This window comes from Watersipora subatra, chromosome 10 (genome assembly GCF_963576615.1).
Source record: "Watersipora subatra chromosome 10, tzWatSuba1.1, whole genome shotgun sequence".
Taxonomy (NCBI): domain Eukaryota; kingdom Metazoa; phylum Bryozoa; class Gymnolaemata; order Cheilostomatida; family Watersiporidae; genus Watersipora; species Watersipora subatra.
The window spans coordinates 60124555-60371670 of record NC_088717.1 but is presented as its reverse complement, the minus strand read 5'-3'; the positions used below and the strand labels follow the sequence as shown (position 1 = coordinate 60371670).

Here is a 247116-nt window from a genome sequence, read left to right as displayed (position 1 = left end):
AAATGCTGCATTGCAGAAAACTCGAAGAATGACATGGCCACTCTTCAGTCAGAGGAAGCCATTCAGATAGTAACTACAAAGAAGAATGATGGGAAGAATGATAATCAAGAAGGAACAAGGCCCACCCGGGTTGGTAAATCAAGCAACAGAAGTGTGTGCAGAAATTGTGGCGGATCCCATCCTCCACGAAAATGTCCAGCGTGGGGACAACAGTGCCATGGCTGCAAAAAGTACAACCACTATAAGAAGCAATGTCAATCTAAACGACAAGTGAATCTTGTGGAGGATTAAGGAGAAGGGTCAGAGGACTCCCTATTATGCCTTCATGTTGTCCGGAGAAACAGGAAACTGCTTACATCTGTTGTCACCAAGGTGAATGGAAATAGAAAGCAGACCAGATTCCAGCTGGATACCGGAGCGTCCTGTAATATTTTGAATCACACAGATTACATAGATCTTGGAAAACCCAGTCTAGATGGCAACCGTAAACAGCTGAGACAGTTTGATGGTTCAACTACTAGGGCGTTAGGAGGATGTGAAGTGGAAGTCGCTGGTAAAACCTTCTATTTTCTAGTACACAAAACACGCAATCACAGCTTGCTGTCTCTAGATGCTTGCCTTGAGCTCGGGCTGATCTCAATCAAAGATGAATGGGTAACTCTTGTTAGTGGTGACAACTTTCAAGAAATCCTCAAAAGCTATCCAGATGTATTTGAAGGAATTGGTTGCTTGCCAGGAGAATACCATATTGAAGTTGACAAAGAAGCCATACCAAGACAGAGCCACAACTGAAAGACGCCACTTTCCATGATGACTGATCTGAAAGCTAAATTAGATAGCTACACAGAGAAGGGTATTTTAGCTCCAGTTGACTACCCTTCGCAATGGATTAGCAATAATGTATCTGTAAGAAAGCCGAATGGTTCACTACGTGTGTGCATTGACCCTTGTAACCGCAACAAGGTGATACAGAGGAACCATTTCCCCATGCCAGTTCTGGATGATGTTCTCAGCGATCTGGATGGTGCCAAGGTGTTTACCTTGTGTGATGCTAAAGATGGTTTTCTCCAAGTAAAGTTGAGTGATGCGTCTAGCGATTTGACAGTTTTTTGGACTCCTTTTGGGAAATACAAATGGCTCCGAATGCCTTTCGGTTTGTCATCGAGTCCAAAGCAGTTCCAAAGACGACTCTCAGATGCTTTGAGTGGGTTAAAGGGAGTGAGGGTGGTAGCGGATGACATTCTAATCTATAGAAAAGGTGCAACATATGAAGAAGCTATGCTGGACCACAATGCAAATCTGGAGAAATTCCTTGCCCGCTCTAGGAGAGTAAACCTGAAATTCAACAGAGAGAAGTGCAAGTTCATGCTCGATTCACTACCATATATTGGCCACATAATAACACCGGAGGGCGTAAGACCAGACCCTGCTAAAATTCAAGCTATTACCAAGATGACCGCTCCCACCAACAGTGATGGGGTGCGCAGATTCTTTGGTCATGTGAATTATTTGGCCAAGTTTGTTCCACACTGTTCTGCAGAATGTGAGCCATTGCGCAGACTAGTAGGGGTGTCAGATGGAGAGTTCAGATGGGGTGAAGATCAGCAATGTGCCTTTGCAAAACTAAAATGTTTAATCACCGCAACTTCCTCTCTAAGATGCTTTCAGGTGAACAAAGCAGTTGTAGTGCAAACAGATGCCAGCACAGAGGGTCTTGGTGCAGTACTCTTACAAGATGGTCAACCAGTGTCTTATGCCTCTCGGAGTCTGATTGACAGTGAACGGAATTATGCGCCCATAGAGCTAGAGCTGCTTGCCATTGTTTTTGGTATGCAGAAATTTGATCAGTATGTTTTTGGAAATCCTGATGTCACTGTGCACACAGATCACAGTCCACTGGAGTCAATATTCAGCAAACCACTTATTCAAGCACCAAAAAGACTGCAGTCGATGTTGTTGGCCCTTCAACGGTATCCTATGTCGGTAGTCTACAAGCCAGGAAAGGAACAGATTAGTGCAGATCTACTTTCAAGAGCTCCCACTGGCACACCTGAACAGGGAATCAATGAAGAACAAATTTTCACAGTCAACCAGCTGAGGTCATTCATGTCTGACCTGAATCCAGAAATCATAAAGAGAGACCCGCCAGTCTCAGAAGCGACATATGTAAAAATACAACAGCAAACCAGGACTGATCCCATTCTGAGCCAGCTGAAAACAATGACTCTGTCAGGATGGACTGATAAAATAGGTGATCTGCCGGAAGAGCTCCGGCCATACTACTCTTATCGAGATGAGTTGGCTGTACTTGATGAGGTCATCCATAAGGGTTCAAGACTTGTAGTTCCAAATATGATGAAACCGGATATTCTAGAGAAACTTCATAGTAGCCATCAAGGTACCGCAGCAACAATCAGGAGAGCCAGAAGTGCAGTGTTCTGGCACCAGATGGCCGAGGACATAAGATTCAAAACGCATAAGTGCGTCACCTGTGCATTAGACTCTCCAGCACAACCTCATGAGACTCTAAAGAGTCATGACATACCTGCAAAGGTGTGGAGCAAGATTGGAATGGACATATTTACACATAAAGACAAGCATTATCTGATACTTGTTGACTACTACTCAGACTTCTTCGAGTGCGAGCCTCTCTTTGATCTGCAGTCAAGATCTGTTATTAAAGCTTGTAAGAAGGCGTTTGCTAGGTGTGGAATTCCACATCAGATTCATTCTGACCATGGAACACAGTTTACCTCAGCAGAGTTCACCAACTTTGGCAAGATCTGGGGTTTCATACACACCACATCATCTCCCTGTCACCAACAGTGTAACGGCAAAGCAGAGGCCGCCGTAAAAATAGTAAAGAGATTGATGAGGAGGGCAGATGATGTATACCTGGCCCTGTTAGAGTATCGGAATACAACCACTGCCGGCATGTCTACCTCGCCTGCACAGAGAATGTTTGGTAGAGCTACACGTTCCATACTCCCTACAGCTTCTGACCCTGAGGCCGAGGTTCTGAAGCAGAAGGCAAATCGAAAAATGCAGACGCAGAAATACTATAATAAATCAGCCAGAGATCTCTCTGAACTGGCTATTGGCTCTCCAGTGATGCTGAAAGATATTCAAGCACAAAAGACAAAGTGGTATCAGGGACGGATAGTGGAACAGCTATCAGACAGATCGTACCTGGTATCAAATGAAAACACAGGCAATGCAGTGAGAAGAAACAGAGTTGATCTAAGACCAATGGTATCTGGTCCAGACCATACCATCGAAGCTGAAGTCATTAACCCGCCTGAGCCTCAGGCAAATGCTTCTGTGCCACCTGATGTTGAAACGGCACCAATTAGCTGTGACCAGTCTGTAGCTACAGATGAAGCTATGTCAGCTCCATGGCAGAGAGCTCGACAAGTCAAACTACCAAGCAAATACAAGGATTATGAGATGTACTAAGTGACCAGGCTGACCCAGGAGGTGTCGGAACAGGCTGAGGGGGCCTGCGCCTCGGAGGCCTGATAGGACTAACACAATCTCTTTGATACTGGTCATGAGACGATAGATGACAAGAGACTTTACAAACTATATTGCTTTGACAATTAGTCCGATTCAGTTCATATTTCATTCATACACTATTACATACAAGAAACATTTGTGAGAAGCTATTACCACACATTTCTATTCATGTGAAATAGCGTTTCTTCATCATACTTTTTGGATACATACGATACATAATGTGATATTCATGACTTGCTTTATCACATGCTTCTTTCCAAATATTGTAAAAGGGATGTTGATAATATGCCCATAACATTTATGTTGTGTTGTGACTTAATACTTTTATTCTGAATAACTCATATATCTTAGTTTCATGTTTTGTAGAGCCTGGAGTGGGCCTTGTACATAAACTAACACAAATCTAAAGTCAGTCAACAGTTCTATTCATATTGTACAACGAATAACAAACACTTCTAGTGTAGCAAAACTTACTAAACAAAACTAAACTGTGCCAGATTGTTGTTTGAGATAATATTACTCAGCTCCCCTCAGTTCTCCTTTGAGCTGATTGTAATGTTTTTGTGTGAGTGAAATGGCTGTAACATTTCTCATGGCAGCTGATAGTAATATCATGTTGAGAGGTGTTGGTGGTGGTAGAAGATGATGATGTTCCCAGTCCCTTAGAAGATCTTCGCAAATAGAGTCTGGATAAACTCCTTTGTGGCTCAATATAATAGTTAATATATTGCTGAGCATATGACTCGGCAGTACTGAGCCGCTTGGATGATAAAACAATCAAGTTGCAGTTGTCATTTTCTGATTTCAGACACTAAAAAGCATATGAGGTAGCAGCATTTGTTTCCATTTCAACTTGCAAGCATGCATGCAGCCTACGCAGTCAGGCCTGTATTCCCTGGTTGCAAGTTGGGGCTGTAAATGTTAGACGACTAGCTATGAACACTTGGGGGTTTAGGGGGCGGTGGTAGCCCCTTCTTTAATGGGATACGGGGCAGCGCCTAGGAGCTCTGGACCCTTTAGGCATCAACAACTCTCAAAGTATGCATATATGCAATCAATTGTAAGCATCGAAATCTACATAAATATATTGCTTATTGTTCATGGTAGGCAAAACCTTTTCTTTATTTAACAAACGATATAAAACTCATGACAATACAGATTTATGTAAAAAAAACATTGAAAGAGCAAGAGCTATTACTTCTTCATTGCAATAGCTTTTGTTCTGTCAATGTGTCCATGGCAGAAATCTTTCACAACTAATTCTGTATCTACATGTATTTCAACATCTTTATATATGTGTAATATTAGAAGATTATTAAAACGAGCCTGCCCTATAGTGCTCCTCGTCGCTGTTTTGCTTTGCTTCAATGCAAAAAAAGATCTCTCACTCACTGCATAGTGGCATTAGTGGCAGGCAAAACCAATACAAGTGTGCTAAATCAGTGAGCATCATCGCTAGTTGCTCGGAACTAGTGCTCGGAATTAGTAGTTGGAAATTCCAAGTGAATGAGCTTAGACTGCAATTCTTAGTACTTGGCCGTTAAAAATTATTGGAAGGCCAGGGCGGCTCAGCCGCCCAGCTGTTCCATGGAATACGGGCCTGTACGCACTACTTTCTTTAATAATGACAAACCGGATCACTCATGGTTTAACAAGGCGTAGTAATTATGAAATCGTGACTGCGCGCTGCAAAATAATACAACTGTACTTTTAATATTTTTACTAGAAATAGCAAGTTTTCAGTTTTAAAAGCTCTATTTTAGTTAAATTATGCTACATTAATTATTTTGAAGTAATCAAAAAACTTCTGCTGACCGTTTTCTGCTATTTTACAATTTAGCATCACAAGCACTGGACTATTAGGCATAAGGTAAGTTTTGCGGAACATAAGACATGCGGAATTTAAGAACGCAGCTACACTAAAAGTAAAATGTTGGAAACGCTAAATCATAGTCAGAGTTTGAAAATATTATTGGATTAGTTCGTTATGCCCAACATGTATTCAAGTGCATTGGTAAGCAGGGTGCTCCTGGGGCGCTAAGGGAAAAGGAAAAAACTAGTTCCTATCCAAATAGTCCTAGGAAAGAGCCACGGTATACGGCATATACGGTAGAAAAATTTTTGGATAGGAACTAGATTTTTCCAAGGGAAAAACTCTCGCAATAGTATCTTCCCAGAGGCTTTATGCTCGGAATATTCTTAGATATAGGTTAGTTGAATAAATTATGCAAAATGCAGTATTTGAAATTGCAAATTCAGTACGTTTATTTTGCAAAAACTTTCTTATTGCCATGCTCATTTGCTATCATGTTTGCTGGTTATCACGCTGAAGCCTTTGATAAAGTAACCATTTTTTGTTATGCTTGCATATATCAACCGATTTACAATTGAATGACTCAGGGTTTGATGTTGTACTGTTGCTGTACTGTTATATTTGTACAGTCGAGTTGTTCGTTTCTGTACAATGATAAGGTTAAAGCTACTCCTCTTAGGTTTCATTTATGTCATTCAAATAAAACCTTAGACATGGTTACGGTGAATATGGGAAATGATAAAGTAAATATAATTAATCCGAATCCACACATACATCAGTGTTGATTTTGCTTTGCCATCTTATTTTATTTTGACTATTAATTTGATAATGACTGGCTCAAACAGTAGTGAAAGTGTTAAGCTAGTATGAGCAATGCTGATATTTACCGGTAAAATATACTTTTTTATTCTGTAAGTCAAACAATTAAAATACACAACTAACAACATTCTAAAACAATAATATTAATGACAAATAGCCAATAACTAAAATTAATTATTTAATTTATCAATAAAATAGCCAATAAAAGTTACACCGTTAGTCGAATGGTCGTCTATGCTCCTTCACTCACTCACATACTGCTGCGAGTCTCAATAGTCAAAGGTGAGTTGTGATGGTTTATAGCTAGTTAGACTTAGCATTTGAAATAGAAGGAGCTTCAGCAGTTAGAAAGGAAAGAAGTTCAGCAGGCCAGAGGGAAAGAGATAGGCTCCACAGGCAGAGGGAAGTGCCTCAGAAGGTAGAGGGAAAGAGGCTGAGTCATCGGAGTTGTGCCTGTTAGCCTGTGAGAAGGTGTTTAGGTACTCAGGTTCTGTTATTTATGTTGCAGATGGTTAGTATTTGAGTTGACTTAAGAACGTCATGGAAGTTTAATGATTGGAAATGATCACTAACTCCAGCTATTTTGGTCATGTCTGATAGAGATCTAATTTTTTGGTGGTTTTCTGGCACGCCAATTGATGTCTCATTCTTCATGGGTTACTTCCACTAGAGGTTTCTAATCTTTTTGTAGATGGGTATATGATGACTGCTTGTATATGGGTAGTATATATGATGACTGCTTGTATATGGATATAGGATGGCTGCTTGTATATGGGTATATGATGACTGCTTGTATATGGGTATATAATAACTGCTTGTATATGGGTATATGATGACTGCTTGTATATGGGTATATGAAGACTGTTTGTATATGGGTAAATGATGACTTTCTCATGATGGTCCTCTGGTCTACTAGGTGTAATATTGCGTGTATCTCCGTGGTTTTGGCATTTCTCTATTTGCTTCCATTTTCCATTTGTTTATACTTCTATACAACAAACTATTCTAACAGATAAAGCTATGACACCGCAACATAAGGTCTATACCAACGCACTTGAAGATTTTTATTCGGTTAAAGTTAAGGTTGGCATCAGACTAAACATTGGGTGTATAGGGTGTGCATCATTTGTTCGTGTAGATGTGCCATGATTAAACAGGTTGTGGAATGTGATTGATATGTTTCTTAGCATTGCAGATGTGGTTGCGTCAAAAAGGTCGATTTAATGAAATTAAGACCAATAAACGGCTAAAACATCAGCTACAATTTTATGCCATTTTTGTCTTTGTAGACTAACCCTATCCAGAGATATATGCATTTGAATGAGGCCATCTTTTAAAAAGCTCAGATTCCAGCGGGTGCTTCATTCATGACATAACGAGTGATACATGTAAAAATACGAGCGATAAATATAAGATTTTTCTTTAGCCAATCATCAGGACGAAATTTTTATATAGGTCATGTTAAATGTTATCACTCGTAAAACGGTTTGTCTCTGGTGTCGAAGATTCTCGTTGTTAGGGAGATTACTCTATTACTAGTTAGTTACGTGCAACAGCTTGTAGATTCTACTAGTAGATTCTACTAGTAGATTCTAGTAGTAGATTCTAGTAGCTACATAAATCGACATATTTATTTTACATCAATCATCAGACAGGTTATGGTTAGAGCTGACAGGCGTCAGCAGCGTTATGCTGCAGAGGAAGATAGGAGAATGGAGGTAAAATTATCTTCAACTTTGAGCATCCTATACATATATTCTAAGCTAACGGTAATAATTTTAGTACTCATGAATACATCTACTAATAAGTAAATTATAACTTTTTGCTGTCAGAATCGTCTATGCATAACTTTTTAATCGTTTCACAACTTTTTATCATTTCACTTGGCTATATAGCATTTTCTTTGGTTTTTTAGCTAGTGAATTAGATTTATGATTAGAATTTATGTTTAGTGTGTAAAAAGTGAGGAAAATCGATTGATCAATGATTGATCAATGCTCATCTTCAAATTTCAGAAACAAAGCTTCAAATTGTTTGCTTGGCATATTTATTTTTTTGTTAGACATTTATTCGTTTTAAAATTACACTCGGAATCTATCCAACTCCCAAATTGAATGCTTGCAGTAGATACACGTTAGAACGACATATATATATGAATGCCATTTATTACATTGTTTTAATGTTGCAGGATGTTTATGGTTACAGGTTCACTAGCAGAACAGTCGTGTCGGTCTGGAAACTGCCATAAATGGGAAAGAGAGACACGAATGTGTGCTGCACAAAGTTTGCTGCAGTAGATTAATTTGTCCTATTATATGAACTGAAACTGTCAATGGCCAAGACTTGGATGAATGTTTTTAATAAAAACTTTGTGCTGCGATGAAAACTTTTGCAGAACATATTGAATACATTATAGGCCTGTTATAATCTGTATTGAAATCTTCTCTGATGGATTTATGAAGTGTAATCAGAGCTGTATTGACAGGTACTTTTGAATAGCTCGACTTAATTCCAACGGACCAAATATTAAGTTCGAAAAGTTTATGATCCACCCTACTAAGTGAAAACAGACGAGTCTACAAGCCGTCAACCAGGTGCAATTATGGTTTTATTAATCTTTTCCTGAATCGGCGGGTTAATTGATTTCAACGAACTTGACATTGTTTTGCGTTCACTATTTCGGTCAACTCATAAGACCATTTGTTTTGTACTTGAATTAACTAATCAAATAGACCAGTAAAACTTTCTACAAAATGATAATAATAATGACTAGATAACGTAGACTATACATGACTTTTTGGAATGCAGTTGGTTTCGCCATATATTCGAACATATTATTTCCAAAGATGGCGGCGTGCCTATTTTATTTTGTAGCTAGTTTCTGGTGTGCGTTTAGCAACTGAGAACTTAGCTGATACAAAGGTCGTGATGAAATAAGCTAACTGGACGACCTAATTACCGTAGACAGTAGAATTGATAGTCGGTACTCCAATGTTTAAACAGCATTAAGAGGAAGTTAATATGACAAGTTTTCAATTTACCTTATTTGAGGCGTTTGAAACATTCACAATAATGTATCTGTAGCTGGAGTTAAAATTTTATTCTAGCCAACATGAGCAAATACAAAATAAAATATATGCCAATAGAGCCACGTAAGACTAGACTTTTATCACATTAGCCGATGTAAATACGAGCTATAGAGACAGGTTGTATCACGCGTTACATCATTTTGGGCAAGTCTGAGTATGTTTTTTTGGCCTGAGCGTTTTTACCATGATCAATTTTTTCTCGATTTTAATCTTCAAATATCTTGACAATGAGATCGCCCAACACAACAAACAACATATCAACTGATAGGCAAAAAAAAATTTTATTAAAATCAACTCAAGTTTGACGCAACCCCGTCTTTAAGTGGACAGATCGGTTATCTGGTACGCATTTGGTAGATGTCTTATTTAGAAGTAAATGCATCGTGTATCAAATTTAGTTTGCAATCCCAAATTTTCTGGTGCAACATTTGTAAAAAAATATCTCTTTGAAGCAGCAATTACCTTCAGTATTCCTTTATGCCTTGTCGTGATCTCAGCTTGTCACTGGTTAACAAGTTGTTTATAAGCTGCAGAGAGAGCTGCGTGTGAGTTCTCAGTTGCCAACATTCTTGTGTGTAGTTTAATTGTACCTCTAAGCAGAGGCCCAGAGGAGCTATTACAAGCTTGATCAAAGTATATCTTCAAACCCCCTCTTTGTGATAATATTTACTATGAAATTAAGTCAATGGGAAATTTTTAATGACAAAAAAATTGCATACAGTTAGCAAGTGGAAATAAACCTTATCATTCTTATGATATAAATTCAAGTGAGCATGATATGTATAGTCAAATTATGAGCGAAAGCGGAATTTTCAAAAATGATGAAGGGTTTTGTAAGGGGTTAGTTTATGTGCCAGAAAGTTTTGAATTTCACCTGTGATTCTATGTATGGTTTCTTTCGGTTAGAGAGTTGGCAGACGTTGAAAGTTGAGCTTACGTTATTAGCTATTGGCTTTGGAACTAATTAATGTTCCAAATCTTTGATTCTGCTTTTACCTTTCAACTCAGCCCTGCTTTATAGTTGAGATGGCGTGTGATGTCTCTGTAGGTAGAGTGCAGTAGCTTGATTGATATTATTGCAATTGTGTGCTAAAGATATGTAACTGTATCAAACAAACAAGAAAAACCTGTACTAATGAAAGCTTTCTTAAACAAGTTTCGGCACAAGCACTTTGAACAAGCACTTTCTCTAATGCGTTTTCGTAACTCATTAGAGAAAGTGCTTCACTTCACATTATCTTTAGAAGCACTGTAGCTTTTATTCAGTATTCAGTACACCATTCATACAGTTTACTAGTATGACCAAAGGCTGATAGGATTATTCTGAACTATCTCTACCTTCATAGAAACCATAAAAGTATGTTTGCTAGCAAGGCAGTATACCATACCACTGACATAAATGTTGGATAGCCTTAAAATGGTTGTAACAGAGAATTCAACTTCATTAATAGAAAACAGCTATGAGCTACATTATTTTTGTTAAATGTGTCAATAAAATCGCAAACCTGATAATTCAACAGAATTAATTACTTGACTATGACAGTGTAAATGAATCAACTACAAGTAAAACGTCGAGTTTATGTAGAAGGGTTAACAAGAATTTATACCACTGATGAGTCTGACACTTTCACGGTTGTAGATGAAGCGTTGGATGAGTCAGATAGTTCGTAGACAGAGGAATAACAAACTCGAAAGTTTTAGATGAGGTGGAGACTGAGTAAATAAGAGGGGTTTAAGAGTTTGAATGAATGATAGGGAGTGGATACTTCGAATGTGCCAGGAAGGTTTAATATTTGGTACTCGGTGCATATTAGTCAAAGTGGTTTATGAGTGATTTGTTGGGAATTTTAGGGTCTTCAAACAATTTCAGCGATACAATGTTGAATGACGAGGTTACAGATAATCTACAGACTGAATTACATTTAGATAAACTGGAAAGACTGAAGATGAAAAAGAATATTCATCATCAGGTTATATTTAAGGTATGCGTTAATTGGCCATCTCCGTAGAAACCTTGTAGCTTTTGCTCATTCTGTTCATTTGGCGTTTGTCTTTCCCGCGTCTCATAATTTGTATTTCACTCAAGAGATCAAGAGAGATTGACTTTGGCTTTTACTATGACTTTTGTAACATTTTAGGAGGTGAAAGAACTTGTCGACGCATCAATAGGTGGCAACAGGGACGCAATTAACGAACTAGATCGTATGCACATCACGAAACTGCACAAGGCTGCCATCTGTAACAATTATGATGAGGTGCTTTTACATTTTTATCTTTCATTTTGTGCAAAATCTCTGTATAAGAAAAACGTGCGCTTGTATCATCTGTATGAAATGTTGTAGGTTCAGCATATCTTAATACACTCTACAATTTCAATTAATGACAAAAGTTGGTTCGGTGAGACAGCGCTCTATTTCGCCTCCTACATCGGATCACTTCCGTAGGTTTTCTATTTGCTCTCGTATCTAATTAGCTTTTGGGAGGTTAAAGTCTGTTCTGGGTGCCAGGGATGGTAATTCTTGGGGATGAGGGCTTGTTGATGAAGGCTTTATTCTTTGGAATGAAGATGTAGTAACATAGCTCATAGATTGAAGGCTGAATGATACCCAAGGAGCATGCAGAACTTACAATATCACAGTAAAGTGTTGAAGAATGAGGAACTGTGCAAGATGGTTGGACATAAATGGGTATATAGAGGGTATAGAATAAAAGGTCAAAAGATGGTGCAGGTACAATAGGTGTCACTTCAAAGTATCTGTTACAAGCACTGTGTGGGCCCAGGTGATCAGCCTACCATAAGTTTTATTACGCTATATATGCTGATCTTGAGGCTATCATCTCTTGCAGGCTTGTTATGATACTTCTTAGTTACGGAGCTCAAGTTAGCACTGAAGATGAGTCAGAGGAGAGTGAGCTAATAGCTGCAGTTAGAACTGATCAAACATCTATTGTCCGGGTTCTTGCCTCTGCAGGTAGTCAGTATAACAGTTTCTACTGTTTGATGCTGAGGTTTACCACATGTAGCCGTTCACAATTATTGCTGTGCTAGTAAAAGCTGCATGGTGACTTAAAATTGACTATTTGCACTTACATTTCAAGGAGTTACTAGGTGAATCCCTAGAGTTGCATGGGTAATAAAAAGGTTGGTGCACAGAAAATTTATTTTAATCAACATTTACCATTCTAAATTTTAAATGAAGGTGTTTGTTTTTTCTGCATGTGTCTGGTCAATGCATAAGTGAAATACCTGAAAGCTCAAGGCGTAACTAGAACAGATTGTTCATAAACATTTCTTACTTCTTATGCTACACATTCGTTCAAGTTTTAAAATAACTTATAAACAGTGGCAGGTAATGTAGTTGCCTTTGGTTAAGTTTTTTTTACCCAATCCATTTGAGCAACTTAAGCTAGTAACTTAAGCTAGTAACTTAAGCTAGTAACTTAAACTAGTAACTTAAGCTAGTAACTTAAGCTAGTAACTTAAGCTAGTAACTTAAGCTAGTAACTTAAACTAGTAACTTAAGCTAGTAACTTAAGCTAGTAACTTAAGCTAGTAACTTAAGCTAGTAACTTAAGCTAGTAACTTAAGCTAGTAACTTAAGCTAGTAACTTAAACTAGTAACTTAAGCTAGTAACTTAAGCTAGTAACTTAAGCTAGTAACTTAAGCTAGTAACTTAAGCTAGTAACTTAAACTAGTAACTTAAGCTAGTAACTTAAGCTAGTAACTTAAGCTAGTAACTTAAGCTAGTAACTTAAGCTAGTAACTTAAGCTAGTAACTTAAGCTAGTAACTTAAGCTAGTAACTTAAGCTAGTAACTTAAGCTAGTAACTTAAGCTAGTAACTTAAGCTAGTAATGTAAGCTTGTCTAAATCTTTGCTATAATAAGAGTCGTATCCATTTGCCTGAAGCCAGCGTTAGGAAAAAAGATTGTACCTCACGGTAACCAAGCCCATGCATTCGGATGTGCGGATGTGAATCCAGGTGCACTTCCGCTATGCATAACAGCCAACTTGCCATGCTACGGATTATTATGCATATAATCATTATGCATCATGATCTCTTACGGAACATAGGAATGCAAGCATACGAGCAAGTGCTGCAAGCGTGCGTATTTTAACCAGCCTTCCGTTGCATAACTCATCAAACACTGTTGTGTGGCAAGCTCAGTGAAGATATCCTCATGATAGCTCAATAAGATTTCCTCATGATGATGGTAAATGCAATGAAGATGATCAACTACCTCAAGAGCAAATCGACACTTCGTTACAGAAAACTAAAACATTTTTTAAGAGATATTGATACCCAGTATTATGAGCTTCTCACCCATGACAATGTGTGTTGGCTCAGTAAAGGAAATGGCAGTTACAAAAAGACCTGTTTGTGTTTCTTGAAACTTGTGACTCAAGCGCTGAGGTGTTTATTAACACGCTAAAAAGTGAAAAGCGTTTGGCTGATATGGCTTTCCTGGTTGACATCTGTAGGCGCGATATGATTATTCACGAGTGACCTTCGAGCAGATATGCTGCACTTTCCTTGCCTCAAATTATTACGAGATGAAAGGGTTGGAGACATGGATGTCCAGTGCTACTGTGACCATATCAACAACCTGAGTCAGGGGTTTTTAAGGCACTTTGGCAAGGTAGAAAGGTTGACTCGGCTCATAAAAGCGCCTTTGGTCAATGGAATAGATGGTGATTGGGCATTGGCCATAGTTGAATTTTCTATTGACTTGTCAGTGGCTGCCATGCAGATGGAACTAGGTGACCTGCAAGCTACAGAGAATGTCTTGACCCCAGAGTTCCGCACTAAAGCTGCAACAAAGGCCTTATATCCTGTCATGACGCAACTAGCAATTACATGTACATATAGGCTGTATGCTATATTTTCATCAACATATCTATGCGAGTCTGCATTCTCCAAGATGAACCTTATCAAATCCTAGCAATGATCTGTCCTCATGCAAGACCACCTTCACCAACCAATGAGATTAACAAGTACCCAGATGGAACCTGACTACAGATCAAATCCTAGCAATGATCTGTCCTCATGCAAGACCTTCACCAACCAATGAGATTAACATGTACCCAGATGGAACCTGACTACAAAAAACATTTTGTGTGCTAAAGCTTAATTCCATCCTAGTCATTAGAATTCTGGTGTAAGTCCGTACTTTGTGTGCACTACATTAGTGTATGTATAATTACATATTTTTGATGTATTTAAGTGTATATGCATCGTTTACAATAATTTATATTCCAATTGAAAGTAGAATAAATATTGTTAATTGCCGGGGTATCTTGTAGTTTATATCTAGTTTAGAAGTTAAAATGGCAAATGTTGTTATTTATATGTTAACTACGAATCAGTTTTGTGTCCAAAGACTTTTATTACTCGCGCAGCACTGGGTAGTACAGCTAGTATATATATATATCTATATCTATCTAGATATATGTATATCTAGATATATATATATATCACATATTATATATATAGGTATATTTAGATCGAGGAGAAACGATGGACTAGTCAGATATCTAGTTATATAAGTCATATCTAGTTATATAAGTCATGGCTTGGTAGACTTGTGGAAATTGTCTACCCGACCAGCATCGTGTGCTTTATAGTGCTTTATGACTCAGTTAAATAGCATTTGTGATATAAACCATCTCATGCCACGACTAACGCACATTATTACACTTTATTTTGTTTAGGCTCAAATGTGAATATTTTATGTGATGAATGGACACCTCTGCATGTGGCATGCTTCAGGAAGTCAGCTCATGTGATACGGGCACTAGTAGACTTAGGAGCTAATGTCAATGCGATGGGGGAGTGGACGTATTGTCCTATAAACATGATCTTTGTGGAGCACTCCAAGAAAGTTCAACTTATACATGATTGTCAAGATGAATGGCTTATCAAAAGGTTAGTAGTTGACTCACTAAGCTTCTTGCTTTCTCTCTCTTTCTTGTTCCCCCTTTCTCACTCTCTTTCACGTTTTCAATTTCACTCTTTCTTGCTCCCACTTTCTCACTCTCTTTCACGTTTTCACTTCCTCTCATTCACTCTTTCTTGCTCCCACTTTCTCACTCTCTTTCACGTTTTCACTCCCTCTCATTCACTCTTTCTTGTTCCCACTTTCTCACTCTCTTTCACGTTTTCACTCCCTCTCATTCACTCTTTCTTGCTCCCACTTTCTCACTCTCTTTCACGTTTTCACTTCCTCTCATTCACTCTTTCTTGCTCCCACTTTCTCACTCTCTTTCACGTTTTCACTCCCTCTCATTCACTCTTTCTTGTTCCCACTTTCTCACTCTCTTTCACGTTTTCACTTCCTCTCATTCACTCTTTCTTGCTCCCACTTTCTCACTCTCTTTCACGTTTTCACTCCCTCTCATTCACTCTTTCTTGTTCCCACTTTCTCACTCTCTTTCACGTTTTCACTCCCTCTCATTCACTCTTTCTTGCTCCCACTTTCTCACTCTCTTTCACGTTTTCACTCCCTCTCATTCACTCTTTCTTGCTCCCACTTTCTCACTCTCTTTCACGTTTTCACTTCCTCTCATTCACTCTTTCTTGCTCCCACTTTCTCACTCTCTTTCACGTTTTCACTCCCTCTCATTCACTCTTTCTTGCTCCCACTTTCTCACTCTCTTTCACGTTTTCGCTCCCTCTCATTCACTCTTTCTTGCTCCCACTTTCTCACTCTCTTTCACGTTTTCACTCCCTCTCATTCACTCTTTCTTGCTCCCACTTTCTCACTCTCTTTCACGTTTTCACTCCCTCTCATTCACTCTTTCTTGTTCCCACTTTCTCACTCTCTTTCACGTTTTCACTTCCTCTCATTCACTCTTTCTTGTTCCCACTTTCTCACTCTCTTTCACGTTTTCACTCCCTCTCATTCACTCTTTCTTGCTCCCACTTTCTCACTCTCTTTCACGTTTTCACTCCCTCTCATTCACTCTTTCTTGCTCCCACTTTCTCACTCTCTTTCACGTTTTCACTTCCTCTCATTCACTCTTTCTTGTTCCCACTTTCTCACTCTCTTTCACGTTTTCACTCCCTCTCATTCACTCTTTCTTGCTCCCACTTTCTCACTCTCTTTCACGTTTTCACTCCCTCTCATTCACTCTTTCTTGCTCCCACTTTCTCACTCTCTTTCACGTTTTCACTTCCTCTCATTCACTCTTTCTTGTTCCCACTTTCTCACTCTCTTTCACGTTTTCACTCCCTCTCATTCACTCTTTCTTGCTCCCACTTTCTCACTCTCTTTCACGTTTTCACTCCCTCTCATTCACTCTTTCTTGCTCCCACTTTCTCACTCTCTTTCACGTTTTCACTTCCTCTCATTCACTCTTTCTTGCTTCCACTTTCTCACTCTCTTTCACGTTTTCACTCCCTCTCATTCACTCTTTCTTGCTCCCACTTTCTCACTCTCTTTCACGTTTTCACTTCCTCTCATTCACTCTTTCTTGCTCCCACTTTCTCACTCTCTTTCACGTTTTCACTCCCTTTCATTCACTCTTTCTTGCTCCCACTTTCTCACTCTCTTTCACGTTTTCACTCCCTCTCATTCACTCTTTCTTGTTCCCACTTTCTCACTCTCTTTCACGTTTTCACTTCCTCTCATTCACTCTTTCTTGTTCCCACTTTCTCACTCTCTTTCACGTTTTCACTCCCTCTCATTCACTCTTTCTTGCTCCCACTTTCTCACTCTCTTTCACGTTTTCACTTCCTCTCATTCACTCTTTCTTGTTCCCACTTTCTCACTCTCTTTCACGTTTTCACTCCCTCTCATTCACTCTTTCTTGCTCCCACTTTCTCACTCTCTTTCACGTTTTCACTCCCTCTCATTCACTCTTTCTTGCTCCCACTTTCTCACTCTCTTTCACGTTTTCACTTCCTCTCATTCACTCTTTCTTGCTTCCACTTTCTCACTCTCTTTCACGTTTTCACTCCCTCTCATTCACTCTTTCTTGCTCCCACTTTCTCACTCTCTTTCACGTTTTCACTCCCTCTCATTCACTCTTTCTTGCTCCCACTTTCTCACTCTCTTTCACGTTTTCACTCCCTCTCATTCACTCTTTCTTGCTCCCACTTTCTCACTCTCTTTCACGTTTTCACTCCCTCTCATTCACTCTTTTTTGCTCCCACTTTCTCACTCTCACGTTTTCACTTCCTCTCTCACTCGATCGTCCTTTCTTTCTCTTCCTCTGTTGCACTCTTGTTTTCAATTTCTAACTCACTCGTTTTTGTATTTTTAGTGTTCGTTTGATTTTTTAGCTTGATGATCACAGTACGGATTTTGGTGCTGTGCAGCTGACTCAGTTGAGTTGGTTACAATTCTATAGCAATGAGGCCATTTTTAAAGTTGTATTCCGGCACCATATTTTCTGTAGGTTGTTGAAACATCCTAGTAATTAATCACGGTATAAATTACAGTGGTTGTTTGTCTATCATTGCTCTCACTCCTCATTAAGTTAGAGTAACTCTTCTGTAGTCGGTAGTGATTGTTGGTAACTCTTTTAGATCATTGGAGTCTTTGCTTATCTCTTCAGATGTTGATGTTAACTATTCAAGTCATTGTGCACTCGGTGAGTCTTTAGATTAGGGAAAATTTCAGGGTTCTTTTGATGTAAATCCGATAGAATAGCGCATGTTCTATGATCTATAATATTGATATGCTGATGATAGTATACATGTTCTATTATCTATAAGATTGACATGCTGATGATAGTATATATGTTCTATAATCTATAAGATTGATATGCTGACGATAGTATACATGTTCTATTATCTATAAGATTAACATGCTGATGATAGTATACATGTTATATAATCTATAAGATTGATATGCTGATGGTAGTATACATGTTCTAAAATTTATAAGATTGATGTGCTGATTAGTGCTGCACGATATCTTTGCATGTGCATTTGAATATTTGGTCTCTAAATATATCGAACAGCATCGAACATTGGAGTTGTCTTCTATCGATGTATAGTGTTGGGCTTTAACATGAACGATATGAAAGGAAGTTAGTCAATATCGGTTAAAAACAGGAGTTGTCCTTTCTTTACAATAAGGAGAGTGGACAACTCCAGTTTTGCAAAATAACCCACCGATATTTTGCTAAAATATTGGCTTCGATATTCATATCAATTTAAAAACTGACAAAATATAAAATCATCCATTGAAATATATCGTCACATCGAATGATATCGGTTTATCGTGCAGCACTAGTGCTGATGATAGTATACATGTTCTATAATCTATAAGATTGGTATGCTGATGATAGTATACATGTTTTATAATCTATAAGATTGATATGCTGACGATAATACACATGTTCTATAATCTATAAGATTAATATGCTGATGCTAGTGTACATGTTCTATAAGATTGATATGCTAATGATAGTACACATGTTCTATAATCTATAAGATTGATATGCCAATGTAGTCGTACATATGTACCATAATCTATGATATAGTACATATGGTGGCCGCGAGTATTATCGCGCTTCTTTTGTATTATTAGAGGCCTCTGAGTAGATGGTGTGTAACTCTCACAGTTATACGCTGTTTACAAGCTGTTAAATGCTGGTTTATTCCCTTATAAATAAGAGTTGTCTTCTCGGTAGAACTCAGAAGTTGAAGCTAACAATGTTAAAACTAAATGGATGCTCAAACTGTATGACGGTTGAACAACACAGAGATTCACTTCATACACAATCTCATATTATGGTGTCTCAATGATTTTGTTTTAGGTAATCCGCAAGTGATAACGCGGGCCCTTACTTTACTCTCTCCTTCTATATGTAGACTTCTTATGAACCACGGAGCGTCAACAGATGTCCTATTTGACTACACCAAGAAGGCTATACATGATGAACTAGTTGTTGTTTTCAGTATTTATGGATCAAAATTAGGTGCCTGCAAATCTCATTTACTGATCCCATAGGATTTTTGTGAGGCCTCTTAGCTCTATTATAATAATCTGCTAGTATAATTTACAAGCACTATGAACTGTTAGTATCACCTACTAGTACTATGAACTGTCAGTATCACTTACTAGGACTATGAACTGTTAGTATCACCTACTAGTACTATGACCTGTTAGTATCATCTACTAGTACTATGAACTGTTAGTATCACCTACTAGTACTATGAACTGTTAGTATCACCTACTAGTACTATGAACTGTTGGTATCACCATTTTCTACTATGAACTGTTAGTATCACCTACTAGTGCTATTAGCTGTTAGTATCACCTACTACCACTATGAACTGTTAGTATCACCTACTAGTACTATGAACTGTTAGTATCACCTACATGTACTAGTACTATGAACTGTTGGTATCACCTACTAGTACTATGAACTGTTAATTTCACCTACTAGTACTATGAACTGTTAGTATCGCCTACTAGTACTATGAACTGTTGGTATCACCTACTAGTACTATGAACTGTTGGTATCACCTACTGTCAAAATGTTCCTATCATCTACTTGAACTGTGAATTCAATTACGCAACTGTCCCGAAGTGTCTAAAGGTTGGCTCTAGTCTTCTAAGCCCCTGATCATCACAACAATATTACCTATTATTAACACATAGCTACCCCATACATGTGGGATGTCTGAGTGAGATATTTCTATAATTAGGCTAACTTTTAGCTCTTGTGCCACTTCCAGAAGTTTACTTTGCCTGTTATCGCAGTGATAATAGCTGTGGGACATGTAATAACATCTCTATATTTTTATAGGCTATGTTACGCCAGAGTTTTAAGTCGTTTTAGTGCAGTGCGCAGCTGTTTTGCAGTATATTACAACTTTGTAATGCGCCGTAAACATGCGCTAATGCAATTGGGTTTTTTTTGCAACTTGGTCGCTGAAATCTACTGCGCATTTACTTCCTCTGTAATTTATTACTTGAAGTCCAGCAATTCATGCATACGGCACCTTCTTTAAACTCTGTAGTTGTATGTGTACTGCAACTGCGTATTAATATGTTGCTAATACTGTGCATCAACTGATATTGCTGGCTTTCCAAACGTCTGTACTGCAGTGTCACTGTTGCTGCACATTTCCCAACGTTTCCATCACAATCGATTGTGTTTGATACATTTGGACACCTGCTAGTACTTATCAAAGCACATAGCTGTAACAGTAATAATTCTGCTCGCTGGCAACCGCACCGAATAATTGTAATTCTATTCATCACGCCTGATTAAAAGAGCCATCTGGCCAGTAACCATTTTACCAAATCCATGCACTTAGCCATTTTCAGACATTCTCTACTATTAATCATTGGCATGTTACGATAATCCCAAAATCAAGCTCGTAATCTTGACTCACAGACTCCATAGGTAGACCGGAGAAAGGCAGTTGGCAGCATGGTCATGTTTATTGATTTTATGAACCTGTGAGGTCTACTGTTTACTTCACTCCTATTTTATTTCCTTTTAGGCTTTGGTCTAGCCGACCGGATCTACAGATATACATCATGCCTAGAACTGCTCATTTGCCACGGAGTCGAGCCTGCCTCCGCTGACATGAAAACTACTGCAAGACTTCTCCTACGTCAACTCCGACTTGTGCCCCTTAGCATCAAATACCCACATTTAGAACCAACTTTTCGAATGCTCCTTTCCTTCTGCACAGCTGGGTGTGGGCCTGTAGACCTTATGAGCCTGTGCCGAAGGGCCGTGAGGAGGTATCTCGGTCATTCAATAGCCCATCGTCTCAAATCTTTAGATCACGTTTCACCGAGGCTTAAATCATATATTTTAATGGAAGACATTGGTGAATCGGAACTATACAGCTGATAACCTTGTCGATCTTGCTGCAGTAAATCAATGATTAATCTATTCGCATTGATGTGTAGATGTTAGTTTACACATTTTGGCATGTCTCTGTTAAATTTGTGTGTCTCTGTGCCAGAATCGACACATTTCCTTGTTTGGCCAGTAGAAGAGAGATATCAGTATTATTTTACTCACTGGACAGCATTTAAACAATACACATTGCTACTTTGTGAGTATTGCTACGGTGTGTGCATGGCTACTGTGTGAGCATGGTCAATAACAAGTTACCTACTCAGCTCACATACAATATATTAGTAATTCATGGCTCTGTCTCTTGCTCAATAGTAGCCTATTTGGAATCTGTACAAGCCTCCCTCGAAGCCAACCCATAACTTTCCGTTCTTAATGCAGATGCTTGTTACGTCACCGATTCCAGTCAACTTGGGGTGTTCTATTTCGTGTTTCTTTGTGCCTGTAGAAGGACATACATGTAAGTCAGCATGTAAGTCAGCCAGTCTATGCTTATCTACACTGGTTTGGACTGCGTACAATTCATTCTCGGTGGCTACTGTGTAGCACTCACAGGTGGCTACACATAGATAGCCACGGAGATGTACTCCCTACCTTTGTCATCGAAGATGCAAATGTTTTGTTGGCATTCAGACCACACCCACACAACTTCATATTCATCTATAGTCACACCCCATGGAGCCTCCACTTCTGCTGACCAAAGGACCTCCTTTTTTTCACCGTTTAGTCCGAACACACAGTTTTTCTCGTAGTTGGTCACTAAAATAATGTCTGGGAGTGGATGGCTGGCCAGGCGGTTTCCAGCGCCTTCTGTGATTTCATAGAGTCGTGTACCATAGGTTGAATAGACATGAAGTTTTTTGTCAAGTCCGGCTAAATACAATTTTTCATTGTTGACCGTTAGATCAGAGGAGTTCACGTCAGTCATCCAATGACGAGCTTGGGCAAATTGCTGATCATACACAACAATTCTATCCCCTGCGCCATTCAAATTCATGGCAACATAAAGATGCCCGTTGTAGCTGTAGAGTCCAGCAACGCGCCCATGAATGGGCACTGTCCCCGCAGATTTAGTGCTCGAACAATTATACAGATTGACATCCGAAAATGTTGCGGCGAGCACAGCATTCGCTTCTGGTGTCAGTGCCAAGTGCTCTACTGTGCTTGTTTGCATTGAATCAAACGTTCCCAAGTTGAATTTTTTACTTCTATGACACTCATCTACAACAGAAAAAGTTAAAGTTATTGGATAAATGTCCATATAAAAACTCGTGTGTTTATAGCATCTTTATTGATAATAAAAGGCATACTTTTTTTATTAATAGCCTCTTGTAACTATAGCAGCAGGTCAGCTGATATTCTGAAGGAACACAAGTAGTCTACTAGGGGTGCGTGACCATACATACAGAAGTCACGTGTGACCATACATACAAAAGTCACGTGTGACCATACATACAGAAGTCACGTGTGACCATACATACACAAGTCATGTGTGACCATACATACAAAAGTCACGTGTGACCATACATACAGAAGTCACATGTGACCATACATACAGAAGTCACATGTAACTGCAACTATCGTGTACGCATAGCGTACAGTGCTATGTAATCATCTTGTGTTTCCTGACACGGTGTGTTGTGTGTATAAGAATTAAGCTGTTATGATTAATATTCCACAGTAATAATGTATAGTTTTCAATATAACCAAGCATAGTGACCCGTGTAACGTATGATAAATGCATCATATGCCACACTAAATCATAGTAGATGTCATGAAGTACTTTCAAAGCTGATAATAATAATGATAATAGAAGTCGCTATTTATCATATGCAGCAATAGCAGTCGCTACTTATCATATGCAGCTATAAAAGTCACTACTTATCATATGCAGCAATAGCAGTCGCTATTTATCATATGCTGCAATAGCAGTCGCTATTTATCATATGCAGCAATAGCAGTCGCTATTTATCATATGCAGCAATAGAAGTCGCTCTCATGATCAATATAGAGACGAATGTAATATCGTAAAAAGAGCAAGAAATTTGGGGTTCATGAAACGTTGACGATTTCCGTAATCCGCAGTCGATATATATGTAGTGTGTATTACACACAATCTTGTTCCCACAAATGAGATAATTGCCGCTCATAGAGGCTCTAGCTTATGAGAATTTGAGCTTTCATTTGAACAATTTAGATGAAGAAAGAAGTTAGGACATTTACTAAATTCTTGGCTCTCATGTGACCTGTTGTGTCTGCTATCCAGGGTTCAAACTAGAAAAAGATTTAAATTCCTCGAACAAAACACCACCAGTATTCTTTATGAGTCTCACCCTCAAACACACGAGATAGATCTATGGGAGGTGCTTCAAACTCTCAGAGTAATACCGCCTTAGTACATTGCACAGCTTATAGTCAGTTGTGATTATAGTCAGCAAGTGCGCCGCCACTGTGTTTTTTTGCCAAGACAACCTTTACTTGATGATTCTATTTTTGAGTTAGAGAGTATTTTAATTCAACCTGCGAATATGTAACTCATCATAGTAATCAATTGCATCATGTTTTTAACATCCGATCAGAAAATTAGAAACTTCTTATTAGAAATCGTTCTATCAATATCTATCTGTCGGTAATTAAATGTTTTTACTAGTTAATCATATAAGATTCAAAATTATAAGAAACACCAAAAAAATTTTTTTTTTTTAAATTGAAATAGTTGCTTACAATAAATACTTCGATCTAATAGCCAAGTAAACAAAGTTTTGATCAAAATATATATTAAATTGTAAATAATAATGTTTTGGTTACCTCTGTTGAGAATAATTTTGTTCGCTGTGTATTTTTATCAAATGCAGCTTATTTTAACATGGCAAGAAAGCAAACCATTGCTGGAGTCAGAATGTATAATTTACCAGGGAACATTTATTTTTTACAAAACACAGCTGACTTAGCTTCCTATCATCAGTTGTAAATTGATATGAGAATGTTGCAAACCACTTTGTAGAAAGTAGTGGGCCAGTCATAGTAATTGATAGTAAGTGATAGTAATCGATAGTGTGCTTCTCACTGCATAGAAGAGGAGAGCTTGAGGTGATGACAAGTATTAAATGATAAAATTGCTAACTTTCAAAAGAACAAATTTCTGGTGTGCATCAGGTAACTCACCAGCAATATCTATCTACATGTACATATATATAAAAATAGGTGTCTGCCCAGTTATGGTGATAAAGTTTTAGTAACAAAAACCCATTTCACAGGCTTTGATCTCCGAACCACCAGTTCTAGAGGTGTCATGCTTATCCATTAAACCACAGCGTTCAACTGAGCATAGCTATCAATAATAGTGAGAATATTCATTACATTAGTAAAAATACACATAACGACGGTGCGTCACACGTAACAATTAGCAGTTGCCTTCACAATGTGAGCGCGTGGCGTTGCCCGGGTAATAGAAACAGCTTATAAACAGTTGCAGATGATGTGGTGTAAAGCTAATGTAATAGGTAATGTAATGGGTATAAGTTGTCTTTTACTACACGCGCAAAGCAAGGCATTCAGCTAGTTCATTTATAAATCATAAATTATTCTAGTATGAACAGACTGTTACATCATGGTCTCATTTGCCCAATTTGTTGCAGGGAGACATTTGTACTTGTTATATATATGTATATATATATATTTATTATTTATATATATTTATAACTTTCTATTTAGCTTATTTCTGAAGTTTTTCCATCACCAACTTTGTTAGTTGGCTATCATGGTTACACATTTAGAGATTCAATTTAGTAATAGCTAAATTAAGTCTGTTTTGATAAGGTTACAATAAAATATGATTTAGTAATGATACAATTAATATGAACTGAAAAAAACAAAATAAAAATTCTGAATATGTTGAATCAATAGTAACAATTTGTGCATAAAAGTGTGTGTATAAAAAAGGTTACTGTTCAAGCAGAAGCTATCCATCAAAACTTTGAATATGATGATACTAGTACCTCTTGATAGTGGTACAAATGTAAAAATGAGATATTGGACTGTCTTTGTCTAGTACTTTGTCTGACTGAACGGAGAGAGAATGAAGAGGCTATTCCTACTCGAGATAATACAATTGTCTGCGAAAAGTATTAGCTTTTATCGATTTAGCAGTCAAAACTTACAAAAAATCGGAAATAAAAATGTAACGGCACATTTGAACTTGAAATGGCCTTTTTAAAAATTACAAATTAAAAAAATAGGTAATAGTACTAAAAAATTAGATTTTAAACAATATGAATAAACAACAAATGCAAAAGGTAATATTAGTTAATAATCAAAAGTGCACATTTAGCGTGTGTATAAAATATACGATATACGGTATATGGCAAGAGCGAAAGAATGCCAAGGACTGTATAGCTCAAAAAGGAAAGCCAAAAATTGTGGCTTCCCCAAAAAGGAAAGCCACAATAGAAGCTCTAGAATCTGCCAAACAGCAGCTAGTAGCACTCTCGGCACGACTGAAGTGGTACACCAAAGAGCGGGATAACAAGAGAATGAACAAAACTGTTCATCAATAATCCATCCAAAGTGTATTCTCAATTCAAAGGTGAACTGCGGAGGCCAATGTCAGATTCTCCCCGATCCAGCACCTCAAAGTTCTGGAAGGACATCTGGGAGAAAGAAACTACTCATAACACCACTGCAAATTGGCTGAAGAGGCTTAAAGAGAGCCACCAACACACTGTGGCTCAGCAAGGACTCACCATCAGTGAAGTGGACATCAAGTGCAGAATGCAGCGTATGAAGAACTGAGTAGCACCTGGCCATGACATGATTCAAGCCTTCTAGTTGAAAAAATTTACATCACTTCACACTAGAATGGCTAAGCAGATGGAATGCCTAATAGGAGAAGGCGACCATCCGGAATGGCTGACCAAAGGACGAACTGTACTTCTGATAAAAGATCAAAAGCAGGGGCCGATTCCCAAGAACTATCGACCAATAACGTGCTTGCCCACCACCAGGAAACTGCTCTCAGGAATAGTTGCAGACAAACTGGAAGAGCACATGAGTCACTATATGACCAGTGCTAAAAAAGGAATTGGGCACAACACTCGAGGAGCCAAACATCAGTTACTGGTGGATCGGACGGTCTGTCAAGACAGCAGGAGAAGGCATACCAATCTTGCCATGGCTTGGATCGACTACAAAAAGGCCTATGACTCAATTCCCCATAGTTGGATACTTGAGTGCCTCAGCATGTACAATGTTCACTCTGCTCTTGTGGCGTTCATCAAGATGTCAATGACCAAATGGAAGACGGAACTGGAGGCTAATGGCAAAAAACTAGCGAGTGTAAAAATTAAGCGAGGCATCTATCAAGGTGACTCCTTATCACCGCTGCTCTTCTGCATATGCCTAAACCCTCTAAGCAATATGCTGGAGAAGACTCACTATGGGTACCAGTTTAAGAGTGGCACCAAGATAAACCACCTCTTCTACATAGATGACATCAAGCTGTACGCTAACAAAGAAAGGGACATTGATTCGCTAATACACCTTACTCAGGTATACAGCAAGGACATCGGAATGACTTTCGGTATTGAGAAATGTGGAAGGCTAATTCTTAAGAAAAACCATTCTATGCTCACAGATGGCCTAAGAATGCCAAATGGTACCATCAAAGATATAGAAGAAGGGTACAAGTACTTGGGGATTATGCAAAGCAACATCAACCACGAAGCCGAGGTACATCACAAAGCCATTACTGAATACAAGAAACGCCTTCAGCAGGTCCTACGGAGCCAGCTCAGTGCCAAGAACCAAGTAATGGCAATAAATACCTACGCACTGCCAGTAATAAGATATCTAGCAGGAATAATAAAGTGGACTGAGGAAGCCATCAAGGAAACAGATATAGCAACTTGTAAACTGCTGACCATGCATGGAGCACTTCACCCAAAATCTGATACTACTAGATTGTATCTCGATAGGAAAGATGGCGGTAGGGGACTCAAAAGTGTATAGCAGACAGTAAAGGAGGAAGAGCAAAGCATCAAAGCCTATGCAGCCTCGATGGCCACTTAAGATAAGTTGCTAGCTGAATTTCAATCGGCTGCTCTTACAATGGACCTTCGCCCTGATGATGAGGAAATTGACTGGCACACGAAACCTCTTCATGGTGCTTACCACCGACAAATGTCTAAGGTTGGCGATCTTCACCAGACATATATGTGGTTGAACAAAGGAAACCTAATGGCCAATACAGAGTCGCTAATCATGGCAGCCCAGGAGCAAGTGCTCCCAACAAGGCAACTCCAAACAAAAATCTATCACACTAGAGACGATCCTAGATGCAGACTGTGCAAAGATGCACCTGAGACCATCCAACACATCATCAGTGGATGTAAGCAGCTAGTGGGAAATGCATACACTGAGCGGCATAACCATGTCGCAGGTGTTATGTATAGAAGTCTATGTGACGAGTATGGCCTTAATAAACCACAACACTGGTGAGAAACTCCTGGTTAGGTCAATGAAAATGACCGCGCTAAGATCCTCTGGGACTTCTACATCCAAACTGACAAGCATGTCCTGGCAAACCAACCAGATATAGTGGTGGTGGACAAGGAGAACAAGAGAGCTACTATAATAGATATAGCAGTACCCAATGACTACAATATAGACAGCAAAGAAAAAGAAAAGGTAGAGAAATATCTCCCTCTTGGAGAAGAGATTGAAAAATGCTGGGATGTAAGAACAACTGTAATCCCAGTAGTCATTGGGGCACTGGGCGCAATAACACCGGCGCATAAAATGTGGTTTGCTCAAATACCAACAGCAATCAACTCAGGTGAGTTGCAAAAAAGTGCTTTACTGGGAACAGCTAAGATCTTGGGGTGAGTGCTCAAACTCCCAGGTCTCTGGTAGGAGAACCGAGTTAGAGCAGAAACTACTACCACCCATACGGGTTAACCGGCGTGAGGAATCAATTTTTATATATACATGTCTAGTATATATATATATATACATGTCTAGTATATATATATATATACATGTCTAATATATATATATGTATATATATATATACATGTCTAGTATATATATATGTATATATATATACATGTCTAGTATATATATATACATGTTTAGTATATATATATATATATATATATATATATATAGACAAACTTTGAGATTTATATAGATATATATAGTATATATATAGACAAACTTTGAGATTTATATAGATATATATAACTTAAACACCTAATTTTATGTTCTGTATGTACAGGTATGTATTTTATGTTCTGTATGTACAGGTAGGTATTTTGAATTCTGTATGTACAGGTATGTATTTTATGTACATATGTACATGTAAGTATTTCAAGTTCTTTATGTACTGGTAGATATTATAAACTATGTATGTACAGGTAGCTACCCACATAGTAAGGCCATATGATAACACATTTTGTGTTGTATTTATATCAATATGCTTAATTGCAACACATTTATAAAATGTCCGTAAAAGGGTTTAACGATTGATTTTTTTAGTTATTAATTCAAAAAATCTTTTGTCAATAGATTTAGAAGTAAATAACTTTTACTAATTTGCAGTTTCATCAGTTTTTTCATTTTTTTGTGTCTTTTAGTAGTAAAGGGAAATATGTCAGCAAATTATTGTTTGTATAATTGAATGCAATCTAGTCTATACCATTTTAAATAATTAAATTAAAAAAGATAAATTTGCGATATAACAATGCAATAAATTTTCAATGCTTACAAATAAAGTATACTGGCTCTAATATATGTAACTCAATCACCTGTTATTGTAAGCTCATCAATGAGCCTGATGAAACCAACATCTGAGAGATCTTTCACCTGCGTGCTGAAATGCTCCGTTACAGAAAAGGTTCTGTGCAACTCGCTATTCATCTCTTCAAGCCTCTGTAGCTCTTTATTGAGAGTTTGCACAGTTTCTCTGGCACATTCAGAAACTGTGGAAAGTGGGGCATCGGCCAACTTGTGCCCAACAGCTTTTATATTCAGTGACAGTGCCCTGATCTGCAAGATAGCAATTACTCCGAATCATTGAGAGATACTGTCATTAATGAGCTGTATATACCTACAGTTCAACTTGTTAGTTTGTATCAATGGCTACCTCTTGATCAAGGTTTATACTTCTGTTTTTCTTGCCAGCCTTCCACATTTCGTAGCGTTGCTTGTGTTGCGCTAAATATTCCTCAAAGTCTTCTGTATCGTGTTTCTTTCCAGCGCTGCATTCTCCTCGGCTACACCTAAATAGTAATCACACAGCTACAGCAAGCTGATATGACATGTTTAACTTAGGCAGTTTTCACGGCCAAGTTTGTGAAATGGCCCACTTCATTAATGTTATACGACCAGAGAGTTATCCTCTCAAGTGCCTAAAGCGCTAACATGTGTGCAGGCAATCACAGGCTTACCTGTAACAGATGAGCTGTTTGCATATTCTACAGTAGAGTTCGTACATTCGAGAGCATTTATCTTGCTCACAACGTTCACTCTTGGCATCTGCAACACATTGATACCTTTGGAGACAAAACTCACTCAAAATGAATAATCTAACTTTCTCTGCGTTTCCCCTAATTTCTGTGGCGCCCCCACCCAATTATTTTATTGTTATGTGGTCTTCCCCACCCTCTTCCTCTTTTGTTATGGGGCCTTCCCCAGCCTATTCCTTTCTTGTGATGTGGCCCTCCCCACCCTCTTCTTCTCTTATTATGTGGCCCTCCCTTACCCTATTCTTCTCTTGTCATGTGACCATCCCCTCCAACTTATTTCTCTCACTCTTCCTAGGACCTCTTTCCTCAACCTTATCTTTCCCTCCATCTCTCTCACTTTCTATTCCTCTCCATCTCTCAATCTCTCTCTCTCTTTTGTTTTCAGTGACCCCTTTTTCTCCACATTAGCTATCTTTCCTTCTCTTTATGTGGCCACTTCTCGTAATCCATCGTTCCCTCTCTTAGTAGACATTTTCGTAACACTCATGCCATGAGAAAAGATTTGCCTGGTTATTTCTTATTCAAAATGTTTTTGGTAAGTTTTTGCAGTTTTCTATTTGTTGGAGCTACTTGTTTATTGCTTAACCAAACGTTGCTAAAGCAACAGACTCCAGCGTTACTCTAATTAGCCATAATTACTTACCGTGTGAGAGTGCTCTTGTCAATTTTTCAATCTCTTCCTCCTGCGTAGGTCGCTTCTGTTTTGCCGTCGGTGATGGTGGGGTTGGTAAAGGTCGGTTTGCGTAGGGACGCATGTTTCGACTCATTTTTAACCGCAAACGCAGTTCACTTCCTTCTTGCTATTTGTTCTCATAACTAGCCTTAGCGAGCTGAGTGCGCATGTGACTTGCTCAAGCAAGCTTTCTTTTATGAATTCGCCTATTGCAGTTGAGTACACAAAACTATTCGATAACTTCTTGTCTTATCAAACCTGATCAAAGACAAACACCCTTTCACTGCATTCGCCCAAAAGGAAATCGTATCAATAGAAATGCCTTTTCCTTGAGTATACCTACAGCTTTTAGTGCTTGTATACTCACTATGGTAGTTCATCAACTCACTACTTCAATATACCTACAGCTGTTAGTGCTTGCATATACACTATGGTAGTTCATCAACTCACTACTTCAATATACCTACAGCTGTTAGTGCTTGTATACTCACTATGGTAGTTCATCTACTCACTACTTCAGTATACCTACAGCTGTTAGTGCTTGCATATACACTATGGTAGTTCATCAACTCACTACTTCAATATACCTACAGCTGTTAGTGCTTGTATACACACTATGGTAGTTCATCAACTCACTACTTCAGTATACCTACAGCTGTTAGTGCTTGTATACACACTATGGTAGTTCATCAACTCACCACTTCAGTATACCTACAGCTGTTAGTGCTTGTATACACACTATGGTAGTTCATCAACTCACTACTTCAGTATACCTACAGCTGTTAGTGCTTGTATACACACTATGGTAGTTCATCAACTCACTACTTCAGTATACCTACAGCTGTTAGTGCTTGTATATACACTATGGTAGTTCATCAACTCACTACTTCAGTATACCTACAGCTGTTAGTGCTTGTATACTCACTATGGTAGTTCATCAACTCACTACTTCAGTATACCTACAGCTGTTAGTGCTTGTATATACACTATGGTAGTTCATCAACTCACTACTTCAGTATACCTACAGCTGTTAGTGCTTGTATATACACTATGTTAGTTCATCAACTCACTACTTCAATATACCTACAGCTGTTAGTGCTTGTATATACACTATGTTAGTTCATCAACTCACTACTTCAGTATACCTACAGCTGTTAGTGCTTGTATACACACTATGGTAGTTCATCAACTCACTACTTCAGTATACCTACAGCTGTTAGTGCTTGTATATACACTATGGTAGTTCATCAACTCACCACTTCAGTATACCTACAGCTGTTAGTGCTTGTATACACACTATGGTAGTTCATCAACTCACTACTTCAGTATACCTACAGCTGTTAATGCTTGTATACACACTATGGTAGTTCATCAACTCACTACTTCAATATACCTACAGCTGTTAGTGCTTGTATATACACTATGGTAGTTCATCAACTCACTACTTCAGTATACCTACAGCTGTTAGTGCTTGTATACACACTATGGTAGTTCATCAACTCACTACTTCAATATACCTACAGCTGTTAGTGCTTGTATACACACTATGGTAGTTCATCAACTCACTACTTCAGTATACCTACAGCTGTTAGTGCTTGTATACTCACTATGGTAGTTCATCAACTCACCACTTCAGTATACCTACAGCTGTTAGTGCTTGTATATACACTATGGTAGTTCATCAACTCACCACTTCAGTATACCTACAGCTGTTAGTGCTTGTATACACACTATGGTAGTTCATCAACTCACCACTTCAGTATACCTACAGCTGTTAGTGCTTGTATACACACTATGGTAGTTCATCAACTCACTACTTCAGTATACCTACAGCTGTTAGTGCTTGTATACTCACTATGGTAGTTCATCAACTCACTACTTCAGTATACCTACAGCTGTTAGTGCTTGTATACACACTATGGTAGTTCATCAACTCACTACTTCAGTATACCTACAGCTGTTAGTGCTTGTATACACACTATGGTAGTTCATCAACTCACTACTTCAGTATACCTACAGCTGTTAGTGCTTGTATACTCACTATGGTAGTTCACCAACTCACTACTTCAGTATACCTACAGCTGTTAGTGCTTGTATATACACTATGTTAGTTCATCAACTCACTACTTCAATATACCTACAGCTGTTAGTGCTTGTATACACACTATGGTAGTTCATCAACTCACTACTTCAGTATACCTACAGCTGTTAGTGCTTGTATACTCACTATGGTAGTTCATCAACTCACTACTTCAGTATACCTACAGCTGTTAGTGCTTGTATATACACTATGGTAGTTCATCAACTCACCACTTCAGTATACCTACAGCTGTTAGTGCTTGTATACACACTATGGTAGTTCATCAACTCACTACTTCAGTATACCTACAGCTGTTAGTGCTTGTATACTCACTATGGTAGTTCATCAACTCACTACTTCAGTATACCTACAGCTGTTAGTGCTTGTATACACACTATGGTAGTTCATCAACTCACTACTTCAGTATACCTACAGCTGTTAGTGCTTGTATATACACTATGGTAGTTCATCAACTCACTACTTCAGTATACCTACAGCTGTTAGTGCTTGTATACTCACTATGGTAGTTCATCAACTCACCACTTCAGTATACCTACAGCTGTTAGTGCTTGTATACTCACTATGGTAGTTCACCAACTCACTACTTCAGTATACCTACAGCTGTTAGTGCTTGTATACACACTATGGTAGTTCATCAACTCACTACTTCAGTATACCTACAGCTGTTAGTGCTTGTATACACACTATGGTAGTTCATCAACTCACTACTTCAGTATACCTACAGCTGTTAGTGCTTGTATACACACTATGGTAGTTCATCAACTCACTACTTCAGTATACCTACAGCTGTTAGTGCTTGTATACACACTATGGTAGTTCATCAACTCACTACTTCAGTATACCTACAGCTGTTAGTGCTTGTATACTCACTATGGTAGTTCATCAACTCACTACTTCAGTATACCTACAGCTGTTAGTGCTTGTATACTCACTATGGTAGTTCATCAACTCACTACTTCAGTATACCTACAGCTGTTAGTGCTTGTATACACACTATGGTAGTTCATCAACTCACTACTTCAGTATACCTACAGCTGTTAGTGCTTGTATACACACTATGGTAGTTCATCAACTCACTACTTCAGTATACCTACAGCTGTTAGTGCTTGTATACACACTATGGTAGTTCATCAACTCACTACTTCAGTATACCTACAGCTGTTAGTGCTTGTATACTCACTATGGTAGTTCACCAACTCACTACTTCAGTATACCTACAGCTGTTAGTGCTTGTATACACACTATGGTAGTTCATCAACTCACTACTTCAGTATACCTACAGCTGTTAGTGCTTGTATACACACTATGGTAGTTCATCAACTCACTACTTCAGTATACCTACAGCTGTTAGTGCTTGTATACACACTATGGTAGTTCATCAACTCACTACTTCAGTATACCTACAGCTGTTAGTGCTTGTATACACACTATGGTAGTTCATCAACTCACTACTTCAGTATACCTACAGCTGTTAGTGCTTGTATACTCACTATGGTAGTTCATCAACTCACTACTTCAGTATACCTACAGCTGTTAGTGCTTGTATACACACTATGGTAGTTCACCAACTCACTACTTCAGTATACCTACAGCTGTTAGTGCTTGTATACACACTATGGTAGTTCATCAACTCACTACTTCAGTATACCTACAGCTGTTAGTGCTTGTATACACACTATGGTAGTTCATCAACTCACTACTTCAGTATATCTACAGCTGTTAGTGCTTGTATATACACTATGGTAGTTCATCAACTCACTACTTCAGTATACCTACAGCTGTTAGTGCTTGTATACACACTATGGTAGTTCATCAACTCACTACTTCAGTATACCTACAGCTGTTAGTGCTTGTATACTCACTATGGTAGTTCACCAACTCACTACTTCAGTATACCTACAGCTGTTAGTGCTTGTATACACACTATGGTAGTTCATCAACTCACTACTTCAGTATACCTACAGCTGTTAATGCTTGTATACACACTATGGTAGTTCATCAACTCACTACTTCAGTATACCTACAGCTGTTAGTGCTTGTATACACACTATGGTAGTTCATCAACTCACTACTTCAATATACCTACAGCTGTTAGTGCTTGTATACACACTATGGTAGTTCATCAACTCACTACTTCAGTATATCTACAGCTGTTAGTGCTTGTATACACACTATGGTAGTTCATCAACTCACTACTTCAATATACCTACAGCTGTTAGTGCTTGTATACACACTATGGTAGTTCATCAACTCACTACTTCAGTATATCTACAGCTGTTAGTGCTTGTATACACACTATGGTAGTTCATCAACTCACTACTTCAGTATATCTACAGCTGTTAGTGCTTGTATATACACTATGGTAGTTCATCAACTCACTACTTCAGTATACCTACAGCTGTTAGTGCTTGTATACACACTATGGTAGTTCATCAACTCACTACTTCAATATACCTACAGCTGTTAGTGCTTGTATACACACTATGGTAGTTCATCAACTCACTACTTCAGTATACCTACAGCTGTTAGTGCTTGTATACACACTATGGTAGTTCATCAACTCACTACTTCAGTATATCTACAGCTGTTAGTGCTTGTATATACACTATGGTAGTTCATCAACTCACTACTTCAGTATACCTACAGCTGTTAGTGCTTGTATACACACTATGGTAGTTCATCAACTCACTACTTCAATATACCTACAGCTGTTAGTGCTTGTATACACACTATGGTAGTTCATCAACTCACTACTTCAGTATATCTACAGCTGTTAGTGCTTGTATATACACTATGGTAGTTCATCAACTCACTACTTCAGTATACCTACAGCTGTTAGTGCTTGTATACACACTATGGTAGTTCATCAACTCACTACTTCAGTATATCTACAGCTGTTAGTGCTTGTATATACACTATGGTAGTTCATCAACTCACTACTTCAGTATACCTACAGCTGTTAGTGCTTGTATACACACTATGGTAGTTCATCAACTCACTACTTCAGTATACCTACAGCTGTTAGTGCTTGTATACACACTATGGTAGTTCATCAACTCACCACTTCAGTATACCTACAGCTGTTAATGCTTGTATACACACTATGGTAGTTCATCAACTCACTACTTCAGTATACCTACAGCTGTTAGTGCTTGTATACTCACTATGGTAGTTCATCAACTCACTACTTCAGTATACCTACAGCTGTTAGTGCTTGTATACACACTATGGTAGTTCATCAACTCACTACTTCAGTATACCTACAGCTGTTAGTGCTTGTATACACACTATGGTAGTTCATCAACTCACTACTTCAGTATACCTACAGCTGTTAGTGCTTGTATACACACTATGGTAGTTCATCAACTCACTACTTCAGTATACCTACAGCTGTTAGTGCTTGTATACACACTATGGTAGTTCATCAACTCACTACTTCAGTATACCTACAGCTGTTAGTGCTTGTATACTCACTATGGTAGTTCATCAACTCACTACTTCAGTATACCTACAGCTGTTAGTGCTTGTATACACACTATGGTAGTTCATCAACTCACTACTTCAGTATACCTACAGCTGTTAGTGCTTGTATACACACTATGGTAGTTCATCAACTCACTACTTCAGTATACCTACAGCTGTTAGTGCTTATATACTCACTATGGTAGTTCATCAACTCACTACTTCAGTATACCTACAGCTGTTAGTGCTTGTATACACACTATGGTAGTTCATCAACTCACTACTTCAGCCATCGAAAATGTTCTTGATGATTTTTTACTGGAATAATTTACAAGTCAGACTCCTTGCTTACTGCACGCTATACTTGTATTGCTAGACAAACAGCTCCTGGTCAAAACAAACTGAAATGACACATTCTTAAAGCATACCTAGAACATAACATATATAAGCATCGCTTTCACAAATGATTTTTTCAAATGACATCATTTCACTACTGCTAGAGTAGAGATTACGAAGCACCTACCAGTGGTAAAGTATAAAATCCCATAGCACATACTACTGACTAGGATACAGAGTTTATACTCCTACTACTGACTACGATACAGAGTCTATACTACTACTATTGACTAGGATACAGAGTTTATACTCCTACTACTGACTAGTGTACAGAGTTTATACTGCTACTACTGACTAGTGTACAGGGTTTATACTGCTACTACTGACTAGTATACAGAGTTTATACTACTACTACTGACTAGTGTACAGAGTATATATTCCTACTACTGACTAGTGTACAGAGTTTATACTCCTACTACTGACTAGTGTAAAGAGTTTATACTACTACTACTGACTAGTGTACAGAGTTTATACTCCTACTACTGACTATTGTACAGAGTTTACACTCCTACTACTGACTAGTGTACAGAGTATTTACTCCTACTACTGACTAGTGTACAGAGTTTATACTACTACTACTGACTAGTATACAGAGCTTATACTACTACTACAGACTAGTGTACAGAGTTTATACTCCTACTACGGACTAGTGTACAGAGTATATATACCCCTCCTACTGACTAGGGTACAGAGTTTATACTACTACTACTGACTAAGATACAGAGTTTATACTCCTACTACTGACTATTGTACAGAGTTTATATTCTTACTACTGATCAGTGTACAGAGTATATTCTCCTACTACTCACTATTGTACAGAGTATATACTCCTACTACTGACTAGTGTGCAGAGTATACACTCCTACTACTGACTAGTATACAGAGTATATACTCCTACTACTGACTAAGATACAGAGTTTATACTACTACTACAGACTAGTGTACAGAGTATATACTCCTACTACTGACTATTGTACAGAGTATATACTCCTACTACTGACTAGTGTGCAGAGTTTATACTGCTACTACTGATTAGTGTACAGAGTATATACTCCTACTACTGACTAGTGTGCAGAGTATATACTCATACTATTGACATATTGTAAGTTGCTATAAATTTGTCTGTAATAAAACTTGTTAGTAAATAATGTAGTTGAATGGTCCACATATTCAGCTTTTTCTTGTGGTTCATTATGACCAATACATTGTAAGTATTTGGAAGATCAAAATTGTCACACAATTATGTTAATAAAAGCACTTTAAATGCCAAAAACTTATGATGCATAGAGCTCGCTTCTCTCAGGGTACGGGGTATGCACCTCTCTTACTAGTGAACCTCTAAACGAGTGAATCTCTGACTATACTACTAATATGTATACAGCTAGCCTTTCTTAGGGTACAGGAACAAGTGAACCTCTGACTATACTACTAATATGTATACAGCTAGCCTCTCTTAGGGTACATGAACGAGTGAACCTCTGACTATACTACTAATATGTATACAACTAGCCTCTCTTAGGGTACATGAACGAGTGAACCTCTGACTATACTAATAATATGTATACAGCTAGCCTCTCTTAGGGTACATGAACGAGTGAACCTCTGACTATACTACTAATATGTATACAGCTAGCCTCTCTTATGGTACATGAACGAGTGAACCTCTGACTATACTACTAATATGTATACAGCTAGCCTCTCTTAGGGTACAGGAACGAGTGAACCTCTGACTATACTACTAATATGTATACAGCTAGCCTCTCTTAGGGTACATGAACGAGTGAACCTCTGACTATACTACTAATATGTATACAACTAGCCTCTCTTAGGGTACATGAACGAGTGAACCTCTGACTATGCTACTAATATGTATACAGCTAGCCTCTCTTAGGGTACAGGAACGAGTGAACCTCTGACTATACTACTAATATGTATACAGCTAGCCTCTCTTAGGGTACATGAACGAGTGAACCTCTGACTATACTACTAATATGTATACAGCTAACCTCTCTTAGGGTACATGAACGAGTGAACTTCTGACTATACTATTAATATGTATACAGCTAGCCTCTCTTAGGGTACATGAACGAGTGAACCTCTGACCATATGTCTACTAACATGCAATATAGTAGAGCAATACAAGCAATGAAATATAATGCAATGCAATATCAATGCATTACAACTGACCGATATATGTATAAAGCAAGCCACATTGAAAGCATTTTAAAAAGATTTTCCTTTCGAATTTTCAGAAAAAGCTTAAAATTTGAGTTGTCCATGTGAGAGTGACACCTTGAAGATACATGCATATGTATCTGTCTTGTGTTCTACGCATTGCGCAAGAGCTACACGGTAAATTGTAGGAATTCTTCCCTCCAAGATTCTGATTAACTTCTAAATGTCAAGTAGGAAGTTGTTTATCATGAAAGATATCAGGCTTTCCATTGGCAGTGCAAACAAACACTTTGCAGTCATGTTTTCATTATAAATCTCTCTCACAAAATTTGAGCTTTGGTATGAAAACTTAGCTGTTGAAACTCTGATAAGATGTCAAAAACTTTCTAAAAGTCCCAAGATAGACGTCACCTGACAGCTCCTTTACAATATCTCTCTTTGAAATGTCTGTCTGTAACAATCCTTATGAGATAAATAATCAAGATGATTTGTGAAAGTGGCAGCGAGTATTCAGCAGCTATATTTTGACATAAATAATAAGTAATTGTCTATAAAGATTATCAAAAATCATTTAAATGTAAAAAGGTTTTCTATATTTTCTAAAGTTTAAGATTTTGGCAACAATTTTGTAGAAATGTCTTTTTCCTGACAAAAATTGCCAGTGATGTTTGTGGCAAAATAACTGAACACCGAATAGCACTACTTTAAGGCAAGATAGCATTAAGGACATCTGCTCTTAGGAATTTGTCTTCTCGTGAACCAACTGTAGGCTAGCGGCCACTCCAATAGCACATCATTCAACATAAAGCTTTCATAGATACGCATTCTGTCGGTCATTTCCCTCATATCTTGATATTTAATCGTACCCTATCTGAAACCTGTAAAGACCACCTTCAAACCCAATCCAGAGCTTGCCATTCTTTACGCAGATGCAGCTTACATCACCAATTCCTGACATCTTTGGGTGTTCAAGCTCCTGCTTGAGGGTTCCTGTAGCAGTGAAACACATTTTATCAAGTGCTATTTTATTCACTTTTTCATTTTCAATCCTTTTTTTTATTATATCTCCAATGTTCCTTACAAAGTCAAAAGCTTACTTGTCATCAAACCTTTAAAAAAATCATGTACATGTATTGAGTCTTTTCTCTTTCAGTTCTTCACGCTAAAATTGTAAAAATCAAGATTCACTTGAAATTACAATAAGATTCTTTCCACAGGTCACTATTTTTGTTTTTTATACCAAGTGCAAGCTACTTTAATATACGATCGGGTCTCTGTTCAGTTACACATTCATCCTAATTATGGTCATCAGCAGCACATTCATCCTAAATATGGTTATTAGCTACACATTCGTACCAAATATGGTCATCAGCTACACATTCATACCAAATATGGTTATTAGCTACACATTCATACCAAATATGGTTATTAGCTACACATTCATAATAAATATATAACTACTACACCATACTCTTATGATAAGTACTGCATTATACCCTCATGATAATTACTACACCCTACTATCCTAACAGGTTTAGTATCGCACCAGTGTCTTGGATCTGGTAGCAAGCAGCATCAGAAGTTATTGAATGTTAAATATTACATATACATACCTTTGTCATCAAAGATGGCGATGCCCTGCTGAAATTCTGACCACACCCAGACAGCCTCATATTCATCTATGGTGACACCCCATGGTTTGTCAACTTTTGCTGACCAGAGGATTTTTTTGGTGTCACCATTGACCGCACTCACTCTGTCATGTTCGTGGTTGGTAGTAATAATGACGTCGGGTAGTGGATGACTAGCTAGTCTGGTGCCACATCCTTCAGTGATTTCATAGAGGTACGTACCGTGGATGGAAAACACGTGAAGTGTGCTTTCCATGCTGGCTAGATAAACCTTTTCGTTGTTCACTGTCAGGTCGCAAATCTTTATTTTGGTTTGCCAGTTTTCAGATTCTATAAATTGTTCATCAAACACAATAACTTTGTCATTACTGTTGTTCTGGTCAACTGCGACATATATATGTTTTTTGTAGCTATCAAAGCCTGTTACATGTCCTCCCAAAGCTACTGAGCCTGTAGGGCGAGTGCTCGTAGTGTTGAATATTCCGACGGAGCGAACAGTTGATGCAAGAATGACGTTCCCAGATGCATCAGGAGTTATGTGCTCAACCGTTCTTGTCTCCATGCTGTCCACAGTACCCAGGTTAAACTTTTTGCACTTCTTATAGTCATCTGGTAACACAAATTGGAGAAACATCTCATATCATGACATTCAAGATAATTTTTAACATTAAATGTTAATTCTTAATGTAGTATATAAAGTTATTTAAATCGCAATACAACTGGTTACAACTTGTTAGCCTAGGGGTTAGCTGTAACAATTCCACTTGGCTCAAGCGTTACTTGTCATGTTGCATTTCTAACCTTTAAGACTCACTAAAACAAGTCAAGTGATGATTTAAGTACTGATGTACTGCGTGTTCAGTGATTGGCTAACCCAACCATCAGGTTTGCAGATTTTAAAAACCGTAACAAATTATTTCAATGACTCATGCTAGTCCTGTTGGTAACAAATCTGGACACCTACAATGTGGATATCCAATTTTTAAACCAAACGAACCAAGGCCATAATTGGTAGAAATGTTAAAATAAGTTGGCTACACTATAATAAAATACGGCATGAAGAGTTGTCTGTTCTCTTTTATAATGGTTAGATCAGATAAGATGAGAGTTCTTAACAAATGATGGATAGTTTTTAGGATATGCTACTGACACAACCACCAAACTCCCACACCAGATTACTAAAAGGTCGTTTTCAGAGCAGTCAGTGAGCAGGTCGACAGGTCAACAGGTAACAGCGCCTCACACTAACTCTTGTATTCTTGTATTCTTCTAAGTACAGTACAATGGACTACATCAGGTTTACTACTAATACAGAAAATTCAACGTGCAGAAGCTGTGGTTAAATGTACATGTACTATGTAGCTCTCAAATACATGCCTGCCAATCAACTCAATTTTAAGCATCATAATTTATTAATCCTTAGCTTCCATCAACAGTCAATCAGTTAACGAGCTCTGAACCAGACCAATCATCCTTTACAAAACCATCTGGCTCTAAGATTACCAAATTCCAGTCACTAGTTGGTATCATCCGATAAAAATCTTCTCCCTGACTAGTCAATCATTCGACTTCAATGGAGATGTAAGATTAAAGTGTCTATATTTGGAATCAATAGCACTCTGAAAGTTCTGCACCAATGCTTTTTAGTGACCACTTACAGCATGGCTGCATTTAGACTTTGAATTGTGGAAACAGGCTGCGCTTCTCAGATTGCTCAGTATAAACCTTGACCAAAGGGTGAGTGCCAATAAAAAACTAAAGTATAAACCTTGACCAAATTGCTAGACCAAATAATCAGCAGTACTAGTAGTAGAAGGGGCAGAACAACTTGACATAGCTAAAGTCAAGCGTAAACCAAAGTTTCAAGTCAATCAAAGTTGTTAAACAAAGAATTTAGGCAGTTCTTTGCAACGCTTAGATAATATGCAATACCATGGGTTGTTTGAATGCTACATCAATGTTACCACATCCATTACTTCCTCAAACATGATAAGATAATCTTTTTGCAGCTTTAGATACGCTCCTGTAATTTACTACCTAGATGCGCTCCTAGCTACTACTAGCTATATATCCTACTAGTAGTTACTGCTACTGGCTATATACACTAATAGCTTCTACTACTTACTATATATACACTACTAGCTACTACTACTAACTATATATACACTACTAGCTACTACTACTACTAGCTGTATACACTACTAGCAATTGATGAGTATGCATGTACTTATTAAATATTTACCTGATATTGTCAGTTTATCAACTAATTTTATAAAACTGGCATCCGCAAGCTTTTTGAGGTTTTCACCATAGTGCGCTATTACGGCTACATTTCCCCTTAGCTCTTCATTCATCTTCTCCAGATTTTCCAGCTCTATATAAATTGTCTGTAAGGTTTCTCTGGCACACGTGGAAACTGTAGAGAGTGGGGCATTGGCCAACTTTTGCCCGGCAGCTTTTATACGCAGCGACAGTGCCCTTATCTGCAAGATAGCATTTAGTACTGATCATTGAGAGCTGATGTAAGAAAGGCAGTTTTAACTTCTCAGCTTTTCCATTAAAACTAGCACGCACCCTTTGGTCAAGGTTTATACTCTGGTTTTCTATTGGCACACACCCTTTGGTCAAGGTTTATACTTTGGTTTTCTATTGGCACTCACCTCTTGGTCAAGGTTTATACTCTGGTTTTTTATTGGCACTCACCTCTTGGTCAAGGTTTATACTTTGGTTTTCTATTGGCACTCACCCTTTGGTCAAGGTTTATACTCTGGTTTTCTATTGGCACTCACCTCTTGGTCAAGGTTTATACTTTGGTTTTCTATTGGCACTCACCTCTTGGTCAAGGTTTATACTTTGGTTTTCTATTGGCACTCACCTCTTGGTCAAGGTTTATACTTTGATTTTCTATTGGCACTCACCTCTTGGTCAAGGTTTATACTCTGGTTTTCTATTGGCACTCACCTCTTGGTCAAGGTTTATACTCTGGTTTTCTATTGGCACTCACCTCTTGGTCAAGGTTTATACTCTGGTTTTCCATTGGCACTCACCTCTTGGTCAAGGTTTATACTCTGGTTTTCTATTGGCACTCACCTCTTGGTCAAGGTTTATACTCTGGTTTTCTATTGGCACTCACCCTTTGGTCAAGGTTTATACTCTGGTTTTCTATTGGCACTCACCTCTTGGTCAAGGTTTATACTTTGGTTTTCTATTGGCACTCACCCTTTGATCAAGGTTTATACTCTGGTTTTCTATTGGCACTCACCTCTTGGTCAAGGTTTATACTTTGGTTTTCTATTGGCACTCACCTCTTGGTCAAGGTTTATACTCTGGTTTTCTATTGGCACTCACCTCTTGGTCAAGGTTTATACTCTGGTTTTCTATTGGCACTCACCTCTTGGTCAAGGTTTATACTTTGGTTTTCTATTGGCACTCACCTCTTGGTCAAGGTTTATACTTTGATTTTCTATTGGCACTCACCTCTTGGTCAAGGTTTATACTCTGGTTTTCTATTGGCACTCACCTCTTGGTCAAGGTTTATACTCTGGTTTTCTATTGGCACTCACCTCTTGGTCAAGGTTTATACTTTGGTTTTCTATTGGCACTCACCTCTTGGTCAAGGTTTATACTTTGATTTTCTATTGGCACTCACCTCTTGGTCAAGGTTTATACTCTGGTTTTCTATTGGCACTCACCTCTTGGTCAAGGTTTATACTCTGGTTTTCTATTGGCACTCACCTCTTGGTCAAGGTTTATACTTTGGTTTTTTTTGCCAGCCTTCCACATCTCATAACGTTGCTTGTGGTGTCCCAAATATTCTTCAAAGTCTACAGTTTTGTGTTTCTTTCCCGTACAACACTGCCCTCTGCTGCACCTACAACATAATTTTTAACATCCTGTTTTGCGCTATTTGAATGATACAGATGTAACTTCTGCAAGAATTCTTTTTATCATAATCTGAACAAACAGCCAATTATTTAGAGGCTGAACAATACTTGTGAAAGTTAAAACCAATTTATTATATCTAGTCAAGGACAACGCAGGCACTCGTCAGTAATAGTTCCTTACAGAGAATGCGAGGGAGATTGTTTTTAGAGGATGCTGCCGTACGGTATGCATGGCTATAGTAAAATGTTATTATCAACATAAGTGACAATGGAATATCTATTAGGCAACCAACATACAAGCGAAGTAACAGACAAAAGTTATACGTTATATAAATATATAAAACAATTAGCCAAGCTCTAAAATACTGACTATTATACCGTGGTTAATAATTAAAATAACATAGCATAAGTGGATATAATTGCACAATAATACGCAAGACAACGAAAGTTAAATAGAAAAAACATTGGACAAGACAGCGCTTCAAAATAAACCTTTTCACCTATTCGTGTTTTGATGTTTTCTTGCGCTAAACTTGAACGATAAGAAAAGAAATTACAGATATGACCTACTTGTAACAAGTGAGAAGTTGACATCTCTTGCAGTAAAGCTCGTATTCCTTCTCACAAGGCTCCAGCTGGCACATGTTTCCGCTAATGACCTGGTCTGCAAAGAACATGATCCATGAATGTCTTAAAGCTATGCATTTCTACTGACTGGCTAAAACTAATCCTTATCTTTGCTTTAGCTAAACTTACAGATTTACCATGATTATCTCCACCCACATAGTATGGTATACTACTCTATTTATCTCCACCTACATACTATGTGATATTACTCTATTTATCTCCACCTACACACTCCGTGATATTACTCTATTTGTCTCCACCTACCTACTCCGTGATATTACTCTATTTATCTCCACCTACACACTCGGGGATATTACTCTATTTGTCTCCACCTACATACTCCGTGATATTACTCTATTTGTCTCCACCTACATACTCCGTGATATTACTCTATTTATCTCCACCTACATACTCCGTGATATTACTCTATTTGTCTCCACCTACCTACTCCGTGATATTACTCTATTTATCTCCACCTACACACTCGGGGATATTACTCTATTTGTCTCCACCTACATACTCCGTGATATTACTCTATTTGTCTCCACCTACCTACTCCGTGATATTACTCTATTTATTTCCACCTACACACTCGGGGATATTACTCTATTTGTCTCCACCTACATACTCCGTGATATTACTCTATTTATCTCAACCTACATACTCCGTGATATTGCTTTATTTATTTCTACCTACACACTCTGTGATATTACTCTATTTATCTCTACTTACATACTCTTTGAAATAAAACTATATTTACCTACCTATGTAATATTGATAGACTTATATAGCCTACTTATAGTTTCTCAATGTCTTTATACTATTGTTGTTTTAGTGTTTACTTGAATGCACTCAAATAGTTACACAATCATATCTACTGTACTTACTTTGTGATATTTCCTTATTGAGCATTCCAATTTCCTCCTCACTTGTAGCTCCAAGCGTTCCTGGTAATAATTTTGGTGAAGTAATTTCAGGACTTGTCAAAGCAGCCATCTCCTTTGTCTGGCTCTTCCCATCAGGAAAGAGCCTTCCCCTGAAGGATGGTTTAGGTAAAATTTTTGGACGTTGCACTTGTTCATGCTTGAGTTTGGACAGAGTGTCAATGGTTGAAGGAGATTTAGGCGGTATTTCTGACCACTGAAATTACCAATATTCATAACTACTTGTTCTATAACATTCCTAGTCTATAACTACTTGTTCTATAACACTCCTAGTTTATAACTACTTGTTCTATAACACTCCTAGTTTATAGCTACTTGTTCTATAACACTCCTAGTTTATAGCTACTTGTTCTATAACACTCCTAGTCTATAACTACTTGTTCTATAACACTCCTAGTCCATAACTACTTGTCCTATAACACTCCTAGTTTATAACTACTTGCTCTATAACACTCCTAGTCTATAACTACTTGTTCTATAACACTCCTAGTTTATAACTACTTGTTCTATAACACTCCTAGTTTATAGCTACTTGTTCTATAACACTCCTAGTTTATAGCTACTTGTTCTATAACACTCCTAGTCTATAACTACTTGTTCTATAACACTCCTAGTTTATAACTACTTGCTCTATAACACTCCTAGTCTATAACTACTTGTTCTATAACACTCCTAGTCTATAACTACTTGTTCTATAACACTCCTAGTCTATAACTACTTGCTCTATAACACTCCTAGTCCATAACTACTTGTTCTATAATACTCCTAGTCTATGACTACTTGCTCTTTAACACAGCTAGTCTACAGTTTGTCATCTAACACTTTCAATCTATAGCTACTTCCAGTAGACCAGTCTGAATAACTGTGCACTCTGAAGGGTCATCATTGTAGCTACTAATACAGTAAACTTGATACCAATTCTATATATCGCATCAGTTCGTAATGCATACCTGTAATGGCTATCTCACCAATCTGCTTTACTTACCTGTAGATATATGTATATACAGGTATACTATGCCAATCTACTGCACAATTGCATACGCCCATATATTGCTATTATTTCTTGCCCACAAGTGCCACAAAGACGGCGCATTATTATGTTTGTAAGACTAATCTTTCCTTGGCACACTTACTACATCATCTACCTCTTCATAATCTTCATAATCCGATCCCGAAGCCATTTCAAGTACTAGCAGCGCTAGTTAACCGCAGCGCCTCACAAGAAGTGCCTTTTATCTCGAGTGTGTTGACTAAGTCAATGCAAATGCAGCGTGAAAGCGTACGTTTAGTCAACCGACAATAATGACATTGAGCGTGTCATGCTACGCCTGTTACAGTACATATCCTTGTTTCATGGGCTCTGTTTTAAATGTTAGTGAGTAGTAGAGCTGATGATTGCTAGTGCGCTACCATCATGAATAGCTTTTATTGCTAGCATCTCAAGTTATATATCAATGCATGAAGCGCATTCTCTCCGGTAAACTGTCTAGCACTACTAGACATATATCAAAGACTACGCTATACAAATACAAAAAGCTAAGGAGAAATAAAGTGACAAATAACAAGGCTCTAAAGCATTTGCAATGCACTATGTTCAGTACTGGGAAGCAGCATTTCAACTGATTGCTTGTGAGATTTCCGTAGATGTGGTGACTCGAGTTGAGGTGACAGCGCTGTCACCTGCTGTCACCTGAATGCATGTACTCGGTGTGCTCAATCTCCTTTGCTCTTGCTAAGCTTCCACAGCCCTAGAGTGTACCGAAGCCTAATGAAAAGAAGGTCTCTGCCCATCTGTAGCCAGCTCCAAAATGGCACAAGCTTGGAGCCTGCAAACAATGCATGGACAGCTTAGAATTAATGTGGTGCGATTGGCCCACTAAACAGTCAGAGAGTGCTGGCTTGAGCCCTGCCAAATAGACAGGACTGTAATATGCATGCCTGATGAGCATGCCTGCAGGGCTTTAGAGAATAAAGCACGATTCTTTTTAACTGTAACCTAATGACTAGTAAAGGTCCATAGATGTTTTACAACTAAGTTACAAAAAATATGTTTAAAATGACTTGAAATATTGTAATCGTACATAAAATACTCTGCCTAACAACATAGTGTAAACAGATTGTTTCACCTGAATATGATCTAACAGGACCTTTACATGGCAGCCGTTCCAAAGACATGGAAGTTCTGCTTCAGAAAGTGAACAATAACCAATATGTACTCAAGTATTGGCAGACTCTACAAAAAAAACGCGAAAAGAACCAAACTTTCAGCTACTCGCTGAATCCGAAAAAAAATGAATTTTTTCTCTCTTTGTTGTGTTCGTTCCCCTTCTAGGAACAGCTTATTAGATGAATCAATACCCTTCAGGTTAAAAACGCAGGTTAAAAATTTGAACTACCGCAGACAAATACGATGTATTCTAAATTTTCTGTTATATTTTATTTAAAAGTAGCAAATTGTAAAAAAGTACCAAGCAATGTGTAACATTGGGACAAAGAAATAGCCAGGGACGGAGAGCAAATGATTGAGAACTAAGGAATACATGTTTTTACTACCAAATTTTTCATTTTGTACTTGTCAACTTACAACTTATCAACTTACACATTTGAGTAAGTGAAGTGTGTGAAATCTCAGCAGCGTTTCAACAGCAGTAGAAACATAAAAACAGTTTTGTCCTTGACTATACCTATTTGCATGAACTATTGGGCCAACAGAACTAAAAATGTATCGTCTGCACCATTTGAAGGAAGCATTGTGCAAAATGAAGACCAAAAGAAGCAATCCGAGTTTCAACTTTCAAGTGAGACCATGTGTAAAGAAGTCATTACTTTTCAAAGGTTGACTTGCAACAAAATTTACATTACAGTTATTTGGTATCAAAAGGTTCACCATGTCTTACTCTGGTGTGTTGTGGGTGCCAAATATGTGGAAATGTGATTACAAACTCTTAAAAGCTAAAAAACAAACAGTTAATAGCAGCCTACACAACAACGGTCGTAGATTGGAATCCCTCTCAAAACACTGTTTACACATTCGCGCAAGCTCATTCGTCAAAATATCTTCACAAATAAACTTTACACATTCAATAGAACCATGTCTATTGCCCTTACGTGTCTATTTCATTATTATTGTAATGCTGTCACTTTGAGCAGTGATATCTCAAAACCTAACCTAAAAATCAGTTTAATTTTTTAACCTTAGCTCGAGGGCGGTGCATATCATCCTCTGATAAACATGAGGAGTCTGTTGGTCACCTGTGATCGTCGAAAGATGCTGCAGAAATTGTTCGTGCCATTCGGCAGGAAGTATGGGTCACATGATCAGATTATGGATAGATGATTAGACCAAGCTTAAACGAAACTGTAAGGTAGCGAGCATCTATATTTGATAAGGGCTTTTTGGTAGAACCCGAAGTGTTTGTCATAAACTAGTGCTACGAGACGTTTTATATTGAGCCTTTTATTGGCCTTCCAATTCACGTGAGAACATCACGTGTCAAAAGAATAACCACGTCGAGTTGAATACGTCATCAAAATGAGGGATTCCATTCTATGGCCGTTTTTGTGATAACTGTTCGTTTTTTAGCTTTTAAGAGCTTTTAATCACATTTCCACACATTTTGCACCTACAACACAGCAGAGTAAGACATGGTGAACCTTTTGATACCAAATAACCGTAATGTAAATTTTGTTTCAAGTCAACCTTTGAAGTTTTAAATATTCTCGGCTTGCTCCTCCAACTCCTTCAACATGCAGAATACACCCTATTGCTGGTTCAGAATACACCTTATTCCATGTGCAGAATACACCCTATTGCTAGTGCGGAATAAACCTTATTGCCGGTCATGAAACAAGAACCCACCTTCTATCTCCTGCCATCTAACAGCAACCTCTTCGATCCGCATACCAAGGGACTGGGCAATGTAGAGAAGTTCAACGTCAAACGCCCAGCGCTCGACATGGAGACTGGTGAAAAGGCGCTGGGCAGCCGGGCGACTGAGCAGTTTGAAGCCACACTGGGTGTCCTTCACCCCCTTCACACAGAGCAGCCAGACACAAAGGTGGAAGCCCTTCATTAAAAATGTCCTAAACATGGAGCGCTGCAATAATAAAAACTCTCTGGAATAGTGTGTGCATTTTGACATTTACTACTATTTACGTATTTATTTATATACAAGCTACATAGCTGCAAAGTGTGCATGATAGTTCCACATACATACAAGCTACATAGCCGCAAAGTGTACATAATAGTTTCGCATAGTATCCTATGGTTGTTACAGTTTCACCTCCAGACTCCTTGGTATCCTAGAGTATTTGACTGGTCGTTGTTTCTAGAATGAATATGGCAGCTAAGAGCTATTACTACTCTAGATGCTTATAAACATACAGGTCTAATTCTGTGATAAAAATGTAAATACATGTAGTTTTATTTATGGCATTATATATCTACGTATAACGAAACTTAATATAGACCTTTTGTTCGCTCAGTAATGCCAGTATCATAGGAGACTTATTATAGTCTAATTTACTAAATGGCAGGTTAGTTAATCCGATCTTTCCTTCTGTTGAATTCATCTAGGGACTTTAATCATTCACTTTTTTTAAACAATGCTAATCAGCTAATATCAGCTCAAAAAACCTTTTGCAAAGGTTTTTTCACATGCACCTGCCATGTAGCTTAACAAGCTAGCAATCTTCCTAATACAACTCACGAACCTTACCAGATGAGTTGCATAAAAATTCAGAAGCACATTTTCTGATACATACAATAGGATCTAAGGCTAGGTAATGTTTTACCAGTCTTTAATAACTAAAAAACTATGTTGATCGTGTCGTTTTGACTCAAATTACTTTCATAGAATTACGAGCAGTTGAAATTTTACATCTTTATATAGAGCATAACGTCTTCTACCAAGTCAGTTATCTTGATTTTCATCAGCTAATAATGTGACAAGGAAGGTTATAGGTAACTGAAAACCATTTCAATGCTGTTATGGCATTTTTTCTCTTAGCGTCAACTGCAGTGGTAAAAGCTGAAATTATAATGAAGTTACGTTTAAAAAGTTGATATGAAACATTCTTATTATTATGAACAATTTTGTAATGAAGCTTATCTTATAAATTACTCATTGAGATGAAATATGTTTTTTTACCATACAGTAGACATTCCTATACAGTAGACACTCCTATAACATATACCGCCATACAACAAACACTTCTATAACGTATGCCTCCATACAGTAGACACTTCTATAACATATACATCCATACAGTAGACACTCCTATAACATATACATCCATACAGTAGACACTTCTATAACATATACATCCATACAGTAGACACTTCTATAACATATACCTCAGTACAGTAGACACTCCTATAACATATACATCCATACAGTAGACACTTCTATAACATATACATCCATACAGTAGACACCCCTATAACGTATACCTCAGTACAGTAGACACTCCTATAACGTAAATTCCAAATAATGTATAAAGATTAGGCTATGCAGTTTTTGCTTTGTACTACGTAGAAAATTCCATTTAACATAAGTTGTCAAGTCGGGGCAAGTTCCAAATTCGATTCAAATGGTAACATATCGCGTGGAATTTGTGAGAAAAAAACAAGGTACATAAAGCGTTTACCATTATACCTCCAACTTCCATGACATTTTAGTTCATCATGATAGGTCATCAGAAGTGTCAATAAAACAGAGATGAGGTAGCTGTGCAATTGTTCATAAATACTGAGAGGCGATCGATTGGCGCAGATGTTACAACATCAGTCTACCAATCTGAATGTCATGAGCTGGAGTATCGCCAAAAACTATCTTTTATTCTGACCTTGACCCCCTGAATACAGATAGATGACGAACAGGTACACATTGCTCATTTTATTGTAAAAATTGATTTTTGCTATATTGTAGACGTATACAATATTTGTTATTAGCTTTACTTTGCATAATAGACTGCTGTCTAGAAGAAATAAACATATCGTTGTAAATAGACGTCGAAGGCATGCGTTTTTCATCAGCTTATTGTAAAATTACCGCAATCATAGTTTATAAAACCAATGAAATTGATCAGAAAAAGGAGAACAGTTGTTGATGCAAACTAATAATACTGCAGTTACGGTACAGCCTACAAATTAAAAAAGTTGAGTCAAGTTTTCCCTTTTTGTATGCCCAAAGGAGTGAGTTGGAAAGATCATAGAACGGATTAGGCAATTTACATGTATTTTACTGTTCTTATAACGTAACATCCCTATAACGTAAACGTTCCTGAAATGGATTATTTACGTTGGAGGAGCGCCTACTGTACTACTGACGGGCTATTTAGATTCCACGACAATAAATTAGAATTTTGTTGAAATTATAAATATATTAAAAACCTATAGCATAAAGACGGTGGAAACAGTGATTTGTTTGGTTTACAATAAAGCAGAAAGATACATCCTAAGGCCACAACAGCTGAATTTAATGTGGCAGAAGATGTGCTTACCTGGCTGTAAATAAAAGTTGAAGGTGAGGAAATAATGAAATACAGAGATGCATGAATGTGGTAGTGCCAGTAGATGGACTACCAGATGAACTACTAGATGATGAGCTCTGGTAATCAGAATCCATTTACATGTTTATATTCTTCGCTAGCAAAATATCGTACATGCAATTATTTACAATCTAAAGATATACAAGTATTTATAGTATTTACATATTTTAGAAGGAATTAAACTTTAATAGCGAGTTCAACCAATGAGCAACGCATGACATTCAATAAATATCATGGATACACAAGACAAGAACATAAGATATTCAATAAAAGTAAATTTACTTTTATTGAATATCTTATGTTCTTGTCTTGTGTATCCATGATATTTATTGAATGTCATGTGTTGCTCATTGGTTTATGCCTCACCTCTGCGATTGCCTCTTGTTCCAAGTGCGCTCGTGACCCACACACGACCACCTCTTTATCCCCCTAGCAACAAACAAACAAAATAAATAAGGCAGATGAAAATAAATAAATAAGGCAAAGAAAATGGAAGATAAACAAACAGAATATTAGAAGATATAACTGGATGAGTGTGGTACGTTAGCATGTACGGAGACTGATGAAATGGTAGATATCTGTAGTATGTAAAACTTCGAATATCCTGACATAACGATAGAACATATCCAGTTTTAGTATGGGGGTTCTGTTGCAGCAATCACCGTGAAATTACTGCAGCTGCCAAAGATTGAGATCTGTTCTCATTTAGTAACGTTCAATGGTCAATAGGAACTAGGAAGGAACGTGATATTCTTCTGCGATACATGATTTCGTACAAGTATGATGCAGAAGGTCATAAAGGCTGGCTCACACTATACGCCGTGTGATGGCGTTTGCCTTTCAGTGTTCATCGATGATTATGTGAACCGTAAACTGATGGCATTAACAAAGCAACACGGATACGCCGAAAAACTTTGCAGCTGTCAAACTTTGCCGATATTTCACCGAGCATCAACGACCGCCCTTTGAATGTGAACCATTTCGGCGATAGTATTCCTCGGATAGCGTGATTTATTCATATCCGTTTATGATAGTCGCTGCGGGACTAGTATTTGATTCAAGCATGCAAAAACCAAGAGGTTTCTTAGCAAAAATCGAAAAGAAAATGAGAATGGTTTGTGATAGTGTGAACATCGTTATCATCGACGATCACCAAAGTATTATGGCATCAACACCATCGACGATCACCAAAGTATTATGGCATCAACACCATCGACGATCACCAAAGTATTGTGGCATCAACACCATCGACGATCACCAAAGTATTGTGGCATCAACACCATCGACGATCACCAAAGTATTGTGGCATCAACGGCGAGATACGGTGATATAGTGTGAACCAGCCTTTAGTTCATTTGACCTTGTGCACTGCCTGCGATCCATCATTGTCAATAAACCTTCCAGAGTTAACAACATACCAATCAGGTTACCAGTTTGTTTCCCATTACTTTGTGCTTGATAAAGACTACATAAAGCAGAAACTTAAGAAGCATATGACAACAATCTTTCTCTGTCCTAACATGCAACTGCTGAGAAGAATGCAGCAACTATTGAAAACATATATCAATGCTACTCTAAGGGCTTACACAATGGTTTCTAGAAAAGGTTATTTTGCGTGTGAAGATAACTCCAAAACTGCATATTTATCATGTAAGATCGTACAATTTACCGAATTAAGCAAAAAGAACTGAGCTTGGTTGGATTTGAAGCCATCTATATACCATATAAAAATTTTCTAAGTCAGTTCGTGAAGAAATGGTCCCAACAGTTGCTGAGCCCGGACACTAGGAAAAGTAGCGATAATTAGGATTAATTTCTTCATCTTTTTAAATAAAAAGAAAAATTCATTCTAGAACATTTAGCTGCATGTTACAATAAGATATCATATTAAGAACAGATACTGCAGAGTTATATGTTAACTGCTATATGTTAATTGTTAACACTTATATGTTAACTGTAATCTTGATCTAACAACAAAATTAGAAAACAATCTCAACAAATGAACTATTTCTTTAGTCCCAAAAATGAAGGTAATAGAATGCCACTACAATCACCTCATAAAGTACACAATTTATTTATGTTGAAAGTCCTGTTAGTAACTCAACTGTTTTTAAGCTAACCACATATGAAAGTTGATTAAGGAACAGAATTAGGAATGAAGGAAAGCCTGTGTTATTTATTTTTACTTAGTTAAACTTACAAATATAACCGAGCACAAAGTGATGACAACTCCATCATTCTGTAGTACTAGACACCAAACAATATTCAGAGACTTGCAGAATTGAAATGTTGCTGGAGGATTGGGTGTTTTCAACAGTTGGCTTAAACCGGAAAGTTTGAAGCAGATGAGAAAACTAGGTTTTTAAGCTTAAACGTTTATTTTTTTTTACAAATTTTAAAGAATTTGCAAATCAATACTTTAATAAAAGAATATATTTATAAGTAAGTACACAGAACTTGGCTCTCATCTTCAGGCGATGATCATTAAAATATGGCAATGACTCCAGATTGATTAGTCAGTCAGAAATGTCATATCAGTCTATTCTGATGATAAGAAAGTGAAAGTACAAAATTTAGTTTTGTACAAATACAAATTTTTAAGGTTTTCAGTTGTCACACAACGTATTTGTTTCTTTCTGCTATAAAGAATATGTATATCTACATAAATACTGCACCAGAGAGAATGTGTATATATATTTAAATAGTGTACCAGAGAGAATGTGTATATTTATTTAAATACTGTACCAGAGAGAATGTGTATATTTAGTTAAATACTGTACCAGAGAGAATGTGTATATATACTTCAATACTGTACCATAGAGAATGTGTATATATACTTAAATACTGTACCATAGAGAATGTGTATATATACTTAAATACTGTACCATAAAGAATGTGTATATATACTTAAATACTGTACCAGAGAGAATGTGTATATATACTTAAATACTGTACCATAAAGAATGTGTATATATACTTAAATACTGTACCATAAAGAATGTGTATATATACTTCAATACTGTACCATAGAGAATGTGTACATATACTTTAATGCTGTACCATAGAGAATGTGTATATATACTTAAATACTGTACCAGAGAGAATGTGTATATATACTTAAATACTGTACCATAGAGAATGTGTATATATACTTTAATACTGTACCATAGAGAATGTGTATATATACTTAAATACTGTACCATAGAGAATGTGTATATATACTTTAATACTGTACCATAGAGAATGTGTATATATACTTCAATACTGTACCATAGAGAATGTGTATATATACTTCAATACTGTACAATAGAGAATGTGTATATATACTTCAATATTGATCCATAGAAAATGTGTATATATACTTAAATACTGTAGCATAGAGAATGTGTATATATACTTTAATACTGTACCATAGAGAATGTGTATATATACTTTAATACTGTACCATAGAGAATGTGTATATATACTTCAATACTGTACCATAGAGAATGTGTATATATACTTAAATACTGTACCAGAGAGAATGTGTATATATACTTCAATACTGTACCATAGAGAATGTGTATATATACTTAAATACTGTACCAGAGAGAATGTGTATATATACTTCAATACTGTACCATAGAGAATGTGTATATATACTTAAATACTGTACCAGAGAGAATGTGTATATATACTTCAATACTGTACCATAGAGAATGTGTATATATACTTAAATACTGTACCAGAGAGAATGTGTATATATACTTCAATACTGTACCATAGAGAATGTGTATATATACTTAAATACTGTACCATAGAGAATGTGTATATATACTTAAATACTGTACCATAAAGAATGTGTATATATACTTAAATACTGTACCAGAGAGAATGTGTATATATACTTAAATACTGTACCATAGAGAATGTGTATATATACTTAAATACTGTACCATAAAGAATGTGTATATATACTTCAATACTGTACCATAGAGAATGTGTACATATACTTTAATGCTGTACCATAGAGAATGTGTATATATACTTAAATACTGTACCAGAGAGAATGTGTATATATACTTCAATACTGTACCATAGAGAATGTGTATATATACTTTAATACTGTACCATAGAGAATGTGTATATATACTTAAATACTGTACCATAGAGAATGTGTATATATACTTTAATACTGTACCATAGAGAATGTGTATATATACTTCAATACTGTACCATAGAGAATGTGTATATATACTTCAATACTGTACAATAGAGAATGTGTATATATACTTCAATATTGATCCATAGAAAATGTGTATATATACTTAAATACTGTAGCATAGAGAATGTGTATATATACTTTAATACTGTACCATAGAGAATGTGTATATATACTTTAATACTGTACCATAGAGAATGTGTATATATACTTCAATACTGTACCATAGAGAATGTGTATATATACTTAAATACTGTACCAGAGAGAATGTGTATATATACTTAAATACTGTACCATAGAGAATGTGTATATATACTTAAATACTGTACCAGAGAGAATGTGTATATATACTTAAATACTGTACCATAGAGAATGTGTATATATACTTAAATACTGTACCATAGAGAATGTGTATATATACTTAAATACTGTACCATAGAGAATGTGTATATATACTTTAATACTGTACCATAGAGAATGTGTATATATACTTCAATACTGTACCATAGAGAATGTGTATATATACTTCAATACTGTACAATAGAGAATGTGTATATATACTTCAATATTGATCCATAGAAAATGTGTATATATACTTAAATACTGTAGCATAGAGAATGTGTATATATACTTTAATACTGTACCATAGAGAATGTGTATATATACTTTAATACTGTACCATAGAGAATGTGTATATATACTTCAATACTGTACCATAGAGAATGTGTATATATACTTAAATACTGTACCAGAGAGAATGTGTATATATACTTAAATACTGTACCATAGAGAATGTGTATATATACTTAAATACTGTACCATAGAGAATGTGTATATATACTTCAATACTGTACCATAGAGAATGTGTATATATACTTTAATACTGTACCATAGAGAATGTGTATATATACTTCAATACTGTACCATAGAGAATGTGTATATATACTTAAATACTGTACCAGAGAGAATGTGTATATATACTTCAATACTGTACCATAGAGAATGTGTATATATACTTCAATACTGTACCATAGAGAATGTGTATATATACTTTAATACTGTACCATAGAGAATGTGTATATATACTTCAATACTGTACCATAGAGAATGTGTATATATACTTAAATACTGTACCAGAGAGAATGTGTATATATACTTCAATACTGTACCATAGAGAATGTGTATATATACTTCAATACTGTATCATAGAGTGTACCATAGAGAATGTGCACACAGTATATACCTCAGTGAGACAAGTATTCATAACTGAATCAAGTTTGTTATAATCTTCAAATGTCGTTGCTCCATCACCGTCAGCGAAGAGAATCGATCGTCCACTACTGCTCAACACCCCCTACAATGAGAATGGATCACCCACTACAACTCAACACCACCTACAGAGAGGATAGATCACCCACTACAATGCATCACCCTCTACAATGAGAATAGATCACCCACTACAACTCCACACCCCTACAAAGAGGATAGATCACCCACTCGACTAATTTGTTATGTCAGAAGAAAGTTAGTTGAGTCATTTTAAACCAAAGTTCAAGTGTTGCAGTCGATACGAGCAGATCATACCAAGTGAACTAAATACTGAAGAGTCTTCAGCTGCTCAGAAACACCAATGCCGATTCGCTAAATGATGATCAAACACAAGAATCAGACAGCTTAGCTACCCCTCTCCAACAGTACAAAGTCTAACCCCAGTCTAATCACAAGTCCCTTTAGGTAGCTCATGCAATGAATTTTATACCCTAGGACACTTATATTTCGCTAGTATTTAGTTTCGAGAGTAGCATACAGAGTAAAATTTCGCTGCAACTTAATTTCGCAACTCTGATGAGTGCGAAAATATAGTGACGTGAAAATAAATGCAGTGAAACAAACATCATTAGATTCCTCAGGTCCAGTTCACTGGTACGAAATATTTTTCAATTTGTGACTAACGTACTTTTCGGACTATAAAACGCACCTCTATATAAGCAGCGTCTGCTTTATTTTCCAATCAACGATAATAAAACAATACATAAGCCACACCTTTGTATAGGCCGCAGAACTAGGAGTGTGCTTTTTAACGTGGCAACAACTTTGCCGTTTAAAACGAAACAGTGCAGAACGGCACAGTTTCGTATTATCCGACGCTTTTTAACTTAGTGCCTAAAGGGACAGTACCGTGAGGCATTGTTTCGTATTTTCTTTCACCGCTTCTGTGCACTAATTGGAGATTCCCGTTAGTGCGCCCTAGCGGTGAAAGAAAAAGCCACAGATTAGCCGCACTCTTATAGGTATAAGCCGCATGGCTCAAATCATCAGAAAAAAAGTAGCGACTAATAGTCCAAAAAGTACGGTTTTTATTTGTGAACCGCAGGTAGAAATGTGTAGGCGAGATCAATAATGCAATTTGATCGCTTGCTGCCATTTGTTTCCTGGACTATCAATGACGTCAAGGTCCCTGCCGCAGTGACCTATGTGTTACCAATATTAGAATTCAAGTATTTATAGCACGCGGTGGCCATGGCTCCGGGTGTTATTGCTTTTGGTTGGTAATAAAATTCATCACCACAATAATTATTATTCAATTTTATGACTTTCCCTACCAGACTGTCATTCTCATCAGTTACAAATTCAAAGACTAAACTAATATCATCATCTTCCTAATTTGTCTAGGCTTTTCCAAAAAAACTTATTATCTTTGTTTTGCCATGTTGCTCAGTCGGTGTATTAGCTATAATGAGTTTAGCAAAAATTGCCCTATGAGCCAACCACACACGAAACTTGCCTGCATTTCTAATATGACGATTTTATTGTGAATATCAATGAACAAAGCCATTTAATTTCGCGTTTTCGCTCGCTCGTTATGATTGTTTAGTTTCGCTCATGAAATTTTCGCGAGAGGATGTTGCCACGAAAATGCGAAAGTTAGATGCCGCGAATACATAAGTGTCCTAGGGTAGATAAACAAGATATGTTGAGATAATTCTTACACTAACTACGGGCCCATATCAACATTTTATGTACAGTACATGCAACTATATCGTAAATAATCCATTCTGAAAACCTTTACGTTATAGGGATTTTACGTTATCTGAGCAGTAAAATACATGTGAATTGCCTAATCTGTTCCATGATCTTCCCAAACTCAGACCTTTGGCCCTTCAAAAAGGAAAAAAACTAGACTTAATTTTCCCACGACCAAATGAGCGGAGCAAAGTTTGAGAGTTTTTATGATAAATGCATGTGCACACAACTTACGAAAATTGTTCATCAACAATGTCGGAAACCCTGGTAATCGTAATCTCATTAACAAATTTAACCATTTTTTGTAGAGTCGTTAAAGTATAATAACGATACAAAACACATATAAACCTATTTAAATATGTTACCAAGTCTTTGAAAGGTTACCGCAATATCTTAAAACTAACCTATCTGATCGGGTTATACGTAAATAGACAGATTAATTCGGCCAAAAATCTTTATTAAAACTGGCCAAGCCTTACTTTTATCAAAATTACGACCGGCAAACGAAATGCCGAGCGACAGAGAATAGAACCATTAAGTCATGCGCATTTCACGAAAAAGTAACGTGCACATTTCACCAGTCTATAGCATTGTCGAATTGCCAAAGGTTTCTGTAATTAACGTACAAATACAGAATCGTTTCTTTTTTGCCGATTTCAAAGTAACTGACATTTTGGAAACTTTTGAGTACTTTGGTATTCTAACTGATGTCCAAAGCAGTGAAAGTAAAGGAAATGACGATGATATTTTTTTCTAACGATTCTTATGAGATTATTACAATATTTAATTATAAGTTTGGATGACTATTGAAGTCTTATAGTCACACTAACAACATCGATGATGGGCGGTATGTTACTGTTATTATTTTTTCTAAATAGTTTTGTTAAATAGATTTTCTAAAAATCTGTATAAATATCACAACTCCTTGATATTGTTAGCTAGGACGTTTTGAAATTTAAACAAAATTGAGCATTGGTTTTCTATTATTACTGTATTACTATATTAATAATATTGATTATTCTAATAATATCAGTGCATTTTACTTCTAATATTGCATTTCTCCTATTGCAAGGGGAGAGAGATATAAACATATAATCTTTTCCTTTCATTATTGCTGTTTGTTGTATATAATAACACCCACACCCAGTACATTACAGCTACCATTGCAGTTATCCTATTGCACTGCAGTGCCATTTGACTGCTAATATTGCATTTCTCAACCATCAGTACCCTTTCTTTTTTCCAATATCACTTTGGTCGTGGGCTGTATGACAGGGGAATTTCTAGTTTAATTTAATGACTGTACAAACCGATATTATTGGTTTGTATCGACAACTTTCTTATTTTTTTGTAATCACTTTCACACAGTTTATGGTCCATGATTACAGCAATTTCACAATATGTTAAGGGGAGCGTCCACCTTCAATGTCAATTTACACCAATTTTTTAGACAAGCAAGGTATATTTTGCAATAAAAATTAATAAAAAATATTTCATGTCTAAAAGAAAGTAAAATAAAACATCTTTACTATAATAAGAGCCATAATATTTACTATAATAATATATAATGATCTTTACTATATAATAGACAGATAGACCTATCTGCCTATCGATTACAGATTAGATTAGATATTAGCCAGGTTAGATATTAGGCTTAATCTTTGAGCTTTATCAACACACCTTACAAGACTGCGAGGGCACTAGTAGACATATAATGGAACTAGCGGAATGCCCGGTGTTGCCAGGGTATTCAACATCAGCTTATAAACAGTGACAGGTAATGTAGTTGCCTGCCACTTGCCATTAGCCAGGCACATTGCTAATGGCTAATTTGAGTAAGCTAGTACTGCTAAACTTACCAATAAGAGCAAGCATAAAATGACGTTGCGCTGTAACGAAGAGCGGTATGCTTTTTTTCACGGACATGGCGACATATATCGCCCAATGAATCCATCTATTTCATGTAGGTCAATGGTTTAGCGCTGAGGTGTCCAACCTTTTTAGAGTGGGAGCCATTATGTAAAGTCAAGCCTAGGCTGGGGGCCACACATAGCTGCTACGTATATCGTAAATAATTGAATTACTATAATTTTATATATTGCAAAACATGATTCCATCCATTCTCCACAGTCAATATATTTATTTTAACTACATGTACTTACAACAAAAACAAATACATCAATATATTGGCTTTAACTACATGTAATTACAAAATCACAAATGCGTTAAATTATTGGTTTTAAATGCATATATTTGTAATTACAAAAAGCATCATATGAAATTCATGTGCTGTGTCCTTGTTGAAGAGATATTGCGGTGCAAAGTTTTCACTGGTAATGGTACTGAGCATACTACTCTCAGCGAGCCACTTGGTACTGCTTCTCTCGTACAATCCTGTCTCGATCAGGTTTAATGTCTGAAAATGAAATCCTGAGCTGCTGAGCTAGATGCTCATCGGTTAGTCCGGTGCGACATTTGCTTTTGGTATGCTTCATGCGACTGAAAAACTGCTAACATAAGTAGGTAGAGCCGAAGAGGCTGACCATTCGAAGAGCATGTTTATGTAGAGCTGGATATGTGCCAGTTGGAAAGAAATCATGATAAAACTCTATGAGTTTATGGCTGAGATGTTGTTGCTTGAGACGTTCGTTAGCCATGAAGTCAATGAGCTCCATCTGTAACTCGGCTGCTACACTGCTAGGGTTGACAGAAAATAGATCGGCAAATATCTTTATCTTCTTTTCAGTTTCTGCGAACTGAAAAAAGCTTGCAAATTCAACTGATAGATCTGAAACGATGTTGGCGTAATGCTCAGAGTTGACCTCAATGCATTGGCCTTTCTGCTGACGCTCTGACAGAGTTTGGAAGTGAGCATAATTCTCCTCTTGGAGTTGCTACTCCCATAGCGCAAAATTTGTCCTGAATGCAGTGATGTATCGCCAGAGTTGAGATATGTCCTGTTTCTCTCCCTGTAGCTGAAGGTTCACTACTGACATATGCTCTTTGATATCAGCTAGAAATGCCAAATCAGTTATCCGGAATATATCTTTGAACTCATCACACTCACGACCCTTGTTTCTCATAAATAAATCAATCTCTAGTAGCAGACTGTAAAACATTCGCAGTGTTTTAGCGCTGCTGAGCCACCTGACTTTACAGTAATATGATACATCTTTGTATTCACATTCTATCTCCCCAACCAAAACTTTAAATTGTCGATGGTTCAATGCTCGTGATCGAATAAAATTAACAGTGGATACAACCAGACCCATAACATGATCCATCCTCAAAGTTTGTACTGTTAAGTTTTCTAGATGTATGACACAATGGTACACTACAAGAAGAACATCCCAACAGTAAGAGCTGAGCAAAAGACCTATTGGTCCACTGTTTTTTCCTGCCATTGTAGGTGCTCCATCAGTACAAATGCCAGACATTTTCTCCAGTGGTAGACTGAACTCAGCAAGTTCTTTTAATAGAGCCTCATAGACATACTTTCCAGTTGCTGTGCCATGAAAAATACTCACTGTTAGGAAATCCTCAGTAATGTTAAACTCATTATCAACATCCATCCGTATCATAATTGCAAGCTGAGAAGTGTCAGACAGATCTGTGCTCTCATTTAATGCTATGCTGAAATAAACAAATTTCTTAATCGGGCTTTCATTGTACGCTCGATGTCTTTACTCAGATTTTCCACTCTTCTTGCAATGGCGTTTCTTGACAGAGCAACACTTTCTAAATTGCTCTTTTTATCAGGGCAGAATTTATCCACAAACACTGCCAGTGCCTAAAAATAATAAAGCAAAGTTAAAATAAATGTAATTGATATTCACTAAAACATAATAACAATGACAAACCACACAAACTTTTGTTGAAATTTTTATTTTAGCTTTAGGTATATCAGGTTATGCAAGGAGTTATAGCTTGCCTCTGTTTTTTAAGGTCTACAACTCTACGTCTATAGTTGTTTTATGCAAATCTTATCTGACATAAATTTAAAAAATGCTTACCTCCTTAGCGAGTTGTCCATGTTGAAATGGTAGTTGTCGTTGACCAATTAGTTGAGCAATAGCGAGACTGCATTTTGTGGCTTTTTCGCTAATCTCTGCATATCTTATAAAATGTTGCTGAGCTGTTGCTGCAGATTGGATGATAGCGAGTTATATTTCTCCTGTTTGTCAGGACCCGAGTATTGCTCATATGCACCATGATGAGTTGCATAATACCGCCTTATGTTGCATTCTTTGAGCACAGCAATTGATTTCATATGACACCGATTGCTTGGTGATCTCCCCGTGGTATTTGATAAAGTATTGCAATTTCCTACTCCTGTTAAATACTCTTCTCTGCGGTCAACCTTCCTGCGGGTGGCCACAATTATAATTGAGCAATACGTATTGAGCTAGCATCCAGCAAGCTGCAGAACATTCCCCAGCCCAGATTGGAGATTCCGTTTGAGATGTTCAATCAGCTAATAGAAATAAAGGCTGTAAGGGAATTTCAAAAAAGCAGATAGGGAATTCGAAAATTTCAATAATATTAGGTGCATTTTTAGCAAAAAGCAAAACCTTTCCATAAATTCTATACGTTAAGTGAAATTTATGTTATAGATGGTTTATGTTATAGAAGCATCTACTGTAATAGAATTGTTACAGCGTCAATACAAGCAACTGTTCTGCAGACAACACAACAAGGAGCTCTGAAATTTGGCGTGATGTGCAGATCATGGTGGATGCAAGACATGACGACTGTCACAAGGAATATAGCTAAATAACAAACCCTTCTGATTGCTCCACCTTTGCCTCTGTTTTTTATGAGTGTCAAGACTTTCACCTTTTTACAACCGTATTTCATGGCATACCGCAGGGCAGTCTGCAAGTAAACAACATCCCGAAAGAACTATTATTTCCAACAATATTGACTCTAGGATGGAGTACACAACCATAGAGTATACAATCACAACCATAGATTATACATACAGTATACACACACAGAGCCATAGTATGTCTGATATATAGATATATAGAGTATACACTCACAACTATAGTCCGTCTGATATATAGAGTATAGGCCTACACCCACAACCATAGTCCATCTGATATATAGAGTATACACTCACAGCCATAGTCCATCTGATATATAGAGTATACACTCAAAGCCATAGTCTGTCTGATACATATACAGAGTATACACTCACAACCATAGTCCGTCTGATACATATACTGAGTATACACTCACAACCATAGTATGTCTGATACATATACTGAGTATACACTCACAACCATAGTATGTCTGATACATATACTGAGTATACACTCACAACCATAGTCTGTCTGATATATAGAGTATAGGCCTACACCCACAACCATAGTCCATCTGATATATAGAGTATGCACTCACAGCCATAGTCCATCTGATATATAGAGTATAAACTCACAGCCATAGTCTGTCTGATACATATACAGAGTATACACTCACAACCATAGTCCGTCTGATACATATACTGAGTATACACTCACAACCATAGTCTGTCTGATATATAGAGTATACACTCACAACCACAGTCTGTCTGACATATAGAGTACATGTATATATCCGCAACCATAGTCCGTCTGATGTATAGAGTGTACACTGACAAACATAGTCTGTCCAACCGATAGTTGCAGGCTTTCTTTGAGATACCCAATGATTAGCATCAACTAAGCTAATGCTCTCACCTCACTTGTACTATCTCGACTTCCATCATCTACTATTATAACTTCATAACTGTTATCAGCACCATATTTCATCTCCAAATATTCGAGGGCCTCATCGAGCATGGCTGGCACTAAAATGAGAAATTGTGAGAGAACATGCTCACATCTGCCACTACAAACTAGTGAGAGAGAGTGCTGACATCTACCACTACAAACTAATGAGAGAACATGCTCACATCTATCACTACTGACTAGTGAGAGAACGTGCTCACATCTACCACTACAAACTTCAACTACTAAACAACACACAACTAATAGAGTTAAACTTGTTAAACTCACTAAGCAAATTAAAGCATTCGGAATCATAGTAGGAAGTTCTATAAAATGCTAATACGAACAAAAGGCTGGTTTTTTGCACATACTCTCGCCAAATTATTCAACGAAGGCGTCCGGTCAAACCTCAATTCATGAGCGTACCAACATATAACATTTATGACAAACAATATGTAATTGAAAAAAATAATTATCTCCACATTCAAAGTAATTTTTTGTTTCTAAAACATTCATTTTAGAAATCAGTGCAGTTTCGTAGTTTTCCACATACCGTAAAACCTCGAATTGAATGCCACCTGTATATGAATGCCACTTCTATTTGATCGCCACTTCTATTTGACCGCCTCCTCTATTTGACCGCCACCTTTATTTGACCGTCACCTCTATTTGACCGCCACTATAGGAGAAGAGTGGAAAAATAGAACGCTAGCCTTTAATCAAACACCACCTTTATTTGATTACCACTTGGACATTCATTGATCTTAAAGATAATTAAGAACTATATCAGGCTAATAGTTATTCCTTGTTTAACACGCTCTTGATACTTCAATGTATGTAAAAAAACAGTTCAATTTTACGATGGTATCGAAAAACTAGTTTTAAGCTAAAAGTTGTGCTTAGTGCGCATGCAGCTAAATGCTTATCATCAACATACGAAATGCAATGCATAAAAGATTTGCTTTGCTAAAAATTTGTCTGGACGCTAATATCGACGAGTTCAGCAGTGGTAAATAAAGGTTGAGGTCATGAGACTGTGTGGAAGGTAATGCGCAGCCAGAATATGCCCGTTCTATTGAAAGCAACAACCAGTGCGCAACTGGCCGAGCAAATGATGCAAATATTTTTGTTTCAAAAATGTTATATTTTGCTTCTGCATGCATTTTAAGTTTGGTTCGTTTATGTCACTTGTTCTTAAATATACATTTGTAGCAATTGATAGATTATTATTAAATAATTTATAAATTTGCAGCATAATATTTGATAGCATCATTGCGTTTATCTTAACTTGACTTACAACGGATCGATGCTCATAACTCTTTTTCTATTGCACATAAAGTCAGTTTAGCCTGCAAACTGTAGCAAACATATCAATGAGTGCAATGAGGTTTTATGCAATATTGTTAAATATAGTTATAAAATGAAAATATGCCTTCAAACTTAGAATGAAATGAAAATGTAAAGCGCCAACAAATTTCAAACCAGGGCACAGGCTATATTATCATAAAAGGTTAATTGCAAGCGATACATATCAACTCGGAGAGATATTTTTCAGCTTCCCAAAGCATATTTACTTAGAGGTTGTCGAGAAGTTGGAGGTAGGTTAGCAGATTTATTGCATCCAAAAAAGTTAATGTAGCTCCACACGAAGGAGAGTGCAAACTTAAGTGGCATTCTCTTCGCCCGTAAAAGGGTTAAATTTAGCTACCCAAAACTTTGACGAGCTATTTGAAAAATACAACGCCAGCCTCGATTTGAACGCCCCCTCTATTTGACCGCCACTATAGGGTAAGGGTTAAAAAATAGAGCGCAATGGCGTTCAAATAGAGATTTTACGGCAGCTTGATAATAAACTGATCAAAAATGGCAAAAGGTTAGTGTGAGCGGCGGTAGTGGTGAAAAATTACTTGTTTCCAGAGTCTACACACATTCATGAACGGATATGGAAAAAATTTGGTAGCATAATAAAATTATGCCGCTCCGCTTAACATTGTTATTAGGTTCAACCAAATGCAGGGTGTTGAGTCGGAGGAAAAACGTTTGAGGAATTTAAGAAAAATTGACAACAAGAAAAACCATGACTCAGTCTGGCTTCTTAAAGGCTCTTATTGTGTACAGTAACATATTTCTACTGTTTTTAGTGATGCTCTGCAAAATATAACACCATATTCTGCTTTTATACATTGCGTATCTAAACTTGCTTACACCAGTTGAACTAGAAAAAAGCTATAAGGCATATTTTATCAACATTCAATCATCAAATAGTAAAAATGTCAAAGCTTTTTTGCAGCGCTAACAATATCTTTTCACTCGCAGTATCTAGATCTCCTGATTTGAGTCAAACTGATGACAGTCAACTTCTCTGTCAGGATGCGACTGTTCCAAGGTTACTTGTTTGATTAATGACAGCAACTAATCTTGTGTGTACTTGGTGCATTATATAGCACATCTTGTACTCGCATACATGTAGGTACTTCTTCAAGAACTGGTACTCTTCCATTGTTTCATGGAGCTCTTCAGAACCTGATTTTACCAGTGCATGATAGTTACATTTAAATACAACGTATATAACATTGACTATCTCCATTTAAATCCTTTTCAGGCCACTCTTTGGTGACTTGCTGTTGATCTGATGTTGGTTGCGTGGCTTGCCTTTGTGGCATCTTTAGCAAGTATGGCAGTTGTTGTTAGAGCTTTTCGTTGTCTTCGCTATGCTAAGGATAGGCCTCCTGAGAAATTACTGATATTATTCGTAGATGAATTTGAATAATACTAGTACCCTGGTAGTCCGGTGAGAGAGAGTGCACGGAGAACCAGTATGTGCATAACATGGCGCAGCAGATAATGTGTCGGTATATCATGCCGAACGTTTTAAGTTTCAATCCCATATGATAAAATTTTTCCCAGCATCAAACCCAGTCTTATTATGGTGAAGATTTATCAAGCTTGCTGAGTTGATCTAGATTATTATAGCTAGTTGTTCTTACCAATGGTTTTCCTTACCAGTTGCTTTTGTTTCTGATGTCATGCGTAGGAACACTTTCATGAAACTTGTTGAGTTAATGAGATTAAGTAACGCACATGTGATCGATAATTCTTTTCTAAGCTACAACATTATCCATGCAGAAAGGCAGAGTCTGTCATATTTGAAGAAAAGAATGTAGAATCGACAAACATCAATCTAGTAGTTAGTAGCTGTCAATAGCTGTTACAGCTCGCTGTATATCCTTTGCCCTCCATATCAAGCCATCTGTTTGGTCCCTCTTCATTTTTTTCACCCACATCTCCACCATCATGCTTATAACCTCTTCTCTATTCCTTCTACGGGCATACCTGAGCCCTTGAAACCTTTGCCCACAGCGGGAACCATCAGTTGGGCCACCTGCTGAACACATGCTTCACCTTGGGGAACTAATCCATTATATACCGTGTATTAACAGTAGATGATGATCCAGGAAGATAACACTCTCTAAAAACTGCAAGCAAAGCTCGTTTAGGGTCCGCTATATTTCACTACCCAAAGTTAATATACAGTATAGCCAGGACAGTTTCAATGCAAGCCCGCTCATTTAGTTCAATGCTTAATCAACCAACTTTGAATAATGGTCCCCATCTATGTGCATGAACTAGGCACAACAAGGTAATGATTGAACATATGCTACTGATCATCAGCCTTAAAAAACTCAATGGTAACAGGTGTAGTTAGTAGTGGGTTTCCTTTCGCTATTACATATTGAAACTCTTATGTCTTTAGCAGCTCATTCTAATGAGTATGCAAAAAAGGATGGGATCCAGCAAAGATAGAATGAGTATTTATTACTGACCTTGAAAAATCAGCGGCGCCGGTCTTTGCTCATTAAACACTGTTATAAAAGGTCATCACTTGACCAAAATTCAAAGTAAAATACAAATAGCGGAACATTAGGTGTATATATACTATCCATAGTGACTACCAGACTTGCTTGAAGTAACCAGAGTAATAACATGTGTGAATGTTAATCCTTCGAATAAAATGAAGCATTTGCATCAAAATGAACCAGATATTAGCAATTCAAGCTCAACATTCAATAAACATTTTTAAAGGGTATTTTTAGTCTAACTTGGAGATGTAAACAGAAGATACAATGAATTTTCAACATAGAAAACTTGGGTGGTTTTATGTGAACTCACTGACTAAGGTGAAGAAATTACTCAATGATTTCAAGATTTGCTGATACATTACCACGTCAATAAATACAATTTCATTAAAGTTACTTGACCAAAAAAGTTACTTACCACTTGACGTCTAACCTATGTTACTTTTAGTGCATCGATGAAACGAAAACAATGACAACAGCAATAGGATCAATGCCTAAATAAAAATCGACTTCTTTTGAGCTACATCTAGATAGCTTCTCAATACGAAAAGTAATTTTTTTAATTTCCGATTCTATTTGAGCAGAAAAATGTTTGACATACATAAACAGTATACAAAAAAATCATACATCGCTCAGACTCGTTGTAAGCCGGCACCACAATACTCAGGTCTAGACTTGGGGAGTCAAACACTGAGCAGAATGGTATTCTTTTCTTGGTGGACGGATCAAGGTAAAACTTTTCCTCGTCATATCTGTGCAGGTCAGGTCTAGACACCGTAGTTAGATACATATAAATAAGCACCTGCAACATTAATAAAGTAAATACTTAGCCAAATTCTGCATAGTTCAACATCAACTTTATAAACAGTTTCTGAATATTAAGCCTATGTCATAGCAGCAACAGCAACGTTAGCAACAATAGCACGTTTACAGCAACTCTCACCATAAACCCACCGATCGCTAATTGATTCTATCGTTTCAAATAACACAATAGCGATAATAAGAGTAGCAAAACATAGCGTTTTACATTTTCAATGAAATGAAGTTTCATTTTCTCCAAGTACGAGATTTCAACGAGTATGAGTTGAATGAGTTGAACAACTACTTTTAACTCTAGGTGCTCAAAATTGATATGCTATTATGCATATATGTTCAATAGGCTTCTCCCACAGTTCATCTAGCGAGTGAACTGTGTGAGAATAAACACTTCTAAATAAATGCTTAAAACCAATAGCGCAATACTTACTGCCAAAACAGCTGCTATGGCTAAACCAAATAAGACGAAACCTATCTGTCCGAAAAACCAACAGTAATCCATTTTAACAAACTAACGCTGTATCAGGCATGCACACGCAACAAAATATTATGTCCTTCACCTTTTTCTGTCTCGCACCGCTCCCCACATCACGACCATAAGTCGCCCATCGCTCGTCATTCTTTAGCTTTTGTCCTAATGACGGCGAATATATTTTGGGCAAATCAGACGAAACGTTAGCGTTAGCCGTAATCTGTTCTGAAAGCGGGCGTCAGCTCAAATATGTATATTGACATAGTTGTGTTTTTATTATCTATAAGTTGCACTGGGGGGACCAAACAGCACTCCAGTTATCTGCTGACGCTAATTCCCATAATTCTGCTGCTGCTGTAAAGAGAAAGCAAAAGGGCTTCCGGCAACCATTTTCGGAGAATTTGCAGAATATTTTCGTCGTTATTGATTAAAAATATTACCCTGAAAATTACAACTATAGATGATTTTACGACGGTAGATTACATATAGACACGTACGTAAGCTATATCCTGAGTTATGAGAATTGTCTGTTTCTAGTAATATTCGGGCGTGCTAATAATAATAGTTATGAGAGCTATTACAATTACTTAACACTGTTAAATATACAAGTTACAACTCACACAAGATTTGCAGTAAACACATCTTCTCATTTTGGATGTTTACCAACAAATTAGTTTTATGACTAGTTGGCCTGTTAAAATTGATTGTTGAATTACGACGTACGTGGGATGGCCAAATTTTCTAGTTTATCATGCAAAATAGACTTAGATTTGAGTTTTGCTCTAACACTCGCAGTGTCAGAAGTTCAAACGTTCACCCGCTTATAAATGTGTAAATAATAGTTTGGCTCTAACGTATTCTGTGCACATTCCCTTATGTAGAGGTATATACTAATATATTACATATTTGTTACACTGGAACATTTTTCTACTAAAAGCTCACCAATGAATAGACTATGTTGAATTTTATTTGTGCGAGTTATTTTTTATTTTAATTTTTTGCATATTTTGGTAACAAAAAAACTTTGTACGATACATTTTAATAGACCATGGATATTGGAACTTGTTATTGTCAATTCCTATTGATGTACAAGCCTGCTTCTGTTGTTACCGTTTCATTTAAATGTTCTTTTTTTTCTGTAAAACTAATCTACCTTCCTATTGTTGTATACAATTTCTGATTTTTTTTAACAAAATCAAGTTAAAATTTTCACTTCATTTGTGAACATGAAAGTCTAAAATTTTTGATTGTCAAATTCTCATGGGTGGTATGATTTGCAGCTCTATCTCCCAATAAAAGCCAAAATATATTTTTATCTTCAGTTAGTTTTTGTGCTAATCTTATCAGTGGAACATATTTGTTTGGTCCTCTTTTCATAATAACTCCATACGTGAAAAATACATTGAAGCATTCCAGTGCCGTTTTTATTTCAGCAAGTATGATAAATGTTTTGGCAATGTGCCATTGCAGTTAGACCGCAAGTTGGACTCTCTCAAAGTTGCACTGTTAGCAACTGTATCAATAATTAATCTTGTAACAGTTATTGAATGTATATCGTGGGAGAAAACAGATACCCAGATTAAAAGCTTTAATGATTCAGTGCTGACAAAAGTTTGTGTTGCAATTTGTTGAGAGATTATTTGCTCCGAATCACACATGTGGATTTTATTAAGTAGGTATATTTACCATGCTAGTGGCTAGGATGCTTAGTTAAGGATGTAACAATTGGTAGTCAGCAAAAGGGTGTAGCGCACATTATTGACTGATGTCTACTAGCTAGCATTATGTTTTGCTGTTGTTTATTATCGCAAATCTCTGTTTTTTTCTGTTGCAGTTCAGCGTCGGTGTAGCTAGGAAAGTGGCTTTTTGTGGCGTTCATGTCAGATCAGGAGGCTGTACACAACCCCAACCGGGTTGAACTTGTAATGACAAATCACATAACACAGCCATCAAATACTGAGCATATAAATGGTGGTGTGGCCACTAAGACTGGGCCAGCTTTGCTCATACGACAGGACTCTTCCGAGGCTCTTGATGCCAAACCCAAAAGTACATTTAAAATAACTAGTGTTACGTTGCATACTCAGCAGGGCTCAAGTCAGGATGGTCGGCACAGTTTTGGGGAAGATGATGAGGAAAGTGCTGTGGAAGATTCTTTAGTACAAACTGATGCAGATGAAAGTCCTTCAAACATTGGCAACATGGCTGATACAGTAAAAACAGGTCAGCGTCAAGACAGGGTCGACTCCACTAGCAGGTTCAAAGTGGTCAAAATACAAAAGAGAGAACCGTATGTTATCGGGCGGTGGCGGATTTCGGACTTCATGTCAGAACCTGAAGCAAGTGGTAGTAAGATTGTTGCTGAATCAGCTCAGGGTAAGCGATCGGACAGTGGGAATTCAAGTCGAGCTAGTTCTACACACTATGTACACGGAGTAGACGACCCTTCGAAAAACCCTTTAGCCAGCGTCAGTGTATCTAGTAACCCGACATTAGCTAGCATACAACAGTCTCCACTGACTCAGTCAGGTCTGCCTACCGTTATAACAGCGGAACCGAGTAATGTAATGACTCCAGAAACTCAAGGGACCATAAATAAAGCTGACGCTGTAGGGGAGAGCGCTGCTGCTCGAGCAAATGGAGATATGGTTGGAACTGACAGTAAAGACCCACATTTGATAGCGCCTCACTCTAACCACCCAACCAATTCCAATGACAGTGCTATATCGGCAGCTGTCGCTGCAGCTGCTTCAGTAACTACAACCTCAGCTTCTGGAGCACAGGCCTTAAGTCACGCCCAAACAACGGTGGAGCAAACTGCAGCGACCCCACAAGTAAATACTCAGGTGGGTGATCTTTAAGATTTCCCTCAGTTATGCAGTTTAAAGACTGGTTGTTGTGAATGTATTCCGATGTTTCCTTGTTGTCTTAGAGGAGATGAGACGTATTGTGATAGGCTGCTAACTTTTTTCATAGTAATACCCTTGTAAGAAACTCGCTATAAGCAAATCGCTCCAACAGATATCATGCCCATCTAACTAATCTATATATCAAATCCTCACCCTCTCACTCTTAATATAGGTCGTTTATCACATGATGTGTAAATATGCTTACCATCCATCATATTCTTCCTCTTCCTCTATAACTAAAGACTAAATTGATTTTTGCTTGTACTACAATTTATTTCATGGAACTCCATGAGAGCCTCTGTTGTGGTGTTAGAAAGCATAACTCTAGTTGGAAATTGTTAAAAATTTTATCAAATAGAAAGAAAAATATATATAGCTCTGTTTTTGTGTAGCTGCGCAAAAATGAGAGCTCGATGTCTACCACCAGATTCTGACAAAATTAGTTGCACCCTTTGATTTATGGCTTAAAATCAATCTGTTTTAGTTTAAGCCTGTGACTTTCTATTTAGCTTGCTCCGTAAGCCTCAATCCTGGTCTGAATAAGCTTTGGGGTTTTCAATGAGAACCTGACCATCCCAAGTCTAGTGGTAGCCACGTCTGACGAAATCTTTATGAAAAATGTCTGTATGCTTTGCTTTCCTGAAATCTTATTTAAAATATAGCTTAAAACGAATGCATTCATCATGAACGTATGCAAGTGGTTGTATATATACGTTTGCTAGTCACGATTTAGTGCAGGTTAGTTGAATTTTCGATGGTTTTAGGGGAAAATTTATAGCTATGTCAATGTAATAAAGTTATCAATTCAATCGAGGTTGTTAAGTGAATCTCAGAGAAGTTTATAATGGTTTCCTTAATAGCTGTTCCATCTATTGCTGGAAAAGTAACTCCTAGCATATCCAAAGACAGCTCTTGTGTAAGGTAGTATTTTGCAGTTATGCTTAGATTGCAAAGTCAAGCTTTGTTATTGTGTGTCTGTGTTATTACTTTCGTATTTCCTTTCTGAGTTAGCATATAGGTTGACTCAGTTGTATTTTGTGCCGAGTTATTGTTACTGTTGACAGATTACACTTTTGCTTAGACATCTTTGTAGTGAATATTAGTTTTTTGTCGCTAATGCGCGTCATGTGGGTGTTTTCGATCACTGGTTTGTTAAGCTTTTTGGCTGTAACTGTCTATTGCTGTTTTCTTGTTCAGACATTTGCAAATTTCTGTTGATGAAGGAGGTAGTTAGTGACATTACTAAGTTTCTGTTGATGAAGGAGATAGTTGAATTGAAAGATTACCTTCTATATTAATGTGTCAGTTGGCGGTCTGTAGTTGATCACCTCCTGGGGTACATATCAAAGTATCGATCATTCAAGGAGGTGTGTGATGAGCAATAGTGGAGCCATATGTGTATCTATAAATGTGAAGTTATCTTCTTCACGTCTGTAAACAAAGCTGGTGTGTTGAGAGGCATAGGCTGATCACTGGCCATAAGGGCTCTTCGACTCAGTTGGCAACTTGGCATTCGCTATTGTGTACCCTATTCTTTGCGTATATGTATGAAGACAATAGTTTCACCATGGGCATCCGGTGGTATATATGTATTTGATGTATCCTCAAAGTTTGAGCAATGCAGTGTCATGTTTATTCAAAGCAAGCACCTCAGTGAGTGTCTGAATAATCATAAACCAACATTTTCTGAAGGCCCCAGCACTGCCCTCGGCCTAGTTCACTGACAGTATGTAAAAAGAGAATATTAACTTTTTATTATTAGATCCATGGTGCATTAAGAGTGAAGACAAAACTGGTAAATGTTCACACACTACAACTTATATGACGTGTTAGAACTAATTCTAACAGTTTGACATTATCCAACTAGTTTCATGAAATTTGAGCCGCATTTCCTCTCTCCTATGCAATAGGATTCATCAGTTTGATAATCATTTTACTAGTCATTGGTAACAAAGCAGTTTGTCATTCAGTTCTGGCTAAAATGATTCACATGGAGTCAAAGGACAGTTTGAATGGGATGCCTTTTTATGGAGTGAATATCGAGGACTTTTATGAAGTCGTTTTCCTTTTCAGCGATGTTTTTATCAACTAATAAGGTGAGAAGAGGTGACAAGTACACATTTCGATTCAAAGGTCTTAACAGCTGCAATACAAAGCAGTTGTGTGTAAACAGTTGACAGACTGTTGATAGTAAAGATTAATGCATGTTAGGTGATTGATAGGGTATGGCAGGCTGTGTTAGGGCAGTCTTTATAAATTCCATGCAAAGGTGAGACAGTTTTGAACTAGACTGTTAGTGTGCTATGTGACTTGTATGAGACAAGAAAAATGGCGATTGAGCCTCTGGAAGTAAGAGAGTCAAATAATAGTATCATTCTTAACAGTCCTCTTTCGCTCTTTACCGCCTCACATATCTGAATGACCCTCGGATTCCTGTTGGGCAAGACAATAACATAATCCACAAATATTCTTGTAGACTTTACCACATACAAGCATGAACAAGGCTAGTGGCCAGCAGGTAGCTACTGCTGCCACCACTCAGTCAGTTGCCACAGGCAGCAGTTCAGATAGCCACTCATCAGCCCCAGATGCCAACCAAAAACCTGCAGGTAACTATAGCTAGATGATAGTTGTAGCCAACTCTATCATTGTATACCATCACTAATAGGAAATAGTTGTAGCCAACTCTATCATAGTATTTATCACTAATAGGAAATTCACAAATAACCATAGTTCTTGGTGTCTTCATTATTCTTTATCAAGCTGTATCTTGACATTAGTATTTTTACACAATCGTACTGGCTGTATGCAGTGAATCAAGGTGTCATACCCATTAGGAGTAGTAGTTTGTTAAAATCCTGGCTACACAGTACACACCCACACCCACACAGATGAAATGTGTCCTTGCGTAAACAACGAAGCGGCAATGCAATGTTTTGAAAGAGACATGTTGGTTTACGCCGGGCGAGGTAAAACTGACGCATCTGTTATTCACTGAAATACTTTATTCTAACAATCTTATGTTATTTTATCCATTTTTAATGCAAGCTCATTTCCTTTAAAGATGTGGTTGCGTCAAATTTTAGTTGATTTTAAAAAAGTTTTTTTTTTATCATTTGATATGTTGTTTATTGTGTTAAGCGATCTCATTGTCAAGATATTTGAAGATTAAAATCGAAAAAATTTGATCGTGGTAAAAACGCTTAGACCAAAAAACCATGCCCAGACTTGCCCAAAATGATGTCACGCGTTATACAACCTGTCTCTATCTCTCGTATTCACATCGGCTATTTGCAATAAAAGTCTAGTCCTACGCGGCTCTATTGGCATATATTTTATTTTGTATTTGCTCATGTTGGCTAGAATAAAATTTTAAATCCAGCTACAGATACATTATTATTAATATATCAAATGCCTCAAACAAGGGAAATTAAAAACTGGTCATGTTAGCTTTTTCTAAATGCTGTGTAAACATCTTAGTACCGACTACCAATTCTACCGGTCTACGGTAATTATGTCAAGCAAACTATGTAGAATAAGGTCTTTGTATCGGCAAAGTTCCGTGTCGATGATATACTGCCCCCAAAAGCCCCGCACTAATGATATACAGCCTCCCAAAAGCCCCGCTCACATGATGTCAGTCGCCTATCCTGGGCGAGGGAGCTGTATATCATTGCCCACACCGAAAACTAGTTTCTTACTAAGTAAAATAAGCAAGCTGCGTCTTTGAAAAGAATATGTGGCGAAACAAACTACATCCCCAAAAGTCATGTACATTGCATAGTCGACTGTCAACGTTATCGAGTCATTATTGGTATCAATTTGTAAAAAAAAATTCACTGGTCACGTTTGATTAGTTGATTCAAGTACTAAACCAATGGTCGAGCTATGCAAAACGACCTGTCAGTACAGCTCTGATTACACTTCATAAATCCATCTATCAGACAAGATTTCAACAGAGGTGTCAACAGGGTTATGATGTATTCAATGTTTTGCAAATCATGTTTTGCATTATCTTCAACAATATTATTTTCTTATATAATTTTTACAAGCAAAAAAATTTTCATCTCATCATAAAGCTTTTATTAAAAATATCCATCCAAGTCGTGGCCACTCACATAGTTTCAGCTCATACAATAAGACAAATTCATCTACTGCAGCAAACTCAAACAAAACATCATGGTTTATGCAGCACACGTTCAAGTCTCTCTTTCCCATTTATGGCAGTTTCCACATTGACAAAGCTGCTTCGGCTGGTGGACTCACATAAACATCCTGTAATCAATAAAACAAATGCAATAAATATATGTCATTCATAGATATGTCATTCCAACGTGTATCTACTGAAAGCTTTCAAATTGGGAGTTAGATAGATTGCGAGTGTAATTTTAAAAATGAATAAATGTTTAACAAAAGCTAAAGTACGCCATGCCAACGATTCGAAGCTTTGGTTCTGGAAGTTAAAGATGTGCGTTAATCAATTGATTTTTTTCGCTTTCTATAAGTGGCAAGTGAACATCTAAAGACAAATCATAAATCTAATTTACTAGCTAAAACTGCCAAAGAAAATTTGAAGCAAATATAGCTAGGTTAAACGATAAAAAATTATAAAACGATGATTGGTGATAGCAAAAAGTTATATAATTCTATCAATTAGTAAATGTATTCGTGAGTACTAAAATTATTACCTTTAGTATATTCATCAATCTAAGCCATTGTATTGCTAGATGCTATGGATTAAAAAGAAGCCGTCAAGAACTCACTGTGCCTCTTTATCTCGCGCACAGAAAATTACATGATAACCTCAAACAGGGAAATATAATCTGAATGTAAACAAAACAGTATATCTATAGGAGACTCAAAGTAAAAGAAAATTTACCTCCATTCTCCTATCTTCCTCTAGCACTTTAACCACCTGATGCTCAGAAAACTCGGACTCACCTTCGCAGTGACTTTACAGTAATTTGTACAATTCTGTTTGTTCGTCAATAAAACGTGTCGATCGAGTAATTCATTGAAGTACCGATGTTAATTAATTTTGTAAATGTCGATGTCCATGCAATTTAATAATAGAGTAAAATCCCTAAATTTGAAATCACAGACAACTCGTTTTATGAGTGATAACATTTATTACGACTTATATAAAAAATTCGTGCCGATGATTGGCTAATAAAGCGATCTCATATTTATCGCTGTGGACTCTTTTCACTGTTTTATCTGATGTATCACTCGTTACGTCACGAATGAAGCACCCGCTGGAATGTGAGCTTTTTAAAAGATAGCCTCATTCAAACGCATATATATCTCTGGACAGGGTTAGTCTACAAAGACAAAAATGACATCAAATTGTAGCTGATGTTTTAGCCTTTTATCGGTCTTAATTTCATTAAATCAACCTTTGTGACGCAACCACATCTTTAACACAAGAGATCATTTAGTAGTGGTGTGTGTACAATCTATTTAACACAACAGATCATTTAGTAGTGGTGTGTGTACAATCTATTTAACACAACAGATCATTTAGTAGTGGTGTGTGTACAATCTATTTAACACAACAGATCATTTAGTAGAGGTGTGTACAATCTATTTAACACAAGAGATCATTTAGTAGAGGTGTGTACAATCTATTTAACACAAAAGATCATTTAGTAGTGGTGTGTACAATCTATTTAATACAACAGATCATTTAGTAGTGGTGTGTGTACAATCTATTTAACACAACAGATCATTTAGTAGAGGTGTGTACAATCTATTTAACACAAGAGATCATTTAGTAGAGGTGTGTACAATCTATTTAACACAAGAGATCATTTAGTAGTGGTGTGTACAATCTATTTAATACAACAGATCATTTAGTAGTGGTGTGTGTACAATCTATTTAACACAACAGATCATTTAGTAGTGGTGTGTGTACAATCTATTTAACACAACAGATCATTTAGTAGAGGTGTGTACAATCTATTTAACACAAGAGATCATTTAGTAGAGGTGTGTACAATCTATTTAACACAAAAGATCATTTAGTAGTGGTGTGTACAATCTATTTAATACAACAGATCATTTAGTAGTGGTGTGTGTACAATCTATTTAACACAACAGATCATTTAGTAGAGGTGTGTACAATCTATTTAACACAAGAGATCATTTAGTAGAGGTGTGTACAATCTATTTAACACAAGAGATCATTTAGTAGTGGTGTGTACAATCTATTTAATACAACAGATCATTTAGTAGTGGTGTGTGTACAATCTATTTAACACAACAGATCATTTAGTAGTGGTGTGTGTACAATCTATTTAACACAACAGATCATTTAGTAGAGCTGTGTACAATCTATTTAACACAACAGATCATTTAGTAGAGGTGTGTACAATCTATTTAACACAAGATATCATTTAGTAGTGGTGTGTACAATCTATTTAATACAACAGATCATTTAGTAGTGGTGTGTGTACAATCTATTTAACACAACAGATCATTTAGTAGTGGTGTGTGTACAATCTATTTAACACAACAGATCATTTAGTAGAGGTGTGTACAATCTATTTAACACAAGAGATCATTTAGTAGAGGTGTGTACAATCTATTTAACACAAGAGATCATTTAGTAGAGGTGTGTACAATCTATTTAACACAAGAGATCATTTAGTAGAGGTGTGTACAATCTATTTAACACAAGATATCATTTAGTAGTGGTGTGTACAATCTATTTAATACAACAGATCATTTAGTAGTGGTGTGTGTACAATCTATTTAACACAACAGATCATTTAGTAGTGGTGTGTGTACAATCTATTTAACACAACAGATCATTTAGTAGAGGTGTGTACAATCTATTTAACACAACAGATCATTTAGTAGTGGTGTGTGTACAATCTATTTAACACAACAGATCATTTAGTAGAGTTGTGTACAATCTATTTAACACAACAGATCATTTAGTAGAGGTGTGTACAATCTATTTAACACAAGAGATCATTTAGTAGAGGTGTGTACAATCTATTTAACACAAGAGATCATTTAGTAGAGGTGTGTACAATCTATTTAACACAAGAGATCATTTAGTAGAGGTGTGTACAATCTATTTAATACAGCAGATCATTTATTAGTGGTGTGTAGCTATAGCAAATATCTACATTCTGTGTTGTCAATGCCTTTCGTCGACTTTTAGCAAGGCTGATCATTAGAATTCTTTGAATGTTGAGCAGTACAATAACTGGTCCATATTATACATGTAATTTGTGTTAAATTCAATTTCGGATTTGCCTCCCTTTTTCTGCCCTTTAAACAAATGTGCATTCATATACAGCTGCCTATGCCTCATCATTGCTGCCTAGACAGCACATCGTGCAGTGCAAAACTGAAAAGTCTGTCTCTTTTACATTTTCATGTACATGTATGATTTACATTTTATAGAGCAGCTAAAAATGGGAGATTTTGCGTTTGTTGTTTTTGTAATATTTGCAGAGGTTCGATCAAAACAAAAGCAAAATTTAACCAGTATTACTCTTTGCTGGCCTTGGAGCTATTGCGATGGCGATATATGTATTATTGGTCGTATTAATCGACAGCGTCTCATAATAGTCTCGAATTTCTTGGCAATAGATTTCTAAAACAACTAGGCTTGATAGCATTCAACCAATAATTATTTTAGTATTAAGATTTGTTTTATGATGCGTGTTGGGCTATCATATACTAAGGCTAACATAGACTAAGTTCTACAAAACTTTCAGACAAATGCAAAATAACACTTAGGCTACAAGCTAGCATCAAGGCTACGACTGACCACTAGGGCTACAACTGACCACTAGGGCTACAACTGACCACTATGGCTACAACTGGCCACTAGGGTTTTAGTTTTTTGTCAGGCTATAATTCAATATATGTAATCTAGAAGGTACTTGACCAATTGGTCTATACAATTCAGACTGATTAATACTTAAATATTCTAGACTCTATTTTCAACTGTCTGCCAACAGAGTTCACGATATCCTGGGCTTTTGTAGTATTAACAAGTAAAGCTCATTGTTAGCATTGGGTACTTGTCCTCTCTTGTACTAACTCTGGTTCTTTGGATTTCCCAAGCTGTCCCATGGGGTATGCATGACAAAATGTCAAAACGATATCAATCTACATGTATATATCACAGTGTTTGTCTGTCTGGTTATAGAAGAAGTTTTAGCAACGAACAATCACCTTCGTGCTGGATTTGAGGTCGTGACATTCAAATCACAAGTCTACTAACAAGCGTGTGTAACCACATGGCTAAGCCGTTCTTATCACACCCATCATTCTTACCATAAACTGTATATCCTTGTCGCGATTGTACACACTAAATTTACACCTTTTATTATTATTTAATATAGTGCGCCCTCGGGTTACTATGCTCCTGTTAAACGATTTTTTTTCACCTTATGATGTGGAACACAATGTTCTTTTTTGAACGAACATGATTATAATTTTTTTGACGTTTTTCAGTCATACGATATCAACAAAAATTTTTTATCAAAATTAAAATTTGGCAGTCAGTGTGCTGATTACATCGAAATAACAAAAATGCTGATATGCTATTCGCCGAAATGCCTCTCACAATGCCTGAAAGATATACGATGCTCGCTCTCTATCTCAGCTCAGCATTATTCGTTATAAGCTACAGTGAAAACGATACCGAAAACAAATACAGATAGGTGATAAGATTTTAGCCGATGGCAAATCTGAAGTTTAGTACATTACTTGCTAAAACATAGCTCTATGTATGTGTTTAGTAAACTAAAATCATTTAACTTAGATTCAATGTTAATATTATATGTCTGTCACGAAGGTAAGAACTCTCTACGGTATGTACTGGACATAATACATTGTAATGTTACATTTTATCACAGATCATAACCACTAAAAACACTACAGTTGCTGTATAGTAACATTTTTATACACACACTTCTATGTACTAATTGCTATTATTCATTCAAAAAATTCATGATTTTTATTTTGTTTTCTCAGTTTGTATTAATTGTATCATTACCAAACATTTTTCATTGTAATCAGCAAAAAAGACTTTATTTAGCCATTACTCATTAATTATTTCACATTTACATTTAAACACCTTTACAGTTGTTTTATTTTTTCTCTTAATTTGTTTCAACTACACAAAACACTTTTTTCATAATATGAAGTTTGAAAGTTAGAAAGGTAACTGTTGTTATATGTTAATTAAAAATAAATTTTCTGTGCAGACTTTTTTATTACCCAGGCATCGCTGGGCATTCACCTAGTTCTGGAATAACGTATGCAACAAGTATTTGTTTAGTCCTGCGTGCGTCCATAAACTTAGGGTTATTCTCTATATGCAGCTTCCAGTTATACACAATTGACAGCAATCCACTGTTATGCAATCAACAGCGTAGATAAGGCGTGGTCACACGAGCACCGAACCGACGTAGGATAGGTTCGGTTCGAAGGCTGGTTCGGTTCGTGGCACATGTCACACGGCATCCGAAGTCACTTCGCTTCCCAGATACCATACGTATAGAGACAGGACACTGTTTCATTGGTAGTTTTTATGTATTTGAGTTAAATATTTCTATTATAAACAAAAAACTTTGAGGAACAATTATAAATTATAATTACACAGCAGATTTATCAGAAGATCGTTCAGCTGCTCAAAATAAATCACTCGATACAAAGATTTTACCAACTCTTCCCATCAACATAATTATATTTTTTATTTACATATGAATGTTTTCTATGCTGAGTACATAACCAACAAAAACAGTCTTTATCATAGTACTGTGGTTTTACATAAATAAATCAGTCAACGATACTTCATCAGGATGAATATGACACATTACTTATATTCTACATGAAAGAAAATCACAACAATTCTCTTACATTTATGCAAAACTTAAGGGCAACATCTTACATTTATGCAACACAATCACAAGTCCGGGTGAGCCTTGTAAATTGCTTCATGTTGTTTATTTAACGAAATAAAAGTATCGTCCCATTTCTTTTTTAACTTTGCTCACACGCGCGTAAGGAGAAATGTGACGCGTGCTCGCTAGAATTTTAACCAGCCAATAAGAGCAAGGGTTCGGCCACGAAATTTCGAGCAGGACCGAATGGTTCGTTTCGGCCAGAAATGTCTTTGGCCGAACTTATTACGGCTGAGAGTGACGTCGTTTTGCGTCATTTAGTTCGGTTCGGCGCTGTATGACCACCCCTATACACTGTCAATTACCGCCAACAGATCCAATTAAATATTTTGTTTACACTGAATGCGTTTGTTATAAGGCAAACATTGGGCTATCGTAGCCTAAACTCATTGAAATATTAAGATTTTGGGCCAGTTTTTGCTGATGCTTGCACTTATCCACTATTGATGAACCTGCGTGACAACCTGCCAGAGTCGATTGTCACGTATCATTTTATAGCTATCAGAGCAAAGACTAATAAATTTCTCCCAATATTGCGGCAGCAGTGATTAAAATCTGAATGCTCAGGAAATCCAAAAGCACATTAAGCTGTAAGTCGTCGTTGGTAACCATAACAAACAATTATAGTTGGTAATTATAGCAAGCTGTAAGTCGTCGTTGGTAACCATAGCAAACAATTGTAGTTGGTATTTATAGCAAGTTGTTGTAGTTGGTAATTATAGCAAGCTGTTGTAGTTGGTAATTATAGCAAGCTGTTGTAGTTGGTAATTATAGCAAGCTGTTGTAGTTGGTAATTATACAAGCTGTTGTAGTTGGTAATTATAGCAAGTTGTTGTAGTTGGTATTTATAGCAAGCTGTTGTAGTTGGTATTTATAGCAAGCTCTAAGTCGTCGTTGGTAACCATAGCAAACAATTATAGTTGGTATTTATAGCAAGCTGTAAGTCGTCTTTGGTAACCATAGCAAACAATTATAGTTAGTAATTATAGCAAGTTGTTGTAGTTGGTATTTATAGCAAGTTGTTGTAGTTGGTATTTATAGCAAGCTGTTGTAGTTGGTATTTATAGCAAGTTGTTGTAGTTGGTATTTATAGCAAACAATTGTAGTTGGTATTTATAGCAAGTTGTTGTAGTTGGTAATTATAGCAAGTTGTTGTAGTTGGTAATTATAGCAAGTTGTTGTAGTTGGTAATTACAGCAAGTTGTTGTAGTTGGTATTTATAGCAAGTTGTTGTAGTTGGTATTTATAGCAACTTGTTGTAGTTGGTAACCATTATAGCAAGTTGTTGTAGTTGGTAATTATAGCAAGTTGTTGTAGTTGGTAATTATAGCAAGTTGTTGTAGTTGGTATTTATAGCAAGTTGTTGTAGTTGGTATTTATAGCAAGCTCTAAGTCGTCGTTGGTAACCATAGCAAACAATTATAGTTGGTATTTATAGCAAGCTGTAAGTCGTCTTTGGTAACCATAGCAAACAATTATAGTTAGTAATTATAGCAAGTTGATGTAGTTGGTATTTATAGCAACTTGTTGTAGTTGGTAACCATTATAGCAAACAGTTGTAGTTGGTATTTATAGCAAGCTGTAAGTCGTCGTTGGTAACCATAGCAAACAATTGTAGTTGGTATTTATAGCAAGCTGTAAGCCGTCGTTGGTAACCATAGCAAACAATTGTAGTTGGTATTTATAGCAAGCTGTTGTAGTTGGTAATTATAGCAAGCTGTTGTAGTTGGTAATTATAGCAAGCTGTTGTAGTTGGTAATTATAGCAAGCTGTTGTAGTTGGTAATTATAGCAAGCTGTTGTAGTTGGTAATTATACAAGCTGTTGTAGTTGGTAATTATAGCAAGCTGTTGTAGTTGGTATTTATAGCAAGCTGTAAGTCGTCGTTGGTAACCATAGCAAACAATTGTAGTTGGTATTTATAGCAAGTTGTTGTAGTTGGTAATTATAGCAAGCTGTTGTAGTTGGTAATTATAGCAAGCTGTTGTAGTTGGTAATTATAGCAAGCTGTTGTAGTTGGTAATTATACAAGCTGTTGTAGTTGGTAATTATAGCAAGCTGTTGTAGTTGGTATTTATAGCAAGCTCTAAGTCGTCGTTGGTAACCATAGCAAACAATTATAGTTGGTATTTATAGCAAGCTGTAAGTCGTCTTTGGTAACCATAGCAAACAATTATAGTTAGTAATTATAGCAAGTTGTTGTAGTTGGTATTTATAGCAAGTTGTTGTAGTTGGTATTTATAGCAAGCTGTTGTAGTTGGTATTTATAGCAAGTTGTTGTAGTTGGTATTTATAGCAAACAATTGTAGTTGGTATTTATAGCAAGTTGTTGTAGTTGGTAATTATAGCAAGTTGTTGTAGTTGGTAATTATAGCAAGTTGTTGTAGTTGGTAATTACAGCAAGTTGTTGTAGTTGGTATTTATAGCAAGTTGTTGTAGTTGGTATTTATAGCAACTTGTTGTAGTTGGTAACCATTATAGCAAGTTGTTGTAGTTGGTAATTATAGCAAGTTGTTGTAGTTGGTAATTATAGCAAGTTGTTGTAGTTGGTATTTATAGCAAGTTGTTGTAGTTGGTATTTATAGCAAGCTCTAAGTCGTCGTTGGTAACCATAGCAAACAATTATAGTTGGTATTTATAGCAAGCTGTAAGTCGTCTTTGGTAACCATAGCAAACAATTATAGTTAGTAATTATAGCAAGTTGATGTAGTTGGTATTTATAGCAACTTGTTGTAGTTGGTAACCATTATAGCAAACAGTTGTAGTTGGTATTTATAGCAAGCTGTAAGTCGTCGTTGGTAACCATAGCAAACAATTGTAGTTGGTATTTATAGCAAGCTGTAAGCCGTCGTTGGTAACCATAGCAAACAATTGTAGTTGGTATTTATAGCAAGCTGTTGTAGTTGGTAATTATAGCAAGCTGTTGTAGTTGGTAATTATACAAGCTGTTGTAGTTGGTAATTATAGCAAGCTGCCACTTCAACAATTACGCTGTGAAGTTAATCTTGCGCATTGGTGACCGAGCTATTTAATGGTTTTCTTATGCCTATGTTCAGCAAAAAAATTTGTTCAGCACATATTTTATGGTCAGGACATGCAAACCACCTTTGTATAAGTATGCATCTGCTATGGGTTATCATCTCTCCTTGTTTGATACATCATGTAGATGATGCCCCTGCTGCTGCTTCCCTCGTAACCAAGTTACAGCTTCCTCTCGTGGATAACCCGGATATATCTGGTGGTGTTGAGGCCTTAGCAGCCAACCTCACAGAGCTCGTGGACCCCTCTGCGGCAGCGGACGGTGACAAAGCTGAAGATGCTGAGTGAGTATAACTAGAGCAATATTTTAGCTCCACATTTGGTAATACTCGAGACTAGTGCGCACTGGTAGTACTCCCGTTACATGACTGTATTATCTGTAGTTTTAGCTGATCTGCTCTCAGCACTACTTGAATGTTTTCATCGGCTCTTCCATTCTATTTCCTTACTAGGAAAATATCATGACCTGTTCACCTCTTCAGTATCCTACTCAGATGTTGATACCAGGAAAATATCATGACTTGTTCACTTCTTCAGTATCCTACTCAGCTGTTGATACTAGGAAAATATCATAACCTGTTCACCTCTTCAGTTTCCTACGCAGCTGTTGATACTAGGAAAATATCATGACCTGTTGACCTCTTCAGTTTCCTCCTCAGGTGTTGATACCAGGAACATATCATGACCTTTTCACCTCTTCAGTTTCCTCCTCAGCTGTTGATACCAGGAACATATCATGACCTGTTCACCTCTTCAGTTTCCTCCTCAGCTGTTGATACTAGGAACATATCATGACCTGTTCACCTCTTCAGTTTCCTCCTCAGCTTCCTCCTCAGCTGTTGATACCAGGAACATATCATGACCTGTTCACCTCTTCAGTTTCCTCCTCAGCTGTTGATACCAGGAACATATCATGACCTGTTCACCTCTTCAGTTTCCTCCTCAGCTGTTGATACCAGGAACATATCATGACCTGTTGACCTCTTCAGTTTCCTCCTCAGCTGTTGATACCAGGAACATATCATGACCTGTTCACCTCTTCAGTTTCCTCTTCAGCTGTTGATACCAGGAACATATCATGACCTGTTCACCTCTTCAGTTTCCTCCTCAGCTGTTGACACTAGGAACATATCATGACCTGTTCACCTCTTCAGTTTCCTCCTCAGCTTCCTCCTCAGCTGTTGATACCAGGAAAATATCATGACCTGTTCACCTCTTCAGTATCCTATTCAGCTGTTGATACTAGGAAAATATCATGACCTGGTGACCTCTTCAGTTTCCTCCTCAGCTGTTGATACCAGGAACACATCATGACCTGTTGACCTCTTCAGTTTCCTCCTCAGGTGTAGCCTGTCTTGACAAGCTGTTGTTTTTGCGTAGTTGTCCCCCCGTCGAGCGGCGAGCAACAACAGCTTGTCACAAGACGTACTGCACCTGATGCATCAGCTGCACATATAGGGAGTTGTTCTCTTCCGTCTACGCAACTCGGCCGCGATGTTGTCGGTCGCTCCATTGGTAATCATAACGGATTTCACGCAAAAATGTATGTAGAAAAAAACAAGATTACAACGTTTAACCATAGACCAGTTTTTGTGATAAACTTTAGTAGAGCTTAAGAATAAAATAAACTCAAAATAAAATCCATAAGGACAAATAAAACTGACTGATACAAAAATAGAAATAAAACTGACTGAGCGCACAAATAACGACATGTTTAGTCGCTGTTGTTGCCTAAGTTCTCAAATTCTAATAAAATTTACTGCAGAGAGGGGTCGCCAGTTAAACGTTCTTATCTTAATTTTTCTACATAAATTTTTGCGTGAAATCCGTTATGATTACCAATGGAGCGACCGGAATAACATCGCAGCCGAGCCGCGTAGACGAAAGAGAACAACTCCTTATAAGTGCAGCTGATGCATCAGGTGCAGTACGTCTTGTGACAAGCTGTTGTTGCTCGCAGCTCGACGGGGGGACAACTACGCAAAAACAACAGCTTGTCAAGACAGGCTACCTCAGGTGTTGATACCAGGAACATATCATGACCTGTTGACCTCTTCAGTTTCCTACTCAGGTGTTGATACCAGGAACATATCATGACCTGTTCACTTCTTCAGTTTCCTCCTCAGCTATCATTACTTGGGAAATTTGGTCAGCTGTTACAGAGCTTAAAAATTTTTGTTTCGACGAACTTTCACATACAGTAACTCTGGCAAACATTTGGTAAAATGCGCGTAATATAAGAAGTTGTTTGCCCCTTTTCAATAATGAAAGCTAGAATGATAGATAGCATTTATGACTTTTGCATTTCTAAGCTAGCAACAGACAGTTATTTACGATTCGTTCAATGAACTCAAATGATGTGAATTTTCCCATTAGTCTGTTTGACTTGTTGATTACCGCAGTCACTTCTCACCGCACCAAGTTTTTAATGGATTTGTATGCATGTACTGTATTCTATCCTATGTAAAAGCTTTTGCTGCATGACCTGTCACTTGAGATTAGTTAGTCTTGCTGCATTCCCATTTCATCACACTGCAGTAATTGGTCCTTCTGTACTGCTACTCAGCAGTAATTGATCCTTCTAAGCTGCTACTCTGCAGTAATTGGTCCTTCTGTACTGCTACTCTGCAGTAATTGGTCCTTCTGTACTGCTACTCAGCAGTAATTGGTCCTTCTGAGCTGCTGCTCAGCAGTAATTGTTCCTTCTGAGCGGCTACTCTGCAGTAATTGTTCCTTCTGAGCTGCTACTCAGCAGTAATTGGTCCTTCTGAGCTGCTACTCAGCAGTAATTGGTCCTTCTGAGCTGCTACTCAGCAGTAATTGGTCCTTCTGAGCTGCTGCTCAGCAGTAATTGGTCCTCCTGAGCGGCTACTCAGCAGTAATTGGTCCTCCTGAGCGGCTACTCAGCAGTAATTGGTCCTTCTGAGCTGCTACTCTGCAGTAATTGGTCCTTCTGAGCTGCTACTCAGCAGTAATTGGTCCTTCTGAGCTGCTACTCTGCAGTAATTGGTCCTTCTGACCTGATACTCAGCAGTAATTGGTCTTTCTGACATGATACTCAGCAGTATTTAATCCATCCTTTTGTTTTGTTATTTTTTGTTATATTCTCAGAACCTTACCCTTGGTCATTTTTATGTGTTATCTCTCTTCGTTATCGTTTGGCTTGTAAAAGCGATATTTCTGCTTATTTTTTCTTCAGCAGATGTTTGGTACAATTATGGTAGTGTCGATATTCGAGCATTCCTCGGTGAATCTTTATCACACCTTGGGAAGAAAAGAGCTACTTATTGTTTCTCAGCATATCTGCTCCACGTGCAGAAAGAATAGGTTTTTTATTACACCTCAGCAATTTCTGGCATACCTAGTGAATGAGTGGATGTGATTTGAAGAAACTCAGTTAAAGCTATTCTCCTGTCATTTCCTGTCATCTCCTGTTCATAGTTGCTGTTTTTGCTACAATTGTTTAGTGTCGAGAGCAGACTGAAAATGGAATCATTAAAGGTGGCGTAGTACAAGAATGTTAATAACTTTATACAGTAATAACTCCTTGATGCTCGGACTTATGCTGTAACCAATTATTTATTTGCCTTCTTACATGTATATTTGAGCTTTGTGTGATAGGCTGTTGAAATGGTGAGCTTTGTGTGATAGGCTGTTGAAATGGTGAGCTTTGTGTGATAGGCTGTTGAAATAGTGAGCTTTGTGTGATAGGCTGTTGAAATGGTGAACTTTGTGTGATAGGCTGTCGAAATGGGGACTATTAACAAAAATGGACCTGTTCTCTTGTTTTTTTAGTGCAGTTGAAAATGGGAGGTCTTACATGTGCCACATTTGCAACACTGAATAGATTTGATGGAAACAAATAACAGTTCTTTAGCAATGGTGAATCTGAAGAATTAGACCGAGTGTTAATGGATCCATAATTATATAATTGATGTTTTGTTTTATGTTAAGTCATTTTATTTTTATTCAGAAAACAACGCGATGATCATCAAGGATCAATTCTTTCATTCAGTCATTCTAGAGATTCCGCTACATAACAATAACAAACGAAATCTCACAGTTTTCATCAACCTGCGTAGCCTCTTGTGCTCAAGGTGTTGTACGATTGTTTCATCAACCTGCATAGCCTCTTGTGCTCAAGGTGTTGTACGATTGTTTCATCAACCTGCATAGCCTCTTGTGCTCAAGGTGTTGTACGATTGTTTCATCAACCTGCATAGCCTCTTGTGCTCAAGGTGTTGTACGATTGTTTCATCAACCTGCATAGCCTCTTGTGCTCAAGGTGTTGTACGATTGTTTCATCAACCTGCATAGCCTCTTGTGCTCAAGGTGTTGTACGATTGTTTCATCAACCTGCATAGCCTCTTGTGCTCAAGGTGTTGTACGAGTGTTTCATCAACCTGCATAGCCTCTTGTGCTCAAGGTGTTGTACGATTGTTTCATCAACCTGCATAGCCTCTTGTGCTCAAGGTGTTGTACGATTATATATAGGAGTAAATTACTCCAGGTTAAAGTAGCGTGTCTACCCAGTAACAATTTGTGTAAATGGAAAGTCTTTGACACTGTGATTCCTCCTTTAGTAGTGGAAAGAAAATACCTACAAGTGAGTGAGTCGACATCACTGTACAAGTATACTCCGGTCATCAGATTATTTTGTATGATCCATGGTTGTCTTTCTAAATGCTATGCATGTAGCTAGTTCAGACCTAGATCAGTCATTGCAAACACACGTGTGTCTTTCTATCACTATGAGTATGTTGATGGCCCTTCATCAATAGCCCTTCATCGATAGCCCTCTATCAATAGCTCTTCATTGATAGCCCTCGAGGCCTCCTCCAGCTCCTACGCTGTTCAGATTGTCTGTTCCTTGACCATCGCACACCCTCCAACTGTTATTTTCTCATGCAATAGTTAACGCCTTGCCACCTTGGACTCTAATATATCATTCTTCCACTTCTCATTCACCTCTTATCTTTAAAAATGGCAGCACCAACCCATACGTGTAGGAGATTGAGCTATGTAGCCGGTCATCTTACCTGTAGGTGAGTATTGTACCATTTTTAGTAAACACCTTTCCAATTTATAAATTTCTAAATATTCTACACTAATTGTCTCATCTGTTATCTGTGTGTTAGTGCAATGCGGCTTCTGTATTCCGTAACCAATAACGATTATTCATTTTTCTCATCACAACTGACCGAGTTCAAAAGTGTGACCGGCCAACTCTTCCTTGCTGGCAGAAACGCATACAATCTACATATAACCTAAACTCTGACCTTTTTGCTCTGTGTATGCTGTCAATATTGACATTGCTAGCTGGTTGAATGCAGCATGTAGATTGCCTACTCATTGTTGCACCCGGTTACTATGCACTGCTTCAAGGTATAATGGCTCTGAGGAAAGTGTATTGATCCATCTCTCACCTCTTATGTAAGTTTGTGTTGATTGGATCACTCATCAATGGACACTATTTGCTTAACCAACTCTGCTAAAATCGATTCTATTAGTATATGCAGCCAGCTCACTTGGGCCTCTCAATAGCCGCTTTTTATGTTTCGGTCTTTTGTATAATCAATGTCTGACCAACCAATAAATACCCATTCCCTTTTTCTTGCCCTGGCGAATAAGCTAACATGCCCTTGGAAATTTTCCACAAAGCCAATAAACAGTTGTACGCCGTCCTAGGGGAGGGGAGGACGCCTTGTTTTCTTACGTGTGTGTACAACTATTATCAGAACAGCGTTGGCCGTGTATAATGGTCTCTAGCCTGTAAAATGAATGACGAAGGTATACAAGCTTACGAGTCAGAGCTCTTGACTGGCAACATTGAGGGTAGCGCTGTCAGTACATTTGTATATGTTCTCGACACTGCTCTTCAGTCTCCTTCAGAGAGGTAATTCCATATCTGTATGAGTCTTAACTGTAAAGTGTCTACTACACTCATCTCATCTGTATGAGTCCTAACTGTATAGTGTCTACTACACTCATCTCATCTGTATGAGTCCTGACTGTATAGTGTCTCCTACACTCATCACATCTGTATGAATCCTAACTGTATAGTGTCTACTACACTCATCACATCTGTATGAGTCCCAATTGTATAGTGTCTACTACACTCATCTCATCTGTATGAGTACTGACTGTATAGTGTCTATTACACTCATCTCACCTGTATGAGTCCTAACTGTATAGTGTCTACTACACTCACCTCATCTGTATGAGTCCTAACTGTATAGTGTCTACTACACTCATCACATCTGTATGAGTCCTAACTGTATAGCGTCTACTACACTCATCACAGCTGTATGAGTCCTAACTGTATGGTGTCTCCTACACTCATCTCATCCGTATAAGTCCTAACTGTATAGTGTCTACTACACACTTCTCATCTGTATGAGTCCTAACTATATAGTGTCTACTACACTCATCTCATCTGTATGAGTCCTAACTGTATAGTGTCTCTTGCAAAAGTTATTTTATACATGGGCATTATGGGTAATATGAGCATTTTTGCAACTACAGTAGACGCTCGTATAACGCATATCTGCTACTACGTAAAAATTTCCATATAACGTGAAGTGGTTGGGGGAGTTTTCAAATTTGATGTGAATGTTAGTTTATCTCGCCAAACTTGCGGAAGAAAAATCGCTGTGCGTATAGCATCATATCCGTTATATATAACTTTTGCCACATTCTAGTTCGCCATAATAGATAGTTTAATGTGTCGACAAAAAGGAGAATAGGACAGCTGTGCAATTGTTCATAAATACAAAGGCGCTCGATTGGTGCAGGTGTTACAGCGTTGGTCCACCAATCTGAATGTCACGAGTTGGAATATCGTCAAAAGGTACCTTTTATCCTAGCCTTGACCTCTGGATACAAATAGACAACAAACAGGTAGAACTGCTCTTTATAGTAAACATATTTTGTTCTTTTGCCTTATTGTAGGCTTACAAAATATTTGTTATTAGTTTTACTTTTCAGAATAGACTTTGCTCTTTAGAGAAAATAATCAAATCGCTGTTAACGAACGTCGACGGTGTGCGCTCTCCATCATCTTATTGTAAAATTACCTCAATCATGGTCTATAAAACCAGTGAGATTGATAATAAAACTACTATTGTACATACTAGGTTAGAATGCGGTCTTCCTTCTCTTCATGTTTCTGGCTTGTGTAACAGTTTTCATAGACGATTTATATGTCAAGCTACTGAATATGATTTGTGATTTGTATTGACTCGGACTGGAACCTTATCAGATTTCTTTAACTAGTTTCTTCAATTATTAATTGTTTCATATGAACTTCTCAATTGTTTCATATGAACTTCTCAATTGTTTCATATGAACTTCTCAATTGTTTCATATGAACTTCTTAATTGTTTCATATGAACTTCTCATTTGTTTCATATGAACTTCTCAATTGTTTCATATGAACTTCTCAATCGTTTCATATGAACTTCTCAATTGTTTCATATGAACTTCTCAATTGTTTCATATGAACTTCTCAATTGTTTCATATGAACTTCTCAATTGTTTCATATGAACTTCTCAATTGTTTCATATGAACTTCTCAGTTATTTCATATGAACTTCTCAATTGTTTCATATGAACTTCTCATTTGTTTCATATAAACTTCTCAATTGTTTCATATGAACTTCGCAATTGTTTCATATGAACTTCTCAGTTGTTTCATATGAACTTCTCAATTGTTTCATATGAACTTCTCAATTGTTTCATATGAACTTCTCAGTTGTTTCATATGAACTTCTCAATTGTTTCATATGAACTTGTCAGTTGTTTCATATGAACTTCTCAATTGTTTCATATGAACTTGTCAGTTGTTTCATATGAACTTGTCAGTTGTTTCATATGAACTTGTCAGTTGTTTCATATGAACTTCTCAATTGTTTCATATGAACTTCACAATTGTTCCATGACTCGATAAGTGATGTAAGCTCATATCTTCTTGTATGATCAGGGCCTTTTCGTGCCAATTTGTAGTTGCCCCCTCTTCCTTTTTTTAGTTTATCATACCATCTGCCCTGTTTATTATACCATTTGCCCGCTATATCATGTGAGATTGTCATATGTTGTACCATTGGCTGGCTAAATTAAGCCATGCGCCTGTCGTATCCCAGTATCCATGCTATATCGCAACATGAGTTCTCCGTGTCGCACTATGTCCTCATGATATCATGCCATTACACCACATATCTTAGCAATATCACTTCACATACTTTTGTTGCAGTGTATGCTTCCTGTTATTATATCTCAACATGCATTAATGTCGACCACATAGGCATGGCTATATATGCCCGTCATATCGCAATATATGCTCACCAAATCGCAAGCTTGCCATATCACAACATAACAGCAGTGCTCCTACTCCTTATAAGGCTAGTTCTTTAACTTGACTCATGATTAGATACTGTCTATTGAACCAGTGAGTATACACTGTCTGTTAGGTGGCTATCTCTTCATCTCTTCTTCATCGCTTGCTCTTCTCTTTCTTCACTCACCTCTTTCCTCACTCACCTCTTATGGCAAATGTGTAATCCTGACAATGGTGGAACAACTACCTCACCCCTAAATTCACCATTGATGACTGTTCTATTCAATAACCATCATCTCCTTGCCTGTCTCCTGATACTCTGTTACAGCATGACCATCTCACCGCCTATTTCTTAGGTACATTTTATTGTAGAAAAGTCAGTTCTCTACCTTCAGACAGAAATAAGATTGAGTTTTGGTGTTGACCCCTCCCGCTTGTATGGATACTACCCATTGTATTGTAAGGCTATTTTTTGTGTTGCAGTGCAACTGGTACCGGAGTGGCCATTGACAACAAAATAGAACAGGCCATGGTACGTATGTTAATATGGCTAACTCGGGCTTGCTTGCTTGATGTAAATGTTACCCTTTAAACACGCAGCACTCTGGTTGTCAGCAAAAGCTGTTCCATGGCTGAAACACCCTATCTAAAAGCTAAAATGATACGTTCATGTAATGTAGTAGTTCACTGACTAAAATGATACGTTCATGTAATGTAGTAGTTCACTGACTAATGTAGTAGTTCACTGACTAATGTAGTAGTTCACTGACTAATGTAGTAGTTCACTGACTGATGTAGTAGTTCACTGACTAATGTAGTAGTTCACTGACTAATGTAGTAGTTCACTGACTAATGTAGTAGTTCACTGACTGATGTAGTAGTTCACTGACTAATGTAGTAGTTCACTGACTAATGTAGTAGTTCACTGACTGATGTAGTAGTTCACTGACTAATGTAGTAGTTCACTGACTAATGTAGTAGTTCATTGACTAATGTAGTAGTTCACTGACTAATGTAGTAGTTCACTGACTAATGTAGTAGTTCACTGACTAATGTAGTAGTTCATTGACTAATGTAGTAGTTCACTTACTAATGTAGTAGTTCACTTACTAATGTAGTAGTTCACTGACTAATGTAGTAGTTCACTGACTAATGTAGTAGTTCACTGACTAATGTAGTAGTTCACTGACTAATGTAGTAGTTCACTGACTAATGTAGTAGTTCACTGACTAAAAATTGACTTACTGAAACACCTCCCATTCAAGGCACCAAAGGTCGGGGCAGATTTCTATTCAATTGTCATGAGACCAAGCTAAGCATTAACTGGATAGTATGCTCTTGAGCAAGGCTATTTATCAAAGACACAAATGAGTAGTAGCAGGTGGCTGCTGTTTTACAAAGATTTAACATTTTTAATTTGCAGTCTTATCTTATACATAGGCTCATAATTAGTTTCTAAAAGGAAATTGCTTTGCTATGTATAAATCTACCATTGCTATTAGCTCTTCCTATCAGAGCTATCAAATCAAGCTCGTTATTACAAATGGTTTTATATAAACAGGGAAATCGCTGCCAACTTGTATTGCTGTTTACCTCAAAGACTATTGTTAAGGTTCGATTTTAACTCACTTTGTAAAAACTTAGAGCTTGTTCCAACTTGTATCAGAGATTTAAAAAATTATATATAAATTTAAAATTACATTTATTTAGAACAGTCAAATCATATTACCTTTTTCATCTATGATTTTGGTGTTAGAGCAAAAACCAGTTTTGGAGACAAAAACATGGATGAGGGAAGCTTTTGGCTATAACACAAGGCAGTCATTTTTTGATAAAACATAAATGCGTGAATTACCGATGTCATTGCTACAGACTAGCATGAATGTGAGAAATTGGTTTATGTTGGCCATTGCTTTTCCCAATATGTAGTTATAATGCATCATAACAGGGATTTTATGAGTTTATAAGTAAACCGAGTAGTAAAACTTGACAATAATATTATCATTAATATTAGTTATTGAGCACGGGTATAAGCTATTAGTCTAGAGTTAATAGTTGGGTGATGAGTTCACCGCCTCGTCACATCAATCTTTTGCATGTGGAGGGCAAAGTTGAAGCTAATTGCTCTAATATCAAAGTGAATTGTGTTTGCTCTAAATTCATTCTTTACATAAAGTGGAATTTAAAAGATCATTCATATTAAATTAGGCATACTTTTTTTAATTTGTTTTGTGAGTTTTTGTAAAACTTGTCAACACACGCTCTGCTTTAATGGACAGAAATTCTGATATAGTTATAGTAGCTGTAGGATTGTAGCTGTTTCAATATAGCTATGTAGCATTGTAGCTGTTTCAATATAGTTATGTAGCATTGTAGCTGTTTCAATATAGTTATGTAGCATTGTAGCTGTTTCAATATAGTTATGTAGCATTGTAGCTGTTTCAATATAGTTATGTAGCATTGTAGCTGTTTCAATATAGCTATGTAGCATTGTAGCTGTTTCAATATAGTTATGTAGCATTGTAGCTGTTTCAATATAGTTATGTAGCATTGTAGCTGTTTCAATATAGCTATGTAGCATTGTAGCTGTTTCAATATAGTTATGTAGCATTGTAGCTGTTTCAATATAGTTATGTAGCATTGTAGCTGTTTCAATATAGTTATGTAGCATTGTAGCTGTTTCAATATAGTTATGTAGCATTGTAGCTGTTTCAATATAGTTATGTAGCATTGTAGCTGTTTCAATATAGTTATGTAGCATTGTAGCTGTTTCAATATAGTTATGTAGCATTGTAGCTGTTTCAATATAGTTATGTAGCATTGTAGCTGTTTCAATATAGCTATGTAGCATTGTAGCTGTTTCAATATAGTTATGTAGCATTGTAGCTGTTTCAATATAGCTATGTAGCATTGTAGCTGTTTCAATATAGCTATGTAGCATTGTAGCTGTTTCAATATAGTTATGTAGCATTGTAGCTGTTTCAATATAGCTATGTAGCATTGTAGCTGTTTCAATATAGCTATGTAGCATTGTAGCTGTTTCAATATAGCTATGTAGCATTGTAGCTGTTTCAATATAGTTATGTAGGATTGTAGCTGTTTCAATATAGTTATGTAGCATTGTAGCTGTTTCAATATAGTTATGTAGCATTGTAGCTGTTTCAATATAGCTATGTAGCATTGTAGCTGTTTCCAGTCAATATTCTTCAAAAGTCCCAAATCTCTGTTATGATAAAATCTAGTATTTGATTTGAATTACACAACAAATATTATTGAAAACCCAATGAACCCTCCTCACTGTTCAATAGTCACAATAGATGTATATAAAGTCATCAACTCGGTTGACAGCACTAGCTTGAAACTAGCAGCTTTTGCAAGTTTAGCTCTGCGTTCATCTTATAATTTTGTAAGTAGAGAAATTGTTGTTATTTTATTATCAGGAGTACTTAAAGTTGTGGTTTTTTTTTCAATATAGTCACCAGTCTTCAAAAATTTGAAAACAAATTAGTGGCAGCCATATATTATAGAAGAGACTGGCCTAACATCGGGTTAAGCCATGGAAATATAGCATTAGACAAATGTGTTTACACAGGATTTGGTGAAAAGTCATTTGATGCTAGCTGTGAGGGAAGAAGTCGAGGATCTCAAGCTACAGATAAAACAGCTCATAGAGAGAAACTCTCAGCTCGAACAGGAGAATAAGCTTTTGAGGTCATCTGCAGCTCCTGAGACTATGGCCCAGCTAGCTTTACTCAACCGACAGCAGAATCATTGACCTGTTGACCCAGGGTACTCTGTGTTATGCGGTTGGTTTGCCGACCATTCTTGAAGTGGAAGAAGCCTGAGGTCAAGAAGAAGATAGGGGTTACTGGAGAACAAGCGAACTGGACTCATCTGGCCGATCACAAGTCCTTCAACGCAACTATGGCTGTCATGTGACCTTCATCACACGCTGCCTGACATGGCTGCTACACACAATCATGGCAATATATTCCGCTCTTTACTGTCGGAGCCAAAATTGGATTGCTGACTGGTGTTCACCTGTGAGATGTACGGAATGCTGCTTGCCCTGCTCAATTGAATCATACGCTATCTAATTATAACAATTGCTACCTTTGGTTATTGTTCTAAATGTTGCAGAATGGACAGACGATGCCACACCTTGTAATCATTTACATCATTGACCTAGTTCCAATCTTAACTTATATTATTCTAAACTAAAGGACCCAAAGTTGTTAACAGATGAAATTAATGTTGTGCTTTGTTTCTGTCGCTATCCTCCTGTAATAGGAAGTATGAGCCTTCCCTGTACATACTTTGACAGCTGCAGCCATGTAGGTTCTTACATTACTTCGACTCTTGTTTAGGCAAGCTCTAACAACATGCTGTTGTCATGTTGTATAAACTGCTGGTGCTAATCTTGCTGAACGAATAGATATTGCTGAAATAAATTTATAACCATGTAGTAAAATTTACATGGTCTCTGCCAAGTCTGCCGTCTACCTATTTTGCAAATGCAATTGCGTAGTAGCTCAGAGATCTAGCTTGGTAGTTTTAATTCCTTAGTTATTTTCTCAAAGGTAGATCTGTGAATATCTTGCTGTAAATATATTAGATTTGGTCATTCCAAGGTGAGCTGTTATACAGACAACGAGGTGAATTTGCTCTAGGGACTCTGCAAGTTATGTGGATTTTTCCCGCTCAAAAATCACATAAGATATGCTAGGAAGATTTTAATTTGTTCACTGGTGGGTTTTTTGGCCAAGTGTAGTAGTAGTTTAGTGAACAGGTCATAAAGATATCATGAAGTTTATTCCTAGCCACAAAATATAGAAATGCGTTTTCATATAGTTACGTACCACCATTATTAAATGATGAGACAATTGGTTACTTTAATTGAATTTTTTTGCTGTATATACTTGAATTTGCTACACAATTGTTCAAAAATCGTGCAATTTAAATGTCTTGAGTTGATCGTGAACATTGCACCTGCGACAATCCTTCGCATTATTTTCATACTAGACAAGTGATCGTAGTGTTATCATGTGAGAACTCGCATGTATTTCGGTTAACAAGCGATCAAATTTAACAGGAAATGGATTTGCAATATTGCTTCCACATATATTATTTGCTCTTCCACAATTGATTTATTTTGCCTAACAAATGCAAAATCGCATGTAGCCTTGCATTGCAAGTTTATTTGTAGATCTGACTCCCAAAGTCAAGTTCTAACCACCTAGTGTAAATGTACCTTTATGGCTGGGAAAAGTGAAAAAGTTGACACATGCATTTTTAGTTGATTGGCTTAAACTTGAAAGATGGTATTCGGATTTTATGTTTGTTAATTTCTGCATATATGAAGGCCGATGAGCTCGAGAGGAAAAGGCAATTTCGGTGTTAATTGTTGCCGCTTGCAGCACATGCTGTTTGGTATTTGGTAAAGCAAAACAAAGAGTTTTTTAATATACATTTGCTAAATCATGCTTAATTTAGTTTTCTTTTCATTTTTGTAATAACTTTGAAATACCATGTCCCTTTATGTTATTTGGCAGCCAGCTATGCAACGCCGCGAAACCGATTACACAGTATTAGTATATGTGTATAATGTTACACAAAACGCGGTTTCCTCATAAAACTTGATATTTGTAGTGTTCAGTAACGTAACTACCGTACATGTATGTATAATACGATTTATGTTTACACTTATATGTTGGAGTTATCTTCTTATGTTAAGATGACCAAAATTTGATATCGGAGAGCAGAGCGTTATCATCTGCGCTTTCATGAAAAATGATAAAATAAATCTGCTGTTGTTGAAACTTAAATTTTGAGCTACACATAATCTAGACCGATCGAATACTACCAAATGGCGATGAGGATGGAGACTCAAGTAGTTCTTTTAATGTTAATTGTACATTAATGAGTGCTCAGTCAAGTGATCACAAACAGATGATGCAAGTGTTAGCGCAGCCATCAACTCTATTCTTTATCAATTTTATGAAACCGAATATACTGTATGAAATGTGGATAGAAATGTATGACAATTTCGAGTTACTTGGTAGGTTCGGTCAGCTGGACAATAGCATCAGTAGAGCTCATTTTACTACCAGCTTTAGCAGTGAAGGTTAGAGGACATTTTTAACTCTGGATGTTGGACATGATAGAATCGGCAGAAGCCAAGAATGCAATCATAGCACATTATGTGGGTATAATGTGTGAGAAAATGATGAGATATAAATGTAAAGCTCGAGCGCAAGCTGTGGATGAAAGCATTGATGATTTTGTGACTGATTTGAGAAGACTGATAGCAGGATGTTATTATGATAACGTACAGTCGAGGGGTCTGATGACGTACAATCTATGAATAGGTCATCTAGAGGGAGCAGGACAGACAATAAAATAATTTCTATTGTAAAATAATGAGTGAGAGACAGATTAGCAAATCTTTTAATGACATGTTTGAAGTAGACTGTGGTTCAAGTGTATCCATACTGCCATATAACATGTAGGTTTATAAGGCGTTCTCTGACAAGATGGTGAAGCACCTCGGAGATTGTCTGATTATTCTGGCAAGCTTATCCCGGTTGTTGGTTGTTGTACATTAGAAGTGCACGTTGATGGACAGTGTACTAGTGTATTTTTCTATATAGCCAAGAGGGGTTGTGCAACTTGAAATACCGATGTTATGAAACTTACTGGATTTAAACAGAATCTGAACGGTTATTGACAAGACTGAGTCAAATGTAACTAATAAGGTTACAAAATACGTTCATAAGATCAAGTCGAAGCCTGACGCCAAGCTAGTAAAGCAGATATACCAAGCACCTCCTTATTCTGTTTGTGACAAGGTATGTTCTGACTTGGATCGATTGAAGTCGGAAACTATTATGGAGCCTATTGAATTAGCAGAGTGGGTCTCTCCTTTGATGGTGATGGAAGAGAAATTATCAACTGATGTCTGTATTTAGAATATATTCTTAAAATCAGAATATTCCAATGGATTGTTTTCTTCTGCTGCATATAAAAAGAATAGTGCATTCCATGAAAGAAGGCAGTGTTTAGCACTTTGGATTTGAAAGCTGTATATAATCAGGCGCCTCTGACTGACGATTCTAAAGATTTGACAGCATTCATTACTGCCCAACGTCTGTTCAGGTAGACTAAGATTCCATTTGGTCTGACTTCTGCACCTAGTTTCTTCAGCAAGGTCATGGATAGAATACTGAATGACTGAGTTTTGTGTCTGGTATTTGGATGACACTTGCGTGTTTGCTAAGGATACAAAATATCATGAAACTTATTTCGAGTTTGTTATTGAGCGATTAGATTAGGCCGCTTTCATCCTAAACTCTAAGTGTGGACTCAGACAATCTAGTGTTGAATTTCTCTGATGTTGTATCAATAGTGAGGGTATTACAGCTCTACATGAAAAAATAGCTGTGGTGGTGTCAATGGAAAGTAAGACTAGAAGAGACTTGAAAAAGTTTATGGGGATGATTCAATATTACGCTAGATTTGTTCTAGGGCTGTCATCGATGACAGGTTACAGGTGACGATGACAGGTGATCTAAAACAATGATTAAAGCATGTACCTGTACCTTTAATACTGCCAAACAAGCTAGGTTATGTAGTGAAGTGCTAGCAGCTTTTGATAGCAGTCTTGAGACAATCGTAACTACTAATTTAGTGGTGCAAGATTAGGTGCGTATTTGAGCCAAATACCAATGGATGGGTCAGAGCGAGTAGTGGCATTTGCATCAAAATCTTTTTCGGGTACTGAATCAAACTAGTGCTCTTGAGTTAAAAGCTTTGTCATTTGTTTGGGCTGTTAAGCAGTTGCATACTTAACTTTGGGGGAGACAGTTTTTACTTAAGACTGATCACAACCCAATTACTATTCTATATGATGGAGTCGCAGTCTAAGCGTACTGGACACTGAGTAGCCAGATGGAGCTCTCAAGTCAATGTATATAACTTTGGTGTTAGACATGTCAAAGGTATTGATAATATAATAGCAGAAACTATGTCTAGGCTGCCTATAAAGGACAGGATGCATGTAAAAATGACACTGATGTAGTGGCTATGGTAAACACTGCTATAGAGTTAGATGAGTTCACGACAGCTTGTCGATCGGAGGCTGTAAGTCAGGAACAGATTGAGTTATCAGATCCGATAAGAAGATTCGGTCAAATGCGCCAGATTGGTTGTATTAAAAACTGAAAAATCAGTTATTTTTGCATGGTGAATTGGTGTAAAGAGATCAGCGTATTGTAGTCCCCGAATTTATGCCAAGTCAAGATATTGGTGTAGGGATTAAGGCTCATCAACGTATAACCAAATCTAAAAGATAGATTCGGTCCATCTACTGGTTCAAGGGTATGAATAATTTGAGTGAGCGCGCAGTTCGTGATTTTGAAATATGTAACTTAAATAATAAATCACATATTACTAAAGATGCTCTTTCAAATCCTGTGAAATTACCCGGCGGAAAATCAATAGACTGTATAGGCCCATTTGTGATTGGTAGTCGTGATGATAAGTTTGCTGCAACACTGGTAAATTATCGCTCTAAGTAGCCAGAGGTAGCTTTCATGGGTAGCGCCACATTGAAGAATACAATACAGTTCTTTGAAAGATTATTTGCTAGAGAAAAAGAACTTGTGAGTGATAATGCGGTGACCTTCACATCAAGAGAGTTTAATGATTATCTAGCTTCATGTAGAACCAAACATGTAAGAAGTACTCCTTATTACCCTCGTGCTAATAGTGAGGTGGAGCGGGTTAATAGGACACTAACACAAACTATTCAAAACGCTGTCCATGAATGACTGGATGGGAGTAGAGTAGTGCTAGGATCTCTACAGGTATATAGATTCTTTCCTAGCTCAAACACAGGCGTCTCTCCAAACACATAACTTCATGGAAGAAGAATGCGTATGAAACTTACACTGGAGAGGTCGATTGTTCCAGCTGAAGATTGTTCAAGCTTAGATGACAGATTAGACTTTATTAGGTGAAATCGAAAAAGCACAAGGATAAGCATGGAGCCGCTGTGGACCTGGCTTACAAGTAGGCACCGTAGTTCGAGTCAAATAGTTTTCCAACTTAAAGGAGTAATATCGGTTTTATCATCCTATTGCAATCGGTTCTCAGTTAGCTCCCAGGGTTGATACTCCTCCCAAAAGGCCCATTAGGCTCGGCCCAAAATCACATTTTAAGGGGTGTTTTCAGACCATGGGCACTGTCAGTGAATTTGCTATTTTAGGGGGGTTTCCACAGCCAAGCCAATGAAAGGACCCAGGTTTCTCATAGCTTTTTTCACACTGTTCAATGGTGATTTTGAAGTCAAAAACAAGCTAAATTCACCAGCAGGAAATTATTTATATAGCTTCTGAATCATATTGGATGTTTAGCGGGGCGTGGAACCTGGGCGTCTCCTAGAGAACTCCCAGTCTTTAGAGGGTGTATTTCAAATTGACCAACCAGATGATTGGGAGTACAATATCCAAGTCTGGGCCTAGCCAGGTGAGTGTTTCTTTCAGAGTATCAACCCTGGGAGTAAGCTCCCAACTTATATCGACTCGGCAATAGAAAGTCAGTAAATCAGTCATCTCTTGCAAGAGTTAATTTAGCAACTCAACAAAGTCAATGCATTCTTAAACTGCCTGCCTATATTTCCAATTATGTCACACAGTGAATGTCTTTGAGGAGAGAGAAAAATGTAGTGTTCAGTAACATAACTACCATGTTTGTATGTATAATGGCCTATAATGGTATACGATTTATGTTTATACTTATACTTATATGTTGGAGTTATCGTTTTATGTTAAGATGACCAAGATTTGACCCAGGAGAGTAGAGCGTAATCGTCTGCACTTCCATGAAGGATTTTAAAATCAATCTGTTGTTGATTAAACTTGAATATTAAGCTATATATAATTAAATACTACAATATTAATTAAAGCTTCATTTGGCATTATTACGTATTTATTCACAAGCTAATCTTTAAATATCATTACGTGACCAGCCTACATTGCAAGGCTCTTGCATACATGGCCTTTCAATCGAGTCAATCTTCGGTCGATGGGTTTCGTGACAATGCTACACTTCTGATTTTTATATGACAGTCTAGTTGCAACTTGAACTATGAAATTCTAAAAATTGTAGCATAACTTCGTTGTCTAACGCCATTCAAAATATCTTCATGCTTTAACTAGCCGTAACTTTTAATACACGCGAATCTTCTTATAATAGTTGCTAGATCTGGTTACCCAAACAAACATGGCCACTAAACTATTCTACAGCAGAGCAACATTTTTCCGAACATCGCTACATTTAAAAGACGTCTATGTCGTAAGGTTCTTTATGTTAGCCTTTTCGTTGCAGGTTGATAGCCCTAGAGCAAAAGTTTCTTGTTTCTATAGTTACAGCTCTAAAATGGCCGCCACGATTAAATTTGATGATGGAACTGGTTCGTTCGTCAACAATTGTTTCCCTGTGCGTTCTATAATCAAATATGTCGAGCTTGGTATGTATACTATTTTAAGCTTGTTACAGTTAAACAAAACTTTAACAGCATTGTAGGTTAATATTTAAAATTACACAGGTTAAGATTAAGGTTACTTCGAATAAGTGTTTGCAAAGCGTGTACAATTTAACAAATAGGCTACATATCTTGCGAAAGGCTATATTTTCGTTGATACAGTTTAACCGTAGAGTTGGTTAGTTACCAACCTAACAACTGTTTGCAAAGTATTAATATAAAATGCTCTAAACTTTGTTTTGAATAGCCACCATTTCGAAAAATATAAATTACTCGTTTGAGTAGTATAAATGTATCATAAGTTGCAGCTCATCTAAAAAATCATGGTGCATATTATAATTGTTGAAATTTTAAAGTGTGTTTGCTACTTTTATTTGAATGACTTTAAATAGATATTAAAAAATGAGAACCATTACAAAAATTGTACTAAACTTGCTAATGCTAACCAGTCATATGCCCAAAAGTAAAGAGATAATGGCAAGTTTTAATGCAAAGATGTATGATATGGGAACTCAAGCAGTAACACAAACTCAAACTTATGCAAAGGCCTTTTTTGCCATTAAATATGAAAACAAGAACTATTGCAAGATAGTTCAAACTTTCATTTTAATTATCTTTTTTGTAAGTAAAACAAAGATGTTACGCAGCACCAAGCTACAACAATGGTACACAAACCTTTCTTTGCCACCAGCCTTTGCCACCATAACGATACTCACCCACAGTAAAATGCTGTCACCAACCTTACGGCGGTACCTACTGCCAACCTGTGCACAAGCCACATCAGCAGCATTGCTGCTGCACAATGTTTTTTTATACCCAGACCACCACACACGGATTTTCTGTCAGTAAAGGCATTTAATTCAGTAACTCAGCTCACTTGCTCTTTTTACTGAAGCTTCTCTTACCGACTACTAATTTACACTCGTTTATAAAGCGAGACTTATTAGATAGTCCCCTGGCTTTCCATTAAAGCCAGTAATTCAAAAGCCCTGGCTTTCCATAGAAACCAGTTTTTGCATCACTGTCCAATCACAGAAAAGCCTTGAATAGTTTCATAAGATCCCACACTTTTAAGATTTGCTTAATTTTTAAACTGTGGGGATTTCAAGTCTTTTGGGTAAATATTATTATTGAGCTCTAAAGCACAATAATGCAGGTGTCTTCCTCGGTACATCAGATGTAGGCATACCATTAAAAATATACATGTCATCAACTCGGTGCTCTATCTCAGGGTGTTAAGCAGACCACAATAGAGCTTAATCTCAAAAGGATAAGTAGGTTATTTATAGAATTTTGAGTTACTCAACTGAGAAGAACCTTTCTCTGATAAATCCAAAATTCATTTACATATGGTAAACTTTAAACAAGCGCAAAAGTGGAAATTTGTTAGTATATGCTTTGCTAAAGCTCTCACATTTGTTTTTAAAATGAATAATCATCAAATACTTGTATGAAACAGTTCTATCATACCTGTTAAATGAAAGGACAAGTTTGCTACTTATGTTCTGATGGTTTATTTCCAAATCTTCAAAATCTTCTGTCATTTGAGGTTGACTGATCACTAGCCCAATTAGTCACCTACATTCTGAACGCAAACCAGGCTTTTACAGACCGGAGAGCAGGCAGTTTAATACGATATCAAAGTAAAAACTAACAGGTTTGTGGGGTATATTACATCACCTCAAGTACTTTTACACCTTGAGAAGAATGATATACTCAGTGGCTGTCAGCATGGCTGAAAAGTGCAGAGAAGCTGTAAGTCTAATCAGTAATGACCCCTATTACATGACTATCAAGTACATAATTGGATGGTAGATTAAATAACCAACTGGCTCAGAGGCTACCTATAATGTCTTCAGCTATTTGAGACGTATGTACTCAACATTTAATTACGTCAGATGAGCCACAAGGTTGTTTTGGTTTCTTGTTGTTGATATGCATTGATATTATGCTAAGGTGTCTAGATCATTCTAACAATAAAAGCTACCTGTAACTTCATGTTCTATAATGCCTTGAGAAGTTGTTATGTTCCTGTATGAATAATAACACAAGATGTGGTTTATTCACTCTCATAGTATGTATTGTACTAACATGTAGAGACAACAAGGAAAGTATAACAGTAATAAATGTTACCTGTATGAATAATAACACAAGATGTGGTTTATTCACTCTCATAGTATGTATTGTACTGTTGCCTTCCAGACCTAGTTTATATAAGCCTCAGCTATGGCTATCTAATAAATAGCTAAACAAAAGCATTACTTGTATTAGAATATTTTAGCTATATTAGAATAGATAGCGCAAATTTAGCTTGACTAAAGCTTTATGATGGCAATCTAACACCTCCTCACTAGTCTGGAGATAAAATGAACAGACGAAACGTTACGGATAAAATTGTGTTTGCTGTCTCCTTCTAGATGACCTACGTGGATTATGTGGTCCATAATCACTGTGTAGAGGATGTCTAGGATTTGGTCTCTTTGGTTTACGCACTGGTTCTTTGGGAGGTACCGGAATAGGTAGCCTGTCACTATTTTTATCTGATGTTTGAAATATATCTCCAGGGTGTAGGTCTTCTTCTGTGCTAAATCTAGGTTGTAGTTGTTCTACATTTCTCCTCTATGTGGGTCCGCGTGGCCATACTCTAACATTAACACTTCGCTGGCCATAGACTTTAGTCACTAATGCTGGAACCCATCGAGGCTGATTAGATCTTCTAGGGCCACAGTATAACGCATAGCATGGATCTCCAACTTGATAGCTGTGAATCTTGTTTACTGTGTCATTCAGAAGCTGTGTATTTTTAGATTGTTTTCCTTGAGCCGAATGGGCTGGTGATGGAATAATTGTGTCAATTTTGCATCGGATTTGCCTTCCATGTAGCAGTTGGCTTGGTGAATATCCAGTCTCTAAAGGTGTTCTTCTATAATGCATCAAGAATTCTAATAATGCTGTATTAGGTGGTAGAGTAGACTTTTTCAAGTCTTGTTTAAATGATTGCACCATTCTCTCAGCAGCTCCATTTGTTGCAGGATGATAAGGAGCTCCTGATAAATGTGTAATTCCTCTTTCTTTGCACCACTGTTGAAACTTTTCTGATTTAAAGGTAGTAGCATTGTCTGTAACTAATGTGTGTGGATAGCTAAAGTGTGAAAAATCTTGTTCTAAAAGATCAGTAGTTGATTTTGTCGATGTAGAACTGGTCCTGTGTATGCAAGGATATTTAGTGTAAGCATCTGTGAGAACTAGCCAGTTACTTCCCATAAAGTTGACAGCATGATCTAAGTGTAAACGACTCCATGGTTTCTCTGGTAGCATCCACGGATGTACAGGATACTTTGAAGGTAGTCTCTGATTTTCAGCACACGATATACACAACTTGCTTGTCTCTGCAATGTCAGCATCCATTCTAGGCCAGTATACCGCTGTGCGTGCTAGCTGCTTCATCCTTTGTATCCCAAAATGTCCGAGATGCAATATCTTCAGTACTTCTTTTTGTAAGCTGGTAGGAATTACTACTCTGTTTCCATAGAGTAGACAACCATTACACACCGATAGTGAGTTTTCTAACTTTCTAAATTCTTTGATTTCAGAAGTAGCTGGAGTTGCTTCCTCTCGATGTGGCCATCCTTCTGTTGTATATCTCATGACTGTAGAGATAACAATGTCTTTAGAAGATTCCTTGACTATTACTCCTGGATCTGTAGGGTTAAGTTGAGCTCCAATAGTTTTAATAGTGCAAATAATGTCTACGTCAGCATCGTCTTCCTCTCTGTCAAACTCAACATCTGGTCCAACAGGTAGCCGACTAAGAGCATCTGCATTCCCATGTTTGTTAGTCTTTCTATATTCAATTTCATATTCATATTGACTGAGTAAGAGAGCCCATCTTGCTAATCGGTTAGCAGCAAGTGCAGGAGTTCCTTTGTTAGGTGCAAACATAGATGTCAATGCTCGATTGTCCGTAATGATGGTGAATTTTCTGCCATAGAGAAATTGGTGAAACTTCTTCAACGCAAATATGATAGCTAGTGCCTCTTTTTGAATCTGACCATATTTTCTTTGGGTCGCCGTCAATGTTTTAGAAGCATGCATAATAGGTCTTTCACTATTATCCTCATATCTGTGAAATAAGACAGCTCCAATTCCTTTTTCGGAAGCATCACATGCTATTCCTATAGGCAGCTTTGAGTTGAAATGTGTAAGAACTGTGTCAGCAGTCAGCAGTTGCTTTAGCTGAAGAAAACTGGTTTCCTGTTCTGCACTCCGCTTCCACTGCATATTTTTTCTAGTTAGCTGGTGTAATGGTTCTGTAATCGTTGATAGGTTAGGTAGGAATTTGCTGTAGAACTGTACTGATCCAAGGAATGAACGTAAACTGTTTATGTTAGTTGGGACCGGCATCTGTTTAACAGCATCTGCTTTTAGTCCTTTAGAAATTTCTTTTTGCTGAAAGGTTATGACCAAGATATTCTACCGAGGGTTGAGCAAAATGGCATTTTTTTTTACGACATTGTAAACCTTTCTCATTCAGTCTTGCAAGTAGTTGTCGCAAATTCTGTAAATGACTTGTAGCATCAGTACCACTAACCAGTATATCATCTAAATATACAGCTACCCCTGGTAGATCAGCTGTCAATTGTTCCATTATCTCCTGAAAATATCCAGGTGCTGAACTGATTCCAAACGGAAGTCTCATCTGTAGTAGTACTCTTTTTTGAGTGCTAAGAGCAAGCTTTTTCTGACTGTTTGGTCCCAGGGGGATTTGGTTGTATGCATCCGCTAGATCAATTTTAGTATATCCGTATCCTCCTCCTAACTTGTTCATCAGGTCTTCGGGTAGAGGTATAGGCTGTCGGTGAGTCTCTAATTGTGGATTGACTGTTTGTGAGTAGTCTCCACATACTCTGATCGATCTTTGATGACTGTTGGAAAGTTGCGCTTTCCTGACCGGAACTACAGGCGTACCATATTGATTAAACTGTACTGGTTTCCAGATTCCTCTTTGAATTCCAGTTTCGTAGGCTAGATTTAATTCATCTTAAATAGCAAATGGAACAGGTCGAGGTTTGTGAAACACTGGTTTTGCATCTGCCTTGAATTTTATTTCTAGCTCGTAATCCTTTAGACAGCCTAGATCATTGTTAAATAGATCAGGAAATTCATTGCAGAGTTGCTCGTAAGATTGTTGTAGACTTTTGTCAGCCGTTTCCTGGTCTACTAATTTACAAGTCGTAGTAGTTTGTTGGCTGAGCAGGTTGTCTATTGATATCCCCAATAGTTTGGTTGCTCCTCGTCCTATCAGGTTGAGATTTGGAACCCGGCTAACTACAAAGTTCAAAGCAATAGGATTTCCCTTTACAGTTTTAGTATTCAGCTGGCACTGTCCAATTACTTCAATAGGATGTTTTGAAGCAGATTCGTAGTTTGTCGTTGTTGTAGAGAGTACAGGTTTTCCAAGTTTACACCAGACTTCCTCAGTAATGAAGTTGTCACAGGCTCCTGTATCTAAATCCATCTCGATGATCTGCTCTTCTATCTCAATACTCTTTTGAAGTTGTTCCATATGTATTCTTCGAATAGTTTTAAGCTGTTGTTTTGGTATAGATTTCTGTGCTATAGGCCTTTTATTAGTAGTTGCTTTTCTTTTTCGGCAGGCAACTCTGAGATGTCCTAACTTCTGGCAAAAATTACATGTAGCAGATCTGTATGGACATTCCTTAGCAGTATGTGTAGTTTTATTGCATCTGTAGCAATTGAAAGTTGTCTGTCTTGCTTCTTTGTAGTTTGAAGTTCCTGGTGGTGTCTTAGTTCTATGATCTGGTTGTACCTTGTTAACTTTTTGTTGCTCTCCATATACGGTTTCTTTGGCTATCTTGGCTGCGTCCTCCGTTTCTGTCGCAATTTCAATAGCTCTTTTAGAAGATAGCTCAGTTTCTTTTACTTTGAACAGTGCTTTGAGAACTGCTTCATTATTTACTGAGCAAACAAACCGTGTTCTCATAGCTTCATCTAATGGATCATCAATATTAGAAAAGTCACATGTGGTCGCTTCCTGTCTAATTCTATTCGCTAATTCATGAATAGTTTCTCCAGGTTTCCTTTTCATAGTACTCCAGAATTTATAACGCTCGCGTACTAAAAATCGTGTGGGATCATATTGTTCTTTTAAGAAATTATCTATTTCTTCCATGGTAACTTCCTTTATAAGTTTTGGGGTCTCCAGTTGGCTAGCCATGTTGCTGATCTGTTTGTAAAGAACAGGTGACTGATTAATTAAGAACACGTTAGCTTTCCTCTCCTCAGGTATAGAGTGAGCTGCTACAAAAGTGTCATATCGATTCATGTAATCAGTCAATAGTTCGGTAGCTGGATCATACTCTGAAAACTTGGGTAAGGCTGCCGATGGTGCTATCTTCGCTGCTGTCTCGGTTTGACCTTTCACCAGTAGTTCCATGAGTTTCCTATTTTCTTCCAGATAAGCTTGTTGTTGTTCTTCCATCTTTTGGTTTTGAGTTGTAATTACTTCAATTAACTTATCCACTTTCGAAGACATACTTGTATTTACTGAGAATGCTGTATAGGTTCCGGGTTATATTCTTGTAAGAATATCAGTTGTACTGCTCAAGAATATCCCAACCTTGTCGCCAATAACTTCTGTTATGTTCCTGTATGAATAATAACACAAGATGTGGTTTATTCACTCTCATAGTATGTATTGTACTAACATGTAGAGACAACAAGGAAAGTATAACAGTAATAAATGTTACCTGTATGAATAATAACACAAGATGTGGTTTATTCACTCTCATAGTATGTATTGTACTGTTGCCTTCCAGATCTAGTTTATATAAGCCTCAGCTATGGCTATCTAATAAATAGCTAAACAAAAGCATTACTTGTATTAGAATATTTTAGCTATATTAGAATAGATAGCGCAAATTTAGCTTGACTTAAGCTTTATGATGGCAATCTAACAGAAGTCCTTCTAGCTGTCAAAATCTCTCTAGGCTATCTTTATAGTTGAGCAGAGTGGTCTAAAGGAGACTTCAAATATCTTGGCATCTTAATTGATAGTAGTAAAGACTTTCAAGTGCCTGAAAATTAAATAGATAGCCAAAAGGGTAACTGTAGAATATACACTGATGCCTGTCACTGTAGAATATACACTGATGCCTGTCACTGTGGAATATACACTGATACCTGTCACTGTAGAATATACACTGATGCCTGTCACTGTAGAATATACACTGATGCCTGTCACTGTAGAATATACGCTGATGCCTGTCACTGTAGAATATACACTGATGCCTGTCACTGTAGAATATACACTGATGCCTGTCACTGTAGAATATACACTGATGCCTGTCACTGTAGAATATACACTGATGCCTGTCACTGTAGAATATACACTGATGCCTGTCACTGTAGAATATACACTGATGCCTGTCACTGTAGAATATACACTGATGCCTGTCACTGTAGAATATACACTGATGCCTGTCACTGTAGAATATACACTGATGCCTGTCACTGTAGAATATACACTGATGCCTGTCACTGTAGAATATACACTGATGCCTGTCACTGTAGAATATACACTGATGCCTGTCACTGTAGAATATACACTGATGCCTGTCACTGTAGAATATACAATGATGCCTGTCAAGAAATATCTGTATTATATGTGTTTAGGAGAAATTATGTTATGCTTAACCAATCCAAATCCACACACAATTGTCATCTTATTCTACTGTGACTGTGTTTGGTTTGTGGGTTTTTGCGTAGCTTGTGTGAACTAACTAGATAATTACTGGTTTAGGTACTAGTGAAGGTGTTAAGCTATTGTAAGCAATACTGATATTGAGCTGCGAAGGGTACTTCTTTATTCAATAAGTCCCGCAATTAAAATACACAAGTAACCAAATTCTAAAACAATAATATTAATGACAAAAGGTTAAAATAGCTAATAAGAGTTACAGCCTTACTCGAATGGCCGTCCATGTTCGTTTGCTTGGTTTCATTTTACTGCGGGTCTCAACAGTCAAACGAGATTAGATAGAGAGGCTCAGCAGTCAAATAAGAGTCACGACAGGCCGTAGATAGAGAGGCTCAACAGTCAAATAAGAGTCACGACAGTCCGTAGATACAGAGGCTCAGGAGTCAAATAAGAGTCACGACAGTCCGTAGATAGAGAGGCTCAGCAGTCAAATGAGAGTCACGACAGTCCGTAAATAGAGAGGCTCAGCAGTCAAATAAGAGTCACGACAGTCTGTAAATAGAGAGGCTCAGCAGTCAAATAAGAGTCACGACAGTCCGTCTGTGACTGTCATCACTTTTATTCATTTTATTCCTTGCCCTTCCTTTCACTTGGAGAAAGAATAAAATGTAAGAATTAAATTATACTCTTTTATTTATGGTATGAAATAGATAAAAATATGCGATATTTTTATAACATGCGTGGCCACCTGAAAAAAAGCACCTGCTAGTTAGGCAATCTTTGCACTTTATTAATTTCAATATGCAATTATAGCAATATTTCTTATTCAAAGACAAAAAAACAAAACTTTTTCTCTACTGACTAATCGATAAACTTGCATGAGATATCTATAAGTTGTATCAAGCAGTAACTATTGAATGCATAACTCGCAGCTTTTCAAAGCTTTCATGATAACAATTATTACTATAAAAAAGGATCCAGTGTCAATCACGCATTACGCACTATTCTGCATTATGCATCTGCCAATTATACATATGTAATATTAGTCATAGAGTAAGCATGTCTAGTGTGAGTCATGCAGTAAGCATGTTTAGTGTGAGTCATGCGGTAAGTATGTCTAGTGTGAGTCGTGGAGTAAGCATATCTAGTATGAGTCGTGGAGTAAGCATGTTTAGTGTGAGTTGTGCAGTAAGCATGTTTAATGCGGGTCATAGAATAAGCATGTGAAATGTGGGAGTAATCTTGCAGGTTTTAATATACTGAAACAAACAATAACATGACATCAAATTACTTTCAGATCTTATGATATGCTTAATAAGTGTGTGATCCACTTGTGTGTAGGGGAAGGAGCATGGCTGGAAGCTCATAGAGCAGAGCAAAGGAAAAGATTCAAGGCTGTCGTGTGTGCAAAACCACCACGAACTTACTCAAGACTGCGTCATGAGCGCATGCAAGGTCAAGATCATGATGACGAAGTCCAACAACCAAAAGGCACAACACTCAATGGGTTTTTTCTTATGAAGCATTGCTGCGTCGAAGATCCAACAGATTTGTGTTCTGTGAATATCTCTGGATTAAATATATGCGAGGCAACACCCGAAGACTTTTTGCTCTTCGATAATGTTGCATATATCAATGCTGCGGACAACTCCCTGAGCTTAGGTAAGGTTAACATAAGATAAGACGACTCTACATTAATTTTGCCATTAAGATTTTTCACAGCAAGAATTAGCATTGTCTTACACAACTCACTGCAAGTTTTTATTCTTTGCAGAAGCATTTAGCAACTTTGTTATACTTCGGGAACTAGAGCTTGCTGTAAATGGAGTCTCTTCCCTCAATCTTTCTCATAGAATGTTTCCTCACCTGGAGGTATGGCATATCAGTTTTCTTTTGTGCTACTAAATATACTGTATCTGGTGGTGAAGAATCTGTTGCTGCAACCAACTACTTTTTCTAATTACTGCAGATGCTCGACCTCTCCTATAACAATTTGAACAGCGATGACATACTTCAGCTTGGATATCTTAGGAGTCTCAAGGTCTTATATTTATCTGGAAACAATTTGACATCTCTGCCAGAGAACCTAGCAGGCTTCTATCAGACAGCAGCAGGAAGCAAAAAGAGACGATTTCCACACTTAGAAATCCTCTTCCTAGATGACAATCAGCTAAATAACTACACAGCCTTTGCTCCTCTTGCTGGGCTCAAACTGTGAGTGTGTTTACTGGGGTGACTGCTCCACTGGCTGGGCTCAAACTGTGAGTGTGTTTACTGGGGTGACTGCTCCACTGGCTGGGCTCAAACTGGGTGTAGGTCTACTGGGGTGACTGCTCCACTGGCTGGGCTCAAACTGTGAGTAGGTCTACTGGGGTGACTGCTCCACTGGCTGGGCTCAAACTGTGAGTGTGTCTACTGGGGTGACTCCTTCACTTGTTGGGCTCAAACTGTGAGTTTGTCTACTGGGGTAACTCCTTCACTTGTTGAGCTCAAACTGTGAGTGTGTCTACTGGGGTGACTCCTTCATTTGTTGGTTTCAAACTGTGAGTGTGTCTACTGGGATGACTCCTTCATTTGTTGGTCTCAAACTGTGAGTGTGTCTACTGGGGTGACTCCTTCACTTGCTGGGCTCAAACTGTGACTGTGTCTACTGGGATGACCTTCACTTGTTGGTCTCAAACTGTATGTCTGCTGGGGTGACTCCTGCATTTGTTGGGCTCAAACTGTGAGTGTGTCTACTGGAATGACTCCTTCATTTGTTAGGCTCAAACTGTGAGTGTGTCTACTGGGATGACTTCTTCGCTTGCTGGTCTCCAACTCAAATATTTTCCTCAATTTGTGTTAAATAGGTTAGCACTGGTGGCACTGGTTTAGTGATATTGCTTTGACTACGTGTATAGCTTTAAAAGTCACTATGTCATACTATAATTTGAGAGTTCATAATGTAGGTTCTCGTTATCTGATCTTTCTGCGGACTACTTCTGTTAAATCACCCGGTAAGCTGTTATTTATCATCAACTTTTAACAGCATTTTTATTTTATTGTATAATTTACTCACTACCTAAATATTTATCCATCAGATTGAAGCACTTAAACCTGGAAAGTAATGAGATATCCGCTGTGCCTCAACTCGAGTCCAAAATCATCAAACATGATGCCGCTGACAGAGAAACTACCCAGAAACAAGAGAATGCAGACAAGTGTGATGGTAGCCAAGATGTGGAGCGAGAGGATGCGGACAAGCGTGGTGGCATCAAGAATGTAGAAGATGCCAAAAATGACAGGCAGGGGCAGGGTGAGCATTCAGCTCAAATAAATGGAGCTGCAGAGAAACTGGAGGCTGAACTGATAGAGGAGGCAGGTATATATATTTATATTTGCCTTCTGTCTCTGTTTTCCTTTAGTTGTGCAACTCGACTATCAGTTTGCTTGCTTCTTATGTAAAAACTTTTCAATGAGCAAGAGCACTTGCTGAAGGATTATGTGCAGAATGTCCATAAAATATACAAAACTTCCTCCGATAATCAATGTATGGTAAACATGAATTTTATATAGATTATTGTATAAGTATTGTTTGGGAGTTAACTATCATGTTTTACATGTTTATAATATATCATTTCTGTAGGTAGATGATACATTCGGATTATATATACATGATTTACAATGTCTGTATGTAGACGATACATGTGGTTTTTATACATACTTATGATTCACACTGTATCTATAAACCAGCCTATAAATGTGAATGTCTGTCATTCGAATGTCCAGTTATAATGATGAAGTTTTAGGAACGAACAAACCACTTCATACTGGTATTGAACTCAGAAAAAATTCGATTCCGCAAAAAGGCGTGCTATCCACTATGCCACACGGCGTACTTCCCATACTATGGAATAAGTGTGCACATAGTTATTACACCGGCTATAATATGTACGATTGAAGAGCTTGCGAAAATAGTATTGATTATTACTAAATTGCTTGAAGATCATGATTGTGGGAGGGATCATGATGCGTAACAACAACTATTAATAATAATCATAATATAAAGCATGGCTCTTATAATAGTAAGAGTTTAAGTTACTAGCTTCAGTTACTCAAAGTTATTGGGCAAAGAACCTTAGCCAATGACAGCTACATTACCTACCACTGTTCGTAAGCTGTTTAAAATCTTAAACTAATGTGTAGCTTAAGAAGTAAGGAATGTTTTTCAACAGTTTATTTTAGCTGTGCCTCAAGCTTTCAAATATTTGAATTATGCGTTAGCTGGACACTTAGAAACAAACAAACACCTTCATTTAAAAGTTAGAATGGTAAAGGTGTATGTTGATTAAAAATATATTTTCTGTGCGAAAACCTTTTTTATTATCCGTGCAATGCTAGGTATTCACCTAGTATATGTATATAGATGATGCATCTGGGTGATGCATTACTTACACAGTCTGTGTGTGGAAGATGCGTATAAGTTATATGTGTATGGTTTACATTGTCTGCGGGTGTGATGTAAACGACTAGGTTATAACTTTGATGGTAGTAACGCGTGTTGTATAATAGATTTGGGGTCACCTGTATTGAAGCACATGTGATTGAAGGGAATGAGTGATACCTATATGGTGCTGAGGCCATTATTGCTAGAAAGTGAATCCATTCTTTTACCAAGTAGCTTCTTCCATGTATTATGCTGTGTGATGGCCTCTCTGCTACCAGTGAGTTGGTTGGTTTTACCATGTCGTCTCTTATTGAAGTTTTTGCAAATGCTTAAGATAGTCGTAAGGTTTTGTTTTATTATAACGGTAAACTCTTGGCTTACTGAGCCTACGGCTGCAAAGAGGGCGATGGATTTCCGTTTTTTGTCTGTTCTCTGTAGAGTGTGAAGATGTTACGGAAATAAGGCAGGACAACTCCTGGCTCTAATGTTTTATACAACTATGTGGCTTTGATATATCTCAGCAAATTCACACTAGTTTTTCGTTTATTTGCAGCTGTTGACTTTTCATTTGGCACCCTGGAGCTGCCAGATATGAGTTCACTTGATGTGAGTAATCTCACCGGACATGATCAATCAGTTGAATCCGAAGATGAAATGGAAGAGGACACAGTGCGTGCAGTTCCTTTTCCACAACTCAGGTGTTTATTGTAAATCCTTTTTTATATACCTATATATATAGGTAATCAATCCTTTTCCTTACCACAGATATTGATTATATATATTTCACTATATATGGCACCTGCTGTTCCTTATCTCAGGTATATATATCTCTCACTATATATGGCACCTGATGTTCTTTATCTCAGGTATATATTATATATCTCTCACTATATATGGCATCTGCTGTTCTTTATCTCAGGTATATATTATATATCTCTCACTATATATGGCATCTGCTGTTCTTTATCTCAGGTATATATTACAGTCAAACATGGATAACTCGTCCACGGATAGCTCGAAAAAATGGTTAATTCGAACATTTCCTTTGGTCCGTTCCCACGTAATGATAAATTGCTATAGATAACTCGAATTCAACACTGTTAATTCGAACTGTTTTTTTGCCCAACAGCTACCGAAACGGTTGTTTTCGCTTTAGAAAATCACTTTATTCAAAGCCATAGAGGTAAACTTCATCTTTTCGTAATTCATAAGCGTCGTTATTACCACCATCGGCAAAATATTTTTGTCAACGACTTTTCTAAAAGTTTGGTGAAATTGGATTTATACTGCGATACGATGAATAGCACGGGCTAACCGGGTCACGCGCGCAAGAATTTTCGCCACGCACATACAAAACAAAAATCGCATGTTGCTTTGTATGTGCGTGGCGAAAATCCTTGAGTGCGTGACTCGGCTAATCCGTGATGAATAGTTTTCCGACGTTGATTCCGTGTTGAATCAACGTCGGAATGTTGAATGTTTAAAACGTCTTAAAAATGTTGTAATTAAACGTATACGTTGTCTGAGCTACAAAAAACTATTCATCGTTTGACCTAAACACAGAATACGTGTGTACATTCAATAAGTATCTATTAAAAAAGCGTGAGTGATATAGAATGTACCGTAAAACCTCGTAAAACTTCTAATTGAACTGCCTCGGAGTGTTGCTCTTAACGAATCCCAGGTAAAGTAAAGTAATCTGCATAAACTTCAAGAAAAAACGGCAAAATTGATCGTGGGTAAAACCCCAAAAGAAAAAAATGTCTTTTCTTTTGAGCATTTCAACAACGATCAAGTTTTGCCAATGTCAATCTGAAAAACGTCCTGGCAATAACATCACCTCAAACAACAAACCAATCTCAAGTGATAGAAAAATCTCTATACTTTTTCATGAAAACGTTTTAAACTTTACATTAGAAGCATTTAATTTGAAACAAGCCATTTGTGCTTTTGATTTATATTATAGTTTGTATATGTACATGTATCTACTAATAAATAAGTAAATATATGGACTTGTGACAGTGCTCTGATAACTTGAATGCTCTGATAATTCGAACACTTTTGCTCGGTCCCTTGAAGTTCGAGTTATCCATGTTTGACTGTATATATCTCTCACTATATATGGCACCTGATGTTCTTTATCTCAGGTATATATTATATATCTCTCACTATATATGGCACCTGATGTTCTTTATCTCAGGTATATATTATATATCTTTCACTATATATGGCACCTCCTGTTCCTTATCTCAGGTAAATGATGTATCCGTCTTAATAAACCTTTTCCTTATCTCAGATTTGTTTGATATATATATATTTAAATTATTTCCTCAACTCTGTTAACCCAAGTGGAGTGGTAACGCCTATTGAAGCTCGGGTCTCCTACCTGAGACCTGGGAGTTTGAGCCCTCGCCTTAAGATCTTGGCTGTTCCCAATAGCACTTGTCTGTATAATTGCACTCAATGTTCCAATGACTGCTAAACTTACAGTTGCTCTTACATGCCAGCACTTTTCAATCACCGCTTCGAGATATTTTTTCACTTTCTCCTTCTCTTTGTTTGCTGGTGTAGTCGTTGGGTACTACTATATCTATTATAGTAGCCGTTTTGCTCTCTTTATCCATCACCGCGTTATTTGGCTGGTTTGCAAAGATGTACTTGTCTGTCTCGAAGAGTCATGAAGAAGTTTAGTACGGTCGTTCTGATTGACCTTATCTGGAGCTTCCCACCAGTATTGTGGTTTATTGAAGCCATACTCATTGCATAGACTCCTGTACACTACATCTAAGACATGATTATGTCACCCGGTGCAAGCATTAACTGCTAGCTGCTTGCATCTGCTAATCGTGTGTTGAATGGTTTCTGGTGCATCCTTGCAGTCTGCATCTACATGTAGAATCACTTCTAGTGCCATAGATCTGTTTAGAGCAGTGGTTCCCAACTACCTTGGAACCATGGACCCCTGAGCTCCTTATCTAAAAGTCATGGACCCCTTTATAAACATCATAATATATGGTGTTTATAACAATGCATTGTAAATTGGCGTACATTATAAATTAGAATAATATAAGAGTCAGCAGATTTGACACGTTTCTATTTATTTACTTATATAAAGCAATGGTATACTAAATTGCTTTGACTTTTAATTTTCAGTAGTCAATTTGTTAGTGGAATGGATTGTACTTCTTGTTTTTCAATTTTTTTGATATTAATAGTCGCAATTGTGAAATGACCCAAATTTGGTTTTTTGGCCGTTGTTTGGGTGATTTCGGGTTAATTATATTTAACTTTAGGCATATACTAAGACCTCTACCAATCTTAAAATTGGTAAACATTGGTAAATTGAAATGTTTTATATTCCATGGATCTACGTATATTGCTGAAATTGAAAAGGAAGAGAGAGAATTACGTGTTTGCTGGTTACAGGTTTTGTTGTTTTGTACTACTAACCGGAAATCAGGTACTATCCAGCGATTGACGCACACACGTGATAAATGTCTAGACCCAAAAATTTAACAAAACAACGCGACCACCCTGTAAAAATTGCATTAGCAGCAAAACCCAGGCGAGCACAATCCCAACAGAGCTCGATCATTAAACCCCGCCTATATGATAGCCATCACCTATCCTTTTAGGGTTTTACATCATTGATCCAACCACTATAAGACAGAAATAACTGTAAGTAACTAGCTAGAAAAACCAATACTGGCACCAGCCTGTGGACCCCCTCAAAACTTCCTATGGACCCCTAGAGATCCATGGACCACCAGTTAGGAACCACTGGTTTAGAGTTACCTAGATGGAAGCACTCATTCATGTGCTGCCATGATTAGCAACTTTGTATTGGCTATTAGGTAACCTTTGTTCAGCCATATGTATGCTTGATTTGCATGCCAACCTCATATACCTGTGGGTCGTAGCCTCGTAGGCACTATGGAGGTTTGGTGTGTCAATCAGGTTACTCGTCATCAGTGTGCGGTTCCATTGTCACAGCAATCGTGTGTAATTCAGCCAACAACTTGTCTATGGTGATCACGGAGGCTGCATAGGTCTTCATGCTCTGTTCTTCTTTCACTGCCTGCTGCACACTTTTGAGCCCCCTGCCACTATCTCACCTGAATGGAGTGCACCATGCATGGTCAGCAGCTTGTGAGTTGCTATGTCTGTTTCTTTGTCAGATTACCCAGTCGACCTGATTATGCCTGCTAAGTACCTGATTACAGCCACTGTGTAGGCATTTATTGCCTGATTTAGTTCCTGGTATTGAACTGGCTTTGCTGAGCCTGGCAAATGTGTTTCTTGTATTCAATAGTGGCCTTGTGATGCTATTCAGCTTCATGCTCGATGTTGTTCCCCATAATCCCAAGTACTTTTCTTTAACCTTGATTGTACCAGTAGGCATTTCTAGGTCATCCGTATGCACAGTATGGCCTTACTTGAGGATTAACATAAAGAAAGGCCATACAATGCACACACGTAAAAAGGCACGTAAAAAAGTTTAAATAAAATCAAGCATAAAGAGTAAGAGAAGAGAAAATGCAAGAAAAGACAGAGTAACATCTGATAAGAGAGAAGCAATATTGCTGGTGCTGTGACATAAACACCGAAGGTATATATATATTTTTTTTCCTCACCCCGGTTAACCCGTATGGGTGGTAATTTCTGCACTAACTCGGGTCCCCTACCAGAGACCTGGGAGCACTCGCCTCAAGATCTTAGCTGTTCCCAATAGCGCATTTTTCTGCAACTCACCTGAGTTGATTGCTGTCGGTATTTGGGCAAGCCACATTTTATGCGCTGGTGTTATTGCGCTCAGTGCCCCAATGACTACTGCAATTACAATTGTTCTTACATCCCAGCAATTTTCAATCTCTTCTCCTAAAGGGAGATATTTCTCTACCTTCTCTTTTTCTTTGCTGGCTATATTGTAATCATTGGGTACTGCTATATCTATTATAGTAGCTCTCTTGTTCTCCTTGTCCACCACCACTATATTTGGTTGGTTTGCCAGGACATGCTTGTCAGTCCGGATGTAGAAGTCCCAGAGGATCTTAGCGCGGCCATTTTCATTGACCTTACCAGAAGCTTCCCACCAGTGTTGTGGTTTATTAAGGCCATACTCATCACATAGACTTTTATACACAACACCTGCGACATGATTATGCCGCTCAGTGTATGCCGCCGCATACACTGAGCGGCATAACATATATATATACACATATGTACATATGTATATATATATGTATATATATAGTCTTGGTAGCTGATATGTACAACTGCATTAACTTAGTATGGCTTTAGCACCTGACGAGTGTGGCTTGCTCAGATTTGAAGCTGTGCTTTCGATTTTACTGTAAACCATACGAAACAATATTGTGGCGCGATAAATTTTAGTCGCTCTATAACTTGTTTTAACTTTGCTCCTTTTCAAGTGGAGCACTTTATACATGAAGACATGAAGTCACCACAATTAGACTAACTAACTATATATATTAGTAAGATGTATGTGGATATAACTCTTGTCCCATAGCTTCCTGTACCACCTTTGTTCCCGGTATTATAGGTTTCCCTTCTTTGTTATAAGTTTTTAATCTTTCCCTGATACAGGTTTTTCTCTCTTGTTTTCAACAGGTTTATATTCTTTTTCTGTCAAGGTCGCATACATCTTCAGTTGCTAGTTTTGATATTTTTGCGGATAAAAGTTCCTCTCCTTTTTTATGACAAGATTTTACCCCTTTTCCACTACAAGCGGAGAAGGGGTAAAATCTGTTTTCTGTTACAGGTTTGATCAAAAATGTTATTTCTAGCATTCCCTCCCTTTTCTGCTATAGGTTTACTATCCCATCTCTATCAAAGGTTTTATTCCTTCTCTGTCCCAGGTTTCTATTTCTTCTCTGTCCCAGGTTTCTATTCCTTCTCTGTCCCAGGTTTCTATTCCTTTTCTGTCGCAGGTTTCTATTCCTTCTCTGTCACAGGTTTCTATTCCTTTTCTGTCGCAGGTTTCTATTCCTTTTCTGTCGCAGGTTTCTATTCCTTCTCTGTCCCAGGTTTCTATTCCTTCTCTGTCCCAGGTTTCTATTTCTTTTCTGTCACAGGTTTCTTTTCATTCTTTGTCAGGTTTCTATTCCTTTTTTGTCGAGATTCTATTCCTTCTCTGTCAGGTTTCTATTCCTTCTCTGTCACAGGTTTCTCACTCTAGCGCACAACTATCTCTCAGAGGAAGAGGATCTGTTACCTATTGCTGCCTGGCCTAACATCACCCAAGTTCATATCTATGACAATCCACTTGTCAATGAGAGATCGGGCGATCCACCCATGTTAAGAAAGTTTCTGACAGAAAGGCTAGGTAATATTAAGAAATGCTATTATGTCTCAAGATTCCACCTGTAACTTATGGAGCAATACGTGACATGATACAAGACATGGTACATTATGCTTCTACCTTTTTTAAAACATGTTTAAGTGGATTGTAACATATTTTATTAGAATCAGTTTATTTCTCTGACGTGGTCAACCCATTTGGTTATTGTTTTGACACATGATGTTCTCACGTGAATTGAAAGGCCAATACAAGGCTCCATATAAAATGTTTCGTAGCACTAGTTTATGACAAACACTTTGGGTTCTACCGGAAAGCCTGTATCAAATATAGATGCTCGCTACTTTAGTTTTGTTTTGGCTTGGTCTAATCATCTAGTGATCCATATTTCCTGCCAAATAGCGCGAATAATTTTTACAGTATTTTTCGAATATCACAGGTGACCAACAGGCTTGCCATGTTTATCAGAGAATGATATGCACTCCTTCGAGCTAAGTTAAACAAATTAAACAAATTTTCACGGTAGGTTTTGAGATAGGTTTTGTTTCAAATTGAACAGTTTCTCAAGAACGGTTGAGTAGGTACAACTTTGTTCACAACTATAAACAAGAGACTTGGGCTTTAGTACTTATGCCAATCACATACATGTTCTCATGAATAAATGAGGCAGCACGTTTTAAGTTAGCCAATTAAGTGAGATGTGCAGAATGGATTGGCCAGTAGCATTTTCCGTTGTAGAATGAACTAGCCAACTGTATGATTAGGCTGATTTATTTCCCAGGAATCGATTTGGTAAGAAAGAAGCCCGCAGTGATAGCTCCTCCTAAGGAATTCCCTCAGCCAGCTAGAAACAGAAAGGTCTCTTCTTTGGTTCCTCCAGTTCCAAAGTGCGATGTAGAGAAACTGATAGCCTTAGAGTACTACCAGGCACCGTCTACAGTGCATAACGGTTGGCATTTCTTATTCTCTAAACACCTGTATTATACTAGAAGACGATCACGCAACAGTAATATTTTAGTGTATAAAATGTTGCCAACAAACACACAACTGAGAGCTTCAAAATGAAGTAGGGCAATATGAGAGTTATCCATCCCAGTGAGCTAATGCAGCTTTTGACCTATTTAAGCTCTCGCGTGGTGAAACACTATCACACTCTCACCATTTTACACTGACAGGAAAGTCACCGCTGCCTCCAATAGAAAAAAGTGCAGTTGAACAGCCAGAAAATACAGAAGAGTTGGAGTATACGCCAAAGGAGCAAGAAGACCAGAAGCTAAAAAAAACAGCTGAAGATGAGCGACAAGGAGAAACTTTTTTTATGACGCAGGTTCTCCACACGCTATATTTAATATTCTTCTCAGCTTCTATATTTTAAATGCTACGGTATGCACTTACCAGACAAATGCTACAGTCTGCACTTACCGGACAAATTTAGCTAAACTTTACACACGGTCTCTTACAGGTGGAAGAAACAGCAGCTAGAAAAGCGCATGCTTCTGTCAATATTAGTCAGCCATCATCTACTCAGAAAGTTGAACAGATGACCTCTAAGAGGAATGTAGTAGAAATACCTGCTGAGCAGCAAAACATGTTTATAGGCTATGAAGAATTGCTGATTGAGGTAATGGCTTTCTTTGGTCACCTTTTTAGATTTGCTAAGCAAGATTTATCATTACAATCGTGAATAGAGACGGACCCTTTTTACTCATGTCTTAGTCAAGTGCCTCCAAGTGAAGTCTTTTTCTCTTAGCTTTTGTCTTGCTCTAGCCTTGAAGCTATCATTTTCCATCCTTGTTAGGCTAAATTATCTATCTCCCATTTCATAGGAATTGTAATTTTTGATAAGTTAGCAATGGTAAGAGCTTATTTTCATTCCTCACTTTATACATACAATAGAGTTTCAGCAATTCCTCACCTTATACATACAATAGAGTTTCAGCAATTCCTCACTTTATACATACAATAGAGTTTCAGCAATTCCTCACTTTATACATACAATAGAGTTATACATACAATAGAGTTATACATACAATAGAGTTATACATACAATAGAGTTATACATACAATAGAGTTATACATACAATAGAGTTTCAGCAATTTGTCGATTTTAACTTATTCATCTTAACACCTGGTCATGGACACCAGCTGACAAGTTTTTTACGATGATCCGACAAGATTGGCATTTGGAAACTTTATCATCTGTTTCTCATTAGAAAATCATATTCGCTCAATCTTAACTGTAACTTCTGGTTAATAGCTTAATCTTGGCGGTGTTAGAGGGTTTCCAACAGTTTAGCATTCAAATGAGTCGTCTTTCAGCTCAAAAAGAGTCCCATGAAGCATCGTTTGTGAGACCTTCGGTGACTAATCGAAACAATGGGAAGCCAAAGTAGGGTCTTGATCTGAAAAAGCTAAATAGTGGAGTATAATATATTACATGCACACACCAGTATAGCATGTGAAATGCACACATGTATAGTATATGGTATGCACACATGTATAGCATATGCTATGCACACATTTATAGCATATGATATGCACACATGTGTAACATATGGTATGTACAATTGTAAAGAGTATGATATGCACATACCAGTATAGCATATGATATGCACACATGTATAGCATATGATATGCACACATTTATAGCATATGGTATGTATACTTGTATAGAGTATGATATGCACACACCAGTATAGCATATGACATGCACACACCAGTATGGCATATGATATGCACGCATATTTATCATATGATAAGCACACATGTATAGAATATGATATGCACACATGCATATCATGATATGTACACATGCATAGCATATGGTATGTACACTTGTATGGTATATGATATGCACACATGCATAGCCTATGGTATGTACACTTGTATGGTATATGATGATATGCACACATGTATAGCATATGGTATGTACACTTGTACAGAGTGTATGCACGCACCACTGTAGCATATGACATGCACACATGTATAGCATATGATATGCACACATGTATAGCATATGGTATTTACACTTGTATAGAGTATGATATGCACATATGTATAGTACAAGAACCATGAATACCTGTGTAATATAAAATATATGTGCCTTTCATTAAAATAGACTACAGAAATTATACCCTGCATAATATTTAGAATGCCTGTACAGAGATCTGAAATATACTGTACAAGTAGTACACAATTATATTATCACTCACTGCAATGCAAAAATACTTATAAAATGGTTAATAGCTTGCCACTTTCTACAGGTTTTTACAGAAGTATTCGTACCCAATTAGACTGCGTACCCTCATATAGGTACTCAAATAGACCGTGTACCCTCATATATGTTATTGTGATAATTGTTGTGATACTTTTGATGGAGGTGTAGGGTTATTCTAGGATAATTTTTTTCTTTAAAATCAAAATTCGAGCCTGCTGCACCATGAGACTTGTCTTTTCACGGTTGCAAGTATAGTGCTAGCTATACTCAAAATATAGTGCTAGCTATACTCCCACTATAGTACTAGCACTCATATTAAGTATTCATTCATCAAAGAATATCCACTATGGTATCAGCATCAGTGATGATAGGAAATCCACAATGGACAATTAACAAAAGAAGAAACAGCTAAGCGCTATAACATGCCCTTAGTCATTCTATTTTAGGATGAATTTGAGAAAGAGATACACGTGCCTGAAGACCTTCAGAATACAATCAAGGCACTGAGTTACGCGCTAAAGCATCCAGTCGTCAACAACTACACAATGCGACTCGAATCCTCCCAGAAACCCTTTCATTCGTATAAAAGGGTAAGTTCAGGAGTTGTGTTACCAGAAACACTCAGCTGTTCTTAATGGTTATACTAGATTACATACAAGTATAAACAACTAGGTGTAGGAAAGTGAAGAGGTCTGAATATTCTTCTTATTCATGGACTAGAAAATGTTGATACATTTGTAGATGTTATGCAAAAAACAACATTCAATCACTTTTACTAAATTGGTATATGTAGCGCATTCCTTTCTTTATTGCTGTCTACCAGTGTAATTATACTAATTGGAACAACTTCACCTCAAAAGTCTCTGCTCCAGTTTTATCCCCAATCATGTGTGCTACTAGGTGTTCAGGTGCTCCCAACTAGGTGTTCAATTGTAAAAGATTACAACTGCCTAGTTTTCTCCAGTCGGATGTAAGAAGCCACAAACGTCCTCAGACCAAAGCAGAAAAAATCAGCAGAGCGATGATTGGGGTGAGGAAAATGGACACCGTCATAGAGTCACCTTTAGACCGGGCTCTCACTGATAAGAGCATTACAAAAAAGTATCCAGAGGCTGCACGACTATTACGAGATGTAGGAATCTTTAACCTAATTATTGTACTGTCTATTTAAAGTTAGCCTGATGTCCTTAATCGGTAAAGACCATGGTAGATATGGGGCTATTGCATGAGTTGGCACTGTCAGTTGCACTAATCATACACCAGTATTTTTTCATATTTGCGTATCTGCATATTTCATATTTGCATGCATGGAAATAATCTTATACCTCCATTTTTCTCATTCTAGATACAGACAAAGTACTCCAATGTGCACTCGAGTGCGCTAGGGGGTACTGAAAACATAGGAGCGGCACTGCGACGGGACACAAGAAGGGCAAATACACAAATTGTGCATATGGTAGACAAGGACAGCTCCGTTACAGATCTTCGGCCTAATACTAACCTCTAGCATCAAACTTATTTTTAACAGAATAGAATTACGCCGTTACAAATAGCTGAAGCGCATGAATGACTCGAGGAAACTACTAGAGTAGGGGGCAATGTTAGAGATAAAAGGACGGCTGTAACAATTCATGAAATTATAAATGTATTTCATTGCATGACATGCACAATTAACATAATTATAAAACTATACACGATATGTACACAAACCTAACGGTCTTTTCAATCAGCATGCTGCTCCTGTGTCTTGGCCTCTGCATCATCCACTTCTGCACTGATTTCTATCACGGAGTCGTCTGGTAGAGGGAAATGTCCAAGTGAATGCAATGATCATTAGAGTTAGAGATACGCCACCAATATAATTGACAGTGATAATATAATATATATAATTGACAGTGATAATATAATATATATAATTGACAGTGATAATATAATATAATATAATTGACAGTGATAATATTATAATATATATAATTGACAGTGATAATATAATATATATAATTGACAGTGATAATATAATATAATATAATTGACAGTGATAATATAATATATATAATTGACAGTGATAATATAATATATATAATTGACAGTGATAATATAATATATATAATTGACAGTGATAATATAATATAATTGACAGTGATAATATAATATATATAATTGACATTGATAATATAATATATATATAATTGACAGTGATAATATAATATATATAATTGACAGTGATAATATAATATATATAATTGACAGTGATAATATAATATATATAATTGACAGTGATAATATAATATATATAATTGACAGTGATAATATAATATATATAATTGACAGTGATAATATAATATATATAATTGACAGTGATAATATAATATATATAATTGACAGTGATAATATAATATATATAATTGACAGTGATAATATAATATATATAATTGACAGTGATAATATAATATATATAATTGACAGTGATAATATAATATATATAATTGACAGTGATAATATAATATATATAATTGACAGTGATAATATAATATATACAATTGACAGTGATAATATAATATATACAATTGACAGTGATAATATAATATAATATATATAATTGACAGTGATAATATCATATATATAATTGACAGTGATAATATAATATAATATAATATATATAATTGACAGTGATAATATAATATATAATTGACAGTGATAATATAATATAATATATATAATTGACAGTGATAATATAATATAACTAGCTGTGCCACCCGGCATTGCCCGTGTAATAAAAGAGTCTTTGGACAGAAAATTGATTTGTATTTAACATATAACGACATTTGCTATTATAACTTTCAAAATACATATCATGAGAGAAGTGTGTCATGTAGTTGAAATAAATTAAGAGAAAAATAAAAACAACTGTAAAGGTTTTAAAACTTTGTCAAACAACTGTACCTTTCAAGCTAGTAGCCTGGCATATTGCCAATGGAAAACTCCACAAAGCTAGTTAATAAGGTTAGGCTTCCAATGACGGTAAGCCATGACTTTGAGTCTGTATTGTTGTCCAGCTCAGCTGTTCTAATAATAGCTATAGCCGGATTTCCAACAGATATACAGACTTTGAGAAATATATATATAGATATATATAATTGACAGTGATAATATAATATAAATAATTGACAGTGATAATATAATATATATAATTGACAGTGATAATATAATATATATAATTGACAGTGATAATATAATATATGTAATTGACAGTGATAATATAATATATATAATTGACAGTGATAACAGATGAACAAATGTATATCCTTGGCTTCTTACCAGAACTTTTTTTTTCTTGAATATACAACTTGTTCATCTCCATCTGCTTGACAGTTGTTGTGACAAAGCTTAGCTCTTTCTCTCCACCTGCAAATACAACTTTCCACATTAGCCATCAGACCCTGAAGATATTTTGATAAGTTTTATATTATACGTGTATAAACACACAGGGATGTATATGATGATGGTATAAAGTCTATAGTATAATAGACAATGATATGTATATGATGATGGTATATAGACTCTATAGTATAATAGACAATGATATGTATATGATGATGGTATAAAGACTCTATAGTATAATAGACAATGATATGCATGTGGTGATGGTATATAGACTCTATAGTATAATAGACAATGATATGTATATGGTGATGGTATAAAGTCTCTATAGTATAATAGACAATGATATGTATATGATGATGGTATATAGACTCTATAGTATAATAGACAATGATATGCATGTGATGATGGTATAAAGTCTCTATAGTATAATAGACAATGATATGTATATGATGATGGTATAAAGACTCTATAGTATAATAGACAATGATATGTATATGATGATGGTATAAAGACTCTACAGTATAATAGACAATGATATGTATATGATGATGGTATAAAGACTTTATAGTATAATAGACAATGATATGTATATGATGATGGTATAAAGACTCTATAGTATAATAGACAATGATATGTATATGGTGATGGTATATAGACTCTACAGTATAATAGACAATGATATGTATATGATGATGGTATAAAGACTCTACAGTATAATAGACAATGATATGTATATGATGATGGTATATAGACTCTATAGTATAATAGACAATGATATGCATGTGGTGACGGTATATAGACTCTATAGTATAATAGACAATGTTATGTATATGATGATGGTATAAAGTCTCTATAGTATAATAGACAATGATATGTATATGATGATGGTATATAGACTCTATAGTATAATAGACAATGATATGCATGTGATGATGGTATAAAGTCTCTATAGTATAATAGACAATGATATGTATATGATGATGGTATAAAGACTCTATAGTATAATAGACAATGATATGTATATGATGATGGTATAAAGACTCTATAGTATAATAGACAATGATATGTATATGATGATGGTATAAAGACTCTACAGTATAATAGACAATGATATGTATATGATGATGGTATAAAGACTCTATAGTATAATAGACAATGATATGTATATGATGATGGTATAAAGACTCTATAGTATAATAGACAATGATATGTATATGATGATGGTATAAAGACTCTATAGTATAATAGACAATGATATGTATATGATGATAGTATAAAGACTCTATAGTATAATAGACAATGATATGTATATGATGATGGTATAAAGACTCTATAGTATAATAGACAATGATATGTATATGATGATGGTATAAAGACTCTACAGTATAATAGACAATGATATGTATATGATGATGGTATATAGACTCTATAGTATAATAGACAATGATATGCATATGATGATGGTATAAAGACTCTATAGTATAATAGACAATGATATGTATATGATGATGGTATAAAGACTCTATAGTATAATAGACAATGATATGTATATGATGATGGTATAAAGACTCTACAGTATAATAGACAATGATATGCATATGATGATGGTATAAAGACTCTACAGTATAATAGACAATGATATGTATATGATGATGGTATAAAGACTCTATAGTATAATAGACAATGATATGTATATGGTGATGGTATAAAGACTCTATAGTATAATAGACAATGATATGTATATGATGATGGTATAAAGACTCTATAGTATAATAGACAATGATATGTATATGATGATGGTATAAAGACTCTATAGTATAATAGACAATATGTATATGATGATGGTATAAAAAGGAAGGTACATTTATAGCCTACCACAACACATGCAGGCCCATTGAAGGTTGATGAAAAGGAAAAAGGGCTTACCAGTAGAACGAGCGTCTTTGAGAAGCAAGTGGGTTCCACAGGAGTCAGAGTACCTGCCCTGAAATATATCAGCTCCTAGCTGTAGAAGAGGTGCATCAGTTGACAAGCCCTAAAAACAAATATGAAGGTTGATCTAAGTTATGTATCACGGCTTACCTGAACACTCATAACAATCACAGAATTCATAACAAACTAATCAAAGCGTAATCAAGGAGTAACAGCTAATGACTAAGTGTGTGTTTCAACTTACACTTTGCATCATATAGCTGTCATATATCCATCATATACACCATACAGCTGTCGTATATCCATCATATACATCATACAGCTGTCATATATTCTATTAGCTGAATGCCTGACATATTGCACAGGTAATAACAAAGTTTTTGAATAGGCATTGCAAAATTATTTTTAATAAATGTCTACAACGTTTACCACTCTAATTTTCACAAGGTATTTCTTTATTTTTGTGTGTCTGACCAATAAACAATTTAAATATTTGAAAGATCGAGGCAGCTAAAACAGATTGTCGAGGCTAAAACAGATTGTCGAGGCTAAAACAGATTGTCGAGGCTAAAACAGATTGTCGAGGCTAAAACAGATTGTCGAGGCTAAAACAGATTGTCGAGGCTAAAACAGATTGTCGAGGCTAAAACAGATTGTCGAGGCTGAAACAGATTGTCGAGGCTAAAACAGATTGTCGAAAAACATTTCTTACTTCTTATGCTACACATTTGCTCAAAAATTAAAATAATTTATGAACAGTGGCAAGAAATGTAGTTGCCACGGGCTAAGTTTCTTCACCTAATGAATTCGAGCGACTTAAGCTAGTAACTTAAACTAATATTATAATATTTAGTATAATAAAAGCAGTATTTGTCAAAAGTCAGCTAAAAGCATCAGAAAAAAAATTGCACCTCTTAAAAAACGAACCCATATATTTGGATATATTACAGATGTGAAACCAAGAGTACTAACACTAGACCATACAGCCACCTCCCCATGCTAGTGTTTACTATAGTAAGAGCCGTGTCCTTCTTTTCATTAAGAAAAAAGGTTGCACTGCATAGAAAGTAAACCCATACATTTGGATGCATGGATGATAAGCTAAACGCACTTCCAGTAAACCATGCAACCACCTTGGTATTCTTTGGAATAATTGTGCTTATATTTATTACACATCATGATCTCTTACGGCGCACAGAGTGCCTATTTTAACCGAACACTATAAACTGGAGATATGAACGATGACAGACAGACAAACACTTGATTTTATATATGTAGATCCAGACTCAAACTGCAAACCAGATGGTTTGTAGTTGGAGTTTGGTTCCTCTGAACATTCACACTACTTGATAATTATCACTATTAACTATCCATATTAAATATCACTAGTAACTATCACTACTAACTATCACTAGTGAATATCACTACTAACTATCACTACTAACTACCACTACTACTAATAGTAACTATCACTACTAATTATCATCACTATCGCTACTAATGATCACTATTAACTGTCACAGCTAACTATCACTACTATCACTACTATCACTAGTAACTACCACTAGTAAATATCACTACTACCTACCACTGCTACTAATAGTAACTATCACTACTAATTATCATCACTAACTATCGCTACTAATGATCACTATTAACTATCACTATTAACTATCACTCATAACTTCACTAGTAACTATAACTACTAACTAGTATGACTTGATATGCCATATTTCCCTTGATGTTAGTCTGAATTCAACACAAAATCGTTTCAGATGAAGACCATAAGGCTATGCGGTGCAAAGCAAAAAAACCCAGCTGAATATACTAACTTTTGTCTCTGCTGAACATACCGACTTCTGTTTCTGCTGTGTTTCTACAGTTTCTTTGCTTTTCTATAGACCAATTAATAACAGGAAATTTTTGTTAACAGCGACCATAATCACTAGTCAGCAATAAACCGGTCGGTAACTTGTGTCTGCAAACCTTTATATAGACCATGAAACCTGTTAGTATGGAAGACGTACTCTGATAAGAAATATGCATCTGGCAATTTGCTTGAGATAGCAGACAACTCCAGATCAATGTAATTCAGACCTTGCACATCATACCCCAATATCTTCCACATTATTAATGGAAACTCAAACCAAATAACAGGAAGTGTGAACTGATGTGGCAGCAAACTAGCAAGAAAAGTTCAAACCGATTTGCTGTAAGGTTTGAACTCTCGCCTACCAGCAGTAAAAAAGTGAAGACTTGGAGATGGACTCACCAGAGCTGAGCAGTTTGGTTCATTACTTGCCGAAAGATTCTTCACAAATTCATCTCGTATCACACCGGACAACTTGACTACTACATCTGTCTCCTACAGGGAGGTGTAACAACTTCCTGTTATATAAGCTTAAAAGGTCCTGCCTCCTTGGAAGCAGTAGGCTATGATAAGTACACTTGTATAGTATATGGCATGTATACTAGTATAGTGTATGGCATATATACATGTAATGTATGTAACACATACACATGTATAGTACATGAGATTTACACATGTATATATGACATTTAAACCTGTATAATATATCATAGGAACATCAGTATAGCATATGATATGCACACAAGTATAGTACAGTGATGTGCAAAAGAAAGGGCCCACCCTAAATTGTTGTGTATTTCGGACAGTAAACCTGTGCTGAAGCAAAGGTGTTCGCTCCAAGTATAATAATGTATATATTTTTGGAATCAGCAGCTTCTGGAGAATCAGAACCTGATGTCATTTTTGATCTATTTTGCAAAATGTAATGTCTGGGATGGAATTTCCATTGCAACTTCCGAAAATGCCTAATATGGCATAATTTAATTTCATCAGTATTACACAAAGTATCATTGGGAAACTCTTTTTGTCGAAAAATTCACTCTCTTGGAAGTGTTGGTGGCCCTGAAAAGGGCCGTTGGGGTTGATTTTGGAAGGTCATTAGTACTTTGAGAAATTAGTCATTAGTACTTAGTGCAATGAGAATCAGAGGTGGGCCCTTTCTTTTGCACATGATTGTATATAGTATGTACACCAGCATATCATATTCTATGCACACAAGTATATAGTATATGCTATGTACACCTGCATACAATATGATATGTACTTATGAAATGCAAAAGAACCGTGAATACCGACTGGTGTTATATACAGTATACATGCATTTCATTAAAATAGACTACAGAGATTTATACCTGCATAATATGTAGCATGACCGTACGGAGATCTGAAATATACTGCACAAGTAGTACACAATTATATTATTACTCACTGCAATGCGAAATAACTTATAATATGGTTAATAGCTTGCTATCTTCTACAGGTTTTCAACCAAACTAGAGGTATATGTACCCAAATAGACTGTGTACTTTCGTATCTGTTATTGTGATGGCTTCTGATAGAGGTAGAGCCATTCTGTGATCATTTGTTATGATAACGCAAACACTTTAATCCTTATATTTTTTGTAAACACCTACCTCATCGGTTATCCATTGATCTTCTTCTTCAGAGGTTGTCATGATGCATATAAAATATTTCTTTCACTTCATGAATGAATCTAACAACTTTCTAATGAAGTCTTTGCCCTAAAACAACATTAAAATAACTAAAATCTCACCACAATATAAATACTGATACTTGTGAGAGACAATAACTCCTCCACTAGTGAGAAAACTGATACTTGTGAGAGACAATAACTCCTCCACTAGTGAGAATACTCTACCCACAATATAAATACTGATACTTGTGAGAGACAATACTGTTAAGTTTAGACATTGGAGTTATCCTCTTATTTTTGATAACTGTTGTGTTATTTCATGGTGCATATATGTGCGCACTGATATCAAGGAGAAGTACTTTGACTTCTAGATTGTTTTTCCTTTTTAGTGTTTGAATGCGAGCATGGCAAGTTGTGTCTTGTATTGCTAGAGCCGAAATAAAATATGTTATTAACTTTTAGCTCCAAGTCATCATTATATAGTAGATAAAATTGGCGACGAGTAGATGAGCATAGAGATAATTATTAAATATACACCGAAAGGATATATATATATATCTATATGAATAGGTATTCATGAGTACATAACGACATTTTTTGTTCTCACTTTAGAGCCAAGACTATCGCCAAACAGATGTTAACTCAAGACAGACCACAAGATGATGATACAGACTATAGTCTTTCCTTGTCTCAGGTCATGACTTCAGTCATAGAAGAGTTAAACACCAGAAAAAAGCCTTCACATCAAAATATCCTAGAATAAGAGGGTTCCACATATCCAACTACCAAGTACAGAGGAACATTCTTAAATCGTCTTACAGCCGCACTGATGACGACGCTGCACTTCTGGGTAAGGCATCTAACAAAGCCCTCATCCCATGCAAATATATCGAGGAGATGGAGACCCTTACAAGGCAGTTGATGTTCATTGCTAGCCATTCAGATTGGGCCCTTGACAGCTCTGTTGCGCTCTTGCAACAGTGTGATACAGATGCAGTCATCACATCGATTGAGAGCTTATGTCGTGCACAATCCCACACTGCTGCTTTGCTAATTTGGTGCATGTCAGGCGAGATCAGTTGGTCGCTACCTCTGCTCTATCCTCTGCCACCAAGTCTTCCTCGCTAAAGCTTGCCATGTCGCTGAATTCACCACTATTTGAAGAAAATTTGGCTGATTTAACCTCACAGGATGCATTGACAGCGCCCAATAGAGCGTTGATATCAATAGTCAAGCAGCAAAAACAGTCACTACAACCAGCTCAACCAAAATAAGAGAAAGAAGGTGACACTGGTAAAAAGTACAGCTTTCAAATAAAGGAAAGGCGCCATAGAAAGGCAAATCGTTCAAGATACCCAAAAAGACCATCAAAAAAAGTAGGCGGCTGTCTCGCCAGTTACTAGCAGGTATGGAACAATCTGCCCAATGCTTTTACTTGGCTAATAGATCTGTTAAAACACGGGTTACGTTTAAAAACAAAAAGCCCCTTTAAACTATCCAGTATCACAAACACTCTCAGAGGACCTGGTATCGGAGCTAATGGTTTTAGAGTCCAAAGGTGCCATAGAACCTGGCACAGGGGACCACAAGGGTTTCTACAGCCGAATGTTCTCAGTACCAAAGACAAACGGAAAGTTGAGAATAATTACAGACTTATCCAGACTGAACAAGTGGCTCACTACACTCAAATTCAAGATGGACAACATACAAACAGTACTAGCTGCTCTGGACAAATCAATGTGGATGGTAAGGCTGAACCTCATCGAAGCTTATTTCCATATACCTGTTCACACAGACATCAGGAAGTCTCTACAGTTTAAGATGAACGAATGACCAATGCAGTTAACGGTTCTACCGTTTGGGTTATCCATGAGCCCTCACACCTTCATGAAGGTAATCTCCACAGTAGCGGCTCACCTACGACAACGGGGGTGATGCTGATAACATACCTAGACGACTGGCTGATCTACAACAAGTCAAGGAAGGTCTTACAGTCCCAGGTTTTGACCGCTACCAACCTGCTACAGGACCTGGGATTCCATATCAATTACAAGAAGAGCATATTAAAACCCACACAAGTATGCATATTCCTGGGCTTCAATCTAGACACCAGGAAAAAATTAGCTCACCCAAGGAGCTCACCCAGGAGCTCTCAGGAGAATATCATAAGACTGAATACCATGTGTCGGGCGATAGCAAAGAGGTGGGAGATAACTGCTCCCAGTTTCCTAGCGATGTTTGGTCTGATGAACTTTTGTGCTACGACATCATAGAGAGCGAGACTTCAAATGAGACCACTACAGTTCCACCTACTGAGTCAATGGAGAATGTCCAAAGGCCACCTACAAGATTCTGTGCCTATAACCAACTACATGAAAGAGCACCTAGCCTGGTGAACCACAGAAAACCTTCAGCTAGGGACTCAAATGAATCCACCTCAAGCGGATGGCGTGCTACAATCAGATGCCTCTGCCTCCAGATGGGGATGTATAGTCGGCGAGGAGAAAGCTCAAGGAAGGTAGAGAGTCGAGGAAAGAAAACTCCACATAAATGTTCTCAAACTCTTAGCACTCTACAGGTGCCTTCAATCTTTTCAGAAGAGTCTGCTCGGAAAAGGGGTCTTGTGTCACATAGACAACACAACAGTCGCAGCCTATGTAAATAAACAAGGAGGGACCAGATCGCCACAGCTATGCACCTTAATCTGGGAAACCCTGTAGTGGTGCAACGAGAGGAAGATTACACTGAAAGCATGCCATCTGCCTGCTGGCAAACAAAATTTCATCACAGACATGTTGAGTAAGGTGACTTCACCAACAGAGTGGTCGCCACACCCTCAGGTGGTCAAGATGATTTTTAAACAATAGGGTACTCCAATGGTGGATCTGTTTGCAACCAAGTTGAACAACAAGCTACCGGTATACTCAGACATGAGAGATCAGACATGAGAGATGGGCTCACTCTAAACAAAGAAAAGTGTGTACTGGGGTAGCAGAAATAAAGTTTTTGGGACATAAAGTGTCTGACAAAGGCATAGACCCTGGTAACGGTGAAGTGGAAACCATCAAAAATGCTAGCCAACCCAAAGATGCAACTGAGGTTCGCAGTTTTCTTGGTCTCGTTACATACTGTGCATAGTTTATTCCTAATCCCTCAGAGCTGGCAGAGCCACTGCTTCATCTGACCAAAAAGGGTGTGCCTTACAGGTTCGGTCTTGAACAAGTCAAGTCTTTCAAGGACCTAAAATCTGCAATGACCAAATGTGACACTCTGAGGTTTTTTGATGCAAAAGCTGACAGTACAAAGGCCATTGCTGATGCAGGCTTGATCGGTTTAGGAGCTATCCTCGTACAAATTCAAAGAATGATATCTAAGGTCATCATGTATGCTAATTGCACATTGTCAGACGTGGAGAAAAGATACAGCCAAACTGAAAAGGAAGCCTTGGCAATAGTGTGGGCCTGTGAGCGTTTTCAAATCTATTCAATTAGTATTAATATTATATTTGATTTGATCACAGACCACCAACCCCTTTTGATTATATACTCACTCAAGTACAAACCTAGTGCTAGAATTGAGCGATGGGTTCTTAGGCTTCAGTCTTTCAATTTTAACATTGTCTTTGGACCTGGAAAGAGCAATATTGCAGGTCCTCTTTCACGCCTGATTCAGGTGCAAACTTATAGAACAGTCACCAAGTCTCAATTGAAGGATAGTTTCCAATCCTATGGCTGTACACTCTACCCCATCGGCTGTGACTACGAAACATATTGAGCGTGAATCAGGGTATGATGGTGAACTCTCAAGTGCCAGAGAGCGTTTGTCATATGGAAATTGAAAAGATTTCACTAGGGAAAAGGATACTTAGCTGTCTAAAGTTAATTATGCTTTTTAGGTCAACTGGTCATGAGGGGTAACAGAATAATCATACCAAAATCTTTGAGACCTAGGGTTTTTTCTTTGGCGCATGAAGGTCACCTAGGCATAAACAAAACAAAGCAAAATCTCATGTCTAAAGTCTGGTGGCCAAGGATAGATAGTGAAGCTGAAAAGCTGTGCCAGTCTCATCATGTGTGCCAAATAAGTAGCTCTAGTCTTAGTCCGGAGCAAATGCGCACAACCAAATTACCTTGTGAGCCGTGGGAAGACCTGGCTACTGATTTTTTGGACTCTCTCCCTACTGGCGAATACGTGTTTGTCCTTATAGACTATTATAGCAGGTACTATGAGCTGTAATTTATGAAATTAATCACAGCAGACAAGACAATTCAGGTGCTTGAGAAAATGTTTTATACCCACAGATTGGCCTCTTTCTCTAAAGACTGACAATCGCCCTCAATTGGTTTCCTCGGAATTTAAGAATTTTTGTGAACACTTTGGAATCCAACATGTTACACATGTTGATCCACACCACTATGGCTCCAGGCTAATGGCCAGGTTGAGAGACAAAATCAGTTGGTTTGAAAGCGAATCAGAATTGCATTCAGCGAAGGGTTAGATTGGAAATCTGAGTTAAGAAAGTAAGTTATAGCCCACCGGTCAGTTGCCCACCCCAGCACTGGGCAGTCACCAGCAGAGCTGCTGTTTGGGCGTAAGGTTAGGACAAAATTGCCCCAACTTATAAAATCATTTAGGGATTTAGCTGTGTCTGAGAAGGATAGCATGGTTAAAGGACTTAGTAGGTTTGATACTGATCAAACTAGAGTTGACAAGCCATCACAGGTTGCTTTGGGGGATCAAGTACTGTTGAAAAATTAAAGTAAATCCAAGGTTGACACGTTATTTTGTAGAGATCCTGGGGAGGTGGTTGAAAAATGTGGTAGCATGGTCACTGTTAGAATGAAAAATGGTTGTAGTTACACCAGAAATAGTACTTTTGTTAAACCATATTTGCTGCTGTAGTCTGGTGTTGTTTCTAGGTCTGATGAGGAAAGTGATATGGGGGCTGACATACCGGAGTTCCCTGATGACATTGCTGCAGATGGAGAAGATATTACAGGTGAACCAGCACCAAAAAGAAGTAGCAGAACTTCTAATCCACCTGCTAGATACAAAGACTATATCACATAACAATGGATTGCCATTTCAATACTACCAGTGCTAATTTAGGCGTTTGAGCTCTTGACTATATCTAGTTCTAGAAACATTCACGAGAGTTGGATTACTAACAATTTATTACTTTACATTTGCATTATTTTGCATCATTTTGCATTTGCGCTTGTACAATCTAGTAGCTTACAGAGTGTAACATGACTGTTGAAGAAGAGGAGGGGATGTTAAGTTTAGACATTGGAGTTATCCTCTTATTATTGATAACTCTTGTGTTATTTTATAGTGCGTATATGTGCGCACTGATATCAAGGAGAAGTACATTGACATCTTGATTGCTCTTCCTTTTTTAGTGTTTGAAAGCGAGCATGGCAAGTTGTGTCTTGTATCGCCAGAGCTGAAATAAAATACGTTATTAACTTCAAATCATCATATAGAATATAACAAATACCTCCTCCACTAACGAGAATACTTTACCCACAATATAAATACTGATACTTGTGAGAGACAATAACTCCTCCACTAGCGAGAATACTGATACTTGTGAGAGACAATTATACTTCCTCCACTAGCGAGTAGAGTTGTGCTTAAACTTCTAACAATTGACACTGAAAGTTTTGTGGTTATAGTTGGCTGAGTGAACATTTAGATGGAGCAGTTATTGGCTCAAAACATCAGGGACAGCATTTTAAATGTACTGTCACAATATAAACCATTATTTTAAATATCAATTTAATTAATGGTTTTGTTTCGAGTTTTTTCTCGAGTCATTGTTGTATTTTGAACATAGCAGCCAGATATTCGTAATAAATCTCTAAATTGATATGCTTACAAGATATTCCCTGCCACCCTTCGCACCGTTAGATATCAATGAAATGGATACGACTGAAGGGCGGCAACAGGTCCTTTTAGCTCACAATTAACAATGAGCCTGGAGAAGGTACTCGCTGCTACTCTACAGATAGTCATTGGCGAGGTTGAGTTGCCCGAGACGTTTTATGAATATTTCCATTTAGTGATGATGAAGCAAAGTAAATGCGGTTGAGTTTTTTCAGCCACATAGAAATGTGAAACAGGAAAATTTTTCATTTCAATAAGTAGATGCATAAGCTAGGTGAGAGACACGGATACTACCAAATAACCATGAGAAAGTTAGCCAAAGCCTGTGACTTTGAAACAATTACACCTTATAAGACACTGAGAGATCACGTATTTATTGTATATTGTAATATAGGAAATAGAGGTGAGAGAAAGATATGACTTCATGAGCTACAATGGTAAAAACTGATGAGGTTTCTTCAAGTGTCTGAACATATGGTATCTTAAGTTATAATAGTAGAGGAGCCTACAGACAACGAAGTTAACACATCTTCTAAAATCAAGAATAATTAAAACCAACACAAATATTATCGACAAAGGCAATGCATCCAAGTGGAACTATGCAAAAATTGTAGATACCAGAAATTGTCAAATACTGTCAAATTGTCTGGCATGTGGGAAGGATCGTTGAAAGTGTAAAGTAAGAATTATTTTCACAAGCAGATGCAAACAAGAGGTCGAGGAAACTTATGGAAAAGGTTCCAGCTAGCTAAAAATGACTTACTAAACTGAAGAGATATCATCATTATTAGTGTTAGGTGATTCTGGATGAATTTTGGAAATTCTATTCACTTAAAACCTCATACAAGGACAATGTGCTTATTTACATATATATAAAAAACATAGAACGACAAGCTGGGAAAGTTTGAACTGACTCAGACATTCCTCATGACATACAAAAGGTGTAAAACCAGGTTGTCGGTCATTTACCTCTAAGAGAATGGAAAAAAAACCATGCTGCTTTTTTCCTCAACTGTCACTAAGTGAAAACCAAAAAATTGTACCAACTTTAGGTTAGAAAGCGTGTGCCGGTATTATTATAATAGAGCATATTGACAATGTTTAGCCATGAAAACCACAAACAAAGGGTAGCGGTCTTTACTCAATGCACCTGCAGTCAAATCTCTTCATGTCAACAAATGAAATGCTGAAAGTCTTTCCTTGATGGAGAATACACAGTTCAGTTCAAAGTAGTTGATAAAACTGTACAACATACACTGCTCGGAGCAACCGTGTTGTATTTAGACTTCGGCTTGAAATGTTTTTTTAGAATCTAGTTCAAATGTGATAACACCTGTGACAAGGTCTATACCTTAGATAAGCTCTATGGTGGCAGCACAAAAAAGGAAGTCACTGTAGTGTCTTAATCTAAAGGACCTAAACAAATGGGAAAACTATCTTTTCCCAGCAACAGAAAAATAGCTGCTTAACTACTTACCACTAAATTTTTCACATTAATCGATGTACATGGCAGTTTCTGGCATAGTCAAAGTTTTTCAAACTGCCTTTGGCCAATATTAACCTAAAATAATGCCATTTGAAATAAATTTTGCACCTGGGATGTTTTAGAGGAAAGTGCATGAAATCACCGAAGGAGTGATGGAATTAATGTTGCTGCTGACGATTTTTTGGTAGTGATGTATGGCAAGTGCAATAAGAAACTGCGAAAGGCTCATGATGAGCATTTAATGAAATTTTTACCAATGATTCAAATGCATGTACACCTTGACAAAATGAAGTTCTCTTGAAATTGGGATTTGAGATCAATCCTGCAAAGGTTGGAGTCATTCTCAATATGCCAACACCGCTGACAAGATAAAAAGTAAACTGGCTTGCTTTGTTTAGCTTGTTTGCTTGGTCCAGGATCTAGGAAAACATGTACTTCAGCAGTCACAAAATCTGTAAGGGATGAGGCTCAGTGAGCTCCAAGAAGTTGTTACATTCACAGCTGCTTTACACAATTAAAATTCAGAACGGTAAAATTGCAGTGTGCCTCATCACAGAGTAGACTTAGTTCAGTTTTGCTACAAAACAATCAATCAGTGAATTATCATTGTATCCCAATGACTCACTTTAATAAAAAAAGTACGTGCAAATTGAAAAGCTTCTTATAGTCGTGTTTATTTGTGATCACTTTCACACATCATTATAATTGAAGGTTGATGAACAACGAGACAGACCACAATATTGTGGAGGACTGAGATATTGTATACTCATTGCTTGCCGCATATATATGTATCAATTATAGACTCTCATAGAATAGCAGGATAGCCTGCCCAACCTTGCCTGCATTATGTAATCTTTATATAACCTTTTATCAAATACGCATGCATACACTTATGTAATACGTGTACATTCCTTTTATGGGCATAAGTAGAATAGTGGGCGGAGCAATGCCGCTATATAAGCCAGTGCACAAGTTGCACTGGCGCACTTAGTATAATTCTATGTTGTTGTACGGATATACTCAAGACTTTAGCAATAAAAGAATAAACTCTACTCAAAGGGACTGATGGTGTTGACGCCTGCTTGGGTGGCATAAAGGTTGCAGAAAGCAGGCTTCAATCTAACATCAGACAGAACTGCCAGGGTGGATCTAGGGGGCTAGGGATTGGTCTACGCTTTAACTAGACCTGATCGGGTATGCAATGGCATAAGAGATTAGGCCCTAGAGCAGGAGTCTCAAACACGCGGCCCGCGGGCCGCATGCGGCCCGCAAAGGCATTTCATGCGGCCCGCGACACATTTCTATTGTCGGTGTTTGAACTTTTGCAAAAGCGCCATCTTAACCAGTAGAAAATCTTACCTACTTATTTATTCGTAGTCTTTCCATTGATTTCCGTGTAGCGCTCAAAGCATACATCCGGTTTATTATCGCTCACTGTTGATTGCATTGTATAAATTTGATTTTACTATATTTTTTTAAAACAAGTGCCCATGTCTTCTGTTTCGAAAAAAAGAAAACTCGCAGATGAAAAGAGAGTTTTTCAAGTCAGATGGGAGGATTTATATTTTGTGACTGAAGTCAGCGATAAAATTCATTGTCTCGTTTGTCAGCAAACGATAGCGGTTCCGAAGGAGTTTAATGTGCGTCGACACTACGAAACAATGCACCGTGTGAAATATGACGCGTACACCGGCAAAGTCAGACAGGATAAAGTTATTCAACTTAAATCAGCATAATGCAAACAAAGAAGTTTCTTCGCCAAAATTAACCAGTCCAACAAGGATTCTGTGAGAGTAAGTTTTGCATTAAGTGAGATGATAGCGAAGTCATCACGACCCTTTACAGAGGGTTCTTTTATAAAAGAATGTATTTTAACTGCAAGTGACATTTTATGTCCGAATCAAAAGAAACTGTTTGAAGGCATAAGCTTGTCAGCCTATACAGTAGCCAGCAGGATTACAGATTTAGCAGCAAATGTGGAGATGCAATTAACTGAGACAGCTATGGACTTTGAAGCATTTTCAATTGCTCTCGACGAGAGCACAGATGCTTCAGATACCGCACAATGTGCTGTGTTTATCAGAGGTGTGGACCACAATTTAAATGTGACAGAAGAATTCCTGGAACTATTACCATTGAAGGGTACTACAACTGGATGTGATTTATTTCAAGCCCTGGAAAAATGCATTGAGAAGTATAACTTGCCATGGGATAAACTTGTATCTTTGGCCACAGATGGTGCACCGTCAATGTGTTGTCAAAATGTAGGTGTTGTTGGATTGGTGAAAAACAAATTAAACAGCCTTGAAACAGCAGGAATCAATTTCACTAGTATACACTGCATTTTGCATCAAGAAGCCCTTTGTAGTAAAAGCCTACAGATGAAAGAGGTGATGGATGTAGTAGTTAAAACAGTCAACTATATACGTTCTCGGGGGCTGAATCACAGGCAGTTCACTTCATTTCTTGCAGATATGGAATCTGAGTATGGTGAACTTATTTATCACACTGAAGTAAGATGGCGGCTAAGTCGTGGAAAAGTTTTGAGGCGTTTCTTTGCACTTAGACATGAAATCGCTTCATTCATGACAATGAAAAATAAGGCAGTTCCTTTACTGACTGATTCTACATTTCAATGCAACCTTGCTTTTCTAACTGATATTACGGATCACTTGAATACACTGAACATAAAGCTTCAAGGTAAACAACAGATTATTACACAGATGTACGACAGTGTGAAATCCTTCAGAGTTAAACTACGTTTGTGGATGAAGCAACTTGGTGAGGGCATTTTGGCCCATTTCTCAACTCTGAATTCCTTAGGCAAAGTTGAGACCAAATGCTTGAAAGAATATGCAGATTTGATGTCTGAGTTACTTCAACAGTTTGATGTGCTTTTTGCAGACTTTAAGTTACTGGAGCCACAATTTCAACTTTTTTCGACGCCGTTTGCTGTAGAAATTGACGCTATTGCAGAGGAATTGCAAATGGAGTTGGTGGAACTCCAGTGTGATACTATCTTGAAGCAAAAATATGCACAAGTAGGGATACCCGAATTCTACACATTTCTTTCACGAGAAAGATTTCCAAGGTTACTCTCTGCTACTGCAAGGACTCTTGCAATGTTTGGCAGTACGTTTGCATGTGAACAATTTTTCTCATCCATGAAAGTTAACAAGTCTGTACTGAGGTCACAGCTCACTAAAGAACATTTGCAAGCAACACTGAGATTGGTTTCTTCTCATAAAATCAAGCCTAATATTGATGCCATTGTTGACGCAAAACGCTGCCAGGTCAGCAGTCAGTACAGAAAGTGACTGAAACCTAAGTTAACCAAATACAGATACGCCAAATACGGTACTTAAATTGACTACATTACATTTGCAATAAATGGATTTTAGAAAGTTTGTAAAGCACTACGTTCTTATTATGTTGTCTTGTTTATTAACTTTTTATAATTTTAAACAATTTCTGGCTATGCGGCCCTCGAGGTACTTTTGAAGTCATCACTTGGCTCTCGGAGCAATTTGAGTTTGAGACCCCTGCCCTAGAGCGAGCTGCTAGTAAGCCTAGACTAGTCAACTATAGAGACACAGGAGGCAGGCTAATTTGGTTTGGGAGTAAGCCTGACTGCTGGATACTTATTGAGGATTGGCCTGGCCCTTCGGGGATGTCAGGCAGCCCTGGATAAGAGGCACCCAGAGTTTAGGTTACGTCCACTTGTTAGTGTGATAAAGCTGACTCAGCTACCGGAGTCAGGCCTTTACACAAGTGGCAGCAGTGAAAGATGGGAGGGCTCTGATGGGAGGGCTCCGGTCACCAAGGAACCCTCCAAGAGACCAAACATGAGCGGTGCCACTGGGAAAAAAGGAAGGAGATGGGAGGAGCTGGTAGAATTACTGCCCAACTTAGAGTTCACCAGGAGGGAGTTCCCTCCACTACCACCCATACAACAAGAGGAGATAAGTTTTCCCCCGCAGAAGCGGACACTGGCACATTCCGGAGACGACTCCTGGAAGCATTGTCTGAAGAAGGAAGACCCGCCCTAGTGGACAACGGCTCAACGGGAGGAACCGAAGATGTTGTGGACCAGTCGAGCGTCACCAGCACAGAGCCTGATGGACCTGATCTCGAGCCATGCCCAAGACTCCCGGCTGAACCCTTAGGCCAGGCTCGACAGGGGAAGAGGCGGGCAGTACACTGCCGAGCGAGGCACAGACACCAGGAGCAGCCGAACCAATAAATTTGTCATGACCTGATAACTCTAGACTGGCTCAGGCTGGAGAAGAGATACAGGCGAGCCCAGAACTGATGAAGACAGAAGGACATATTAGAGTAAGGCAGGACGGAAGATCCAGCAAAAAAGGCGAGACCACCCATAAGGTACGGACAGGCGATATCTCACCAGGTCGATCCCGAGGCCGAAACCCCAGCCAGACCACAAGAACCCGAGGCAATAGAGGGCCATCCTGAACTCACGGAAAAATACCAGTCAGCAAAAACCATGGTCAGAGAGCTAAAAAAACTGTTCAAGAAGGAAGATCTGACCGCCAACCAAGAATTGATGGCACAATACCAAGTACTAAAAGAATCGATCACAGAATTAAAAGGAAAGCTAGTCGGTGAAAACCAGCATGTGGAGAAATGACTGGGGTCAACAGAAAAAGATCAAAGCATCTCGAAAAAGAAGGAAGGGGTTGGAAAGACCGTGAAAATTCAAGAAGTAAAAGAAAATTCCGGCAACAAGCATTATCGGCAGATAACCCCTGGCAATGGAGTTGACGGAGGCCATGGATAATATGCAACCGGACACTGGCCGCCATTTAAATTTGGCGCTACTCCTTGCCAGTCTATTCGCAATACACCAATAAAAAATCAGCTCGCTCTATCATTGAAGACCTGCGTCGACCGGATCAATATGAACAACGAACAACCAGATAAAGGAGCTACCGAAAATAGCGAACTACAACAGTTATTAGCAGAATTGGACAATATATTAGAACTGCCAGGGTGGATTTAGGGGGCTAGGATTGGTCTACGCTTTAACTAGACCAGATCGGGTATGCAATGGCATAAGAGATTAGGCCCTAGAGCGAGCTGCTAGTAGACCTAGACTAGTCAACTATAGAGACACAGAAGGCAGGCTAAGTTGGTTTCAGAGTAAGCCTGACTGCTGGGTACTTATCGAGGATTGGCCTGACCCTTTGAGGGTGTCAGGCAGGCCCGGATAAGAGGCACCCAGAATTTAGGTTACGCCCACCTGTTAGTGTGGTAAAGCTGACTTGGCTACCGGAGGCAGGCCTTTACAATATGCCTTGACACCATAATGACAAATGTTGCTAAGTCAACAACAATGCAAGCTCAGAGTTGAATACAAAAAAAGTAAAGACTTACTCGGAGCAGAGTCAAGCCCATTGTTGAAGTTGCGCTGATTCAGTGACTGCAGCAACACCACTTTTACAACCTAGCTACTCCAATGAATATGACAAGCAAAAAATATTAGTCGACAAAGATGATCAAATATTCTACACGACCAACATAGCAAGCCATGAAAGCAATCACCAATGATGAGATGGTGTGCACAAAACTACTATTACTACCGATAGATAAACCCAAAAATCTTCTGAAGCTACTACAACAAAACCAAAAACAGAAACTTCAGAAAAAACTGCAGCAATATATTTTCCTCAGGCTGAATCACATGTGGCCCTGTAGCAAAATTACATAGTTCAAGTGTAAAGTTTATTAATCAGATTTATCAAGTTATTGTTCATCTTTTGTTTTATAAATATAGCATTTATTCAGGACAATACAGTAGTTAGGAAACTGTAATACCTTATAAGGAGTATGCTAATAAGAAGTGGGCGAAGCCTATTATACATAAGTTGTGGTATCACATTTTATGGATCAGTATTGCTTACATACTCACTACAGAAAGGAACAGAAAAAAAGTTGAAAACTAAAGATTCTAAAGCTTGTTAATTATCATAACATTGTACAGAAAATAAGAATACAAAGAATATACAAAGTGTACATAATTCGCTGGCAGTCTTGGTTGATACAAACCCATATATATTGTACAGAATCATTTAGTACATTTTGGTGGCAGCAGTGGGATATTGTCAGCCAAGATCACTGAGCACAGATTACAGAGTACAGATACAGAGTTAATTTATAGGCACCGCTAATCATGGACAGAGAATTAGAAAACTTGCATGAAACAATTTTAGCAGCTGGTACCCCAACAAGACAAGATGGTACAGTTAATATAGATAATCTTGTACATGCACTACACAGAACACAGCGCACAGACCGTAAAGAAATAAAAGCACTTACATTTGATGGTGAAGGAAATGTAGAGCTTCTTATTCAACAATTTACAGATGTGGCCAACTTGAATCAATGGTCAGACCAAGAATCACTGCTTCATCTATGGCTCAATCTAACTAGCAAATCTAGAGATGAAGGTATATATAGCACAGTGGCACAGTTTTATGATAACTTGAGATCCAGGTTTGGGTTGAATACAAAGCAAACTAGAGATAAACTAGGGAATCTCAGGAAATCTGCAAACATGAACACTCATGAACTAGGTTCTGAAATCCTCAGACTGGTGAAATTGAGTCATTCTAATATGCTAGATACAGATCAACAAGATCTTGCCATGGATAAATTTACAGCAGTCATGAATGACACAGGTCTCAAGCGGCATCTTATCGCTCTACGACCAGAGACCATAAAAGAAGCTGTATGGATGACGGAAGAATATCTCCAGGTAGATCACAAGTCAACAAAGTTAACTGCTATTACAGAAGAGTCAAGTGCAATTTTAGATGCGATACAAGCATTACAACAAACTGTGAAACAACAGACAGACATTATAAAAATGATCCAGAAAAGACAAAGACAAACTACAAGTTGGCCGAACCAATTAATGGATCAAACTACACATTTTGCAAGGACACAGCCCATACAGTCTCCTGTCTATACAGCACCTGGCTTCACTAGAAAGCCTGATGTATCCAGATGTGGGTGCTTTCAGTGCAATGGACCGCATATGAAGAAAGACTACCCTAAGCTCAAGACTCAAGAGCCACAGTATCAGGGAAACGCAAGCGGTCCAGCTCAGTAACTGGCTCATCTCAGCGTGGACCTTTAATAAAACACAAAGAGCCTAAGAGCAAGAAAGCTTGCCCTAAGGCTAAACCAGAATAATACTGAAGAAATACTAAAGTACGAGACATAAAATGGCAAACTCATGGTTGCCTATACATACCAGGCAAGGTAGAGAATAACTCACTATTATACCTTCTTGATACAGGCAGCACAGAAAATACTCTAACTCTAAACCTATTCAACAAACTCTCTAGTAGACTGAAGGCAAGTCTAGACGCTGATGAAACCACTGCAAGCATGGCTGATGGAAGCAGACTTCTCATTTATGGCACTATAACATTGCCTTGTCGTGTCAGAACGATGCAAATGCATGTCACATTCAAAATAGCTAACTTCACAAATGATGCCATACTTGGTATTTAATTCTTCAAAGAACACAGATGCTCGATAAACCTGGATAAGGGAGTGTTAAATATACAAGATCAGTTGCTTCTATGCACCAGCAAAAATGGTTCATTGAACTCTAACAAAGTACAGGTGGCAGAGAGACCACAACAGTTGCCCCTGGGTGTGAAGCACAATTAATCTGTAGGTTAACATCAAGTCCAGCTCATCCAGTAGGAATAATAGAGCACTGCTTTGCACCGGATTCAAAGGTGATTACAGCAGCAACACTCACACAACCTAATAGTAGAGGGAGTGTCATGGTGAGATGTCTCAATTCAAGCTCAGCTTCAGTAGAACTAAAGGCTGGCACTAATGTAGGACTATACACTCCAGTAGACCATGATCAAATCTTCACAGATATAGAGAAGGACAATTTTGTACAAAAACCACAGCCCAAAAACTTAAACTCACAAGTACCTGAACACGTAATTCCCTCACATGAGCAGGCAGTTAAGAACTGTAAATCTTCTGCTCAAGCACAGACACTGGCTAGACTTCTAATGAATTACGCAGATGTGTTCAGTAGAGATGACACAGATGTAGGTCTAACCAATCTAGTATCACAAAGTATATTAGTAGAACCAGGTACAAGCCCAATCAAACAGCCGCCAGGCGATTGGGTGTTGAGAAAGATCTGGAAGTCGAAAGACAGGTAGCTGATCTTGTAAAGAAAAGAATGGTTGAGTCTAGAGATAGTTCATGAAGCTCCTCTGTAGTGCTAGTCAAGAAAAAGGACAACAGTTGGAGGCTCTGTGTGAATTACAGAAGATTAAATGCTGTGACAGGCAAGGATGCGTATTCACTGCCCAGGATTGATGATAGTCTCGATGCTTTGGCAGATAGTGTATTGTTTAGTACACTAGATCTCTTAAGTGGTTATTGGCAGGTGCCATTGGACTAGGATGCTCAAGAGAAGGCAGCATTTGTTACTAAAGGGGGACTCTGGAAATGGAAGGTGCTTCCGTTTGGATTAACATTGGCACCAGCAAGCTTTGAAAGACTTATGGAACAAGTCCTTAAAGGGTTACAATGGAAAAGTCTACTTTTATATCTGGATAATATAATTGTGTTCTCTACAGATTTCAACACTCACTAAGAAAGACTTGAGGCAGTACTACACAGATTCCGCACAGCTAGCTTGAAACTGAAACCATTGAAGTGTGAATTGCTACAAAAAGAAGTAAAGTTCTTGGGATATGTAGTCAGCTCACAGAGAGTGTCCACAGATCGAGACAAAGTTAGAGCTGTCAAGGAGTGGGAGACACCAAAATGCTAGACAGGAGTCAGAACATTTTTGGGTTTTGTTGGTTATTACAGGAAGTTCTGTCCTGATTTTGCAACTTCAGCAAAACCTCTCAACAGACTAACAGCTAAAGGAACTCCATTTGTATGGGGTGAAGATGAAGAGATGGCATTTTGTAAGTTAAAAAGGTTTATCATCGAGGCACCTGTATTAGGTTACCCGACTACGCCTAAGATTTCATACTGTATACAGATGCTAGCCTAGAAGGCGTTGGGACTGTGTTATCACAGGTACAGAATGGAGAGGAAAAACCTATAGCATATTACAGTAAAACCTTCATTCCAGCAGAGAGAAATTATTGTGTAACAAGAAGAGAGCTTCTGGCAATAATCTTAGCAAGAAAACGCTTTCGACCGTACATGTATGGGAAGAAATTTCACTTGCGCACAGATCATGCAACATTAATCTGGCTTTACAAAAGAAGAGACCCTTCCCATCAAGTGGCCAGATAGCTGGAGTTACTGGTAGAGTTTCAATTCCCACTTAGCCATCGTGCCGGAGCAAACCATAGAAATGCTGATGGGCTAAGCAGAGTTTGTTGTGAATGTAGACAATGTAGTAACATAGAGCGCAGAGATGGCAGACCAAGTAAGAAAGATATCAAGATAACAGATCATGTACAAGTAGCAGGCGGTAAAATCTTGGAAGGAAGCGAGTCAGGACCAGATAGCTATGTACTGGAAGGAAGAGAGGACACAGCGATTTGTGGTATATCTACAAAAACTGAACTAAGAAACGAGATAATCCCTCTTCAGAACGTACTGGAAGTGCAACAGAGATTATGAGACAACTAATGACAGATGGAAAAAAACATTCAAAAGAACTAATTGAGCAGGGAAGCACAGATATCAAGAAACTATGTGCTCTATTCAAAGTCATGAAGATGGAAGATGATCTGCTCAAAGTTAGATTAAGTATGAACAATCGGTACATCTGGTTGATAGTATGTCCCACAGAGCTCAGAGCTTCTGTAATAAGACAACACCACAGTCAACATCATTCAGTCGTTAACAACACATACAAAAAGATTAGGTTCAATTGGTATTGGCCAGGCATGGTATCACAGATAAGGCGCACAGTCAAGAAATGTGAAGTTTGTCGAGCAGCCAACCATAGTAATACAAACAAAGGATCAAGTTAACAAAAATTGTTCTGTGGCCACCCATGGCAAGTGCTATCTGTGGATTTAGTGGGCCCATTAACTAGGACACAAAGAAACAAGATCATGATTTTGGTATTAGCTGATCAATTCACGCGGTGGCGTGACGCTATAGCCATACGAGATGGTACCACTAAAAGCATAGCAGAGGCTTTAGAGACCTAAGTCTTTTGTTATTTTGGGATTCCAGAAAGGATTCATTCAGACAAGGGAGCTGCGTTCGAATCCAAATTAATGCAAGAGTTATGTAAAATCTGGGGCACAGATAAAAGTAGAACAACACCTTATCCTCCACAAGAAAATGGTGTTGTCGAAAGAGGTAATAAAGACTTGGGAAATGCACTGCGGTCCTTTCTATTAGACTGTGATGAGACAGATTGGGACTTGTTATTATTCCAGTTAACCAAATCTATCAGAGGCACACCACAAAGTTTCACTGGTAAAACATCTAACTTCATGATGTTTGGACGAGAAATCACAATGCCAGATAGCCTCATTTCAGAACCAAGTCTAGAGAAGGAATCCAGAGAAAACTATGCAGTTGAGCTGGAGAACAGATTGGCAGTAGCATATGAATTCACAAAGAATAAACAAGCAGAAATCAGAGCAAATGACCCCAGACCTCTTTGGTGTTTCAAAATGGTGACTATGTGTGACCAAAAGCCAAAAGATACAGAAAAGGATGCACACCAAAACTTCAGGCAAAATGGCAAGGGCCATATAAAGTCAAAGAATCATTCGAAAATCATACTTAATTGATTTACATGGTAGAACCTCGATTGAGCACGAATCCAGTTTGAAACTATACAATCCAGCTGATAGCAACTGGGGGAGAGCCCCAGTTATACAAGAATCAAATCGCCAACCTGCACGGCCGGATTTTCCAATAGAGCCGATCGATAGAAAAGTTGGTGATCAGCATGAAGCCCCTATCATACCACGAGAAAAAGAATTTGAGGCTATGAAAAAATACGACAACGGAGTCGCTGAAGAAGAACAAAATGATAATAATACAGATAGAGTCGCTAGCGACACACATGAGGAACCCAACACAACAGAATGAGAAAATAACTACGAAATAGCAAAACAAACCAGGAAACCCCCGGTTCGATATGGAGATTTCGTGCTCTACAAGATCGACACATCCTGTCGAACTACAAAACATGGATCACACGATCAATCACATGACCTCAGGCAGGTGGCGGGTAATCACCCTATAAAAAAACCACTGCACAAATGCTCGGCCACAGATACAGAAAAGACCCAGACAGACAAAGACTTACAGAAAAGAACATTATGGATGACATACTGAATTTTGAAATATGAATTTGAATACTGAAATTTGAAGATGATGACAGTAACACTAACAGCAAATTAGAGGTAGACAATAAACAGCAAACCCCTAAATTGTCTGAAAGAGATAAGCGTAACAGATTTGTGGCCAAGGAAACAAGAGAACAGTTTACCAAGATGCTTAAAGAACTGCGTGAAACTGCTGAATGTGTGATATGCAAGAAACCTTTTGTGGGCTTAGCTACAATAAGTGCATGCCATCACACTTAACTGTGATGGCATGCACTTATTTAGCTTCATAATCACTAAAGGGGAAACATTTACAACCACTCGAAAAAATCTCATCTTGAACAGAAGCCAGTTTATGGTACTAAAATAGACAGAATAAACTGGGCAGTTGCAAGAGAAACCATGGATTTGCCATTAAAGTACCAAGGGCTATAAATTGAGGTTCAACATGATATAAGAGAGATTTTGAATGAGATGAAGTGTAAGAAAAGAAAACTGCCTCTAATTCCGCCATCTCATACAGTAATTACATCAACAAAACCAGTAACCTGTCAGCGAACCACATTGCAGTCCAAACCACAAGAGCTTAATCAACAGAGATGCACGTTTAAACCACCAGTTAACCTCCAACACAGAAGGGATAGCACAGAGTACCCGGCTAATCACTATCAACCTAAAAAAGACAGTATCAATGAACTAGAATACAAAACAAGGGAGAAGACCTTGTTACATAATCACCTACGACAAGCTTCGTCGCTGCTGGAGAAAGAGATATATGATTTAGAACACCAACTTTGTGTACTAAGATATCCTGCATCCATCATAAACTATAGACGATATCACTGTGCTGAAAGGAAGTGTGTGGTAAAATTACATAGTTCAAGTCTAAAGTTTATTCATCACATTTATCAAATTATTGTTCATTTTTTGTTTGATAAGTATAGCACTTATTCAAGACAATACAGTAGTTAGGAAACTGTAATACCTTATATGGAATATGCTAATAAGAAGTGGGCGGAGCCTATTAGATATAAGTTGTTGTATCAAATTCTATGGATCAGTATTGCTTACATACTCACTACAGAAAGGAACCGAATAAAAGTTGAAAACTAAAGATTCTAAAGCTTGTTAATTATCATAACATTGTACAGAAAATAAGAATACAAAGAATATACAAAGTGTATATAATACGCTGGCAGTTTTGATTGATACAAACCCATATATGGTACAGAATCATTTAGTACAGCCCTATATGATGATAAGAAAGATCTCCAACCGATGACCACCGTCATGTTGAATACAAAATAAAATACCTCATACAATTGATGATCTTGCAACTATCTGATTTAACCATTCTAAAGAAGACTAGGTCACTAGGAACAATGTACAACAGGTATCTATAAAATCTGTTACTGTCATCATTTTTGTTGTTATTCAGTTGGAATTGTGTTCCCACACTTTTTTGACGCGCAAAGAGCGGTCTTATTGGGATAATCTCATCCTATTACTGGCCATTACTGTAAGGACGTGACAAGATGTTAAGCATGCCCGTACTGAATTTTGTCGCTGTATATTGAAAAAACTTGGAACATCCTAATAATAAATGATGATGTCCAATATTGTGATGGATTTACTAAGCTGAGCTGCTTTAATTACCATAAGCATTCAGCTATTCTCAGATTAGCCCTATAATTTAAAAGCCAGCTTGCGTAGAAAGCCTGTTGATTAACACTCAGCCCTTGCTATATAAGCAAAGGTACTTCAGTGTTAAGGGGGAGAACAAAGAGCACAGAGCAAGTGATACAGACTACGAACGACGAAACTAAGGACTGAGAATTACGTTCTTAATCTTGATTAAGAACAGGGTGGTAACATTCACCTACCTTTGTGCAGCTTTGTATATCTTTGTAACATATATATCTTAACATTTTTACATTTACAAGTGTAACTGTTTGAGTATTTATTATTTGTATCTCATTTCAGCATTACGCTTGATTGTAGTGAATTGTATCTAACTGTTCTATCTTTTCATGCTTATAGAGCTTGTGTAAATAAAGAGCCATTATTTACCAGACACCTTGCTTGCAACAATTACAGTTGTGCATGAGAGCTATTACTCATTCAGTATAAGACAACTTGTACACAGAACCCATTTGCAAGTGGCTAGTCAGCGTTGACTTCCACAACAATACCTTCTCGTAGTGTCTTTCTACAATTCTTTGATTATAAAATTACTAGTTGTGTAGTCGATAAAATGATTTGGAGCGAGCAATTGCAGCTACAAGTAAGCGACGGCATAAATGGACCCATTAAAATGCCCTCCGATTGACGATTATTATTTAACACTCCAATTAAACGCGTATTACAAGAAATTAAAGTAAATTACTATATAATAATTTATAGAAAGTTATAATAATTTATAAAAAGCAAAGTCTAAGCTAGCGATTCTATTAAGTCTATTAAGCACCAAACGTGCTCCACGTAAATTCTTGTACCTGTAGAATTCTGCCACTTCAATCCGAATTTCCTTCAAGAAAGTTCGGATTGGCTTGAAAGCTGAGCACGAAATATATATATTTATACGTTGAAAAACTTTATATGCAACCAAAGTGGCGATGTTAGCACCAAACGTACTTCCATTTTGTTTTATTTTTATTAATGCTGAACTTTGGTTTTTGAATAACTAGTCTCTGATCACCTTTGAAACGATTGGACGTACTAAATCACTAGGTGCAAATGGTGTGGCTCATGGGAAACAGTATGTTTCAGCATTATTACATTGTTACAGTGCGTAGATGTCTAGTGATGGTGCAGTTTCTGGTAGTACTCTTATGTCACGTATAGTTCTGAGTAAAAATCTGTTGTGAAGTATACTAGAGGGTGCTTATATTAAAGTGAGTTCTCTACAGCTAGTTTTAGAGTTTACTATCGTGCTAAGCTAGCACTGGTTAGTTGTGCTGTGTGATTATCGTCTCAGATATGTTTTTGATTATTTCATCATTGAGGGATGAGAGAACACTGTGTCGATCCTCATCTTGGAAGATTTTAGTCAGTAAAGCTACACTGTGGTTTTGCCTTTGCTTGGATCATGGGCTAGCCGAGACACGCGCTCAAGGATTTTCGCCACGCACATACAAAACAAAAACAACAGGGTAGACCCACTTTTCGCGGTCATCCGCACGAATATTCAAAAATACTAACAGATGTCAATTCTATCGGCCAAACACAACCTACTAATGGATGAGCAACATATTAATGTATCCGAATACCTCATATAAAATAAGCCAACCAAGTTACATAATGGTTAATACCCATTTTATCTCTGGAAATATGCTTGCCCGCGGTTTTTGGCCAAGAATAACCAGGGTTCATTATACACCAAAATGTCTCTCACGGGTTCCGGAGGTAGTCCGTTATCTAACATTATCGGGTGGGTCCATTGTCCCCATACCGAAACTTAAACTATTTTTAAGCCAATCAAATTCTCGTGTTGAATAAATCATGAACACGTAAATGAACTACCACTCCACTACTACAACTAGCGCGTAGGTATTGTATTGTAATTGGCTTACATTGTAGCCTCTATTCGGGGCAGGGTGTTTATATGGACGCCCGAACTTAATAAACAGAACGGGCTACCTCCGGAACCCGTAAGAGACATTTTGGTGTATAATGAACCCTGGTTATCTTTGGCCAAAAATCGCGGGCAGGTATATTTCCAGAGAAAAGATGGGTATTAACCATTATGCAACTTGGTTGGCCTATTTTATATGAGATATTCGGATACATTAATAGGTTGCTCACCAAATTGTAGGTTGTGTTTGGCCGGTTGAATTGATATCTGTTAGTGTTTTTGAATATTCGTGCGGAAGACCGCGAAAAGTGGGTCTACCTTGTTGTTTTTGTTTTGTATGTGCGTGGCGAAAATCATTGAGTGCGTGACTTGGCTAGCCCGTGGCTTGGATAGGGTCGGAAAACGTAACTGTTCACAGGCTTTGGGGGTACCGTCACGATCTTTCAAACTGCTCACAAACCTAGTGGCTCTACTCTGCATGCCTTCGATTGAGTTTGTAGCTTTGTTGGTAGGGTCCCACATTGTTTCCGCATTCTCTAAGATGGGTTTGCATAGGCTGGTGAATGCAAGCAGCCGGCAGTTTTTGGGTGCATCACCGAGCGTATATTTGATTGCCCCCAAGATTTTACTAGCTTTCTCAGTTTTTAAGGCAGTGTTGGTCGGAGTGTAGGTCTTGTTGAAGAATGACACCTAGATATTTGGTGTTTTCTACCCATGGAACATGCGATGGGCCAAGCTTGTATTGTAACTGGGTTTTAGTCCGAAAGACCTGATTGTGTTGTATTCAGTTGACATTTTAGAACCAAAATCATTTTGCTTTGATGGAAAAGTCCATATAAATTGTATTATCATAGAGTTGGATTAACTATAGCACAGCTTTAATTCCAATGTGTTACAACATAAATCACACATGTAGGCTACATATATATGTATTATATATACTAATACATTCATGTTGATTGGCATTGTCATACGTTGTATGATTGGCCACAGAGTAGATGTGACAAATCTTTGTACTGTAAGCAGATATAGCAGATTTTCTTCTTGTAGGCCTTGGGTAAAGTATGTTCCAATTTAGCTTTTTCATGTAAAAAGCTTTTTCTGTGTATTGCAGTAACAAGAGAAAGAGCAGATTAGCAGTTCTGCTTTTTTGTACACCGGGACATTGCAAATTATGTAGGTTGATTATTCACACTTTTGCGGTAAAAAGAACATTTTTTAGCAAGATTCTTTTAACAACAGTTAGATGAGCCTTGTTTCTATAGTCAGCTTTACAATAAACGCTGGTATTAGATTGCTATCTGCCTTACATTCAACACTTTGGTTATTATAAGTTGGGAGAACAATATCGAGCAAACGTATAGCTGGAATATGGTCTAGTTAGGGTCATATTAAAATAGAGATAAGTATTTTTAATAATTGTGACGTAAAATTGTTTGATTTCTACTTAGCATTTTTTTTATTAATCTTTAATAAGAAATAAATTGAAACAATTTTTTATATTGTTCTTTGCAATCTATGCCTATAAGTTATGCAAGACCACTGTGTGGCTCATGACTTGACTATTGAGATCATGTTCTGACAAAATACTAGAAAGATAATACAGCTAACTTGTTTTGTTTGGTTGACAGGCGACAATGGTGAAAACATTAGTTTAATCTATATATAAATATCAAAGTTTGTTGTTTGTCTGGCTTCGTTCGGTGTTTGTCCAGCTATAGCGATTAAAATCTAGCAATGAACAATCCGTACTGCAGAAGATTTGATCTCAGAACCTTTCATTCACAAGGTGACAAACTAACGCATTAAGCTACACAGGATGCAATGGATTTATTGTCAATATGAGTCATTATCTGGGTTAAAATACGCATAGCGACTCTGCGTTACGCGCAACATTACTAAAGCTTGCTCTCACGGTTCTTATTAGTAAGTTTAGCAATACGGATACTAGCGTATTCAAATTAGCCGATGGCAACTACCTTATCTGCCACTGTTTATAAACTGTTTTCACTACCCGTACAACACCGGGCATTCACCTAGTCTATATATATATTTCTCAAAGTATGTCCTTTTTCTGTTTTCAGTATGTCCAGCTATAGCTATTATTATTAGAATAGCTGTAGCTGGACAACAAAGCTGAAGCAACGTCACGGCATACCGGCATTAGAAGCCTAGCGTTTATCGCAAGCGTACTGGAATTTTCCATTGGCAATGTGCCAGGCCACTTGGCAATAGCCTGCCACTTGCTGGAGAGTTGCCTGCCAGCAAGTGGTAGGCAAATCTCATCACTTCTCATTGTTTATAAGCTGATTTTTAACACCTGGGCAACGCCGGGAGGCACAGCTAGTCTGGCACAGCTACTAATGGCAACTACATTACCTGCCAGGGTTTATAAGCTGTTTTCACTACCAGTGCAACACTGGGCATTCGGCTAGTATATATATAAACCTTGGTGCCAGTCTGTCCAGTTATAGCTATAAAATTGTAGCAATAAAAAATCCACGTTGCAAAAGGTTTCATCTCGGAACCTCCAGTGCTGGAGGCGTCCAGATCATCCATTAGACTGCAGCATTCAACTGATCATAGCAATCAGTAAGGTTAAAATACCTATAATGATGTTGCGTAATGTAACATTTACCAGCTGGCCTCATTAGGTAAATGACCGGCGTTTCACAGGTAATAAAAACAGCTTATAAACAGTTGCAGGTAATGTAGTGTAAAGGTAATGTAGTTGGTTATGTAATGTTTTTTATTGCTTTGCAACGTAGGCTGTTCAAATAGTTTTGATATATAGCAGCTCTTTCATTGTTTTTATGCTATATAACACAATAGAATGTTTAATATAACCTATCGAAAACAAAGCTGGGTTTTTGTGCTTTTACCCAGGGTACAATCCATTTACTTTATCGGTAATTCGTTTTGTTGTTCAAATGTCTCAAATGATTCTTCTTGCTCGTACCAAGTCTTCACTATTTAGTGCTTTTCAAATAAAATTTCATGTCTATCATTATTAGTCGTTATAGTAGTAGTTCTGGCCGATCAATAGCCGATCGATAGTTTCTATTTGTCTTTCTTTCATATCGTACGTGATTACTAGTTTATTTTGCGTGGCACAAGTGAGCACACACTTTTTGTATCCGTTTTTTTGTTGTTCTTTCCTGTATTTGTTGTTTATAACTTCATCCTACTCTTGATATCTTATATTGTTATAATATCTGATCAATTAGCATTGGTTATTCTCAATCTTTTAGCAAAAATATGAGGAAGGATGGCGTTACAGAAAAACTAAAATCTACCCACCTAGTCATACGAGATGGAGAGACGAGCGATACAAAAATAGCTGTAATTCCCAAAGTACATGAAAAGAAGGTTGCTCGTGGTATTCCCAAATCTGGCCGTGTGTGGAAACGAGTCAAGTCACAAAGGTACTACACATATCACCCTATCACCCTAGCTCTCAACTATCTCACTAGTTTCAGACAGTCCTAATAATTATCTTCCGTGTTTAAGATTCTCCAAGATCCGCCTTGACAAACCGGACAGCACTAGCTGGAAGGCAAAGATTGATGAAAAACATGACAAAGCTGCATTGAAATCTCTTACACAATCCGTGAGAGAAGAAAAGCTGGAGAGAGAGAAGGTGATAGCTGATGATTGCACCACTTTAGATGTGTTATGCTGTACCATCTTTCATGTTTTTGATCATATCATTTGATACTGAGTGTGTCTATGTAGAGGGAATGTCAGACTGTGTACTTTTCTCTCACCTTGATGCAATACACAACTCTGTCACAATAATCTGAGTGAGCACTGCTCTAATCCTTTGAGAAATCAACTTCCTGTTAGAGTTGGCCGTTAGAGTTTGCAAAGAAACAGATATGGTTGGCCAGGTCTAATTCTAAAATGCATACTTCGATGTAAATCAGATATTTACTAAGTATCTCATAGCTTATGGTATATCTTTGTTCTTGCAGAGGAAAGGCATGTCTTGCAATTTTAAAATATCTTCAACTCAATACAAATGCATTGAAGAATATTAGCCTATGAGGCTTCAAGGTCCATAATATTTTCCATGGAATCTCATCGGCAACTAGTCACTTACAGGATGTTGATCATTCTCCAATGTGTCTCGATAGCCAGCCCCTTTGATTCTAACAATTAGCAGTTATATATACTCATGTTCTCTAGCTAGCCTTCAACTATTTTACTTGCAGGCGGAACGTGAGCAAACTGCTGAACGAAGGAAACGAAAATTGGAAAATGAAAAAAAGAATGAGGTCGTTGTGCCTGTGAGTATTACCTCTGTCAAAACATAAATGATGATGTTTTATGAAGAACTGTGGAAGCTAGCGGTAGTCCATGGTAAAGAGAGGGCGACTCTCAGTATTTAGAGGAGCGCCGTTATTACATATTCAAATAGTAAATTATCAATCAGTAAGGTTGTATGTAATTTAAAGAATTCTCGCACAAACTCGCAAACAGCGCGGGAATGATTAAAACAGAGCTCAATATATTCCTGACTTCATAGGAAACAACATTGCGCAGCTCTAAAGCAACTTCACATTTAGAACCTAGTTTATTCTAGTGCAGCCCTAAAGCAATTGGTCATATTTAGAACTTAGTTTATCCTAGCGTAGCCCTATAGTAACTGTTCACCATTAAAACTTAGTTGAATAGCCTTTAATCCTCAGACTTGTATCTTACATTGAAACTAAGGTACTGTTACCGTGTTGCCTATCTGTAGATAAAGAATGCAGCCAAGATAAAAAGAATGAGAAAGAAGCAGCTAAGGTCTATAGTGAAGAAGTAATTGAGACAGTCATTGTATTTTCACTCTCTCTCTCACTATCTGACTGCTTATTTATATACATATGAAAGCAGACAGACTTATGTGTTATGCAGTGATATTATATTCATTAAGAATGTGGTCATCTCCCTTGTGTTTAACACTCAAATTACTCGCATGCCTCTCAAATCTAGCAGTAAAGAGTGATGTAAGTTTATTTCTCTTCTCTACTTACATAGTTTGTATGATCATCTTTCATCAGACCAGCCTGCATGAAAACTCTCTCACAATGGCTGAATTTATTTTGTTTAGGCAGAGCAGAATCTGTGATTTGTCACTGCGAATTTAAGGGTGTAAATAAATGAAACAATTTGACAATAAATTTTAAGAATTTCCATCTTTTTCATTGGCCACCATTTGTGGCCATTCAAGTTTTTATTTTAAAGTTGGAAGTGTTATAGCCATTATTTTCGTGTTTGCTGTAATGTTGAATAGACCCACTAGTGATGGACAGAAGTGCTATTGCACAATTCAGGGAGTTTTCTTCCCTTACACATATCCGCGGGCGAATGAGACGAGAAATCACAAAGAAAGATTTGTATTCCCAGCAAAGTAATCTTCATCGGGTGAGATATAACTGAACAGAATTTACTTGTCCAACAAGTGGTAGGTTTATGTACAGTAAATAGTATATACATGTACAACATATGGTATGTATATGTACAACACATTGGTTGTGTATGTATAGCATGTTGTGTGTACACCGTGTAGTATGTACATGTATAGCGTGTAGATTTGTATGTGTGGTATGTGCATATATATATATATACAGTCAAACATGGATAACTCGAACTTCAAGGGACCGAGCAAAAGTGTTCGAATTATCAGAGCGTTCAAGTTATCAGAGCACTGTCACAAGTCCATATATTTACTTATTTATTAGTAGATACATGTACATATACAAACTATAATATAAATCAAAAGCACAAATGGCTTGTTTCAATTTAAATGCTTCTAATGTAAAGTTTAAAACGTTTTTATGAAAAAGTATAGAGATTTTTCTATCACTTGAGATTGGTTTGTTGTTTGAGGTGATGTTATTGCCAGGACGTTTTTCAGATTGACATTGGCAAAACTTGATCGTTGTTGAAATGCTCAAAAGAAAAGACATTTTTTTCTTTTGGGGTTTTACCCACGATCAATTTTGCCGTTTTTTCTTGAAGTTTATGCAGATTACCTTACTTTACCTGGGATTCGTTAAGAGCAACACTCCGAGGCAGTTCAATTAGAAGTTTTACGAGGTTTTACGGTACATTCTATATCACTCACGCTTTTTTAATAGATACTTATTGAATGTACACACGTATTCTGTGTTTAGGTCAAACGATGAATAGTTTTTTGTAGCTCAGACAACGTATACGTTTAATTACAACAATTTTTAAGACGTTTTAAACATTCAACATTCCGACGTTGATTCAACACGGAATCAACGTCGGAAAACTATTCATCACGGGCTAGCCGGGTCACGCACTCAAGGATTTTCGCCACGCACATACAAAACAAAAACAACATGCGATTTTTGTTTTGTATGTGCGTGGCGAAAATCCTTGCGCGCGTGACCCGGCTAGCCCGTGCTATTCATCGTATAGCAGTATAAATCAAATTTCACCAAACCTTTAGAAAAGTCGTTGACAAAAATATTTTGCCGATGGTGGTAATAACGACGCTTATGAATTACGAAAAGATGAAGTTTACCTCTATGGCTTTGAATAAAGTGATTTTCTAAAGCGATAACAACCGTTTCGGTAGCCGTTGGGCAAAAAAACAGTTCGAATTAACAGTGTTGAGTTCGAGTTATAGCAATTTATCATTACGTGGGAACGGACCAAAGGAAATGTTCGAATTAACCATGTGTTCGAGCTATCCGTGGACGAGTTATCCATGTTTGACTGTATATACATGTAGGATGTATAGCACAAGGTATATCTATGTACAGCAAGTGAGTTATGTAGGTACAGCATGTGGTATGTACAAGTATGGCATGTGGTATGTCGGTACAGCATGTGGTATGTACAAGTGTGGTATGTAGGTGCAGCATGTGGTATGTACAAGTGTGGTATGTAGGTACAGCATGTGGTATGTACAAGTGTGACATGTGATATCTAGGTACACCATGTGGTATGTACAGGTACAGCATGTGGTATGTACAAGTATGGCATGTGGTATGTACAAGTATGGCATGTGGTATGTACAAGTATAGCATGTGGTATGTAGGTACAGCATGTGGTATGTACAAGTGTGACATGTGGTATGTACAAGTACAGCATGTGGTATGCACAAGTGTGGTATGTACAGGTACAGCATGTGGTATGTACAAGTATGGCATGTGCAGAATACAGTCTTCTAGATCTAGCACATCACCATAGAAGCAACTTCATACTGCCATCCCTAACACAGTAACACTTTTAATGTACATATTGTGGTGGAAGATCGCAGAGACCAGGGCTGATTGTCAAGCCGATACCGAGATGACCAGCATCAGGACTCGGCCGAGCTCTGGCTTGGCAGAAACACGACACCCTCGGTGAGAATTTCGGTTAGCTGAAGGTTGGCTGTCCGTTGAACATACTACCAAGGGGCGGAGCCATTCATGAAGCAAGAGTATATAGGTGTACCTGAAGTGGCGATGAGCAGAGATCCCTGGCAGTCTTTTGCATGCGATTCCTTGTATGTGCACACTTTGAATTGTTCGTATTCTTGTATGTATTGTCAAATATATAATATATTTCTATTGCCCTACACTCAGTGGTTTGTTTTCTTGTGAACTAGTAAGCAACACGGCTGATTCCTTTACAATATTACTGGTTTAGTCTGGCACAAGTTAATACATACGTTATTACGCTACATACGTGTAACTTTATGTCAAGATTATTATTGACCTCACATGCGTAGGCAATTATTGGTTGTGTCATAGCCATGCACAAGTCATGTTAACTGTTAGCATAATGAATCATAGAAAAATAGTGGATTAAGTTGAAAACTGACATTCATTCCAAAGTGTACGGCCTAATCATGACATCTTTAGTAATAGGAGATAAGTATTGCAACCAATCTCTTAGCTGCTGCAGTCTCTGTTTTCTTACATATGTGTCTAGTTTATGCCCGCTGTTGTGACTAGTATCTACATGTTAGTTAATGTGTTGTATATTATGGCTATTATTATAATTAATGATCATGTCCTATTACATAAACAATTCATGTAACACAACTGCAAAAAATATTGACTTTTTAGCCACCTAATTTTTCTGCCATTTTTCTCAAGGTAAATGCTGAACAGGTTAACGTGAAGAATGCAAATAAATGCTTGAAACTAACGCGTATAGTCCTGTAATACTCTAGGAGGCTGCCACATGGCTTCCCAAAGGGTTCGTTGAGCTGCCAAGGTTTGAAATTCCGGTTGATGTGCGAAAGCTGGCAGTGATCACTCCTATTCAGTTCTTGTCAAAGTACTGTACGGTTACCTCGCGAGTCAAGAGGCTTCTTTATCACAAGCAATACGCGAGGTACCGAGAGCCTAAGGTCGATGGCATCGATTCTCTAGAGGTGAGTTCTGCAGCTCGAGTTCTAGCAATCCTTGAGTTGTTTTTGATGAGATCTCTAGATGATGGCACGTAAAAAGTTTTTGTCCAAACAGTAAACGTGTTAACTGCAAAGTGCATCTGTTTATTTGACTTGGGTTCTGTGATGTTGAGCCCCAGACGTGGAGTGAAATTGATCTCCAGAATACATGTATAATTACTGCCTTAATGTTTTGGTTCATTCAATGCACCCAGAAACTGAAGAAGGCACTGAAGGACATTTGCACATACTCACTGACCACTAAGTCTCTCAGTCTTTCCCAGAATGCCCTCAACTACTACCTGCACGACATTCTCCAGCTAAAAGTCAACGATAGTGTAAAAATCAACTTTAAGACTTTCATAGGAATCGCAGCTCTGGCTGAGCGGATATTTCATCCTGGCTACATGGAGGCTTGGTGAGCTTTGCTGCTTACACTCGCACTAGGTGAATGCCTGGCGTTGCCCGGGTTATGAAATAATTATCCAATGGATTTGAGTAACTTACCTGGTAAGCTAGTGACCTTAAGCTAGTATAATCCTTTACTATAGTAAGAGCTGTGTCAGAAGCCAGCTTAATAAACGTTACGTGTAATGATCAAGCGCGCTGGTATTTCCCAGAGCGCTTTAAGCATCCCTATTTTATTCGATGTAATGAATATGTGCATAATTATTAATGGCTATGGCCAGTTGGATGTGTAATCTAATAGGTTGGCTCGGCTGTCTGTAGGCCTGGAGGTTTTGAGCTCAAATCCTCCGTGAAGTGGGCTTTTGTTCTTAAAACTATCACTGCAATTGAACAGATAGACGACAGACAAGCCCTGAGATTTATGTATATACATGTAGATATACATGTAGTAGCACTGTTACTAGTGATTATACTTGTATATGGTAGTAATGTTACTGGTGATTATACTTGTATATAGTAGTACTGTTACTGGTGATTATACTTGTATATGGTAGTACAGTTACTAGTAATCATACTTGTATATAGTAGTACTGTTACTGGTGATTATACTTGTATATAGTAGTACTATTACTAGTGGTTATACTTATACATGTATATAGTAGCACTTGTTTGCTATTAGGTGGAAACATGACCCAGACTTGCAAGCAGACTTTAAGACTTTCATAGAGCTTCAAGAAGAGGGAAAGTTACTGCAAGAGAAGCAGAAGGAGCGGGAGATGGAGCGAGGTCGGCAGCAGAGTGTCGTGAGTTTCTGCCTTCCGTTTAGGATCGACAGCTTTGCTGCACTCACTGTTTTTTCTAGCAGCTTGCACTGGTAAGAGTTGTATCAGTTTTGTTGCAGAAGGAAACTGAGCTGGCAGTGAGATTGGCCAAAAGACAATCTGTATCTCTAAGTTCTTATAAGGATGTCATGCCAGCCAGGAAAGTGAGCCTTGTGGAGTTGGCCCCTTCTCCTAGTGAAGAGCATATTTGTAAACAGGTGAAAGTTGCATGTCTTTACAAGTGACATGTCTTTACAAGTGACATGTCTTTACAAGTGACATGTCTTTGCAAGTGACATGTCTTTACAAGTGACATGTCTTTACAAGTGACATGTCTTTACAAGTGACATGTCGTGTATTCTTTATACTAGGTGGCATGAATTATATAGTTTATGTCAACAGATATTTGAAATAATTATGTGCTTGCAGCCAGGTGATATATGAAGTAGATACTATATGTCAGGTAACATACGGTATAAAATACATTTATATATTGTATGTCATCTGACATTTAGTTATGTATGCTCTTTACCAGGTGAAATCCAAAGTATATACTGTATATTAGATGATATATGAAGCATATACTGCTTGCTAAGTGGTATATAAAGTGTATATAGTGATCCTCCATTTTTGAGAGTTGCATTCCAGATCCACTCGCAAAATAAGAATTTTTGCAAAATAGAAAATGTTTTTTTTAATATGAGCAAAAGATTTAACACTTCAAGGCACCTTGACTTATCTTTAAAGTTTTGCAATTACTATGCATGAAAGTACGCATGTCCTTGCACATGTGGCAAACTCGTATAGTAAATTGTATATATAATACTGACATTTATAAGAAATTAACAAGAATTCGGACGAGAAACAAAGACGTATTGTCAGTGCTAAATATTCATGAGTATATCACCATCGAGATAGCAAAATGATGAAAAGCATTTATTAGCGATTTCCAGTGAATTAAGGAGGAATGATCAATTTCTATTCAATAGTTAAAAAGTGGCCTCAAGCTATCCGTAGAATAGATCCTCTTTTCATTGCTGACATCAACCAGGTTGTTGCTAGCTCACACTCAATAGGCTGTATGCTCCGTAAGACTGACAGTGGGCCTCCATGTGAATACATATACAATATACTGTATATGTATTCACAAAGAGGCTCCTGCAGAGGGAGCAAGGTCACGGTGTCATCATATGTTATTCACTACTCTAGGTAGAAGCTAAAAAGCATAGACTCGAAAGAAAACTCTCTATAACTGATATCTTGGACTTGAAAAGCAAACCACAGAAATACTCGAGAGAGTTGCTTGAGATGGTAAATAATATCAATAATATGCATTTATGTTGCTTGTTGCGCTTCTCAAAATGCTTTTTTTCTTTTCTGATATAGATGCTTGTTGCTAGCCTTAATTCCTGTCAACTGGGGCCACATCACTTGAACGCTCCCCTAACATACAGTAGTTACTCAGGTTACATAACTCCAATACTCCCCTAACATAGTTTATGTTCTACGCTGGCACTTACAGCATACGCCTCAGTGTGTTCGTCTCTCTTCTTCTCACCATTTGGATTTATCCACTCTATAAATGTAACTATAATAAGTGTGAACCGTATAACTTCTGTTAAAATAATATTAGTCATAAGTATCACCTCTTTCATCTCCATGCACAAGGTTTCTAGAATCTTCTGTCACAATCATAGGCATATGGTTTTGAAGAAACACTCTTGGTGTTTATATTGACTACAATAAGCTCTGAGTGACGTTTGTAAAAACAGTATGCTATACAAATCAATTACTTCAAGGTCACTTATTATATTGTAAACTTATTCGAGAGTTGTCTTCTTAGTTATAAGGGCAACTCTTAATTGAAATAAATAATGGCATATGTCGGGATATAATAGCCATTTACCTCAATAATTAAGTAAGACACTGTTTCATTGCTATATTTTAATAATAGTTGTATTTAATTGAGTATATTAGTTGACATTTGACAGCTAGCCATCGAGCCATTCCATTGACTCCATAAACATAAATGGTAGCAGATTGACTTATTTTATGTTTATGGTTTGTTGCAGGTCGACTTCCACGCAATCAACTGGAAATTTAAGGATGTGAAATTGTCTCCAAGCATGCAACGGATTGTTAATATTATACTCATGTTATAATATAATATATACATTATATATACACACTGGTATATGCACTTATCTTTCCTCACATATCCAAGTACATAGTAGATTATTAATATTATACTCATGTTATAATTCAACAACTGGTATATACACTTACCTTTCCTCACATCTCCAAGTACATAGTAGATTATTAATATTATACTCATATTATAATTCAACAACTGGTATATACACTTACCTTTCCTCACATCTCCAAGTATATAGTAGATTATTAATATTATACTCATGTTATAATTCAACAACTAGTATATACACTTACCTTTCCTCACATCTCCAAGTACATAGTAGATTATTAATATTATACTCATATTATAATTCAACAACTAGTATATACACTTACCTTTCCTCACATTTCCAAGTATATAGTAGATTATTAATATTATACTCATGTTATAATTCAACAACTAGTATATACACTTACCTTTCCTCACATCTCCAAGTACATAGTAGATTATTAATATTATACTCATATTATAATTCAACAACTGGTATATACACTTACCTTTCCTCACATATCCAAGTACATAGTAGATTATTAATATTATACTCATATTATAATTCAACAACTAGTATATACACTTACCTTTCCTCACATCTCCAAGTACATAGTAGATTATTAATATTATACTCATGTTATAATTCAACAACTAGTATATACACTTACCTTTCCTCACATCTCCAAGTACATAGTAGATTATTAATATTATACTCATGTTATAATTCAACAACTAGCATATACACTTACCTTTCCTCACATCTCCAAGTACATAGTAGATTATTAATATTATACTCATGTTATAATTCAACAACTAGTATATACACTTACCTTTCCTCACATATCCAAACACATAGTAGATTATTAATATTATACTCATGTTATAATTCAACAACTAGTATATACACTTACCTTTCCTCACATATCCAAATACATAGTAGATTATTAATATTATACTCATATTATAATTCAACAACTGGTATATACACTTACCTTTCCTCACATTTCCAAGTACATAGTAGATTATTAATATTATACTCATATTATAATTCAACAACTAGTATATACACTTACCTTTCCTCACATCTCCAAGTACATAGTAGATTATTAATATTATACTCATGTTATAATTCAACAACTAGTATATACACTTACCTTTACTCACATCTCCAAGTACATAGTAGATTATTAATATTATACTCATGTTATAATTCAACAACTAGTATATACACTTACCTTTCCTCACATCTCCAAGTACATAGTAGATTATTAATATTATACTCATGTTATAATTCAACAACTGGTATATACACTTACCTTTCCTCACATATCCAAGTACATAGTAGATTATTAATATTATACTCATGTTATAATTCAACAACTATTATATACACTTACCTTTCCTCACATATCCAAGTACATAGTAGATTATTAATATTATACTCATGTTATAATTCAACAACTGGTATATACACTTACCTTTCCTCACATTTCCAAGTACATAGTAGATTATTAATATTATACTCATATTATAATTCAACAACTAGTATATACACTTACCTTTCCTCACATCTCCAAGTACATAGTAGATTATTAATATTATACTCATGTTATAATTCAACAACTGGTATATACACTTACCTTTCCTCACATTTCCAAGTACATTGTAGATTATTAATATTATACTCATATTATAATTCAACAACTAGTATATACACTTACCTTTCCTCACATTTCCAAGTATATAGTAGATTATTAATATTATACTCATATTATAATTCAACAACTAGTATATACACTTACCTTTCCTCACATCTCCAAGTATATAGTAGATTATTAATATTATACTCATATTATAATTCAACAACTAGTATATACACTTACCTTTCCTCACATCTCCAAGTACATAGTAGATTATTAATATTATACTCATGTTATAATTCAACAACTGGTATATACACTTACCTTTCCTCACATTTCCAAGTACATTGTAGATTATTAATATTATACTCATATTATAATTCAACAACTAGTATATACACTTACCTTTCCTCACATTTCCAAGTATATAGTAGATTATTAATATTATACTCATATTATAATTCAACAACTAGTATATACACTTACCTTTCCTCACATTTCCAAGTACATAGTAGATTATTAATATTATACTCATGTTATAATTCAACAACTAGTATATACACTTACCTTTCCTCACATCTCCAAGTACATAGTAGATTATTAATATTATACTCATGTTATAATTCAACAACTAGTATATACACTTACCTTTCCTCACATATCCAAGTACATAGTAGATTATTAATATTATACTCATGTTATAATTCAACAACTAGTATATACACTTACCTTTCCTCACATCTCCAAGTACATAGTAGATTATTAATATTATACTCATGTTATAATTCAACAACTATTATATACACTTACCTTTCCTCACAAATCCAAGTACATAGTAGATTATTAATATTCTACTCATATTATAATTCAACAACTAGTATATACACTTACCTTTCCTCACATATCCAAGTATATAGTAGATTATTAATATTATACTCATATTATAATTCAACAACTGGTATATACACTTACCTTTCCTCACATATCCAAGTACATAGTAGATTATTAATATTATACTCATATTATAATTCAACAACTGGTATATACACTTACCTTTCCTCACATATCCAAGTACATAGTAGATTATTAATATTATACTCATGTTATAATTCAACAACTATTATATACACTTACCTTTCCTCACATATCCAAGTACATAGTAGATTATTAATATTCTACTCATATTATAATTCAACAACTAGTATATACACTTACCTTTCCTCACATCTCCAAGTACATAGTAGATTATTAATATTATACTCATATTATAATTCAACAACTGGTATATACACTTACCTTTCCTCACATAACTATTAAAGTGCACTACCATTCTAAAGCTCGTCGGTATATCACTTTTTCATACTATAATACATAATACACTCACCTTCTTTGCTTTTGTGGCAGTGCAGGTGCCTTCTGTATCAGCAGATCCAACCTGTTCCTTAGTATGTATTAAAATCACTCAATATATGTCCCATGGTTATATGTCTAGATAGCTCTGTATGAGTTGGGCTACAAATGTAGACCCTGTGAAATCGCAGTGTTAGAGTTATTTTTCCTTGTGGTTGTACGTACAATCTGGCATAGATCTTTAGCGGCTCAGTCTAATCTCCTTTTCTTTCATTCAGTAATTTTGAACAAAGCTGCCTGCTGTGACAACAATTAGGCGGTTACGCTTTCACTAATTTGAAAGTATTCATGTAGAGAATAAGCTAATCATCGCTTTAATTGCTGTTCACTCGAGCCAAGGGAATTGCTAGCGTGTGCTCCCAGCATTCCTCTCTCACGGAGATTGGAAAATAACATAGACTTAGGCTCACAGAGGGCCTCTTGCTAGTGCCTTATTCAATGAGCCAGGATAAACAAGGTGAGGCGAGGCGCTGCTGTGTAATTGCTATAAAGGAAGGTAGCCTTTATTCGTGCTCATATGCACACTTAGTGTTTGTATACAATTTTTAACTGGAGGATATACTTCATCAACATACAAGCCAGCAACGAAAATTGATACCTATAGTGAAGTGCTCTTCTCAGTAAGATGCAGATGGAGTCTAAAGGCACAGCTGCCATCTGCTTGCTGACTGTTGTCACTTGGCTGATGCTGCAGTCAGTAGAAGGTCTGTAGAGATACTCATCCTTAAGTTTCCCTAACTCAAGATTTACCTACAATAGCTAGTCACAAGGCAGTTTACCTACAGTAGCTTGTGACCAGGCAGTTTAACTACAATAGCTTGTCACCAGGCAATTTACCTACAATAGCTTGTAACGTGGCAGTTTACCTACAATAGCTTGTCACAAGGCAACTTACCTACAACAGTTTGTCACCAGGCGATTTACCTACAATAGCTTGTCACAAGGCAGTTTACCAACAATAGCCTGTCACAAGGCAATTTACCTACAATAGCTTGTAACGTGGCAGTTTACCTACAATTACTTGTCACAAGACAGTTTACCTACAATAGCTTGTCACAAGGCAGTTTACCTACAATAGCTTGTCACAAGGCAACTTACCTACAACAGTTTGTCACCAGGCGATTTACCTACAATAGCTTGTCACAAGGCAGTTTACCTACAATAGCTTGTCACAAGGCAATTTACCTACAATAGCTTGTCACAAGGCAGTTTACCTACAATAGCTTGTCACAAGGCAGTTTACCTACAATAGCTTGTCACAAAGCAGTTTACCTACAATAGCTTGTCACAAGGCAGTTTACCAACAACAGCTTGTCACAAGGCAGTTTACCAACAACAGCTTGTCACAAGGCAGTTTACAAACAATAGCTTGTCACAAGGCAGTTTACCTACATGTACAATAGCTTTTTACCAGGCAGTTTTGCATCAGTCAAAAGCCAGTTTTATCAGTTATAAAGGGTCATATTTGACTATTGAGTTCAAACCAGTGTAGGGCACTGCAGGCCGTGCCTTACATTCCCATGACAGCAGAGATTCAGTAGTTCTTGTAAACGCTGAAACAGTCACAATTTTCTACCAAAGAGCCAAATCGTTCAAGTTGCTACCAAAGAACTAAGTTGTTCAAGTTGCTACCAAAGAACTAAGTCGTTCAAGTTGCTACCAAAGAACGAAGTCGTTCAAGTTGCTACCAAAGAACTAAGTTGATCAAGTTGCTACTAAAGAACTAAGTTGATCAAGTTGCTACCAGAAAGCTAAGTTATGCAAGTTGCTACCAAAAAGCTAAGTTATGCAAAATGCCCACAAGCCATCTGAACTGGTCAAATGATTCTAAAGAAAACTCATGGAGAAATACATAGACCTATTAACTATAGTAATAGTTTATAGGTAACTATACTGATAGTATAGTTACTGTAATAGGTCTATGGAGAAATACTTGTGAGCTGACATGGAATTTAACAAGACTAACAAAATTTCTTAAATTTAATAATGTTAATACATGAAATGTTAACCCATGAAATGTTAACACAAGAAATGCTGATTGATTCCACAGGTAGACATTTAGATATTGGTACATACAGTAGATGTTAGGTATACTACATTCATATATACCATTCATCATACACTTTTAGACTCTCACCTTGTGTACAGTATAATCATTTTAAGTCAAACAGTTGCCAATTGTCATTCCAACAATCTCAAACACCAGTCTATATCATGCTAGAAAAGAGATTCTGCCAGTTGGTTCGATACCACCACGCTATAATCACATAGTCACAAAATTTATGCATCAAGGATACATATATACCAAATGTATCTGCCTGTCAGGATTTGGGTATTGAAGCCTGTACCATGTAACAGTGACCTACTGAAAAGAGGAAATGGCACATCACAGACATTGACTGCAGGCAAATCAATAAAATATGTGAATCACCCGGCGAGTCTGCAATTATTGATGAGGAATAAAAAGCTAATGGCAGCCGGTGTATAACTCACTCGGAATGATCGCTGAATCTCCTCACTTGTTTTATCAGCCTCAACAAGAAGTTCTTTAAGTGGGTTTGATGTCATGCATTACACTAGCAAGCAGTCTGGGCATGCCTACAACATGGTGGGTTTGATGTCACGCATTACACTAGCAAGCAGTCTGGGCATGCCTACAACATGGTGGGTTTGATGTCATGCATTACACTAGCAAGCAGTCTGGGCATGCCTACAACATGGTGGGTTTGATGTCATGCATTACACTAGCAAGCAGTCTGGGCATGCCTACAACATGGTGGGTTTGATGTCATGCATTACACTAGCAAGCAGTCTGGGCATGCCTACAACATGGTGGGTTTGATGTCATGCATTACACTAGCAAGCAGTCTGGGCATGCCTACAACATGGTGGGTTTGATGTCATGCATTACACTTGCAAGCAGTCTGGGCATGCCTACAACATGGTGGGTTTGATGTCATGCATTACACTAGCAAGCAGTCTGGGCATGCCTACAACATGGTGGGTTTGATGTCCATTACTAGTACATACTGTAGAAAGTGCAGCTTTAAATAGTATTATTAGGGTCAGCAACCTGCATGAGATATAAAGTAGGATGACATGAGATATAAAGTGAAATGGTGTGAGATATAAAGTGAAATGGTGTGAGATATACAGTGAGGTGGTATGAGATATACAGTGAGGTGATATGAGATATAAAATGAGATGACATGAGATATCAAATAAGTTGGCATGAGATATAAAGGGAAATGATATGAGATATGAAGGAAGGTATTTCTTAACTTGTTTGTTTTTATATAGTTGGCCCCTTTATTTTCATATAAAAATGTTTGCACTCTCTACTATTCAAATCTTTCAAGATGTGTTTAATCTAATATCCAGTTTGTTTTTGTACCAAAAAAGCAAAATAGAGTTGCTTCCCATATAGTATTGTTGCCATGAGTTGCCATGAGTGCGTGGGGCCCATTTGGTCCTTCCCATATAGTATTGTTGCCATGAGTGCGTGGGGCCCATTTGGTCCTTATCATAACAAACAGCAGTCTTCTAATTTAACTCTCAAAGGATGAGTAGATATCCTGAATTGAGCAATCAAGCTTTGTTCAAATTCTGTGGTTGTTAAATAAGCATTCTGCACGGGAAGCTGCGTGAGCGCATTCTCGTAGTAAACGCATTCCCTCAAGTTCAAAAGTATGTTCCTTAATTTTCAAGTTAGTCACTAAGTTATCAAGTCATTCCTTATGTAAGAACCTTGGCGAGAAAATATTAGGTCAACGAAAAGAGATAGCGGGTAGGGGTAAGGAAATATTAGGTCAAATAAGGAATAACAGGTAGGGGTAAAGAAATATTAGGTCAAACGAGGAATAACAAGTAGGGGTAAGGAAATATTAGGTCAAACAAGGAATAATATGTAGGGGTAAGGAAATATTAGGTCAAACAAGGAATAATATGTAGGGGTAAGGGAATATTAGGTCAATCAAGGAATAACAGGTAGGGGTAAGCGAATATTAGGTCAAGCAAGGAATAACAGGTAGGGGTAAGGGAATATTAGGTCAATCAAGGAATAACAGGTAGGGGTAAGCGAATATTAGGTCAAGCAAGGAATAACAGGTAGGGGTAAGGGAATATTAGGTCAATCAAGGAATAACAGGTAGGGGTAAGCGAATATTAGGTCAATCAAGGAATAACAGATAGGGGTAAGAGAATATTAGGTCAATCAAGGAATAACAGGTAGGGGTAAGCGAATATTAGGTCAAGCAAGGAATAACAGGTAGGGGTAAGCGAATATTAGGTCAAATGAAGAATAACCGGTAGGGATAAGCAGACCATAAGGGGGTCATAAGTACAGAGTGAATAGAGCATAACTTTAAATTTATTAAATTTTTCACAGAGGCTTTTCTCTTTTTTCTAGGTGCAGAAATAGAATGTTATCTTTGCACAAGTGACCTTGACTCATCTTGTCTTAGCAACCCATCAACAACCACATCCTGTTCGCTTGCCCATGGAAGTGGTTGCGCATCAAGGTTATTGCCGGGAGATGTGATAGAGAGAGGCTGCTCTACAATTGGGCTGTATCCAAGTGGTTGTAGAGTAAGTGAACTCGCTGGCACAGAGTGCATCTGTCACGAAGACAGGTAGGTAGAGATACGTTGTTATCCTTCTGTCCTGAATATGTTCACCAGCTTGGCATCCTCGCTGCTGAACACTGTTGTTATAGAATTGAGCTCAAAAGCATGTATTCAGTAATTAACCCTTTCAGCTCATGCTCAACAATTTTATCTGTTCCCTGGGCACAAAACAAATGTTACATTTCAAATACCTATGCTCTACTAGGAATAGTCTATCTAGCTTCTGCACTCGAGCTTTGGAATATTTGAAAGGCTGCCGGTGGTATTTGCCCTCGAGCTGGGTGTCAGAATGGTCGTAGCAAATGAGCTGTTAGACATCTGGGCAGTGTAGGTTAGCCTTGAAATATGAAGCTGTTAGACATCTGGGGAGTGTAGGTTAGCCTTAGAATATGAAGCTGTTAGACATCTGGGGAGTGTAGGTTAGCCTTAGAATATGTAAGAAACAACTCTAATCATATATAACTGCTGTCCAGAGGCATTTCTTGTCAAGCGCTTGTTAGGAGTACGACCACCAAATCAATTTTGTCAGAATATATGGTAGGCCAATCAGTATTAAGTATTCACTTTATTCTCTGTTCATTTTTGTAGCAAAGCTTCAAATTCTTCACTTTAGTTTTGAACGCCGTCATCTAAATATTACCTAGTTGTCTTTTTCTAGTTCAGATGACCATGATCGTAATATCTTTGAAAACTCTTGAACTCTTGTAATTGAGCAAACGTAAAATATTTCTCAACAATGAGGTATGTCAAGCTATTGCTTGAGAACATTAAAGATTTTAGGCGTAAACTGATAGAAATAGACTACAATTTGAAATGAGAAATAAAGTCAGCTCTAACGTGATGAAGTAAAATAGTTAACAGTCGGTTAACTCTTTGAGGCCCTGGTTAGAGATAATTTGGGTAATTGTTTGTTCACCTGATCGAGTGCTCGAGTAAACTCAGCTGTGTTGCTTTGTTTTTCCACATTTCCTCTTTACTTAAGATTATCAAATTTGAGTGCCTTTGTGCGTTATATGTTTTGAGCCTAATTCCAAAGCATCAAATCAATTGACGTATTAGTACTTAGAATATTATCAAAACACCGAGGACACTTCGTAACAACTGAGGACACTTCTTACCAACTGAGGACACTTCTTACCAACCGAGGACACTTCTTACCAACTGAGGACATTTCTTACCAACCGAGGACATTTCTTACCAACCGAGGACATTTCTTACCAGCCGAGGACACTTCTTACCAACTGAGGACATTTCTTACCAACCGAGGACACTTCTTACCAACCGAGGACACTTCTTACCAACTGAGGACACTTCTTACCAATCGAGGACATTTTTTACCAGCCGAGGACACTTCTTACCAACCGAGGACACTTCTTACCAACCGAGGACACTTCTTACCAACTGAGGACACTTCTTACCAACCGAGGACACTTCTTATCAACCGAGGACACTTCTTACGAACCGAGGACACTTCTAACCAACCGAGGATACTTCTTACCAACCGAGAATTCAACAATAGTTGCTGACAGAATATTAGTTTCTAATGACACACCAGATGAGATTCTTTGGAATGAAGGATAAAAAATAGACAAAACTAAAAATCTTCTCCTCAACAACAAGAGATTTATTCTAAAACTATTTGTTCTTCTATTCATAATAAATATATACACACTATATCAGACTCGGTGTACATAATAAATATATACACTCTATCAGACTCGGTGTACTGCAATCATTATGTTCTTCTATTCATAATAAATATATACACACTATATCAGACTCGGTCTACTGCAATCATTATGTTTCTTCTATTCATAATAAATATATACACACTATATCAGACTCGGTGTACTGCAATCATTATGTTTCTTCTATTCATAATAAATATATACACACTATATCAGACTCGGTGTACTGCAATCATTATGTTTCTTCTATTCATAATAAATATATACACACTATATCAGACTCGGTGTACTGCAATCATTATGTTTCTTCTATTCATAATAAATATATACACACTATATCAGACTCGGTGTACTGCAATCATTATGTTTCTTCTATTCATAATAAATATATACACACTATATCAGACTCGGTGTACTGCAATCATTATGTTTCTTCTATTCATAACAAATATATACACACTATATCAGACTCGGTGTACTGCAATCATTATGTTTCTTCTATTCATAATAAATATATACACACTATATCAGACTCGGTGTACTGCAATCATTATGTTTCTTCTATTCATAATAAATATATACACACTATATCAGACTCGGTCTACTGCAATCATTATGTTTCTTCTATTCATAACAAATATATACACACTATATCAGACTCGGTGTACTGCAATCATTATGTTTTTTCTATTCATAATAAATATATACACACTATATCAGACTCGGTGTACTGCAATCATTATGTTTCTTCTATTCATAATAAATATATACACACTATATCAGACTCGGTCTACTGCAATCATTATGTTTCTTCTATTCATAATAAATATATACACACTATATCAGACTCGGTGTACATAATAAATATATACACTCTATCAGACTCGGTGTACTGCAATCATTATGTTTCTTCAGTTACCGCTAAAACTCTGAAAGAGTGTGAAAGAACTGTTCACTTTATTTGATCTCTATGTTTTTCATTGAGTTTTGCAAGCATGGAGCTTCAATATGGTATTTAGGTGGTTTAAAAGGAATTGAGCTGTTTTAAGTACTTTGACAGTCAATGGAAAGTTGTTAATATGGTCTTGGATAAGGGAACCTGCTTATGTGTATAAGATTACTCTTGAAAATATTAAAAGCATTTGCTTCTTGTATACATTTTGCTTCTGTTCCTCTCTAGTAGCCTCTCTATAGCTATCTCTATAGCCTCTCTATAATAGTTCTCTCTATAGCCTCCCTATGCTTTTCTTGCTATGCTGACTTTGGTAATCTCTATTTGCTGGATATAGCTTACCGTAAAACCTCTATTTGAACGCAATGGCCTTGTATTTTTCAACCCTTCTCTTATAGTGGCTTTTTATTACAGGTGACGTTTAAATAGAGGTGATGCTGTTTTTTTCGACTAGCTCTTCAGACTTTTGAAAAGTTAAATTTAATCCTTTCACAAGCGAAGTGATACTAATGTTGATTAAGGTTTTTGCCCTCTCCTTCGGGCGAATCGACATTAGTGCATCAGATTTTTTGCTAAACCATTATTCATATACATCAAAGTACCGCACCAAGGAACTACGTACTTCGATTATAAATTATTAACCGGATATAGTTATTACTTATTTTTATGGAGTAACTCTAAATTTTCAACTCTTTCACTACCGTAAGCCGATGTATCGGCTTTCGCGATAATATAGGTACTGGCCGTAAGCCAATGTCTTGGCTTATCCATAGGGTTTCACTTTTCTTTTCATTACAAAGTCCACACGTTAGCTAGACCAATCAAATTTTGTCTCCAATGAAACAACCTTGTTGCCAATCACGTGCAATTAAAAATAATTTTTTTGGTTCAACAATTCTATTTCTAATTATTTTTCAAAACTGGAAAACCAGATCGTTATCGTCATGGCAATAAGAAACACACCGCATTCGTTCAACGCAAATAAAGCGTCAGAGATTTTGCGAGAGTGGGATTCACTAAACAATTTTATACTTATCTTATAGGAAATTTTGTTTTGAATAAGATGCACTTTATACTAAAACAATATATGTTTTGATTCTCGAGATGTTGCTTGAATACTAGCGGTATATCGGTTTTTTGAAAAATCCGTTTGAATTAAAACGGGAAGAATAATCATTCAGTCAGAAATTAATGCGGTAGTGAAAGAGTTAAAGAAAACCAGGCCCGTATTCTCCAGGGCGGCTCGCCGGCTGAGCCACTCCAATTTTTTAGTGATTTTCGGCAGCTAAGTACTAAAAATTGCAGTCTAAGCTTATTCACTTGGAATTTCCATCAACTAATTTACTAGCAACTAGCATTCTATATAATTGTCTCCGTGATGATCTAGCCAAATGAGTGATCTAGTGAGACTTTGTTAAGACTTAGAAACTGAACTTTATTGCTTATAGGGAGGTGTGAAGAAGATCCCCAAACTTGCATGTTCCTCATCATAACATAACCGAATCAAAACATTGATGAAGAGTACTATGGGGCAGGCTCGTCTAAATAATCTTCTAGTATTACTCATATATAAAGATGTTGAAATAAATACATAATCAGTGGTGAAAGATTTCTGCCATGGACACATTGACAGAACAAAAGCTACTGCAATAAAAAAGTAATAGCTCTTGCTTTGTCAATGTCCCTTACAGAACTCTGTAGTGTCATGAGTTTTATGTCGTAATTTTATTATCGTTCGTTGAATAAAGAAAAGGTTTTGCCTTTCATGAACGATAAACAATGTATTTATGTAAATTTAGACGCTTACAATTTATTGCATTTATGCATAATTTGAGGGTTGTTGATGCTTAAAAGATCCAGAGTTTCGGGGCGCTGCCTCGAACCCCGTTAGAGCCTTACACCGCCCCCAAACCCCCAATGTATTCTTAACTAATCGCCTAACATTTGCCGCCCAGCTTGCAACCAGGGAATACAGGCCTGAAGAAAACATCGTAAAGCTTTAGAGTTAGAAAACATACAGAACATTTTTCATTTTTAAAGGCGTTTTAACGTTTCAAAGTTAGAATACGCCATAACAATGGCTGCTATTACGTTGTACGGTGTTTCTGAAGAGTACTCTCATCATTCATCAAAACACATTAAAGCCTTCGGCAGAGATGGTAAACCAAATTATGGATGAATCTGAAAACAATGGATCAAATTTAGACCTTAGTGACTTCAAATTAGAGTGTAGATCAATCAATCAGAGTGAGATCAGTTGATGATTGTGACGATTGATCTCCTCAGGTACGCCGTCACTAAGATCATGGCAACAACTACAGCAACAACGAAAGAGTTAATTGTTATTGATGTAACTGAATCATTATTAATAGGATTTTGTGGACACTTTTTACTGAGCACTTGCTAGTATAGGTTTGTGAAGGTCAAAGAATGTAAAAGTAGCGAGCAAATAAAGGTGGCATTCAATTAAAGGGTCACGCTGTATTTTTCAACCCTTCTCTTAAAGTGGCGTTCTATTAGAGGTGCTGTTCAATAAAGGTGACGCTCAAATAGAGGTTTACGGTATCTTTTGCTGCTAACAAAATGGTGCCGTAGAAGCATGACCATGGTGACGTTCTGCGGTGTACCTAATAAGTCTCATTTTATTACAATTATATTACACTTATTACTCTTACTATTATCCTATTACGATTCTATCACTCTATCGATTCATTGCACAGATGCAACACGGTGACAGGAATGCCGAGCATGCGTGTACCAGACGAGGAGACTCTCGAATGCTACCAATGCGACAGTCTTCAAGATTCAAGTTGTCTCCATGACCTTGACCTCAAGAATACTAAGAATACTAAGGTCAACATATGCCCTAAAGCTAATGGTTGCTACCTGAACAAAAGGCTAGACGGTTGGTTTAGTTGGTCTAACTGAATTCTGTTGATCATTGATACTGGTCTGTCGCTAGTCGAGTGACTGAGCTGTCATTTCTATATTGGTAATGTTTTTAGATGACGGGCTGATGCAGTACCACAGGCTATGCTTTAATGGCACTGCTCCTGCCATGTACTACCCAGGGGACTGTTACACAGTGTTTAACAAACATACATCCACTACCAGTGAGGTAACTATCACACAAGTTATAAAAGAATGTCTGTTACTCTAGACATTTCGTGTATAAAATAACTTTTGATAATTTATGCTCTACTGAATTGTTCATTTCCAGTTAACATTAAGTTCAATATATAATTGCAGGGTTATATTTTTTTGTGATGCGACCTTAATTTCTGACTGACTATTTTATAGGTGTGTGTCTGTTACACTGACCAGTGCAATAAGAACAGCTTCACCGCTCTACAATCCCTTAGTGTTGAGGAAGAGAAACCAGTGAGTGGGGCCAGATGCCTTACTCTTAGACTATGGTCCATGCTCAGCTTAATATTTTATTATTTCCTATAGCATTACGGTATGACCTTGACTCACCGTCCATCTGCGTCACAAAAATAATATTTATACTTCATACATTCAAGCAATAGAATCTTTTTCCTCCTCATGTTATGTTAGTTAGAATTTTGTAAAACAAAAATATATCTGCCTAACTTTTGCATCCGTTGTACAAGCACTTAGTAACCCGACAATATTTCTGCATTCCGACTACAGCGCGATGTGTTAGCATTCACACTACAGCACAATATGTTAGCATTCAGACTACAGCGCGATGTGTTAGCATTCAGACTATAGCACAATGTGTTAGCATTCAGACTACAGCTCAATGTGTTAGCATTCAGACTACAGCGCAATGTGTTAGCATTCAGACTACAGCTCAATGTGTTAGCATTCAGACTACAGCGCAATGTGTTAGCATTCAGACTACAGCTCAATGTGTTAGCATTCAGACTACAGCGCAATGTTTTAGCATTCAGACTACAGCGCAACGTGTTAGCATTCAGACTACAGCGCAATGTGTTAGCATTCACACTACAGCACAATGTGTTAGCATTCAGACTACAGCGCGATGTGTTAGCATTCAGACTACAGCGCAATGTGTTAGCATTCAGACTACAGCTCAATGTGTTAGCATTCAGACTACAGCGCAATGTGTTAGTATTCAGACTACAGCGCAATGTGTTAGCTCAGCAAATGAGAATTGCTTCTCATAGACTACTCGTACGATTTTTTTTGTTTTTAAAAATATGACATCTGTTTTATAAATATTCGTTGCAGTGAATTGATTTGTGTGAATTGTAATTTTTCACATTTTCTTGCCATTTTGATACATGGTAGTATATTTGAACACGAAAATGGATACCCAATACCATTTTTAATGTTTCATAACTAAAAACCTGTAACATATATGTGATGATACAGAATTTATTGTATACTTCCACAATAGAGGTCTAAAAAGTTGCCAATCGTGGTAAGACTCTGTTCATTAAATGGTGGTAACAGACCGTCCATAGCCTATAAACTAGCAACATAAATGCTTTAGGCTTGCACTGGTCATGGGCAACGCCAAGCTACACGTAAGGGGTATACAAATGGGTATATTACTAGTAGTATTGTAAAGTAGTATTGTTTTAAGTAGTATTGATGAAACAAAGCATATACATTGCAGGAGACTGATTTCAATAGAATATCCGTATAACTAGTAAAAAGAAAGGCATGACAACTAGGGATAATTGAAAAGCCAACTGTGTACTCTCCTCATCCTCAGTTCCAAAAGCGAGGAGCGCGACTGTGGTGAGGGGGGTCGACATGACTCCATAATCCCAATGCTTCTCGCATATTCACTGTCAGGGGTCGATTGAAGAGACACCCGAGGATCCTCTATGCACATGTCTGTGGTTGGCATGTATATAGACTCAGACCGACACATTTTCACTGGCTCCGCTTCTTGCGCAGAAGGTTTGATGGCGAGTTGTGCACTTTTGCTGTTCAGCTGCCGTTTGATTGGCTCAATACTCTGTATTCCTGACTCGAGCGAGAAACACACCACTTGAGCAGGGGACGCGTTTATCCATACCTTAGAGCAGCTCCTCTTATTGACAAAGCCTCTATGTTTGTCAACAGGAGATTGCTGGCACGTGGCTATATACTTGGCGGGTATCTGAGGCAGTGCAGGGATATTGTGATCATCGGTATTGCTGTTGAGGTCTGACGTTCGGGCAAACACAGAGCTGCCTTGAATTTTGGGAAGCATTTTACTTTACGTTATAAATCACCAGCAGCGTCAGCAGCCTTAAAGCAATTCATTAGTAGGGCCGTGACTGACAACCTTAAAGCATAAATCCTGGATTATGACACCAGACAAAACTTTTGTGAATCAAATTAACTTCTAAGCATCGCAATATCCAGTTACTAGTAGGCTGACCCTAAATATGCAAGATATCTAAGAGGCTTAAAATGCAGCCTCTGGCTGTATGAGAAAGGGTGAGTAAAATGATACAGTGCAACTAAATATATATATATAAACAATGATGAGTGTAGGCAGGATTGGTATACTAACCTGGGTCCTACAGCAAAGATGACAGATTCGAGAAATGAAGTATCTTCCCCAAGTCTTAGCTTTTCCTTCATGTTTCATTTCCGCACCTTTGTTAAGTCTGATTGTCACCAGGCCCTGTGGGACACCGTGTTCAACAAAGCAACTTATTTTACTTGTTAACACCTCTAACAACCTTACAGGTTTTACACTCCAGTTATTGATCAGCAACATCTAGAATAAGTGTAATGTAAATTCTGTCATGTTGTCAGATGTGACAGGAATTACAATACATTTACACCATATCCTCACTACAACTTTACATCTTAACAAGTGCCCAAAAACAAATAATATGTATTACCTAGATTGTAGACTACAGGGAATCTGTGTATGAATATATAGCATACATACATTTCACAATGTAAGTATACATCAACTGTATTAATCAGATAACTCCATTAGGAATGATACTTTAGAAGGGCACATTTAAAATGCACTCACCGAGTTTAAAAATAGCTTGCATCCCATTTAATGCATTCTCTCCGGCAGATAAGATATTCTAGCGTTACTAGGGAAAGTCTAACAAAAAGAAGCCGCATAACCAACTCTGAATACTGCTATATTTAATACAAATATACACGTCAGAAAATCAAAATATATATAATGGAGCGATGCTTAGAGATTCTTCAAAAAGGCATCAAACTGACACAATGCACTACTTTTCCTTTTGCTCTTTGAGAAATTTATAAACGGAGGAGAAGTCCAAGTTCTCGTAACCTTGGTTGCACATAACTCTGTACAACTGATGCGCAAGTGAACCAAGGGGATTCGCTGTTTTTGTTTCGGTTGCTGCATTCTGAGCCAATCCCAGATCCTGTAACGAAAGTAAGCCAACACATTCACTACACCTATATGAGATACATGTTTGCCTGCAGCATCAAAAATCTTTATGTAATAGGAAAGGTTAAGGAGTGACCAGCGGCTCACAGATAGCACCTTCAACCATAAGGCAGAGAAACGGAACCTGCAGATAATGTTGACAAAAACTGCCATATTTCAGTAGCTTATCCAGGCCTGTATTCACTGGTTGCAAGTTGGGGCGGCTAATGTTAGGTGACTAGTTATGAACACCTGGGGGGTGTTGAGGGGGGCGGTGTAAGCCCCCAACAGGTTTCTCTTATGTAGGGCCTCAGCTGGGCCTCTCATGTGAAGTTTTAAAAAATTTTATCGGAAAGTATCAACATTTTTCTATTTTTTGAGATTTGTTTTGTTTTACGTGATGTGACCGACGAGAAGTTTTAAAATTAAAACAGGCAAAACTTGACCGCAGTTAAAATGCTCAGAAAAAAGACATCGTTTTCTTTTGAGCGTTTTAACAAAGATCAATTTTGCCGATTTTATTTTATGTTCATACGGAGGTTTCCACGCTTTCGATGGGACATGGCCAAGCGGATGTTTGGTAAAACTTGATATTTTGTAAACCTTTATAAAGGTCGTTAACAAGAATATTTTGCCACTGATGATGATAATGAGGCCGAACTACTAAAAGTTGATGTTTGTCTCTATGGCTTGAAATAAAGTGATATTCGACAGCGATAAAACCGTGTCCATAGCCGTTGGGCAAATAACTTTTCGGATAAATGATGTTGGGGTCGAGTTATCTGAAGCAATTTATCATTGCGGGGGAACGGACCAAACAAATCCGTTCGAGTTAACCTTGTGTTTGAGATGAAATGTTACATTTTATCCGAGGGCGAGTTATCCGAGGGCGAGTTATCTGAGTTTGACTGTACTTAGCCGCGGAAAGTTCCTAAAAAGTTGGGGCGGCTCAGCCGGCCAGCCGCCTCAGGGAATACGGGCCTGAGCATATCTAGGATAATTAATGACAGCTGCAGTAGACGTAATGTAGTTAACAAACATCATGAGCAGACAACTCCTTACTTATTGCAAATTCTCAAATTTGACTTGAATAATGACAATCTTGTAGTTAGCCTTAAAAATATCACTTTCTCTCTTGCTACACTTGAGAGAGAAAACACTGTATTGGGTTATTTCTATTAAATATACGAGTACCTTGGAGAGTACCCAGTGAGACGTTGGTGATGATATGCGAGTGAAAGGGAGAAAGTTACCTTTGTCATGAGAGCAGTACCAAAGCCTCCCTTATATCCATTACTCGAAGGGGTATTCTCGAGCACTCCGGGACACGGGTTATAAGTATCACTTGACCAGCATCGCCCACTGCTCGTGTTCAGAATAGAGGCCAATAGCTTGGGATCCAGACCCAGACTGTATGAAAAACATTCTAAATAATTGAGATTGTAATGCAAATATTGTATGTAGACAGGTGAAACACCGGAGAAGTTCATAAGTAAAGCATAAGGATAGGTCAGACCTTATGCCGAGATTCATAGCTTCAGAGACTCCTATCATAGAGATACCCAGCAACATGTTGTTGCAAATCTTGGCCGCCTACAAAAGCGTGGGTTTGTAAACATAATGAGCCACTAGAGGCAAATTTAAGCATTCCACCGGACTACAGCAGCCATAACATCAGTAACCTGAGCTTCCTTGTACACATTGAGGAGACTTAAAACCAAACTAATCTGTTGCTGAGTACCAGGTTTACTCGGGCTAACAAGCAATCTTCAACAACACAAAGAGGCCTGCGCCTGAAAGAAGAGTCTGATGAGCCTGAAAGAAGTGAACAATCTACCTGGCCAGTACCGACATCACCACAGTGCACCATATTCTTGCCCATAAGTGAGAGAAGTGTCTCAGCCTCGGTGTAACGATCAGCTGGCCCTCCAACCATGAATGTCAAGGTAGCAGCCTTGGCAGCTATAATTCCTACAGACCAGCAACATGACTAAATCATTCCAAAAAAATCAAATGCTTTCTACAGTTCATTCGACAAACAGCTTTCATCATAACGTCTATCCCGCAAGCACCTGTTAAAGTGTGTCTAGAAAATACAACGTAAAACAGATTTAGCAAGTACTTACTAGTCGGTGTCTAGCGAGTACCTTGTACAATCCGCCAATTACTTTACACAGTAAATCTAACAAGTACATGAAACCAATGATATACAGCCCCCAAGGATAGCCGACGGCTCTCATCTAGGCGGGGTTTAATGATGGAGCTCTGTTGGGATGAACCCAAACACGGCACCCGAACAAACAAATATGCTGAATAAAGCCCCTTGTAACTTTACAAATATTATGAACTATAGTGGTTATTTTACTTATCTGTTGAATTCATTTTGTTGTCGAATAAATACAGTATCCCAATATTGTCACCATTATAATCAGCCAGTTGTCATTCGCAAGAATTCGCGATAATAATAGTCACAATCGTGAAATAGCCCAAATTCAGTTTTGTATTTAGATTTTGAATATGAAAACTACACTGCACAGCTTTGCCTGCTGTCCCCTCTTATTGGCCAGGTAAAACAATGTGACAACGATAAAAGACTGTCATTTTATATTAGGGGTGGCAAAATATTAATCAAAAACTAGGAAAAAAAGGTTCGAGTAGTTTAGCGTAAATTATATTCAACTTTAAGCATATACTACGACCTTTACCAATTTTAAAATTAGTAAAAGTAGGTAATTTGAAGTGTTTTATTTTGCATGGATCCATTATTTTGGTTAGGTATCACCCCTACATTGTAGAAATTCAAGGTTTGCTATTGTGAACTGCGGGGTCTACTGGCTGAATGAGCTAATGACACGATAACAGCAAGTCGTGTTTTCCAAAACCTAACAAGGCAACGCGACCGCCCCGCGAGAGTCGTGTTTGCTCAGAAACCCAGGCTAGCACAATCCTAACAGGGCTCCATCATTAAACCCCGCCCTTATGATAGCCGTCGGCTATCCTTGGGGGCTGTATATCATTGATGAAACACTGTCAAGCTAGAGCCTTGTAAGTTTTGTATATTGCCATATTGTATTGAGACCACCACATAAGGATATATGTACCTCCAGACACGGGAGCATCCATATACACGGCTCCTTTAGCCTTGGCTGCAGCAGACATTTCTTGAGAAACACCAGCATCTATGGTACTCGAGTCAATAATGAGAGTACCTGCACGGACAGTGCTGCAGGTGGGAAAAAGGACTTACTTGATAGAAGTAAAAATAAGTTTGAAGTGTGACAACTTGAACTATATGAAATTACTTCAAACAACAAAAGAAAACAGCGAAAGCTTCGAGCCTTCTAGAAAAACAAACCTTAAGAGACAATCGTCCCCCTCCGTATAGCAGCTTATGACATTGGGACTAGATGGCAGCATGGTGACGATACAATCTGATTGGCTAGCCACATGCGCTGGACTCTGAGCAATGCTTGCTCCTATATAAAAAAGGCCAGACGTTTAACCAACTGACAGCCATTGACAAGTTTAGATTTGTAGACAGAGTACTGCGCTTTTGGGTTTATGTAAAAACCTTTGCTGAACTGTCCATAGCTATATATTGCAGGAGAATATAATTACTATATTTCTTTTGAAGCTCTGTCTATATTTATATATAGCAGGAGCACATAACTCTCAATTTTGATGAACTGTCTATAACTGCTATATATTGTAGTAGCGCACAACATCCGTTAGAACGTAACACAAACATTAGCAAATGAAAGATTTTTGCATGTGTTTAAGAGATTCAGGGAAGCATATGCATGTAATGTATATTATAAGTGTATATATAAGTGTAATATATTGTATATTATAAGTGTATATATAAGTGTAATATATTGTATATTATAAGTGTAGCATTTCTTCCCTTGTCATTGACATTAGCTAAACTAATGTTGATATTCTAGCGAGAACTATCTAGCATGAACAGAATAACACGAGACTCTTTTATGTTGTAGATGCCTCATTCCTACTCGGACTATTATTAACTACATACAGTATTTGAGAAATTTGATTTGCATATCCGCAAGAGTCAACAGGTCAAAGCAATGGTTAATTAATAATAAGAAATAATTGAGTAATAAGCTATATTAATTATAAAATTAAGTAATAATTTTACCAATAAATTACAGATTTGACTTCAATTAAAGAGTAACAGCATTTTATGGCAACAGCTGGCTCTTGTGTTCGTCGGTTGACTGATGATAAGCTGATTATGTAGCTCTAAAGGAACTAATTACCTTAAATAATTGAACAAATATTTTGTTTTGTAATTAACCTCTCTTCTACACCCCTCCCTACACCCGTCTCCTACCTTCCTCCTCTACACCCCTCCCCTACATTCTTCACCACACCTCTCCTCTACACCCCCCACATACCCTTCCCCTAAGCCCCTCCTCTAAGTCCCTTCTCTCCACCCCTATCTACACCCCTCCTCTACACCTCTCCCCTGATCCTCCTCTACACCCCTCCCCTAACCCCTGCCCTACGGCTATCCTCTACACTCTTCTCCTACAGAATAATTGTTGTAATGCAGATTTATTAAAGCCACTGATCTACCAGCAAAAACAACAGCTACAGAGACCCTTTCACTATTGACAGAAAACACCAGCTACAGAGGCTACTGCTCTACTGACAGGAAACATCAGCTACAAATATCACTACCCTATTGACAGAAAACATCAGCTACAGAAACTACAGTTCTACTGACAGAAAGTCATCTCAGAACGCACTGGGTAACACAGGGACAGACCATTGGTTTTAAGTTCCTCGAGTTGGCTAGCAACCAAGTCAAACACCACAACCTCTTTGCCTCCTTTGATAAGATTAGTGGCCATGTGGGAGCCCATATTGCCAAGCCCAATAAACCCAACCTTGCTCCCTCCATCCTTAGAGCCTGTAAAGAGAAATGAATGCTCACAGACTGGTCCAAAAATGGTTCAATATTGGCAGTGCTTGATATGAGCTACTTGTTCAGTCCTAATCTCAATGCACATGATTCGCACTCCTGAACTCCATATTCTTGAAAAATGTGGTTCTGAGTCAATTTGCTTGTTCATATCTATGAATAGACGTTCATATCTATGAATAGACAAGAGTGCACAACTCGTTGTTTGAAGAGTACAGAAGCTCAAAAACTCAGCCTTGTCAATATGAGCAAAAAGTTGAGAAGACGATAAGTAGAAAAGCATCAGTAACAATATTGAACGAATAAGCCTCGAGGATATTCTACCAGTGTAGCCCATTAACACACCTGTTGCAAGGATAAAATCCTAAAGGAAAGTGTAGCCCATTAACACACCTGTTGCAAGGATAAAACCCTAAAGGACAGTGTAGCCCATTAACACGCCTGTTGCAAGGATAAAATCCTAAAGGAAAGTGTAGCCCATTAACACGCCTGTTGCAAGGATAAAATCCTAAAGGAAAGTGTAGCCCATTGACACGCCTGTTGCAAGGATAAAATCCTAAAGGAAAGTGTAGCCCATTAACACGCCTGTTGCAGGGATAAAACCGTAAAGGAAAGTGTAGCCCATTAACACGCCTGTTGCAGGGATAAAATCGTAAAGGAAAGTGTAGCCCATTGACACGCCTGTTGCAAGGATAAAATCCTAAAGGAAAGTGTAGCCCATTAACACGCCTGTTGCAGGGATAAAACCGTAAAGGAAAGTGTAGCCCATTAACACGCCTGTTGCAGGGATAAAACCCTAAAGGAAAGTGTAGCCCATTAACATGCCTGTTGCAAGGATAGAACCCTAAAGGAAAGTGTAGCCCATTAACACGCCTGTTGCAGGGATAAAATCGTAAAGGAAAGTGTAGCCCATTGACACGCCTGTTGCAAGGATAAAATCGTAAAGGAACATGAAAAATAACAATTAGTTATATAATACTTTGAGCTGATTTCCTCAAGAAACAATGACAATCATGGAAAATTATAACATGGCTTCCATTAAAGGTGACAACATTATAAGATTAAAATAAGCCTGAAGCCCTAAATCCCTGATTCTCAGTCAAATCACATAACCATCGGCCTACAGCTTGTTAAGTATCAGCTTACAGCTGGTTATGTATCAGCCTACAGCCTGTTAAGTATCAGCCTACAGCTGGTTAAGTCTCAGCCTACAGCTGGTTAAGTATCAGCCTCCAGCTGGGTAAGTATCAGCCAAAAGCTTGTAAAGTCATAGCCTACAGCTTATTAAGTCTCAGCTTACAGCTTGTTAAGTCTCAGCCTATAGCTCGTTAAGTCTCAGCTTGGAGCTTGTCAAGTCTCACCCTATAGCTTGTTAAGTCTCAGCCTATAGCTTGTTAAGTCTCAGCTTACAGCTTGTTAAGTCTCAGCCTATAGCTTGTTAAGTCTCAGCCTATAGCTCGTTAAGTCTCAGCTTACAGCTTGTTAAGTCTCACCCTATAGCTTGTTTAGTCTCAGCTTACAGCTTGTCAAGTCTCAGCCTATAGCTTAAGTCTTAGCTTACAGCTTGTTAAGTCTTAGCCTATGGAGGTCACCAACACCCTTGCTAAGATATGGTGTACCTTGTACAGTTTGTGCTTATCTAACAAATGTAAATCAACCTAGTTAACTACAGTACTTTAAATAAAACCTAAGGAGCTCATTGTAAAACATTTTAATATCCCGCTTTGGTATAGGAAAAACGACATCACTCTGCTGACGATATCTGTTTTTCTTACAGCTTACCAAAGCTAAAATCACGCTTAGAGCAGATACACTTGGATCAGAATGGTACTCCCTTAGTTAACCTTTAAAAGGCCTTTATATGTGAGTACCCACTTCATACTAACTTGTTGCTTCATGTCATCAGGTCATGTCATCATTTCTCCACTAGACTTTTTACCTTTTGTTCATTTCTGATTGTTTTCAGCTATACGATGTGCACTTAATATCTTATTTGACACTTGATTAAGGACCTTTACAATTTAATGGCTAAAGTGCAGATAATAGTACTGATAGGAATAGCTAGCCTATCAAGATAATACCTTTATTAAAATGAAGCATTACCTAAAATATTAAAACCACTTTAAAGTTTAAACCACTTTAACCACATTACCAAAACTTTAAAGGTTGGTGATTTATGAGTTCTTAATAAAAAACTAAATTTTTAGAGATCACAAATATGAGAACTGCCTCCTACACATAAAGAATATCTCAAACAGCCAGTGCAGAGTGAAGTTTCGCCTACACAACTGAAGGGTACAGGTGCCCGCAGGTGCTTCATAACAAATAGAACTAACACCCATCACTCAGTTTATGCTTCAACCATTTGGATCAAACACTTATTAGTCTTGAAGCTTTCATGGCCACTCAATACTGTCGACTTTCAGTTGCATTGAGTATTTTGATAGTCTAGAGGTAAGTGATGACAAAAACTGACATGTGCAAAATATGCTAGATTTCTTGTCTTTCATTGTCATTCCAAGATTGTCATCCAAGGAGAACCAGGTAAAAGGTAATGGCACTTTGTCAGCCTACTACTGCTTTCCGGAATCTCTCAGAAAATTAATCACACTCATGTAGTTATGAGCAAAGCTTGAGCCTCATCCTCAAACTCTAGAGAGGTTAGTAGAAGTTGCCCTTATGACTACAAATTAAACAAGAAACTATAACTGCCTTGGTGTAGCAACTATAGGGTGTACCAACTTCCTTGGTGTAGCAACTATAATGAGAATGCTGCAAACTAGTCTTGCCAGATCTCAAAGCAGTAAGTACATTGTTCTGGCCAGCTGAGCTCACATCAAGTTAGCAGTGCAATATAGATAGAGAGCAATCTCCATTTGCTCAAAAGTTTGCCTCCAGCAGCCTGGCAACCTGAATCTAAAATAGGTATAGCTTACCACAACAGGCACAAGTGTTGAGACCGTTGTAACTTTTTCAAGCTTACCGCCACACAGTCATCATAATCTCATGATCAAGTAATGCTAAATCTCATCTATAAACATGTGCCAAAAGCAAAGCATGCATTATTTTTTGAATAAATCTTTGTGAGCTCCAGGTGGAGGCCAAATGCCTTCTGTAATGTAGATTCTTTTATAGATATGCAAAGTGGTAGACTATGCATGCCCATTCTATACAAAACCTGAAAGACTGCACAGCAAATTAGCCTAATTGTAGGCAGTAAACATCAAAAAGTATGCAAACATGCGAGGGAAAACAAAAGAAAGGTACGGAAACCTGCGTAAAGTCCAAATGGTGAGTGAAACACTAAATAACGGTTACAGAACGAAGAAAAAGCTCACACTACTGCATTTAACGTAAAAGAGATATCTATCTATTACACTACTACTACATTCCCATATTCGAATCAGAGTAAAATACGTGTTTATTAGCATCTCTGGCATTTACGAATGCATTTTTAGAAACTCATTTACTCAGTTAAAACACGACTCTTCAATCTGTCACATGCCAATTGAACTCTATTTACAACAGAAATAGACCTTCATTATTATCTGTAAAGTCTTATCGACATATGTATTTATTCATTAATTATTCCATGGACTATTCGGGTCTCTCTTAATTTCCATTCTCAGTCATGTAATTAAATTAGAAAGACAAGGAATATAGTACTTCACAAAAGCAAATAACTGTTTGTTTAATACAACTCATTTAATCTTTGTTACACCGTCTTTGACCCTGATTTGATTCTCTCGGAATATGGTAGTAGTGTGATAGATGGCTGCCTCTCTCATTAATATTTTTATTAAATGTAGTAGCTTTTTTTGTGCTGTCACTATTATTTCATGTTTCACGCAACATCGCTTTTTGTGATCGTGGCTTACATACATGAATATTTTCTGCTCCAACATAGTCTTATTTGACTGCCAGTGTATAACACGGCTTGCTGTTTAGACGTGATCGTCAAAGCTTTTGAAATTTTCAGAAACTTGTTCATCGCAACTATTTGCAGCCACCGGGATGCGTGTAACCCGAGCGTCAATCATTTGCCTCTTTATTAATGATATTTGCCTCTACATTATTGGTGTGTTGATGAGACTGTTTGCTGGCACACAGGCTATCTAGCAAAACTAACCGTCGGTTTGTCTCATATGATTAATTGTACACAATGTACATAGCTTTATAGTCGCCCTGATCATATTAAGACGTTCACGAGTCGATGCCACGATGTCAAGGACAAGAGTGATACATTGCCCAGTTTATTACTGCGATGGAAACTGGATTTCGTTATTTATTGTACTATACTATAGTTATTTTTGTATAATATGCCAGGAAGTTTATCTTCAGCTTATCTGTCAATTATTGAAAGTTATTGAATATACACTAGCATGCTCTTTGATAAGCACGAAGTCGATGCTTCCTATAATATCATTAGTTACATAGTAGGCTACGGAGGTGTAGGTTAGATCAATGATATACTGCCCCCCATATATATATGGGGGGCTGTATATCATTGATTAGATATATTTTTACAAAACCTTGAAGGTTTTTCAGCTATGTCAAAAATATTTTAAATACTGTATTTTAAACTTTAATCAAATTAACCCTCTGAGGCCCATACACAGAAGCTTTGCTTTAAAAAAATTCAAACTTTTTGGATAGTTTCCATATATATACATGAGTATTTTTCTATTTTTTTTATTTTCTACAACGACCCTGACCCGAGATACTAAATGTTGCACTCACGCAACATTGGGCTTTAATCAGACCTGCCAACCCAAGAGTGGGGCAATGCGTGAGATTTGGGTTTGGGGCAATTGATGTATCAATGATAGTATATATAAAATTGTGGAAATTGGGGCAAAAATCTCACGCATTTTCATTTTTTCTTTGGGGTGATTGCGTGAGTCTCACGCCCAATGCGTGAGAGTTGGCAGGTATGGCTTTAATGCTATACACATTATGCATTATAGGCAATAGTGTTATGAAGTATGTGAGCCAGTGAATAACTTTATTTTGAATGAACAAATGGTAAATGTACATATATACATTACATATATATATTGTATATATAGTATTTATATATATAATATATACAGTATTTATATATATAATATATATAATATACATTTAATATGTATAATATACATATATATATATATATATATACAACACAAGTATATAAGTTTATTTCACTGTTTGGTACAAATGGACTAAATACTGAAGCAATATCAATTGTTTCAAAGTAACTCTAGCTCTCCATTCGCTTGCGATGATAGGTACAAAAATAATTTCGTTCATCAAGAAAGCAGAGACTACTTCACATTTTGTAGTAGTTATTTTCTTGCACAGCTTGCAGCGACTGCGCTTTGGAACCTTGACCAATGAGCAAAATTGTCATAGTGAACTTTGCATGGGCTTCTTCGAATTTTTTTAGCTGGTGTAAGGCATAGACTAGCATCCTTTGATGCAGATAGTCGTCCTTGTTTGGCAGCACCATTGACATAGATGAGACTGTCGGCAACTTCAGCTTGAAATTTTCTTCTATTTATTACTTCATTTTTGGTAGCTTGAGAAGGCGACTATCACGTCTGTAGCTATTCCAAGTATTGATTACTGCTACCATCAAAAATGCCAATACAGGTAGAGATATCATCACTGGCTTTTCATGGCAAAACGGTACTTTGCTAAAAAGAAATTCTACAAATCCCTGCCTCCCATATTTTTATATGATTGTAAAATAGCAGGCATGTTGTAGAAACGATGCTCTTTTAATGACTTGTCCCACCGTTTGACTTGAGCAGAGGACTGTACACCAGTCAATGAGGAGAAAAGGGTGACAGCTTTGTTGTCAAACTATCTGACATCAACCACATTGTTGACCTCTTCCACATAGCTGTCATAGGACCCTCTGCCTTATCGTTTGAAGACTTTTGCATTTTTGAGCTTGCATTCAGGAACTCTGTTGGTTCGAACAGTATCTGTATACAACATCCCATTTTTATTTAGCTCAGAGATGAGAAGATCACAACTTGCCTCCAAAGTTTTTGCACCTCTAGTTCTCTTGTAGAGTAGATGTTAGCTTGAGTGTTGTTGGTGTCAGAGTTGGAGTCAGCTTGTCTTTTCGCTGCACATTTAATGGCACATTTACACTTATGTATCATGTGTGTTCGTGATTGTTTGTATTTACACGAACTGTTTCTTATGTGACAGAGTTTGTAATGAATCAACCAGACGGTCTATTGTCTGAACTGTAATTCACTGCTCTAAAAACTGTTCTAGACAATCTACATCTACGCCTACTTAGGGACTTAGCTGATTGTAACATCTTCGGCATGGGTGTGTTCAAAATGGCTCAGATCTCTTTTCTCACATGCGCAATGCTTCACTGAAAGCTAATGGTGAAAGCTATCAAAATAACATTGCCAAGAAATTATGTGACCTCAACCAAACTATGTTACAATTGCACGACTACTCTTGCACCCAAGTATAACTTGTGTTATCACTGATAGATAACCCCAGTTCTCACATTGCTGTTCTCACAACACGTACCTAATTTTTCATTATTGTTTGTCAAAAAAATAATTGCTAGTCAAGTGGAAAATTGCTATAGTGTGCCATACTTATATACATTAAAAAAGAATTACCAGAAAACTACATCCTAGTGTTGTAAAAAGAGAGGTACTCACATGTATAGTCACAAAGAAGGACTGTATCTTCTCTTCTACTTGCTTACATACTGCTTAAATACTATGTAATATCGGTACGTTATCAGCTTCTCGTAGCTGCCATGACTACTCGCAACTGCCATGGCCTTAGGCGTTAATATAGCCTGGGCCGTACAAATCCCATCAAACAACACTCAGTAAGCTTGTCTTCTGCTGTCAGCAAGGTACTCAAGCACATCTCATTTCATGTCTTTTTCTGAAAAATGTGAAATTTTATTCCAACGTTAACATAGTTTCTGAAAAAACAAAAACCAGAAAAGTCAACTAGTAAAATTTATAACTGATGTGACACATCGTCTACATTAAAGTATGGAGACTGATACATGCTTAACAGATTTTAGCAATGCCTTTGGTAAGGCCAAACACTACAAACTTCTAGACAATCTGTTAATGTATTGTAGTTTATAGTAAATCATAGCCTGGATTGGATGATTTCTCAAAGAGTTATTGTGAAAGGATGAAACTCAGCTGGGGCAAAAGGCTTATCTAGGATATCTCAAGAGGTTGGTTCTCCCTTTGTCTTTTCTACATACACGGTTTATTCGCAAGTGTCACTTCTGGTGGCTGTCTGTTCGCTGATGGTACTATTATATAACTGACACCAACAACACCAATAAGCTGCAAAAAAGTTTCAACAAACTGGGAACGGAGATGGGACATAAAAACTGCTGCCTCAACATGTCAACATTTCATATACAGCTAAAAGCCAAACAACTGCAAATACACACACCATGCAAAATACATTGATCTCTGAAATTAAGACAACCAAGTACTCGGAGATCACACAGGACAAAAAACTGACAAGGACTGCCACGTTAAAAAATCTGCTAGTAAATCAAACTCTGTCGCAAATTTATCGGAAAAACTGTGAAAAAAGTCAAAACTTTTGCTTACCAACAGCTTGTTAGACCAGTGCTAGGGTATACTGCCTTTGTCTGAGACTCTGTAAGAAAATCACTTAAAAAAGACTAAGTGGTAATGAAGGTGGTACAGAAATCTGCTGCACATCTGACTTGCGGCATCAGATGCACAGATCATAAGACTAGATAAAGCTAAATTAGTGGGTTTCATTGCCAAAATGAACTAAATTACTAATAAATTCTCAATAGCCTCACCAAATATGAACACATCATTTATATGCACAATAACGCCACATGTGCCATTGAGCACTTTCTATGCTGGGTATGTGTAAATCTCAAAACATGATGGTAGATCGAATGACAACTTTTTAAATACAAATTAGCTATATGGGGCGAAAATGCGGTGAGAGCTTTGAATTTTCTTACAGGATTGTGCGATAGAACCCTGAGTCAGCATTACATTTCATGAAAATGGCATTATGGCCTAATTTCAATAGTGAATTCAATAGTAATACTACTTGTTGTAAAATAACTTTACTATTTATGATATAATGATTTTTAAACCAATACCATTATTTATTATTTTGAAAGGTGAGAAGCCTTGTCTTCTTCTTAACACAGATTCAACTGATAAAGATAAATAACTAGATTTTGTTGCCGAGCTGGACTGGATTATTGGTAGGTCATTTGTTTTATGAGATTAAATACAAGAATATACCTACTTTTAGTTAAATTTGTCCCCAAAGAAGGAGGGGACATTGAAAATGTCTTTAGAGAGATTAGAAACTTAGCCAACTGATGAAAACTTGTGTACTACAATTCCAGATAAAATTTACGGTAATGAAATAACAGAATGTATGCAAGTACAGAACCAATAATGTTATGACGGAATCAGGTATGAAAGCCATAGTCTACTTGTTGCAGGTATCACCATTTTTCATCTGCCGTAAGAGGAGGCCATGTATAACGACTGGGTTTCAGCTACCCCATTGACTTATGGGGCAGAGGCGACGCGTTCCATTACCGCACAACCAGTTGAATATGTTGGTATGAACAGCCCAGCGTGTGTGTCAATTTAGCGCTTGCCTAAATGGCTATATTGCATGCGGTAAATTTACCTATTTTTATGTATTACTACAGGAATTACGAAGAAGCACTGGGTGCAAAAGTCTAGCCGTTCTGTATGTAAAACAAGGTCATGTCGCAGCAAGTTCTCTCTTATCAATGCCCCTAAAAACTGCTACAAGTTAGTATTTGCTGATTGATTGTTTAGCCTTAGACGACCATATATTTTCTGTGTAACTGTGAATAGCCCACTCCGCATTATCTTACTGTGTGTACCACTGCTACAAATGGGTGTTAACTGCGGATACTTCTATGTTATCCTATTATAGTCTTTTACTATGGTGTCTTTATAAATCGTTTGTCTTTTACAGGTGTGGAGAAGTCTTTTGTAAGCTGTGTTTATGTCAGTCAAGAAAGCTGAATGTTCTTGCCAGATACGATCCTCAGGGAAGGTTTTACAAGGTATCTGATTTACTTGTCATGTGAGTAGAGCAGCCTCAATCTCTCCTCTAGTCCTTGTTCCTATCTTAGCAGCTTTGACCTCTCTGTAGGTTTGTGTACAATGCTTTGACTCGGAGGGCCAGTGCATGGGTAGCACTCGTGGATTGATGGGCTTGTTCAGGGCTTCCCGCTCAGCTGCATGCAAGATTGGTGGAGGCTCCACAAGGTGGCTTATGCTTGTTCACTAAATTGTATATTTGTGAAGCTTGTCTCAGTATAATCAGCAAACATAGGTAAATCCTTGCGTTATGATTGGTTCTACTTGCTCACTACCCCTGAGTATAGTGACATAATGCAGTTGTTGCAGGCCGGAATGGATGGCTGCGGAAGAGCGGGTGCTGACTGGCTTCCTTAATGAGATCAACTCTACACCTAATCTAGTCAGGAGAGTTCAGTCACTTACAGTCAATCTTGTTAAAGGGGTTTGGAGGAAGCCCGTTCAGGCACAGGTTGGTGTTATGTTCTATAACCTTATTGCTCCCATCACTGGTGCTATAAAGTGTTGTTCACCCACCTTCTGTCTGAATTCTTTCTTTGTTTATATTTCTTTCTTTATCACTTCAACTTAATCACTTTATCAATTCAATGCTGTTTAATGGCTGTTACACTTAATGGCTGTTACACTTAATGGCTGTTACACTTAATGGCTGTTACATTTAATGGCTGTTACACTTAATGGCTGTTACATTTAATGGCTGTTACACTTAATGGCTGTTACATTTAATGGCTGTTACATTTAATGGCTGTTACACTTAATAGCTGTTACGCTTAATGACTGTTACACTTAATGACTGTTACACTTAATGGCTGTTACACTTAATGACTGTTACACTTAACGGCTGTTACATTTAATGGCTGTTACACTTAATAGCTGTTACACTTAATGACTGTTACACTTAATGACTGTTACACTTAATAGCTGTTACACTTAATGCCTGTTACACTTAATGGCTGTTACACTTAATGGCTGTTACACTTAATGGCTGTTACATTTAATGGCTGTTACACTTAATGGCTGTTACATTTAATGGCTGTTACACTTAATAGCTGTTACACTTAATGGCTGTTACATTTAATGGCTATTACACTTAATGACTGTTACATTTAATGACTGTTACACTTAATGGCTGTTACATTTAATGACTGTTACACTTAATAGCTGTTACACTTAATGACTGTTACACTTAATGGCTGTTACACTTAATGACTGTTACACTTAATGGCTGTTACACTTAATGGCTGTTACACTTAATAGCTGTTACACTTAATGGCTGTTACACTTAATGGCTGTTACACTTAATAGCTGTTACACTTAATGGCTGTTACACTTAATGGCTGTTACACTTAATGGCTGTTACACTTAATGGCTGTTACATTTAATGACTATTACACTTAATGGCTGTTACATTTAATGGCTGTTACACTTAATGGCTGTTACATTTAATAGCTGTTACACTTAATGGCTGTTACACTTAATGGCTGTTACACTTAATGACTGTTACATTTAATGACTGTTACACTTAATGGCTGTTACACTTAATAGCTGTTACACTTAATGGCTGTTACACTTAATAGCTGTTACACTTAATGGCTGTTACACTTAATGGCTGTTACGCTTAATGACTGTTACACTTAATAGCTGTTACACTTAATGGCTGTTACACTTAATGGCTGTTACACTTAATGGCTGTTACACTTAATAGCTGTTACACTTAATGGCTGTTACACTTAATAGCTGTTACACTTAATGGCTGTTACACTTAATAGCTTTTACACTTAATGGCTGTTACATTTAATGGCTGTTACACTTAATGGCTGTTACACTTATTGGCTGTTACATTTAATGGTTGTTACACTTAATGACTGTTACACTTAATGACTATTACACTTAATGACTATTACACTTAATGGCTTGCAGGAAAGAGTGAAAATTTTTTTACAGGCATGGTAAATTCTAATAAATGTCTGGGATAAACAAATAACTTTGGTAAATTGTTGTCTTTGAGATTTTTGTTTTATTTATCACGCAAAAAACAGTAGATTCCTGGCATAGTTTTTGGTTGGCAAATTTTATTCTCAGATTGTATTTTGCAATGCACTTGATTTAAATGTATGTGTATCCATCATAAGATAAACATATTGATATGACACAGCTACCATCAGCACCTGCAGGTACCTTTATATGGGTCTCTGTTTATAAACGATATGTAACAACTCAGAGTTGACTCAGGTTAACTTTAGTTTTGTAACAACTCAGAGTTGATTCAGGTTAACTTTAGTTTTGTAACAACTCAGAGTTGACTCGAATTAACTTTAATTCTATAAATAGTCAGAGTTGACTCAAGTATAAATAGAGTTGCTAACTCATAGCATCATTTGAGCTCTAATTATCTAAAGTTCCACTGTTGCAAGTCTTTGCTAAAACTTATTATAAATTATTAGAAGTTCTTAAAGCTTCTTGAGAACTTCATAAAACTTATTTCTACACTGTTATTGATTTCAGAATGGCCAAGCAACTTTTAATTTAGGCATTAGATTTGAGATGATGGATGTTTTACAAATTCCCCAACCGTAGAACGCCTCAGTGTTTTTCAAAGTACTGCTGAGCTAATAGTGATGTTTTAATATTAGCTATTAACTAATATCTAATATTAAAACATCTCTATTTAATTATTTAATGCTTTTTCAACTATTCAATAAGTTAATGCTTTTTTTACTGTTTAATTATTTAACGCTTTCTTCAAGCTCTTACTATGCAATTCAATACCAATTTATGGCTACTAGTAAGCTTACGAGCCTCGTGCGCTGTGAGAGATCATCTTGAATAATCAGCATATGGAGAATTATCCCTTGAAGTTGTAATCCGCTAGAGTGGTGGAGTGGTAGCACCCTTGACTGTGAACATGTTGAACCGGGTTTTATTCCCGTGCAGGACAATCTTTTTTCTTTGCGCTTATAGTGAGGCTTCGAATGGATGGACACTGCTCTTACTATAATGTAGACTCTCTGAGAGGTTTGTAGATATCCAGCATGTATTTCCAGCATTCTATAATTTGCTTTTGTTTGTTTTGTAGCGTCTCTCTATGTAAGTGTCCTTGTACTGAGGTGAATGTCTTCATCATGTTATTTGTTTATATGGTTTTGTTTGTTCTTAGGATTAGTTTTTGTAATAAATTTATTGTGTGTACAAGTCTCTTATCAGTCTACTTTATAGCCGATCATGTTTAGTTTTGTTTTCAACAAACAGAACTAGGATTGTTTCTTTAAAATGCAAACTTGATGATTCCGATCATATATCTATGAAATGTCACTTAACTTATAGTGTGTAATTGTGTAACGCTCGATTTGATATACCCATAACAAAACAAGCCAATTGATTCAGTCGATGTGCTATGGCTTGGTTTACCTTTGAGATCCTCATAATCAAGAGTTTTCTGGTTTATAGTTAAGGATTTTTTAAAGGTTGACTCGCAACAAAATTCACATTACAGTTATTTGGTATCAAAAGATTCACCATGTCTTACTCTGTCGTGTTGTAGGTGCAAAATATGTGGAAATGAGATTACAAGCTCTTAAAAGCTAAAAAACGAACAGTTAATCTCAGCCACACGAGATCGCCGTAGTTTGGATTCTCTTTCCAAAACGGCTCAAATGTGACGTAGTTGTAGGAGATGGCTTCTGTTTACACTTTCAAGCAACCTCATTCGTCGAAATATTTTTACAAATATACTTCGTGCATTCAACAAAACCATGTCTATTGTTCTTACGCGTCTATTTTATCGTCATTGTAATGCTGTAAGTTTTAGCGCTGATATCTTATAACTTACCGTAAAAATTTGTTTAACTTTTTAGCCTTAGCTCGAAGGAGTACATATCATTGTCTGATAATCATGATGAGCCTGTTGGTCACCTGTGATAATCAAAAAGTGCTGCAGAAATTATTTGCGAAGTATTGGGTCACATGATCAGATTACAACTTGACGATTAGATCAAGCCAAAACAAAACTGTAAAGTAGCGAGCATCTATATTTGATACGGGGTCTTCGGTAAAACCCGAAGTGTTTGTCATAAACTAGTGCTACGATAAGTTTTATATTGAGCTTTTTATTGGCCTTTCAATTCACGTGAGAACATCACGTGACAAGACAATAACTAAATGTAATGACTACATCAGAGAAATAAAGAGATTCCAATCTGCGGCGGCTTTTTGTTTTTGAGCTTTTAAGAGCTTGTAATCACATTTCCACATATTTGGCTCTTACAACACAACAGAGTAAGACATGGTGAATCTTTTGATACCAAATAACTGTAATGTGAATTTTGTTGCAAGTCAACCTTTAAGATGGAAAAAGAGGCCTTTTACCTTCTTGAAAACATTACTAAATAATGCATTCAGACTATATGACAACAATTTGGTGTTTATCATGAGTTGTCTCCTCTTTAAAGAATAATCAAGTCTGTCGTTGTTGCAATTTATCAGTTAGTACACAGTGCATAGGAAGCTGTTTCAACTCGGTAATGCACCTTTTACATAGGGCTGTTTCGGGTCCGTGACACTACTTTTGCATAGAGCTGTTCAGACTCTGTAATACAGCTTCTACATAGGGTTGCTTTGACTAGGCAGCAAGCACACTGTTTACTAACTGCTGGTTATAGAAAAACCTCTAGTTTCTGAGGTACACATGTAATAGCGATCATGGTTAGTATACATAGTGTATACAGCTTTCTATCCTTTTATTCAGGAAGGTGGAAAGTGCTGCTCAGGCTGCTCGAAGCAGTTTGAAGTGATATTTCGGATGAGACATCAGTGCACATTGTGTGGAACTGCTGTGTGCGACAGATGCTCTAATCGAGATCTCATTGTCTACATTCCTGATGAGGTTTCATGTAGAATTGATGGGTTGTATTCTCATGCCAAGCTTTCGCTTCTTTATATTCAAGGGGTGAGTGTCACTGCTGCAATATACTGACTAAACTCTGCCTTTGGTTAAAGACTCTGCCTTTGATTAAGGACTCTGCTTTTGGTTAGGGACTCTGCCTTTGATGAAGGACTCTGCCTTTAGTTAAGGACTCTGCCTTTGGTTAAAGACTCTGCCTTTGGTTAGGGACTCTGCCTTTGATGAAGGACTCTGCCTTTAGTTAAGGACTCTGCCTTTGGTTAAAGACTCTGCCTTTGGTTAGGGACTCTGCCTTTAGTTAAGGACTCTGCCTTTGGTTAAAGACTCTACCTTTGGTTAAAGACTCTGCCTTTGGTTAAAGACTCTGCCTTTGGTTAAGGACTCTGCCTTTGATGAAGGACTCTGCCTTTAGTTAAGGACTCTGCCTTTAGTTAAGGACTCTGCCTTTGATTAAAGACTCTGTCTTTGGTTAAAGACTTTGCCTTTAGTTAAAGACTCTGCCTTTGGTTAAAGACTCTGCCTTTGGTTAAAGACTTTGCCTTTGGTTAAAGACCCTGCCTTTGGTTAGGGACTCTGCCTTTGATGAAGGACTCTGCCTTTGGTTAAAGACTCTGCCTTTGGTTAAAGACTTTGCCTTTAGTTAAAGACTCTGCCTTTGGTTAAAGACTCTGCCTTTGGTTAAAGACTCTGCCTTTGGTTTGCTGTCATTTATCTCTCTATTCACAGAGCCCGGGCAAGGAGCCTAAGATACATGAATATTTGAGGATCTGCGGTGACTGTCATAAGGCTAAAGGAGCCCGACAGGTCAAGGATATTGTAGACTCAAAGAAGGGTCAGGTTGGTTTTTTGTAGTCTCATTGCTCTGTTATGTATGTACAAGTCTACGTAGCATCTTTTGTTCGGTTTTCCTTCCTGACACTGCACATTTGACTGGCCGTAAAGGTTGCTGGGCTCACTTAAGTTTGAACAGTTTTATACAAGACAGCCAGTTTCTTTTTTATACTAGGAAATGTGTGACAAGAAACTAAGGAACAATTCTTAATCTTGCTGTACACCCATCTTAGTAGTCAACCAGTTGGTCAGCTAGACGTTTATGTTCTCTAGTTCCAACGGACAAAGCAGTTGAAAAATTTTTTTCGAAGTCACTAAAACCAGATATGGAAAAAAGCCTACCATTTGTATTTTTATGTATGATTTTTTAGCCAGCATGCGGACCCTGCATCTTTAGCAAAACTTTACAGTGAGCTGTTTAACTCTGTGTAGCATAAGCTCCTATAACATGGTTAAACCACTACAGTGAACTTATGTATATAAAATGTTTATGTATACATGTGCAACAATGATGAATGACGGTGAAACTTTTTATGATTAAATAATTTTAAAATAACTCTCGGAAGGCTTTTAATCGACCTATAATTGATCGATCTTATATCAGGCTTATCTCAATGGTGTGAATTATGAGTAATATTGGTTTATCTTTGGTTGACTAAAGTCAGCTGACACTGATCGCAGAGGGAGTTGCTGTACCTTTGGTACCACTCTTCTCTTATTGCAGTTTTATTTAGCAGTTTATTACAGGATCATGCTGCTTTTTGGGATTGCCTTCTTCCATTTCACCGAGAGATGTTACATGATCAGAGAATGATAGAGAGCTCTCTGGAAAAGGTGATATATCTAGGTATTTTTCCTAGTAATATAGACTAGGTCATATTCCTTTACACAAGCAGCATGCTGGTCAATCTGTTCTTTGTCAGCAAGTACAGGTTTACATGTATATGACATGGCTCTGTAAAGTCGGTGCTGTTATCAATGTTAAATATTAATGTTTAAACATCTATGTTAAACACTCCCTAAAATTAACACTATCATATCCAAGCTCTCCTTAGCACTAGGAGATCTGTTCAGAGGCCATTAATGGGTCACTCTGAAACACCTGGCTGACCTTTCTCCTCTCGCCTTTTACGATTTCTCATGGATCTTGTTGCTATTTGATTCATCTTATCTGTTGGTGTCAGTTCCTTTTATAGAAAAACTTTTTTAGTATGAGATTTCAGTCAGAAGTCTGGAGGATGGGAGTGATAAGAATAAGTTTGGCAGCAGTGTACAGGTGCTTTCTAAGTCTCAGATAGATTTGAGTGATCTCTTCTATAACTACTGCAAGCACGTGTCACGTGTCAAGTCATTCAAACCTATCACAGGCAAGACAGAAATCTTAGTGCGAGCGATTCAACTGGTGAGTGCAGATAATTAGGTCTGGTTTAGCAGTTTGCTGCTGTTGCTGGTTCTAACTTTAGTGTTCTCTTAGCTGATCGTTCCCTTTGCTCAGGGTATGGAAAAGTATTATATGCTCATGTTAACTTGGTAATGAAGTGCGTGCTATGTGTAATATAGCGTGTTCTCCGAATGCTTCACTTGGTAATGGTGTTAATCGCGTCAGGGATAATGCAAAATCAGTGTTTTGGGGCGATTATCTTTGTTCTTGTTTTGTTTCACAGGTAAGCGTGGTTGCTAGTAGTAATCACATATCTTCTAATGATCTTGAGAATTATTTCCCGTAGTAATTTCACAAAGTTATACTATGTTTGTAGGCGAGTGCTCAGTTTTACAATGAGAATAATTTACGATTTATCGAGCTGAAGAACATTCTAGAAGAATACTTACCTGTCAATGTCATAGAGACAGTTCAGACTCAAGTAAACAAGAATGTACGTGCTGCACATCACTTACATCTCAAAAACTTCACACTAGGGCACATTTTTATCAGCTATTGGGATCTATTATCACATGACACTTGTTCGTGTTGTCATCAGTTGGAGGTATATCATAAAAGGCATTTGCTTATTGTTGTCATCAGTTGGAGGTCTATTATAACAGGCACTTGCTTATTGTTGTCATCAGTTGGAGGTCTATTATAACAGGCACATTTTACTTGTTGTCATCAGTTAAGGTGCAGGTAGGTGCTGGGGTGTGGGGGTCTATCATAAATTGCCTGTGTGTGTCTTGTTAATAATTGGATCTATTATTATTTGAAACTTGCTGTTGTTGTCATCAGCTGACACAATGACACAACACTCTTATAAGCTATCATCAGTGGTTAGTTTTATAATATATGTATTTTTGGTTGTGTGATGCTCTTCTACCGCTAGTCAATTTGTCACCATTCAGTGTGATATGCTTTAGGCACTTCTCTGTGTCCATCTGCTGATCAAGCAGTTGGGACTGGAAATCCTCAGTATTGCTGATGGGCATGGATTGTCTAGGGCTCTCCAAATTGCTCAGTTTCTTGCTGATGCTGAAGAGGTACTTTATTGGTCCCAGTTTGTTCAATATTAAATGAATCTTTATGCATTCCATATTAATATTGTTTGTTCGTTTCATCAATAGGCAAATAGAACACAAAATTGAAGTAATAAACACATCATTGTCTATCGGATGCGTTAGGTTCCACATTGGTCATGTGAGGGAGAGTACTATGTAGACAAGGTTGATGGTCATGTGAGGGAGAGTATAATGTAGACAAGGTTGATGGTCATGTGAGGGAGAGTATAATGTAGACAAGGTTGATGATCATGTGAGGGAGAGTATAATGTAGACAAGGTTGATGGTCATGTGAGGGAGAGTACAATATAGACAAGGTTGATGATCATGTGAGGGAGAGTATAATGTAGACAAGGTTGATGGTCATGTGAGGGACAGTATAATGTAGACAAGGTTGATGGTCATGTGAGGGAGACTACAATATAGACAAGGTTGATGATCATGTGAGGGAGAGTATTATGTAGACAAGGTTGATGGTCATGTGAGGGAGAGTATAATGTAGACAAGGTTGATGGTCATGTGAGGGAAAGTATAATATAGACAAGGTTGATGGTCATGTGAGGGAAAGTATAATGTAGACAAGGTTGATGATCATGTGAGGGAGAGTATAATGTAGACAAGGTTGATGGTCATGTGAGGGAGAGTACAATATAGACAAGGTTGATGGTCATGTGAGGGAGAGTATAATGTAGACAAGGTTGATGATCATGTGAGGGAGAGTACAATGTAGACAAGGTTGATGGTCATGTGAGGGAGAGTACTATGTAAACAAGGTTGATGATCATGTGAGGGAGAGTATAATGTAGACAAGGTTGATGGTCATGTGAGGGAGAGTATAATATAAACAAGGTTGATGATCATGTGAGGGAGAGTACAATGTAGACAAGGTTGATGATCATGTGAGGGAGAGTACAATGTAGACAAGGTTGATGATCATGTGAGGGAGAGTATAATGTAGACAAGGTTGATGACCATGTGAGGGAGAGTATAATGTAGACAAGGTTGATGATCATGTGAGGGAGAGTATAATATAGACAAGGTTGATGATCATGTGAGGGAGAGTATAATGTAGACAAGGTTGATGATCATGTAAGGGAGAGTACTATGTAGACAAGGTTGATGGTCATGTGAGGGAGAGTACAATGTAGACAAGGTTGATGGTCATGTGAGGGAGAGTACAATGTAGACAAGGTTGATGATCATGTGAGGGAGAGTACAATGTAGACAAGGTTGATGATCATGTGAGGGAGAGTACTATGTAGACAAGGTTGATGATCATGTAAGGGAGAGTATAATGTAGACAAGGTTGATGATCATGTGAGGGGGAGTACAATGTAGACAAGGTTGATGGTCATGTGAGGGAGAGTATAATATAGACAAGGTTGATGATCATGTGAGGGAGAGTATAATGTAGACAAGGTTGATGGTCATGTGAGGGAGAGTATAATGTAGACAAGGTTGATGATCATGTGAGGGAGAGTATAATGTAGACAAGGTTGATGATCATGTGATGGAGAGTATAATGTAGACAAGGTTGATGACCATGTGAGGGGGAGTACTATGTAGACAAGGTTGATGGTCATGTGAGGGAGAGTATAATGTAGACAAGGTTGATGATCATGTGAGGGAGAGTATAATATAGACAAGGTTGATGGTCATGTGAGGGAGAGTACAATGTAGACAAAGTTGATGATCATGTGAGGGGTAGTATAATGTAGACAAGGTTGATGGTCATGTGAGGGAGAGTATAATGTAGACAAGGTTGATGGTCATGTGAGGGAGAGTACAATATAGACAAGGTTGATGATCATGTGAGGGAGAGTATAATGTAGACAAGGTTGATGGTCATGTGAGGGAGAGTATAATGTAGACAAGGTTGATGATCATGTGAGGGAGAGTATAATGTAGACAAGGTTGATGATCATGTGATGGAGAGTATAATGTAGACAAGGTTGATGGTCATGTGAGGGAGAGTACAATGTAGACAAAGTTGATGATCATGTGAGGGGTAGTATAATGTAGACAAGGTTGATGGTCATGTGAGGGAGAGTATAATGTAGACAAGGTTGATGGTCATGTGAGGGAGAGTACAATATAGACAAGGTTGATGATCATGTGAGGGAGAGTATAATGTAGACAAGGTTGATGGTCATGTGAGGGAGAGTATAATGTAGACAAGGTTGATGATCATGTGAGGGAGAGTATAATGTAGACAAGGTTGATGATCATGTGATGGAGAGTATAATGTAGACAAGGTTGATGACCATGTGAGGGGGAGTACTATGTAGACAAGGTTGATGGTCATGTGAGGGAGAGTATAATGTAGACAAGGTTGATGATCATGTGAGGGAGAGTATAATATAGACAAGGTTGATGGTCATGTGAGGGAGAGTACAATGTAGACAAAGTTGATGATCATGTGAGGGGTAGTATAATGTAGACAAGGTTGATGGTCATGTGAGGGAGAGTATAATGTAGACAAGGTTGATGGTCATGTGAGGGAGAGTACAATATAGACAAGGTTGATGGTCATGTGAGGGAGAGTACAATGTAGACAAGGTTGATGATCATGTGAGGGAGAGTATAATGTAGACAAGGTTGATGATCATGTGAGGGAGAGTACTATGTAGACAAGGTTGATGATCATGTGAGGGAAAGTATAATGTAGACAAGGTTGATGATCATGTGAGGGAGAGTATAATGTAAACAAGGTTGATGGTCATGTGAAGGAGAGTACTATGTAAACAAGGTTGATGATCATGTGAGGGAGAGTACTATGTAGACAAGGTTGATGATCATGTGAGGGAGAGTACTATGTAGACAAGGTTGATGATCATGTAAGGGAGAGTATAATGTAGACAAGGTTGATGGCCATGTGAGGGAGAGTACTATGTAGACAAGGTTGATGGTCATGTGAGGGAGAGTATAATATAGACAAGGTTGATGGTCATGTGAGGGAGAGTACAATGTAGACAAAGTTGATGATCATGTGAGGGGTAGTATAATGTAGACAAGGTTGATGGTCATGTGAGGGAGAGTATAATGTAGACAAGGTTGATGACCATGTGAGGGGGAGTACTATGTAGACAAGGTTGATGGTCATGTGAGGGGGAGTATAATGTAGACAAGGTTGATGATCATGTGAGGGAGAGTATAATGTAGACAAGGTTGATGGTCATGTGAGGGAGAGTACAATGTAGACAAGGTTGATGGTCATGTGAGGGAGAGTACAATGTAGACAAGGTTGATGATCATGTGAGGGAGAGTACAATGTAGACAAGGTTGATGGTCATGTGAGGGAGAGTATTATGTAGACAAGGTTGATGATCATGTGAGGGAGAGTACTATGTAGACAAGGTTGATGATCATGTAAGGGAGAGTATAATGTAGACAAGGTTGATGGCCATGTGAGGGAGAGTACTATGTAGACAAGGTTGATGGTCATGTGAGGGAGAGTATAATGTAGACAAGGTTGATGATCATGTGAGGGAGAGTATAATGTAGACAAGGTTGATGGTCATGTGAGGGGGAGTATAATGTAGACAAGGTTGATGATCATGTGAGGGAGAGTATAATGTAGACAAGGTTGATGGTCATGTGAGGGGGAGTATAATGTAGACAAGGTTGATGGTCATGTGAGGGAGAGTATAATGTAGACAAGGTTGGTGATCATGTGAGGGAGAGTATAATGTAGACAAGGTTGATGATCATGTGAGGGAGAGCACTATGTAGACAAGGTTGATGGTCATGTGAGGGAGAGTATAATGTAGACAAGGTTGATGGTCATGTGAGGGAGAGTATAATATAGACAAGGTTGATGGTCATGTGAGGGAGAGTATAATGTAGACAAGGTTGGTGATCATGTGAGGGAGAGTATAATGTAGACAAGGTTGATGATCATGTGAGGGAGAGTATAATGTAGACAAGGTTGATGATCATGTGAGGGAGAGTATAATGTAGACAAGGTTGATGGTCATGTGAGGGAGAGTATAATGTAGACAAGGTTGATGATCATGTGAGGGAGAGTATAATGTAGACAAGGTTGATGATCATGTGAGGGAGAGTATAATGTAGACAAGGTTGATGATCATGTGAGGGAGAGTACTATGTAGACAAGGTTGATGGTCATGTGAGGGGGAGTATAATGTAGACAAGGTTGATGATCATGTGAGGGAGAGTATAATGTAGACAAGGTTGATGGTCATGTGAGGGAGAGTATAATGTAGACAAGGTTGATGGTCATGTGAGGGAGAGTATAATGTAGACAAGGTTGATGATCATGTGAGGGAGAGTATAATGTAGACAAGGTTGATGATCATGTGAGGGAGAGTACTATGTAGACAAGGTTGATGGTCATGTGAGGGAGAGTACTATGTAGACAAGGTTGATGATCATGTGAGGGAGAGTATAATGTAGACAAGGTTGATGATCATGTGAGGGAGAGTACTATGTAGACAAGGTTGATGGTCATGTGAGGGGGAGTATAATGTAGACAAGGTTGATGACCATGTGAGGGAGAGTATAATGTAGACAAGGTTGATGATCATGTGAGGGAGAGTACAATGTAGACAAGGTTGATGGTCATGTGAGGGAGAGTACTATGTAGACAAGGTTGATGGTCATGTGAGGGGGAGTATAATGTAGACAAGGTTGATGGTCATGTGAGGGAGAATATAATGTAGACAAGGTTGGTGATCATGTGAGGGAGAGTATAATGTAGACAAGGTTGATGATCATGTGAGGGAGAGCACTATGTAGACAAGGTTGATGGTCATGTGAGGGAGAGTATAATGTAGACAAGGTTGATGGTCATGTGAGGGAGAGTATAATATAGACAAGGTTGATGGTCATGTGAGGGAGAGTATAATGTAGACAAGGTTGGTGATCATGTGAGGGAGAGTATAATGTAGACAAGGTTGATGATCATGTGAGGGAGAGTACAATGTAGACAAGGTTGATGATCATGTGAGGGAGAGTACAATATAGACAAGGTTGATGACCATGTAAGGGAGAGTACAATGTAGACAAGGTTGATGATCATGTAAGGGAGAGCACAATGTAGACAAGGTTGATGATCATGTGAGGGAGAGTACAATGTAGACAAGGTTGATGACCATGTGAGGGAGAGTACAATATAGACAAGGTTGATGATCATGTAAGGGAGAGTATAATGTAGACAAGGTTGATGATCATGTGAGGGGGAGTATAATAGCATGCTGACATCTGGATGAATGTACAGCGTAGTTAAGGAGCTGTACAGGGGTAGTAGCTATAGTTTTCTGTCAGGTAAACCTTTAACACTTGTTACATCAAAGGTTATTGGAGAAGAGCTCAAAGTTGTCCTACTCAAACTAGAAGAAGGCATTACATGGGAGGACCATATGAAGGATGTCAACGTCATGCTACGCCAATCTCTTCTGGTATTCATATGTCTCTTGTCGGTAGAACCTTAAATTGATGCATTGAAAGGCATTTATTACCTTCTTACTCTTTCTCACTGCATTGCTAATAAACAAGTAGTGCTTATTGATGCTTAAAGGTTGATGTGCAACAAAAGTCACATTATAGTTGTTTGGTATCAAAAGATTCACCATGTCAGGCATGTCTTACTATGCTATGTTGTAGGTGCAAAATATGTGGGAATGTGACTACAAGCTCTAGAAAGCTCAAAAAACGAACAGTTAATCGCGGCCATTACGAAAACGCTGTAAATTAGAATGCCTTTCCAAAACGGCTCAAATGGGACGTAGTTGAACAAGATGGCTTCTGTTTACACTTTCATGCAACCTTATTCGTCGAAATATTTTCACAAATATACTTCACACATTCAATTAAACCATGTCTATTGTCCTTACGCGTCTATTTCATCATCATTGTAATGCTGTCGCTTTGAGCACTGATATCTCAAAACCTACCATGAAAATTCATTTAATTTTTTAACCTTAGCTCGAAGGAGTGCATATCATCCTCTGATAGACATGATGAGCCTGTTGGTCGCCTGTAATAGTCGAAAAATGCTGCAGAAATTATTCGCGCTGTTTGGCAGGAAGTATAGGTCACATGATCAGATTTTGAGTAGACGATTAGACCAAGCCGAACCAAAACTGTAAAGTAGCGACCATCTATATTTGATACGGGCTTTTCTGTAAAACCCGAAGTGTTTGTCATAAACTAGTGCTACGAAACATTTTATATTGATCCTTTTACTGGCCTTTTAATTCACGTGATAACATCACATGCCAAAACAATAACCACAATGTTTGAGTTTGTCATCGAAATAAAGAGATTCCAAACTACGGCATTTTCGTGATGGCTGCGATTAACTGTTCGATTTTAAGCTTTTAAGAGCTTGTAATCACATTTCCTCATATTTTGCACGTACAACACAACAGAGTAAGACATGGTGAACCTTTTCATATCAAACAACTGTAGTGTGAATTTTGTTGCAAGTCAACCTTTAAATAATGGAAACGCTCACATATGTGTGACAAAATTTCATGCCGTCATCTGTAATGTATGACAGAATGCATCAGTTCCATATCTTATTATCATACATTTGTTTGTGCATCATTACATTCTAACGTTGCTAAATTCCACAATAATATTATTTCATTCTACACAATGGAATTAAACAATAATTATTATCTAATTTTCACGGATTACCTTTTTGGCGCCCTACCATCCTGGCTCCCATTGTACTTTTATTTGGGTTAAGGATGGTGCTTAATAGCAGTTTGGTAATTCATTGCAAGACAATAGTTGAACTACACAAACAAATCATTGTTTACAAAGGTGTGGCCATTAGCTTTAACAACCAACTTCTATAACACCCTAATCAGGACTTTATAATAACTACACATTGATGAATTTTCCTTGTATCCATGTTTTATCAGTCTTATAACCTAGCTTTTGCTCTTCTTTATTTCTTCAGGAACACCAACTGATCACACTGACTGATCATCAACTCTCAAACCAGGACTATCTAATGAATGAACTGATAGAAAGAAGTTGTGTGCTCTTGGAGCAGATAACACTGCAGTTAATGGTTAAAACAACAGACAATAGTTTTAGGCTCGTCAAAGAAAGGGTAGTTAAGGTCAAGTCTCAAATCCTTGAGCTAGTTTGTGTGTAGCTTCATACAAGGGGACTCATTTCACTTTTGAGATGTCATGGTGCTGTAAACATTGCGTAATCTCTTACACTTTGCATCTCCACAGTTCCCGGAGTTTTTTCATCATTAATTCTGGTTTAATTCAAGCTAGGCCAATTCTTAAGGTAATGGCTAATGCCTATGATGTATTATAGAACCTCAGCCCTAGGTGCGAAGGATATAACAGAATTGGTTTATGACAGATGTCTGCAATATATTTATCGCTTAATATTTAGATTCTCTATATTATATAAACATGTGACATATTGTTATTTATATATGTACATGTTGTATCCCATGTTTGTCACATTTTACTCCCTTCCTTGGTCACCTTTGTGATTTGTGTTAAGACATGTGCCACCTGCCAAATACATCAGGCAAAAAATATACCACCTACCACAGACATTAGACAATAAATATACCACCTAACAAGTGCCTATTTCGATGTCAATGTTGAGGTGCATCATCTAAACGTTTCCATTGTTCAGCTCCTTTATCAGAAACCTACTTACTGTTGCAAAATATCCAAGGATGCTGCTTTGGATTTTCTCACTTCAAAATTTAAACTTTATTAACTGAACTGATATTCAGCATTCAATAACCAGCAGAGCATATATATATATGAGAGAGTCTGCACTTCTCACGAGACAACTGCAGCACACGCTGAACATACAAGTACAACATAATGAAAAAAAGATAAAAAGCCCTGATGTATTTGTTTACCTAATACTCAAGTACTCGCATATCATTACCACAAACAATACCATTCATACTCGCAACACACATTCAGTGCTTCTTTACAAATTAAATAGAGTGGTTGGTGCAACGTTAAACAGCGGTCTGTTGTTTCTCTTCCGAGTTGGGATTGGGTAGAGTCTCCAGTCCCTAACAACAGCAGACATGTACATTAGGAACAGCAGCCGCTGAAGAACAAGAGGAAAGTAAAATGTTAGATTACTGAATGTTAAGGGAAATGCATGTGGTGTTGCCATGTTGCTATCTTGTCGAATATGATCATTGCAGCATCACACAACTCTATGAACTATTAATTGGTAGCATCGTGTGATGTTATGGTACAACTTTATGGTGAAATGTGATTTCTGATGCGTAATTCAGTGTGGTTTCACGGGGTATTTTATGGAACTCTGTAGTATCATGCTTGACACTGGAAACCTGTAGCATCATATCACCTTAACGTATACCTATAGACCTGCAACATAACATCACGGCGAAGGAATCTGTGATGTAATATGACCTCATGTTGCTGTCTGCAGTATTAGAGCCAGCTCCACAGCAAACACAGCCACATTTACAAGAACAAGGTCATATCTATGTCTAAATTACAGTATTATAACTCACTCCAAAAAACTGCTATCAAGATATATGAATCCATAATAGAACTACCTGTACTTTATACTCCCAGCCTGTCAGTCGCTGGTCTCGCACAAACATGCCATACAAGTGATCATTCTGGACCCAATCTCTTGTATATGCCTGCAATACATGTCAGCAACTGGATACAACGTTCACCTGACCGCACAGTGAAGGAAAACATCAGTTTTAATGAGAAATAAAAGCAATTGGAAACTGAAAACCTTTACTGTTCCATAAAACTAGAATTAAAACGACCACAGAAGAGACATTTAAAAGGAAGGGCAACAAGGGCGTAGCTAGAAGTGCTGTAAGGGGTTAAAGCTAATGAAGGAGTCGTTGAATGTGCAGAACATGACCATGGTGCCACGGATCAGCCTTGATTTAGTACATGACCATGGTGCCACGGATCAGCCTTGATTTAGTACATGACCATGGTGCCACGGATCAGCCTTGATTTAGTACATGACCATGGTGCCACGGATCAGCCTTGATTTAGTACATGACCATGGTGCCACGGATCAGCCTTGATTTAGTACTTTATAAGTATTTCCAGACAGAGTTTTATGCTATTCTTATCAAGTACCACAGTTCTTAGTTGTAATTCTCAATTGTATACCAAATAATTTTTCACCGTAATCATAGCATAACATACTTTATTTAGCCATGACTCGTTAATTATTTCACATTTGCATTCAAACACTTTTACATTTGTTTTATTTTTTCTCTTAATTAATTTCAACTGTACAGAATACTTTTCTCATGATATGAAACTTGAAAGTTACAGTTGTGGGACAAAGTTTGTGATGAAAATTTATAACGGTAGCTGTTGCTATATGTTAAATAAAAATAAATTTTCTGTACACAGACTTTATAGTTCTCCGAGCAACGCCAGGACTAGATGAATATCTAGTCTTTATATAAAGATAAAATATATCATAAGACTGAATTAAATACACGAACTGTCAGTAGGAGTACAAGGATTCTAAAGAAAGTTATATTGTGCTATTAAAAAAGGTTTTCAGAATGCCAGAATTAATGGCAAACCTTGCATGGCAGGTACAGGCTACAGGTATTTGAGTCAGTAAGTACTACAGCCTTCTAGACAGCTGATGTTACAACATACAACAATCACTCATTTAGTTGTTCCATTGTAGATGCTACTCTGCCAACTATTTTGAAACTAAGCATTCTTGATTTACTAAAGGTTGTTCAATTGAAAATCTAAGAATTGGATTTCATTGCATGACAATGCAATGAAATTTAGTTAGCATGTTGTGCGTATTGGATTTCGCATCCTGAAAGTCTTTCCAAATAATAATATTTTTTTAATTCAAAGCTCTCTTCAACGCATATGCATGTAAAGAACGCTTGTCACTTTTGCCTACTTAATGCAGTGAAAGTTCTCAATGGACGCGTGTTGACCCACTAAAGACGTATCAATGCTTGGATCAAGCAATGATATGCTTTTAGTGGGTCAACATTCAATCACGATGGGAACGTTAGCGCAACTGAAAGCTCATGAGTTGCACCGACACATTTATCAACTACTCCAGGAAGATCAGGTGGGGTGAGAGTATAGAAAGTTATGCAGACTTGATTACTGCAAACTTTATTTATTCCTTATAATGCTTGAAATCTTTTCAAAAACATAAACAGAAAAACACAGGCTCCAACTGAAATTCATGTCTATTTCACAAAACATAGATTTAAACAGCTACATTCTATGAAATAAAAAAATGATAAGACTTTGCTTTAGTTTTATTAAATTTGCTTCGCAAACACAAAACATGCCGATGAGCTCTTTCTTGCTCATCGACATGTTTGATGAGTAAGAAAGAGATTGGATTTTAACTTGATCCAATCAGCTCTTTTTTTTTGCACTAACTTGATCCAATCAGCTTTTTCTTGTGCTAACTTATCAAATCAGCTGTTTTTTGTGCTGACTTATCAAATCAGCTGTTTCTTGTGCTAACTTATCCAATCAGCTGTCACTTGCGTTAACTTAATCCAATCATGATTGGTTGCTTATCATTCAAAGCCTTACCATTGTTTATTAAAAGCCTCATCATCGCTCATTATATGTTTAACAAAAGTTAGTTTTCAAATGTTTGGCACCATAGGACCTATGATAGAAAGCCTGAATGGGCCATCATCGGAACATTACATGATCACTATAAAATGTCACCAGGTTCCATAAGGTTAAATTTGATTTCAAAATGTTCACTGAGTCAAGTACTTACAATGCTAGCAAGTCAAGCAAACTTTACATTTAAGTGTAAGTATAAATATAAGATAAACTGGTAGGTCCACCGGCCTATTAATATCGAGCTCCGAGTTAGATACTGGGTTGCATAATTCTGCAGTTCACTACAATAGCAAGATTGAGTTTATTTCTGGTTGGTTAAGCTAGCAATGGTAACGCCAGTAAACAGAATGGTGTTACATACTATGTATGATTCATTTTCAGGATAATCCAACACACCATGATTAGGGCTGCATTACTTTAGCCGTAGTCGGCTCTAACATACATACTTACATAGGCCTACCAGTCACAAAGGGAACAAAAGATTCTTTGTCTTCAACTTAAGCAAAACATTTGCTAGTGATCGTAATAAATCATTTTAATTAGTCTAAATTTAGCTGCTTTTTGTTACTATTTGCAAACAGATACTTCCACTTCAACTGGCAGTTATAAACTGCTGTTGCCTAGCCCAAAATCTTGGCACCAATTATAAAATAGTACTGGTCTAAATTTATTACAGTAATATTTCTTAGGCTATAGTAACTGATCTAAATTTGTGTGAACTGACAGATAGTACTGATCCTCTGAATAGAACAACATCCGGGCGAGTACCAGATACCCACTCAGTGAGATTATTTAACAATACCAAAAAACTTATCAATCATCTCCTTAAACCTGTTCAACTCAGATCACCCTACCCAACCAAATAAAGCCCATGCTCCTCCCTTGGGTATAGTGCGATGCTAATATTGATAGAAGCGACGAAAACTTCGTCTCTATGAAAAAACTATTGCAATAGGAGTATGATAACGAATAAGTATATTTACCTACATGATTATTTTGTGTGAGTTTGTTGACAACAAAAAACCAAGCATGTGGAACCCAAAGCAAACCTCCAACCACAGCCACGCATGGCAGTATTTCGTACCACATTTTCTAACAAAAAGTAACAAGCTCTTCTCTTTACGGTAAAACCGGGCTCAACTTCACCGCACTAGCGAATCCTATTAAACCAACAGTCAAAAGTTGTCAGCTATGTCAAGAGCGATTTCAATATATACTATGTTAAACGACATTGGACCGAGTATCCACCTCCAAGTAGATTTTCAGCTATAGCCTAGTAACTGCGTTAAAAAACACTGTAACGGATTGTAGAGCGTGGCTCCCGCGAGCCTGAAACAGTTAACAATACATTGAGGGATAATTCATTTGCTTTTTAATCCATCAGCTTACTTGATAATATTTCGCGTACTCTTGTGCATGCGTAGCTGCTGTAGTTCACATGTAGGTTGCCTCTTCGTATCGGTTAAATACGTTTTGTTTGAAAAACATGCCGTCTACTCTTTGTTTACTGACAAAGGCATTGGTTTTGTTGAAAAAGCTTCACCATAAAAAGTTACCAACCGAAGTTTAATGTATTTTTAGTCTATTATTGTAATGCACAGCAGGGTTTGTTAGCGTTACGGGAACCTTCATTCCTAGTTTTGTGTTTTGTTTATTTTAGCTTTACTTATTGTGCGTGTTGATTATCATTTTTCTCATTTAGATATTGTTTGCACGATCTTACTTTTTTGTTTTTTTATTTATTGTAATATTTTCACACCTCATTCTCTCTTTTTGTTAAAAGTTGAAAAAGTGTTTACGTAGGTCTACGATATACTATTAGGTTGATTGTTACAAGCGGTGTTTTACTGAAATGTAATGCTCATGTTTTACAGTGTTTGTTGATAGTGTAACAGTTAATGTTGTTGCCAGTGTCAATAGTCTGTATCTGTAAGACTGAGCATATAAAACTGGTGGCAACTATATCAGGCTCCATATAAAATGGAGCCTGATGAATGGCAGTTTTATGCAATGCAGCAATTTTTGTTTAAATGTGTGCCCTTTATACAGCATTTACATATATGTACATTATCTTGCAGATCATCAATTAAAAAGTTTATAACAGAATACAGCACATCTCTCCAATCCAGAGTTTTATCCTTTTGGCACCAAGAGCTATTCTTTATTTATGGTTCTTTCTGCCTTTCTTGGTAAGCTCAAACATTGAATTACATTGAAAATATAGAAAATTAGTTTGCTACTATATAACATTCTTAACCTGTCTAATATATCATGCATTTTTAGACAGTTGCATCTGACTACCTTATGTACCTAGCCACACACAAGCAGTTTATTTATTATTGATTTGTTTTCATCTGATTCTATTTAATGAATAGCAAATTTTGTGTGTCAATATGGTGCGCTCATATGAAGGGGTGTTGGAATATCCTTATGTTCACAATGATGTCTGTCATAGAAATGAATAACTACAACTATAATAACTATTCATTACTATTCATAGTACGGTTCGCTGTACGACTTGCTGTACGACTCACTGTATGACTCGCTGTACGACTTGAGTGTTACTAGGAATATACTTTATAATTATGCTAATAAGAAATAGGCTACAAAGTGCCAGATAGGCTATGGCTTGTGCCGCCTACTCTCTTCCTCATGTGCATATGGTAAACATTAGCTACTACGGTCTAGTTTCTTCATTGTTTTACTGAGTCAGCTGTGATGTTTCACTGAACTTATCATTGAGCTGTAGGCCTCTTGGCAGCGCTGCTTTGCATTGCTCAATGTATGGTAATTTCTGTGTCAGATACATAAAAATATATTGTAACGAATAACCCTACTGAATTATATAAATTAATATTAAAATAATTGGTTGTTTTCTTTCATAGCTGTCTGCAATTCTTAGCTAATCATTTTATTCCTATAACAATGCTAATACAGCAGTGCTTTTTCTTAATAACATCCAGCTTTCTACAGATAGTGGCAGAAGTAGTACAACTTATAGCTTACTTACCTCAACTCATCTTCAGTCGATACCAAATAGCGACATAGAAAATCACTGAAGTCAACGTTTCCTGATTACCTTATTTGAAACAATTTTATTTAGTTATTGGTGGCTACGATCTGATATCAATTAAAATTTTAATATTAACCGCCAATAATTGTTTTTCTGCTCTTCAACTAGGCCAGAGGACTTGACCTTTACCTAGTTTTCCTTTTATTGTCATATACTTACAGTTGTTTTCTAGCTGCACTAGCTTTGTGTGTCATGTTGGTAAAGATCTAATGCAGTTTCTCATTTTATCAGATATTGACATTTGGATGAGGCGAGTTTTCAGCGTATCCTAAAATATAGCATCGCCCTTTTGCTAACGACTAGACTTGCTCAACATTTATATCTGTATTCTTCGAGCTATACATGACATTCTCTGTTGAGCATCGCGAGTCAATAGCCAACTCTAAGGGCAGCACTGCCAGTTAGTGTTGTTGCCTAGACCATTCGGGGTGACCCAGATTGAGTCCTGCCAAGAGTGGTCCATGTAACAATGGTGCATATGGGTTGGGTGATAGGACCTTGTTTCACCCGCTGTCTTTGTCATCGAAGCTGAGTTTGAATACCGCAGCAGCAATATTTTTGCCTAGTTATCATTTTGTTTGTATTTGTATATTGAAGGTTTGCTGATGAATAGGTCTACATGTGTCTGTTTTCTACAGAGCATTAGTGATTATTTACATATTCAGAGTTCATGGCCCGACAAAGTTTATGCGCTAGTGGACTTTGTTTCCTTTTTTGTACGGTTATCTATCTATAGTTGCCCTTATGATTTCATACAGTAGTCCTGTTGTTAGGTTTTCTATCAGCACCTGCTCTAGCTGAAGTGAATATTACACTTGTCTATTCTGCTAGTTTCCTTCTAAAATGTAGCAGTACTCACTAATATGTTTATTGTGAATTGCTACGATAGCATTTCAGGTGCATTCGTGTTTAACAATTGTGCAATGATTGGGTTAGCAAATAGTTGCATCAGTGGGTATGAGCTCAGCACCCGAGGGGGACTTACTACTGCTTAGCTGTTTATTGAGATTTATTACCCTAGTTTTTTCCTTGAGCTCCACAGAATGTGGTTTTTATTGCTGTTGAAATAACCAATGCGGCGCTGTGCCAAATTATTTGCATGAGTTGGTCGGGAATTTGAATAGTCGGAAAATCCAATCAGAGATGCTTACAAAGCGTGACTCACAGCAATGTATACAGTGCTCTAGCATGTCTAGGCTTGCTTCTCACTAGCTCTCTCCACTTCTACGGTTCTAGCTACTCAACAACGGCTTTCATAGGGTGAGTCAGTTGTTATCAAGTAAGGATATCGCTATAGAGAAATTAACTTTTCTGGACTGCTTATGGATTGGTACTACAACTCTGTTTGCACCGTGCAGACAACTAGCTTTTTTTATAGTTTATTGTGATTGACTGTCGATTGACTGTTAAAATATCTTAGCAGATGTCCGAGGTGGGCAGAATGATAACCAGCCTCTTTCGTGACTTGATCAATTAAATGCAGAATGCTCCACGTTTCTTTCCCAGTCTTTCATTAAGAAGACTGAAAGTCTGAGAGTGTTGTTTTTGTTGTAATAGAAGTGTTGTGTATTAGTTCACTTACTCATTCTTACCCGGGCTACTCCTTGGCTCCACCAGTTTTATGGTAAATGGAGGTTTAGTCGGAAAGAGAATGGTCTAAAGTGTTCTTGCCGACAGACTATTAGTCGAATTCGGAGACTATTAGCCGAAATTATGAAAGAATTGTCTTATAACACTCTCATTTCGCTACAATTTTTAAAAGTTTACATACAGACATGGGGTCACAATAATGCCATCTCAAAAGATTTCACTATATCTTGCCTGCAAAACAAATAAACATGCGTGTCTGTAAAGTTGTGGTAGCTTTCAACAAACCAAATTTTGCATAGCAACTTAATCTGTTTATACTCATTCACCATATGTTCACCATATGTTCACCATATGCTCACCATATGCTATGCATGTATACATTATTAAACCTATTAATCGCGAAATTTTATAATTGAAAATAAGTTGCAAGCGAACCAAAAATTGTGTGTAAAGTATTTTTACAATACATCCATAATTTATTATAACAACATATATTTAGCTGGTCGAGCTAGTACAAGATTGTAAAACTAAACTAACATTAGGTTGAATATTAATTTAGCTAACAGGTAAAAACTTACTATTAATATTATAATTAATGATATGTTGTCCAATATTATTATTTTCGACTAATAGCCTAAGTTTTTGACAAAAACTCCACTTTTCGATGAGAGGCTTTAATTTCGACAAATGGCCTTTCAGCTTGTGTTTTCGGCCAATGGAATTTTGGCACAATAACCATAAACCAGTTTTATAATTAAGCTGATGCAAGTCCTTTCTCTTCAAAATAATTACCTAAGGCTAATTTATTAGTTAATTAAAGGCTTTTTAAAATTATATCTATGACCACACAAACATGATATTTTGATTTTCAGCAATGATTTTGATGTTAAAAATACAACAAATCAGTTTGGAGATAAAAAAAAACGCGATGGAAGCTCCAAGCTATGACACACGGTTATTGTTTTTGCAAAACGTAGTCGTCTGATATTTGAAGGTTATATACTTAGTCGTATAATATATGAAGGTTACAAATGTAGTCGTATGATATATGAAGGTTATAAATGTAGTCGTATGACATAAGAAGGTTATAAACGTAGTCGTATGATATATGAAGGTTATAAATGTAGTCGTATGATATTAGAAGGTTATAAACATAGTCGTATGATATATGAAGGTTATAAATGTAGTCATATGATATAAGAAGGTTATAAATGTAGTTGTATGATATATGAAGGTTATAAATGTAGTCGTATGATATTAGAAGGTTATAAACATAGTCGTATGATATATGAAGGTTATAAACATAGTCGTATGATATATGAAAGTTATAAATGTAGTCGTATGATATTAGAAGGTTATAAACATAGTCGTATGATATAAGAAGGTTATAAACATAGTCATATGATATATGAAGGTTATAAATGTAGTCATATGATATTAGAAGGTTGTAAATGTAGTCGTATGATATATGAAGGTTATAAATGTAGTCGTATGACATATGAAGGTTATAAATGTAGTCGTATGATATATGAAGGTTATAAACATAGTCATATGATATATGAAAGTTATAAATGTAGTCGTATGATATTAGAAGGTTATAAACATAGTCGTATGATATAAGAAGGTTATAAACATAGTCATATGATATATGAAAGTTATAAATGTAGTCGTATGATATTAGAAGGTTATAAACATAGTCGTATGATATAAGAAGGTTATAAACATAGTCATATGATATATGAAGGTTATAAATGTAGTCATATGATATTAGAAGGTTGTAAATGTAGTCGTATGATATATGAAGGTTATAAATGTAGTCGTATGACATATGAAGGTTATAAATGTAGTCGTATGATATATGAAGGTTATAAATGTAGTCGTATGATATATGAAGGTTATAAATGTAGTCGTATGACATATGAAGGTTATAAATGTAGTCGTATGATATATGAAGGTTATAAATGTAGTCATATGATATAAGAAGGTTATAAACGTAGTCGTATGATATAAGAAGCTTATAAACATAGTCGTGTGATATATGAAGGTTATAAATGTAGTCATATGATATATGAAGGTTATAAATGTAGTCATATGATATAAGAAGGTTATAAACATAGTCGTGTGATATTAGAAGGTTATAAACATAGTCGTATGATATATGAAGGTTATAAATGTAGTCGTATGATATATGAAGGGTATAAACATAGTCGTATGACATATGAAGGTTATAAACATAGTCATATGATATAAGAAGGTTATAAACGTAGTCGTATGATATAAGAAGCTTATAAACATAGTCGTGTGATATATGAAGGTTATAAATGTAGTCATATGATATATGAAGGTTATAAATGTAGTCATATGATATAAGAAGGTTATAAACATAGTCGTGTGATATTAGAAGGTTATAAACATAGTCGTATGATATATGAAGGTTATAAATGTAGTCGTATGATATATGAAGGGTATAAACATAGTCGTATGACATATGAAGGTTATAAACATAGTCATATGATATATGAAGGTTATAAATGTAGTCGTATGATATATGAAGGTTATAAATGTAGTCGTGTGATATATGAAGGTTATAAATGTAGTCATATGATATATGAAGGTTATAAATGTAGTCATATGATATAAGAAGGTTATAAACGTAGTCGTATGATATATGAAGGTTATAAACATAGTCGTATGATATATGAAGGTTATAAATGTAGTCGTATGATATATGAAGGGTATAAACGTAGTCGTATGATATATGAAGGTTATAAACATAGTCGTGTGATATATGAAGGTTATAAACGTAGTCGTCTGATATATGAAGGGTATAAATGTAGTCGTATGATATATGAAGCTTATAATCGTAGTCGTATAATATATGAAGGTTATAAACGTAGTCATATGATATATGAAACCAGTGCCGATGATTAGCCGATACTTAACGCAAGACAAAATCGCTTCTGTTGGCCGCCATTCTCAAACATTTTTTTCATTTAGACACCATGCTACATGTTTTGGTTACCCAACATGGCGGACAATTATAACGCGAGGTCGAAGCAGAATCTACAAATACCGAAGAAGTCTGCACTGTATTTATACGTCCGTATCAACTTTTGAGCCGTGATTATAGAATGACTCCAACCTGAAATCTGCTCACAAGTCATTCTTTCACACACACAAAAAATTAAAAAATTATCCATAAAAATTTAGCTATATTTTGCTAAAGATCTGTTTAAAACCTGTTAACACATGCTCTGCTTTCATGGATAAGTACATTGGATGGACAGCTTTTAGATAATCTAGTTCAAAAACAAGCAAATTGAATATAATTAAATGGCATCACAGCTGTTTCCTGTTGATATTTTGTACTAATCACAAATATTTCTGTCTATTTTTATGACTTGATAACTTAATGTTGATAAAACCTGATATTTAATCAAACTTGTGTCTTGTTCTTTTGTAGGTGGTCATGCAGTCTCCTGCTCAACCCTTCTCTAATCTTAAGATCAGCAGCTTTGCTGTCCAGCTCTCTCCCGGCCACCTCGGTGAAAATATCTATTTTGCTGGTGACAGACTAACTGCGGGCATTATCATAGACGTGAAGTTTCCTGTAAAAACACCAAGTTGGTATTCTTGTATTAATTTTATCACCTACCTCCTCGCATTGTCTCTTTGTCACTTGAACCTTTGATATCACCTACCTCCTTGCATCGTCTCTCTTTGTCACTTGGACCTCCGATATCACCTACCTCCTGGCATCATCTCTTTTTCACTTGAACATCCGATATCACCTACCTCCTAGCATCGTCTCTTTGTCACTTGAACCTTTGATATCACCTACCTCCTAGCATCATCTATTTGCCACTTGGACCATCGATATCACCTATCTCCTAGCATCGTCTCTCTTTGTCACTTGGACCATCGATATCACCTATCTCCTAGCATGGTCTCGGTTTGTCACTTGATATCACCTACCTCCCATTGTCTTCTTTGAGTATCACCTGTACTATACATGTAAAAAACATTTGCCTGCCGGCCCTCAATTAAAACCTTTTAGAAAGGTATTTTTTGTTTAGAATATTGTCATGAGAAGATAGGTAACCCATAGTACTCATGAGTTTTTTATCATCCATTTTGATTTATGTTTAGAGTAAGATATTTATTGCTATGTTTTTGCCTTGTTATGTCGCTGCTTTTGTGTCATGTTCCTTTTAGTTAGTTTGAACAGTTGTACCGTGATTTGGTCTATAGGTTTCAAACTGTATCTTCAACAAGACAGATTCAATGATAAGATATAGTGGTTCACTGCTTTGATGCTCATTAGGGCTACAAGAAGGAAATTAAATGGTGTTCACTCAAGCACGAAGAGAGTAGATTTGAAAAGGTTTGGTAAGAAGGGACAATGCAAAGAAAGGAGAGCTTTGAGAGTATAGTTTCTGAATCATACATAACTAGGCAGTTTAAGCATTGATTAGGTCCAATTAACTAGATTGACTAAGACTTCGCAGTATTCCTTTTCAAGGCACCAACCATCTGTTGTCATAAGCATCTGCCATGTTCTGGCCCACCTGCCCGACTGTGTCAGAGTGTCAGCGCACACCTGCTTGACCAGCTTTTATGTTCATCAGGCATTGATTAGCTAATCCAGTTGCTGTTGTATCACAGGAGTCACATTCAAATGGGTACAAATAGCAAAGCTTGGTAACGAGACCAAAAGGACAGAGGGAAAGGAGGTGTTGCTCGGTCGAGGTGAATGAGTTTCTTCTTATCTCATACATACATGCATACATACATACATACATACATACATACATACATACATACATACATACATACATACATACATACATACATGCATACATACATACATACATGCATACATACATACATGCTGTCATGTCCATTCAACTCACCTCTTGTCAAGAGCAACTGCCAACTTTTCTGCCTTTTTCATTTGTGCACGCCATATTAGACCAATGGGTCAGCCTTATTATAACCAAGACTGCTGCTAATTTTCGTGTGTTTCTGCCTTAGCTGAATCAATGCATAAATGGCAGCATTTTTACTTTTGTGGTAGAGAGAACTAACAAGTGCCAAACCCTCGACGTAAGACGACACGCATACGATGTCTCTTTGGAGCTTCCAGGAGACTTGCTTCCCTCTTTTGAGTGTAAACCACATTTCGTCCGACATTACTGTCTGGTATGAGGAATATTACTATTCTACACATCATCTTCGCGGTTATTATTGACTCGTCACTCTTACTAGCTCAGTTGTCTCCTCTCTGTAGGCAGAAATTGCACACGGCTTCAGAGGAAGAAGTAAATGGTGCACTGGTAAAACTGATTTTCTGTTATATCAAAACAGCCCTGATCCTACAGCGCTAATTCCACAGGCAGAGGTAACCCTAACATATCCCTTTTTGCCTCAGTATCTCAGCGGAGACATGGCTGTATTCTCTAATATCATCATTGTGCCTGTATGTTTCCGTTATTTTAGCGATGTATTCTTATCATGGAGCTCCGGTTTTTATCCTACGGGTTTCTTCTTCCTTCTCTTAGGAAGTTATCATCACTTGGTTGACCAATGAGTCAACTATCAGGTTCATGAAATTGTAATGATTAGCTATCTTTTCATCCGATGTTTGTCTGTAGGCAGCCATACTTGTAGGCAGTCATATTTGTTGGCAGCTATATTTGTTGGCAGCCATGTTTGTAGGCAGGCATGTTTGTAGGCAGCAATATTTATAGATCGCCGTATTTGTAGGTAGCCATGTTTATAGATAGCCGTGTTTATAAATAGCCATGTTTATAGATAGCCGTGTTTATAGATAGCCGTGTTTATGAATGGCCGTGTTTATGAATGGCCGTGTTTATAAATGGCCGTGTTTATAGATGGCCGTGTTTATAGATGGCCGTGTTTATTGATGGCCGTGTTTATAGATGGCCGTGTTTATAGATGGCCGTGTTTATAGATGGCCGTGTTTATAGATGGCCGTGTTTATAGATGGCCGTGTTTATAGATGGCCGTGTTTATAGATGGCCATGTTTATAGATAGTCATGTCTATAGATGGCCATGTTTATAGATAGCCGTGTTTATAGATGGCCATGTTTATAGATGGCCATGTTTACAGATGGCCATGTCTATAGATAGCCATGTTTATAGATAGTCATGTCTATAGATAGCCTGCATAAATCAAGAAGCTAAGTGTTGCTCTTCTTCTAGCACTCTCACAATGTTTGTAATGCGTCAGACAAAAAACATTTATTATCAGAGTTATTTACTAGAGGAATCAGCTCACTGAGCAGCAAGAAACTGTTTCAACTTACAATAACAAGCTGATTATCAGCGCCTAAATGTGGCCTGCCATAGTTGGTATTACTTGGTATAGGCTCCACGGTTTGTTATATTTGGTGTTACCTGGTATTTTCTCCATGGTTTCTTATAATTAGTATCATCTAGTAATTTCTCTATGGTTTATTATAGTTAGTATCACCTAGTAAATGCTCCAGAGTTTTTTATTGGTAGAAACATTCATGTTTTTATTTTTGGAGCATTTTTGTAGCCTCCTTTGTAACATAAAAAGGAGAAAAACTGAGGATAGGACGCTTCCAAAAAGATTTTTCTACTATAAAATTAACTTTTTTAAAAACTGGTTTTGCAAACAACCCTCTAACAAATGAAAACACAAGTCCTTAAACATTTTAACTGACAGTTTCGGCTTGTTACTTTGATTACTCACGCCAGTCGGTTGGAAGGAACTTCAAACTTTAAACCCGTACTTTTAACAAGTTGACTAAACAAAGAGTCATCAACAGACACCGTAAATAAATAATGCTGAAAAAGTGAGATAGCCTGATAAGCCTTGTAAAATGTCTTCCAGTTTTCAAACCTATTGTTGGTTTTGGTTGACAATAAGTTTGGTTTCACGAAATTTAATGCACACAGTTGGTTGTCTCTGACTGTTTGGAAACTCGTAAATACATCTTTAAAAGCATTCTCAGTTCTACAAAGATGTGTACTAATAATATTAATCCTACAATGCTCTACTATCTGTCTCATCCTCCACTACTCCTTGCTCCAGGTGTGTTAATTAGCCTTGGTAAAATGTCAGAGTGTTCATAGTTATACTATTAATATTGTGTATCTAGGAAAAACAGATTCTTCTAAAACCTCTGCGGATTTCTTATCGTCTTCTGCGTACCAACTTCAACTGTGGAGATACAGTCACCATTGATGGGGAAATCTATAACGCAGGAAAGTCGACGGTCAAGTTAAAAGTTGGTGTTGACATATGTCAGGTGAGTTGATACATGTCGGGTGAGCTGACATCTGTAAGACGTTGACATTGGTAAAGGCAGTTGATATAGGTCAGGCAAGTTGGCTTATGTCAGGCAAGTTGACAAGTCAGGCGAGTTGACATTTGTCAGGCGAGTTGACATTTGTCAGGCGAGTTGACATTTGTCAGGCGAGTTGACATATGTCAGGCAAGTTGGCATGTCTGACGAGTTGACGTATGTCATGTGAGTTATCTACAAGGGGTCAGGGTGTCATATTCTGTCATAAATTTAGTTACCGTAAAACCTGTATTTGAAAGCCACCTCTATTTTAAGGCCACCTCTATTTGAAGGCCACTCCTATTTGAAGGCCACTATATTTGAGCGACACTTTAACATTCATCGCGCTAATTAGTAATCAAATGTCCCTAAATAGGCATACTGTACTAAAAGACCAGTGCGAATTAAATGAACTTTGAGTTTTGTGGACCACTATTAAATGCATCAAACACATAAATAAACACCCCTGAATCATGGTGCCTGAAAATTGAGCCGACTACATGGAGCCCTTTGCATTCAATTAAAACACTCCTACCGCATAAGTTGTGAGTTAAACTTCCTCAGACATGGCAGACATGTCAAGCCGGCACGAATCCAAAGACGCTAATCGTCAAGTCGTTCAAGAGATGTGGGCTGACCACACTCTAGATGGCTAACAAGATTCATCGTTTCAGGTCAAACGGCCTGATTAAGGCTGGACCGGAATATCTCTAGCAAGCAGGCCAACGCTGGCATTACAAATAAAAATGGCTTTTGACGCTGACAAGCATGTTCTAGAGAATGACGAGGACTGTCGCAATAGCGATGTATGATTTAATTTTCAACAGTAAACATTGTATTACTTACCACTAATCACCATGTTATTTTGTATTATATGTCCTGTGTCATATTTCTTGTATTATGATTGTATATCGGTTGTTATTTTATCATTCGCAATCTGTTAAATTATTTTGTATTAGAATTTTATGTTGGATGTTATAGTTCATTATTCATTTAATTAAATTTAACTTTCGAAATTCTTGAGCTGCTAGCTGAAAAATTGAACGCCACCTCTAATTAAACGCCATCATAAAAGAAGGTTTGAAAAATAGAACCGCCATGGCGTTCAAATAAAGGTTTTATGGTACATGTCCCCTTGTGTAGTCTCCTATATTAATTATTTACCTCAATCAACCCTGGTCTTGCTATTACTTGCAGGTGCTCATTGCCCAAATATTTATCCATGTTTCATTTTTTCTGCTTCCGTTTCTCCTTCTCATGCCATTCCTTCCATCTACATTGTATTGTTTGTGCTATCACTGCTCACCCTTTCTCTTCTGTTTAATCTTTTATACATTTCATCATTATTATTATTATGTTGTATCTTCCACCGTCTTACATATCTCTTTTTGTGCCACTTTTACTTCAGTTCGAATGCGAGTTTTCTCCATTTCACTTCATAGGCTAGTTTCCTTAAGCATTTTGTCATTCAGCATTTCGTTTTTCTACAAAGACCTAACTTGTTCATCTCTTTTTACAGAAAACAAAAGTGAATGGGGAAATCAATCTACTGGTAACCAAACTGAGGCAAGTATCGAAAAAGAAGCATGAAGGTTTTGGTTACTGGTCCAAAGAGCTGAAAATCCAATCAGCATGCGAAGAGAGTTTTACTGCAAGCTTAAACTTGAGGTCGTTGCCCCCGACAACACACTGTCTCAATGTAGACATCACTTATGACATTCTGGCAAGTGTATTCATCTGTTGTACTCGATGGTGTCTTATCAGCTTTCGGAGTATATCTCATGGTCTGTCACTTGATCAAGAGTAAGTGCATGTTATGGAAATCAAATATATTATTTAATAGATCGGTTGCAATTTGTTGTAGCTGAAGGTCTCTATGGGGAGGTCAGTAGCCTTTCTTAAGCCCATGCGGAAAGAATTTCCGGAAGAAATACTAATATCTCGAGGAGAAAACCCTCGCCCTGCTATGAGGCGGGCTCCTTCTGGCGTGAGCATTGGTAAAAGCAGCAAACGGACAGCCTCGACTCCAAGAGCCACAGTACAGCAGGTTTTTTCTCAAGGTCAGTTGGGTAGGCTATGACATATCTCTCATTTAGTAAACTGTTGCCAGTGTCCCGCTACAATTATACTATGTAAAATCTTTAACTATTTACTGACCTCTAGCGACAGGTCAGGTCATTCACTCAGCTAAAGGCCAGTCAATTAACCTACTGGCAGCATTTGAAAACTATCAGCTTGTAGATTCCGTGCACTGTCATTTAGTGTGAGCAGAGCTTTCAGATCTGAGATCCCCTTTTGCAGGGGACTCACCAGTCAGCAAATATCAGGTTAGGTCTCCTCCCCCTGCTTATAAAGATTGCTGAGAAAAGGGAAGGCGCAATACTCTTCCCTCGATGTACTCCCGCAACATTCCCAGGAATTGGTGCTATATCTTCAGGACTTAGGAACACCGCTCATGCTCTACGTAATGCTTTAGACAAACATATCAAAGTTTTCTGTTCATTTTCATATTGTACTCATTGCCTTTACGCACTCAGGACTCTCTTCCTGTAATCATGTACTTCATACATTGGCTAGTCACTTTAAGTATTTTGAATTTATTCATGTATTAGTTTTATATTAGACAGGTAATCTCTCGCTGTAATCAGTTGATCTTTTTACCTAGAGTAGCGATCTTCAACCGCTGGTTATTGCTTCCCCATTTGTCTATGCTTACTAAAATAGATGGTGCAGACAACTTCCTAATTTTTAGGCAAATTAGCAGTTTAGTATTCATTGTCCCTGAATCTTGTGCTAAGATTTTTCATATCAATATGTTTTGTATGTTTGTAATCATCCCGTGGTCTTTAAGATCTTGTTTATTACACTTTTGATGATGTCATTCCTTTGCATGTTCTGTCTCATCATCGTACTATTCATATCATGTTAAGTTACCTTGTTGATATTTCGTTGTTATCAATTTGATTATAAAGCCGCTTTACAAAGCGTATCCAGTTTCTGTTGATCACCTGTTGCATATTGTCATAGTATGTTCAACTCTGTTCTGGCTAGCAGCCAAGCTTAGTCAAACTTCTGCCTTGTGTGGGCTGTCCCTCAGTTCCATCTGATTCATCATAGTCTTGTTCATGCGGAGTGACTAATTTACATGTTGTAGCGTTTAGATTGCAAGTTTCAGTGCCGTGTATGCATGGCAAGTTTCTAAATCCTCTTGAAATTCAACAAATAAGAGAAGCAACTTGGAGTGTGTGAAGGATTTTATGATCTAGAATTGAAGATAACAGGTATCATTGCTATAGCTTTTGGAAGGAAAACCATATTTAGTTTCTCTAGTGCCCGAGTGACAAGATTATGAAGAAAGTAAGAAGAGAAGGAGTGTGCAGAGCTGTAGTGAGAGGGCCAGAGCAGTGCCTCGAGACTCTGCCATATTGGAAGGACTGGCAGTTGGCTCCGTACATACATCGGGGTTATTGTCTGGTTTAGCCATTACTAGAGTTATATCCTCTCTGACCTTCTTTATCATCTTCTTATACGCCTGTAGTATACACTGTGGGTTACAGTAACTAATATACATATACCTGTAGTATACACTGTTGGCTACAGTAACTAATATACATATACCTGCAGTATACACTGTGGGCTACAGTAACTAATATACCTATACCTGCAGTATACACTGTGGGCTACAGTAACTAATATACATGTACGTTAGTATACTAACAAGTTAGGTCATAAAGTGTGCATCATTTACTTGTGACATACCATGGAGAAGTCTGTTAGCCACCTTGCATTGTCATTTGCATAGATCTTCACCAACTCGTATCCAGCTGATGGGGCCAGCTCGCTGTACGTTTTATTTATTCTGTAACAATGCTACATGGTCAGTGAACAGCCACAATAGACATCTAAACTACATATATTCACTGTAACTATGGTAACTATAGTAACAATGTAACATTCAGTACACACCCTTGCATCAATAATATCCAGTGTGTATCAAATTTACATGCATCGTGTCATCTTTAGTAGCATGCCTTATGTAGTTTACACCTACATGAATATGAATAGCACTTGTCATGTTCCACAGCAATATGTCAGTCAGCTATGAATAGCACTTGTCATGTTCCACAGCAATATGTCAGTCAGCTATGAATAGCACTTGTCATGTTCCACAGCAATATGTCAGTCAGCTATGAATAGCACTTGTCATGTTCCACAGCAATATGTCAGTCAGCTATGAATAGCACTTGTCATGTTCCACAGCAATATGTCAGTCAGCTATGAATAGCACTTGTCATGTTCCACAGCAATATGTCAGTCAGCTATGAATAGCACTTGTCATGTTCCACAGCAATATGTCAGTCAGCTATGAATAGCACTTGTCATGTTCCACAGCAATATGTCAGTCAGCTATGAATAGCACTTGTCATGTTCCACAGCAATATGTCAGTCAGCTATGAATAGCACTTGTCATGTTCCACAGCAATATTTCAGTCAGCTATGAAAGGGTTTTGTACCCATCATTAGACAAGAGTCTTGCAATGGGCAGTCAACATGATAGGAGCCACAAGCAGCTATTTTATATACTCAATATGAAACACTCGCTTGTGGAACAATAAGTATTTCATTAGCAAGCTAGTCGTGTTAGTACTTTAGCCTTTGGCACTAGCCAACGCTATTCATCCTCCTCATCAGCAGCAAGGTTGAATGGTGGACCTTAATCTAATCAAAGGTGTTTTCTATTTTTTATAGATTTGCAGATTTTATTTTCAAAACTTTTAGTGTCATTCAATTTCAATTTTTGTACAAGTGTCTACCGCTCTTATAGTTTCTCGCATCTGTATACACGTTTACTATGCTTTCTTCAAAAATTTTTGCCATTTCGAATAAGAATTAATGTTGGTAATTGAAATACACAGATTGTAGCAGAATATATGAATAAAAAGTTGTTTATTTGGCTCAGATCTTTAAACATATATTTTTAGAGAACCGAGTTTACAAATGCATTTCAGCAAGTAATGGGGCTCCAGTACACAAGCACAGCATTAATTCAACACATTTTGCTATGTGTGTAGCAGCTATAGCAATGCAATACCTTCCGTCTTTATCAGGATGAATATCATACGCTACGCATATGTCACTATTAAACATCAGGTTTCTCCAGCCGCTAGTTGTTCTCTGAGACCACTGCAGGTGTGATGTGTTACTGTTTAGGTCTCCATTCAAATCAACCTGCAGTAACATGGGAATTGTGAGCGTAGGTTGATCTGTGTCTCATAACAGACTACAGAGACAGTAGCACTTAGTGATCAGTGATGGTGATGATCAGTGACAGTAGTACCTAGTGACAGTAGTACTCAGTGACAGTAGTACTCAATGGCAGTAGTACTGACTGACAGTAGTACTCAGTCACAGTAGTACTCCGTGACAGTAGTACGCAATGGCAGTAGTACTTAGTGACAGTAGTACTCAGTGACAGTAGTACTTAGTGACAGTAGTACTCAGTGACGGTAGTTCTCAGTGACAGTAGTATTTAGTGACAGTAGTACTCAGTTACAGTAGTACTCAATGGCAGTAGTACTTAGTGACAGTAGTACTCTGTGACAGTAGTACTCAATGGCAGTAGTACTTAGTGACAGTAGTACTCAGTGACAGTAGTACTCAATGGCAGTAGTACTTAGTGACAGTAGTACTCAGTGACAGTAGTACTCAGCCACAGCAGTACTCAATGGCAGTGGCACTCAGTCATTGTGGTGCTAACTGACAGCTGTAGTTGTCAGTGAGATTGATAATCATGCTAGATATCCTCACATGCAGACTGAATCCTATAGAATATAGTAAAATGAGGCCTTAGTTTTACCTGCTAGCTAATAATGCATTTCTGTTGAGCTTTTTACAAGTCTCTATTTGTCTAACACATCTCATCCCTTTATCGGTAACTCAAGCTATTTTAACATGCCTCTTGGTCACTAGAAAGAGAGTCCTAGTGACCAAGAGGCATGTTAAAATAGCTTGAGTTAGCGATAAAGGGATGAGATGTGTTATCTTACCTTTCACCAAACTAAAACTGGAAAATTCATAACTTTGACACACTAACTAACCTGGGTCCAGTTGAGGCGCTTGTTTAAGATGTCTGTGTAAAAAGTATTATCTAAAGAAAACTCGCTGTTCACCCACTGTTTGTCATATCCAGAAGCAGCAGGTCGTGCTCTGCCAAGAGTGTGAGCCCCTGTAAGTGCACAACTACGTAGTATATCGTTACTGCAATTCTGGATTAGTCTACAAGTTTTGGAGTTATTGTCTCTAGGCAGATAACTCTTTATCACTTGTCCAAACAATGCCTCTCCAACTTACTGACGGTATGCCTCTCTGTGAGGGAAAAACATTAGATGTTAACAAACCTCAGAGAGAAAACAACTTTAGATATTTTGTGGACATAGTCCATAAATTGTTGAAGAGGCAACTCCTAGAATAACAGTGGGTTCCATAGGTTTGTGTAGGGATTATGTTGAAGTATGAGATCCGAGTGGACACACGCTTTTCAAAGGTGAATGTGTTCGATTTAGATGTAATGTTATGTAGTCAGGAACTGAGCTATAGTAAATGTAGGTTGTTTACTTTGCTGTCTCACCTGCTGTCCAGCAGATGGAAATGTTAATAAAAATATTGCTAACAAACAGAGAAGGCGTAAAAAGACAGAAGTAATATTCAACAAACAGCGTACACACTATGACATAGTAACGGCTAGGTTTCAATACAGTAAAAGCGTGCTCTTAACATGTACAAACAAATGAGCTGCCTTGTTTTAAATCAGCATGGTCTATGCATCACCAGTTGATGTAATAGCTCTTCAACAGCAGAAATCGGTGTGTGTGTTTACTGCATAGGGAATTTTCAATGAACACTTGCTAATAAGTTGATACATGTCAAACAACATCGAAATGATTCTTGGTATCAGATCAGAGGAAAGGATATAGAATGGTTCTTCATACCTAGTAAAGCGACTGTTTCAGAGGATGTGAGGCCAAACTCTGTAGCAAAGTATTCTGTTGTATCATTAAACCCGTGCTGCGGAGATGGGTACAGATCCGTAGGAGATCGTTGATTAGGTGCTTCAGAATCGCAATCCTTTCGTCCGTAAACCATGTTTAGCAAAAGACTATCGGCATCGCCAGCTAAAGATAAAGAAAGTAAAAGCTAGTGCAGCTTTCGGTTGCTATTGAAATGGTCGCTGATCACCGAACAGCCTGTTGAAAAAGATGGTTTTTACTAATATATAGAGACCTATCACTCTATTAACATTGTGACAGTGACTAATATATAGAGACCTATCACTCTATTAACATTGTGACAGTGACTAATATATAGAGACCTATCACTCTATTAACATTGTGACAGTGGCTAATATATAGAGACCTATCACTCTATTAACATTGTGACAGTGGCTAATGTATAGAGACCTATCACTCTATTAACATTGTGACAGTGGCTAATGTATAGAGACCTATCACTCTATTAACATTGTGACAGTGACTAATATATAGAGACCTATCACTCTATTAACATTGTGACAGTGACTAATATATAGAGACCTATCACTCTATTAACATTGTGACAGTGGCTAATATATAGAGACCTATCACTCTATTAACATTGTGACAGTGGCTAATGTATAGAGACCTATCACTCTATTAACATTGTGACAGTGGCTAATGCTTGGAACATTAAAGAGGAGAAAAAGACAGCATACAAAAAATTATAGTAAAGGGTTAAAGATAAATTATTTTGATTGCTTCGACTCATTTAGAAGACAGCCAACAAACTACACGGCTAATAAGTGAAGTAAATAGGTGGGTGTAAAACATTGGATTCCTTTTGTTTTATCAGAAGATATGGGACTGTGGGCTAAACTCTTCCTACCTCGACCAGACCTTCTTTGGCCCTCAACAAGAGCCACGTCAGAACATAGCACCCAGAAGTCAGCTCTGCTCATTATGCCTTTTACATCAGCTTGATATCTCCTTTCTAGATGGTTGATGTATGTATCTAACCCTAACAAGAAGAAGGTCACATAAGTTACAGCCGCGTGAGTGAAACAAAGTAAAAGTGAAATAGAATGCTGAGTTAAAAGGATTTGGTCTTCGTATATTTATCTATTTCACTCTACTAAGGGTTGTGTGCCCATGGTGAATATGATGAGGGTTTTAAGATTTCTTCAAAGACCTCTTAAGATTATTTTAGGACAACTCAAGTCGCACTTGAGCAACAACTCAAGTCGCACTTGAGCAACAACTCAAGTCGCACTTGAGCAACAACTCAAGTCGCACTTGAGCAACAACTCAAGTCGCACTTGAGCAACAACTCAAGTCGCACTTGAGCAACTGCATGACTACATTATCAGTTACAAGGGATTTCTAGCAAGTATTTGGTTTCATTGTTGGGGCAACTTCAAAAAAATCAAAAAAGTGAGGAAAGCTTTGCAAAGCAAAAAAGTCTCTTTCTCCATTCTTGCCACTGAGGAAATTTCTACAGCTGTTACTCACCTTTACTATTAGGGTTGAAGAAGTCATTATAATCATTACTTACCTCCGTTGTCGCCATTAGAGAGGTCGATGCAGCCATTACAACCATTCTCTCCCACACAGTCATGGAATGCCAGTCGCACGAATCCTGGCAAGTTCTCATCTGCGTTTTTAATTATATCTGAGCATACACTGGCCACTCTCATTTCCTACAGACACAACTACAGGAAATGCTCCATTTTGTTATTTTAAAAAATACTAATATTACAAAAATGTCTAATACGCATAATATTTAATAAACCACCACTAACTTCATCTCGCTCCCTGTTTGTTCAACTGTCTGTGTTGCCTTTTGATAAATTTTACCAGTATAAAATTCTCTTGATAATTCATTCAAAATGTTATTCAAGTGATGAAACAAAGAAAGATTCACACTAACACTAGATTTTTAGAAACCAAATTACCTTTACCATTATTTTATACTGCTTCAGGTCAAAAAACAATTGAATACAGAGTGCCATCGCAATGGAGTGCCATCGCAAGTCTTCCAATAGACTTACACAAAACCTCTGCATTTACTAGTTTTAGAGTTAATGTTAAAAGCTATTTGTTAAGCCTAGATTAATTCAGACCTGCTGTTTAGGTGTGCCAATTCCTGTAGGCCCAGCGCCTTGACTAGCTGCAGTGCTACTGCGCATGTGGGCCTCACCATGCCTTAAAGAGTAGGAACTAAGGTTTCATTTATTTTGTTTAACTTAATCAATATTAAAACTATATCTTCATTTTTGCTTAATGTTATATTTCTACTAATTGATGAAATAAAGTACACACACACAAAATGGTATGTTCTAATTTTAACTGTGGGCTTAGCTTAGGCCAACAGAACATCGTAGCCTACTACTGCTCCCTTGAGGTTAATTGGAAATTGCACACCCTTACGCACTTCATAGATGAAATGTACATTAAGTAAAATAATACGACATTAAGACAACATGGCTGGCTAGAGAAGCCAATAAACAACGCAATGACGTTCTCAGGGAGCACTTGTTGACACCTGCCAAAGCTCCAAAGCTCCAAAAATGTTATAAAGAGCCAGTAGTGAGCAGGTGTCGTCGGTGACAGTTGGTTAGCAAGAGTTGCCATAAGATCCCAGTAATCACTTTCAAAAAGAATGTTGGCGAGGGCTGAGATTGGCTTGTTCACGTCAGTAAAGCAATATCAATATTTCACAACAATCTCAATAAGTAAACAAGCAAAAACATGATTTTGTTAGATGTACTTTAACATGACTGCTATTATTTATTGTCTTGGTTCCACCACAACTATTAGAGAGTAACAGAATCCAGGGATTGTTCTGAGCCAATGAGCAAACAAACAAGAGATAGCTGCCAGCTTTGTTATTTAACATCTGTGGAAGACTGTGAGAAGGATCTGCCAGATGTAATGATGCAAGTAATGACCAGAATGAGCAAAACCAACTTCGTGAAAACAAAAATAATCTAATACAAAATGCTTGCTGAACAGAAGCACTGATAATCTTCGCAGTATCTTTTGATCTATCATATAATTTTGAAGAGTCATAAAGATTGATGTCCATTTTAATGCGCAAAATGTAGTTTTTAAACGATTGAAATTTTGAATAGGGCTTGAAATTGCTTATTACGAGCGGTAGAAGGAGTATGTTATATACTTACCTCACACTGATATGGCACTGCAGCCATCAGCTGACTCGGGAACAGCACTAGTACTACCAGCTGGAATTTCAAATGCATCTTTTGACTACAAGCAATTTAGAATTAAAAAAATGTGGTGAGGCTACAGACAAAGTAATGCTTGCCTTGAGCGTGTATCTCTGTGAAAACCTAGGAGCAATCATGACCAACGATCTAGAAAAGGAAAGAACAGGATAATTTAAAATCACGGTTTGTTGATCAGGGATCAGAGTTTCAATAGCCCTCAACTAATATTACTGGCAGTTAGAAACTCAACTGATAGTATAAACAGTTGATACAATTTTAGTTTAACTCAACTGATAGTATAAACAGTAGGTATAATTTTAGTTTAACTCAACTGATAGTATAAACAGTAGGTATAATTTTAGTGCAATCATTAGATAAAGTACAACTGAAAGTTTTTATTGTAATAATTTATATCAAGTATGTGCAGAATCACATAATATTTATACAGTATGTATTAATTACTGCTGTGTTATGAAAACCTTTGCATCACCATAAATCTCTGGAGTTGAAAGCATGTGCTATTTGATGAGGCAGAAAATATGAATGGAGGTGGCTGATAGGCAACGTTCTATATACAGGTATATATATGTACCTACACATGTACATATGTATGTACCTACGCATGTACATATGGGTACATATATATATATATATATATATATATCTAAGATACTGACACTGTCATGCAAAACAATTCTCTTGCATTAATATTTTACATGTTTTATTTTCTTACATTTTATGTTATAATTATTCGAAATAGAAATAGCAGACTATTTTGACTTACAAATCACTGTAACTAAAAAACTGTTTTTAATGTTGCACGGCTAAACCATAGGACTTTGGGACTTTTATAAAAACTACGAAAATATTTTACATAGACTTTTAGAATTACCTGCAGATGTTTACCTGCGCTGCCGAAATTTAGAAGCAACTTCCTGATTGATCAACCAACTGGTCCTTTTCCTGCTTGAACAGCGATTCGGTTCGGTATGTATATAGAGTTCTTATTATTTCATCTGCTAGTCTTCTCTTGGAGAGCTTATATATATATTGAATTGACAGGTCTGAGCAGGTTCTTGCAAACAATGGTAGTGGACAAGGGGCGTGTCAAGCTATATCGCTACGTACAGTTGTTCACGATTGGATGCAAATCTTCAATTGTTCATAAAGCGCACCGATGCAGCGCTCACTGCATGGGCAGTTGTCTAGGGTACTGAGTGTGACGAATGGAACATGAAGCCTGCACTGGCAGGTCGTTCCAATTTCTACTCTAACTATCTTTCTTAGGCTGACAATCTCTAGAGAACTTAACAAAGTGCGTTGGTATTTTAAGGAAGAAGCCTTATGCAAACCTGGCCAGCTCACACGAATATTCTAGATGACAGTTATAAAGAGCATCATAGAAATCAATTGCGTATATCATTCACTCACCTTGTTGTTAGATGTGATACCATCTACACTAGGTGTACTGGCCCACTTCTGGCTAGTGTTAGTTAATTGGTGACAGCAGACTGAATACACAGAGAACTCATATAGTCGCAAATACTTGAAACGTAAGCTATCAGTTTTACTTTGCAAATATTCCGATGTAGAACAACTCTAAGTAGAACTGGCAGTTTGATGTTTTCGACACCTTCTTTACCTTTGCTCAGTTGTTACCATAAGATTTCTTGCTTGGCTCACTTAAAACTAGACAATGTGGGAAATTTCGTTCGGTAAAATGATCAAGTATAAAAAAGAGCAGATAACAAAAGCTCTGACAGGAAGGCGTACATTTGTACATCCCTAATACAGGCATGTTAGTACTACAGGCTGAAAATGACTGCTGCCTACGGTCTCTCATCTTGCTGACTTCTAATGACTGCTGCCTAAGGTCTCTCATCTTGCTGACTTCTACTGCTGCCTAAGGTCTCTCATCTTGCTGACTTCTAATACTGTACCTTGAATTATATATTAAAATGCTTCTCACTAAATATTCGTTTTATTGTTCAATCTACTGATCTCATAAAACTCAGGATGACAAGTTGTCGGAATATGCTCATCTCATAATTGTTGTTCTGATGAAACTGGATTATTAGAAGTGGAGGGAAAAGGTTCTCTGTTCCAACATTTAATATCAAAACTTCAAAAATGCTTTTCTTTAGTTGTTCACTCATATCTCCAGGCGATGACACAACCAGAGGCTATGACACAACCTGAGGCTATGACGCAACCAGAGGCTATGACACAACCAGAGGCTGACACAACCAGAGATGTACCGTATAACCATGCTGTTATATTACTTGGTTAAAAGCACAGCACGCAGAATATCTCTGCACTGCGAATATATAGCTTGTGATCATTGTACCCTGACGTAAAATTGTCGAAGTCGAGATCCTTGGTTAAGTAATTATTACTAGATGATGTGACGCTACAAAAAATAGATTTTAAGATGAAAAAATTGTAAACAAAGGAATTACAAAAACCTTACACTTACATAAGTTAACTGGTTTTTTACTTGTTGACGCAGGCTACAATAAAGGTTGCCATAGAAACTAATGACACCTCATCCAGAACTTCTTAGAAAGTTTATGTGACCTCCTTCAACATAGCCACGCCTGACTATTGATCTCTTTAAACTTTCCGTCCCGAGTTCTACGCTACCAAAGAACTGGACATTGTTTACTAGGGAGCAGAATGAAAACGGACCAAGTATATAGTAATTTGGTTTCCGATTTTGTAAAAAATGGAAATTCATAAAGTGGTCAGCATGATGAGAATTAAATCTGAAATGCTGCCTTTTCTGTGAACTGTTAAATACAATGCACCATTTAGCTGCCTTCAAATCGTTAACAAATGCAGCTATAAATAAGCGAAAGCCTGCAGTCCCTTGAGTGATGTTAAGCTCGGCAGGTGAAGAAAGCCAGTTGACAGGACATCCTTTTGTATTGAAGCGCAGGTGATGCATTAAATACATTAGCTATACCAGTGCAAGATTATGAGAAGAAGGCTTGACCTCACCTATAATATTGTAATATGTAATAGCAATTATAAACTAAGTAGCAATATTGATCTAATATGTTGTATGTATCAATGTGATACCAAACTAATCTAATAAGTTGTATGTATCAATGTGATACCAAACTAATCTAATATGTTGTATGTATCAATGTGATACCAAACTAATCTAATATGTTGTATGTATCAATGTGATACCAAACTAATCTAATAAGTTGTATGTATCAATGTGATACTAAACTAATCTAATATGTTGTATGTATCAATGTGATACCAAACTAATCTAATACGTTGTATGTATCAATGTGATACTAAACTAATCTAATATGTTGTATGTATCAATGTGATACCAAACTAATCTAATATGTTGTATGTATCAATGTGATACCAAACTAATCTAATATGTTGTATGTATCAATGTGATACCAAACTAATCTAATAAGTTGTATGTATCAATGTGATACCAAACTAATCTAATATGTTGTATGTATCAATGTGATACCAAACTAATCTAATATGTTGTATGTATCAATGTGATACCAAACTAATCTAATATGTTGTATGTATCAATGTGATACCAAACTAATCTAATAAGTTGTATGTATCAATGTGATACCAAACTAATCTAATAAGTTGTATGTATCAATGTGATACCAAACTAATCTAATATGTTGTATGTATCAATGTGATACTAAACTAATCTAATATGTTGTATGTATCAATGTGATACTAAACTAATCTAATATGGTGTATGTATCAATGTGATACTAAACTAATCTAATATGTTGTATGTATCAATGTGATACTAAACTAATCTAATATGTTGTATGTATCAATGTGATACCAAACTAATCTAATATGTTGTATGTATCAATGTGATACCAAACTAATCTAATATGTTGTATGTATCAATGTGATACTAAACTAATCTAATATGTTGTATGTATCAATGTGATACTAAACTAATCTAATATGTTGTATGTATCAATGTGATACCAAACTAATCTAATATGTTGTATGTATCAATGTGATACTAAACTAATCTAATATGTTGTATGTATCAATGTGATACCAAACTAATCTAATATGTCGTATGTATTAATGTGATAATAAACTAATCTAATATGTTGTATGTATCAATGTGATACTAAACTAATCTAATATGTTGTATGTATCAATGTGATACCAAACTAATCTAATATGTCGTATGTATTAATGTGATAATAAACTAATCTAATATGTTGTATGTATCAATGTGATACCAAACTAATCTAATATGTTGTATGTATCAATGTGATACCAAACTAATCTAATATGTTGTATGTATCAATGTGATACCAAACTAATCTAATATGTTGTATGTATCAATGTGATACCAAACCAATCTAATATGTTGTATGTATCAATGTGATACCAAACTAATCTAATATGGTGTATGTATCAATGTGATACCAAACTAATCTAATATGTTGTATGTTTCAATGTGATACTAAACTAATCTAATATGTTGTATGTATCAATGTGATACCAAACTAATCTAATATGTTGTATGTATCAATGTGATACCAAACTAATCTAATATGTTGTATGTATCAATGTGATACTAAACTAATCTAATATGTTGTATGTATCAATGTGATACTAAACTAATCTAATATGGTGTATGTATCAATGTGATACTAAACTAATCTAATATGTTGTATGTATCAATGTGATACTAAACTAATCTAATATGTTGTATGTATCAATGTGATACCAAACTAATCTAATATGTTGTATGTATCAATGTGATACCAAACTAATCTAATATGTTGTATGTATCAATGTGATACTAAACTAATCTAATATGTTGTATGTATCAATGTGATACTAAACTAATCTAATATGTTGTATGTATCAATGTGATACCAAACTAATCTAATATGTTGTATGTATCAATGTGATACTAAACTAATCTAATATGTTGTATGTATCAATGTGATACCAAACTAATCTAATATGTCGTATGTATTAATGTGATAATAAACTAATCTAATATGTTGTATGTATCAATGTGATACTAAACTAATCTAATATGTTGTATGTATCAATGTGATACCAAACTAATCTAATATGTCGTATGTATTAATGTGATAATAAACTAATCTAATATGTTGTATGTATCAATGTGATACCAAACTAATCTAATATGTTGTATGTATCAATGTGATACTAAACTAATCTAATATGTTGTATGTATCAATGTGATACCAAACTAATCTAATATGTCGTATGTATTAATGTGATAATAAACTAATCTAATATGTTGTATGTATCAATGTGATACCAAACTAATCTAATATGTTGTATGTATCAATGTGATACCAAACTAATCTAATATGTTGTATGTATCAATGTGATACCAAACTAATCTAATATGTTGTATGTATCAATGTGATACCAAACTAATCTAATATGTTGTATGTATCAATGTGATACCAAACTAATCTAATATGGTGTATGTATCAATGTGATACCAAACTAATCTAATATGTTGTATGTTTCAATGTGATACTAAACTAATCTAATATGTTGTATGTATCAATGTGATACCAAACTAATCTAATATGTTGTATGTATCAATGTGATACCAAACTAATCTAATATGTTGTATGTATCAATGTGATACTAAACTAATCTAATATGTTGTATGTATCAATGTGATACTAAACTAATCTAATATGGTGTATGTATCAATG

At 37.2% G+C, this 247116-nt stretch overlaps 15 protein-coding genes across 25 annotated transcripts; 8 read left to right on the top strand and 7 right to left on the bottom strand.

The window, feature by feature from the left end:
• Nucleotides 1–5595: 5595 nt before the first annotated feature.
• LOC137406039 (ankyrin repeat-containing protein DDB_G0279043-like) lies at nt 5596–21273 on the top strand. Of its 3 annotated transcripts, none has more exons than XM_068092555.1 (9): nt 5596–5725; nt 11089–11219; nt 11376–11492; nt 11580–11677; nt 12085–12209; nt 14951–15164; nt 17769–17833; nt 19007–19168; nt 20706–21273. In XM_068092555.1, exons 1-9 carry the CDS (start codon nt 5701–5703, stop codon nt 21062–21064), a joined length of 1296 nt encoding a protein of 431 aa, XP_067948656.1. In that variant the 5' UTR covers nt 5596–5700; the 3' UTR covers nt 21065–21273. The 3 variants fall into 3 exon arrangements, with proteins under 3 accessions (XP_067948656.1, XP_067948658.1, XP_067948657.1); XM_068092556.1 differs by having other exon boundaries at nt 5715–5774; XM_068092557.1 differs by lacking the exon at nt 20706–21273 and having other exon boundaries at nt 19062–19118.
• Nucleotides 21274–21381: 108 nt separating this feature from the next.
• On the bottom strand, nt 21382–29641 carry LOC137406040 (uncharacterized). The gene is made up of 5 exons (XM_068092559.1): nt 29518–29641; nt 29214–29349; nt 28876–29116; nt 21668–22294; nt 21382–21515 (listed from the first exon to the last, which is right to left on the bottom strand). The coding sequence occupies exons 1-5, from the start codon at nt 29562–29564 to the stop codon at nt 21382–21384; spliced, it is 1185 nt and encodes a 394-aa protein (XP_067948660.1). The 5' UTR covers nt 29565–29641.
• Nucleotides 29642–38899: 9258 nt separating this feature from the next.
• LOC137406230 (uncharacterized) lies at nt 38900–46730 on the bottom strand. 3 transcript variants are annotated; one of them, XR_010979846.1, is made up of 8 exons: nt 46622–46730; nt 45432–45684; nt 44488–44581; nt 43769–43904; nt 42276–42516; nt 40016–40642; nt 39500–39564; nt 39269–39392 (listed from the first exon to the last, which is right to left on the bottom strand). XR_010979846.1 is itself a non-coding variant. In XM_068092767.1 (7 exons), exons 1-7 carry the CDS (start codon nt 46667–46669, stop codon nt 39259–39261), a joined length of 1533 nt encoding a protein of 510 aa, XP_067948868.1. In that variant the 5' UTR covers nt 46670–46730; the 3' UTR covers nt 38900–39258. The 3 variants fall into 3 exon arrangements, 2 of the variants coding, with proteins under 2 accessions (XP_067948868.1, XP_067948869.1); XM_068092767.1 differs by lacking the exon at nt 39500–39564 and having other exon boundaries at nt 38900–39392; XM_068092768.1 differs by lacking the exon at nt 39500–39564 and having other exon boundaries at nt 38900–39392; nt 46634–46684.
• Nucleotides 46731–46889: 159 nt separating this feature from the next.
• Nucleotides 46890–70246, bottom strand: LOC137406606 (dolichyl-phosphate beta-glucosyltransferase-like). 2 transcript variants are annotated; one of them, XR_010979917.1, is made up of 9 exons: nt 70119–70246; nt 69500–69674; nt 64986–65095; nt 64048–64140; nt 57485–57595; nt 52407–52469; nt 49348–49585; nt 47615–47721; nt 47184–47314 (listed from the first exon to the last, which is right to left on the bottom strand). XR_010979917.1 is itself a non-coding variant. In XM_068093199.1 (8 exons), exons 1-8 carry the CDS (start codon nt 70188–70190, stop codon nt 47202–47204), a joined length of 975 nt encoding a protein of 324 aa, XP_067949300.1. In that variant the 5' UTR covers nt 70191–70246; the 3' UTR covers nt 46890–47201. The 2 variants fall into 2 exon arrangements, 1 of the variants encoding a protein (XP_067949300.1); XM_068093199.1 differs by lacking the exon at nt 47615–47721 and having other exon boundaries at nt 46890–47314.
• A 223-nt stretch (nt 70247–70469) lies between these two features.
• On the top strand, nt 70470–98857 carry LOC137406605 (TSC22 domain family protein 4-like). Its single transcript, XM_068093198.1, has 6 exons — nt 70470–70653; nt 71995–73006; nt 75546–75678; nt 86167–86323; nt 94858–94906; nt 97967–98857. Exons 2-6 carry the CDS (start codon nt 72038–72040, stop codon nt 98147–98149), a joined length of 1491 nt encoding a protein of 496 aa, XP_067949299.1. The 5' UTR covers nt 70470–70653; nt 71995–72037; the 3' UTR covers nt 98150–98857.
• Nucleotides 98858–104811: 5954 nt separating this feature from the next.
• Nucleotides 104812–128150, top strand: LOC137407294 (X-ray radiation resistance-associated protein 1-like). Its single transcript, XM_068093900.1, has 13 exons — nt 104812–104902; nt 113979–114299; nt 114412–114509; nt 114607–114851; nt 115718–115998; nt 117617–117761; nt 123249–123409; nt 124164–124331; nt 124558–124709; nt 124845–125003; nt 127046–127189; nt 127564–127731; nt 127945–128150. Exons 1-13 carry the CDS (start codon nt 104812–104814, stop codon nt 128104–128106), a joined length of 2295 nt encoding a protein of 764 aa, XP_067950001.1. The 3' UTR covers nt 128107–128150.
• A 162-nt stretch (nt 128151–128312) lies between these two features.
• LOC137405966 (general transcription factor 3C polypeptide 6-like) lies at nt 128313–156465 on the bottom strand. Of its 2 annotated transcripts, none has more exons than XM_068092452.1 (6): nt 156334–156465; nt 135420–135527; nt 134188–134280; nt 131910–132018; nt 129918–130004; nt 128313–128395 (listed from the first exon to the last, which is right to left on the bottom strand). In XM_068092452.1, the coding sequence occupies exons 2-6, from the start codon at nt 135459–135461 to the stop codon at nt 128322–128324; spliced, it is 405 nt and encodes a 134-aa protein (XP_067948553.1). In that variant the 5' UTR covers nt 135462–135527; nt 156334–156465; the 3' UTR covers nt 128313–128321. The 2 variants fall into 2 exon arrangements, with proteins under 2 accessions (XP_067948553.1, XP_067948555.1); XM_068092454.1 differs by lacking the exon at nt 156334–156465 and adding an exon at nt 156212–156244.
• Nucleotides 144629–146131, top strand: LOC137407293 (general transcription factor II-I repeat domain-containing protein 2B-like). Its single transcript, XM_068093899.1, has one exon. It carries the CDS (start codon nt 144629–144631, stop codon nt 146129–146131), a length of 1503 nt encoding a protein of 500 aa, XP_067950000.1.
• A 4505-nt stretch (nt 156466–160970) lies between the features above and the next one.
• On the top strand, nt 160971–169510 carry LOC137407292 (uncharacterized). Its single transcript, XM_068093897.1, has 11 exons — nt 160971–161140; nt 161226–161355; nt 161930–162004; nt 162460–162521; nt 163037–163127; nt 165901–166104; nt 166335–166537; nt 167207–167330; nt 167429–167566; nt 168558–168659; nt 169421–169510. Exons 1-11 carry the CDS (start codon nt 160974–160976, stop codon nt 169508–169510), a joined length of 1386 nt encoding a protein of 461 aa, XP_067949998.1. The 5' UTR covers nt 160971–160973.
• A 3556-nt stretch (nt 169511–173066) lies between these two features.
• Nucleotides 173067–183591, top strand: LOC137406329 (uncharacterized). Its single transcript, XM_068092895.1, has 5 exons — nt 173067–173287; nt 176992–177214; nt 182569–182753; nt 182854–182966; nt 183149–183591. Exons 1-5 carry the CDS (start codon nt 173209–173211, stop codon nt 183299–183301), a joined length of 753 nt encoding a protein of 250 aa, XP_067948996.1. The 5' UTR covers nt 173067–173208; the 3' UTR covers nt 183302–183591.
• Nucleotides 183592–185924: 2333 nt separating this feature from the next.
• Nucleotides 185925–195171, bottom strand: LOC137405853 (probable 3-hydroxyisobutyrate dehydrogenase, mitochondrial). Its single transcript, XM_068092279.1, has 8 exons — nt 195031–195171; nt 190993–191136; nt 189559–189679; nt 189305–189426; nt 188041–188174; nt 187720–187796; nt 187457–187613; nt 185925–186198 (listed from the first exon to the last, which is right to left on the bottom strand). The coding sequence occupies exons 1-8, from the start codon at nt 195137–195139 to the stop codon at nt 186040–186042; spliced, it is 1023 nt and encodes a 340-aa protein (XP_067948380.1). The 5' UTR covers nt 195140–195171; the 3' UTR covers nt 185925–186039.
• A 4515-nt stretch (nt 195172–199686) lies between these two features.
• On the top strand, nt 199687–216018 carry LOC137406323 (uncharacterized). Of its 3 annotated transcripts, XM_068092885.1 has the most exons (13): nt 199687–199777; nt 199871–199976; nt 200167–200257; nt 200347–200462; nt 200604–200745; nt 205039–205239; nt 205921–206031; nt 206773–206859; nt 207236–207427; nt 207783–207899; nt 208375–208494; nt 213828–213932; nt 215444–216018. In XM_068092885.1, exons 1-13 carry the CDS (start codon nt 199690–199692, stop codon nt 215642–215644), a joined length of 1677 nt encoding a protein of 558 aa, XP_067948986.1. In that variant the 5' UTR covers nt 199687–199689; the 3' UTR covers nt 215645–216018. The 3 variants fall into 3 exon arrangements, with proteins under 3 accessions (XP_067948986.1, XP_067948987.1, XP_067948988.1); XM_068092886.1 differs by lacking the exon at nt 207783–207899; XM_068092887.1 differs by lacking the exons at nt 199687–199777; nt 199871–199976 and having other exon boundaries at nt 200220–200257; nt 200330–200462.
• Nucleotides 216019–216262: 244 nt separating this feature from the next.
• On the bottom strand, nt 216263–220270 carry LOC137406485 (uncharacterized). Its single transcript, XM_068093066.1, has 3 exons — nt 220110–220270; nt 217067–217156; nt 216263–216547 (listed from the first exon to the last, which is right to left on the bottom strand). Exons 1-3 carry the CDS (start codon nt 220209–220211, stop codon nt 216491–216493), a joined length of 249 nt encoding a protein of 82 aa, XP_067949167.1. The 5' UTR covers nt 220212–220270; the 3' UTR covers nt 216263–216490.
• A 235-nt stretch (nt 220271–220505) lies between these two features.
• On the top strand, nt 220506–234109 carry LOC137406284 (uncharacterized). Of its 2 annotated transcripts, none has more exons than XM_068092829.1 (10): nt 220506–220562; nt 221201–221311; nt 227249–227408; nt 228451–228534; nt 228863–228987; nt 229076–229186; nt 230938–231087; nt 232643–232846; nt 232988–233183; nt 233425–234109. In XM_068092829.1, exons 3-10 carry the CDS (start codon nt 227255–227257, stop codon nt 233484–233486), a joined length of 1086 nt encoding a protein of 361 aa, XP_067948930.1. In that variant the 5' UTR covers nt 220506–220562; nt 221201–221311; nt 227249–227254; the 3' UTR covers nt 233487–234109. The 2 variants fall into 2 exon arrangements, with proteins under 2 accessions (XP_067948930.1, XP_067948929.1); XM_068092828.1 differs by having other exon boundaries at nt 232988–233192.
• Nucleotides 234110–234359: 250 nt separating this feature from the next.
• Nucleotides 234360–242396, bottom strand: LOC137406337 (putative ascorbate peroxidase). Of its 2 annotated transcripts, none has more exons than XM_068092907.1 (9): nt 242288–242396; nt 241337–241421; nt 239707–239851; nt 239041–239172; nt 238113–238295; nt 237222–237349; nt 236216–236352; nt 234883–234982; nt 234360–234655 (listed from the first exon to the last, which is right to left on the bottom strand). In XM_068092907.1, the coding sequence occupies exons 2-9, from the start codon at nt 241412–241414 to the stop codon at nt 234470–234472; spliced, it is 1089 nt and encodes a 362-aa protein (XP_067949008.1). In that variant the 5' UTR covers nt 241415–241421; nt 242288–242396; the 3' UTR covers nt 234360–234469. The 2 variants fall into 2 exon arrangements, with proteins under 2 accessions (XP_067949008.1, XP_067949009.1); XM_068092908.1 differs by having other exon boundaries at nt 242274–242334.
• Between the last annotated feature and the right edge of the window lie 4720 nt (nt 242397–247116).

Bases quoted from the DNA above. Each gene is read 5' to 3' on its own strand.
- LOC137406039 (XM_068092555.1), top strand. From the start codon at position 5,701: ATGCTCGGAATATTCTTAGATATAG. The intron at 11,220-11,375 runs GTATGCGTTAAT...GTAACATTTTAG, and splicing joins ATCATCAGGTTATATTTAAG to GAGGTGAAAGAACTTGTCGA. The intron at 19,169-20,705 runs GTGCCTGCAAAT...ATTTCCTTTTAG, and splicing joins TATTTATGGATCAAAATTAG to GCTTTGGTCTAGCCGACCGG.
- LOC137406040 (XM_068092559.1), bottom strand. From the start codon at position 29,564: ATGTACGAACTCTACTGTAGAATATGCAAACAGCTCATCTGTTACAG. The intron at 29,350-29,517 runs GTAAGCCTGTGA...ATTACTATTTAG, and splicing joins AAACAGCTCATCTGTTACAG to GTGTAGCCGAGGAGAATGCA. The intron at 29,117-29,213 runs GTAGCCATTGAT...GCTATCTTGCAG, and splicing joins GTATAAACCTTGATCAAGAG to ATCAGGGCACTGTCACTGAA.
- LOC137406230 (XM_068092767.1), bottom strand. From the start codon at position 46,669: ATGGCTTCGGGATCGGATTATGAAGATTATGAAGAGGTAGATGATGTA. The intron at 45,685-46,621 runs GTAAGTGTGCCA...TGGTAATTTCAG, and splicing joins ATGAAGAGGTAGATGATGTA to TGGTCAGAAATACCGCCTAA. The intron at 42,517-43,768 runs GTGAGTGCCAAT...GCTATCTTGCAG, and splicing joins GTATAAACCTTGACCAAGAG to ATAAGGGCACTGTCGCTGCG.
- LOC137406606 (XM_068093199.1), bottom strand. From the start codon at position 70,190: ATGGATTACTGTTGGTTTTTCGGACAGATAGGTTTCGTCTTATTTGGT. The intron at 65,096-69,499 runs GTATGATTTTTT...TTCTCATTTTAG, and splicing joins TTACAACGAGTCTGAGCGAT to TGCCAGCCATGCTCGATGAG. The intron at 47,315-49,347 runs GTGGGTTCTTGT...CATTGTTTGCAG, and splicing joins TAGATGGCAGGAGATAGAAG to GCTCCAAGCTTGTGCCATTT.
- LOC137406605 (XM_068093198.1), top strand. From the start codon at position 72,038: ATGTCAGATCAGGAGGCTGTACACAACCCCAACCGGGTTGAACTTGTA. The intron at 73,007-75,545 runs GTGGGTGATCTT...ATATTCTTGTAG, and splicing joins CCCCACAAGTAAATACTCAG to ACTTTACCACATACAAGCAT. The intron at 86,324-94,857 runs GTGAGTATAACT...TTTGTGTTGCAG, and splicing joins GACAAAGCTGAAGATGCTGA to TGCAACTGGTACCGGAGTGG.
- LOC137407294 (XM_068093900.1), top strand. From the start codon at position 104,812: ATGGCCGCCACGATTAAATTTGATGATGGAACTGGTTCGTTCGTCAAC. The intron at 114,300-114,411 runs GTAAGGTTAACA...TATTCTTTGCAG, and splicing joins GGACAACTCCCTGAGCTTAG to AAGCATTTAGCAACTTTGTT. The intron at 117,762-123,248 runs GTGTTTATTGTA...TCTCTGTCACAG, and splicing joins GTTCCTTTTCCACAACTCAG to GTTTCTCACTCTAGCGCACA.
- LOC137405966 (XM_068092452.1), bottom strand. From the start codon at position 135,461: ATGACAACCTCTGAAGAAGAAGATCAATGGATAACCGATGAG. The intron at 134,281-135,419 runs GTAGGTGTTTAC...ACCTCCCTGTAG, and splicing joins ATCAATGGATAACCGATGAG to GAGACAGATGTAGTAGTCAA. The intron at 132,019-134,187 runs GTGAGTCCATCT...ATTTGTTTTTAG, and splicing joins AACCAAACTGCTCAGCTCTG to GGCTTGTCAACTGATGCACC.
- LOC137407293 (XM_068093899.1), top strand. From the start codon at position 144,629: ATGATAGCGAAGTCATCACGACCCTTTACAGAGGGTTCTTTTATAAAA.
- LOC137407292 (XM_068093897.1), top strand. From the start codon at position 160,974: ATGAGGAAGGATGGCGTTACAGAAAAACTAAAATCTACCCACCTAGTC. The intron at 166,105-166,334 runs GTGAGTTCTGCA...CAATGCACCCAG, and splicing joins ATGGCATCGATTCTCTAGAG to AAACTGAAGAAGGCACTGAA. The intron at 166,538-167,206 runs GTGAGCTTTGCT...GTTTGCTATTAG, and splicing joins CCTGGCTACATGGAGGCTTG to GTGGAAACATGACCCAGACT.
- LOC137406329 (XM_068092895.1), top strand. From the start codon at position 173,209: ATGCAGATGGAGTCTAAAGGCACAGCTGCCATCTGCTTGCTGACTGTT. The intron at 182,754-182,853 runs GTTGGTTTAGTT...TAATGTTTTTAG, and splicing joins CCTGAACAAAAGGCTAGACG to ATGACGGGCTGATGCAGTAC. The intron at 182,967-183,148 runs GTAACTATCACA...ACTATTTTATAG, and splicing joins ATACATCCACTACCAGTGAG to GTGTGTGTCTGTTACACTGA.
- LOC137405853 (XM_068092279.1), bottom strand. From the start codon at position 195,139: ATGAACAAGTTTCTGAAAATTTCAAAAGCTTTGACGATCACGTCTAAA. The intron at 191,137-195,030 runs GTATGTAAGCCA...TTCTCTTTACAG, and splicing joins TTGGAGCAGAAAATATTCAT to GCTCTAAGGATGGAGGGAGC. The intron at 187,614-187,719 runs GTCTGACCTATC...TTTTTCATACAG, and splicing joins GCTATGAATCTCGGCATAAG to TCTGGGTCTGGATCCCAAGC.
- LOC137406323 (XM_068092885.1), top strand. From the start codon at position 199,690: ATGTATAACGACTGGGTTTCAGCTACCCCATTGACTTATGGGGCAGAG. The intron at 200,463-200,603 runs GTGGCTTATGCT...CAGTTGTTGCAG, and splicing joins ATTGGTGGAGGCTCCACAAG to GCCGGAATGGATGGCTGCGG. The intron at 206,860-207,235 runs GTGATATATCTA...AAACTTTTTTAG, and splicing joins TAGAGAGCTCTCTGGAAAAG to TATGAGATTTCAGTCAGAAG.
- LOC137406485 (XM_068093066.1), bottom strand. From the start codon at position 220,211: ATGTGGTACGAAATACTGCCATGCGTGGCTGTGGTTGGAGGTTTGCTT. The intron at 217,157-220,109 runs GTAGGTAAATAT...CATGTATTGCAG, and splicing joins AACTCACACAAAATAATCAT to GCATATACAAGAGATTGGGT. The intron at 216,548-217,066 runs GTAGTTCTATTA...TGCTGTTGTTAG, and splicing joins GCTGGGAGTATAAAGTACAG to GGACTGGAGACTCTACCCAA.
- LOC137406284 (XM_068092828.1), top strand. From the start codon at position 227,255: ATGCAGTCTCCTGCTCAACCCTTCTCTAATCTTAAGATCAGCAGCTTT. The intron at 232,847-232,987 runs GCAAGTGTATTC...AATTTGTTGTAG, and splicing joins ACATCACTTATGACATTCTG to CTGAAGGTCTCTATGGGGAG. The intron at 233,193-233,424 runs GTAGGCTATGAC...CCCCTTTTGCAG, and splicing joins TTTTTCTCAAGGTCAGTTGG to GGGACTCACCAGTCAGCAAA.
- LOC137406337 (XM_068092907.1), bottom strand. From the start codon at position 241,414: ATGCATTTGAAATTCCAGCTGGTAGTACTAGTGCTGTTCCCGAGTCAG. The intron at 239,173-239,706 runs GTAAGTAATGAT...TCTTCTTGTTAG, and splicing joins CTCTAATGGCGACAACGGAG to GGTTAGATACATACATCAAC. The intron at 234,656-234,882 runs GTATGTCACAAG...TGTATACTACAG, and splicing joins GGCTAACAGACTTCTCCATG to GCGTATAAGAAGATGATAAA.